The sequence below is a fragment of the Schistocerca piceifrons genome, chromosome 1 (genome assembly GCF_021461385.2).
Source record: "Schistocerca piceifrons isolate TAMUIC-IGC-003096 chromosome 1, iqSchPice1.1, whole genome shotgun sequence".
NCBI lineage: Eukaryota > Metazoa > Arthropoda > Insecta > Orthoptera > Acrididae > Schistocerca > Schistocerca piceifrons.
The window spans coordinates 687,353,478-687,563,060 of NC_060138.1; the positions used below are offsets into that span (position 1 = coordinate 687,353,478).

At 40.8% G+C, this 209,583-nt stretch overlaps 1 protein-coding gene across 5 annotated transcripts; it reads left to right on the plus strand.

Annotated features, from left to right (window-relative positions):
* The first annotated feature begins 35,382 nt into the window (after positions 1–35,382).
* LOC124709616 (tumor susceptibility gene 101 protein) lies at positions 35,383–198,106 on the plus strand. Of its 5 annotated transcripts, none has more exons than XM_047240854.1 (11): positions 35,383–35,470; positions 35,764–35,845; positions 55,022–55,106; positions 87,476–87,541; positions 96,927–96,992; positions 112,738–112,901; positions 112,987–113,104; positions 129,437–129,669; positions 151,028–151,261; positions 159,581–159,714; positions 197,723–198,106. In XM_047240854.1, the coding sequence occupies exons 2-11, from the start codon at positions 35,801–35,803 to the stop codon at positions 197,907–197,909; spliced, it is 1,332 nt and encodes a 443-aa protein (XP_047096810.1). In that variant the 5' UTR covers positions 35,383–35,470; positions 35,764–35,800; the 3' UTR covers positions 197,910–198,106. The 5 variants fall into 5 exon arrangements, with proteins under 5 accessions (XP_047096810.1, XP_047096809.1, XP_047096811.1 ...); XM_047240853.1 differs by having other exon boundaries at positions 35,398–35,543; XM_047240855.1 differs by lacking the exon at positions 96,927–96,992 and having other exon boundaries at positions 35,398–35,543.
* The last annotated feature ends 11,477 nt before the right edge of the window (positions 198,107–209,583 follow it).

Below are 209,583 nucleotides of genomic sequence, written 5' to 3' on the forward strand. Positions count from 1 at the left end.
CTGCATCAGTCCATTCATCCATATTAATATCGTCATCAAGTGCATCTAGGAAGAAACAAAACAAAATCTCATAATTAATGCCGACAGGTACGTGTAAATAAGTAGCATTGAAGGATAGAGAGAAAATAAACTACTACTACTACTGCTACTACATATTTGCTTCTCAGTAATCAGAGTCCCCCATGAACAAATTCTAGAGTATAGTGTCAGGCTATTTAGAAAGTTATCAGCAGCTAATGCTGCATCAAACCATGCCTCCATACCTACATTACTATCGACCGCACTTAGAAAGAAACTACGCAACCTCTCATAAGTAATAATTACCAGTATGTGTGTAGCAAACATATTGTTGTTGTGTAGGAAGTATGTGTTTACCCTTTGATGACTGGTGTCATCTCCCATGAGCTCACACTGGAAAAAGGGGTCAGCTCAATTATGTGAATGTCCGATACAGATGTACTTGGAGTTGGCTCAATTACTTGAGCACCTAATGTAGGCGAACTTGGTGCTGAATCAACGTCATTAATAGACTGCAGCAAAGAGTGTGTAGTTACTGGGCTGGGCAGCACCTCATCCATACCCAAAGCAACTATGTCATTCAAAAATTCTACAACAAACAGAGAAAAAGCATTATGTTAGGTTACTACATTGTTCACACACACACGCGCGCACATACATACACACAAAGAGAGAGAGAGAGAGAGAGAGAGAGAGAGAGAGAATGAGTACTTAAGTTCAAAAAAATTCGCCTGTTAAAGGGTTTGTAAGTCATTTGCCATCCTCTGGAGCACAGACGAGCTGTATCAGATCCTCCAGTGTGCTGTTATGCTCCAAGGATGACAGCACACTCCCTTCTGCAGCAAAAGAGGATTTCAGCTAAAATACCCTCACAGCAACATGGAAGGAAATCATCTTAAAACATACATACCTGCAGAATCACTAAAGTCTAATTGGGGGGGGGGGGGGGTTATTAGCTCATGATGCAGCATCATCATTTCCACTACAGCACTCCACCTTTACAGGCTCAGAACTCGCAGAACCAGTCTTGAAGATGTTAAGAATGCACTGGCTGTGTAGTGTAGGAGAATCTTCACATAATGAGAATGAGAGCATATCTGTTACTGATCGAGCACCAGGGAGCGCACTGGCCAAACTAACCATTAGCCACTGCGTGTAGGGGGAAGACAGTTTCTAATAAATCTAGCAGCAGAGAGTGCCCTTTCCAGTATAATCAATAGCTACTGGGTATACAGATGATTGTTGCTATTAATCTAGCACCAGGGAGTTGCCCAGGCAGTCTAATGAACAGCAGCTGAGGATCTGAATCCTGTAAGCGTCCAGATTGGAATGAAGTTCAGGGCCGAAATGGCTCTTTTTTTATAGGCCAAAATCGGTTACAACAAGTGTCTTTTGTTTATTTCAGTCAGTATGGGTTGAGTATAGTTATCTCCTGTCACGTGATTGTAGGCAAGTTGGTACTTGCATGCGTGGGTGCAGGCTAATTGGTACCTGCTCACAGCGTTGCATAGGCGATGCTTCCTTATCCTGCTTCCACTTGTGTTCTAGGGAAACAGTATTATATTTCTTAAGGGTCTGGTGCAGGTAGCCCGTATTCCATTTTCAAGGTCACCTGTAGGCGGTGGAATGCAGCTCTTCCAGCGATCAAAGAAAAGTAAATGTTTCTGATGATCTGTTGCTCACACTGCGCTTTGGGAGCTATCGGAGTAGTGCTGCCCACACGCCTGCGGGGTGACTGATACGGCCGTCACTGCCTGGCACCATCACACACAGAGCATCTACGATGCCATGGGGGCAGACACAGCCACTGCTGCACCGTGTGTGCTATGCCTGATGCTTGCCGTACTATGACTCTCCATATGCATACAGAGTGAATCACTGGAAACTCCCACCGCAAATATCGCGGCAATGGAAAGTGCTATTGATCTGCATTTTCACAGAATGGACTGGAGTTGTCCAATTAACAGATTGTAATACACTACTGGTCATTAAAATTGCTACACCACGAAGATGACGTGCTACAGACGCGAAATTTAACGGACAGGAAGAAGATGCTGTGATATGCAAATGATTAGCTTTTACGAGCATTCACACAAGGTTGGCGCCGGTGGCGACACCTAAAACGATTTCTCGTACACACACAGCAGTTGACCGGCGTTGCCTGGTGAAACGTTGTTGTGATGCCTCGTGTAAGGAGGAGAAATGCGTACCATCACGTTCCCGAGTTTGATAAAGGTCGGATTGTAGCCTGTCGCGATTGCGCTTTATCGTATCGCGACATTGCTGCTCGCGTTGGTCGAGATCCAATGACTGTTAGCAGAATATGGAATCGGTGGGTTCAGGAGGGTAATACGGAACGCCGTCCTGGATCCCAACGAACTCGTATCACTAGCCGTCGAGATCACAGGCATCTTATCCACATGGCTGTAACGAATCGTACACCCACGTCTCGATCCCTGAGTCAACAGATGGGGACGTTTGCAAGACAGCAACCATCTGCACGAACAGCTCGACGACGTTTGCAGCAGCATGGACTATCAGTTCGGAGACCATGGCTGCTGTTGCCTACACGCTGCATCACAGACAGGAACGCCTGCAATGGTGTACTCAACGATGAACCTGGGTGCACGGATGGCAAAATGTCATTTTTTCGGATGAATCCAGGTTCTGTTTACAGCATCATGATGGTCGCATCCATGTTTGGCGACATCGCGGTGAACGCACATTGGAAGCGTGTATTCGTCATCGCCATACTGGCGTGTCACCCGGCGTGATGGTATAGGGTGCCATTGGTCACATGTCTCGGTCACCTGTTGTTCGCATTGACGGCACTTTGAACAGTGGACGTTACATTTCAGATGTGTTACGACCCGTGGCTCTACCCTTCATTCGATCCCTGCGAAACCCTACATTTAAGCAGAATAATGCACGACCGCATGTTGCAGGTCATGTACGAGCCTTTCTGGATACAGAAAATGTTCGACTGCTACCCTGGCCAGCACATTCTCCAGATCTCTCACTAATTGAAAACGTCTAGTCAATGGTGGCCGAGCAAGTGGCTCGCCACAATACGCCAGTCACTACTCTTGATGAACTGTGGTATCGTGTTGAAGCTGCATGGGCAGCTGTACCTGTACACACCATCGAAGCTCTGTTTGACTGAATGCCCAGGCGTATCAAGGCCGTTATTACGGCCAGAGGTGGTTGTTCTGGGTACTGATTTCTCAGGATCTATGCACCCAAATTGCGTGAAAATGTGATCACATGTCAGTTCTCGTATAATATATTTGTCCAATGAATACCCGTTTATCATCTGCATTTCTTCTTGGTGTAGCAATTTTAATGGCCAGTAGTGTAGAAAGTACATATTTTGTGCAAACATATACTTTTTAAATGGGGACGTCTATTGACATTAACAGACTAAAAGTAGAGCAAGTTAGAATGTCATTAGTGTTTGTTGCAGGATTCTAGTGCAAATCGTTGTTGAGATATCGTATTTTGAGAAGTTCCCACAGTGACATTTGTATAAAACCCATGGTAGCACATACTAAAGAATAACACAAGAGCGTACAGCAGCTAGGTGGATTCTGAACAGAAACAAAACAATTGACCATCACTGGTTGTGTTCAAAATGACAATAATCGTTTCCAGTTTGTTATAGAACGACTGCTGCACACATACTGGCGTTTCAGTGGAGATGTCCAAACAGGCTGCAGTAAAACGTCGTTGCATATCATTGAAAGTAGTAGATATGTCATTGTAGACGGTGTCTCTCGGCCTTCTCGACAGACAAAAGTGTACTGGCGTCAAATCTCGAAAAAGGGTTAGCCAAGGTACAGGTCTTCTACATCCAGTCCAGCGATTCGAAAACAATTCGTGAACACATGCTGCAGTATTTTGTGCACTGCAGGCTGGACAGTCATCATGTTGGTACCACAGATTCCTCCTAGTCTGCAGAGGAATGTCTTCTAGCATTTACGGAAGATGTCTGTTAGAAGGCAGCGATACTTGTATGCGTTCAGTGTTCCTTCTATGAAAAATTGGCCTATGAGCTGATGGGTCACTATCCTACACCACAGGTTTACCGTCCATGGACACAGACAGTCCACCTGACAAAGCCAAGAGAACAGAACAATAGCGCATGTTACAGTGGTTTAATGGCCATGACTGGTGAATGTGGCCTCATCACTAAACAAAATACATGATACATCTGGAGTATCCCATCTTAATGCCCACGTACAGAAGTTAACAAGATTCCATTAATCGTTTACATATAGCTCTTGATGGAGAGAAATGTAATAGGAGTGAAACCTATGTCGATGGAGAATGCACGGAACACCTCCCTGACTCATGCCACTTCCTCATCCAATTGCACAGAGGTAATCGGCGGAGCAACTGCAACAGCAGCAAGAACATTAATTTCCCAGTTTTCTGTTGTCACTTGTTTCCTTCTTTTACATTGTCCAGGTGTTACACAATCTGTTGTGACTTAGCACGACAGCCAAGTCACAACGAGAGGAAGCCGAAAGGCACGCGTTAGACTCACGCAGATTGGCGTGAGGACTGGAACATTACAAGGAAATGAGAACTTAGAAAATGGACGCAGTTGCTGTAATACTTAACTTTAATCCACATTTGTAGAACATCTCTCTTGATGATACATGCTTCACATAATAAATATCAATTGAATACGGCGCCTTGCTAGGTCGTACCAAATGTAGCTGAAGGCTATGCTAACTATCGTCTCGGCTAATGAGAGCGTAGTTGTCAGTGAACCATTGCTATGAACGTCGGCTGTACAACTGGGGCGAGTGCCAGTACGTCTCTCTAGACCTGCCGTGTGGTGGCGCTCGGTCTGCTATCACTGACAGTGGCGACACGCGGGTCCGACGTATACTAATGGACCGCGGCCGATTTAAAGGCTACCACCTAGCAAGTGTGGTGTCTGGCGGTGACACCACACAATCGCTTTCACATAACATGTTGAAGAGGTTGGTAAATAATTCCCGAGATGGTTGATGTCTATATGGATATCTTACCAAGCACATAGTACAAGAACTAACTGTATTATCCCTGCACTCCATATACACCATGAGCATGTCGGCGTTATCTGCACTGGTAAATTGTTCTCACACACTAAATGACTAGAATGTCGCAATACACTGAGGAACACACAAGCACACTGTAAGAAAACATAAAAACATCGTACCTAGCATCTATGCCGGTTGCATGGCACAAACAAGTGTCAGTGCGGAAACTTGTCAAAATACGATATCTCATAACCGACTCGCACTTCAGTCCTGAAACAGATACCCCTGACCGTCTATTTACCCTACTTTTAGTTTGTTAATATCATTAGACATTGTTCCATTTAAAAAGTGTACATTTGTTCAAGAAATATGCTTTATGCGTATTACCACAATATCTTTGTTGGCTAGCAATATTATCCCTGACTACGAAACCGTTACGTGAAAACCGCACTTTCCATTTCCGCAACACCTGCAGTGCAAGTTTTAAGTGATTCACCCAGTATAAAGGCTGAAAGATGCGCGTGACCCATGAGGGCAATGACGGAGGAGAATGGTGTGACATCTTTATCCTCCACACCATGCAGTCTGTGCCGTGCTGGGTCCTATTGCTTATGTTTCACCAGATCACTACTGGCGACTGACACATGCGCCCCATGTCCAATAATATCCTGCAGTCTTTTTTTCCTACTATTCCTCTTATGCTACAATCCACCTCTGCATACGATTTCGTAGCATCCAATCTTACAGGGAATGACAGTAGGTGGACCTGGGGTTTCCTTGGCGTTTAACACCTTGTTCTTACCCAGTCCTCTACTTCTAAAACTACACATATCAAAAAAGTTTTGCATCACCCTGGTTCCCAGAAATCCTGAAGACAGACGTTGAATGTGGATACTGTATCACAACACAGTCGCGTTGACTGTTCAGAGATGTCACTACACCCGCCCAAAGATGTAAACAACCATGGATGAGCTGCGCCTGCAAGACGGAGTGGGTCCGACAGCCGATCAGTTCCAGGTACACGGCTCGTGTTGTCTGTATTTCAACCATGTCTAGACGGTCAATACCGTGGTTCGATCGCGTCCGCATTGTTACTTTCTGCCAGGAAGGGCTCTCAACAATTGAAGTGGCCAGACGTCTCGGAGTGAACCAAATCGGTGTTATTCGGACATGGAGGAGATACAGAGAGACAGGCACTGTCGATGACATGCCTCGCTCAGGCCGCCCAAGGATTGCTACTGCAGTGGATGACCGCTGTCTATGGATTATGGGTCGGAGGAACACTGACAACAACACCAACATGTTGAATAATGCTTTTCGTGCAGCCACAGGACGTCGTGTTACGACTCAAACTGTGCGCAATAGGCTACATGATGCGCAACTTCACTCCAGATATCCATGGCGAGGTCCACCTTTGCAATGACGACACCATGCAGCCCGGTACAGATGGGCCCAACAACATGCCGAATGGACCGCTCAGGATTGGCATCACGTTCTCTCCACCAGTGAGTGTCGCATATACCTTCAACCAGACAATCGTCGGAGACGTGTTTGGAGGAAACCCGGTCAGGCGAGTGCAGCAAGGTGGAGGTTCCCTGATGGTTTTGCGTGGCATTATGTGGGGCCGACGTACGCCGCTGGTGATCATGGAAGGAGCCGTAATGGCTGTACGATACGTGAATGCCATCCTTCGACGGACAGTGCAACGATATCAGCAGCATATTGGCGAGGTATTCGTCTTCAAGGACGACAATTCGCGGCACAATCGTGCACATCTTGTGAATGACTTCCTTCAGGATAACGACATCGCTTGACTAGAGTGTTCAGCATGTTCTCCAAACATGAACCCTGTCGAACATTCCTGGAATGGATTGAAAAGTACTGTTTATGGACGATGTGACCCGCCAATCACTCTGATGGATCTAAGCCTAATCGCCGTTGAGGAGTGGGACAATCTGGACCAACAGTGCCTTGATGAACTTGTGGATAGTATGCCACCACGAATACAGACATGCATCAATGCAAGAGGACGTGCTACTGGGTATTAGAGGTACCAGTGTGTACAGCAATCTGGACCACCACCTCTGAAGGTCTCGCTGTATGGTGGTACGACATGCAATGTGTGTTTTTCATGAGCAATAAAAACGGCGGAAGTGATGTGTTGATCTTTATTCCAATTTTCTGTACAGGTTACGGAACTCTTGGAACCGAGATGGTGCAAAACATTTTTTGATGTGTGTATTACTTTCTCTTAGTTAGTTCACATCGCTCTAATGCTGGTGACACTGCGTCCTTACATGCCCCATTTGTCCACATCTGTAACCTTCTATTCTACCTACAACAATGTCTATTTACCCTGCACTCCAGTCGAGTAATCAATATTCACACGCTCTGTAGCTAACCACACTGTTGTGCAGAAATCCGTCGGACTTCCTGCCCATACATATCTTGGTATTTCCACATGCAGACCTCTTAAAAAAAGCATTGAGCGCCATTTGCTCAACTTCTTGCAAAATAATTTCATTGACTCCAGCATCCTGTCCTAATTCATAAGTACATTCATTGATTTTCCTTATCCTATTCACAACCTGTTCCACAGTTTCCGTATTTTTCTTGGTTATTATTCCTAACTGTTACCTGTAGTTATGGCACTATTTCGTTTCGTTTATCTCTGAATTGATCCTTCTGTAAGTTCTTCGAATGTAGTGGCCCCCTCAGGAGATTCTGTGTACCTTACAAGTAGAGGGACAACCTGCCCATCAACCCACTCTCCATTGTTCCCAGATGTATCCAAGATGGGGGCGATGATGTCATCCAAGATGACGGCCTGTTGACTTGGTAACAGCGCATGACATCATCCAAGATGGCATCCATCACGTCATCCAAGATGGCGGCATTTGGCGGGAAGATTAAATTTTGGCGGGAAGAGAGGTCAATTGGGCTACCTTCACTAACCTAACCGCCCTCCCTTCCCCAAGAAAATGGCAGGAAGTTCAAATTACATTGGGACAATGCAACACCCCTCTACTAACCTAAGAAAATGGTGGGAAAAAAGTCTACTTGGCCTACCTCCACTAACCTGTCATCCGACCGCCACTTCTTCCTAGGGATTGATGGAAAAACGACTCACCCTGCGCTGGGCAGCTGGAGAGAGGAAGGAGTGTACTTTATTTATTTTGGGACAAATTATTTAGGGTGGATTTCAAGAGATAGTATATTTATTACACTGATAAAAAACACATGCTCTGACGTGCTTGGGTTCATGCCACACAGAATACAGACCTGTAAACTACTCCTAAATTACCGAAATAACCCATGTATAACGGTCTGCAGACACACTTGCTAATTGTAAACTGCCAAGATAATGCACTGCACAGCCTACAGACATGCAAACCACTCGCAAATAATGCAATACATTTATGTCCTGAGAGCCAAACAACTCATAAATTGTCGAAGTAATAATCCATCTAAAAGACTCTGCAAACATGCTTGCTAATAGTCAACTATCAAAAAATCATGCACCAGTCTTATTTAAACAATTTGAGGCACTACCACCATCCAGTGTGTTTGCCATGAGGTGCAGAGTCGAACTGGCCTAGTACACACTACCACCACCAGAGGGCACTGTCATCCATTCCATGACGTAATCCAAGATGACAGTCATGACGTCAGCTGATGACACAACTACCATGATCCAAGATGGCGAATTTTGGCGCAAAACAGTGTTCACCATGAGTTCTGGACCTAGTACACAATACTGCCACCAGAGGGCACAGTAGTCCATTCTGTGATGTAACCCAAGATGTGGGGGAAAATGATGGGAAAAGGACTCAGCCTGTGCTGGACATAAGTCTTTATTTTGCAGGCAATGTCTCCACCACGAGGTCTAGAGTCCAACTGACCTAGTACACAGTACTGCCACCAGAGGGGCCCATCGTCTGTTCCATGACGTAACCCAAGATGGCTATCTGGAGGGGGAAAAATGACTCAGCCTGCACTGGCCTGCTGGAGAGAGGAAGGAATGTACTTTACTTATTTTGGACCAATTTATTTGGGTAGGGATTTGAGATAGTTTATTTATCACGCTGATACAAACCGCATACTCTGATGTGCTTGGGTTCACGCCACACAGCCTACAGACCTGTAAACTACTCCTAAATAATGCATTACAGACACACAAACAACTCCTAAATTATCGAAATAATTTCAGTACACAGCACACAGACATGAAAACTCCTCCTAAATAATGCATGTATAAAGCTCTGCAGACACGAAATCGACTCTTAAACTGTCCAAATAAAGCATAGCACAGCCTACAGACCTGCTCGTAAAATAATGCAACAGACATGCAAACAACACATGCATGCACCGCCCCCTGTCCACTGGACTGCACAGGACGCTACCGCACACGCTCCTACAAGACGGGATGATGGGATGCACTGCCAGCCCCCATGAAATGACGCACAGGCGCCTGTTTGGTCCCTGCAAACAAGACGTGGCGACATCCTTTTCAATCTTGGTACCTGAGAAAATCCACTCGAAATACGTGTTCACCTAGGCACTGTTGTTGACGTGACTGGACATGTGCAAAGTCCTATTTGCAGAGCCCATCGACGACGCCGCAAACCTTCCCCCGATGCAAGCCAGCGCGAGCTATCACCCTCACTCCACTGCCGATGGCATGTGGAAGTTCTTAGAGTGTTATACTCATGTCACATGTCTATCTAAATAAGCGCCAAGTCATCCTCTGGACCGCGCGGGCGTGTGTTTACCGTTGCTGGCGCGATGACCCATAGCTGCGGTGCAGGTCCAGTGGGAGCACCATTCGCCACTGTTTTCTGCAGACAAGACATTCAGCGGTAAAATTATTTTGCTCAGATCACTAAATTGTACTGGTAGTTAAACCCACAAAAGTTGTCTACATATCATCAAATACATACAAGACTTACAAGAACATTGGAAGCCTGGAACATATTTACCAATGTAACTACAATTAAATGTTGCACTACACAAAGGAAGCGGCTACTCGGGTAGCAGAGTACTTGTGGCGTGCACATGGGGGTTTTTTAGGCTAGGCAGTAGTGCGAGGTGTCCTGATGAAGACTCACCAGTCAGCGTGCAGGCAGGGAAATCAGGACGCGCTCCGTGTAAAGACACTTCAACTATCAAGATATTAGCAGTAAATTTTCAGAGTGTTCGGAATAAAGTTCGTGAATGTACTACCCTCCAGGAAGCGTGTGGAGCGCAAATTATTCTCGGTACTGAGACCTGGCTGAACCCTGAGATAGGAAGTCCTGAAATATTTAGTGAGGGTTGGAACATGTATCGGAAAGACAGATTAGACACCGTAGGAGGTGGTGTATTCATTGCAGTGGACAAAAATATTGAGTCTACTGAGGTCGAAGTAGAGTGTGATTGTGAAGTTATCTGGACACGTTTAACAGGGCTAGGGGAAATAAAGTTAATTGTGGGGTGTTACTACCGGCCACCAGGTTCCACTGTGACAGTTCTAGAATCATTCCAAGGGAATCTACATTCTGTATCGCAGAAGTACCCGGATCATGCTACATTAGTCAGAGGTGACTTCAACCTACCTAGTATAGACTGGGATGTCTATGGATTCATTGCAGGTGGTACAGACAAGCTGTCGTGTGAATTACTTTCGAACACATTAACCGAAAACTGTCTTGAGCAGCTAAATCGACAGCCAACGCGTATTGGAAATATTTTAGATCTGGTAGCCACGAACAGACCAGACCTCATCGACAGTGTCAGTGTTGCGACAGGGATTAGTGATCATGATGTCGTCATTACAACTATGGTTACGAAAGTTAAAAAGTCGGTCAAGAAAACTAGGAGAGTATTCTTACTAGAAAGAGCAGATAAGAAGTTTTTAGCATCCCACTTAGTAAATGAATCGACTTCATTTACTTCCAGTATGATGGACGTGGAAGAATTATGGGCAATTTAAACACATTGTAAATCATGCATTGGACAAGTATGTGCCGAAGAATTGGGTTATGGACGGAAAAGACCGACCGTGGTTTAACAGCGGAATTCAGAGAATGCTCAGGAAGCAAAGGAAGTTGCACTCGCAGTACAAGAAAGATCGGGAGAATGAGGACAGGAAAAAGTTAGTAGAGATTCGTGCTGCTGTAAAAAGAGCGATGCACGAAGCATTCAACCACTACCACCGTCATATGTTAGCAAAAGCTCTTGCTGAAAACTCAAGGAATTCTGGTCTTACGTAAAATCGATAAGCAGGTCGAAGGTTTCCATCCAGTCACTCACGGATCAGTCTGGCCTGGCAACGGAAGACAGCAAAACGAAAGCTGAAATTTTAAATTTAGCATTTGAGAAATATTTCACGCAGGAGGATCGTACAAACATACCGCCGTTTGAGTCTCGTACAGATACCCGTATGGAGGACATAGTGGTTGTGAAGCAGCTGAATGGGTTGAAAATAAATAAATCGCCAGGTCTTGATGGGATTCCAATTCGGTTTTACAGAGAGTACTCTACTGCATTGACTCCTTACTTAGCTTGCATTTATCGCGAATCTCTTGCCCAACGTAAAGTCCCGAGCGACTGGAAAAAAAGCGCAGGTGACACCTGTATATAAGAAGGGCAGAAGGACGGATCCTCAAAGTTACAGACGTGGTTCATCTGTAAAGGAGACTGCTTATAAAACAGTAATACGACCTATTCTTGAGTACTGCTCGAGCGTTTGAGATCCCTATCAGGTCGGATTGAGGGAGGACATAGAAGCAATTCAGAGGCGGGCTGCTAGATTTGTTACTGGTTGGTTTGATCATCACGCGAGTGTTACAGAAATGCTTCAGGAACTCGGATGGGAGTCTTTAGAGAAAAGGAGGCTGACTGCAGTACAATTTTACTGCCGCCAACTTACATTTCGCGGAAAGACCACAAAGATAAGATAAGAGAGATTAGGGCTCGTACAGAGGCATATAGATAGTCATTTTTCCCTCGTTCTGTTTGGGAGTGAAACAGGGAGAGAAGATGCTAGTTGTTGTATGAGGTATCCTCCGCCACGCACCGTATGGTGGATTGCGGAGTACGTGTGTAGATGCAGATGTAGATGTAGATGAAATATTATGGTTGTTGCTACAGTCTGACACCAATCGATGCACAGGTAATGTCTCCTCTTGACGACTGTGGTTCTGGAACGAATCTCAGTATCTATAGCGCACATAATTTTTCACATAAAAAAATCTCTCTCATAACCTTGTGGTTATTTATGTGCTGAATCTATACGTCCCTCACGATAGGACACACACTCATTTTCTCTGGCCATGCCACAACATAAGTCACACTAACTTTACACTGCAAATTATGGTATATCTACACTCACACCAGCTATATGTCTCGACTCTCCTCAGTCCTAGGAAATTATCTGACAAAGTCTTACAATCAGCGCTTCTGGAAAGTGCTGCAATCTCCCAAGATTCTCTCAAACAAGTGATATGAAGCACAGGCATCTGGCACTATGTGTGATAATGAATACTGCATCTGCGGATGTAATGCTTGGAAGGACAACATTGACATGGGTTGGTGTACTGTAATCGTCATCACTATCAATAGAACAACAAGAAAAATGCAAATTCGTTCTTCCTCGCAGTCCTAACATGGCACCCCGTCCATCATATATTACCCTTCCTGCTTTCAACATACACAAACATTCTCACCACTATGTACAGACTCCTATATGCTGGCACAAAAGATGTCTTGTGAATGAATGGGGGACTATGAATGGCTCTTATAGAATTTACTCGCCAAATTACTGATGTCATCGATGTGGAAGCACCAAGCGGCAAAAAACTATTTTACACTGATCACAATATTCCACCAACAACTAAACCTTGCAAAGTGCCCTACATAGCATAAAATACGGAAAGAGTTTTACTCAATTACACTGCTCTCCCACTGAGGACAGGATCTTGAATATTAGAGCTTGAAACCAATCTCCAAAGCAGCAATATATCACAGCATACCGTGTCAATGTAGTAAACATACAATTCATATCCTGCACCATACAACATCAACCCTCTTGCATCATTCGCACATACACCACGAAGACAGACCACACCATATATACCCTTCACAGCACTAAATATTTCTCTGTGAGGATGGTGGTCATCTACCTGAGTGCCCTCAGTGGACCAAAGTCACTCTCAGAACTGATCTACAAATTCGGGCTCAAACGTGTTACTGTTTCTGGTCTGGACTTGCTTGTTTGCTCTCTTTTCTACACCCATCTCCAGACTCTGGGATTACAAGAACACATGTATTTTCGCATGGTTTGTCATAATATTATGCCATAATGCACTGGACCATTGTTCCACAGCAGTATCCCACAAATCGCTCACGCAACATAATTCCAAAGATATTGAAATTATTTCTCTCCAAACCCCAAACTTCAGTGCGTTGGAGTGTGCTCTAGACCACTGAATAACTAGAAACTTATCCCGTCTGTGAAGACCTTTCCGTGAGAACTCGAAACAAATAGAGAAAAAGGTTAATTTCCACTCGTGAATACCGCTGTCAGTCATGTAACAGATTCCAAATCATCCCTATAATTTACAAAGTCAACTAAGGTGCTTCTCATATCTAGAGAACAGGCAAACGTGTCGTCCACCTGCTAGGCGCACACACCACGATTGACCTTCTCTCAACTAAATAAAGAATTTACATGGGAGGGAACAATGGTCCACTGCAAACACATGTCCACATTGGATCTTGTCAAATTTCCATTTGCTCACGAAAGCTGCCCAACACATACTAAGTATTAGTTCACCATTCAACTCTCTAGAGGACAATACAGTTAAATCAGCTACATTCCTACACTCCAACAGGCCTCTCCATTCGGACAGTTTATGCCATTAACGGGAAACGTGAATCATTCCCGTCACTGGCGCTGCATGCCATGCACGCACAATTAGAATCGTCCTAGGAAACCGGTCACATATATGTTTTATCATTGTACTTACAACTAAATATTACGATTGCGGTCTCAGTTGAACGACATTCCACAATGAGCGAAGTATCGGATATATACCCTGCTGACGGCTGTGGCTCTGGAAATAGAAATATCTGTACCCTTCTTATGACTTGACATACTCTTCCCTTTACTGTCCCAGTACTGCACGTCAAATCCATACCTCCCTTACGACTGGACATATTCATTGCACATGTTGGAACACAAACATATAATTTATAAGCCTGATGCTCAAGGCAAACCTATCACGCACCGCCTACTACTAAGTAGAATACTTCACCGATAAATGAATGCAGACAATACAAAATAATACTGACCGAAAATCAACGATGGGTGGACATGTGTCATAAGTTTTCTTATGAGTGCTACCACCGTGTCTTAGAAAGAGAGGCGTAATCGTATTACAAGCCTCTACATTAAAAAAAAAAACCATATTACCATCACAAGCGGTCTTGGTTCTACAGGTGCACACAAGTATCCATGTTAAAAGCTATACCGGCTTTATAAATCCACATATGGCATCACCTATGAATGACATGGTTTTTCCAAATACCATGACACTGAACAAAGACGGTGATCGCCGGAGTGTCGATTGTCACACCAGCAATGCGGTTACACCTCGCCGACGGTGCACCCTCGTAATACAATTTTCGAATTTTGAACGTGATTCGTCTAAGGAGCGTGGTATGAAACAGATATTTGCAACCCCCCCCCCTCTCACGCCGCCGCCATTAGATATTTCTCCAGTATTTTTTAACACATTCTATGTCCGCCCCCGGTAGCTGAGTGGTCAGCGCGACAGACTGTCAATCCAAAGGGCCCGGGTTCGATTCCCTGCTGGGTCGGAGATTTTCTCCGCTCAGGGACTGGGTGTTGTGTTGTCCTAATCATCTTCATTTCATCCCCATCGACGCGCAAGTCACCGAAGTGGCGTCAAATCGAAAGACTTGCACCAGCCGAACGGTCTACTCGACGGGAGGCCCTCGTCACACGACATTTTATTTCATTTTTCAACACATTCTGTATCGATGCCATATCATATTTCTGGCACTCTCATATCTCGAAACGAGCCACCTTTCTCGAACGTATCTGCTACAGTAAAATTCCAACATGGTTTTAGGTAGTCCCTATGTATCTTGCAACTACCCCTCACATTCTGCGCTACCGTCCCTACAGCTTTGCACATGTGATTGTTCCAGTGTAAGTTAGAACTGAGTAGAAGTTGGAGAAAGCTATATCTACCACCTTTGGCAACCCGTGTAGAAACAAGTAAAGCTGAGTTACTGTGACAGAATTGTGTTTGGACCATTCGACGGAAACGAAGCATGCTCCTGCAACATGAGGTAGTATAAAAGACAGTACAGGAAATGGGGGAAGTACGTGGATTTTGCTACTACATTCTGGTGCTTCTCCAAATTACAAGCAGGTACTACAGATCAATGTCCTTCAAGGTCCATTCATTTCTATCACCCCCACATCCTATCACCGTCCTTCTGTTCAATTCACCAGAGAAAAATTACGAAATACAAAAGCTCCAACTAACTTCATCCGATAGAGAACTCGATAAGATTTTTACCACACCTCTCTCCTTCCATATATCGAAAACAAATAACGCATGTGTGCTGGCATCGAGCACATGTGACTATCCTATTAAATATACAGGTATTGACCCAGTGCACAGACCAATTTAAAGTTTCATCAGCTATACTGTAGGAGGATGACCATATCCCACTGACTATACTCTAAGTTGCAAGAGGCTCTCCCTGTGACCCTGTGTCGTTGTTTGAAATATTGTTTTTTTCTGCTCTAATACGCTCTGTACACTGCCGTACGTTTTGTTTTTCTGCCATGGCTTCGAGGTCCGTGTCAGTTTCTAAACCGACATTAACACGTTCTGATCCATTGCCTCTCGCAGAAAACTTGACGTCGCACGGTGTAAACTCTCGCAAAAAACTTGACGTCGCACGGTGTAAATCATCTTGTTACTGCAGTTACCATAACATGCCACTCACACTTGGTGATTTTAAATAAAAGACAGTTACAACATAAGGAAACCGGAAGAGTTTGGCGGGGTTGTGGAAGTTTCCAAACTGCTGTCCAAAAGTGATTGACGTCCTCTACATTTAAGGTCATCTGTCACAGTGAGGGAATAGCTTATGGCTCTGCATTCCATTTCGACTGATTCCTCACATTGCAGTCATGTATGCGATCGCTGTTTCGGTGCTATCCATCTCCAGCAGGTGTTGTCCTCCACCAAAACTCTTTCTCCAACTCAAACAATGGATGTCAGTCAATCATTATGTGGTAACCAACAGTGTACCAGTGGACAGATGGGGTGGAAAAGACACCATCAACGTACTCTAATAATAAGCATCACAGTTGATAGTGTGAACAGTTTTAGCAATTTTACAATAATTTCAACACCGAGCAATGCTGCAACAGCATGTTTCCCAATTTCAGTATCATAGCTAAACCGCCCCCCCCCCCCCCCCCACCGTCTACTTTGAGAGTGTCATTGCGAATGTAGATAGATGACTGTGCAGTACGTCCATTCATTGTTAGTTCTCGAACACATATATCATCAAAGTATATCAGACAGTGCTCTACATATTTTTTTAACACCTCGAGCATAGTGTTTAATTTACGATCTATTTCTATGGTGATGGGGGGTCACACAGCATTCTCACAGTCTTAGGGTAAAATTAGACACTGAAAGACCGTTCACAGTGTCATTGACCACCCACCCTGCAGCACCATTACCGATTTAATCTGCAACCGACCAGAAGCAGACCGCTACCTTCCACATCTCGTGAATGAATGGAGCTAGCCGAGTCCTCGCCCATCCAAGTACACAAGATTTCTCCAGATGCACACATGTCGAGGAGGTTAGCACCCCCAGATTTGAAAGTGTTGTGATGTAATAGCAGACAGTTAAGATGAACAAGAAACGGGTGTTTCTTATGCATGATAGAGCTCCAGACGGATGGATTTCGAAGTATTTTACGTAAATCAACTACGCTGTCTAGAAAATGGAGCGAACGCTCTGCAAATGTGGAATATGTGGGGTGGAGGCAACTGGATACAATCGAGTATAGTGCTATACTATACCTTCGATCAGTGCATTTGCGCTAGGTGTTGGCAGCTGTACTACATTTACAAGCAACTTTAGAAGACAGAACGAGAGGTTATATAATGATCGCATGGGTAGAACTGACATACAAAACTCGATAGAGTTGCGGAAAATACGTGTATATTGATGGAATATGGGGACAAGTATGCGACAGTGAGAGGTATCCGAGAAAACATCGACATGGACGCGAAGGGAACCATGGAAACAGTCACTTTTTTCCGGCGGGGCAGCATTCTACTGCCTGTGTATTGAGGTAACAGTAATACACGCGAGTTGAGTACCGTATTTGACGCTTTTCAGGAAGACAGAGAACCATCTGCCTCTAAACTCACTTGCATCTGCGTTGAAGGACGACATAGAGTGGATGGATTGGTCGGTTAAGATGGAGTTGTATCGAGGAGCGATTTAATAGTAGACCGATGATACATTCTAGAGAGAGAGAGAGAGAGGGAGAAGGGAAAGTTGCTGCAGGTCATTTGACCATTTCTTTCCTGATGTTCCATCAGGAAGCATCAGATGCGTGACATAGCCTGCGCTCGACTAGTATACTACCGCTTGTTCTTTGCGGGTCTTAGAGCAATGTCTACTTGCGATCGTTAACAGTAAACCTATTGGTCATTAGAGGACTTCCATCTCAAGTGTGATGAAACGTGACACAGTCCTCTAAACGAACGAAGATTTATGCAATGTACTCCATTCATCTGTCGCATCTTAAGTGTAAAATCGATACTTTAGTTTCATAACTAACTTAGCGATAGGTGTTTTTTGAGATACTGCAATTCCCTGTGTATACATCTGCTTGACAGACGTGCTGTTTACCAAGTTAGTGGGGGTATTACTTGTAATTTCAGATGTCGGACGCCGCTGCTATGTGTTTATCTGTTTTCTTGTAAGAGGTATTCTCTGTTACTAAGGATCATTTCGTATAAGACTGATGTGGGCATAGTATAATTTCTGAACCGTGACCGGATGTGGACAGTGGATGCCATACATCTCTGGAAAGCTATATTGTCCATGTATCACACAGGGGCCACTGTTTTAAGGAAGTAGTTTTCTCGTTTTACGGTTCTATACCATAGTTTATCGTAGAAGCCTGCAAGAAGGATGTATGTTATGAGCTGGCAATATATTTCTTACACTGGAATATTAACAGCGCTGCATTCCACACAACTGATAGGTCAGAAACTCAAGCGATTTCACATTATAGCCTGTTTTAAGTGCGCGGGACGTTGTAGCCTTAGGGGTGCATGTCTTTATGTTCTCTCTTACCAATACCTTCCAGGTACTGATCCTAGACTCTAGAACAATACTTTAGAGTTGATGGTTCAAATGGCTCTGACCACTATGGAACTTAGCATCTGAGGTCATCAGTCCCCTAGAGCTTAGAACTGCTTAAACCTAACTAACCTAAGGACACCACACACATCCATGCCTGAGGCAGGACTCGAACCTGCGACCGTGACGGTCGCGCAATTCCAGACTGAAGCGCCTAGAACCGCTCGGTCACAGCGCGTAGTTGATTTACGTAAAATGCTTTGAACTCCATCTGCCTGGAGTTCCATCATACATAAAAATCACTCGTTTCTTGTTCTTCTTAACCGTCTGCTATTACATCACATCACTTTCAAATCTGTTACTATACACTGGTAAGGGGTGCTAACCTCCTAGACATGGGTGCATCTCGAGAAATCTTGTGTACTTGGAAGGGTGAGGACTCGGCTAGCTCAATTCATTCACGAGACGTGGAAGGTAGCGGTCTACTTCTGGTCGGTTGCAGATTAAATTGGTAACAGTGCTGGAGGGCGGGTTGGTCAATGACACTGTGAGGGGGTCTTTCAGTCTCTAATTTTACCCTAAGATTGCGAGAATGCTCTGCGACCCCCATCACCGTAGGGACAGATCGTAAACTAAGCACTATGCTCGAGGTGTTAGAAATATGTAGAGCGCTGTCTGGTATCCTTTGATGCTGTATGTGTTCAAAAATTAAGAATGAATGTACATACTGCACCGTCATCTATCTACATCCGCAACGAGACTCCCAAAGTAGACAGGGGGGGGGGGGGGGGGGCGGTTTAGCTATGATACTGAAATTGGGAAACATTTGTTGCAGCATTGCTCAGTGTTGACATTACTGTCGCAGGAGAGACAAATGATAACGACGCTCCACAACAGAATAACCTTGACGACATAATGTTTACAACTGACGAAACAATGTCACGCATCTCCCAGAGCGACATGCTGCTTATGAATGAAACATCAGACAGCAATCTAAATATGAATGTTGACAACACGTTACAAACACCACTTGGTCGCAACACAAACATTAACTTGGAAAGTTCAGCGGACAGCAACCACGGTAGTACAACTGGAGCACTGCTATGGCAGCTACTATCTAACATAAACGCGAAATTTGATGATATGAAACAGAGTATAAAGACCAATTTGAGTAATTTGACACATGGTATGAACACGGTTAAGCAGCAACAAAACACTGTTACACAAGATCTAAATACACTGAAGCAGGAGCAAAAACAAGTATTCAACGATTTGCAAGACACAGTCTCACAATAACATTACGCAGGTAAAACAGAAGGTAGATTCTTTTAATGACCATCTAGTAGAACAACAGATAAAGAAAATCACGGATGCAAACACAAACATTTAAGCCAGACAAAACCAGTTGGTTTCGACAGTAAAAAAGGTAACCATTGTCGTTAACAAACTAAATAAAGACTAGAAGGCTTACCTCTAGCTGTAAAAGAGCTTACTTTAAGGGTAGCAACATTAGAAGTTGACTCAGCATGTGCTAAGAAGGAGAGAGAGAAGATTAATGAAAATCTGAGTGATATCATTAGTCAAGCTGAAGCAGGTACGCTAGATAAGGGTAGCACCATTGCAGAGAAGTAGGTAATCGATTGTAAGTTATACTAAGTTATACACAGATGTAGTAGAAAAGGTTACTCAGAAAAAAGAAAATGAAATCGCGAACAAAGTAAACATTAACCTACAAGCTGCGGAAAATAGGATCCGAAACCTTTTAGAAGAAAATATTACCAGATCTCGAAATATGCATGTAAATAATACACAGGCTACAGTGAACAAACCACAACCTGCTGGTACCTATTCACAAATTGTTGCGAGTCCCAAAGCAGGTACCAGTGACAGTTGTAGACTGCAAAACGTAAACATACACAACTCCAATACCTGAACAATTACCTGCCGGAATTACTGGTAACTACAATAACAACATAAATACGATCGAAAATGCCACGAGTCTATCAACTATTTTTGCAGACGAAGGTTTGCTGAGACATCGACAATTTCCAGCATTTACTACCGAAAGTAAAGGAATGAATCCCGTAGTTTTTATTAGTGCTTTTCGTCATGTATTTCCACGTAACTGGACGGAAGCACAAAAAATTAGATTTTTCGTGGCGTATACGCAAGGCGATGTGCTCTTATGGGCAACTGAAGTGGCTGAACTTTGCAACACTTATATCCAATTTGAACGAGCTTTCCTCGACAAATACTGGTCTGAGGCACTGCAAGAAAGACTCAGACGCGAGGCTTTCAACACTGCACCATTCGATGGCAAATACGGTAATCTACGTGGATTATTTGAAAAATACATGTACAAGACACGCTACAGGACGAACCCAATATCAAAGGCATATGTGTTAAAAATTTTGAAAAGTCGATTACCACCGCACAGTAGAGAAAACTTAGTCACAACGCCCGAGCACGACACTGAATATTTTCTGTCAGTGCTCGATTCTATCGACTTAATCTATGAGGAAAGACCGGTACCCCATAGAGAAACAGAAAATCAGGCAGAACAACAACAAAATTATGTAAATCTGTCAGTAAAACGTGATTTAAACACACATCAAGGTTGGTACACACAACAGCAAAGTTACATACCGAGAGGTAATGAGTACAGTAACGGAAACGGAAAAAACAAACGATTTAAAAGAAATTTCCAAAACAACAGGGTAATTTCAGCGCACGAGCGAATTACAGTTCACCATCACAAGGCCCTATGCCGAATATGAATAGAAACAGTCAGCCGCAGCAGTGGGCGACGCGCGGCAACAATGCCGCAGCCGATCTTTGGGCAGCAAAATAACTGCACAGCAGCTAACGACACAAACTGGCGAAGTACACACTCAGTGCAACTCACTGAAATTTCTCCAGGTAATGATCTAAGTCACACTAAGGCGTCGGAAAGCAGCAACCGGTCGTAGTTAAACACCAGGCTATTGACCTCTCAGGGAGTGGGGGCAAGGTAGGACTACAAACATGTTCCATAAGATTTGACAGATGAGGTAGCATCAAGGATGATTTGTGTCAGCATGAGTTAGATATTGCTGCGAATATAGATCGATATCTAACTGATCTTCTGCATGCCTTTCCAGGACCTTGGTAATACATTTTACAAAGCCACATATGAACACAAACGGAGTGTCTCCTTACCTGCCGAAAAGGCTTGAAATTGCCCTGTTTGAAAAGTTTTTCTTCCATCAATATGGTTGCATGAACAGTTTATGGTGGAAGAGCGCCATGATGGGAATTTGCATGATTTGTCATAGACTGGGACCCAGGATCATTATCACAATGCGATCTGGTGCTCGAGGATTGTTCTCGTTCTGTCTCTCGAAGCTCGATCTGACATTCTCGAATAGCCCCTCGGACCTCTTTTATCTCTCGCATAATTCGTTATACAACCTTACTATCTTTGTCCTCCACTGCGAGAAATCTGAGCCAGTCTCCTTCTTCAGTACCTGAAAATCTTTCTTTATTTCATTCTCATCGTGCAAATTCTCGTAGAGTAAATTCGCAACTGCTGCCAGAATACTTTGCTGAACAATTTCCACCTCCTGTTCTAGTTCACTGAAATGCGTATCTTATTTTCCGCGAAAGTTTCTTCTCAGTGTTCCTGTTCCATAGATATATAGTCAGTGTAACGCCGCTTCCTTTGCACACAAAGATGAAAATAAACAAGCCCCAGACCCAAGATCCAAATTTCATAAAGAAAGAAAACAAAGTCCCACTGTGATAGCATCACTTGAATAGTAGCATGTATACTGAAGAGAGACAATGTAAAAAGAAATAGAAAAGAAAATCAGTACAAAGTAACCTAGCATTTTTGCAAAAGAAAGTAAAACAGAAAACCCTTTTGTATCAAATTAAAGTGAAACTAGATCGCAAAGTAGTGTATTTATGGATCACGGAGTAGAATAAGTGACCTCAAAGAATACTTCTTTGAGGACACCGCGGAATACAGAAGATAAAGTTACACATTGTTAATGTGCTTCTAGCGCTTGCTTGATCGTGTCGTTACTTAACGTGTGCTCTTGTACGTAGGCGATACGAGATAGTTTTTTTACATTTTGAAGATTTGCGATCTGCTATAAATCATTAAGCTTGAAATAGGTAGATCAGAAACTTTGAGTATATTATTACGTAAAGTCAAGATAGGAAAAGAACCGAAATTTGTCTTAAATTGATTATTATCAATGGAAGACTGAACTCTGTCCCAGAGTGATAGACTCAGTAATTTAACGAAATCGGAAGTGAATATTAGAATCGAATTATAGGAAAATACTTAGATTTCGTAAAGCACCTGGTGAAACCTGGATATTACTGCAAACTCTTTGATTGAAAGTTACGTAACTTATTCCACCCAGCTTAGGGAAAGGTTACTTCATTAAGGCAATGACAGGATGTGCTTTGACTATAATAAACCAGCATAATGTGAATTTACCGCGTTTGACATTTATTTCAAACCAAATAATATTACATGCTTATGAAACATTTTATCAGTGTAACGATACAGATTAATAAATACATACAATATATATATATATATACATGTCGGGGCGCATGTGATTAATTGAGATGGTCAGTACAATTAATATGGACTCGGCGTGAATATAGTGCAGCAGAACAGACTTCTTTTGTAACGTTCCTCATCAGACAGTATACAGACATTCTACTGCCGGCTGGTCGGAGCACGAACTTCATCAACGAACATTTTCAATAGAAGGAGCAGTTACATCAGGAAGGTGTAAGAATATCCCTTGACAGCTTGCAATTGTGTTGCCAGCTGTCAACTGTGAAGCTGTAACAGCCGAAGAAGAAAACAGCAGCCGCGTACAGAGCAGTGATAACACAGGCGCTGTCATAGAGACATTTACAAAAATTCCGTTACGTCATTGGTTAAGGTAAGTGTGTGAAGATGCCGCACCCAGCCCACTTCAACTACCAGGGAATAACTTACGTGACTCAAGTGCAGTTACCTTGTCAGATAATTGTTCTACGTTCATATCTATTATTCCTTGTTGGGTTTTAATTTCACCAGCTTCGTTAGAAAGCGTTCGCATTTCACTCGAAAATTGTTCCTGAGTTTGAGCCATCTCATTTGTAATCGCTGTAACCTGAGCAATCACCTCCCTAACCTTGTTTGTAGGCATATCTGCAACCTTCAGTGCTATCTCAGTCTGTCGAGTTGCTAACAACCTTAATTGTTTGCAAAATTTCAGCTAATAGGTTTATAACTGATTGGCTCGTTACAGCCAGTTCCTGAGTTTCACCAACCTCTTCTACCGATAGTGCATAAGCTAACCACTGGTACTGAATCTTAAATTGTGAATGAGTCTCAACCATAACATACTAAATTCAATGACTAAGCAAGTCTCTTCTGGCCTAACAGGGGTACAAAAACTGACACTTACAACTTATTAAACAAGATACGACATGCAGATAAATACCTGAAAGAGAGGATGTTACAAGGTATCATTCAAAATATTTCCTGAAGTAACTATACGGGAGACAGTGAATGAGGAAAAATTTTTATCATTAATAAAAAATTCCTCACAGGCTTTATAATTTACTTAACTATCAAGAATACTGATAGAAGGCATGTGGCACAAGTGGGAAGTGATAAGGTTAAAATTACTGCTTGCTGCTATTGCATGTTACAGGAATTTGAAATTATTGTGCGATGGTCTTGGGTTCATTGGCCAGGTACTTCTGTTTCTGCCTGTACAAAGCATGAAACAAACACACAATAAAGAGATCAACACATTTACAATAAAATACAGTACATGTGCTGACACATTTGGGCTGTGTAAATATCTCTCTAATTGTATTTAAGACATTCTGATATTTTAATTTGAAGAATTTGCACAAGAGGAATTCCCTGGATTATACCTCTAAGTAACAGAGTAGCATTTCATATCTCTTATTGGCATAGATCTTACATAGCTCCAGCTTGGTTTTAGGAAGTATCTGAAATGATTAAAGTCACAACTGTGCTATGCTGAGCTCCAAAATTTTATTTGAGGAGTAGTTCTCACGTTTATGGGCAGCAGGGAGTCAAACTGATTCCATATTTTTAGATTTTCAGAAGGCTTTCGACACGGTTCCTCACAAGCGTCTTCTAACCAAACTTGCATGCCTACAGAAAATCGCCTCAGTTGTGCGACTGGATTCGTGATTTCCTGTCATAAAGGTCACAGTTCGTAGTAATAGAAAGAAAGTCATCGAGTAAAACAGAAATAATATCTGGCGTTCCCCAAGGACATGTTATAGGCCCTCTATTGTTCCCGATCTATATTAACGACATAGGAGACAATCTCAGTAGCCGTCTTAGATTGTTTGCAGATGATGCTGTCATTTACCGTCTTGTAAAGTCATCAGATGACCAAAACGAATTGCAAAATGATTTAGATAAGATATCTGTATGGTGCGAAAAGTGGCAGTTGACCCTGAATAAAGAAAAGTGTGAAGTTATTCACATGAGTACTAAAAGAAATCCGCTAAATTTCGATTACGCGATAAGTCACACAAATCTGAAGGCAGCAAATTCAACTAAATATTTAGGGATTACAATTACATATACCCTAAATTGGAACGATCACATAGATAATGTTGTGGGTAGAGACAACCAAAGACTGCAATTCATTGGCAGGACACATATAAGGTGCAACAGGTCTACTAAAAAGACTACTTACACCATGCTTGTCCACCCTATTCTGGAGTACTGACGTGCGGTGTGGGATCTGCAACAGATGGGACTGACAAATGACATCGAAAAAGTACAAAGAAAGGCAGCTCATTTTGTACTATCGCGAAGTATGGAGATAGTGCCACAGACATGATATGTGATTTGGAGTGGCAATCATTAAAACAAAGGCGTTTTTCGTTGCGACGTGATCTTCTCATTAAATTTCAATCAGCAGCTTTCTCCTCCGATTGCGAAAACATTCCATTAGATCCCACCTACATTAGGGACAAATGATCATCACGATAAAATAAGAAGAATCAGGGCTCGCACAGAAAAATTTAAGTGCTCGTTTTTCCCGCACGCCGTTCGAGAGTGGAACAGAAGAGAGACAGATTGAAGATTCACTGAACCCTCTGCCAGGCACTTCATTGTGACTAGCAGGGTAGTCACGTAGATGTAGATGTAGACAATGGGGAATAAAGAGCAGAAAACTTAAGTAAACTGCAAACAGATGTGCATCTTATAAACCACTTAAACAACTAGCCTTATTAATAGTGGGTGGCTGCTGTATTTTTCTTTGAAAGAATCAACCTACCTTACATGTTTTCTACACGGTACTCTCCAAAAGTTAAGCATAAACACAAAAATACGAAAATGAAAAGAGAAAAGGTGAGCACTCGCCCAAGTTCACCATAGATAGTTACCTATAAACCCTACTTGTTCACTCTGTGTAGGAAAGCAGTACTCCCTGGTGTGAATAGCGGCACAACCAAAAGGTAAACACATGCATTGTATGAGACCCCTCATTCTCAGTCTTGTTTGTCCATTCACAGTGGGCAAAGTGTAGTCCCTTTGTGACGTTGACAACATAATGCCACAAAGACGCCATTTGGACCCTGCTTTGCAAAATAGAATGTACGGCCGCCTGGAAGCAGCCCAGATACAGGCTGATGTGTCAATATCTTTGGATGTGCTGAAAAGTGTCATTTCGAGGCCTTGGCGGTGGTTTTGAGACACAGGAGATGTTCGTCATAGGTCAGTGCAAGAGCAACGAAGTATAACCACCTCACAGCAGGACCAATGTCTGGCCTTAACTGCCGAACGAAATCAGGGTACATGTGCGAGACAATTGGCTGCAGAGCTTCCAGCTGCCTAAGGATTTCCTGTGTACCGACAAAATGTGTATCGGAGGCTCAGGATAGCAGGGCTGTTTCCCAGACGCCCAGCCTTTGCACCCCGCTCACTACAGCACAGAGATAAGCCCATATAATGTGGAGCCGGTTGAATTCCACTTCAGTTTGAAAAATGATTCTTGTCGCACATTACTCTGGAGAGAATCTGGTAGCTGATACAACCGCAGGAATATCATGCAAAGAGACCAGTTTGATGGGATGATGGTGTTATGGTGTGGGCAGGCATCATGTTGAATGGCTGTACAGATCTGCATATCTTTGTTGGTGGTTGGAAGAATACTACAAACACTCAGAGGAACAGAGTTGAGCTACCATTGCCACATGGTCGTCTTTTCACTTGGTCTAGACTTCCTGTCTGCATCGAGCTGCTCTGGTGGATGAATTTCTTGAAGGTGAAGATATTCATTGCATGCACTGGCCAGCAAGGAACCCAGATCTGAGTCTTATAGAAGGTGCCTGAGAATCATTAGGGAGACGAACTACATCACGACAGCCTCCACCAAGGACATTTCCAGACCACTGCAACACTCTTCCTGCAAAATGGGATCAACTGCCAAGAGAGATCTTGAACCATCTCACAGAGACCGTGCCATGTCGCTATGCAGCATGTGTAGCTGTTAGGGATAACCATATCCCTCATTAATAGCATTTTTTGATGTGGAACAGATTTCCCAGCTGTGTTATTTTCTTACAAATGTGAATCTTAGCTATCAGAGCATTTCTAACAGTAAATTTTGGGCACTGTTGTATGCCAGATGTCTTGTAACTAAGCTGTAGCTTGTTCAGTAATCATTTCAACATTCAGATAACACAATATGTTCACTTTTCATATATATTAAATAGATATACACATATCTACATCCAAATGTTTGTTAGGAGATTGTGTAAAAATCCGAAATAAATCATTCTAGAACTTTTCGAGATGTTGCTAACAAAATAGATCTTTATATCTGAGTGTGTTAAAAATATGGTATATAGTTTGTATCCATCCAAATCTTTATTAGAGTATTATGTATAATTTTAAGTAGACCAGTCAAGAACTTTTTCCTGTGCCTGTCCCAATGTTTATCAGAGTATTGATTAAAAATTGGAAGTGAATTGAAGAAAAACTATCAGAGATTTTGGCTAATACGTTTTTCCCTTAATATACAGTATTATGTACGTATTTATAAGTTATTTGTATTAAAAATATGTAGCCTATGTCCACACTAACATTTCTTAGAGTGTTGTATAGAAATTTGAAGTAAACTGGTCCAGAGCTTTTGGAGATTTTTGCTAACAACTTTTCCCCTGTATGTATTTTTAAGAAATATATTAAAAATATATAGTGTATATCCCTCTGAATGTTTACGAGAGTATCCTGTAAAATTTTGCAGTAAGTTGGCCAATAACTTTTTGGAAAACAACTTTTCCTGTTTGTATATCATGTATATATTTATATAATATATGTACATATTAAAATATTTGTAATCTATATCTGTCTGAAAGTTTATTAGAGTATTGTGTAAAAATTTGAAGTAAACTGGTCAAAAACGTTTTGAGAATTTTGCTATCAATGTTAAATAAGTCTTGTCTTTATACAGTAATGTAGGTATAGATTTAAGTTTCATTGCTACACTGAGGATATCTGCTTCTAAGTTTCTCATGCTGGCAGCTGTTCTTCAGTAAAATTCTGGAGGATTTACTTCGTCTTCTTTGACGAAAACCATGTTTAGTAAATTCACTTTAGTGGCACTCTCATTGGTAACGTTATTGTGCAGTGAAGGTATTATGTCTTGCCACTGATGTGCATTACAAATGACCAGAATCTCTTTAGATTTTCTGCCATATTGTGAGACAGAGTTTCGCTTTGGAATCTATTAAAAATCGTCTTGCATTGAAGTATGTGGTAAATTTCTAGCTTCTGTAACAAATCGCCAAACTTTGAGCTTTTGCATTATTTTAAATTTGGCACATTCATTTCATTGCTCCTGTGACAGTGTTCTGATCTATTCTGTTTGCTATGGGGGATGTGTTCTGTCTCTTATTAATATATTTAATATAAAGCTCCCAAGTACTGTCAATACTATTTCTTTTAATTAAAGCCACATCTGGTCGACAAGCACATGCTTAGTTTGAAAGGAGTGGGACCTGTTTCTTAAGACAATATTTAAGAATATCTTTTAGGTAACATTATCTAGACAGGCTTTCTGCCTGGTAGATTTATTGTAAGGTGCAGCTTACACTAGTTGCCTGTGATTAAGGGAACAGAAATGGAATAACATTAGAGTATCCAACAGAAAGCTAGTTTTAGAATTAATCACAATTATGTCAGATTAATGACTCAAACACTGAAATTTTATCCTTGTTATATCTGATTAAGTAAATTAACAGATTATTTATATGTTTCATATATGGTTTGGTATCATAAGACATTCAGTATTATATACTTCAGTCTCAGGTCACACAAATTATATGACATCCATTCTCCAACTTTTAGCAGGTCACCATCAGATGATTGGAATACATCACATAGTTAGTTGCTGCACTTTGAAGGATTAGTAAGTAACATATTCATATCATCTGCTAATGCTTTGTTAAGAAGTTGAACCCTCTACTTATGTGTGGCCTTAGGCAGAAATGTATAATAGAAACATTTAGTTTACAACACCATCACAGTGCTCCTCCAAGGCAGTAAGCCTAGTCTGTGTAACTTTGATAACAGTTCTGATAACTTGGTATACAGATACAATACCAGCCTTCCTTTTAAGGTAGTGTTCAGCCAGAGTTTTAGTTTCCCCCTCCTGTACTAAATATTTAATAACTATTATATTGCTCTTAAGACGATGGTGTAACCTATCTTGGATGGACCCCGTACCAAAATTTGTTGTTGGGCCATTTTATCTGACTGTTGCAAAGCTCAAATAGAGGATAAAGATTTTTCACAAAAGAAACAAAAATTCTTATTTTGAATAAAATAAATATTTATTGATTAAGTATAGATTACATAGCTAAGTAATTAGTAACGACTAATGCTCCTAGGAGCCAAGTTAGCCAAACAATTCAAATATATATTTTCTCGCCTTTTTTTCAGCAAACTTACTCATTAAATCATCCATAGCTGAAGACGGTTTTAGTTTTTAGAGATGTTCTGCCTCTTTAGACAGCACTGAGAAGTCTGAAAGCCGTTCTTGGTTCATAGAAGTCCTAAGATAGCTTTTAATCATTTTAAATTCGAAAACATCTTTGAGCTGTTTCAGTTGTTATAGCAAGAGTAAAAAATTGGAAACATGCTGTTATTATCTACGGAAAACTGAATGCATAGCTATTGAATGTAATCAGTAATCTTTCCATGAGTTCCTTAATGGAATGGATTTTCTGAATTTCAGTTTTTAAGCATATTTTCAAAGAAATTAAATGTTATACAGATCCAATTACGTGTCTTTATTGTATTTAACAGTTGGTTTTCCCACTTCCTTTTTTATTATTTCACTTGAAAATGAGGAAATTTCTCCAACTGTAATACTTTGAATGTATTATTAAGGTTAAGGTCACAGAGATTTTGAAATCTTTGTTTAGTTTGAGAAATTAATGTACCTAAACAGCAATAGTACACATTGACTTTGAAGTTCGATTCTGGGTCTGAAATTCTCTCATCTCCAGATAACTCTTCAAAATATTGCTTTGTTATATTCCATCTTTTATTTCTGAAAACAGTTGTCACCCACCACTCTTTTGCTAGTTCTCTGGACTCGCTTGAAAACCATGGAATGAATTCTGATTTCTTATTTCGCTCAGTCTATTCAGAACATAACTTAGTAAAATACTAGCTTTCTGCATGTTATTATTTTCAAGCTGTAGAGCCTTAGAAACTGGATTAAAGATTTCAAATAATGAATTTAAAAAGGTGAAAATCACTATAAAATCATAGCTCTCTACAATATTAATTATACTTTTACACTCATATTTTTTTAGTGGAAATTAAATCTATCTGGAACAAAGTTTTCATTTTTAATGAATAATTTTTCTTTATAAAGCGTCATGTCTTGAAGACCATCCAGTAGCACATTCCATCTTAAGGGTAATTTTATATTTTATGTATTTATCATTACTCCACACTAATCAGCGTTTTATACTATTGTTAAAAAAGGAATATATATATTTTCCAAATTATCCAGAAAATTGACACATTAGGAAAATGTTCCACACCATCATTTAAAATCAAATTTAATGCACGTGCAACACAACGAATATAATCAGAATTCTACACATTTTCTTTTATAAGTGCTTGCAAAGATCCCGAGTTTGAGCCTTGGTTCGGCTAATTGTTTTAATCTGCCAGAAAGTTTCAGATCAGCACACACTCAGCTGCAAAGTGAAAATCTCATTCTCCATACACTCCTGACATAATATTTGCTCCACCGTAACTCTACCCTCTACATTTGGACAAATTAATTCCATATTATTTTACAGTATTAAATATTTCAGTTTTTAGCCCTTCTGCACTACTATCAGCTACTGATATAAACCCAAAATGGAAATACAGACATTAATTTCCTTAGGCACATGATCATCATTTTTGCTATCGAGATGTATCAAAAATCTACAGACATTTGGTCTGTTTTTGACAGACTAAATAGTTGCCAGAAATTGCGGTTTTTTAATTTCTAAAATAATATTTTCTGTAACTCCAGTAGCAAGTTAATTAACAATTTCATTTTTAAGAGTGCGGCTTAAGTAATTTATTGCATATTTTGGCTTTAAAAGAAGTTTTCTTTTAAACAGGTTCAAAATTCGATAGTAAACATAAAACTGATATTAAATTTCCAGATACAGAATTATAGCGTTTTAAAGGTAAAATGCATGAAGCTAAAGTAATTATGACATTAATAACACCATGCAATACATCTTGCCACAAATTAATTTTACTATAGATTTCATGTTGGAGTAAAGTATCAATGACGTTAACCCGTAACCAATTATTAACAGATAGAGCACATTAATATGCTGCTGTGAGTTTTCATGATCAGATCTATATTGTAAAAAATTGCTTATAGCTGAAACACTGTTAACCCATGTGGAGGAATATGATTTGCTTTGACCATCTGCAGACAACTAACAAAAGTAACAATAGAGTTTATTTAAAATATTAGAATAACATATCCATTGTCTTGAACTTTTTATACCGTCCTTCCTGGAATATGAGTAATGATAAACTGAAAAACATTGTTTGGTTTCTGAAGCCTTTGGGAACAGTCCTTGTGGTTTAAATGAGCCCTATTTAATAATTATTTTACATCCTCATTCAGTAAGGCTGTCACCAAAATTTCCTCTATCTGAAGAAGATATATTATGATATATCTCAGATTTATTAAGGTATTTGGGATGGGTTTATTCTATTTCCCCAACCTCCAGAAGTGATTGTGTTTCAGATTAATCTAAAAATAAAATGAAGTAAATTAATGTTGAGAATTTTTAGAAATTATTCAAACTGTATGGTTAAGATATTAATTAAACAAATCTTTAATTTTTGAAATTAATTCATAAACCAGGCACTGCAAACCCAGATTCTTTCACGGGCTTCCTTGATGAGGTGGAAAGTTAAAGCAGGCCATATTTTATGGGTTGTTCAGTCTTAACATCACTGCAGCGTGGGGAGTGTAAGGTCCAGAAGGCGGATGAACAACAGTGTGGTGCAAGGAGTGAAACAAATAGGCCTAATTTGTGCCAGTTTATTCAATGCAAGCAAAACTCAAACACACATCACACTCAACACAAATGCACACACATTCACACTCACCCCTCCCCCCCCCCCACACACACACACACAGTCACTCACACTCACACACATACACTATTTTCCTATCATGTTGCATGATTACTGCAGTGGAGATTCAACAAATACAAGTGATATTTTGTGGAAGCCATTTCTTTGTAGGGTCATTGATATTCGTATGTCGTACATTTTTCTGTCAAAGAATATGACATTAAAGTAAGCCAGTTCCGATACTGATATTTAAAAAACATTACTTATTAAACTTATACAGTCCTGATACATGCCTTGAGGCATTGAAAAACTAATACATAATGTGCCGGGCCAACTTGCTCACCCAGCTAGTAATATTAGAAATTCAGCTTAGCAATGAACAAAGCATAAGTGGTACTGCAGCACAGCACAAATGATCACTGCATAGATTGGCTGATGTTTGAAATCAGCATGAAAGCTTCTAAGCATCACGCTCGAGATTCCTTTAGATCGTATGGGGGTTGTCAAAATGTGAATAAAATAGTGGAGTACAGGGCTTAATTTGGGCAGAAACACACTGGAATGGCGTTTCGTCATCTCTGAGGAAAGATTTTTTTGGTCCCGAGGATACCAAGTCTCCACAGAGATTGGAAGTAGTACACTTATTTTAAAACGTAATGTAAAATATAATTCGCTGCTGCACAGACACTGGTGAACATTACAGTGACTGGCTCTGTGTTAGCAATTTGTTTGCAAAAAGCAATGCTCACGAATATAAATTTGCAATAGCTGCAAAAACTGCAGTGTGCATTGACTGGCCTCTCTGTATTTGTGATCTTCCTATTTGCATTCCTCTGTGAGTTTGGTGGATATCGAGAGATATTTCTGTTCAGTCATGTTACACTTCTGTAAAGTGTTACTTATGCACTTATACTGTAGTGTTCCTGTCCTTTTTCGACATAAAATGTGCATTTCTTTTCTTTGGTGAGCTGTTTTTTCATTCTCTACATTTGTGGCAAATGAAAGTTGTAATAAATGCTACGTAAGCATATTGACCTATGATGTTTTCCAAGGCGCATCAGGTTAGAAACAAATGTTTGTAGTTGCTCTAAGACGAAATGAATGGTCTTGGGGAATGTGTAACCAGCATAGTCAACACATCGAACGTATCATCTCGGAATTTATATCGCTGAATCAGACGTTTTCGTCTAACCTATAATCCATAAATTCATCGATCTTACTCTAAAAATTCAATTATCGTCTTTACTTACAACGAATGTTCCATCAAGAGTTCTCCCAAGGAACTTTTGTTTTGTTATTGGAGGTACCAGCTCTCATTTTGTTTTCATTATGTGTGACAAAGCGCAAATATCTCTAAAACATACATGCTGATGATAATCGCGGCTCCCGACCTACAATACGTTAGAAACGAGTCAACAATGGGTAGTTAGCTGTGTAGTTACATGTCTCGCGTTCATTTCGAAAAAAAATACTGTAACGTTGGAATTTTGTGTTAAAATGTAATTTAACTACGCTTGGGACTGATAAACAGTTCGTAATTCGCCAGAACCGAAATTCGCGTTAACCGAAAAAAATATACTATTAGAACTAATGTTTTCCTATAAGGGCCAAATTTTTTTCGCGTTAACCATGAGTTCGTCTTGAGTGATTTCGCGCTAACAAGGTCAAACAGTGATGGCGTACTATATCGGTTAAAATTTTATATTTTATAAAATCCACATTGACTGATTTAGTTTTCATTGCCCTTTCCACACAAGATGTGTTAGCTGGAAGAGATCTCTTCCTGATATAACCTCACTGTTGTAAACAAATTTAATGTATCACCATCCTGTTAATTGTGTATGACAAAAATTTATTTAATTAATACACTCTGAACAAAGTGTGTAGAATTAAACATCCATATACCTAATGTGGGAAAACTTGTGTACATAAAATTATGGAATGTATTTTATGGTTCGTACTGCATCTGTACAAATCTAGTGAACGCGCTGATCGCATGTATTTACCTAGTGCATTTCCGTGACGATGTGTAATGATACTCATAAGTCCTATGTCACACAGCGAGGAACGCTACATTACGTAACCTAAATTATAAATCAGAAGTATTTTTTTCCGTGGAAATAGATACGTTTCTAGTACTTACCATTGAAAACGAAATCACTCATAGAATCTGACTTCTGAAAAAATGAAGAAATGTCGGGCAATTTGTTTATAACTTCCTTCTTCTCCTGTTTATCTCTTCATTTCATAGCTCCACCAGGGTAATTTCTCTTTTTTTCACTCATTTCTTTTACAATTAAACCTATTAACGAACAAATAATCACTAAATTTACAACGTTTGAACATCATAAACTGCGTGCACAGATTGAAATAAACGCGTATAGATTGTTCTCATTCAACTGAATACCGAAATCATTGTTGTCTGCTAAAGTGCGCCGCGGGAAATCTGAGACGTTCATTGTTGCCAACATTTGGCCGCCCGATTAATTAAGTGTTTAGGGCAAGGCCTATGACTTCAGCGTTCACCTTAAGCGAGATTGCGGAAAACATTTTACGAATGGGCGCCGTATCATTGACATGGCTGATGCGGCAGTATTTTAAGGTTAAGAACAATTTAACTTGTATTGATACACTTCTTTTTCTATACTTTATCAATCATAATCAATTAAAAGATCAAAACCAACTGGACCACACTTCTTGTACCTGTTTTCCTTAAGCCAACGCTCATTCACACACTTTATACGACACTGCAGTATTTCTAATATTGGATTTTATTTCTTATTTATTATACATGACTGTGGGAAAAAGCTATAATTTAATGAAACTGAAGCAATCATTTTGACCTACAAGAAAGGCGACTTAGTATATAAAAAAAAAAAAAAAAAAAAAAATGCAATAGCTGCGGAGGACCTAGATCTCTGGTGGGCCACACTTTCTCCTGAAAAAAACTTCTGATTTAGTCAAGTAAACACTTCTCATTCCGGTAATAGTTATATGTGATATAATACAAAGCGGGAGTCTAATGCCGGTAGGTCTGCAATACGAGTCATCCGTGTACAAATGCCAGCAATCCGCGCCACATGCGTAGTCGTGACCCTTCCAAGAATTATATATTTGGCGATAATAAATGAATTGGTTTAAATAAAATAAAATTTTTAAGAAGAATATAGTAATAAACATTTGCAATAAGCGGTTTTCTGACGGGCTCTAGTTGTAATCACACTATGGTATTTCATTATACGGAGAATCTCTGGAATAGTTTCTGTCTCAGAATCATATGGTTGCCTGAGTGTTTAATTAATGACAAGAAAATCTGTGTGTTTTTGTTCGTAAGTGAAACGGCAAAAATAAATAATTATATTTAACCATTAGTGGAAAAAGTCGTGAACGGTAGTGTTACTGGTTAGTATGCTGTGTATATTCATGCTAAATAAAATCTAGTTTGTGTGTTGACATTTCGCTAGAGGAATATCGTGTAATCAACCTGTTTTGTCAACCACAATAAAAGAAATAAAATAAAATAAAGACGGTAGTTCAGTCGCTAGTTTCCTTTTGCGTCAGTATAATCAAGGATTTGTAAAGTATCATTGCGAAGTTCCTTATACGAAACGTATGTTCACAGGATTATAACTTAGTGTGAAGTCACAAAGGAAGCGGAGATGCTTCATTCCGAAGAGGGAAAAATAAAGCAGTATTTGTCGAAGGTAATAAATTTTTTGTTACTTTGCGACTGAAAGTCGTACCTTAAGAAACATAAAACCATCAGCTGTGTATAATGGATGTGACTCAACTGTTTCAATATTTTGTAAATATTTCCCGTGTTGTTAACAATTTGATTTTGTTGTAAATGTTAAGAGTTGTGTAGTGTCTCCACCAGTTCCCATATCTGGGTACATGTTTCATAGTTAACGTACTAGCTTTATTCATATCCACCGTAACTGCTCAGTTAAAATACTAACATAGTTTACTTTCAGAGAAATACTACTTAAACATAAATGAGTGGAAGTTGATAGGATGAAGTTCATAATCCAAATGTTGACTGTGTGACTGCCGTTGGAGAACAGGTGTGAATACTTTCAACAGGACCACAGTATGATAACAAGATTTCTTCATTTCACATATTTGTTTATTTATTTGTTTGTCTGTCAGTTTCTGTGTGCCCTTGCAAGCCAAAGCTGAGTCAGTATATAATTTACAGGCTGCTGATTAGAAAATTTATAAACAAAACTATTAATCACATGAGAAAGAAACAAGCTTATAGAAATAAACAACTCGTTACAGAGAAAAGTTTTTATTTATTTAATATCCATTTTTGAGTATAGAAATGCAATTGATTGTATCATTTAGCTTACATACGTGCATACATCTGTAAAACTATATAGATATTAAGAGAAATATATATTGATATGTGGTAGGCCATTACTGTAACAATATAATTAATTCAAAAACAAACATTGTTTTACATACAACATTAATGAATCAACATTAGTCTTAAAGATCATCTTTCGGACACATTTAAAATTTTAGTGGTGTCTACAATGTATTTTGCTCAAGACAGTTTCATCCAGTGTTACTCTGTGCACTAAGTGTCACATGATGCACATAATGCAAAGAACTTCTCTACAGAATAGAATCAGTGTACCACAAGGAAACCTTTCAACAGAGATTTGAGAACCTTATGTTTATCTGTCTTTTTTCTGTTGTACTTGAAGCCTACTGAAAATGAAACATGCATAGTGAACTCTTTCCTGTACAATGCTTAAGGAAATATTATCCAAGTGCGGCCATTTTTCTATCTTATGTTCACCGAATAAATATTGAAGTTTCTTCTAAATGAATGTTGTAAACAGCAAAATCAAGGGAAGACAGTGTTCGAATTCAAAGACATTCAAACACCAGCCTCACAAAGTTGGCAAACTGACATCATGGATCATTCTGCCCACCATTTTCTGGGGTAAGAAAATTCTTGGTAAGTGCACTGAGTTGCCCCAGAATATATTACCACATGAGATAATAGAGTGAAAGTAAATCGTTTTTATCTGTTTTCCATCTTTCCTCTAGTTGCCAAGAATTCGTGGGGGTATGTACTGTCTGTACAACTAAATGAAGGCAGTTTGTTTATTGCCATATGCGTTTCGCTTCTTTTATTTGGGAAGCATCATCAATGGCCTGAAATACATGTTTCCTTTTATACATACAATAAATGTATTACGTGGTATGAAATGAAATGTCGTGTGGCTAAGGCCCCCCGTCGGGTAGACCGTTCGCCTGGTGCAGGTCTTTCGATTTGACGCCACTTCGGCGACCTGCGCGTCGATGGAGATGAAATGATGATGATTAGGACAACACAACACCCAGTCCCTGAGCGGAGAAAATCTCCGACCCAGCCGGGAATCGAACCCGGAACCTTAGGATTGACATTCCGTCACGCTGACCACTCAGCTACCGGGGCCGGACTATTACGTGGTGGTAGATATAATATGTTGCTATGGTACATTTTGTCATGTTTTTGTCATGCTTTTTAGCTTAGAAGCAACTTTTGTAGCAGAAGTTCCGTATTCCGAACATTACATTCACAATATGGAACTTGTGCTACAGAAGTTGCATCTAACCGAGAAACAAGATAAAAACATGACAAAGTGTAATAGATCAGCATATTATATCTACCACGTAATACATTTATTGTATGTGTAAAAGGAAACATTTATTTCAGGCCACTGATTATGCTTCCCAAATAAAAGAACCGAAACACGTATGGCAATAAACAAACTGCCTTCATTTAGTTGCATAGATGGTACATACCTCCACGAAAGAAAACTATCCTTTGTGGTTGTGTCAGAGTGGAGACTGTCATAATGAAGATAGCAAATATTCTTGTACATAGTACTTCCAAGATAGCTTTCCATCTACCCTCAGATTAAAAATTTAAAATGGTCTTCTTTACCGACTGACACATTGGGATGATTAAATTTCATGTTTACAAGAGTACTGTGTCATAAACTACATGCTTTGCATTTTGTTGTAGTTGAGTGTTAAGCTGTTCTTTGAAAGCTGTCTGCTGATTTTACCACCTAACCTATTATCTACAATATATCATATACATTTTGTTCCACATCTTTCACACTGACACTTGTCAGTTTCTTCTTCTTCTTTCTAGACTAAGCCTGGTCTCTGCAGCCACAGCTTCCTCTCTTCATTTGTCCCCACCACCTCCATCTGTGAAGAACATCCCATCTCAGTAAACATATTTTTAAAAAAGGATGTCCTTGATCTTACCCTCATTTTCTTCTGTATGATCTTGCCCTCAGAAATGTTTTATAAAAGAATATCATATTCGATTAAGTGTCCAGTGGATTTTTCTGTATTTCATGTAGAACCACCTAATTCATTTCCTTATCCCTCCAGCTAGTTCTTGTAATTTTCCTTCACAACTTCATTTTATCATCTTCGATGTGCACAAGATTTCTTGGGCTTTGCCAACTGCCAGGTTTCACATACGTATGTTGGGACAGCTTTCCCAAGCACCAGGTTTCACGTTCGTATGGCGGGACACTCCATACAAAAGTCTTTATGAAGCTTTTCTTAGTGTCGAAGCTGATCTGCTTCTTTAGCAGAAGGTTCTTCTTATTTTGGAAGGCACTCTTTGCCTGTCGTTTTCTTGTCTTGATTTCCTTTTACATCTAGTGTTTCCCTCTGCATTCCTACCGAGATAGGCCTAGTGAAATTTTTTTACTACCTCAAGTTGCTCACAACTTACTCTTGTGTCAGTCTTATTTCAGTCTCCTTTCTTGCCTATGACCATGACTTCTGTCTTCTTTGTATTTGTAGTTTTTGTTATCTCTTTGAGACCTTAAGCATTTTATTTACTTCTTTCTCTGCATCTGCCACTGTTGCAGAGTCACTGGGAAATCTGACACAGTGAATATGTATACCATTAATTTTGATTCCAATCATCTTTTCTTTCGTTGTTTTTAGTGTCTCCTTGATGAACATATCAAACAAATAAGGTGATAGAGGGCACCTTCTGATTTTTGCTCCTTTTTTACTGTCATTAATATCCAGTTCACCAGTTTCCCTTTCATATATACTCGTAATTAGTCATCTGTCTTTCCAGTCATGCCCTACTTTGCTCAGTGCTTTAAGCAATAACTTCAATCAGCCATATCAAATTCTTATTCTAGTTCAGTTAACTGCAGTATATGTTGTTCTGTTTACTTCTAAATTTTTTTTTTTTCAAAATTTGACTTTGTTTCAGATTGCTTCCCTTGATCCTTTCCATGCTGTGAAACAAAATTGATCATTGGCTAAGTTGCAATCTATTTTCTTTGTAAATCTCTCTCTTTATTCACAGTAGTACTTCTGATGCATATGACAGAAGAGCTGGTGTTCAATAATTTATACATTCCTTTGTAATTGTCCTCTTGGATAATGCAGTAATTCTACTGTTTGCAAAATCATTTTGTATGGTACCCTCTTCATCACATTTGTATATATTAACGTGTCATTAGGATGAGAGATTTTTTTTTTGAGTCATATATAGTGGCTGATTGTTGATGTAGGCTGCATCAAGAAAAGTAACAGATCTGTGACATAACCTTGTGGCCGCACCCTACTTAACACTATGCTCATTCAAATTTCTTCCCTATTTGTTGACTTAAAAGACAACCTTCAATTTCCTACTCTCAGTTATGATATGGATTGTGGTTGAGCTTTTTCCCTAATCCCACAATTTGTCAGTTTATGCAAAAGTATTGCATGGTCAACACTGTCTTTACATATCTCTCTCTCTCTCTCTCTCTCTCTCTCTCTCTCTCTCTCTCTCTCTCTTCCCCCCCCCCCTTCTCCCCCTTCCCCCCCCCCCCACTTCATTTGCTGGCAATTGTTCTTTTTATGAGAGTGATGCTGACATCAAGGCATCAGAGTTCCTACAGCCTGGTCTGACTATTCAACTACTACATGATTCCCCCTCCCCCAGATGGGACCAAATCAATGGAGCAAAGATATCTTTTTTTTTTTTTTTTTTAACATCATTTCTATTACCCTCATGGGCGGGGGGGGGGGCTGTATTTTTCCTCTGTTGGCTGATATCTTCAAGTTCTTAACAGGTTTCATGTTCTTAATAAAGGATATCATCATCTACCTGTGGCGATTCAGTTAGTTTTATTTTTCCTCTGTTGGCTGATATCTTCAAGTTTTTGATAGGTTTCATGTTCTTAAGAAAGGATATCCTCATCCACATCTCCTACCCCTGTGGTCATCCAGTTAGTTTGTTGGTTTTTGTTTTGTTGAAGTTTTGTGTTGTTAATGATGTCATCCATTCATCACTCCTTATGGCTCACATATCTGCCATGTAAATGATGTCATTGGTCTGTCAGCTTGGAAACGCATTGTTTATTAATCCTGGAATGTGTGGCCTACTATTATCTCTTTTTGATTCCAATATAAGGTTAAACAGCCAATGTGTTGCACGTTAACATTAGGTGTACATTGACCTGGATTTAGACATTTATTACAGGTGGCTTCATCAGAATGAACAGTTGGTAAATCGTAAAATTACATTGCTAAGAAACAGTAGTCAGAATTTCGAGCAGCTATGCCCAAGTCAAAGGTAAAACAAAACACTGTAGCTTTTGCCACATTTACCCAGCTGGGAACATCATCAGACTGATCTTTTTGATTCATTCTTTGTTTCCATTTTTTCTCCTTAACTCTTCGCAATATGTTTTTCATTCCTTACTTGATCATTGCATCTGATCTGCAACAGTCTCCTATAATAGCACATTTCAGTGGCTTCTGATCATTTCATTTATGTCTTTCCCATTGTTCACATTTTATGGTTATACCACCCTATGCCCAAACATTGCTTTTAATTAAGTTTGTTTGGTCTCAGTTTTTATATTTGTGGGTGTTAACTGTTGTTTCTTTTTATAGAAATCCCCTGTTACTTTGCCTTCTTGCATCTTCATTCTTCATCTGTTCTATTTCCGATGCAGTATAATTCGTCTTCTTCCAGAGTCATGCCCAAGTTGGACACTTAGTCATCCAGCATGCCCATCTGTTGTGCACACTATTGTCTCAGGTTGCTTCTAGCTTAGGTTCATACTGTAATGATCAGCTGGCATATGTTCCATTTCATTAAGCATCTAATTCACTTCCTGTTTACTTTTGGGGACCACTCATATGTTACTAGTGGATCATGAAATTTTTTTCTTCAAGAGTCGTTTATATCTCTCAGTGTCTCATCAATACACAAATTAAATATCAGCTCTGACAATAAGCAACCCAGCCTCACATCTTTTGTGATTTTGGCATTTTTTTTTTTTTTGTAACATTCAGTCAGTGCTGACCACTCCAGTGAGATTTGCATAGAGAAAATGGACTAATGGACTAGCTTGCAGCCGTGAGCTATGTTCTCATTTTCAGTTGAACTAATTTCTTATGTGCAACTATAAATCTCTTGCAAGCATTGTTTCCAATTTCTCGACCCATTTTGAGCCTCCATTACCCAATCACATTATTATTATTATTATTATTATTATTATTTTTAGCAGTTGTTAAAAATACCACTTCAGCTGTAAATTTCTGTTGGAAGCCCATCTTCAGGTGTTGTAGCTGCGCTGTGGACTCCGAATGCCGTGTGTACCAGGTGCGGTGTGCTGCCTATGAGTGCAGAACAGTGACTACCCCACCTAACTTTGTCTGTAAAAAAGATTTCCTGTGCCATATCCTCAAACACCCCCAAACTTCCACTAAACCCAAGAATTAGCCATGAAGGAGCACCTCCTTGTCACACAGAATCATCCATGAAGTGAGGTACAGCCTACACAAGATACTTTCCATCTCTCCTAAAGCGATGTTCCATCACTCACCCAACCTGCACTACATTCTAATCCATCCCTATGCCACTCCCATCCCAACCCCCTGCCACAGGAATCAAATCCCTCCCCTGCACCACCAGCCTCTCTGAACCATGCGAAAGGGTCATATCCTTGCAACATATTGTTTGCTCCCTTACTCGTTCTGGGCTCCATCTCTGGTAGCTCACATTCCCCATATCCTGCACCAGCAGATCCCCCTTTCTCCATGATGTTACCCCCTCCCAGTTCATTCTGCTTTTCAGTGAGTGGCCTCCTGTAATGTCTGAAAAAGTAACAATATGTGTATTATAAACTTAGATTAAATTTATTGCCCTGTATGTAGCCTTAGAATTGATTAGTCACCCATATCGTAATCTATAATTGGATGAAGCATGGTATGTGATAATAAATATTTTGTTTGAATATAATAGAAAGAAACATTCCACGTGGGAAAAAAAAATATGTATAAAACAAAGATGCTGTGACTTACCAAATGAGAAAGCACTGGTAGATAGACACAAAAAAAAACTTGTGTGCGTGTGTTTGTGTGTTTTTTTTATTGTGTCTATTTACCAGCGCTTTCTCATTTGGTAAGTCACAGCATCTTTGTTTTAAATATTTTGTTTGATTTACATATATTATTATTGCAACTTATTTATTTCATGGCCTTCATTGGACCACTTTAGTCGATTATACAAGGGTTTATACATGGAGTAGTTATTATTTAGTAACCCTATTCAGTTCAATAATATTTCAGTAATACGATTCAATAATTGGCCTACAGTGGTTATATAAAGGATTGTTATAATTTATTGCTATATAAAGTTTATGCTCTTCTGTCTGCCCAGAATTTCTTCATTCTTTCAATTTTTTTTTTTTTTTATCACACCACCTATAGTTCTTCTACTGATCTTCATTTGTATTATGTTTATGTTCATTGCCGTACAGTAGGTCATCTACTGTAGTTGGTGTCCTCTTATGTCTTCATTAATTTCTGTAATCCATTTAATGTTGCTCTTAATATTCCACCATTTTTATATTATTATCTTGCAAATTATGTTTTTTACTGTTCACACACACACACACACACACACACACACACACACACACACACACACACACACACACACACACACACACACATTCATTTTCTTTTAAATGCTATTCTGAGCCTGATTGTCTGTGATATTTCTTGTAGCAGTTTAACTTGTTGTCTGGTTTCTTGAACATTGTTGGCCAAGGAGATCAAGATCATCAGCAGATCCCAAGCAGTTTGAACTTGTATAATTTTGTGCTCTTCCAATCCTTTGGATTGTCCTTGTGCCATTCTCTCATTATCTGATCGTCATTAGATGCATTTTCTGTGGTGTTTCTGAAGATATCTGTAATATTGTTTTTGCAGTGTGTACCAGAGACCAGCCCAAACAAATGTAGCTTGTCATGTATTTCATATGACACCCAGTGTTAATGGAATGTGTCAGTTTGTTTCCTGTTACAAACAGAATAGTTTTCAAAGTGGAATTTTATGTGCCTATTCGGTTAAGCGACTCCAAATGAGACAAGTGTGGTATTCATTTTATCGCTAAATTTGACTTTTGGTTTGGTATTGGTTAGAGTAAGTTGTATTAGTTTAATTAGTTTTAGAGAAGTGGTTGTTGTTGTTGTGGTCTTCAGTCCTGAGACTGGTTTGATGCAGCTCTCCATGCTACTCTATCCTGTGCAAGCTTCTTCGTCTCCCAGTACCTACTGCAACCTACATCCTTCTGAATCTGCTTAGTGTATTGATCTCTTGGTCTCCCTCTACGATTTTTACCCTCCACGCTGCCCTCCAATGCTAAATTCGTGATCCCTTGATGCCTCAAAACATGTCCTGCCAACCGATTCCTTTTTCTAGTCAAGTTGTGCCACAAACTTCTCTTCTCCCCAATCCTATTCAATACCTCCTCATTAGTTACGTGATCTACCCACCTTATCTTCAGCATTCTTCTGTAGCACCACATTTCGAAAGCTTCTATTCTCTTCTTGTCCAAACTGGTTATCGTCCATGTTTCACTTCCATACATGGCTACACTCCATACAAATACTTTCCGAAACGACTTCCTGACACTTAAATCTATACTCGATGTTAACAAATTTCTCTTCTTCAGAAACTATTTCCTTGCCATTGCCAGTCTACCTTTTATATCCTCTCTACTTCGACCATCATCAGTTATTTTACTCCCTAAATAGCAAAACTCCTTTACTACTTTAAGTGTCTCATTTCCTAATCTAATCCCCTCAGCATCACCCGACTTAATTTGACTACATTCCATTATCCTCATTTTGCTTTTGTTGATGTTCATCTTATATCCTCCTTTCAAGACACTGTCCATTCCGTTTAACTGCTCTTCCAAGTCCTTTGCTGTCTCTGACAGAATTACAATGTCATCGGCGAACCTCAAAGTTTTTACTTCTTCTCCATGAATTTTAATACCTACTCCGAATTTTTCTTTTGTTTCCTTTACTGCTTGCTCAATATACAGATTGAATAACATCGGGGACAGGCTACAACCCTGTCTCACTCCTTTCCCAACCACTGCTTCCCTTTCATGCCCCTCGACTCTTATAACTGCCATCTGGTTTCTGTACAAATTGCAAATAGCCTTTCGCTCCCCGTATTTTACCCCTGCCACCTTCAGAATTTGAAAGAGAGTATTCCAGTTAATGTTGTCAAAAGCTTTCTCTAAGTCTACAAATGCTAGAAACGTAGGTTTGCCTTTTCTTAATCTTTCTTCTAAGATAAGTCGTAAGGTTAGTATTGCCTCACGTGTTCCAACATTTCTACGGAATCCAAACTGATCTTCCCCGAGGTCCGCTTCTACCAGTTTATCCATTCGTCTGTAAAGAATTCGCGTTAGTATTTTGCAGCTGTGACTTATTAAACTGATAGTTTGGTAATTTTCACATCTGTCAACACCTGCTTTCTTTGGGATTGGAATTATTATATTGTTCTTGAAGTCTGTGGGTATTTCGCCTGTCTCATACATCTTGAGAGAAGTGGTAGCTTTCTTAAAATTTTTAATGCTGAAGGTCTGTTAAGGCAGTCATATGCCATCTTAAAAGTCTGCAAATGTTACTAACAGAGATTTGTTCCATTTTCTGTAGTATGCCATAATTACGTTTAAACTAATGATCTGATCTGCACAGCTTCTCCATGGTCTGACACGTCCCAGATATTCTTCTAAGTCCTACACTAGTTGTTCCATGATTCTTCCATATAAGATTTTGGATAAAATCTTGTATGTGCAGTCTAGCAGAATGGTCCAGCTGTAGTTGTCCAGATTGCTCTTATCTCCTTCCTTGTTTATTAGGTGAATGGTGGCTGTTATCCAATGTTCTGGGAATTGTTCTGTTATCCAAACTTTTGTTAGAGCCATTTGCATGGAGTACTTAATTGCATCACTTGAATGTTTCCACATGGAAAAAAACTTATCTTCTCCAAATGCCTTACAATTATTTTCTAGTTTTTGAAAGTTGGAGGGTCAAATTTGGTGGGTTTAGTTTTTATCAGGATATTTACATTGATTTGTAAGAGTTCTTTACATTTCATAAGTTTATTAAATGCTTTTGCCATGATTTCAGTATTTTCTGTGTTACAGTGTGCCATTCTTCCATCTTCATCCTTTAGTATTAGTGTAGGAGGCTCATGCTGTTGTTTCCCAAAAATTTTGTAGTAGTTTCTGAAATTGGTTTTGTTGTTATTACCTTCTATAAAATTTATTATGTCTTTATGAAGTCCTCTTTTGAGTCTCCTAATGTTTTGAGTGAATCTTTTCCTTTCATTTTGAGGTTGATGGCATTTTTTGTCTTTGAAGCTTTAATCATGACTGGTGTCTTTCTTCATGGAATTTTTTACTTTCTGGTGTTCAAGGGAGATAGATTCTTGGCTTGGTTTTGAGGCTTGGTACCAGTTCTCCTAGATCATCTGTCAAGTGAATGGTGTGTGTTACTTGTTGATATTTGTCATTTTTCATTAGCTGATGTGGGTTGTAGCTCCCATTCGTTTTTATTGATTTTTCCATTCTTTCCCTCTGACATAGCAAATTTGATTTTTATTTTAACTAAGTAGTGGCCTGAGTCTATATCTACATTTCCCAATACTTTTAATGTTGTAAGTTTCCTTATGAAAATTTTTTATGTATATAGACATGGTCTAGATGCCATTCTCCCTTCCTCCAATCTGTGTATTTCCACATTTTAAGCTTAGACTTCTTCTTGAAGTACCAAGTGAGAAGGCACTGTGGTTAGCACACTGGACTTGCATTCAGGAGGACAATAGCTCAAACCTCCAGCCATCCTGATTTAGGTTTTCTGTGATTTCCCTAAATTGCTTCAGGCAAATGCCAGGATGGTTCCTTTGAAAGGGCACAGCTGACTTCATTTCCCATCCTTCCCTAATCCAATGGGACCAAAGACCTCACTGTTTGGTCCCCTGCCCCAAAGCAACCAACCTCTTGAAGTATGTTGATTTAGATAGATGCTGTGCTCTTTGCAGAGTTCTAAGAGCCTTTGGTCATTCTTGTTTGTTATGTTATGTGAGCTTCATTTTCCAATTGTCTTGATATTTTGTTTATTTTCCCAACTAGGCATTGAATTCTCCCAATAAGATTTTCACATTTCTCTTATTTATCTATTCATGGTTTGTTTGATAAGGTCCCAAAATTTTCCTTTGTTTTTGTTAGATACTTTATTCATTTGTAGGAGAATGAAGATTTATTATTGTGTAAGTTTTATTCATTGTTTAAAAGTTACAGGTCTTTGTGGTATTGCTTGACAAGCAGTTACTGAATCTGTTATTTTTATATTTACTTCAAATCCTGTTCCAAATTGGGGCATTCCTTCAATGCCCTTTGCCCTGGTTTCCTTTTATAAACTTGTATCCTTGTGGTTCAAATGGCTCTTCTATTTTGTCTCTCATTTCTTGGAGCTCTCCTATTAAAAAATTTTGTAGATTAGGTTCAAGTTGGACTGTGGTAATTTGCTTGTGAGTTGGTGAGCCAACGAATCCCAGCACAAAAATAAGATTGCCCAAATAGATTTTGATGTGTAGCATAGCCCAAAATACACATTAATCATCACAGTATCCTATTTGTATGTCTTATTTCCAATTTTATTGAAAATTCTGGTGATCTGGTGAAATTCTAGCCTTATGTAACAAAGTACATGCAAATTTCATTTACTAACCATATGAAATTATGAACTAGCATCTCATTCTCTACCTACATCTCTCTCACAATTCACCATGTTGACCTCTCATGATTCATCATGTTGAGCCACTGCCAGTAACAGCACACAATGGAAAAGCCTCTGTGAGCATAAACACACTTTTGCCACTTAGATATTTAAGATGATCTGTAACATGTGACTGTCAGTTCAGGTTTCTATCAATATAGACATCTAAAAATTTAGAATGTTCTGTTACATTTATTGATTTACCCTCATGCATTATTTCCATAGGTTTAGTCAGGTCTTGTACACTAGGCCACCTGAATAGCAGGTGTTGCTGTTCACATAAATTCAGTGAAAGTCCAGATGTAGAGAACCAGTATTTATATTTTTGAGTGTTGGAGCTACTCTTTTTCAAGCCTGATTGTAACACTTGCATCATCAGCAAAGTGAACAGTTTCTGTTTCGTGGATATACGATGGAAAATCCTTTGGATATAAGAAGAGCATAGTATCAATCTCTATGGTACAGCTGTATTGGTTACCCCCCTGAAGGTTCTGTTTCATTGTATAAATCCCCCCTCCCCAGAGGTTCTTAAAGCAACATTATGCATCCACAAAGTTAGACAGGATGTAAAAAAATGACAAGATCAGTTAGATCGCTGATGTTGTAATATTTGAAATTTTCTGGAAGAATTCTGTGAACTGCACAATCAAAATGCTTTTGACAAGTAACAGAAAATAGCTGTTGTGGCAGTATATTGTCATTCTGATTTTGTGTGATTTGACTCTTGAATTGAAAACTGGCCTGTTCTTAGAGAGCCCATTAAAAACCCAATTTTAAACTGACTCAGTATATTATTTTGAAACAGGTGTTTTATGATTCTTATGTGCATGATATTTTCAGTACCATCAAGGAGGAGGTATGCAGTGAGACTTGTTGGTAACTATTAACATCTGCTGTGCCATGTTTGTTGTAAACATTCGGATATTTCAGTCTAGATGGAAATATCCCTTGTGATAGTGATGTATTGCATCTGTAACTGAATGCATTGCTTGTATGTGAGAAACAAGGTTTTAGTACTAAAAGATATTACTTACTCATTGAGAGTTTTTGATTATGAGGCAGAACATGGATTAACTTTGATTTGTCTGTATGTATGTGGCATTTCTTCTTGCGTATATTCTATTGCTTTATCACTTGTAGTACCCTTGTCAAACATCTCAGATGCTTCAGGGAAGTGATTCTTGAATATAGTGGCTACTTGACTGCTATAATTTATTTAGCTTTTTCTTTAATGACAATGTTCTCACATTCTTTCAGCGATTTCCTGTTTCTTCTTATATAAGTATTGGTTGTATCGATTGACATTGTTGTCATAGGATACTAATGGTTAGTTATAATTAAACTTTCCCTATTAAACTCATTATATCATGGGAACTAATTACCGCAAGAGTACTAAACTTGGTAGCATTAATGTCCAGAGTATGGAGTGCATGATTTACATGTGTCACAGCGCCACTGTCCAGTTCCAACTATGGCTACCGGGTACTGTGGTCAGTCATTGAATATCGGCGGCTGAAAGGATTACAGAAGGGTCCTCTTTCTCCACCTGCTGTGAGGAACATGATGAAGAAACAGTTTTTGACGTCACTGAGCAACAGTCATACAATAACTTTTAAATGAACATACCACCATTTGACTGTATTGTTGTCTGTGTAATTACAACCCAGGTTTCAGCCTTTTATGGCATGTTCAAGCAGTTGAGTTTGTCATTAACATATACTGCAGGACATCAAGCTCAAAATTAAGCTAATGATGAGAAAGTTCGAATCAACTCAAGAACTGGACATCACTACACAGAGAGGCCGATGACCGATTGCACCACAGGTGGTTGATGAAATCACTGTTGCTATAGCAGACAACACTGTGCACAATTCCCAATCGTCAGGCAGTGCGCATACTGTGTCATAACAGTTGAACATTCTATGATCCACTGAACGGAAGGTGCTTCGAACCATTCTCAACATACAGCAGCTTGCACCGCAGGACACATGACAACATGTTGACTTCACTCTCCACTTTCTCACGAGGATTGAAGTTGACAAGGCCTAGCCCTGGATAATCCTATGGACAGTCAAAGCTCATTTTTCTCTGAGGGTGCAGTGAACACAGAGAATTGGTGAATGCGGGGCTCTTCACCTCGAATCACTGTGCATGAAATTCCTCTGTATGCTGAACGCGTCACTGTATGGTGCGGTTTCACGGCTGCATTCATTATTGGCCCATTGTTTAGAACAGGATGGCATTCAAGGACCAAGGATGTGCAGCGTGTCTGGTCAGCGTTACTGTGATATGCTTCGCCAGCAGGAGAGACACACATTGAACTGAGATGTTTTCATGCAAGACGGGGCCCCACTGCACATTTCTCATGAAGTTTACCTGCTTCTCTGAAACTCACTTGGAAATGATCAAATTATTCCTATTGCTTGGCTGGCATAGTCACCTGACATCACTCCCTGTGATTTATGGTTGGGGGGCTACGTGGAGGACTGGGTTTACCAGGGGAACATTCAAACATGTACTGATCTGAAGCACAGCATATCAAGAGAGGTAGCCAGCATACCTATGGACGTGCTTCATTCTGCTGTGCAGAATGCAATCCTGTGCTTTCAGAATCTTCTGGACACTGATGGGTGTCATATTGAGCCCCTTTTGTATCAGTAATGGTATCGGTATGTAATGGTATGATGTACCGTAGCAGCACATTAAAAGTGTTTCAGCTGAATTCATTCTGCATCATTATTTCCCTTTCTCAGGTCCTTGACATTAATGCTACCAAGTTTGTTACTCTTACAGTCATTAGTTTCCATATTATAATGTGTTAAATAGGGAAAGTTTAATTATAACCACCTGGTACTTTACTGGATTTAGTGAAGTGTACAATCCAACACGTCTGCCCATTTAAAGGAAGTTTCCAATCTCTGTGCCACCTGAAAATCATATTAAGATCTGACCCAATATTTGTGCAATGTTTTTCAAATAGTACTTAATTTTAAGTAACTAGACAATTTGTAAAAAGTCCAAGGTTGCTATTAATATTGTCTGCCAGATCATTGCTACATAACATGAACAGCATTGGTTATGATTCCCTCCCTTGGGGCACACTTTGCTTTTGTCAGTGACTCCCCATTGAAGACAACATGCTATTTCCTCCCTACCAACATATCCTGTATCGAGTCACAAATTGTGTTTGATATCTCATATGATAGTAGTTTTGTTAAAAAATGTTGGTGTGGTACCAAGTCAAATGCTTTTCAGAAGTCAAGAAATAGAACATTCAGCATTCACTCGATTGCCTTGATCCATGGCTTTCAGGATGCCATGTGACAAAAGTTCGAGGTGGAACCCATGCTAATTTGTATGAAGGTCATTTTGATAGAGCTCAAAATATGCGCTAAAAAAACGCAACAGATGGATTTCAGTGACGTTGGACAGTAGTTTTGTGGATCACTTCTGCTAACCTCCATATAGGTGGCCGTGACCTGTGCTTACTCCAAACTGCTGAATGAAACAGTTTGTTCAAGGGATCTACAGTGTGTTGTAGTTAAATAAGGGGCTAATTCAGCTGCTAATTATGTATACAGTCTGATAGAGATATAATTGGACCCTAGAATATTGTTTAATTTTAACGAATTTAACTGTTTCTCAGACACTAAACTTTCACTTTGCTACCCTCTGTTTCTGTTCCTGTGCATCTGTGAGCATCTTGACACTACCCTGGTGCCACTGACATCCTTCATGACTAGAATTTCTTAGGTTTTGTGAGAGATCTTTCAATAAGATCCTGCTATCGTAGTCAGTAGGCTTCACATCTTATCTTGTCGTTTCGCCTGCTAAGCACGTTTCATTTAACATGTTTGTATCTATTTCACAATGCTTTATTTTAAACTATTATGCAGTCATTACTATTTCTTCAGAAATTCCTTTACAGCGATTTTGTATCATGGAAAGTGTTTCCCACCATGAACTGTTCTGCTAAGCTCATATCCATCCAGTGCTTGGTCAGCTATTCTATTAACCGTCGAGCAGGCATGCCTACATATAAAGTCTGCCAATCACAAATAACATTGTCGTGTGACATTCTGTTGTTGTTTTCCAATTGCGAGCCTCTACCTATTCCTTCATCATTGCCTCAGCTAATACAGTGATAAGTGGTATGTTGTCATAAAAACTGCGAGCTAGGTGAGAAAAAATTTACGATCTATCACTCAGATTCTGAGCTAGCAGTGTAACCCCACAATGAGGCAGTTGTCTACAAGATAATTAGTAATTGAATAAGCAGTTGGGAGGGGTCTGATGCAACTGCACTGTTTAATGCTCTGAGGGGTCCATTGCTGAGGAGTAGCACTTGTACAAGGCAACAGAATGATCCAGCGAAAGCTACATTGTGTTATTGTTTAATTAAACAGTGATTTAACTTATATGAGTTTATTTTATGATTGTTTGATTAAACCAAGGTTAAACTGTGCTTTTGCTCATTCACGTTTACCTTGGGGGGGAAAAAACAGCTATTCTTTACATGTGTACAAAATACACCACGCACCTGCTCGTGTTAAGAAAATCAGCACGCCTACTCAAGGGTTAAACCTGAGCCACAGTTGTACTACAGAAGCCTGCTCAGAGGTGAATGTGTTAAGTTCCTCTTTGAGGTATGACACAGCTGCCTCGTTATCTAGCTCACTAAACATGTAGAGGTTTGTACGCGTTTTAGTTGCACTTTTGTAGTATTATGATCATTGTTGCTTTGACTGCCTCACAGTCATTGGTACCAGTTTCAGTGTTGAAACCTCCAAGGAGGCCAGGTCTGTTTGTTGTTGCAAGTTCCAATATATTTCCATAATGAGTAGGCTTCTGAACTATATATATATATTTTTCCAAATAGTTTACTAAGAGGGCATTTAGTTTTTTTCATAATATGCACCAAAATACTCATTTGAGAGTAGGGTATTGTGTAATACAGATCTTTTAAATTGTATTCATTATTATTAACACCAAAAAGCACATTAAATATGGAGTGCAGTCCTTGATTGAAGATATAGCAGGCAGAGGGATCATTGTGTTTTATGTTATTTGGCTGATGTAAGGAGTCCTTTTACATGTCTCTTAATTTAATTTATAGATTTCATTTAATTCTTCAAATGACTTCAGATAGAAACAGGTAACTGTACAGTTTATTCTACAAAAACAGACACAAAAATCTGCACATTCTTAAGAGTATGGCACTGATGATCACTCCTTACATGCATGAGCATTGTTCACATACTAATGTGGTTGATGTGACCGCTCAAGTTATTGAGAGAGCACTGTCATATGAAACAATTGATAATCACAATAATTGGTTTTAGACTGAGTGTTAAAGTAAACAGTGGTCATTGAAAGACACGTTTATGAGTCTTACAAATATTTCAGCAAACACTAGCACAAATTTGCCATTGAAAATCCTTTATCACGTGGCACATCTGTGAGATCGACTTAGCCCCACAGATACTTGTAGTTCTCATTATTTACTTGCATTGTATAATATGCCATTAAGGAACATTGGGATTCTGTATTTTCACCATTCCAGATGTTAAAATTATAAATTTTCTATCAGTCTGTTGAAGTAGATTTCTGTTTCAAATCGTTACACGCACCAGTATGACCTGTTCAGTTTTTGTTTACAACCTCTTCATTGTTCTGAATGACTGTAAATTATCACAGCTTATATGTCTCTAGTTAACTACAAACACAGCTGGTTGGTTGTTTTTCAGGATAAAACAATCTTAATAACTTTACTTTAAGCTATGGTTTAAAGTGTGTGCATGGTGAAGTTTGTCAGCTGTTTTAAGTTTTTTGGGGTGCTTACAAAATATTTTCAGAATCACGTCATGCTTAGAGAGGTCAGTTTGTTTTTCAGACTTTCGTGTTGTACAATTTAATGGTTGGTTTAACCTGCAGATGTCTGCTTTCAGAGATATGTATAGACTTTGACATGAGCAACAATTAACTCATAGATGCCAGATTTGTTAAATTTTGTTTTGCTTGTGTTGTTTGTACTGAATTTTTTTTACAGTTTACCATTTTGATTCCCCTCCTCCCTTTGTCCCTTCATTGTCTCTCCCCACCACTACCTACATTATTGCAGTAGGTTAATATGTGATATCTGCTTTTGTTAAAATGTTCTCCCCCTATTATGCCCCTTTTGTGGTCTGCTGACAGTGTGATGGTTTTGCAAGATATTCTGCAACATTAATTAACTTTCATCTGTAAACTGAGGTGACAAAAGTCATGGGATACCTCCTAATATCGTGTTGGACTTCCTTTTGCCCAGCATAGTGCTACAACTCGTGTGACATGGCTCCACAAATCATTGGAAGTTCACTGCAGAAATATTGAGCCATTCTGCCTCTGCAGGTGGCTCGTGCAGGATGTGGTGCACGAACTGAGCTCTTGATTATATTCCGTAAATTTTCGATGGAATTCATGTCAGGCGATCTGGGTGGCCAAATCATTTGCTTGAGTTGTCCAAAATGTTCTTAAAACTAATTGCAAACAATCATGGTCCAGTGACATGGTGCATTGTCAGCCATAAAAATTCTGTCATAGTTTGGGAGCATGATGTCCATGAATGGCTGCAAATGCTCTCCAAGCAGCCAGCCAATGATCGGTTCAGTTGAACTAAAGGAACCAGTCCATTCCATGTAAACACAGCCCACATCATTATGGAGCCACCAACAGCTTGCACAGTGCCTTGTTTACAAATTGTATCCATGGCTTTGTGGGATCTGTGCCACACTCAAAACCTGCCATCAGCTCCTACCAACTGAAACTGGGATTCATCTGACCAGGCCACAGTTTTCCAGTCATCTAGGGGCCCAACCGAAATGGTCCCGAGACCAGGAGAGGCACTGCAGGTGATGTCATGCTGTTAGCAAAGGCACTCGTGTCAGTTGTCTGCTGCCATAGCCCATTAATGCCAGATTTTGCCACACTGTCCTAACAGATACATTTGTCATACATCCCTCACAGTGTTGCTGGTTTGTTAGCACTGACAACTTTATGTGAATGCTACTGTTCTTGGTCATTAAATGAAGGCTGTTGGTCACCGCATTGTTTGTGGTGATAGGTAATACCTGAAGTCTGGTATTTTCGGCATTCTCTGGACAAAGTGTAACTTGGAATATTGAAGTCCCTAATGATTTCTGATGCGTCTAGCTTCAACTATCATTCTGCATTCAAAGTCTGTTAATTCGTGTCATGCAGCCATAATCACATCAGAAACCTTTTCAAATGAATCACGTGAGTGTAAATGACAGCTCCACCAAAGCTCTATATGTGTACAAGCATATCACTATCCCGTGATTTTTGCCCCTTCAGTGTATTTAATAACGCCCAAGAAATTTATTTTTATGTCTTCTTCTGCCGTAATGGTGAAATGACTTGTACATCCACCACTGTGTAAGTGGATAGTCTGGGTGTAAAAAAAAAAGGGGGGGGGGGGGGGCGCTGATGTATAGCAGCACCAGTAAATTATTGTATAGGTGTGACATGTTTCAGAGTTTTAGAATGTCTACTATTGTTTGGATTTTTCCTGTTTTCTGTATACTGTTTCAGTGTCCATTTTTGGTGCAAAGGGGTCAGTAAACCTCCAGAAATAATGGTGTCATAATGTTTCCTTTGTTAGAAAATATTTAGCAGTAATAGTTTCTTAGGAAATGATGATGCATTGTTGTATGGCAGCTGGATACGGTTTTTATTTTGTTGTTTTTATTGCAGTACCAGAATCCTGATGCAACAAGAAATGATGTTATGAATGCTCTAGACCAGTACCGTGGCCTAGGGGCTCACTATGAACCATTTGGTGAGTTTAAGTGTAAGAACTAAAATATTGACAATTTGATGATAGGTAGTTAATACGGTCTTATATGTTGTTTAAGTTGTGCACCCAGTTATTTTACATTTCTGTATTCCCTCCATTTCAACATTCACTCTTCACTTACTGTAATATTACAATTTTAATGTGTCTAAGTAAGGGAAAGCTCACACATCTGAGTTGCAATACTTGAAATGTGATTTTCATTATATTTGGTTTTTGTTTTGTAAATGTGACCATAAGTTACCGGAAAAAAAGTTATGGAGGAAGAATTTTATCGACAGAGTAAGGCTGGGTGCATGTGCTTACCTGTTGTGACTTACTTGTTCCTGTATGGTGCAACTGTGATTATTGTGCTTATTTTGCATTGGGAAAGCTGAGTAGTATACACAGCTGAGCAGCTAGTGACAGACTAAAGATAACTAAAGATAATCACTCACCAAACAGTTGAAGTGTTGAGTCATTGCGAGGTGCATAAACAAGACGGAAAACTTCACTAGCTCTTGGGAGAATCCTTTTTCAGTCTAGAGTTCTCTCTCTCTCTCTCTCTCTCTCTCTCTCTCTCTCTCTCTCTCTCTCTCTCACACACACACACACACACACACACACACACACACACACACACACACAGAGAGAGAGAGAGAGCTACATTGAGCTGGTGCAGTGTAGCTGTTTAGGTGAGGGTGGGAGATTCAGTGAGTTGTTACCATCACTCTGAAGCATGTTAATTTTCTTTTTGATATTAGCACTGTTAATTACTACAATACATTGAACAACTTTAAAATTTTTGACACAGTTCCTCATAATAAACTAAAGATCAAATTTTACATCATAGTTCGTGCATACTTCTATATAAATTATCTATAGATACACATGCTTCGAAATTAGTGATACAAAGTGCAAAAATATCAGTAGACTTGGCCGCATGAATTTTAGTTTGTCTTCTTTCTCCTTTACTTGCCCTGCAAATAGGACTTCATTGTTCTTTCCTGCAAACTACAGCATTTATTTCTAGTCCCTAGATCATCATCATTTTTAAGTCCATATTTTCACAATCAGACACATTGTGTAAAAGATTTCACCATCTTGACTATGAGAAAATTAATCTAATATCACTTTTCTTGAAGCCTTGTATTTATTTTTTGTTATTTTTTCAGATGTAATGTGCTTTAAAATTAGTTTTCAGTTTCTTCAATCTGTCAAAGGTTTGAAATTCAATTCAGCACTTTTTTAAATTCTCAGTACTGTTGATTTCTCTTTTTTTCTACCCCTAGTTTTACTTTGTGTTGCTGCCTTAGGAAAGCACCAGATTTCATCACCTTCACCATTTCACTTTCTGCATTTCACTTATGCTTACTTATAGGTCTTTGATTTTCTATGGTAAGTCTAGGTCTGCAGCCCAAAACAGCTGGATTTTCTTTGTTTGTACTAGGTTCTTGTTCCGTTGTGCACTTCACTTCAACATGTAAAGCACCACCTACAACTTCTAGGTTGTATATTGCTTGTCATATAAAACTACCTAAACAAATAACTTGCCCATAACAGTTAAAAGATATTGTAAACTTTGCTTTACTGCAAGCTGTTGCCCTCAAATGCCAGTGTTTTCAGTTTTTGCTAAGGTGAACTGTTGATAACAGCTTATGAAGCCTTGACTCAACCAGTTACATTAACATTATTTACACTCCAATTATTTTCTGTGCTTGGGTCTGGCTGTTTTTGCATATTCTAAGCTGTCATGTATCTTTGGAAGTCAGATCATAGTTCACAATTTTAACATTTAGTAAAGATATTGTAACTCTTTCATATATGGCAGAGGACTAAACTAGCAGTTGAATTAAATGGTTCATACCTTGAAAATAGTTAATATGAAAAATATTAACAAAAGTAAAACAAGGATAATGGAATGTAGTCAGAGTAAATCAGCTTATGCAGAAGAAGTTAAATTAAGAAATGGCACATTGAAAGTGGTTATTGAGTTTTAGTATTTGGGCTGTAAAATAACAGAAGTTGGCAGAAGTATAGAGGATATAAAATGCAGACGATCAATCGGAAGAAAAGCAGTTCGTAAAAAATTAAAATTGTTCAGCTTTGAATATAAATTTAAGTGTTAAGAACTCCTGAAAGGTATTTGTGTGGAATGTGGTTTCGTGTGGACGATACACAGTTAAAACAAGAACAGAACAGAAGCTTTCAAAATGTTGTGTTACAGAAGAATGATGCAGATTAGGTGGGTAGATGAAATAACTAGTGAACAATCCGTTTTACACCCCTGATGAATTTTTTGAAGAAGAAAATACTGCATTCTATTGTGTACCTATTTTATGTAAACCAGTTTACATCAATATTGTAGTTTATGTAGAAATATATGCTCTTGACTTTGTCTTTTGCTGTAATCAGCCAAATGACAATAAAATTTTGTTATTATTATTATTATTATTATTATTATTAGTGAAGCAGGTTGGAGAAAAAAGAAATCTGTGGCACAATTTGACACAAGATGGAGTCAGTTGATACAACACATCATGAGGCATGAAGGAATTATCAGTTTGGGAGTAAAAGGAAGTGTGGGGGAAAGAGTGTTGGGAAACAAAAGGCCAGTTACAGTAGCTGTTTTAAATGGATTTAGGTTGCGAAAATTACTTGGAAGAGGCTTGCACAGGATAGAGTATCATGCAGAGCTGCATTAGACTAATCTTCAGACTAAGACAATGGTGACAACAACTTGTTGACTTGTGATTGAGGCTTTTACTTTGCACTTGACAAAATCATTTTTATTGATTAGCAATCTTCTTATGGTTAACAGTGGAGGGAGACCAATTGTCAGCTGTTGTGGAATTTGATGTTTACATATCGTCCATTTAAGCAGAGATTCAGTTGGTGAGAAATTCAAATTGTTGTATGTACCTTTAGTTGAAATGTATCACAAATCTTACCTGTTGTTGTAACATCTAAGTAAAGGTATATTTTTAGTGAAATGTGGGAATTACCCAGTTCTAAGAACATTACAAAACTCTTATTGAATATTCTATGCCAGAATTGATTTTTGCTAATAGATTCAACACACTTTTTCTTGTGTGAAAATTGGATGATGTTATGAAACTCAGATTCCTTGGGTGTTAATGGAATTTTATGTTGAGAAATTCTTGCATATTGCTGTGATAAATGTCTCCACTAATCACAGAGAAAGTATTGAGTGATGTACTGTCAGACGGGGTGATTTCGGACAGTTTTGTCATTATTTTGATTGTAACTTTCGTCTATATTGTTAGATTAAATTGATTGTTGTGGAAGTGGTAGGGTATATGTGTAACGAATAAAATATCCCAGAACCAGAAATTGTATGTGTAGGTATATTTATCTGAGGAAGTTAAATAAACTGTCCGAAGTCACCCCATGGATTGGGGATGTGCTTTTAAAATCTCTGTCCGAAGTTACAGTACATAGAGGGCGAATTTGGACAGTTACTGCCTTTTTTAAAATTCTACATGCTTTTTATTTGATTTTGGTAACATTTTACACATTTTAAGGTAGCCTTTTGTTATGAATAAGTAATATGGAATGATATAATGAATTTTATATATTACAGCTAAGTTTTTATTTTGCATAATTTAAATAACATTTTTTTACAGTTCTTAACTGAAATATTAGAAACAGACAGAAACAAACAAAGTAATTTAACTAAAACGTCAAAATAATTTTTCTCACTCATCATTCTAAATTAAGTTGCAAACACTTTAAATAAACAATTGTCTTCGAGTCTAAAGCACATCTCCTTGAAAAATGAACATTCCTCTCTTCTCAACTGGTGTGGGAAGTATTCCTGAAATTTGCATTTTTTGTATTGTGTCGTCATTGGGCACATTAGGAAACAAATATGTTTTTACTGTTCTTGTGTGGGCACAAGAATTTCACACTTACTTCTGTAGCACCAACATTTGTGACCACTCCAACATACTGCCTTGTTTGCTCCTTGTTTCCATGTTTATATTTGTACTCTGCAACAAGAAAAGCCTCTTCTTTCAGCAGTAAAACTTCATTGGATGATGTGTTGTTTTCACTTTCACTACTGCTAGAAGCATTGTCACTTGTTTCAGCACTGTTTTCGTTTCCTTGAAAATCTCAGCCAGTGATTGATTTTCCAGGTTGAATGTCTAGTTTGCGGCAGTGGCAGGAGCTACCAAGCTTATTCGGAGGATGATGAATTTCTTTGAGCATTTCTTCAAAAGTGGAAGACCATGCGTCTGCATTGCTTTGCTGGCTCTCCTCATTACCAGGCAATTTTCGTAAGACATGATCTGGATCAAAAGGGATTAGGCCTGTGGCGCGAAATCCACACTTTGTTTTCCTTGGCATTTGCTGAAATCTTAGTCAGTGTCTGCTTCAGAAGAGATGGGAAGGCATCATTGGAAATGGTCCCACGAGTGTGTTTCTTCCAATCAGTTAATACAGCTCGCCACGCTGCTTTCATTGGCCTGAAGAAGCTTACATCGAGCGGTTGGAGGAGGTGAGTGCTATTGGGGGGAAGGAGAATGAATGAAATATTGTTCCGCTCGCACTCTTCAATAACATGTAAAGACACGTGACTGGATAAGTTGTCTCCAATCATGACTGTTGGCCCATTTTGCCTCTTCAAGTATGGCAAAGTGATTGTGAAGAACCAGTCTTCAAATACTGGCAGGTCAAACCATCCACTTTTGTTCCTATTGAAATGGGTTCCTTGTGGTCTACCTTCTTGCCACGTGTCCCACAAATGCTCTGATTTGTAAAGGACGTATGGAGGAAGCAGTTTACCATCAGCACTAGCTGCCATCATTATTGAGACACTAGATTTTGATGAGTCCATCACTTTTTCAGCATGCTTACTCCCTCATTTCGTAATTATCTGCTGCTTGCCTGGGTCATCTGACATGTTGCTAGGTGCGAGATTTTCGAGCTTTGCCTTGATATTGGAGAAAAACATCTTAACAGTGTCTTTGTTCACTTCTGCATGAGCTCGTTTAATATTTTCGCTTAAGCGAATGGAAAGATCTTCTGACTGTTGTTTGAGGAATAAATGCACCCATTCCTCTCCTGGCAAATTATTACGAAATTTTTTCTCTTTTCGGCCAGATTTATCAAGGTAGCTTTTAACTAAATATCTAATATCCAATTTAGTGAAGGGAAATCCCCAATGTGCAGCCTTCAAGATACATTGCTTCAACATTTCTTCTTCTTTATTTAGCACTGGCTGTCCTCCCTTTTTTTTTATGTGATTCCTGCACTTTATTTTGTAGGGTTGATTTAGGTGTACCATACAAATCGCACGCTTTTCTGTACGATAATTTACCACTCTGAATATCATGAACAGCTTTATCTAAAAGTTCCGGGTCATAATTACACTGTACTGTAGCACCTCTCCTGCTCTTATACGTTCTTGCCATTGTCCGAAATCACCCCACACAGTACACAGTTTTACAAAAACTGTCATTATTTTATAACCTTGCACGAGAAACTGGACAAACTTGTACAGAAATTGTCTCAATGCTGTTAGCTTCTGAGCGCATCAAAAATTACGGTTACAATAACTCCCTGCTCGATGCAACAATAGAAAGTTTCCACTTTATAATAATGCATGGATTTTTAACACTGTGACTGTTCATCAATTGTTCACCTAGGGAAACAATTTACGCAAAATAAAAGTTGTGGAAAGTGATAAATGCAATGTTGCGCTTAAAATAATTGGCACACGGACATTAAAATAAGTAACTCTTTGTTTCTATGCAGTGGCAAAGAGCAAATAAGCAATACTGTCCGAATTCACCCCGGTGTCCGAAATCACCCCGTTTGATACATAAATTTAAAAGATAGTCGTAGTTGCTTGCTTCTCAGCTTTTTTTAAATTCCTCAACAGAGTGCAATCACTGAATGTACATAAGCACTATATTTTCTTCTTGTCTTGTCAAGTCACTTCATAGCAAGTGAGGAGAAGGTGGGAGAATCATCACAGATTTTTTTTATGATTGTTTCCTCTGCTTGGTGGGTGATCATCTCTGTTCATATCATTAATTATTATCTAGGAACCTGTGATGTTGTTTAAGCAGTGATGAAATTTTTCTTACATATGATAGACAGTTGAAATTCCTTAGAAACCTTTCAAATACTGCTTTCTGTGAAAGTCTCATTAAAGTGAAAATTTAACAAAGGTAGAAAAATTCTGTCCACAGCGTTGAGGAAACTTAAATAAAAAATAATTTCTTTACCATCATCCCTAATCTATTTCATTGACAATAGGTCTTTAATTCCCAAAAGCTTAGAGCTTCAGATGGAGTCCTTCATCTGTGGTGATGCTTCTACTCGTGTAGAGGTTATCTGTGAGCACTACACCATGAACATTCTCATAAACAGTAGCCATGTCTTTCCCTGCCTACAAGTGTGTGAGCATTTTATTTAGTGCAGTTTCACCTTTTCTTTCTGAAAGGGAACGAAGATCTGTAACTGGTATACTGTTACTTCATTTAAACAAGTCCACACATGAGACTGGAATACATTTGGATTGATGGTTTATAGTTATAGCACTGACTGGGTAGAAAGATTAATGTAAAATGTATTGGATCCAGGCATTTGAGATCTTTGGAATGCAAGCAAGCCCTCGTATCTTCAGTTGGTGCTCACTGAATATTGTACTAGAAGTTTTTGCTACAATCTCATTGGTCATACAGGATTTTTCGACATCTTGAGCACTGATCATCCTATCACAAGTCCTCCCTTCATAATGTTCAGAAGTGAGGGAGAAGAATCCTTTAATGTTGAATCCAGCTCTTCTCCATTGTGGTTAAATCCTGTAAAATGAAGTTCTGTATCATATATCTTAAATCAGTTTTATTTATCATTGATTATCACTAAAACATGAATCTAAATGTACTTTTCTGGAGCTTAATTCTCTCTCTTAAAGAGTTCTACTTTCATAAGATCATAGTGAAATGAAATGAAATGTCATGTAGCTAGGGTGGGTAGACCATTCGCCTGGAGGAAGTCTTTTGAGTTGACGCCACTTGGGCTCCCCCTGCGGGTCCGGGGTAAGAATAGGCCCGAGGTATTCCTGCCTGTCGTAAGAGGCGACTAAAAGGAGTTTCAACCGTTTCGGCCTTCCATGTGATGGTCCCCCTTGGGGTTTGACCTCCATTTTTGAAAATTCTACAGAAGTACGAGCCTTTTGGGGAAGGACGCCTTACGTGGTGTCTCACTGGTCCTCAGTGCACTAAGACCTTGGCACTCAGCATTGTAACGGCGTTGTAACCACACCCGCTATTCCTCAAATTGGGCCTAAACGCCTGATGGGTTGCACAAGTTACGCCCATAGTGCGTCCCCATCTGCACCTACGATCATGATGGACTTTCCATGGCACCCGAAATCCAGCACGGTAGCCAGCCCGTTGTGGTGGGGTCGCCATGTACCCTCTAGGTTGTAGCCCCCTGACAACACAGGGATCGTACTGCCGATACCTGAGCTGCACCCTCCCCACGTCGGCCAAGGAGTAGATGCCCGTCTCCTTGGGGCATCAGGACTCCCGGCAACAGTCATCCTGCCAGGTGGCCCTTGCTGAGGCTGGGTGGCACCCGTGGGGAGAGCCCCTAGTCGGAGTGGGTGGTATCGGGGCGGACGTTTTGCAGATGAAACGTCAACATGTATCGGGTCGCTCTGCGGCCGAGTCTTTTAAAAAGAAAGGTACTGTCTCTGGTTCTGGTTCTCCTGCCCCTTCCCCCTTGGCCACTCCCTGGGAGGAAGGACAGGCCCGCCGGCTTGGGGCGAAGTACTTCCCCCGTTATTTAGTCTGTTCTCGGACCGATGAGGGGACGTTCGCCACCTCCAAGCCCATGTTCTTCGTCCAGCACATCGAGGACATCTTCGGGGAAATCGAGGCTCTCAGTAAAATGCGTTCGGCGTCCGTTCTTATAAAGACCACCTCCGCCACTCAGTCGGCGGCGCTCCAGGTGTGCGACCGACTAGGGGACACCCAGTGTCCCTTGTCCCGCATCTGGCACTGAATAGGACGCAGGGGGTTATTTTTCATTGGGACCTCCTGCTGCAATCTGATGAGGAGCTCAGGGCCAACCTGGAGCGCTGAGGCGTGCATTTCGTCCGGCGAGTCCAGCGCGGCCCCAAAGACCGTCGCATCGACACCGGGCCCTTTATCCTCGCCTTCGAGGGGGACGTTCTTTCGGAGAAGGTAAAGGTGATGTGCTACCGGTGCGACGTGCGACCTTACGTCCTGCTTCCTATGCGCTGCTTTCGGTGTTTGCGCTTTGGGCACATGTCGTCACGGTGTGAGGCTGAGCCCCTTTGTGGCGATTGTGGGCATCCTCTTCGTGAGGAACATACATGCACCCCACCACCTCGGTGCGTCAATTGTCCTGGCATCCACTCGCCTAGATCTTTAGACTGCCCCGCGTATCAGATGGAGGAGAAGATCCAAGAATTAAAAACTTTGGATCGCCTCTCTTATTCTGAGGCCAGGAAAAAGTATGACCGCCTCCATCCCGTGACGTTGACAACTTCATTTGCCTCAGTCGTGTCCGCTCCTTCCACAGTATCCTCACCGCTATCCTGTCCCCCCCTCCACCTCCTCACCCCATCCGGGGTCTATGCCTCCGCCTCCCAAATCCCTCCCTTCCAAATCCTCCTCCCTCGCGGCCCCTGCCCCTCTGCCCCAGGGGCCACCCTTCCTCCTCCTCCCCCTCCGCCGCCTGAGAAGCGATCCTCTTCTCAGGCGTCCATCGGGGAAACGTTCCGGACCCCGGCTTCCGAGGTCCGGTGTTCCAAAACAGACCCCGCGTGTGAGGACCTTCTTTGGGTCCAGCCCACCATCCCCGTGCCTCATCGGACTTCCCAGAAGGCCTCCAAGACGAAGTCTTTATCCCCCTCTCCACCCCAGCGCGTTTCTTCTGACGCTCCATCCGTGAGTCGCTGCTCCCGGCCGTCCTCATTTTCGCCCGGACGCTCTGCTGCCAGGCGTTCAGCTGGCCTCTCGTCGGCGATTGATGCTGCCCCTCCTACGCAACCCGGGAAAGCGGCCGCAGCTGGCGACGACTCGATGGAACAGGATCCGCCTCCCACCGGTTGTAGCGTTGTTCCCTCGAAACCTGGCCCTCTGCAGCCATCGAGGTGACCAGCTCTTCACCCGTTTCGTTACCCCTTTTTTCTGACTAGCGATGGCTTTGTTACATTGGAACATAAGAGGTATTCGATCTAATCGGTAGGAATTACAACTGCTCCTCCGCCTGCACTGTCCACTCGTCCTTGGTCTCCAGGAAACCAAGTTGTGCCCAACTGACCATCTTGCTTTTACCCACTATACCTCGGAGCGGTCTGACCTCACCCCTGTGGACGGTATTCCAGCTCATGGTGGGGTCATGTTGCTCGTTCGGGACGATGTCTATTACCATCCCATCCCATTGACCACCCCACTCCAAGCAATAGCTGTCCGTATTACTCTTTCTGCCTTTACTTTTTCCGTTTGTACCGTCTACGCTCCATCATCATCCGCAGTTAGTCGGGCTGACATGATGCACCTGCTTGTTCAGCTTCCTCCGCCATTTTTATTGTTTGGCGACTTCAATGCCCACCATCTCCTTTGGGGCTCTCCTGCATCCTGTCAGAGAGGCTCCCTCTTGGCGGATGTCTTCAACCATCTCAATCTTGTCTGCCTCAATACTGGCGCCCCGACTTTCCCCTCGGACTCTACTCATACCTACTCCCACTTGGACCTCTCGATCTGTTCTACCACTCTTGCCCGTCGGTTCGAGTGGTATGTCCTTTCTGACACCTATTCGAGCAACCACTTCCCCTGTGTCGTTCGTCTCCTGCACCACACCCCATCCCCACGTCCTTAGAGCTGGAACATACCGAAAGCTGACTGGGGACTTTACTCCTCCCTGGCGACATTTCCGGACCACGATTTTCTCAGTTGTGACAGTCAGTTTGAATACCTCACGGCTGTTATCATCAATGCTGCCGAACGTTCCATTCCTCATACTACCTCTTCTTCACGTCGCGTTTCCGTCCCCTGGTGGAATGAGGCTTGTAGAGACGCTATCCGTGCTCGACGACGTGCTTTACGCACCTTTCGCCGCCATCCTACGTTGGCAAATTGTATTGGATACAAACGACTACGAGCGCAATGCCGTAGAGTCATTAAAGACAGCAAAAAAAGCTTGTTAGGCCTCTTTCACCAGCTCCTTTAACAGTTTTACTCCCTCTTCTGTCGTCTGGGGTGGCCTGCGCCGGCTGTCGGGCTTTAAGGCCCACTCCTCGGTACCTAGCCTGACTTCAGGTACTGAGGTCCTTGTTGATCCTGTGGATGTCTCCAACGCCTTCGGCCGCTTTTTCGCAGAGGTTTCAAGCTCCGCCCATTACCACCCTGCCTTCCTTCCCAGGAAAGAGGCAGAAGGGGCTCGGCGACCTTCCTTCCACTCGCTGAATCTGGAAAATTATAATGCCCCCTTCACTATGCGGGAACTTGAACGTGCACTTGCACTGTCCCGGTCCTCTGCTCCAGGGCCAGATGCCATTCACATTCAGATGCTGGCCCACCTTTCTCCGGCAGGCAAAAGCTTCCTTCTTCGTACCTACAATCACGTCTGGACCGAAGGTCAAGTCCCCATGCGTTGGCGTGACGCCGTCGTTGTTCCTATACCCAAACCCGGGAAGGATAGACACCTTCCTTCTAGTTACCACCCCATTTCTCTTACAAGCTGTGTCTGTAAGGTGATGGAGCGCATGGTTAACGCTCGGTTAGTTTGGATTCTTGAATCTCGACGGCTACTTACCAATGTTCAATGTGGCTTTCGTCGCCGCCGCTCCGCTGTTGACCACCTTGTGACCTTGTCTACATTCATCATGAACAACTTTTTGCGAAAGCGCCAAATGGTAGTCGTGTTCTTCAATTTGGAGAAGGCTTATGATACCTGTTGGAGAGGAGGTATCCTCCGCACTATGCACAGGTGGGGTCTACACGGTCGCCTGCCGCTTTTTATTGATTCCTTTTTAACAGATCGCAAGTTTAGGGTACATGTGGGTTCCGTATTGTCCGACGTCTTCCTCCAGGAGAACGGAGTGCCTCAGGGCTCCGTCTTGAGTGTAGCCCTTTTTGCCATAGCGATCAATCCAATTATGGATTGCATTCCACCTAATGTCTCAGGCTCTCTTTTTGTCGATGACTTCGCGATCTACTGCAGTGCCCAGAGAACATGCCTCCTGGAGCGCTGCCTTCAGCGTTGTCTAGACAGTCTATACTCCTGGAGTGTGGCAAATGGCTTCCGGTTCTCCGAAGAGAAGACGGTTTGTATCAACTTTTGGCGATATAAAGCGTTCCTTCTGCCATCCTTACATCTCGGTCCCGTTGTTCTCCCATTCGTGGAAACAACTAAGTTTCTAGGGCTCACACTGGACAGGAAACTTTGTTGGTCTCCGCACGTCTCTTATTTGGCTGCCCGTTGTACAGAGTTCTTAGTGGTTCATCTTGGGGAGCGGATCGCACTGTCCTGCTTCGCTTGTATCGGTCCATAGTCCGATCAAAGCTGGATTATGGGAGCCTCGTCTACTCGTCTGCTCGGCCATCCCTCTTACGCCGTCTCAACTCCATCCACCATTGGGGGTTACGTCTTGCGACGAGAGCATTCTACACTAGTCCCGTCGAGAGTCTTTATGCTGAAGCTGCCGAATTACCATTGACCTACCGGCGTGACGTACTGCTTTGTCGGTATGCCTGCCGGCTGTTGTCAATGCCCGACCACTCCTCTTATCAGTCCTTCTTCACCGATTCTCTCGACCGTCAGTAAGGGTTGTATGTGTCTGCCCTGCTGCCTCCTGGAGTCCGCTTTCGTCGCCTGCTTCGACAATTGGATTTTGCCCTCCCTACCACCTTCAGAGAGGGTTAGAGCCCGACACCACCGTGGCTCTAGGCTCCGGTTCATATTTATCTCGACCTCAGCTCGCTCCCGAAGGAGGGTACTCCGGCTGCAGTGTATTGCTCACAGTTTGTCGAACTTCGTGCGCGACTTGCCAGTCACACCTTTATTTACACTGATGGCTCCAGAACTGACGATGGTGTCGGCTGTGCCTTTGTCGTCGGGGCCGGCACCTTTAAATACCGGCTCCTCGACCAGTGTTCCAGCTTTACGGCCGAGCTTTTTGCTCTCCATCAGGCCGTTCAGTATGCCCGCCGCCACCGCCACTCATCGTATGTACTCTGCTCTGATTCACTCAGTGCTCTTCAGAGCCTTGGAGCTCCATATGCAGTCCATCCCTTGGTGCAACGGATCCAGCAGTCCCTCCATTCTTCTGCTGCTGATGGCTCTCCTGTCAACTTTCTGTGGATTCCCGTCCATGTAGGAGTGCCTGGGAATGAGGCTACTGGTGCTGCAGCCAAGGCTGCAGTCCTCCTGCCTCGGCCAGCCTCCCATTGTGTCCCGTCATCTGACATTAGTGGGGTTGTTTGTAGAAGGCTTGTGTCTTTGTGTTGGGATACTTGGTCATCACTTCAAGGAAACAAGCTCCGGGCAGTAAAACCATTCCCAACTGCTTGGACAACCTCCTCCCAACCATCTCAGCGAGAAGAGGTCCTTCTGACCAGATTGCGGATTGGGCATTGCCGGTTTAGCCACCGCTACCTGCTCTCCGGTGACCTAGCACCGCAGTGCCCTTGTGGTCATGCATTAACAGTGCGCCATGTTTTATTGTCGTGTCCCCGTTTTAGTCAGTCTCGTGTTGTCCTGTCTCTGCCATCTACTTTACAGGATATTTTAGCTGATGACGCTCGAGCAGCTGCTCGTGTTCTTCGTTTTATTACTTTGACTGGCTTGTCCAAAGACATCTAACTCCTTCACGTATTTTATCTGCATCTTTGTAGGAACTTTCTGGTGTCCCCCCCTCCCCCCTCCCCTTCAGTTTTACTAGATTCTATGTGCTCTAACAATTGTGACTGGGCGCTAATGACCTCAGTAGTTGAGCGCCCTTAAACCACAAAAAAAAAAAAAAAAAAAAAAAAAAAAAGAAAAAAAAAGCCACTTGGGCGACTTTTGTGTCGATGGGGATGAGATGATGATGATGATGATGATGATGATGATGATGATAACACAACACCCGACCAAGCTGGAAATCGAACCCAGGCCCCTTGGCATGACATTCCATCGCGCTGACCACTCAGCTACCAGGGCAGGCATAATATGGTTTTTGCCACATTCAGACTATCTTGGTGTTAAGCTGTAATCTTTCTTTATGTCCTTCACATTATTATTTTTTTATGAGCACTGCCTTCTTTCAGTTTTTTATTCATCCATACTGTACACTTAAATGGACATCATGCCATATCATTATACAATGCTGGACTAAGAAAGAAACATGAGCTGTAGTATTAGGTAGACTTCACAAGGAGGTGGCACATAGATACTCCTCCCTCCCCTCTCCTCCCCCTCCCCTCCCCTCCCCTCCCACATAACCCATTCTCTTCCTACCATTGTATGAATGGACTTCAGTGGATTTTGGGAACTGTACACATATTTTAAGAATATTTCTTTGACATATGGCTTCACTGCTATGGATTGTATGTCATGAGGTCAAGTTGTCATTGCAGGTGGGTATGTTTAATTTTGGAAATTTTATGCATATGCCATACTTGACATTCACACGATCTCACTTCCAGGAGCTATGGCAAACTATCTCATGGAAGTTACTTCATACAATTTTGTCACGCACAACTTTGACCAAAAGCTGTCAAACACAATGTTGTTGTCCTTATGACTCAGTACCATTGTTGTTTTGTCTATTTATTTTTAATTCGATTGGAACATAGTGTCAATTACAAAAGAACATTCTTCACAAAAGAAAATAAATCTTCTTAACAAAGTATTGGGCTATTATGAAGTGGCAAAAGTTAAAATATTAATGGAATAACATAAAAATTACAATAAGTCTGCTGATGAAAACAAAAAAAGAATATCAATAAAGGTACACCATGAGAATTAATATCATTTTATACATGTTAATAATGAAGAAGGGAAGAGGAATGTTTGAGCGAAGGGCTATTGCAGCGTTCATCTTCAATGCTTTGGGAAAACTGTGTAAATCGCAAATAATGAAGGCTTCATTACATAAAGAAGTTAATCCTGAATCTACAGTACATGAGCAGTTTTCCTACTTCTCATATTGTTTTAGTGAATTATTGTTAAAATAACACAGTGGAGTGGATGTGAAGTAATTTACGAATTGTATTCTACTTTTCCATTCATTATTTTCTATAACACAATTAGGATGACTCAAAAGAATGCCTGCAGTCAGCAGAAATTTGCCAGAAGGCAGTTCTTCAGCTTGTGGTTGGAAATAAGTTCTTTGTTACTAACAGCTTTCAACTCTTATGGAAGTATATCGAAAATGAATATTAGGTAGTACTTCATACTTTAACACTGCTTAAGAATGTACTACCAACATTGGGATTGTTTCTCTTCCTTAGAATTCAGTAAATGGATGCTAATAAAAATAATTTCATGTGGCTCAGAGGTCTGTTGGATGTCTTTCAATTGGACACCACTTTGACGACTTAACTTTTTCCCTAACTTGTCCCAGTAATCTGTCTCTTCTAAGCAAGCTCATGTTGTCAACAGAAAATTTTATAAGGAAGTAGATGTACTGCCATGCCGCTTTATGAAAGTCTATGGGGATGAGATGATGATGATGATGATGATGATAACACAACACCCAGTCCCTGAGTGGAGAAAATCTCCGACCAAGCTGGAAATCGAACCCAGCATAGTATTTGAATCTGGTGTGCTGGCAGCCATACCCGCGACACATATCCAAGTACGATATACAGGGTTATAGCACTTTGCAATTAAAAATTGTCCCTAATTAGCACCAGTTATGTTCTGAAGCTTACTTACTTTCAGTATTTTCATTTCTTGACGACTTATGAAATATTGTTTTAGAGCACCTTAGCACAGACACACAGAACAATTTTACACCAAAAGAGGAAAGTAGATTAGTGTCATGTTGACAATTGGGCGGTCTGAGATGGAACACAAGCTCATATGGGTCAAGAATGGAGCACAAAACCAACCACATATTTTTTTCCTCATATGTATTCTACTACTTCTTTGCTTGTGCATACTTGAATGTGTCTTTGGTGGCTGTACTGTTACTTGCATCTTACATTATGACACAAGTGGCAACGAGTTCACTTCTGTGTGGTCAGTTTCTTTGGCTGTTTCCTCTGTTCTCATGTCTATGGGGGCAGTACTCAAGTCTCTCCTCAAGCAGCAAGAAGCTCTTACACTTACTGTTAGAAATTTGTTTGCCATGGTGACTGTGCAGGCTTCTACATCGCTTGCGTATCCACCGCCTCTTCCCCCTTACGATGATGTGGCCAAAGACTGGGAAACTTACAAGAAGTGGGTTTGGGACCACTTCCTCATGTTTGGTGTCACTGATGCTAACATGTGTAAGGCTTTGTTTTTTTTGTTGGATTTGCCCTCTTATTTATCATTTGTTGTGTCACTTAGCCCTGTCCAAGAACCAGCATCACTTTCATTTGACAAAATGTGTATGTGTTTGTCTAATTATCATTGTAAATGCATGCATGTCATTACACCAAATGGCAAGTTCTGTTGTCATAAACAGCCCCATCAGTCCTACGAGGCTTGGGTGACCAAACTCGCCAGCCACAGCCACAAATGTCAGTTTGTTACTGATGCCCATCACGATTTCTGTGCTCATTCTATGGACCATGACACCATCATTTGGTTGGCTCCCAATGTCGATATGCACTACAGTGCAAAAATTTGTCATTGACTGAAGTGTTAAATATTGCCCAGTGTTTCAAGATGTCTCGTGCTGCTGGCGATCAGATCAAAGCTAGGTGAGGTGTTGCTGCCGTGGCTCCTGCTCCTAGGCATCGGGCATCAGTTAGTTCTTGGGGATGTGCCAGACGACAATAACCACAGCAGTGGCAGTGCTCAGTCCTCCCATCTTGACCATCTTTTGTGCACCATGACAGGGCCAGGTGCTCTAAGTGCTGGGCAACTTGCAGTAACTGTAGAAAAAAAAAAAGTGTGACATTCCCAGCATTCTCTTGCAGATATAGACATGGATGTTAATTGTGTGTCTCCATTGCGTACAAATACTAGAAAACTGTTTATTGAAGCGCAAGTGACGGACAAAGTGCTCTGGTTTCATCCACAGGTGCAGCTGTGACATTGCTGAACTCAAACACGTGAGGACTTTGGATCTCCGTAGTTGTCTTCTGTTACTCGAAATTTGATGAGTTACAACATGTAGCATGTTCCAGTTTTGGGGCACTTTATGGCTCCTGCTGTCTGTAAATTGGTGGTTTATTCCTTGACTTTTTTAGTGGTGGATGATGCATGCCCCAACAACTTGTTTGTGTGAATGCTTTCAGTGCTTCTGGTTTTTCTAATGTGGATGCAGTACACCACATTTCCAACAAGGTCCCTTATCAGCAGTTAGATTCTCTGTGTACTAAATTCTTGCCTTCTTTTCTTTTGGATTGGGTTGAGCCACTAATTTTATGGCCCACATTACTCAGAAATGTGTAGCACAACCACATTTCTTCCAGGTACACGCTATTGCAGTGGCCTTGCATGATCAAGTGAAATCTGGGTTGGACAGACTGATGTCATTGGGGATCACCCAGCCTACTATGTCAAGTGATTGGTCAACCCATCTTGTGATCGTTAAGAAACTGAATGGTCAGCTTCACCCCTGTGGTAACTTTTAAGTGTTTGGTAACACTCACTCTATCATTGACACCTACCATTTGCCCTGTCAGGGCAAGTTACTGGCTAAACTTGCCAGGAGCCAATGTTTTCCTAAAACTGATACCGTATTTACTCGAATCTAAGCCACACTTTTTTTCCGGTTTTTGTAATCCATAAAACCGCCTGTGGCTTAGAATCTAGTTCAAAGCAAGTGGAAGTTCTGAAAAATGTTGGTAGGTGCCGCCACAACTAACTTCTGCCGTCGAATATATGTAGCGCTACACAGGCATGCCTTGTTGGCACAAAGATAAATACTGGCGCCAAAACCTCTGCGTCAGTAAATAAATTTAAAAAAAAAAGGTGGAAGACGATCTTTTTTCCTCCGCCCCGATTTTTGACCACTGCATTTTCATTCATTATCTAACAAAGTAAATACAAATTCTGTATTGTTTGTTCATCTTCGAATGTAGCAGCATTTCAATGTACTACGGAAATCCGACTGGCAAGACTGTTTGGGATGTTTGTCAATATGGCCAACTCTACATTCTGAATTTTTTCCTACCTGTGAGAAGAGATGGTTGCTAATAGGAGCTTGATGAATTGTGAATCACATGCAGTATCCTCTTCACCATAAGAATAATACGAATATAAACATTTTGCCACGTATTCTTTCATGTTTGCTGCTATCTCATTTAAATCCTGTCTGCCTAATAAACTAAGAAACTAGAGTGAGACAACAGCAAACGCGGAAGAATATACGTATCGTGCCATGTTTATATTCGTATTATTCTTATGCCTAATAGTGATAGAGTCAGAAATGAAGTACGGCAACTGACTAGATTTTTAAATGTAAGATGACTCTAATTTCTGTGCAGAATGTAATGTACTAAAGAGGCACCTGCAAAGATTTTCAAACGGAGAAAAATTTTCGCTACACTCTCGTTCAGAACATGTTCTATCGTACGCAGTCTATTATTTGGTTCTTGTTGATCATTATCAAAGAAAGCAGCAGTGTAAGTAACAACAAATAGCAGTCTCTTGCCATTGTTTCGCTAATGAGGCGATTCCTCTCTCTCTCTCTCTCTCTCTCTCTCTCTCTCTCTCCTTTTTTTTAAAATTGTAAGCGGCAGTAGCGCGCACAAAAGCAAGCCATTCCGCGAGCAGCGACAGGCCATAAACACGCACTATCAGAATGAGACAAACAATGCATGACATAGTACAGTAATGCATTTTCAGCTTAGAGTGACGAAAACACCTATAACAAAGAAAACGGCACTTATCAGATCAAAGCAAAATAAGCAATCGATTCAAACGAGACGAAGCACGTGAAAAAGGAAGGCTACCTGTATAAATACGGCCGGAGCGCCTGACGCATAGCAATGGCTACCTGGTAAAGCTTAACTGCTAAGCTTACAACTCGAACCAAGCTACTGTAGCTGTATAGTCATTCATTCGACCTAAATTGTGTCTCATATTACAATGGACCAACTTTGTTTCGCTTTGGACGTGCGGCCTAAAACTTTTTTGAGTCTCAAATTTCAGGTGCGGCTTAGATTCAGGAAATTTTTTTTCCTTGATTTCGAGTCTCATTTTTCAGGTGCAGCTTAGATTCGAGTAAATACGGTATATCTGAAGTTTATTTACAAGTTCCATTGGATGAGGATTCAAAACAGCTCCTGGTGATTAACACACCCTTTGGGTTGTACCAATATCAGTACCTCTTGTTTGATGCAGCTAGTGCCTGCGGTTTTTCAGCATTTTTTGGAACTATTGATGATGTCCATTCTGGGGCACATCAGCTATCTTGATGACATCATCATGACAGTTGCATCCATATGTGAACACTTAGGCATCTTACCCTCATTGTTCCTGACCTCACAGTCTACAGGTTTGAAGTGGAACTTGGCCAAGTTCCACTTTTTTCAGCAAGCAATTGTGTATTTGGCATTTGAGCTTTCTCAGAATGGTGGGTAAAGCCTTTGAGTTATTATTTTACAGCTGTCACAGCTATTCTGTGCCCTACAAATGTCAAAGAACACCAAGCATTTTTAGAGAAAATTGTGTACTATGTATCATAAATTCATTTGAGTACAGGCACATTAGCCCATCCTCTCCACCCCAATTACTCCACAAGGACATTCCTTCTCAGTGGGCGGCAACCTCTGAGCACGCTTTCACTCTTTTGAAATCTAAATTACATTCTGCTTCTTGTTTCGTTACCTTTTGTCCTTGCCATCATGTGGTGTTGGCTGCAGACACCTCCCAGTATGGGGCTCAAGGCTATTCTTGCACATCGCTATGAGGATGCTTCTGAGTATCTGATAGCTTATGCACCAAAAACACTTAACTGTGCTCAGCAGCACTACTCCAAAGTTGAAAAGGAAGTGCTTGCTATCGTCTATGCCCTCAAAAAATTTAATGTATTTTTGTATGGGTCTTTGTTTCCCCTCATCACAAGCAACAAGCCTTTGGTTTCATTGGTTAATCCTTCTGCTTCATTGCCCAACAGGGCTGTATATTGCCTCCAGCATTGGGCGTTTCTGTCTCGCTGCAAATATGAAATACATTTACAGCCTACAACGCAGCCCGCCAACGTTGATGTACTGTCCCGGTTCCTGATGGGGCTGGATCCTACTTTTGATCAGGACGAGCTCCTTTGTTTTCTCTTAGATGTTGAGGCACAACATGCAGTGGAAGGTCTCCCTATTAGTCCTTCGGATCATAGCTGCTGTTACTGCTGATCCAGTTTTGCCCAGGTTATTAACCTTGTGCAGCATGGCTGACCACACAGGCCTCCAGATAGGTCTTCTGATCCTGTATGTAACTATTTGCCCTCCGTCACTGCCTGTCAGTGTTTGAAGTTGTTGTTCTCTTAGCTATGGATGGGCTGTCACCCATGAGTGTGATCCCAGCAGCTCTCCAGCAGTATGTAAGTCAGCTCCTACATCAGGAACATTGGTAATTGGTTGTCAATGTCTTCCCAAAATTTTCATATGTTGTCCATTGTTTTTGCCACGTGAGTCCACGGCTGTGCCATTTCCATCCCTACTCGCCAGTTCCAGCCCAAAATCTCCTTTAGCTGCTGCCATCATCATCCACAGGTCTCACTGCAGACACTGTGGATGTGTCATTGGTCATCTCAATGCCTGCAATGGAGGAGCACCTTTTTCCCAAGGGAGAGAGTTGTTATAACCTTGTATATCATACCTGGATATGTACTGCACACATGGCTGCCGGCACACTAGATTCAAACACTCCACCATCAGCGTCTGTGCGGGCCGGCCTCCAGAGGCTGCCTGTAATTTGTGCACATAGCACGGCACATGCTTCATTGTCTGCTGGAACTCTTCCCTATATAAGGACAGTGTGGCAGACACTTGTCCTCAGCTGTACTCTACTGCTTTGTATTGTTATTATGCTTGTGTTTACGTAAATGTATATTAATAAACTCTTGTCTTTGGTGGCCACACTATTTATCATTCATTATGGCATAAAGTGGTTACAATGTTGGGAAGTTGGGAATATTTGTCTTCCATTAGAACTTCCTGGCTACCAAATTCAGTATCTTTTGAACATGCTTCACTATATTATTCAGTACTTGATAAGAGTCTGTGACAATTATGCTCATATCATATTCAAAGAATGTAGCTTTTAGGGGTATATGCTATAGTTAAAGCAAGTTATTAATAAACGTCAGGAAGAGAATTGATCTTAGCATGAAACCATGAAGAACTCCACATGTCACAGTTGAGTATTAAATTATTCCCATTTTGTGAAAACAGCCCATGTTCCAGAGGAAAAGGTCCTTGTGAAACATCAAACTGAGTCAGATGCTGATGATGTTTTAGTGTAATAACTGTGAGGACTATTATTTGAGGCCGGCCGGTGTGGCCGAGCGGTCCTAGCCACTTCAGTCTGGAACCGTGCGACCGCTACGGTCGCAGGTTCAAATCCTGCCTCGGGCATGGATGTGTGTGATGTCCTTGGGTTAGTTAGGTTTAAGTAGTTCTAAGCTCTAGGGGACTGATGACCTCAGATGTTAAGTCCCATAGTGCTCAGAGCCATTTGAACCATTTGAACTATTATTTGAACCATGAGCCTCATGCTGTGATTTCCCTGTCTTCCATAAACAGTTAGATCCAATTCGTGGAGGTTTGTAAATTGCAGGGCTGTATGCTTCCACTCTTGGTTATATAAGCCCATCCTTTTGCCTCTGTATATTTCTGTAGTGTCCAGTGTTAGGTGTTCACCAGGATGTAAAAGTACCGCCATATGATTATAAATTACATGATAACTTAGTTTGCTATATATCAGGAGGAGCTTTCTGACAGTAATGGTGAGAATAGTAACTGCTGTGTATTTGGCCGACAGCATGTACATAAAATATGATTTGATGAAATGTAAAGCATGCTGTGTGTCAGTTAATTGTTGAATTAAATTGTTTGAAACTGTTTGTATTAGGAAGGATTTAATTTAGCCAACCTACTAGTTGCTTCAACCAAAGTGTCTATAATTCTAAAAAAACCAAGAACATTTGCATATTTCATTGCAGTGTGTGTATACTCTGTGCTTAAGTACACTCTTAAGTACTTTAATAGGATGCACCTGGCTTGTAGCTATCCAGTGCCCCCTTTCTCTCATGATGCTGGTGACACACTGCAACATGGACTCAATACAACACCAAAAGTGTTGGGAACTCTCCAAATTCATGGCTGCCTACAAAAAGCAGTACTGGTCAGTGCTGGGTCCAAGGTGTGCGCATCTTGTTCGCTCAGATTCCAGAGGTGCTCAATGGAATTGTTGTCAGATGTAATGTAGGGCCTCCCAAGTACAATCATGTTCTTGGTGAGTTCCTTGAACCATTCTGATGGACTTCAGCAGTGATGCATTGCCATGCTGATGGACAGATCACCTTTCTGATGGACTTCAGCAGTGATGCATTGCAATGCTGAAGGACAGATCTCCTGTAATGTATTGTAGGTGAAAACTGATGCACATGTTTGGACAATGGGTTCTGTATAGTTTACCTGCGAAAAACAATGGCAGATATATTTGGAGCTGCATATTCTCCTCACTGAACATCTTCCACATGAGAAGTCCACCATCTGTCTAAAGAATGTGCTGTTGGTAAGCAGGATGCACTGTCTCCTTACATTTTCAGGGTACTCTCATGCCAACATCAGCATGTAACGCTGTGTACTTTGATTCATGAATCCAGGTAACATCTTTTCATAGTTTGAGGATCCAGTAGCAGTGTTTCTATGCTCATGTTAAATCAGCGTTCCCAGTTAATGTTCAGCGTTCCCAGTTAATGTACACAGGTACATATGTAGGATGTGAAATTCTGTATCGCTGTCCGTGGGGTTTTGTTAGACATTAATTTAGCAAGTGATTTGTTTGACAGTGACCTATCTGCTCTGCTGTTACACTATATGATAGCTTATGACAATCCCTGTCACCAACGCATTGTTGTTCATGGCAGTTGAATCTTGTAGTTGCTGCTTTGTTCGAGTTAAGATACTCAAGCTACATCCTTCACAAAGTGTCATGTAAAAAGCGGGTTGCCTGCATCATGTCATCCAGCATGCAACTGTCTTCTCTCTTCCAACATTACCACTTGCGTACTTGTAAAACAAATGAAAAATTCAAAATAGGCTGTAATGTGCAACGGCAGCAAATTAATTATGAAGTCCTAAAATGAAGTATGCAGTGTAATGCTAGTGTTATATGATGTAAGAGTACATCTTTGCCCATTTACAGGCTGTTGTTAAGTCAATTTGTAGGAGGGTCATTCAATAACTAAAGAGACAAAGTGGTCTGGAGAATGGAGCATTTATTTTTACAAAACAGTACGTTTTTTGCTTTTCAACATAAACCCCTTGAACATTTATGGACTTGTTCCAATGGGCTACAAGCTTTATTCCGGCTGCAAAGAACTCTATATCTTGATGTTTGAACCAATTTCCTACGATCTTTTTCATGCCCTAATTGTCCTGTAACCTCTTCACATGTAATGCCTCCGTCAGTGCACCAAACAAATGGAAACCACTAGGTGCTAAATCAGGACTGTAAGGGGGATGATGCAGTATTTCCCAGCCCAGCCCTGTTTGTTGATAGTTTCACAGGTTAGTTGAGCAATATGAGGGCATGTGTTGTCTTGCTGGAGAATCTCACCTCTCCTCTGAGATCCACGTCTTCTCTCTCTCATGGCTGGCTTCACTTTGTTTAAAAGCAAATCCGAGTAGTATTGGCTGTTCATTGTATGCTGCTCTTTGAGATAATCACAAAAAACTGGACCTTCAGCATCCCAAAACGCTGTTAACAAAACTTTTCGTGCTGATGCTTGGGTTTTGAATTTTTTTCTTGATGGGTGAGTTGGTGTGCTTCCACTACATGCTTTGTCTTTTTGATTGTGGCTCATAATAATGCACCCAAGTTTCACACAAGCTAAAATTTTGTTGAGGAGGTGCTCATGTTCTCTTTCATAGTGTTCCTTTAGCTCTGTGCACACTTTCAACCTTATTTCCTTGTGTAGCCACGTGAACTCCTTTGGGACTCATCTTGCACTTGTTTTGCAGTACTTCAGCTTGTTACAGATAATGCTATGAACTGTACCAGTATTAACTTGAACCTTATCAACTATCATTTCCACCGTCACATGGCAGTCAGCACGAATAATGTCATCAATTCGACTCTTCAAGTGAGGGAGTTGAAACTGCAACTGATCAGCCAGAACGTTGTTCGTCAGTCACTGAGTCACGACTATTTTTGAAATTCTCTACCCACTTGTAAAAATTTGCATGATTCATACAATCTTCACCATAAACTTTAGACATTCTACAGTATATATTCACGGGTTTCTTGCCTTCAACAAGTAAAAAACGAATAACAGAACATTGTTCAACTAATGTGGATGTTTCAAGCAGACTCACCATCTTGAAATGTATTTTTGAGGTTATAAACAAAACAATGCTGATACATCAGCTGATCAGGGCTCATCTCATTGATACCATTTTAAAGCCATAAAAGCACCAATCGTGCCCTACTAACAGTTTTTTCCCCCAGACCAATTTGTCTCTTTAATTATTGAATGACCCTCTTAACATAAATTTGTTCAGCCTGTTTTGTTCACTTTGTAATGTACATATTATTTTTTTCAATCAAAGAGTGTCATACTGTGTGCACAAATGTGCACTATCACTCGTCATCTTGGTCCCAGCCAAGTTCATGATGACTACATTGCGTACTCTCTCTCTGACTCTGCCCAGAAAAGTTTATATACTCAGAAAATTAACACTGTCACTTGCTCGCAAACACTTTATGTGTTTGTTTTATGCCACCCATGATTAATATACTCATAATATCTGAAGTAACATGAAATCAGCACTAAATGTTCTGTGTTTCCTCTGAAGTGCATACTACAGAGCATGACAGAATGATGCTATTGGCTGGAGTGTTAGATTGTACACTGCCCCTTGTCACTGCACATTGTCCCAATATGTGTAATAAAAGATTTCATAGAAATGTGTTCATCAAGGTCTGATAATTGCAATATTATTAAAAGGTAGAAATATCAGAGCAACATTAAACCATGCTATAATCCACGTTTGCTTAAAAAATTAACTTATGAGAAATTCCAAATAAGTGCTTAGTTCCAGAGACCTGTATAGTGTCAACTTGTGCAGTGTTTGCTGCACCTAGTGCAGTGTTTCCATTTCAATGCTCAGGCTGTGCGCAGCTCTGACCAGTGAAGGAGCACCCTCATTCTAGACAGACAATGTTAAATTGGCCATATGTCACAGCTGAGCAATTCTTGCTGGGAGGGTGGGATACACATGTGGCCAACAGATAGATGAATGATCACAGTCTCTTTAAATGAATGTACTTTGAGTGGTTTTAGTGGAAGAAAATCTGGTGACATACGCATTTTACAGTGACATGGCAGAAATAGCTTGGCTTCCTCAGAATGAAAAGTTGCTTTGAACTTAATACATTGGGAATAATTGAATTGAAAAACTAAGTCAAGCATTTGAACACTTTCAGTTTAATTATGTAGTTTAGTTGAATCTAACACCTGTGGCATGTCTTATCAGATAATTGTCTATTAATAGAGGATACTGAGATTGGGCTGCTTATTTGCTTTATGTCTGTTGATCTCTTCTTGAATGAAAAAGATTAAATCTTGCACCACATCTCTGTAAATGCATAGGCCCTTGTTCTCTAATGATTCCTCTGTTACATTCCACTGATTATAACAAATTTCACTGTAATTATGTTAGCGTCTGGTGTAAAGGGAATCTCTATTCTCATAGGATTGTTTTGGAGGGAACCTACCTCAGACCACTTCATTTTGTATCAATAATCAATGCTTTGCATTGCACAGTTAAAATGCACTCCTGGAAATTGAAATAAGAACACCGTGAATTCATTGTCCCAGGAAGGGGAAACTTTATTGACACATTCGTGGGGTCAGATACATCACATGATCACACTGACAGAACCACAGACATATAAACACAGGCAACAGAGCATGCACAATGTCGGCACTAGTACAGTGTATATCCACCTTTCGCAGCAATGCAGGCTGCTATTCTCCCATGGAGACGATCGTAGAGATGCTGGATGTAGTCCTGTGGAACGGCTTTCCATGCCATTTCCACCTGGCGCCTCAGTTGGACCAGCGTTCGTGCTGGACGTGCAGACCGCGTGAGACGACGCTTCATCCAGTCCCAAACATGCTCAATGGGGGACAGATCCGGAGATCTTGCTGGCCAGGGTAGTTGACTTACACCTTCTAGAGCACGTAGGGTGGCATGGGATACATGCGGACGTGCATTGTCCTGTTGGAACAGCAAGTTCCCTTGCCGGTCTAGGAATGGTAGAACGATGGGTTCGATGACGGTTTGGATGTACCGTGCACTATTCAGTGTCCCCTCGACGATCACCAGTGGTGTACGGCCAGTGTAGGAGATCGCTCCCCACACAATGATGCCGGGTGTTGGCCCTGTGTGCCTCGGTCGTATGCAGTCCTGATTGTCGCGCTCACCTGCATGGCGCCAAACACGCATACGACCATCATTGGCACCAAGGCAGAAGCGACTCTCATCGCTGAAGACGACACGTCTCCATTCGTCCCTCCATTCACGCCTGTCGCGACACCACTGGAGGCGGGCTGCACGATGTTGGGGCGTGAGCGGAAGACGGCCTAACGGTGTGCGGGACCGTAGCCCAGCTTCATGGAGACGGTTGCGAATGGTCCTCGCCGATTCCCCAGGAGCAACAGTGTCCCTAATTTGCTGGGAAGTGGCGGTGCGGTCCCCTACGGCACTGCGTAGGATCCTACGGTCTTGGCGTGCATCCGTGCGTCGCTGCGGTCCGGTCCCAGGTCGACGGGCACGTGCACCTTCCGCCGACCACTGGCGACAACATCGATGTACTGTGGAGACCTCACGCCCCACGTGTTGAGCAATTCGGCGGTACGTCCACACGGCCTCCCGCATGCCCACTATACGCCCTCGCTCAAAGTCCGTCAACTGCACATACGGTTCACGTCCACGCTGTCGCGGCATGCTACCAGTGTTAAAGACTGCGATGGAGCTCCGTATGCCACGACAAACTGGCTGACACTGACGGCGGCGGTGCACAAATGCTGCGCAGCTAGCGCCATTCGACGGCCAACACCGCGGTTCCTGGTGTGTCCGCTGTGCCGTGCGTGTGATCATTGCTTGTACAGCCCTCTCGCAGTGTCCGGAGCAAGTATGGTGGGTCTGACACACCGGCGTCAATGTGTTCTTTTTTCCATTTCCAGGAGTGTATGTAATGAACCACAGTGGAGGATAAATGTGTAAGACATGATGACATGTTGAAATCTCTCATCTGTGACAACATACAACCGTTTTACTAAATCGGGTTTGATGTTGATGCATGCAGCTCGGCTAATTGTGGCATTATAAATACCTTTGCCAGTATGTGGCGGCCTTCATATCCTTGGAATTTTTTAGTGGAAAATATCATACATTGCAGTTTCCACCTTTACATTTAAAGAAAAATGAGGGTAATATAATGGTGGCCCATGTACTTACTTGTTCAACCTTCTATTGTGAATTCAATACTACCTCCCCATAGTGCTGACAATTCTTCAGTCAAATCTTATGTGCCTCTTGCAATAGTTATTTCAGTGCCTAACACTTGTTGCGGGGGTAGGGGTAGCAATTTATTTGCATTGACACATCCAAAAGAAGCACCAACATTTTCGGCAGCCTTTACCACATTTATTAGTCATCTCCCTTCAGTGGTGTAAATAACTACCAGTCTGGTGCGTGGAATTCGACAGGTGTCCCTGTAATTCTCTTTTTCTCTTGTGATGATGATATAGAATATCTGTGGGTCAGACAAAAAGGCAGTAACTGCAAAGATTGCAAAAATTTTACCTTTATAGATATATTTACTAAAGATGCTCTAAAGTATCTTAGTTTGTACTCAGGCTGCTGCACTGCTATTGCTCCCCAGACTTTCACATCTGTGCTTTAACAAATGTTTTATACCATTTACTACACCTCACTAATCAGACAAATACACCAAAGTATTTATCTCATACAAGATCCATAGATTTGAATATGTTGTGCGTCATTGATGTAATTATATTTGTCTTCAGTTACTGCCAGTTTCTATCTTTTCACTGATGGAATCACTACTTTTTTTAACTGGCACCTAGAGATATATACAGAGATGTAAGTATTAATTACAGAATTCCACAGAGGCGATCATTAGCAGACTCAGATATGTGTAAGAACATTTTGTTTTTGCAGTGTCTGCATAGGTACTATTCCCAAATGTGTAGCAGGCTGCAGTACTGTGCACAGGGCACTTCTTGACTCCCTGTGTTTGCTGCGTGAATCTCTCATCACAAAACCCTTATGTACTATTGTAAAACATTTGTATTACAGCTCAGGTACAGAGCTCAATGAAAAACAACACACTGAAATGTGGTAGGACTCTGTTTTCATGGTTTGGCAGCTACCCAGCCTCCAGTGATGATAAGAAAGGGTTCTCGGTGGGACAGTGAAAAACTGTATGAAATACTGCCGCTGAGAAGAAGTTTATTTCTCTTGTCCTATAAAATAGCTGCAGTTATCCCTTCTGCTTTGTTAGAATTTAAGTTCCATAAAATAGATTTTTTCAGACATAAAAATAACCAAAGGGATTTTAGCCAATAAAAGTGGTATGTACTGTGGTAAACCACATTTTTCTTTGAAATAACCTTTGCAAAGTGTTCTGACATTATAAAACTTTTTTTATGCACCATTTTTTTTATTTAGTTTTTAGTGTGATAGTCAGCTGCTTCTGTTGTTGTTGTTGTTGTTGTTGTTGTTTACTGTGATGACAGTTTGCTTTGATGTTCTATAGTTGAGACGGCGTAAGTTGACCCATGACAGTTGCAGTGGGCTGTGTGCAGCAGCTTTGTAGACCTACCTCAATGAATAATGTAACGTGGTTTTGTAAACATCTCTTATGGCAATGCCCCAGTGTTGTGAAGGTGCTGTAGATGGCTACTGTTTTTGCCTGCAGCCATTACCACTTCGCAGTTCAAAGTTGGCAACAGCCCTGCAAGCTGTTAGGGATCTCCTAATCTCCTTACACCGCCTCGACCATAGGCTCCATTCTGGTTTTACCTTACTAACCATACATCCTTCACTGTTGGCTGCATTTGATTTGTCTGTGTTTTAAAAGTACCCTCATTACTCAGATGTTGTGCATGTTTCAAATGTGACTCTTAAACAAAAAATTGCAAAATATCATTTAAGTTTTCCCCATAAAAAGTGCTCCTGATGTGATTTTGTGTGTAAATTGAAGATGAAGAGGTGATGAAAGGAAAGGGAGGGGATCACTACTTTCAGCTGCATCGGGATATTATGCAGACTCAGCAACGACGAGTGGAAATGTGTAGCAAACTGGGATTTGAGCCCAGGATCTGTGTAGTGGTTAATGCACCTACTTGGTAAGCAGAAGATCCTGGGATCAAATACCAGTCCGGTACACATTTTCACTCATCGCCGCTGATTCCGCGTAATGTCTCGATGCAGCTGACAGCAGTAATTACCTTCCTTTCCTTTCCTTTCCTTTCCTTTCCTTTCCTTTCCTTTCCTTTCCTTTCCTTTCCTCCCCTCTCTACCTTCAATTTACATTTAATGTTTAATAGCTGCGGATTCTGCATGATGTCTCTTTGGGACACGTCTGAGACAACGGACACCACCCATTCGTATAACATACATGATATGGTTTTGACAGTTGATAACAAGCGGTATATATTTTTTCTCTAATGTATGTGAAAAACGTTTCTTAATTTAACTTAAGGAGACTCACGTAGGAGATATGTTTTGTTAATCCCAGGAAAAGTTTTACTGATTCTCAGTAAAAACACACAGTTCTGATAACAACCATCTCTCATGATACGTTGAGCCCCATTCTTCTTTCCTTTTCTCTTTCACACTGTTGCTCCAACAGTCTAATACAGTAATAATTATTATACTGCCAAACATAAATTAAGGGTAAAGGTGATAAAATGTATGGTAAAAAAAGGTAGGAAATCCTGGGCAAGTGGTTTATTTGTAACAGAATGATCATTGCTTCTGTAAGAGAAAACTGGTCGAATAAACATTTCAGTTAGTGTGTATAAACAATACATATTCAAAAGGCAGATGCAAAGATAACCACAAATTGCATTCACCTCTGACAGACAATTATTCCAAAAAGCCTTATGGATATCACTGCCTCATTATATGGTGTTTACAAATGCTAAACAGATCATTTCTTGTGTGTGTTCATTACATGTGGAAAGATCTTTGTTGCTCATTTAATGACTATGGAGAGAAGGGAAAGAGCCTTTACAAAGAACGTATTACCTTTTCATTGAAGGGTTAGGAGTGATGGCCCTGCTTGCCACTCCGTTAATATGATAATGTGCTCCTTCAACTATAGTTTGATTGAAAGAGCTCTTTGTGCTACTATCTTGTTGTATTATTTTTACTATTCATTCTTAGGTGATACTGATGACATGGCAGTGCATTCATGTCATATTTTTCTTCTAATTATACCAGGTGGGTGATAAGATTGCCCAGGTTCTCATTTGAGATGCCTAAATCTAGAATCGTGCTCTCATGAAAATTAAGGCTCATCTGGTAGATTGACTGCCAAAGCTCTTGGGTCCAACACACAAATGCTCAGTTCCATTGTAAATAATCTCTTCTGTGTGCTGGGTAAGGAACACACAATTACATAAATGCATACGTGAACATATTTGGGATCAAGAGGAATATTTGATTTGAGTCATCAGCTTTGAGCACTAACATAATGTTAAAGGCTGTTTTAACATCACCTTTTAGTGTATGTATTAACAGTTTTGTTGTTAAGTGGCAAAGCCAAAGAATGTGAAAGCAAAATAATGGTGCTGTGCTGATAGACCAATCTGTAATTTGGCCTGAGGTCTAGGTTAGTTTGGAAAGTGACAATTTGGTTGTGAGTTGCTAAAGCCAATGAATTTTTTTTTAAAAAAAAAAAAAAGAGAGAGACCTGGTTATGGTGACAGACTGATCTTTCGATTAGATTGTTTGAAAAAATCGCCATTGATATCATATTATAGTCACCGTGTTGTTTACGGCATTTGTCGCGTGTTTCCTTTGTCACTGGCCAAAGTCGGCAACTTGCATCAAATATTGCTCTTTATCCTGTATTTGTTATACAGACTGCCTGACAGTAAGCATAATGCCGAGACATCATTGGTTTGATATGACATACCAATTTCCTAGAGCACTTGTACAACTGTGTCATTCAATGTATGCCCAAAATTTTGTACAATTAATATACCCTGCACCCAGTTACATTAGACAAATGTCTTAAAAAAGACAAAACAGGCACATACTACTGTTATGATTGACACCGACATTGTTGTATTGCCAGTCTGTAAATCGTTCTGGACATCTGCGTCTCAATGAAATGGGATATATTGAATCTGAAATCCATCTTCACATTTAAATTAGATATCCTTTATCTAAATGGTTGTGTTAAACCACATTTGATACAGTTTCCTTCCCCATGACTCTTCTGCCTAGAATTTTGTGATAGCATAAACTGACAGCAGTGATGTAGGGGAAAATGAGAACATTATGGAGAACAGAACACACTAGAATGAGATAGGAAGTCAGAATAAATGGAGACTGGAGGTAGGAAAGAAGATAAAAATAATTGATTTCTTGTCCAGTGTGAGGGGGAACATCTCAGCAACAGTTTCACAGCTGTTGTAATGGTTTTAAAGAAAATGTCAGCATCAGTTGCACTTTTTTTTATTTAAAACCATGACAGTATCTGTCATGTGTCCTGTGTCCTCCCACGAAGTCTGACATATAAAATGAGCTCTTTGCTTGGCTGTGAAGGCACGAGAGATGTCTGCTGACTGCCGAGTCATCCTCTGCCTTGTGGCGTCATGCGGATGCGGTATTGAGGGACATGTGGCTAGCACACCCAGCCTTTATGTAGACTTTCCAGATCATGTAACCCCAACTGCTCTGTCAAGCGGTTCCTCAATTGGCATCACAAGGCTGAATTCACCCCGTACCAGTCCTCCCACCAAGGAAAAAATCCTTCCTATACTGACCACTCAGCTACTGAGGCAGACCAAGGATGAGATATACCACTAGATAAATCACTTCGGGGACCAAACCGGTCGTGGTTATAAATAAAAAGAAAAATGCAACTGGTGCAGACATTTTCTTCAAAATTAAAAAAAAATTAATATGCCATATTCCTAAGCCCTTGATTTCTAATGCAGTGGGGTTAGTGCAAAAGCTTTTAAAGAATTACTGACTAGAAAGTAATTGACATGCTTTTTGTATTCTTGATACCAACATAAGACACTTACAGATAGGCTTACCATGTAGAAAAGGTGTGTTTTCATCAGGTGTAGTAAGTGAAAAATAGCAACTACTGACTCAATATTCAAATAATTTCATTTCTCAAGTGTGCTTGATATGACCAGTTCCTTTGGTTCAGGGTAAACATTACTGGGTGCCCAGTCAATAGCGACAACTTGGGTTTAACAATTTGACAAGTTTACAGCATTTGAAGAGCTTTAGTTTTTATTGAGATAAGACCTAGCTGTAAAATATATTTCCACATTAATCGTTTCCTTTGAATTGCATAAAACTGTAAATGTATTCTGATAATTGTGTTACTGACATTGAATTTCAGTCCATTAAACCAAGCATGTAGATAGAAAGACACTTTCAAACTAGAGAGATTGTGACACCCTAGTTGAAGCAAGCTGTTGACTGGCCACACTTTCTCAAATACAACTAATTTTTTTTTAGTATGCACTACATGTCTCATAAGCATTCTATATAGTTTTCATGTGAATGTTGTCTGGCTTGTCAAGGAAGAGCTGTGAATGTTTGACTGCATTTTGATTGTAGTCTGTATCTTAGATGGGATTTGCACTAACTCATCTGTAGTTGCTGAATGTCCATTTTTCCCCTAAGATCTGGTTTGGCTGTAGAATTTTTAGCTTAATTTTTTGATAACCTTTTTCAGTACTGTGCATAATATATATTTTTCTGTAGTCTTCAATGATGGATCACAAATGGAGCTGTTTAACCTGCAAGGAACAATCCCTGTAAATTACAAGGGTGAGTTTATAACAACAGTAAGTTGCATGGAACACAATTATTGCCTGTTTCATTCTGTAATGTGATTTTAACATTTTTCATTTCATTACTAATTAATAGAAAAAAAGAAAAGGTCCTCTTCTCTTGGGAAGGAGAAAACTTACTCATCTGTGCAGGTATGTCTAATTATAAGATATTTAATATTGCTTACACCGCATTTCTCATAGAATGTCTACTGTGCAGAGTAGCTTTTGTCCTTCTGACTTATAGTGCGTGTGTAGGGGGACAACTATTGTACAAAGCTGATGACTGTCTCTTTAACCCAAATATCAGCATTTTTTCCTCAGTTTAATGAGTGTCTTTCAAAAGAAACTTCCAGTAAATATGATTTTGTTGTTAGACAGAAACCAGCCATTGTATGTGATGTGCATTGCTTGGATTTCAACCATGTGCTCTTCTGTCTGTTGTGTGGCATCTACACCTCCAAGGAAACATGAAAATCAGTGTGTGGGATTATAGACTTTCCCAGCATATACTATTGTTGAGAAGCTCTTGGATCTCCAGCCATATTGTAGTGTTGAGATGCCGCGACATTTTGATACTTGTCATACTCATCATCTTTGCCAGAAGTTGAAGAGTATGACACTCATTGAAGTGTACACAGTATCTTCTCAACACTGCTGCCTGGCTGGAGACTCTAAAGCTTCTCAGTAGCATGATAATTAGTTCCTGCCTATTATCCCAAAAAACATTTTTAGTATTTCCCTAACATAGTTTCTGTTTTTCTCTGAGTCTTCATGTTCATTATATAAAACAGAAAATCATCCCAAATGTAACAAAAGAAAATTGGAGGAGGGAGGTGGGTAAATTAAGTGGTTCATAGTGACTAAAATGCAACTGTCTAACTTTTTCAAATACTTGCATATTTATTAGGGATTTGGGCATGAGCTAGCACATTTAACACGTAAACCTACCCATTCTGTTCACACCGCCCATTTTTCGAAATGGAGAGTTGTGAATCACACTGTTCTACAAATTTTCAAAAGTTGAATGTTATGGTGAAGAAAATTATCAGGAACTTCTTTACAACGCCGTCTTGCACCCAATACCTGGAATTCTCAGGGAAATTTGTTTTTCAAGTTTGGGTAGCCACCCTGTCCTCATTTTTGTATATGTTCCTTTTGCATTAGTGGCATATAGCAGAGGAGTGCAAAGAAATTCGTTTCAATTTTGTAAAAGTACTGCTTTATCACTTTGCTCTCTGTAATGCAGACATAGGACATCACAGTGTGCCCTTATTTAAATTACCACTGCTTGGGCGGGGAATGTACCACAGAAAATTGTACGCGTCTCCTAGTGGAACGAGTGAGGCAACTGATAAATGATTGGAGTATGCTTTAAAATAGAAAGAGCACTTTCATTCAAATTTATTTATTCATAAGCATTAAAGTACAAAACTTTTCATTGTGTGTTATATTTTTTTAAACATTCTTTGGGGTGCTCTGCTTTTTTCGTCATTTCATTTGAATTGTTTAAAAATGAATCACTGCCATCATCAAAATCATTGTCATTCTTATTTTCACATAGAGATTCTTCTAGAAGTGCTACAGTCTCCCCCTCAGAAAGTTCTGTATGTAAAGGGCTAGCTACTTTGTACTGGCTACCCTAGAATGTAACAGTTACAACCTTTCTCTCAACACAACTGCTACAGTTAGACACTGAGTTCGCAGAGGTATCCCAATATGGCAGTACTATGCAGCATTGATGCCTAGTACAGTCAGATTCAAGAATGGAGCATATGTAAGCAATGAAAAATTGTGCCGAAGGAGGCTTGGCATTGGCGTGGAAAACAAAATTCATAATCTTGAGTGCCACTTGCCATTGGCGTGGAAAGGGTTAAGACCTGTCTTCAAATCATCGATGAACAGTCACTGTTGATCAGGACTATGCTTTATATTCGTTGCCTCATCAGACCAATTAGGTCTTACAGAATGTTAAGCACCTCAAGTTTTAAAAAATTGCTCAAATTCTTTATTTCTAGTGCAAAATGCCGCTTTCACAGAGTTGTGCAGGTACTTCCACTGTTGTAAGTGTGATGCCAACAGTTCTGCCTTATTTTTAGGAAGTTCTAATCACTGATGAGGTCGTTGAGCTCCCCTAAAGTCTTGTGATCCGAGGATGGTTTGCTTGCAAAGAAGTTCACATGTCTTGAAGATGAAGGCAGTTCATCTTCATATTCAGTTATGAAAGCGTGGTTCACAGAAGCATTTTCTGCGGGTTCAGAACAGGAAGTTCTTTGTCATGAGGTACTAAGGTGAATTACAGAGGATATATTAAGGTACACAATCATCGATTTTATTTGTTTATAAGGTGAACCATACAGAAATAAGTCAGTAGTATGCTTGTTGGGCTCCCTCCAAATCATTGGGACTCCAAATGCCATATGATGCCCTTTACTACTCATCCATGCCCATATTGGACAAACATGTAATGTAACATACATGTGGTGCCCATTTTTAATCCTGGTTCACTATCTTACAGCCAAAATACAAGAACAAAGCCATTTTTATATAAAACATAACTGAGCGCTTTCTACAAGCAAATGTTACTTTAGGGCAAATGTATCAGAAGTTATCTATATTATTTATGAGACTTCTTTTACTTTCCTGTGTGCAGTAGATTGTCAGCTAGAAGTATACCGCAATACAATTATCTTGGAAGCAATTAGAGACACGCCAAAACAAGACTACCTTAAATAATAATTGCCACAATGCTCTTGTCCGGCCACAGACTGCTGAACGTGTGATGGCCAAGTGCACAGATGTAACCAGTTACATGGTGATACCTTTCCTATGAGAATGATAATATGCTTAGGTAGTGAAGCAGATTGATTATATATGGGATTCAGTGTTTTGTGATGAAAGAGCATAATTACAGGCAATGGCTGTTACTCAAAAACTAGAGCTAACATGCAAATTGGAATGTCTGTTTTAAATTCAGGGACACCGAATTAACAAAGTTTAGCTCATTTCATTTCCATAACGTGTTGTGTGTAGAACAGTGTCATTGTTGAGAGTAATATTATTCAGCACCCCAGTATGTATTCTGTTTTGGTCTTCAAGGATATATGGCATTTTGCATGATGGGTGTGTATTGCACTCATGGTTTGTAGTGTGCCAGTTGCCAAAATATCTAGGGTTGCTCTTCCATGTCGAGTTCTGCCTTTATGCACTGTTTGCATTTAAAACAGCTTTGTATTGTTTTTTTCTGCATTTATTCAATTGAGAGTAACATAATACTATTAAGACGGCCTCCAGTTAAAGTTGGTAGCAGCACTAGTAATGTTTTTGAAAATACAATAATAATAATTTACAATATTAGGCAAAGGATAGATTGCTACTCACCATAAAGGTGACTCGTTGAATTGGCGACAGGCACAACGAAAAGACTGTTACACATTATAGCTTTTGGTCAAAGCCTTCTTCAGCAAAGAATACACACACATATTCACACAAACAAGCCCACCTCACTCACACATAACTACTAGGACTGGCTGCTCTGACCGGAGTTTCCATTGCGTAATAATAATTTAGCCACACTGAAAACTGTGGAGAAAAGCTGTGAAATGAAATCTTTCTTGTAGAGGCTATTTCAATATCTCGAGTAATGTTGGTTGTGAATGAATTTCCCAAAGTTATAGTTTCTCTGTAATGATGTGGTAAACATAAGCAAGCAGCAGGCAAAAAGGAAAGGGCCATAATATGTATTGAAAAGCTAATGTGGTGTGTGGTGGTGATATTCAAAAGAGTGCAACACTGATATTACTTGTAAATTAACTTGTTCTGCCCAGTTAGATTTATTTATCCATAAAGGTTGCTGTACTGCCTATAAATTAAAACTGTTGGTGGTTATGTTGAACTGGAACACAGTAAATACTGTGTAATTGCTAAAAGCAGGTAGAGTGTTTTTATTTGTCTGGTTTTGTCATGCCGTGTTAGGGTTTTTCCCTGTATTATGAGTTACGTTTACTGGGGCATGAACTGTGATGTATTGTAATATTTTACTATTAACACTTTGAAAAATTTGTTTTCTTTCATACCTAAAATAGAAGTTTCATAAAAATTGTTTCAAAGTTTGTGTACAATGTGGAAGAAATGTGAAAAATAATGAATCTCAACACCAACTGTAGCGGATGATGAATAGTATTCATATTAGTATGAACCTTCATCAGAAAATGACTAAGGACAGTTCTCTATAGCTGTACGGAAAATAGTTAAAATCCAGTGTTTTATTACAATCATCCCATTAATATACAATAACAACAGAAATCAGCAGCTACAGATGTTGTACCAGCTGGCTTGGAATCTGTAAAGGTAGAAGTACCTGTTCATGACTGCAAAAGTCAGGCACTACTGTACAACATTCCATTAAAAAATCCACTGAAAATAAAATGTCCCAAGATCATCTCATTCCATGCTAGTAAACTTTCAATCCATTACTCTATAATATTGTCATTATATTATTTAAAGTGAGCTTTAAATGACTGACAAGTGGAAGCAAAATCTACTGGTGTTTATCTTTAAAGGTTAAAGCTGACGTGTGGAACCTTATTCACTCTGCATTCGACTTATGTTCTAGCTTAAGAATTCATTCTGCATTCAGTTTCTGTTCTGTCTTATGGATTCGTGAAAGAACATAATGCATATCAGTAATGTATCAACTAAAATATACCTTGGGAACATTGTGACATGTAGCACAGCGATATGGCTACACAGTATGCAGAAAAATGTTTATGGGCTGTGGGTTACACTTAGCCACAAGGTCAAGGCTGTAATGGGGTATAACACCCTTACATAGCAGTATAGGACACCTAGTGGCTCCATGTACTGCAGATTAGGTTTTCCAGCTTGGCTTATAGTAATTCCTCTCACTTCTGGGCAACAAACAACTAATCAGCAGCAGTCTGCTGTAGGGTGTTTAAAGAGTCACATTTTTCAATCTAGTCTCTTTTTCAATCTAGTCTCTACTTTGCATGTTAATTGAATTTAAGGTCAAGAAGTTTTTTGGCCATTCTAGACATTTGATGTCATTTTCCATGTACACTCCTGGAAATTGAAATAAGAACACCGTGAATTCATTGTCCCAGGAAGGGGAAACTTTATTGACGCATTCCTGGGGTCAGATACATCACATGATCACACTGACAGAACCACAGGCACATAGACACAGGCACCAGAGCATGCACAATGTCGGCACTAGTACAGTGTATATCCACCTTTCGCAGCAAATGCAGGCTGCTATTCTCCCATGGAGACGATCGTAGAGATGCTGGATGTAGTCCTGTGGAACGGCTTGCCATGCCATTTCCACCTGGCGCCTCAGTTGGACCAGCGTTCGTGCTGGACGTGCAGACCGTGTGAGACGACGCTTCATCCAGTTCCAAACATGCTCAATGGGGGACAGATCCGGAGATCTTGCTGGCCAGGGTAGTTGACTTACACCTTCTAGAGCACGTTGGGTGGCACGGGATACATGCGGACGTGCATTGTCCTGTTGGAACAGCAAGTTCTCTTGCCGGTCTAGGAATGGTAGAACGATGGGTTCGATGACGGTTTGGATGTACCGTGCACTATTCAGTGTCCCCTCGACGATCACCAGTGGTGTACGGCCAGTGTAGGAGATCGCTCCCCACACCATGATGCCGGGTGTTGGCCCTGTGTGCCTCGGTCGTATGCAGTCCTGATTGTGGCGCTCACCTGCACGGCGCCAAACACACATACGACCATCATTGGCACCAAGGCAGAAGCGACTCTCATCGCTGAAGACGACACGTCTCCATTCGTCCCTCCATTCACGCCTGTCGCGACACCACTGGAGGCGGGCTGCACGATGTTGGGGCGTGAGCGGAAGACGGCCTAACGGTGTGCGGGACCGTAGCCCAACTTCATGGAGACGGTTGCGAATAGTCCTCGCCGATACCCCAGGAGCAACAGTGTCCCTAATTTGCTGGGAAGTGGCGGTGCGGTCCCCTACGGCACTGCGTAGGATCCTACGGTCTTGGCGTGCATCCGTGCGTCGCTGCGGTCCGGTCCCAGGTCGACGGGCACATGCACCTTCCGCCGACCACTGGCGACAACATCGATGTACTGTGGAGACCTCACGCCCCATGTGTTGAGCAATTCGGCGGTACGTCCACCCGGCCTCCCGCATGCCCACTATACGCCCTCGCTCAAAGTCCGTCAACTGCACATACGGTTCACGTCTACGCTGTCGCGGCATGCTACCAGTGTTAAAGACTGCGATGGAGCTCCGTATGCCACGGCAAACTGGCTGACACTGATGGCGGCGGTGCACAAATGCTGCGCAGCTAGCGCCATTCGACGGCCAACACCGCGGTTCCTGGTGTGTCCGCTGTGCCGTGCGTGTGATCATTGCTTGTACAGCCCTCTCGCAGTGTCCGGAGCAAGTATGGTGGGTCTGACACACCGGTGTCAATGTGTTCTTTTTTCCATTTCCAGGAGTGTATTAGTCCCATCAGGTGAGGCATGTGTGATTGTGTATTATGTTTCATCTGATGGACCCCAGGTCTATGTCCACTCCAAAAACACACACACACACACACACACACACACACACACACACACACACACACACACACACACACACACACACACACACCATTGTGGAAAGTTTTCCCTATAGACCACAACTGTCACGTAACCCCTAGGAAACATATATATGATCTTAACATGCAGCATCCCCAGACTTGAACACCGGTGTTGCCATATTGATCTTTTTCCACAATATTGAAGGTGTTGAAACTTTTTAATTAGTGTGCCAGAACAGCAGTCGAGACTCAGTCGTGATGCTGGACAACTACTTATCCATAAACACAACACTGACCCACTGTTTCTGTCTCTCCCCACAGTGGGCAAGAAATCAGATTATCTGAACCATGTACAGCATTCCTATTAGAAGAATGCAGTTGGTAGGCTGCAGTGCATACAGATGACTTTTTAAAATCAATAATACATGTGATGTGTAGCTTGGAAGCTGCTGTGAGGTCACTTCCCAGTGTAGGTGCTCTATTGGTCGGCTTTCTTGGGCTCTTAGGGCAAGCTATACATTCTGGCACTGGGTTGTAGCAAGGCTTAATGAGCCACGTATCATTGTTGATTATTTTCTTCCTCTGGCTTCTTTTCCACAGGCATAAACTGGTGCTGCCTGTAAAATTGAATGTCCAGTACACCATATGCTGATTGTGGCTGTTTTTTTATCTGGCTGTGATCCAGCCACACGTAGTTCATCCAGGTAGTTCACTAACCACCCTACTTCCCTCTGACTCAATACTGTGTGCCAAATGTGCACAACACACCTTAGAACTACTATAGCAAAGATTTTTGCCCAAATATGCTATTGCGGGCGTACTAAGTAATATCATAATGGCATATTTATCACCTGTTTCCATGTCATCCTGCCACAGTTGAATCTGCACAGTGTCACCATGGAGCAGTTACTTGAAGATATTATAACTTGTCTACTTGACTGTAGTTTGATGCATTGTGAGTGAGTAAAATATACACCTTGGCACCCATTATGAGGGTTAGTATTACACAGCAGTTTCTCTGTATGCTTGCTGCAGTCATAGATTGTTTTGGTGAAATTTGTTTGCATGTTTGCTCTGCTAGTAAAGTAGTGTGTTCATATTCACCTTATTCTTCTTTCCCTGTTATGTTTCACTAGAGCTAGATGTTTCTATGTTTCTGTGTGTGTGTGTGTGTGTGTGTGTGTGTGTGTGTGTGTGTGTGTGTGTGTGTGAGAGAGAGAGAGAGAGAGAATGTAGTTATCTTTTTCCTCTCTTTCACAGTGTTCACCTTCCCTTCCTGTCACCAGTTTCATCTTCTACCTCATACTTACAAATATATTAGGTATTTGAAGTGTGATTTAGAAAAGAGAGGAAGGTGATAAAGTGCTTAAGCACTGGATTTACATTAGGGAAGAACTAGGCTTTTGAACATTATTTCACATCCTGCTGAATGGGTCAGAGAAAAGGCAATTTTGGTGCACTGATTACGTAACTGCATACCAGTTTGGATACTCTAGATCTGTGAACCTTGCATTATTTGTGAGCTTTCATACATGCATCATATATTATTTTAAAGGGCTATGAGGTATTGCATCTCAGTCGGATAATCTCATTTGAACAGCGTTCTATTTTTTAAAGTCAGAGAAACACCTGATTTTATGTTAAGACTAATGAAGCTATGCTGCAAGGGGCGTATTTAACTTCCTAAGATAATACTTTACTTGCAAAGTCAATAAATTTTATTTCATCTGAAAGTGGCAGGGACATCAGGTTCATTCTTTGTGTGAAAAGAGAGAATGATTGTGGTGCTCAATGTGGGGCTCAATATAACCACAGGTTCCAGGATCCTGCAAACACCAAGGATTGTATGAAATGAGAATGACTATAGATAATGACTGAAAACTAAATATGGATAGATCGTAGGATTTGTTCACAGGTGAATTGGTGTGGCTGGGAGGAATAGGTGAACACTCAATTCCAGAACACACTGGCAGAAGGTCAACCTACAGACTTAAGAATCTGTGGATTGAGATCCATCTTTACTTTGTTATTTAAATTCCTTGTTTGTTCTAGAACATTCCAGATGATCCACAAGAACTTAAATTTATGTTTGTGTGTAAATGCTGTATATGATTTAATGTGGAGTGAATCAACTCGGAGCAAGAATATGAGCTCCTGTGCTTGTTTCATTCTTCTTGCTTCACTGATAATAAATTAGGACTTTGTAATTCGGATTAGAATATAGTGAATATCGCATCCCTGAGGGACTTGTGATGCCTTGTTACTTTATGTCAGTAGTCTTCATTTGCGTTATTATGTAAAGTGCAATGTACATTCTTTGAGAACAAAAGTGTTACAGAAACAACTGGTACAAGTTAATAAGAAAAAGGAGAGAAATGAATAGTAAGCAATATGTATATATTTCTTACTATTGTGATACCTCATGCAGTAGGCATATGTCAAGAAAGCAGACTATTACATTATAGATAGGGAATTATTAGAACAGTCATTATTATGATGTTGATAATCACTGTCTTTGTTGATGGCTGATTAGTAACTTAATGTAAAAGTTGCTTTTATGTTTGTGTGGTGTGCCCATGGCAGACATTGTAACAGAATCTGTGTTATATTTGGGATTCATTCTGTGGATTAATTTCAGTTTTCTCAAATTCATTCTTGCTGTGTAAATGTTAGTGGATAACTTGTGAATATGTGTGTTTTCTGTATGACACATACTGTTCACATGCACTTAAGCTTTTCTTGTGTAGCTTTTACTGATAATTTTCTCATAGTGATTTTCCTTTGTCATTTTCATAAAAGTTTTCTCCAATGGTCTTACGAAGAATCTAGTGCATCTAAGTGGAACAATACCTGTCCGCTTTAAAGGTAAGTTTCTTTTTATCTTATGTTGTGTGCACAATTCTTCCTGCTTTCACTTACACAAAAATCATTCCAATAAATAACAGCTTTTCTACATTTCAAGAAAGTTGTTCTCACAGTAATGTACATTAATACAGAATATTAAATTACTCTGCAAAAATTAAATGTTTTGGTTATACAAGGTTGAATTGAAAAGTGGTGACCACCTATTTCTTTCAAAGTAAGAAACATAAAAGGAAATATGTTGAATACTGCTGAGCACAATATTGTCCTGATGGAATGCCGAAGCATAATACTTTTATATTGAATGCATTGTCCGGTTACTCTGTAACACTAATATTCTGGATTGAAATATGGTGTGAAAACTTTTCAAATCACCCTTGAAAATCTTCTTGACCTCTGTATCTTGTTTTTAATTAGTTTGCAATATTTTGTTACACTGTTACTAAGCAGAGGTATGAGTAACTGAGTTCAATTAATTATCTGCTAAAGAAAATTAAAGGGTGAGGGGAAGGGAGGGGATGTTAATCATAGTAAGTGATCTGGTGAAAAGTCAGACAAGGATTTTTTTTTTCTTCAAGGGCAGCAATTCACACAGAGACAGAGGTTAGCAATATATGCAAAAGTGGTTGTTGAGATATATGTATGTAAGATGTTGCAACAGTGAGAAGTTAGGAGGAGGAGAAATAATCTCTTGTGTGAATTTTATAACACTTGCCTTCCTGTATCTGTTTAAGTGTCCAGCAATGAAACTGAAAATTAATAAGCTAAACAAGGAAGAAGAGGTCATTCCATGTCAAAACATGCAATAATTCAAGGATTTGTTACCCCGTTTCTGAGATTTTCACAAAACTTTGCACATTTGCTTGTATCATAGGAACTAGTGCAAAATCTTTTTGGTCTCAGACGACAACTTTATTTTATATCAAATTTTAAATGTAGTTGTATTCTGACAACTGGGCTCTGCAAGAATGTCAATGCAAAATGGTACTTATCTACATAAATGCCCACAACTCAGGTGTTTATGAAGCTTTTGACTTGGAATTTTTTTTTCAGAAGTTAAGGAAGGCATATCAAGTTTTGAAGCCATAAAGTTACAAATTTTTTTTTAAAAATATTAATGTATGTCAATTTTCGATTTCAGAAAAATTGCGAGGACATGGAAAAATGCTTATATCACATTTCTCCAATCTGCTTGGAACCTGATTTTGGTCTTAAATAATCCCCTAGATTGTAAGCTTTTTAATAAAATAAAAATTTGAACGGGTCTTCTGCTAATTGACAGACACATCTGAAATCAAACTACTTTTTGCTGTGATGGATAAGGGTCATTTTAAGTAATTTCATCCACTCATTGTCTCACTGCCTCTGATGCATTGGTACCAAATTAGCATATTGAAGTATAACTCATTCTTGGCAGGCAAGTTAACTTTAAGTGTGAAAATTTATTTCCTTTCATTTGACTAATTCAGTAATTTTGAAAGACTGTAATATATATGTTTTATGTGTTCAGCCAGTCACCTGCTCACAGTGATAAAAAAGTGTTCTTAGACAGCAGTAGCTTGTTTGAAACCTTATATGCATGAAAACAATGCAACAATTGCTGATATTCATGGTTGAGAATAACTAGTATGCAACAATTAGTCTATTTGGCCTCAGTTGCTCTTTGTCTTTCTATGCGACAGGTCATATGTGTTTCTGGTGTGGCCCCATCATTCCAATTGTATAACGTATGTTTTAAGTGAATTAGTGCTCAGTTAATTACAATGGAAAATGTGAATTTATGCACTAAAAACATCATGTCATTTGACTACCTGTACCTTAGTAAAAAGTTAACAAAAAACAGAAGAGCTGAGTGAAGACCAATGAGATTTGATATTGCCGCGATCCCATGTAAGCTTTCCACAAGATCAAGAAAGTGCTACCATATGTGGACATCATCAAAGAACTTGTGATCCTTCCAAAAAACACAGAAAAACAGTTAAAAAATCTTTGACTCAGTTTGCTTGTCTTTGTCGAAAACATTAAGTGCTGAAAGGATCTATGTAAAACCAGACCAAAAACTGTGCACAACATGTAAGATTAGTTAACAGAAAACTGACATCAGTGATAAAAACGAAAGTGATGTAGATGACCCAGAGGTGACATTTCACAAATCAGTACTAAAAAGTCGAAGTATTGAGGATGCAAACAAAACTTTACATGATTTGGAGTGCTCTCCGTCAAAACTTTACTGCATTCCAAATTACAGCAAGGCTTCATATGGCAAAAAGAAGCTAGAAAAAGCAAAGCATTTTTTGGAAAGAAAAGTGTGCCGAGCATTAGATTCTGACAATAGAGAAGAAAAATTTGATGATGAAATTGTTAAGAAAGCCAAAGGTTTTGATGCCATGATATTGTTAATGAAAGAAAAATTGGTTAGTGTAAGAGTACCTAAAAAAAATTTGTATTTTAACTTTAGCTCCACTGCCTTGGTCAAAAGAAGTATAATGTCAGAATTCAATGTTAGTGAGTACCTGGTTCGAGAAGCAAGTGGTTATTTTATCAATTCCTAAAACCAAAAAGGGGGAAAGTTATTGCTGATGAAGGGGTAAATATTGTCACTGATTTTTACCAAAATGATGAATATACTCAATGTTACCAGGAGCAAAGGACAAAGATAGCATTCAGAAGACTGTGTATATGCAAAAAAGACTCATCCTTTGCAGTTTAAGAGAACTGTACTCTTCTTTTTTTCACTAAGACTGAAGTGGTGTATTTTAGCTGATGCTGCCAGCACTCATTCAGAGTGAGTGAGTGTGTGTGTGTGTGTGTGTGTGTGTGTGTGTGTGTGTGTGTGTGTTATCCACCACAATGTAAAACTTCTTTTGGACCTGAAACACATTGAAGAAACACACAAAGAACTTATAAAATTTCTTGTATGTGATTCTGAAAACTACGATTGCGTGCTTAATCACTGTGATAATTGTTCCAGTGATGACAAACTGTCCAAATTATTAAACCAGAAATTAGCTTACATAGATGCTGATGATCAAATTGAGTTCAGCCAGTGGATAAACACAGATCATCAGGCAGAATTGATAAAGCGGTCTGCAACTGCCGGTGAATACATAGACTGGTTAGTAACAAAATTACAGGCACTTAAACCACACTCATTTATATGCAAGTGTCAGTCAAAATCCTTGAAAAAATTGAAAGAAAATGTAACCCTGGAAAGAGCAATTCCGTTAATGGACTTTGCTGAAAACTACAGTTTTGTAATTCAGAGTTACCACTGGACAAGAAGCAACTCTACAATCCATTCCATGTGTATTTATGTGGCAAATGAAGAAAGTAAATTGGTAATAGTGAACCACTGCTTTATAAGTGATGATATGGAACATGATGAAGGATTTGTAAATGATGTCTGGAAAGAAATGGTGAAGTGGCTGGCAGAGCATTACCCACAAGTGAAGAAAGTGCATTATTTCACGGATGGATGTACTGCTCAGTACAAGAATAGAAAAAGCTTTAAAAATTTGTGTGAGCAAAAAAAAAAAAAATAAATAAATAAATAAATTCTATTAATGCAGAGCATACTTTGTTTGCTACTAGTCACGGTAAATCTGTTTGCGATGGTTTGTGAGGAACTATAAAACGTGTATTGAGAAGAGCTAGTCTTCAACTAGAGGATGATGCTCAAACAACATCTGCATCTGGTGTTTATGATTTCTGCAAAGTTAATATTGGTAATTTTTCTCCTTCTTCTTCTTCTTCTTCTTCTTCTTCTTCGTCTTCTTAGACAAAAGTCGATGTAGATTTGCTATACAACAATCTTGAGAAGAGGTTTTCGACAACCCGCACAATACCTGGTACCAGGAAATTTCACCATTGCAAACCACTTTCTTACGATTCTTTAGAGATTAGAAGAGTAACTTTTTCTGAAAAGCCTTCCTTGATTTTTTCATTCATTGAAAATACCCCACAGTGGACATTCACTCTTCCTCAACAAAATTCTTATGTAGCAGCTGTACGTGATGACAGGTGGTGCTTTGGCTTCAGCAGAAATGTCTGTGATGAAGATGGAGATGTTGAACTACTATTTCTGGACCCACCTGGACCAGTAGTGTCATTCATTTGGCCTGAGAAGGAAGACTCTTGTTTTGCGCCTTCAGAAAAAAATTTGTGTGCTCTTGGTGTACATAAATCAGCATCATTAAACAGAATGTATTACTTTAATGAAAAAGATATGAAGTTAACAGAATATAATTTATCACAGTGGATTAAAAACAGAGATGCTCTTAAGAATTTTCATTGATAGTTTCAGGGCTCTTCACTACTGAACATGTACATTTTAAATTAACATTAATGTGGCTAGAATAATTGTTGTTTAAAGATGCTAGTTTGACACCCTAAATAAAGTTAACCCATGTAATGAAAATGTTTCAGTTAAATTTATAACTTTTGGCTCTGTACTTTAATGGGGCAGCCTTACTATAGGTTGTCAGTTCACATAACCTTATTTGAATGACCTGAACGATGATGTGATATATATAAAGAGTACATCCAATATCTATCAAAACTCAGGGTGCTTCTTCTTTTGTCTTTTTTAAAATATTATCAGAGTTTCAATAAAAATACAAGGGTGAGTCAAATGAAAACCTTATATTTGTAATAACAAATTGAAATTTCATGTCGTTATTGTGTAAGTTGGTAAGCGTGCTACTAACAGCATGCAGAGTGGCCTGTAGGTGGCAGCATAGTGCAGATGCACACATACCATCGCAGTATCTGTGTAAAAATGGCCACCGCACTTGTGACTTGCACCAGGGAAGTACAGTGTTCTGTTGTTTGGTTTTTGCATAGTGAAGGTGTGAAACCTATTGAAATTCATTGATGAATGAAGGTTCAGTACAGTGATGCGTGTTTGTCACAGCAGCAAGTCTACAATTGGAGTAGGAAGTTCGCAAGTGGTGTGACTTCAGTGGAAGATGCTCCTCGACCAGGTCAGGCATAACGAGTTGTGACTCCACAGAACATTGCAGCAGTTGAAGCCATAGTGAAGGAAAACCACTGAGTGACACTGAATGACATTGCAGCATGTTTACAGATTAGGTCAGCACACCACATTGTGCATGATGTGCTCCAGTTTCACAAAGTGTCTGCAAGATGGATGCCACAGCAGCTGACTCCTGAAATAAGAGAACGACATGTTGATGCTTGTGAAGAAATTCTTCGGCACTTTGAATGAGAAGGTGATGGCTTCCTTCCAACAATCGTTACTAGGGACGAAACCTGGATTCACTTCCACCAACTGGAAACGAAGAGAGCGAGCAAGGAATGGTGCCATTCCTCATCACCAAAACCAAAGAAGTTTCGAACTGAACCATCTGCAGGAAAGGTTATGCTGACTCTCTTTTGGGACGAAAAAGGCATCATTTTGGAGCGTTACATGCCTAGAGGGACCACTGTCACCAGTGCATCATACACAGATCCCCTAAAAAATCATCTGTGGCCTGCAATCAAATCAAAGTGATGTGGATTGCTGTCAGCAGGTGTCCTTTTGCAACATGATAATGCAAGGCCCCACACTGCCTCTACAACAATTGCAACAATCACAGACCTGCATTTTGAGTGTCTTCCTTATCCACCATACTCACCAGACCTTGCCCCAAGTGATTTCCATATGTTGGGACCACTCAAAGACGCAATGGGAGGAAAGAAGTTCTGTTCTGATGAAGAGGTACGCCTCACCATGCATGAGTGGTTGCGCGGACTACCAAAAGAATTTTTTTCTTAAGCAATTTATGCACTTAGTAAGTGCTGGAGGACTTGCATTGAGTGTGGGGGAGATTATTTTGAAAAGTGATAAAGCTCTGTACCACTTCTGCACAATATTTAAAAAAATATTTAAGGTTTTCATTTGACTCACCCTTGTACATCTGTATCACCTGTCAGAAAGTGTTTTACATTTTAAAAAATCGTTATTTGCACCACAACAGCTTAAGTTGATTTTCTATATTCCTGTAAGCCAAGAATAGTAATTATTTTTTTTTCCAAAAGATACATCCCTTCCGAACAACAAACTTCAGTTGCAACATTTATGTTAGTTAAAAATTTCCATTTTCCCCTCAAAGAATAATACATGAAGTGCATGGAGAAATTCTGCATTGACTATTGCAATGCAAAAAATAACAAGCAGAAAAAGACTCATGAAAATCTGAAGCAGTGGATGTCAGGTATGAATGATCTTACTTAGAATTTTTTGTTTCCTTCCTCACAACACAATGTATTGTAATATCAGATTTATTTGTGTGTTCATTTGTGGAAACCCATTAATAATTTTATTTTATTACAATGTGTAGTGTCCTGGGAATTATTTAAGACTAATTGTGAGTTCCCACCAGGTTGGAGTAATGTGATGTAAGCATTTTTCAATGTGTCTGTACTTTTCCATAAATTGGAAAGTGACACACACAAATTTTTTTGTATTGTTCTTTGTAACTTTACTTCTTACATAATTACGTGTCTATTAAGTATATACTTCTCTTAATCTATGAAAAAAAATCCAAATGAAAAGCTTCATAAACACCTGAGTTATGGGCATTTATGTCGATAAGTACCATTTTGCATTGACATTCTTGCAGAGCCCAGTCATCAGAAAATCACTACATTTAAAATTCAATATAAAAAAAAGTTGTAGCCTTGAGAGCAAAAAGATTTTGCACAAATTTGTATGTTATAAGTATAAGCAACTGTGCAAAGTGAAAATCTGATACGATGGGTGACATGACCTGTGTTATTTGATGTTGAATGACCCAAAGTCCAAAGTAACAAGTGAATTAATATTAATAGACAGAAAATTTAAAGGTACAAAACTTAGAAGAATGGAAACAAGCAAAAACAAAAAACAGAAATATTGATAATTAGAAATGTAATGTTGATGATAAATATTTCTATTTCTTTATAAAATGAAAGGGAACTGTGATTACAAGTTATGCACAACAAGGAGTTTCTTAGACATGCCTTGCAATTTGGTATAGTCTTATAGAATCGGGTGCACCACCAGTGGCCTGCATCCTCCCAACATGATATTTCAACATCGTAACTCAGTGTCTTCATCAGGTGTTTCTTGAGACTGATCACTTTGCTGACCGAGTCCCATATTTATACCTGGGTAGTGCCTGGTGTTCACAGTGCTGTCCACATATACTGTGACTGTTTCTTGCAGAGGTATCCATGTCCAGATGTCCAGGCATATACCCTCTTCCATTCACATTCATTCCAGCTGTCTGCAGCCTTATGCTGTTGGAGTTGTGTATTATGTATGCACATGCTGCAGCAATCTCTTGTGGTGGTAGCCGCCATCTGGTGTTCCGTATTATGCTTGCTGTCAGGTTGTGCAGTGCTTGAGGTTTCAAGTGGTTGATGTTGTTCCCTATCTTGTCTGTGACCACTGTGGCTGTCTCCTGAGGTGCTAGTTGCTGCTTGGTGCTCCATATGAGGCCATATCCTGTTAATTATGCCCCCAGTCATCCGAGATTCATTACCAGAGAAGGGAACTTTTTTCTGGTGTTGCTCTGTAGTTCCAAAGCTAGTTCCATGCTGTACTGAGCTGGTATCCTGCTTCTTATTTCATCACATTCTCTGTCAACATGATTTTAATAGATTCATTGATGACACTACCCTAGAATCTGGAATTTGAGCCAGGATCCCGGTTTTGTCATAATTCTTGGTGTGTTCAAGTCCCAGGCAATGTTCTGCTATTGCTGATTTTGTTTTTTCAAAGATGAGGCCCTTACAACTGCTGCCCACCAGCCTACATTTTTCTTCAGCTATGTTGATGACACGTTCATCATGTAGCCACATGGCTGCAAAAGATTGGATGAATTCCTAAACCATGTGAACTAAAGACATCCGAACATTAAGTTTGCTATGGAACTAGAGAATGGTGGTGAACTCCCATTCCTACATTTTCTGGTGGAGAGGAAAGCAGGTGGCACATTCGGCTATAGTGTGTATAGGAAATTGACACATACTGACTTGAATCTACAGGCTGACAGTTGCCAACACCCAACACAGAAGAATGGGATGCTCAGAACACTTGCACACAGAGCCAAGACAAACTCCAACCAAGACAGCTTGATAACAGAGTTACAAGTGTTCAGGCACAGTGGATATTCAACTAGGGACATTTGCAAAGTGTTACATACCACCAGACGACCTGATACTACTGAAGAGGGACAAGAAGAAGAGACCAGGAAGGTAGCCTATCTGTCATATGTAGGGGCCTGTCTCTGCTAAGGTCAGCAGAATCCTGAAGAAACACAAAATCAAAGGTGTGTTCTAAGTGCCCAGCAAGATCTGGGTGCTTCTTAGAATGGTCAAGGGTGATCTGGGGTTTAAGGAAACCTGCATTTACTATACACCTTGTGAATGCGGAATGTCTTACATTGGTCAGACTACCAGAACAGTTAATGTAAGGTGTAAGGAACACCAAATACTTACCAGGCTATGGCAGGCCACTAAATCAGCAATAACAGAACATTGCCTGGAACTTGAACACACCATGAATTATGATAAAGCCAGGATCCTGGCTTGAACCCCCAGATTCTGGGATAGTGTCATCAGTGAATCTGTTGAAGTCAAGTTGGCAGAGAACACGATCAACCGAATAGTGGAGCACCAGCTCAGTTCAGTGTGGAATCCGGCTTTGCTTCTGTTACACAGACACCAGAAGGAAGTTCACTTCTCTGGTAATGAATCTTAGACAACCAGAACCAGACCCCCATACAGAGCACAAGGTGGCAACTACCTCCTTGGGTGAAACTTGCTGAAACTTCCAGCAGCTCACAACCTAGGGACAAACTTAAAGGAGAACACCAGACAGCAGCTACTGCTACAAGAGATTGCTGCGGTATGCCCAGATATGATACACAACTCCAACAGCAGCGTGATGATACAGTAAACGCATCTCACAGGTGCATACCAATTTCAGAATGCCAGGAGGATGACATGCCCATGAGAGAGAGAGACACAGTGCTCATGAACAGCACAGGGGACGTCTTCTGCCTCACAATACTGCTAGAAATGTGCTTCGCAGTTGCAGAAGTAATATGAAATGCCGTGGAATGGCTGCCACTGTGGAAGACAGCTGCAACTGGTGCAGATGAAAGAGGGGAAGGTTGGAGACAGATACCACCACAAGAAACAGCCACAGTGGATGCAGACAGCAGATTGAACACTAGGCACTGCCCAAGCATTAGTATGGGACCTGGTCAGCAAAGCGACCAGTCCCAGGAAATACCTGATGAAAACGCTGAGTTACAGTGTCGAAATATTGCGTTGGGAAGATGCGAACAATAGGCAGTATACCCGATTCTACAAAATGACCACTTGTGCATTGTTGAGTCCCCTATAAATAGAACACAACACTTGGTTTAAGAATCATGAAATAAGGTTTTATACATGGAAGAATCCTGGAGATACTAAAAGGTATCAGATAGATTATATAATGGTAAGACAGAGATTTAGGAACCAGGTTTTAAATTGTAAGACATTTCCAGGGGCAGATGTGGACTCTGACCACAATCTATTGGTTATGAACTGTAGATTAAAACTGAAGAAACTGCAAAAAGGTGGGAATTTAAGGAGATGGGACCTGGATAAACTGACAAAACCAGAGGTTGTACAGAGTTTCACGGAGAGCATAAGGGAACAATTGACAGGAATGGGGGAAAGAAATACAGTAGAAGAAGAATGGGTAGATTTGAGGGATGAAGTAGTGAAGGCGGCAGAGGATCAAGTAGGTAAAAAGACAAGGACTAGTAGAAATCCTTGGGTAACAGAAGAAATATTGAATTTAATTGATGAAAGGAGAAAATATAAAAATGCAGTAAATGAAGCAGGCAAAAAGGAATACAAACGTCTCAAAAATGAGATTGACAGGAAGTGCAAAATGGCTAAGCAGGGATGGCTAGAAGACAAATGTAAGGATGTAGAGGCTTATCTCACTAGGGGTAAGATAGATACTGCCTACAGGAAAATTAAAGAGACCTTTGGAGAAAGGAGAACCACTTACATGAGTATCAAGAGCTTTGATGGAAACCCAGTTCTAAGCAAAGAAGGAAAAGCAGAAAGGTGGAAGGAGTATATAGAGGGTCTATACAAGGGCGATGTACTTGAGGACAATATTATGGAAATAGAAGAGGGTGTAGGTGAAGATGAAATGGGAGATATGATACTGCGTGAAGAGTTTGATAGAGCACTGAAAGACCTGAGCCGGAACAAGGCCCTCGGAGTAGACAACATTCCATTAGAACTACTGACAGCCTTGGGAGAGCCAGTCCTGACAAAACTCTACCATTTGGTGAGCAAGATGTATGAGACAGGCGAAATACCCACAGACTTCAAGAAGAATATAATAATTCCAATCCCAAAGAAAGCAGGTGTTGACAGATGTGAAAATTACCAAACTATCAGTTTAATAAGTCACAGCTGCAAAATACTAACGCGGATTCTTTACAGACGAATGGAAAAACTGATTGAAGCCAACCTCGGGGAAGATCAGTTCGGATTCCGTAGAAATGTTGGAACACGTGAGGCAGTACTGACCTTACAACTTATCTTAGAAGAAAGATTAAGGAAAGGCAAGCCTACGTTTCTAGCTTTTGTAGACTTAGAGAAAGCTTTTGACAATGTTGATTGGAATACTCTCTTTCAAATTCTGAAGGTGGCAGGGGTAAAATACAAGGAGTGAAAGGCTATTTATAATTTGTACAGAAAGCAGATGGCAGTTATAAGAGTTGAGGGGTATGAAAGGGAAGCAGTGGTTGGGAAGGGAGTGAGACAGGGTTGTAGCCTATCCCTGATGTTATTCAATCTGTATATTGAGCAAGCAATAAAGGAAACAAAAGAAAAGTTTGGAGTAGGTATTAAAATCCATGGAGAAGAAATAAAAACGTTGAGGTTCGCCGATGACATTGTAATTCTGTCAGAGACAGCAAAGGACTTGGAAGAGCAGTTGAACGGAATGCACAGTGTCTTGAAAGTTGGGTATAAGATGAACATCAACAAAAGCAAAACGAGGATAATGGAATGTAATCGAATTAAGTCAGGTGATGCTGAGGGAATTAGATTAGGAAATAAGACACTTAAAGTAGTAAAGGAGTTTTGCTATTTGGGGAGCAAAATAACTGATGATAGATTTAAATGTCAGGAAGTCGTTTCTGAAAGTATTTGTATGGAGTGTAGCCATGTATGGAAGTGAAATGTGGACGATAAATAGTTTAGACAAGAAGAGAATAGAAGCTTTAGAAATGTGGTGCTACAGAAGAATGCTGGATATTAGATGGGTAGATCACGTAACTAATGAGGAGGTATTGAATAGAATTGGGGAGAAGAGGGGTTTGTGGCACAACTTGACAAGAAGAAGGGATCAGTTGGTAGGACATGTTCTGAGACTTCAAGGGATCGCCAATTTAGTATTGGAGGGCAGCGTAGAGGGTAAAAATCGTAGAGGGAGACCAAGAGATGAATACACGAAGCAGATTCAGAAGGATGTAGGCTGCAGTAGGTACTGGGAGATGAAGAAGCTTGCACAGGATAGAATAGCATGGAGGGCTTCATCAAACCAGTCTCTGGACTGAAGACCACAACAACAACAAAATTATTACTGGCACTTGAAAAAGGAAATAGTATTTTTGGAGGTTTTTTAATCTGATGATATGTGGTTTGTAGGTGACCACCCTGTGGTGAAAAAATCTTGAATAATTGTGTTAGAGTAGGTGTAAACTTGCTGGAGACACCAGGTTGTAGTAATAGTGCATTGTTAATTGAGACTCTACAAACAGTGTCACTGTTAATAATAATGGTAAGCTCAAATAGTTTCAGACCAGAGCTTTCTCTTGTTACATTACATTGGAAGAAAAGAGACTGGTTCACAAATCACTGGGGCAAGAGCAAATATTTTTCAGTAATGTGAGAAGATCGTGGAAAATAAAAGCCATAACAACTTCAGAAATTAATTGTGGGTTTTGATTTTTAGACCTTCAGTAGGCAACATTTGACTAATGGTCACCTGGAGGGTACTATCTAAATGAAACATACCTTAAATGCTAAAGGTATTACAGAATGTTTGTTCATTACAGAGGAGGACAAGTAACTTAATATCAAGGGCTATTTGTTGTAATGTTTACTGACTAGTGTCAAATGTTGAACGATATTAGAACTTAATTTTTGTGGATAGTTTGTGGCTGGTGAGTATTTTGCTGTGAAATGATACAAATATTCAGACAACAGAGAAATTGGACCAGGGTGGGTAAGGAGGAGGGAATGTGGGAGAGATAAGTGGTAAACACACAGAGATTGTATTACAGTATAATATTCTTCAGTCAGCAGAATTTGGTTTCGATGTATGGGGATATGATATGACTGCTCAATTGATTGGCTTTGGGACAAGGATTGAAAATTCTCCGTACAGATTACAAGGTGTTTGACATCTATATCCAGCAATGCTTGCTGCATTCAAAGTGTTAGCAGGATCAGTAATTAAGAGTCCACATGTTTTGTTACATTCACCTGATAGCATAAATTGTCATAATGTAATAAAACATCAACTCCATTTAATGTTCAAAAAGAATCTTGGATTATCAACTGTTCTGTTTTTATGCTAGGATATATGTTATACTTATTGTATTGTAAATGAATATGCCCTATACAGTCATAAATGCTTTGCTATACAAGTAAGAGTTGCTCCATCTGTGCATGAGCTCACAGAGGTTCGGACATTAGTGTTTCGTATTAAATATAGCACTATATGTAACAAGTAAAATCTTATGTTTTTGATTGAGTTAATGTTAATCCTTAGAACTGCAAGTTTGTTAGTGGTCTGTGGCCAGTTTCTAGCACAGCCGAGTGTGTGAAGTATATCTCCATCTTCTTATCCTTTTCCAAATTTATTTGTACACTGCTGCTTTTCATTCTTGTATATCTGTCTTTCAGTGAATCATTGTTTTTCGTCCAACATTTCTTTGTGTTGCGATTGCAAACGTTTCAAATTTCTTATTTACAATATGACTGGCTCCATAGGAAACGTGAGCTCAGATCATAGTCTTGCAGTCTCTGATTGTACACACATCAAAAAAAGTTTTGCATCACCTCGGTTCCGAGAGTTCCAAAACCTGTACAGAAAATTGGAATAGAGTTCATCATAAACATCATTTCTGCCCTTTTTATTGCTCAGGAAAACCACATCGCATTTTGTACCACCATACTGCAAGACCTTCAGTGGTGGTGGTCCAGATTGCTGTACACACCAGTGCCACTAATACCCAGTAGCACGTCCTCTTGCATTGATGCGTGCCTGTATTCATCATGGCATACTATCCACAAGTTCATCAAGGCACTTTTAGTCCAGATTGTCCCACTCCTCAATGGTGATTTGGCATAGATCCCTCAGAGTGGTTGGTGGGTCACATTGTCCATAAACAGCCCTTTTCAATCCATCCCTGGCATATTCGATAGGATTCATGTCTGGAGAACATGCTAGCCACTCTAGTCAAGCAGTGTCATTATCCTGAAGGAAGTCATTCACAAGATGTGCACGATGGGGGCGCGAATTGTCATCCATGAATATAATGCCTTGCCAATATGCTGTCGATATGGTAGCACTATGGGTCGGAGGATGGCATTCATGTATCGTACAGCCATTACGGCACCTCCCATGATCACCAGCGGTGTACGTCGGCCCCACATAATGCCACCCCAAAACAGCAGGGAACCTCCACCTTGCTGCACTTACTGGCAGTGTGTCTAAGGTGTTCAACTGACGGGATTGTCTCCAAACACATCATCGACGATTATCTGGCTGAAGTCATATGTGGCACTCATCAGTGAAGAGAACGTGATGCCAATCCTGAGCGGTCCATTTGGCATGTTGTTGGGTCCACCTGTACTGCACTGCATGGTGTCGTGGTTGCAAAGATGGACCTCGCTATGGACATAGGGAGTGGAATTGTGCATCATGCACCCTATTGTGCACAGTTTGAGTCGTAACATGATGTCCTGGGGCTGCGCGAAAAGCATCATTCAACACGGTGGCATTGCTGTTAGGGTTCCTCTGAGCCATAATCCGTAAGTAGTGATCATTCACTGCAGTAATAGCCCTTGGGTGGCCTGAGCGAGGCATGTCATTGACAGTTCCTGTCTCTCTGTATCTCCTCCATGTCTGAACAACATCACTTCGGTTCTCTCTGAGGTGCTTGGAAACTTCCCTTGTTGAGGGCTCTTCCTGGCACAAAGTAACAATGTGGACACAACCGAACCGCAGTGTTGACCATCTAGGCATGGTTGAACTACAGACAACACGAACCTTGCACCTTCTTCCTGGTGAAATGACTGGAACTGATCGGCTGTCGGACTCCCTCCATCTAATAGGGGCTGCTCATGCATGGTTGTTTACATCTTTGGGCGGGTTTAGTGACATTTCTGAACAGTGAATGGGACTGTGTCTGTGTTGCAATATCCACAGTCACCTCCTATCTTCAGGAGGTCTGGGAACCAGGTTGATGCAAAACTTTTTTTGTGTGTATATATACAGAATTTTTTTGTGTTATATGACACTAACGACTTCCATGTTCCTGCTTTCTGTGTTTCTGTTGGATAATTTGTAACCTTCCAATGCCAAAGTCGTGCATCCTCCTTTCAAAAAAAGTGTTTTTCAAATAATGCAGGATGTGTATGTTAAGTGTTTTCACCTCTGTATTTCTATGTTTTCAATTATTTTAGAACATTTTCCATCCCATTTGTAAGGAAATCATCTGTTTCCTTGCTTTTCCGTACATTATACCTGCTCTGTACCTCGTTATGCCAGCAACATTGTTCCATCTTATCTCTTCCTTTTACAGTCTTTGCTTACATCAGTATTAGAAGCAATTAATTGAATGTGGTGTGTCTCCATTCATAACTTTGGTGTTCATCAAATGATAATTACCTGCTTCCTGCATTCTTGTTGCCAATTTTTGTGCTATATTTTCTTTAATGCTTTTCTAGTGTACTAAATGTTGCTGTTTCGTCAAACACCAACTTTCATCACTTGAAAATAATGAGCATGTGAAATATTGCAGAGTTTCAATGATGTTATCCAATGTAATACTGGAAAGCATCAGCAACAGTTTCTTTGCTGCCAGTTAATCCTTTGATCAGTTTATGTGTAGACTTCTATGATGTAATAGTTTCACCAGACACTCCATGTACGAAGTTTTCGCTCCTTGTTTCCTCAAAACTTACCGGTTACTTATTGTTTGATATAGCTACTTTTCATACTTTCCGTAAACTAATGCTGTGCACTTGCTGACACACTTGTTAAATCTACTATCATAGAGCTCCTCAAGTGCTGGAGCATCACAATAAGGCATGAATATAATCTTTGTGGTGGGCGAATAGTGCTGCCGTTGTGAATCATTTTTGTAAGCAGTTACTGCAGCAGTGTGATGGTATGCTTCTGTTTAATTCAAGATTATCAAATTTCTCAATGCATCATACAAAAATATTATTAGATGACCAACAAACAAAATTAAGTAAAAAAACAAATATAAGTTGGAAAGTTGTAGTCAGTAGCAACAGGTATGTAGGGTACTTTTTCTAATTTCATTTTTCATGTATAAATATAAGACTGTAAGCAAGTTCAAAGCTTGTAATCAAATATGTATTTACGTATTTTCTGATATTTATGCATTATTTTGACTAGTTGATTTTTCTTTTTTGGGAACAGGAAATGTATATAACATACCGGTGTGCATTTGGTTAATGGACACTCATCCAAATAATGCTCCAATGTGTTACGTAAAGCCAACTCCAGATATGCAAATCAAAGCATCAAGATACGTTGACTTCAGTGGAAAGGTTTACCTTCCGTATCTTCATGACTGGGTTCCAGTGAGTCCTGTGCTGTACACACAAATAATTTGAGACCATTATCTACATTTTTGTGTGTTACGTACTCTTTTCTTCTTCTTTTTAGACTCAGTCTGATTTGGTTGGCCTGATACAGGTTATGATAGTGACATTTGGAGAGCAGCCACCAGTGTTTGCTAAAACAAGGTCTGATGTCCCAACCAGCACACCTTACCCCACACATGGTAAGTGGTAAGATTACGACCAGCTTTTTATTGGCTGTTTTGTAGTATTATTGAAAGACCACTCCTCCATTGCTGGTATGTACTTTATTTAACTTCTCAGCTGGTTTCAGCCTGTGAATCCAGACCATTTTAAAATGAAAGAGAAACTGCCATTGTTAATGCACACATGTATAGTAAAAGTATGGGCAGAATATATATCTTACATTGTACTGTTGTGCAGCAACATCAAATGATAAAAAAGTAAAAGCCTGGTGGGTTTAAAAGTTATATGCCCAATAATTTCGTGAGAAACTTGGCTTGTCATAATTTTAAAAACTGTACAATTTGACACATGAAAAGTATTGCCATGCTTCATCTTTAAAATGAGTTGTATTGTGACACGTTCAAAATGTTAAATTGCGTGTTTTCTCAATAAAAAATTAAAAGTAATTTTTAGATTTAATGAGAATCTCAAATAGTTGCTGTGGACAGTGCATCCAGGTCAAGTGTAGCAAGAGTGATGAAAAATTAAAACACAGGGATCTGTAAAGACCACTAGTATGTCTTGGACACAACAGGGACTGCTTAAAAGAACATTTTTACTAACACCTAGATGCAGCCATGAACTTGCAGAGTATTTTTAAAAGAAGTTGTCAGTAGTGGGGCAGCATATGTTCATGTCTCTTAGTATGCACTGTCTATTAAGTATTAAGTGTCTATTCCTTGGTTGGTATAATTTTCTGTTTCTTCACATATGTCCATAAAGTATTCCTTCATTGTGTGAAGAATTAAAGGATTGTTTTTGATACTGTGCATTACGTGACTATCTCACATAAGGTGACCTGCAAAGCTGGATTTACTTCCTCCTCCTCCTTCTTCTCCCCCCCCCCCCCCCCATCCCCCCTCTATATATTCCTTTTATCACATTTTAAAATTCCTTCCACTAGTCCAAAGTAGATAGCCTTGCAGTCAGAGCAGTAAATTTTGTATGTGCTATAAGTCTTTCATTGTGCAAATGTCTTATATTAAATTTATTGTGTAAAATATTTATGTATCTGTCATATAATGCATTAAAATAGGATTTTCATGTCCATTGTAAAGCACCTGAATGTGCGGTTGTGGACTTTAATAAAGTACATATCAGCAAGTGGAGCAGCCTTTCATTAATTGAACATACAGTTGCAGGATAATGACACTCTCAGGACATAGAAAAACTAATTTTGTGATATTATTAACATGCTGCAATTTAGTTTCTTCTTTTCCCTACTTGTTAATAGTTACAAAAGACTGCCTAATAGTGCTTCTTTTATATTTGGAGAAATCCAATCTTAAATCAATCTCAACAAAAAGTCTGATTTGAACTACAGACCTAAATGTTACTGCATTATTATAGTGTGTTCCACTTTCAAAACACTGTGGAGGGAGAACCACTTCTCAGAATGACATCAAATTTGAGCAGAATATTATCAGTATATGGGGGGGGGGGGGGGGGGGGAGGAATGGTGAAATAAAAGAAAGTAGATGACATTGTAAATGGGGTCAGCTAGAAATGATAGGTGAACTGCAGCATGACAGCTATGTTTTGAGTTGAATTTTACACCATCCATGCTGTTCAATCTGTAGGATTGCACAAGTTTGCCAATCAGCAGTTGTGGCACTGTTAGTTAGGTAAGCCCACCCACCACAGCAAGATAATGCCACATCAGATGGGAAAAATTAGTTTTTAATTGTCCTGAGGCCAAAAACCACATAACGCTCAGGGGGCTCAGCATTTAGTTGCTGGGTACGGGCTTGGCGACCCTGGGGTCCCTGAGCTGGGGACTGGGAAGTGCCACCAGTCCTCAATACCGTAAGCTCTGAGCGTGCTTCAACGACCACCATAAGGCGCAATGGTGGAACATTGTACGGTACAGAGCCTGGGGATCTTTGCTTAACTGCCTGGGTCACGAGGATGGTATAAACCTCTATAAAAAACCCTCAATCTCAATATGTGCTGTGCGCCGAGGAGACGCATGGCTGTTGAGGTAGAACAGTTGCTAACGGGCGACCTCTGGGGAACCTGCCACCCCCGGTTGTATTAGGCTTACCCAGGTAAGCGGGGCTCTGTCTGGGTGGACATTCCTTACCCTAGCTGCTCATGGGACCATCATGAAAAGAAATACGAATAGTGCGCAAGCACGAGTCTCTAAGAAAGGAAAGTTCAATGCTTTACAGTATGACCCCCAATCGTTCCCTTCCCTGCCCACACCAGGGGAGGAACGGCGGTCTAAATTACCTGGTGAGACGTATTTTCCTCGTTTGCAGATGAACTCATTTCTGACCACAAAGCCTCAGTTTTTTGTGGAAATTTTAGAGGACAAGTTTGGAGAAGTTGAGGGCACATCTAAAATGAGGTCTGGAGCAGTCCTCATATAGACAGCATCCCCAGCACAGTCACGGGCATTGCTTGCTTGTGACAAGCTCGGTGATGTTGCAGTCTCCATTACGCCTCATAAGAGCCTCAATATGGTTCAGGGACTTATTTTTCATCATGACCTGTTGTTGCAGTCTGATGATGAGCTCCGTGCAAATCTGGAACACCGCGGTGTCCACTTTGTACAACATGTCTTCAGGGGACCTAAAGATAGTAGGGTCCACACCGGCGCCTTCATCTTGGCTTTCGAGGGAGACACCCTGCCCGAGAAGGTCACTGTGATCATATATCGATGTGATGTTAAGCCTTACGTCCCTCCTCCCATGCGCTGCTTTAAGTGCTGGAGGTTTGGGCATATGTTATCGAGACGTGACGCCAACCCTACCTGTCGGGATTGTGGACGTGCCTCCCACCCCAATGTCCCGTGTTCGCTGCCCCCTGTTTGTGTCAACTGCAGACAGAAACATTCACCTTGCTCGTCAGACTGCGCGGTTTATCACAAAGAATGGAAGATTATGGAGTATAAGACCTTGGGCAGGCTCACTTGCACAGAGGCTAAATGCAAGTATGACCAAGTATGACCGACTTCACCCTGTGAGCATTTCATCGACATTTGCTGCAGCAGCTTCGATGTCGCCATCCCTGGCGATGAGCCCCCAAGCTCAGGCGCTTTTTGTGGACCCTCCAGCCCAGCCGTCTATTCCTGCCCCCCAGGTAGTTGGGGGAACACCCTCTTCCGTTGCTCCCGTTATCATCATCGGGAGTAACAACCCCTCCTTCTTTGGGGACTTCAGTCCCCATCTCTGAGCCAGAGAACTGCCCGCCTCCTCCAGCTCCCCTCGCGCGGAGGGGATTGCTTGGTGCCCTCCCTTCCACGGTTCCTGCCCCATCAGATGTCAGCCAGTGGCTGAAAAAGCCACCACCTGAGGGCCGTAGGGCTTCCAGGTCTTCCTCAGTCCATGAGACTCGGTCGGAAAAGCCCACCCAGCCTGATAAACTGAAGGACAAACGGGACCCTACCAAAAAGAAGAAAAATCAAAAGGAGAAGGACATAGGGACAGAAAAGGAGTTCACCACTGCACCTGAAGATGATGTGGAGCATCTAGCATTCACTCAGGAGCACCTCCAATGGAAGTTGATCAGGCTACTTCGCAATCGGTGGCGGCGAGCGCCGCCCCCCCCCCCCCCTCCCCCCCATGTTCTTTCATGTCTTCCATTCACAATCGGATACCATTATCCTTCAATGGAATTGCCATGGTTTTTTCCACCACCTTGCTGAGTTGAATCAGCTTTTGTGCTGCTTCCCTGCCACTTGTCTGGCTCTACAGGAAACCTGGTTTTCTGTTCGGCGGACCCCCTCCCTCTGTGGCTACCGGGGTTACTATAAGAACCGCATGGAATACGACAGGGTGTCTGGCGGTCTCTATGTTTATGTTCTTGCCACTGTTCCTAGTGCCCCAGTGCCACTTCACACGGCTCACAAGGCTGTGGCTGTTAGAATCCGGGCAGGAATGGGGCTTACCATCTGTTCCCTCTACCCTCCCCCGGATGAGGTTGCCCCTCTTGCCGACCTAGCTGCCTTGATTGCCCAGCTCCCCCTGCCATTCCTCCTCCTGGGGGACTTAAATGCCCACCACCCTTTATGGGGTGGGGCCCAGATCTCAGGCCAGGGTAGGAACGTTGAGGCTCTCTTGGCACAGCAGGACATTTGCCTCCTTAACACTGGTGCTCCCACATATTTAAGCTTGACTCATGGCACATACTCGGCCATTGACATATCTCTTAGTAGCCCAGGTCTTCTTCCATACCTCAGTTGGAGGGTCCATGATGACCTCTGTGGTAGCGACCACTTTCCTATCCTGGTTTCTCTTCTTCAATCCCAACGCCCTGACCAGCTGCCATGATGGTCTCTTCATGGAGCTGATTGGGCAGCCTACACCTCAGCTACTATAGCCATTGCCCCGCTTCCTGGTGATATTGATTTGCCAGTGGACGAGGTCACTATGGCCATTGTTTCTGCTGCCGAGGCAACTGACCCCTGCTCTTCAAGTACCCTAAGGCATAAGTGAGTCCCTTGGTGGACACCACAGATTGCAGAAGCTATCCCGGGCTCGGCGGTTAATCTGTCGGAGCAAACAGGACTGCTGGGAACGATATGTTGCCACCATAGGTTCTCGCACCTCCCCATCTCAGGTGTGGTCGCGGGTTCGGCGCATTTTTGGCTTTCGCCCTCATGCATCTGTCCCTTGCCTTTCTCTTCAGGGTACACTTTGTACTGACCCAATCGCCATCGCCGAACATCTGGCAGAGTACTTTGCCTGTATTTCCGCAACAGCAGGCTACAGTGCAGAATTCCGCACCATTAAAGAGCAGGCGGAGCGTACACAGTTGTCGTTTCGCACACACCATTGGGAATGATACAACGCCCCGTTTAGTGAATGGGAGTTCCAAAGTGCCCTTACAGCTTGCCCTGATACCTCTCCAGGTCCAGACCAAATTCACAACCAGTTTCTTCACCATCTCTCGGCGCACTGTCAGGTTGAATTACTCGCCCTGTTTAACCGCATCTGGACGGAGGGGGTTTTCCCAACTCGTTGTCAGGATAGCGTTACCATCCCGGTGCTGAAACCTGGTGCAGATCCTCTGGTGGTTGATAGCTATTGCCCTATCAGCCTTACCAACATTATGTGCAAACTCCTGGAACGGATGGTGAGTTGGCGGCTAATGTGGATCCTCGAAGCTCAGAGCCTCCTAGCCCAGCAACAGGGGGGCTTCCGTCAGGGCCGCTCAGCGATCGACAATTTAGTCTTGCTAGAGTCGGCTATTCGTACAGCTTTTACCCACTGAGAACATCTAGTTCTTTGATCTTCGGAAGGCGTACGATACCACCTGGCGCCATCATATCCTTGCTACACTGCACGAATGGGGCTTACGGGGTCCACTTCAGATTTTTCTACAGAATTTTCTCTCCAATCGCTCCTTTCGGGTTAGAGTTGGCACTTATTTTAGCTTTGCCCATATTCAGGAGAACAGTGTCCCGCAGGGCTCGGTTCTCAGCGTTCCCCTCTTTCTGGTGGAGATTAATGGTCTTGCAGCTGCGGTGGGCTCATCGGTCTGTTCCTCTCTATATGCCAATGACTTTTGTCTTTATTACAGTTCCCCAAGCATCAGTGTCGCTGAACGGCAGCTGCAGGGAGCTATCTGTAAGGCACATTTTTGGGCATCCAACCATCGTTTTCTGTTCTCAGCGTCTAAGACCCGGGTGATGCATTTCTGTCGTCATCGAACGGTCCACCTCCATCCAGAGCTCTACCTTGCCAATGAACTCCTTCATATTGAGGAGACGCATCGCTTCCTTGGCATGCTGTTTGATGCTCAGCTCACTTGGACACCTCATCTTCGCGAGCTTAAACAACAGTGCTGGCGGCACCTCAACATCCTTCGCTGCTTCAGCCACACCGTTTGGGGGGGGGGGGGGGGGGCGGGGGCTGCACGAACAACCCTCCTACAGTTCGATAAGGCCTTAGTCCAGTCCTGTCTTGACTATGGGAGCATGGTGTACAACTCAACAGCACCTTCAACGTTGCAGATCCTCGACCCGATTCTCCATTGTGGCATCAGACTGGCGACAGGTGCCTTCCGCACTAGTCCGGTGACTAGCCTTCTTGTAGAAGCTGGAATCCTTCCCCTATGATTCAGCCAACAACAGTTGCTTGCGTCGTACATCGCCCACGTCCATGCCTTGCCCGACCACCCAAACCACAGGTTCCTTTTTCCATCTTCTGCACTCCCCTCCCCACGGCGGCGCCCTAGGTCGGGTCTCCCGATCGCAGTCCGTGTTCATTCCCTTCTCTCATCACTCGAGTCCGTTCCCCTTCCTCCATCCTTCCGGCCCTCTTCTTCCACCCCTCCTTGGTTCCTCCCTCGCTTGCAGCTTTGCTTAGATTTGTCCTGCGACTCCAAGTCCTCCGTTCCACCTGCCAGTCTTCGTCAACAATTCCTGGCTCTTCTTGCCTCATTTCGCGATGCAGATGTACTCTCCACCGATGGTTCTGTGGTCGATGGGTGCACTGGGTTTGCTTTCATCCACAGCGACTACGTTGAGCAGCTTTCCCTGCCTTGTGGGAGCAGTGTTTTCACTGCGGAGCTGGTTGCTCTTTATCGTACACTCACTCACCTTTTCTCCTGTCCTGGGTAGTCGTTTGTCATATGCAGTGACTCCCTGAGTGGATTGCAAGCACTCGACCAGTGTTTTTCTCGGGACCCTTTGGTGCGCGGTATCCATCAACCACTGTATTCTGTTGTACTCTAGTCAACTATTTGCTCTGCTCCTTTTAAGTGTCCTCTATTTTGTGTTACTGCGGTGTTCATTTTAGCTCTGTACTCCTTGGTGTTCTCTCCCTCTGGGTGCAGAGGTTACACTTTTACTGTATAGGCCTTTTACAAGTATGTCTGTTTGGAACTGGGGACTGATGACCTTGATGTTTAGCCGCCGTCAAACCCCAAAACCAACCAACCAACCAACCAACCAACCAAAAACCACATAAAAAGCAAAATGTCGTTAGTTTCTGATTGTCATGTGGCCGGTGCAAAACATGTTCAGTAAGGAGTCTACCGTTTTCTGCCTCAAACTGAAGTCGAGAAACAGCATGTTCCACAACAGATTGGAGCATCTCAGTGGTCACGTTCAGAATGCATTGCACAATGCGTGCCTTAAATTCAAGTACATCTGGAATTGGAACACTGTTCACATCATGTTTCAGATAACACCACAGCCAGAAGGCCGGCCGGTGTGGCCGAGCGATTATAGGCGCTACAGTCTGGAACCGCGCAACCGCTACAGTCGCAGGTTCGAATCCTGCCTCGGGCATGGATGTGTGTGATGTCCCTAGGGTAGTTAGGTTTAAGTAGTTCTAGGTTCTAGGGGACTGATGACCTCAGAAGTTAAGTCCCATAGTGCTCAGAGCCATTTGAACAGCCAGAAGTCACACTGATTAAGATCAGCTGATCTGGACAGCCAGGCTGTAGGGAAATGGCAGATGATGATTCTAACATTTCCAAAATGCCTTTGCAGCAGCTGCTTCACTGGCAGTGCAACATGTGGAGGAGCACCATCTTACGTAAAAGTGATCCTACCCACAGAGCCACCGTGTTAAAAGGCTGGAATTACGTTGGTGTGCAAAAGACTTTCATACTATTTGCCAATCACGGTACAGGTAGCGGGACCTGCAGGAGTCATCTCACCCTCAGGGGCTCAGCATTCATTTGCTGGTATGGTTTTGATGACCCTGGGGTTCCAGAGCAGTGGACTGGTAAGTGCTGCCAGCCCCCTATTAGTGTAAGTTCTGGACATTATCAGCAACCACCATACAGTGCAGTGGTGGAACGTTGAGCATATCAGGGAACAGGAATCTTGGCTTGACTGCCCAGAGCATGAGGATGGAATAAACCTGTATAAAAAAAACCTCAGTCTCAAGGTGTGCTGCATGCTGATGGGATGCGTGGCTGCTGAGGTGGAACATTCGTTAGCGGGCAACCTATGGGGAAAACTGTTGCACCTCAGTTGTATAAGGCTCATTCATGCACATGGGGCTCTGTCTAAATGGGTCCTTATTTCCCTAGCTGCTCCCAGCATAAGGGATGGGCTGCCAGAAGGTACCAACACCCAGTCTAAGAAGGGTGCTCATGTATCCAGTTCTGCTGATTGAGGCAGTATTGCAGAATATATTTCTTATATTTAAAAGAAGGCTTAGAAGGCATTGCTGTTACCTTAAAGCCTGTTAAGCACTTGCGCATTGGTACCCTGTTTGCTGAAACATCTAGTTCCAACAAGTCCAGGACCTTCAGAAAGCTTAATGCCTTGGGGATTATGCGATAGAAACTGAATTTCACAGCAGCTGGAACTACAGCAAAGGAGTTGTAACTTGCAGGGTTCTAGTTGACATTCCCCGAGAATAATTGAAAGCCAAATGGTCCCAGGAAGGCATTGTTGATGTGCAAAATGTTATGAAATGGGTGGATAGTGGTCTTGTAAAATCAGATTCTTCTATCCTTACTTTTAACAGCCCCGAACTACCAGAGCACGTGAATACAGGTTTCCTCTGCGTAAATGTAAAATCTCATTACCCAAATCCAATGTGGTGTTTTAAATGCCAGCACTTTGGGCACACTACTGTTGGCTGTAAAGGAGAAGACATGTGGGAAATGCCCATGACAAAATTGGTTGCTCCTCTCCTCCAAAGTGTGTCAAATGCTCTGGGGATCACCCTGTGTGAAGCAGGGACTGCTGAGTTTTCCTTTAGGAACAGAAGATCCCGGAGATCAGAATGACAAAGCACATCCCTTATGGTGAAGCCAAGAAGTTATACAAGTCTATGCAGCCACCCACATTTGCTGCCTGCTTTTCTTCCATTCTGAAACAGCCCGTCCCGGAAACTGATGCCACTACACAAATGGAGGTTGCCACTGCCAGCACTAGCACCTGCATTTGTCAATGCACTTAAACTGCTGCAGTTCCTTTGAATACTGCCCCTCCCCCCAGAACTTCAGAAAAGGCCCTGGTTGCTGACATCTTGGATCTTCCTGCCCCTCCAGGGGTCAAGTCTTATGCACTGCCCAGCGCTGCTACAACCACTACCAGAGCCATCTCGGAAAAAAAAAAATCAAAGTCAAAGGCAAAGAATCTCCCACTGAAGGAGACAGGAGGTACCTAATCTGATGATGTTGATGTCTTCCTATATGATGTCTCTCTCGAATCTTTCTCGGAGGCAGTGGAGGTTGATGTCGAACTGGGGCAATCATCTCATCCCAAGACTGAGCCTCTAACCATTGTGGGCTCCCCTCCTAGGCAGGAAGTCAGTATGAAAGTACTACCCCCCATGACAGATGGCACCAATTATACAGTGGAACATGAATGGATTCAGGACACATGTGGAGGAACCGAAGCTCCGAGCACTGCAACACCCCCTGTGCTTGTGTTTACAGGAAACACAAGTAAAAGTATCTGCTTCCCCTGTACTATGGGGCTATACACTATATTGCAAGGGTGACCTGACTGGGGAAAGGGCCAAAGGAGAGAACACCACTCCTCTGCCCTCCCCCTGGATACTGACCTGCAAGCATCTGCAGTTGAAATTATGTTACAGTTTGCTCTCTTTATTTACTTCTGCTGGATGCAGTAAACTCCGGGGCTGCTGCAGAACTTGTGGAACAACCCCCCAACCGTTTCTCCTCCTGGAAGACTTCAATCCCCATCGTGTCCTGTGGGTCTTGACCCCTACCTGTCCTTGGGGTTGAGTTTTGGTGCACCTCCTGACATCTCAAGAGCTGTGCATTCTAAACAATGGTACTCCAACTCATTTCTGTGCTGCTACTGGGTCATTCTCGGCCACAGACGTATCTCTTTGCTCTCCCGCTGACTCTCTTCACTGGAAGGTCATTGACGACCTTCATTCGAGTGACCGCTGCCCAACCTATGTTCATCTACTGGGCTGTGGACTACTGGAACAGAAGCCACCAACTTGGATGATTGGCAGGGCTAACTGTGCGCTGTTCAGCCAGTTGGTGGCGTTTGAACACTGTGACAGCGTCCAGGAATGGGTGGACCACAGCGTGCATGTGATCCATCATGCTGCCGACCTAGCCATACCAAAGTGTTTCACTCCTCTTAGGAAGCGACCTGTACCTTGGCAGACAGAAGAGTGCCATTCAGCCATCCGGGTCAGGCATATGGCTCTTTGAGGGTTTAAATGCCACCCGACAGTGGACACCCTCACAGCCTTTTGAATCGCAAGAGTCAAGGTTCACCACGTCGTGTAGGAGAGCAAAATATGGTCATGGCAAGCGTTCCTGGACTCCATCAACTGTTCCACTTGTTCTACAAAAGTATGGGAAGCCATCCAGTGTATATCCAGTAAACACAGTCGTTTACCAGTGCTAAACAGGAGTGTCCCCAAACGACACCTGGAGACATCACTCAGTCGCTGGCCAAACATTTTGCAAATGCTACAGCCGATGCAAGCCCGGATCTGGCAGTTAGTTGCTACCGTGCAACTGTCGAGAGAGGCAAGTTGGACTTCAGATCCAACTGTTCTGATGCCTACAACTCTCCTTTCTCCAAGTGAGAGCTCACTGTCAGATCAATTTGAACAGGACAGTTGTGTCCCACAGGGCAGTGTTGTAAGTGTTACTCTTCTTGCCATAGCCATACACAGTATCACATTTACAGCACGGAGTCCTGTACAATACTCCATATTTGTGAATGATATTGCTGTTTGCTATTCCTCCTGCAGTTTTGCAACAGCGAGCGACTAGTTACAACTTACAGTGCGGCAGTTAGAGGAATGGACTGCAAAGTCAGGTTTTCAGTTTTCTGTGGATAAGTGTGTGTGTGTGTGTGTGTGTGTGTGTGTGTGTGTGTGTGTGTGTGTGTGTGTGTGTTCATTTTAATCGTTCTCGTCATATTTTTAATTTGCATATGGGGGACACCATCCTATGTTTTAGAGACTGTGTGAAGTTTCTGGGCCTCATTTTTGACTCCAGATAGTCGTGGTTGTCACATCTGAGAGACGTTAAAGCCAGAAGCCTGAAAGCACTGAATATCTTAAAGTGCCTTAGCCACAGATCTTGGGGAGCAGACAGGGCACATCTCCTCCAGTTTTATACGACTTTCATGCATTTGTGACTGGATTATGAGTGCACAGTGTATGAGTCATCAAGGCCCTCTTATTTGCGGATCTTTGACACTGTCCACCATGAGGGGGTTCAGCTGGCCACGGGTGCTTATCGGACCAGTCCCGTACCCAGCCTCTGTGATGAGGTGGGGGAATCGCCACTTACCATCTGGCGCCAGCACCTCATGGTGCATCAGACGTGTAAGTTCCTCGCAGCTCTGACTTCAATCGCACACCATACTGTTGCTTGTCTGCCTCTGGAGCACCTTTTCTCCAACTGTCTACAATGCCATTTGGGATCTGTGTGCAGTGTGTGCTGGAGTCACTCACTGTGGAGTCTGTATGGCCCCAAACCCAGGGTTTTAACTGTCTGCCGCCCTGGTTACTGGAGAGGCGCAGAGTGGTTTTAGATCTGGTGCAGTACAGGAGAGAAAGAGCTGCAGCTTGTTTTTAATGTGGTATTTTCTGACATTTTACCTAAGCACCATGCCTGTCACACTGTTTTTACAGATGGGTCGAAACAGGGATTTTGTTGGTTGCTATGTTGTTTTCACAGATCATGTCCTCAAGGTTTGACTGCCACAAGCCTTTGACTGTCTTTGATGCAGAATTGTATGCGGTCTTGCAGGCACTGGAGCAGATGAGACTTTATTCAAGTGCTAAATTTATTGTCCGTTCCTATTCTCTGAGTGCCCTTCACTCTCTGAAACATTTGTACCCAGGAGATAAAGTAGTCCAGACTATCCAGGATAGCGTCCTCCACCTATAATGGCTGAGGAAGAAGGTGTCTTTCTGCTGGGTACCAGGGCACCAGGGAATTGTGGGAAACGAAAGGGCAGATCTAGCAGTCAGGAAGGCATGCCTTGATCCTCAGGTCTTAAATAAGTATGTCATACCCCTGTGTGCTATGACATCACTGTTGAGATCCAGAGTCTTGCGTCAGCGGGAGGATAACTAACTGGAAGTTACTGACAATAAGCTCCGTGTCGTAAAGCCCACAAATAGGCTGTGGCATACCTCCTTCCAGTCATGTTGACAGGACGAGGTCCTCCTCACTTGAATTCGCATAGGCCACAGCCGTATGACATTCGTATTTTTGCTCCAGCGAGCGGACCCTCCAGCATGTTTTACTTGTGGCATACAGATCACTGTATGCCACAAGTGGAGTGCATTTTATTATCTGACCAGCTGACCATGGCTGATTTGCCGATGGATCTACAGCCTATTTTAGGTAACGATCAAACGAATGTGGTTCGAGTTTTATAGTTTTGTTAATTGTCCAACGTTTTTAACAAGATTTTAGGAAGATGATTTCAATGTGTTCGTGGGAGACTGGCTTGCCCATATCTTACACAAGTGGCCAGCCAGTGACAATTCCCTGTGCCTTCCTTTTAGCTCCTTTGTCATTTTACTTGTGGTTTAGTCTCCTGTATATCATCTTTTGATACCATTTGATGTGAGTGCTGATCTTGTGTTGCCCATATTCTACAATGCTGCATATTAACGTGTCATAGGAGATGGAAATGGGCTTTGTCTGTCCACAGGATGTTTCATAGTCATTCATTGTCCACTTCCATGTGAGCAAGAAATTCCAGAACGAACGTTTGTCTTGCTGGCAGGTCAGCAGGAAGCAGCTGCTGAACATGGATGTTTTGTATGATCGTATGCACTGTACATGCAGGCACGTTCAGCGTTCGGACAAATCCTTGTGTGCTGAATGTTTGAACACCACTGCTCGACCCTTCCTGCAACACTGTGGCCACATTTTTGACAGACATCACATCAAGTGCTTTCGTCCCTCTACCACATTGCACTTCAAATGAAGCTGTCTTTTTGAATTATGTAATCCTTTGGTCCAAACCCTTAGCAGACAATGGATCAATGCCTTTTTTCCATATTCTCAAGTGTCTATTACTTCTGTAGGGCTACTGGCGCACAGTCATTGATCTTACAAAAGAGCTTTACTAGCAGCATGTGATCCTTCATGGAGACAGTCATGTTGGGCGTCACAGTCGGAGACTCGAACAGCCATGTGCTCCGCGTCTGATGGTGTGCATATTCTGATGCTTACAATGCCACCTATTAGTCCAATTTTTGTTAGTTGATTTCCCCGTGATGTTCAAATTTGACATCATTCTGAGCAGTGGTTCTCTTTCTACATTGTTTTGTAATTTGTACTGTAATCATGGACACTCTGTATGTGTAATGTAAAATTGATACAGCAGTAAAGCAGAAAAGTAATGGAATAATAGGAGGTAACGGGTGTTATGAATATTTTGCCAGTAAGGGAAAACAGATAACTGTAGAAGTGCCTAGAAAATGTTCTCTGGAGTAGTGCATCATTGCACCCGAATCAGAATGTTATAGACTGCTGAAAAGAGGATATCCATTTATTTATTTATAGGAACAGCTTAAATAATAATCAGTTGGATTAACTATATTGTGATAAATGTATGTGTTCAGTCGACTGCAAAAAATAGAAATCAAAGAAAGCAAGATATATAGACTATGATGAAGAATGAGACTTGCCAGTATGGTTCACCAGTTAGATACTTGGTGCATATACTGGATAACCTTCCTTGTGCAATTAACTGTACCTCTGTAGCAAGCATGTACAACACTAAGGGTACACTGACACTACTGTTTCTGAAAACTTTTGTTACAGTGTATGACAGTATCCACTGCATTACTCTTCCAGTTGATGCACTGGTTTGGGTTTCAAATCACTCAACTTGTTCATCACAGTCTAAATTGTGACTGGCTCAACTAAAATCCCAAAAGAGCCAAATAAAATAGCCAGAGAAAAATGTTTCACTCATAAATATAGATTATATTCATTACTGATTCCAAGTGCCTGCTTTTAATAGTCATAAGAAATTTAGTGAGTGAGGGAATAGCCACTCCTTATCACCTTAAGCTAGTCCTATAAAAAGGTTGTAACTGGTATACCAGGTCCATTTTTTTTAATCACTGTTTGATCAGTGTAGAAAAACATATATTTTCGAGTAGATCCTTGCAATAAAAGTGAACACGTAAATTTTCTGAATTTGTGCCTGTATTTTAAACATTTTGGGATTCTTACCTCATAACAGCCATTTTTAGTATCTCTTGACAACAATTTTTGCAATAGCTGGCAATTAACAGTGAAAATATGCAGACAGTAGCTGGTCTCCTAAAATTTACAAGGAGGGTGAGATGATGTCAGCGGTTACCTTGAATGGTTCACAGTAGTTTGCTAAAAAGTTTGAAGGGGATGTTTTAAAGGACTTGCAACTGTTTTAATTTGGGATAGTAAAAATAATGAATCTTGGAGGTCCGTATATTATAACAATTTGCTGTTTTTGTTCTCCGAAAGCCAACAGACGATCAGTTGTTTACTGCCATTCCAACATTTCCCTGTTGGTAAACATGAACTGAAGGTGGCAATTCTCTTGTGACTATAGTGATGTTGCACTTTTGTCTTGTGGAGCTACTATCTAGCAAATGCACATGTCGTGAGACTGGGATCACTGACAACCATGATCATGCTAGCATGTAATTGTCAATCCTGTCAAAGAGCATCAAGTGATACGGGATTTTGATGGTTTGTCTCAGTTTGCATTTTGTATCCATGGCTTTTGGCAAACACATAGACCTCTGAGAACTCCACAGGTAATTCGAAACAAATGAATTGGCCTCTTATGTACAGAGAATCCCCCGTTCCTCAGAATCATAAATTCTGATGCCCTGTTTTTTATTTAACATTTTGACTTTAAGTGACTGAACAACTTAACTAAATATTGAGTTATTATCTCTACTAATTCCAGTGTATATATTCCACGAAAGACTTTTAGAGAACAGATGTAAGATCACAAAAGTTCTCAGACAGCATGTAAGCCCATCAGTTTTAACACATGACATTGTATTAAAGTAAAAACTTTAAAACAAACAAAAATAATAAAGCTAAGATTATACGAGGGTCGAATGAAAAGTAATGCCTCCACCTTCGTTAATTGGGTTTGGGTGGGAATATTTTAATAAATCAAATGCAGAAATAATTCGTAAATATTCACTTTTCCACATAATGACCAGCCAATTGGATAAATTTCTGCCAATGATGAACAAGTTTTCTGAAGCACTCATGGAAGTAGTCGACACTCTGTTTCTGAAACCTCAGTCTCTCAGTTCTCTCAATGTCTTCATCAGAGGCATAATGATGTCACATGATTGAATGGAGAAAGGTGTAGCTTTCATTCTCGTAACGCGAGAGGAGTTCCTGGCAAATTTCAAGTCTGTGCGCTTTCATTTTGGTAGTCAGCATCTGGGATACCCATCATGCACAATCTTTCGATAGCCAAGCAAAGCAATAATGTGACCCACACGTTCTTGTGAAATGCTGATTGTGCTTTCAGTTTCTCTCTGAGTGATATGATGATCGTCCTGAGTCAATCTATCAACATTTTGCTTGTGAAACTCAGTGGTTGCTGTCACAGGACGTCCAACTCTTTGTTGGTCACGCAGGTCAGATGTTCTTGCATCAACATCGTTAAACTTCTCGCCCAACAACACAAAGTACTCACATCAACACAATTACCATGAACTGCTTTCAATCTCTGATGAATCTCCTTTGAGGTGACACGTTCTGCTGTCAAGAATTCAATGACAGCACATTGCTTCAATAGCATTGACCGATGTTCTTTGCAGGGTTCCATTCTTTACACTGTAACAACACAACTGTTCAATGCTAAGGCTTCCTGCCAAGTGTGAAGAAGAGGCTACGGAACAAGCCAGTACCTGCCGCATACCAATGCTGCCAACTGTTGAAGGGTTATGAAGGTGGAGGCATTACTTTTCAGTCAACCCTCATCTAATAAGGTGTGTCATAAGACTGATGAGTACGTGTGAGAACACCAGTGCAGAGGCTATGAATGTAATCCATGGTCAGTACCAAAAATGTGTACTTGCGCTTTTAATGACCTGACTTTCAGCAAAGATTCAGTGAAAAGTGTCAGTGGTATATGTATTTCAATAAATTGTTGAGAAAGTCATTACACGTCTCAGATGAAAACCAATACAGGACGTAGTGGGACACTATCTAGTAAAGAAACTGCTGTCATAATACTTATTCACTATTAATACCTAAATATTTTACTTGGGTATTAGTAGAATTTATTTTACTGTAATTATTTGAAAATGTGTAGTATATAGTGAAGTTTCATACCTATTTATATTTAGCAATAAAATACGTATATTAAATTACATTTAATAATTATACCAATACTTTTGCAGCATATATGCCAGTTCCTAATACTGGTTCCAGTGGGCCACCTCCACGGGCAACGCCTTATCCTCCTTATCCTACTGGCACACCATATCAACCTCCTACCTCAACACCGTATCCTCCGTACCCTACATCTTATCCTTCCAACCAACCAGGTTTTCCACCATATCCTCCACTATATCAGAGCAACAACCAGGCTGGGTATCGTGGATACCCTCCATACCCAACACAGAACCAAACGGTGAGCATAAAAATAAAATCAAATTTGAGATGTCCTCACACGATGTCTTTTTCTGCTAAACTTGTACATGTGCTTGAAGTCTTTAGCAGCACAGGGTAGGCATGTGTTTAACAGATGCATCTTTTGTCAAAAATAGAAGGCATATGTCAAAGTGCATAGCTTCTTGTCCTCAGTGGGCATCTTGTAAGCTCATTATTTATTAAAGGCTTGTCTGTTTCACAGTGTTTTGTTGTCTCTTTCTATTTGAAATTTCTGGCAACAATAATGCACATTGTTGTCCTTAGAAGATCATGAGATTGTTTTGGAAGTGCAGTTCAAAAGATTATCTTAGTAAAAGTATGAGAGCAGCCTACGAACTAAGAAATTTAAACTCGTGACAGACTGAGATACCTTTTGTAAAATGAAATACAATCTCTGACATCAAAATAGGTGGCATTGGCAACAAATTTCCACATTTGTTTGTGCGAATCAGTTGTCTCCGAAATGTCATAACATTTACAATTTTAGAGCAATCCCCAAAAGTATGTAAGTAATTTTGTTCACCTAATTTTATATATATAAATTACTGTTGCAAAACAATTTCAGTGTGCAGTAAAAGTAACAAAATACAATTGAAATTTTTTGTCATTTAGAACATCTCTTGTGGATATTGCAATTTTGTGAAGGAGTCAAAGATATGTTTTGTTTTCAGTCACAAAATTTATTAGCTAATAGTTGCATACAAATCATGTTTTCAGGTAACAAGTCCTTATTGCCTGCTTTATCTCTGCTGAAACTGCATTAAACATAACCTTACCTTGCATAAAGATAACTTTGTTAGTTTTACAAGTACAATGTGAAAATCTTGTGGTAACAGTTGATTTCAATTCCAAGAGCTCTGAGGCAACATCTGGGCACTATTGTGCATATGCATTCAAGCACTAGTGATAGTTGCACTTGTATTCCCTTGCATCTGTACATGCACATGAGGAAACGGACATTGTGTAGACGTACTTGTAGGTTAAAGTCATATTGTTATGCATTCTGTGTCGTTTCAATAAGACACTGTGGAAAATAGTGCATCTTGTTGGAACCTTATATCAATGCCAAGATCAACCCAGCTATTGTAGACTTCATGTGTCGCAGTCTGAAATTATGAGGAGACAGAATGGCTGGCTATATTTACATACCTTCAGGAGGCAGAATTACAGTATGCCAACAGGTAGACTTAAAAGTAGATAATGAACTTACAACTTTTGGAAGCATAGGTTCTTCTCTTGGGGAGGAAAGAGGAGTAGGTTGGGAAGGATGGGCAGGTCAATGCATTTCCCCAGGATAAAAGAGACCTCCAGGTATAAGGCTGTTCCAGCCAAACCTGGGTAACTAGACAGTTAATAATTCCTTAATCCACCCATGTTGGTTTGAGAACACCATGACTGTTTTCAGAAATACTGTCTCAGTGCTAGTCTTGTGCATTAGTCATGGTGAATTTAACTTTTCTTTCTTGTGGTTTTTTAATGAACTCTTAACCACTGCCTTCTTGTTACATATTGTGAGACCTTAAAACATACAATAAATTTTCTGTAAACATAGCTTATTAGTCCACAAATTGTGTACACAACGGTGTTTAACATGTCATTTTAACACAAAGAGGTAAACAATTATAAAGTTAATCAGTTCATGGATGCAGACATATTGTTATAGATAGGTTTAACTGATGGGGGATGTACTTGTTGTTAACAGGCCTTTTATAATCTCAGAAAATACTCTTCCCCATTGTATTCATTACAAGCATGTGCTAGACACACCCACTTTCAGCCAAAATTGAGGCCATGTTATGTTTTTCATGTTTTCCCATTTGTCTATCTGAAAAACTAAATCAGCATCCCTCCACATATGAACAAGATGTTGAGTGCAGAAAAGTTGGGGGATGTTACTTACTACATAATCCATCACATATCTTGGACATAAGATATTATAGTAAATAAAGGAAGGGAAAAGCAACCATTCTTCTATAGTGGACTGATGTGTGGAGCATAGAAATATATAACACAAAAACACTATTCATACTAGCTATTGAGCTCTTGCTCCTTGTGTTCTCTTGTAAGAGTACACGCAACCACACAGACACCTAAACGCACTCTCCTGTGACCACTGCCACAATAAGATGCACTATGTTTTCACTTTATGCTACAGAATGACTGAAGTGTTTATTAAGTTAAATTCTGTTAATTTTTTGCCATTCTTTCTGTTCTCTAAATATTCCTTGTATGTGTAACATTTGTATTTTAGAGGTACAAGTTTAGTGTAGTTTTCTAAGTTTAGTGTAGTTTTCTCCCATGATTATAAATGCTACTGGTGTCCTTAATATGTGTAACATATTGGTAGATGTCTTCACCTGATGCAGTTAGAATCGCCATCCGAAGCGTCAGGTCTTCAGAGTGAGTCCAGTGACTGTTTTTGGTTATTATTATTATGACAGTTTTTATAGTGTGAAAATTGTGTCAACTTCCCGTGTATTAGATACCAAAAAAATGATTCCAAAACTAAGTGTGTCAAACTTATATGCAGTTTCTGCTAAAAACTAATGACGAGGCTCTACAAGTGGATGACTTTTTCTGTACTATCTTTTTGTGGTGCATTCCACTTCATGTGACTGTCAATATTCATCCCTAAAATGTTGCACTTGCTATACAGTGTATGGATCTATCATTTAAAGTTAGTGTTACATAATCATTTTCCATTTTTAAGAAGAAATTCATGTTGCTTATTTTCTTTATGTTGAATGTTATTTTATTATACAAACTGACCAACTGTAAATTTTCTCAAGGGCTTAATTTATTTTCTCTGCCAGCAGCTCCAGTATTTAGCCTGTTGCTGTTATAGGCTAACAGGATGGTATGGAAATTCATTAATATACAGGGTATCCCAAAACGATTGACTCGATTTTAAATAGAATTATTTGTGAGGAAGAAGGGCTTAACACCAACAAATTGCATACTAAATTACTTAGAAAAGACAGAAGTTTATAAAAATCCATGATAAATGTCCAATATGTCCTCCACTGGCTGCAAGGACGACATCTAGCCGATAGCCAAATTCATCCCAGACTGAGCGTAAGGTGTCTTTTGTCACTGAAGCTACAGCAGCTGATATTTTGGTTTTTAGTTCATCAGTGTCATGAGGTAAGGGAGGAACGTACACACATTGTTTAAAATATCACCACAGGAAGAAATCACATGGTGTTAAGTCCGGGGACCTTGGAGGCCAATAGTGTAAAGCCTGGTCTTCCAGTCTTGTACACACTATCCAACGTTGAGGCATGATCGCATTGAGGAAACTGTTGTGACAGTGCGGTGGTGCTTCATCTTGCTGATAGATGAAATTGTCCGAGTCAAGTTGTGGGAATAAACAGTAACATTCCTCAAAAAAGTAGGGTCCATAAACCTCGCTTTGCGAAACAGCACAAAAAAATTCTCTTTTGGTGAATCACATTCGTGTTAAATTGTTTCATGAGGAAAGTTGCCTCATCGCTGAATATCAACCGTGACATAAAAGTGTCATCTTCCATGTCCTCTAGAATAGCATTGCTAAAGTCCACTTGCTTCACTTTGTCAGTATCTCGTAGAGCTTGTACCAGTTATAATTGGTATGGTTTGAGGGCTAAACGACACCGTAACACAAGTAACACTGTCGTGCGCAGTAACGCAAGTTCTCGGCTAGCACAATGCATAGTCTTGTGGGGGCTCCGCTCAAATGCTCATTGGATTTGTTCCACTGTTTGTTCAGGAACGCGTGGCCGGCCAGGACTTTTGCTTTTACATAGGCACCCTGTTTCTTCAAACTGTTTATACCACCATTGAATGTTCTTTGGTGATGGTGGTTTAGCTCGAAATCGAATATGAAACACCCGCAGAACTGCGATCCCTGATTGAGTACGACTAAATTCAATAACACTATACGCCTTCTGTTGCGTAGACGCAATATTATGCGAGACTGGCTGCACTCTACAAGTCAGCACTCGTAGCGACATCCAGTGGATTTTTTCTGAAGCTCTAGACCATGCCGAGTACATCTAGTGCTGTTTCAGTTATGTAGTAACATTTGTCTCAATATTATTTCAAGTTAGAATCGGGTCATTCTTTTTGGGACACCCTGTATATAAAGAACAATGTTGGTCCCAAGATACTACCCTGAAGGACTCTTCTGTTGATATATTTTGAATCCAATACTTTAAAGTTTCCCTAAAAAATTCACATCATTTGAAGCCTGTGTTATCTCTACGATCTGTGTTGTATCCTCTGCTGAGAAGTGATGAAACATGCTTTTACAACACAACTGTTTGTTACAGTAACTAAACAAAGTACACTTCTGAGAGAGGTTGTCTTTACAACTTGATAAATGAAAACAATCTATTCTGGACAGTATCTCAAGGAGCAGACAAGAGTGTTCAGCCTTGTCCTAGGAGTGAGGAGCTCACAGGCAGCCATTGGTAAAAACAGCAAAGTGGTGCATCATGAGCGGCTGCTAGAAGTACAGCAGCAGTCGTTCTTCACAACAAACATGGCACAAGAAGTCGGCAGGCAGCAGTCTTGGCAGGCAGGGTCCGTTGTGCAAACTTGAAGCAGCTCTTGATCTGTCAGAGTACGGGACACATCTGGTTTTCTTTCGCATGGAGTGCAGATCTGTGTGGTAACCTGCGGAAGCATACAATGTGGTACCACATGAGCATATGACTGGATGGATAAGATAGTGCCCACGGATTGCTGTGCTGCCTGCTGTGACTTGCACGTCACATTGTCGTGAAGATGTACACAATACCTTGCTTTGCCTGTTTAGTAAGAACCTCATACGTGAGGCAGGGGCCGTATGTGGCCCTCTAAACTAAGATGGAAGTGTGGTGGTTGAATTATGCAGGGGGCAGCCCTGCATACATGAGTTATCTCCCCCCTCCCTCCCCCTCCTCCCTTAAAAAGAGTTGGTGCAACCAACTCAGAGAGGCACTGCACATGTGGGAAAAGGCACACCACATCCACCAGTGTTGACGTCAGTGGGAATCACTGGGCTGCCTACAGGGACAGCTGTGGTGGTGGTGGTGGTGGCAAGAGGACAAGCCATGGCAGGGTCAGGAATGAACACATTAACTAGACAGCTGGTGTCAGCACCGACATTGCTGGCAACATCAGGAGGGCTGGCTGGAACAGGGCAGGGCCGGCAGCAGGAAGACTGACAGATGGATGGATGATGTCGCAAATGGATGTTGCGATGACTTGAAGCCTAGCCAGTGCTAGCACGAGGGTCAACTGACAGAGCCAGCAACGGATGGACTGATGAGTGGATCGAAGTTGTAACAGACAGATGTGATGATGATTGGGGGGGGGGGGGGGCAGGACTGGCGACAGTAGGATGGATGGGATGGCTGGCAGCAGTATCAGCAGGGACAGTTGACAACATGAGGGTCAGCCAGGACAGGGCTAGTGACATGAAATGATAACAAGACTGACACTGTCACAGACAGTCTTGGTGGTGACTGGAGGTCCAGCCGGTATGGGATTGGCAATGTCTAGACTGCCATAGAGCTGACATAGTTGCAGACAGGTGTGGTGATGACACTAGGGCCGGCACTGACAGGAGGTACACCGAGAGGAGGGCTGGTGCCGAGTGGACCAGTGCTGATGAGAGAGTCGGCATCCAGTCTTCCGTAGTCCTGCTACTATGGGCTTTACCAAATTAGCTTTTAGTTTTATTATTTGACATAAGCAATATGATAGTCCAAAGTCTTTTGCAGATACATCACAGCTTTCTCTGTCTATGTTTTAATAACATGACCAACTGCTGATAGCTGAAGTTCTTGCTATCTTCATTTCACTGTTTAGCTACTGTGGTATGCTAAAACTGTCATGAACTTTTATACTGGTTTCAGCTAAGATATATGTATTTATATTTATGCCTCCACATAAGATTGTCTAATTTTGCTTTGAAACTTTGTCCATAAACTCTGTTAATTCATCAAAATCTGGATTACTGCTAAGTGATAAACACAGAATAATTTTTTAAAACCAATCTCTGTTATTTAAATATCTGTTATTTTAAAATGTTTATCCTCACTAACTGTTCTGGGGTCGTGTCTGAATTTCAACTGTGTGTTCCTATAGCCCTCACTCTTCTGGGAAGTGCTGCAGTAGCAGATTACCCTCTCACATGTGAATAATACTAAATATTTGGTTTCTGTATCTCCATACCAGTGTTCTGTGGTTCATACTACTATACAGTTTAAAGGCTAAAGTTCATCTTCAAGCTGATATCCTTAATTTGTTATTGCCTTCATATTTTGGTGAAGGGTTGTTGAATCTGTATAAAAACTAATGTTAATTGTCTTTTTGACATCTTTTTTCCTTCTGGTGCCTAATAAGCATGCTTCTTGGTGTAATGTAGTCTCTGTCTTTTAATCTGTGTCTGAATTTATCTAAAAAAAAAAAAAAAAAAAAAAAAAAAAAAAAAAAAAATTGTCTCCCAAAAGCTGATAAGCTGATGCATATAATTTCACTAATGAGCTCAACCAGCTTTTTCCCTGATAAGAAAATTAAGGTGTTAAACCTTAAGCAGCAACTGGCATGTATTACTTCTTTATTCAGTTGTGTAGAGGTCTTGCTATATACATCCTGTGAGGTCTTTAATAAATGTAATTGTCTGGACAATAATGAGCAAGTTATGTCTTAATTACAGGCAATCTATGTGGCCTTATATACTGCAATTCCTCTATTCTGCAGTTTACTCCCAGGCTGTAGCAAATACTTAATGAAAACTTAAAATCAACTACATTAACTTAGCTTCTACCATGTTTTAACTGATACATTCTACCACCCACAGCTTAATATGCTACACAGGACACTGCGTATAAGAACATCAAAACAACTTTTTTTGACACAGCTGGTTGCCACACTTCACTGGTATTCACTCAGCAACTGAGAAAAACTATAACAACAACATAAACCCCATGAAGTACCATGCCAGATTTTGGCTTATTATTATTATTATTATTATTATTATTACAACATAACAGTAGACAAGACAAATAAGTTCACTGTGCTGGATTTCATATTTTATCACTAGTCTGACACTTCTCAAGCATCTAGGACTGCATGATGTATCGGTGGATGATTCACGCAGATTCCAGTAAAGTGACTTTGTAGTTGTTAGTGGATATATAATCATCATCAGCAGTTTCTTTGTACTAAATATTTGCACCAAATTAAAGTGTTGTCTAAATACAGCAAGGAAGTTTATGAAAGAATGTAAATAATTTAGGAGTAAAGGAGACAACTCAATAAAGAAAAGAGGTGTTGAGTGTCAACAAGCACACAAAAAGTGCTCCTGGCCCCAATCTCTGCGAACCCACTGCACCTGTATCCCTCAACAGTCTCCATTACTCTGGTTTGCCATCCGCTCCCCCGCTCCCAATTCACTGTCATAGTATGTTATACGAACTCATTGGGTCTGGTGCCCATATATCACTCAGGACACATTTCTATCCCCTACACCTGCTGCCTCTCCCCTTGTGCATTCCTATCCAGCTGCAATCATGGCATTTACAGATATATGTCAGGGTTTTGGAGACAAAGAGTCTATAGCACTAGTACTCTGTGACCTTAGTAAGGCATTGTGTGTTCAGCTTTGTAGAGTAGCAGAGGTGTGTGTGTGTGTGTGTGTGTGTGTGTGTGTGTGTGTGTGTGTGTGTGTGTGTGTGTGTGTGTGTTCTCCCTCTCTGACCTGTTAAAGGACTTGTAAAAAAAAAAAAAAAAAAAAAGGGGGGGGGGGTTTGATTCTTTTTTGTCTGCCTGTAGACAGTTCAATGCCTGTACTGTTCGATGAGTAGTCTCTTGTACTCCTACATTAATAAAGTACTCCTTTTATTGTCTCTGCAGTAGAACTGCTATGTTTTGGAGAATAGAGTAGCTACAGTCCAACAATGGGAAGACCAGTGTGGACTGTCAATAGTATTATGAAAAGCATAGATTTTTTTTTGATCGCCATAAAGATGACACTGAGTTTCAGACAGACACAATGAAAAGACTGTAACATATTGAGCTTTTGGCAGAACCCCCCACTGTTCTTTCACTCCCTTTTCCATTCTTTGTTTCCCTTCTCCTCTCATTCCTCCATTTCAACATTTGAGGTTCCTCTTTTTCTTCTTCCTCTCTGTGCCCTCCTGAATGCCGGGCCACACATCTGACACGTAATAGGTGACTGGATAACGCATAATTCCCAGCCCCGGGATCGCAGATCGGGTTCACATGTACCCCCGGTAGAGGCCAGGTCCAGCCCAGGGAGGGGTGATTACCTGAGCTGCAAGCTTCCCAAATTGCCGATTGGTCCCTCTGTCAGATGTTTGGGAGGTGCGACCTGAGATGATGTGAACAATCACCTAAGGCGGGTGCATCCCCTTGTGAAGGGGGACCTCAGTTGGAAGGAGCGCGCCATTGGAGATGGTGGCCATCAAGGGGGATTTTCTTGCATTGAGCCAATCATCTTAACAATCAAATTCTATGAAACATAAACGTAATGAGATTAATGGTTCAAAGACCCTTGCCGCTGTACCACGGTCCCTCGTGGCCTCACATTCTGAAAATGGCCAGTCCTTCACCGTGGTAAATCCGTTTATTAATCAGAAAGGTGTTGTAATTGCCGGCCCTGTGAAATCCTGTTCTCTTTTACGGGATGGCACTTTGCTTTTGGAGACTACTTCTGATTCTCAAGCCCAACAACTGCTTGCCGCCTCGCTTCTCCATGGCTACACTGTTCGTGTCGAGGCCCATAGAACTTTTAATTCTTCCCGTGAGGTTATTTACAGTAGACTGCTCGACTGTCTAACGGAGGCTGAAATCCAATCTTACCTCTCTGATCAGGGTGTCATTGCCATCCATCAGGTGATGAAAAAGGTAGATTCATTCTTAGTGCCCACCCTCTTTTTCTCACCTGTGATAGAGTGGTGCTTCCATCCAAGGTCAAAGCAGGCTATGAAATTATCACAGTTCGGCCATACATTCCAAACCCAATGCACTGCTACCAAGTGTCATCATTTGAACCACACTAGAATGTCTTGTCAACACCCAGCCAAATGTGTAACATGTGGTAGGGGTGCGCTCAAGGGTGATTGTCCACCTCCTCCTCCCCGCTGTATCAACTGCAATGGTGACCGTGCTGCCTCGTCTCAGGATTGTACCATGCATCTTGATGAGCGAGCTGTCCAAGAGATTTGGGTAAGGGAAAAAGTGCCTTACCCCGTACCTCTCAAGTTATTGACTAGTTGCTAACCCTGCGTTCTCCCGTCTGGCACTGATAGTATTGTTCTTGTTACCCCTCGCTCCATGAAGGACATGGCCATGCAGACATGTGACCTCAAACTCAGCTCTGAGCTTGTGAAATCACCCAGTGTCAAGGTAGCATCGCTGTCCAGCTGTGCAACAAGCCATCAAACTCTCGCCTCAAGGGGCGAAGCCACCAACTACACAACTGATAGGCCAGAAAGCACAGAAGGAGTACTCCTAAGTAGACATCTTACGTCCCTCCAGCCAAAGAACACCCAACTCTTCCTTTAACCAGAAAGGCTCAAAGTAGTTCACCAAAGACAAACGATCTTCTCCTTCGCCGACTTGAAGATCCTCTTCGACATTGTTGCCATGTGATACCTTAGCCCAGCCAGCCTCCGTGTCGCCAGTGCACACCACCAACTGTTTTTCAGTGTTGGACTCCACAGACCATCAGCACAAGCAAGCCAATGCTTCTGTGGACCCCATGGAGCAGGGTCCTCCTGTGTCTGTGCCCTGTAGCAGCGACTCTTCAAGGGCTGTCACTCAGCAGCCACCCAGGTGACACCCCTACATCTCTTCCTCATCATGACTCTCCTCCATTGGAACTTTCTTGGCCTTCAGTCCTACAAAGAGGATTTACTGTTGCTTTTAGCATTGCAGCATCCCCTTGTACTCTGCCTTCAGGAAACGAAATTGCTCCCTTACTACCGCTTTGAGCTTTCACATTTCTTCCCAGTTAGTTTTGACATTCCCCCTGAGGTCGGCATTCCATCTCATGGGGGTGTCATGCTGCTCGCACGGGATGACATTCATAGTCAACCCATCTCCCTGACTACCTTATCTTCTAGCTGTTGCAGTTCGTCTTTTTCTTCCCCACCTGACCTTTTCCCTCTGTACCATTTATGTCCATCCATCATTTGATGTCACCAGGGCAGATTTCCTTCAGCTTATTGGGCTGCTACCTCCCCCATTTCTGCTACTCTGTGACTTTAATGCTCATCATCCCCTTTGGGGTTCTCCCAGAACCTGTAAGAGAGGTGCCCTCTTGGCTGATTTTCTTAATCAACTCAACCTCTTCTACATTAAGATTGGAGCACCCACTTTCCTTTGTGACTCCTCACACACCTTGTCTCATTTGGACCTATCATTCTGCACTGCCCAGCTTGCCCATCATCCTGAGTGGCCTGTTCTTTCTGACGCCTACTCGAGCGACCATTTCCCATGTGCTATCCATTTACTGATTCTTACCCCACCTGTGTGCACATCCAAATGGGAGCTTACTAAGGCTGACTGACAGCGCTTTACTATTCCCTGGTGACCTTAGAAAAACAAGATATCCCCAGTTGTGATGACCAGGCGGAGTATTTCACAAACATTATCCTTATTGCTACGGAATATTCCATTCCTCACACTTTCTCTTTACCACGCCGTGTCCCAGTCCCTTGGTGGATTGAGATGTGTCGCGACCTAATTTGTGCTCTCCATGTTTTTAACCATAATCCTATGATGATGAACTACATTCATTATAAATAGATGCATGCAAAGTGTCATTGCATTCTTCAGGATAGCAAAAAAGCTACTAGCTGGATTTCATGCACTAGTTCTTTTAACAGTCCCACTCCTTCCTCTGTTGTGTGGGCCAACCACCGACAGCTCTCTGGGACTAAGATCCATTCACCAATTTCTGGCCTGACAGTAGCAGACGATCTCATCGTGGACCCTATTGCTATCTCCAACACCTTGGGCCGCCATTTTGCGGAAGTTTTGAGCTCTTCCCACTATCACCCTGCCTTACTCCATTGGAAACAAACAGAGGAGACTTGGGCGATACCCTTCTCTTCTCAGAATCGGGAGTGCTACAATGCCACTTTTACTATGAGGGAACTAGATCATGCTCTCAGTTCATCCCGATCCTCCGCCCCAGGCCAGATGCTGTCCAGGTTCAGATGTTGCAACACCTTTCTCTTGCGGGCAAGCACTTTCTGCTTAACACGTACAACCGCATATGGGCAGAGGGCACATTTCCTGGACTTTGGCGTGAAGCCACTGTCATACCCATACCTAAGCCTGGTAAGGACAAAAACCTCCCTTCTAGCTACTGCTCCATCTCTCTCATGAGCTGCATTTGCAAGGTGATGGAACGTATGATTCATGCCCAGCTGGTATGGTGGCTCGAGTCTCGCAGTTTACTAACAAATGCACAGTGTGGATTTCGAGCACGTCATTCTGCAGTTTACCATCTTGTTACTTTGTCCACCAATGTTATGAATGGTTTTCTGCAGAAATCCCAGACTGTGGCAATGTTTTTCGATTTGGAGAAGGCCTACGACACCTGCTGGAGAACTGGTATCCTCCTTACTCTTTAAATGTGGGATTTCTGTGGCCGCCTGCCCTGTTTCCTTCAGGAATTTTTAAAAGACCAAGTTTTCAAGGTGTGTGTGGGTTGAGCCTTGTCAGACACCTTTATCAAGGAAAACAGTGTGCCTCAGGGTTCCGTCCTGAGCGGTGTTCTCTTTGCTATCACCACTAACCCTATATGGCGTGTCTCCCACCAAGCATCTCTGGCTCCCTTTTTGTTATTGATTTTGCCGTCTATTGAAGTTTCCCACCGACCTGTCTCACTGAGCGGCATCTTCAGCGATGTCTAGATCATCTTTACTCCTGGAACATGAACAATAGCTTTTGTTTTTCCACTGCAAAACCATCTGAATGAATTTCTGGTGGCGCAATTTACTTCTCCCACCATCTTTACATCTTGGGCTTGTTGCCCTTCCATTTGTCGAAACTACGAAATACGAAATTTCTGCGGCTCATGCTCGATAGGAAACTCTTCTTGGTTCTCCCATGTGTCTTGCCTGGCAGCCCGCTGTACGTGGTTACTCAATGTCCTACATGTCCTTAATGGTACTTCCTGGGGTGCCGATCGAACCACCCTCCTCCATTTGAACCAGTCCCTTGTCCATTCGAAACTTGACTATGGGTGCTTTGTTTGTGCGTTTGCCCGTCCATCCCTCTTATGCCGTCTCAACACTATCCACTATCGTGCCATCCGTTTGGCCACTGGCGCCTTTTACAATAGCCCAGTTGAGAGCCTGTATGTTGAAGCTGCTGAACTACCACTGTCCTACCGCCGTGAGTTTCTCCTCAGCAGGTATGCATACCGTTTGTCTGCCATGCGTGGCCACCCATCCTATGCCTCCTTCTTCAATGATTCCTTTGATCGCCAGTATGGGGCGTGTCCCTCTTCTCTGTTACCTCCTGGAGTCCGCTTTCGGCACTTGCTACGGCGACTTAACTTCACACTACCTGTAACTTTCCTGGTGGGTGTAAACCCTCCACCACCTTGGCTTTCATTCACTTCCTAAGGACACTACTCCAGCCTCACTCTATCACCTTCTGTGTCATGACCTTCGCAAGGAACTTTGCATTAGAACCTTTGTGCACACTGATGGCTCTTGGACTGACCCTGGGGTTGCGTGTGGCTTCATCTTTGGCACTCATGTCTTTTGATATCGGCCTCCAGCACACTGCTCAGTATTTACAGCTGAGCTCTTCACCCTGTATCAGGCCTTGGAGTACATCCAGTGACACAGACTTCTCAATTGCATCCTCTGCTCAGACTCACTCAGTGCCCTTCAAAGCCTATTTGCATTGTACACTGCCCATCCCTTAGTGCAGCGGGTCCGGGAAAACTGTCACTTGCTTCACTCTTGGTGGAGCCACTGTGATGTTTATGTGGGTTCCTTGTCATGTCGGTCTGCCAGGAAACGAGGCTGCTGATGCTGGTGCCAAGGCTGCAGTCCTTGTACCTCAGCCCGTTTGTTCCTGTATTCCCTCCAATGATCCCTGTGTTGCTGTTTGTCAGGAGGGGGTATCCCCTTGGCATTGCTAATGGTCCTCCCTGCACAGGAATAAGCTCCAGCTTATTAACCGTCTCCCAGCGGCTTGGAAGACCTCCTCTCAACGCTCCCATCAGGAGGAGGTCATTTTAACTAGGCTGCGTATTGGGCACTGCCTTTTTAGCCATCGTCATTTGATAAGTGGCACTATTCCACCACTTTTTACACCTTGTGCCCAAGTTTTAACTGTCTGCCACTTCCTGACAAAATGCTCATTTTTTAACTGTTTACGTTCCCGCTTGGGTTTGCCGTCTTGAGTTATTGACCATTTTAGCAAATGACATGCGGGCTGTCAACCATGTTTTACTTTTTATCTGCCAAAGCAATATGGCGAAGGCCATTTAATTTCTAGTTTTGGACCTCCATTTCTGTATAGTCTCTTTTAGCCCCTTCTCCATGTCCCTGTATTTAGCTGTCTTCTCTTATGCCAATTGGGACTGATGTATAGCCATTTTTTAACTCCTCTCTGTCTTCGTGTTCTATAGTTTTGACTTGGGCACATTTGACCGCAGTTGTTTTTGGAACCTAAAGCAAAACAAAACCAACTAATTGTTAGTGGATATTGTGGTCCAGATTACAGTTATGTCTTCAAACCATCTGTTGATTCTGCCATTACTTCTCCATTATGGAGGAATAGTGTTTGCATTTGCCATGATATACCAGTCCCATAAATCCTGAAATCCTCTCACAAGGAAAGCTTATTCTCTTCTACTTTTTCCTCCAGTTGTTCGTATAGTAAAGGGTCCTGAAGATCTTTTACGTACACTATTCCCTATATCAGTTGCTCACTATGTGATACATGTTATGTTAAATACCACTGCTATTAAGTCGGTGCTTATTTTAGAGTTGTCAGTAACAGTTTTTCTGGTAATTGTATTTTTCTTTCCAGAAATGAACAATTTTCATTATGTTCAATATGTTCTTCACTTTTGTATCCATCCATCCACCCATCAGTTCATTCATTGCAGTGTCGTACAGCCTGCCAGATCCAAGTTCTCCAATTTTCATGGAGAATCATACCTGTACATAGGCTAATATTAGGATGGAGTCGACGCTCCCAAAGGCATTTTAAAACCACTGTCAGCTCTCCCCAGGGAGGAATCCATCTACCTCTTCTGTCTGCACACTGGACTCGCATTCGGGAGGATGATGGTTCAATCCCCCATCTGGCCATCCTGATTTAGGTTTTCCATGATTTCCCTAAATTGCTCCAGGTAAATGCTGGGATGGTTCCTTTCAAAGGGCACGGCCAACTTCCTTCTCTAATCCAGTGCGACCGATGACCTCGATGTCTTTTATCCTCCCCCAAAGCTACCCATCTCTTCGTCTGCATCTGGTGTATATTGCATTGTCAAGTGTGACACTGTTTGTGAAAGTTTTAGCACATCATGTAAATGAGGCAGAACCTGAGAACTAGTTTGGCATTTATCTAAGTGTATGTGGGAAACCTTACAACCCCATCCAGGTTGGCTGACACACTGGTTCCTGTCATTAATCCACTGAGCAGATTTGAGATAGGCCCAAAGCAGCTCCTTGTGTACTGGAAGCAGGGAATCTAATGTGCGTGGCTATCTGGACTGGTTCACTTTTGTATATTTGTGTTAATTCTCTCTGTAAATCTTGTAGTAACTAAAATTTAGTGCCAGTACAATACTGAACTGATCCACTGACCTATTGAAGAAGTCTTATAGCAAATAGTTCTCTGAATTTGGAACAAGGCTTGCATTACTCCCCATGAATGATTAACAGCAGTTCATGTATATTTTGTTTTAGTCTGCCATTTTTTGTGTACTTGTCCATGATAGCTCTTGATAATTCTTTTAAATTTTAACATTCCTCCCACTTCAGAACATCAGTGTGCAAATGATTCATGTTTAATTTCATTTTATTTTTCTGGTACTACACCATATCTGCACCCAATCCATTCTACTAAAAAATAACAGAATGGACTTAATGCATAGAAACAATGCATAGAAATTTAAAATTCAGATGTATGTCCTATTAGGTCCTTGCTGCAAAGTTCAATTGATCACACACTTCCTTTACTGGCAAACCACAACCATTGTAAAGATTGCTAAATACTTTCCTGCAGGCAGATCTAACTGTATGTTACCTTAACAATCTGTTTTTCATATTCTTTTAATGTTCAGAATTGTCAGATTGTTTGGCTGTATAATTTTTATTGACTTTTCTTTTTGCCATTTCCTTTTGTCATTTTGCTTTTAAGCCCTGTGCTTTTTAATTTCATTGAAATGTAAGTGAGCATTGTATGGAGGAGACACTGAGTTGCAAACAGACATAACGAAAAAGACTGCTGAAATATTAAAGCTTTCGGACAAATACACACACACACACACACACACACACACACACACACACACACACACACGAGGCTAATGCTGCCAGATGGAGCATGCATTAATTTGCTAGGGACAGGATAAGGGAGTTAAGTGCAGTGTCAGGAAGTTGTGCTGGAGGTGTGAGAGAGAGTGGGGGAGGGGGGGGGGGGGAATAGAGAAAGGGTAAGGACTTACAGACCCTTTGCCAGGATAGACATGTTTGGTACTGAAATGTGAACAGGGAAGGGGATAGGTAGGTGGGACACAGGGTCTTCTGGAGGTTTAAGCTGGGTTTTTATGGGAACAGATGATACGTTGTACAAAGTGTTCCCACTTGTGCAATTCTGAAGTGCCAGGGTTGCCACCCCATATCCCTGCTAAGCTGTTTTTAATTAAAATTTATTTAATGAATTTTTTCCGTAGTTACACTTTCTGAAAAATTTAGCACCAATCAAGAGTAAAAGATATAAATAAAATGCAGAAGTATGGTTGCCTATCCTTTACCGGACAATAATGAGAGGTTTTCAGGTGGTAACAAACAACTGTGTATGAGTAAACTGCCCTCTTCAGATTTCCTTATATCATCATGTAAAAAAGGAGATAATTTTATTGTGAATATGACGGAATAGCGTTGCCTTAGCAAAAGTAGGCAAAACTTAGTGTTGTCATGATTTTGTTTCTATGTCAGCAGTTGTCGAGACACATAGCCATTTGGTCCCAAAACTGCAGCTCCCTCACAGCGTTATTAAAGCAGTTAAAAATACCCTCAATCCATTTAATGATAGTATTGATAAAAATGTTTTATTTAACATTCCTACTGGTAAAGTAGCATCTTCAGATGTTACTTATCTCCTGCTTTCTATTAAGTTGGGAAAGCAACACACACAGTACACTGATGGAAAAAAAAAAAAAATCGCAACACCAATGAGGAGATGTGCAATATAAACTAATGTTGGTAGACCGTTTCTATATCTGAAAGATGTCTATACAGATTTCATCGCAGTTGCATTTGAGTAGTGCTAGTAACGCCACTGTAAGGATGCAAATCAGGTTTCCTTCAAATAAATGCTGTAACAGTTGTGAGCACACTGCCAGTGTGATTTCAGCTCTCTGAGACTGCGGACGTGTGTGCTAGTTGTGTTTGCGTGAGTGTGTGTGTGTGCACGTGTGTGTATGTGTGTCTACTGCTGACAAAGGTTTTAATGACCGAAGGCTATAATTGTGTGAATCTTTTTGTTGTGCCTATTGCGACTCAGCATCTCTGCTGTATGGTGAGTAGCAACTTTCCTTATCTGGTGTTGTTACATTCCATCCTGGATTTTCCATTGTTTGAACAGTCTTTCTGTCAGTCTATTGGATGTGGCTGTAGAAAGATGGTCTTCTTTTCCTAATATGCCTGTAATTTCTTCAATATATAAAATTCACTATTATGATGTCTTCTGTATTATGTTTAATCTTTAACAAGTCGCAAAATTTACCTTGTTATTTTTCTTTCTGTGATTTCCAGTGCTTCCCTCATCACCTCTCTGTTCAGGGTTAAACATTCTGCTGCATAAAGTGCTTCGGAATGAATTACTGTAGATTAGGGTTTAAGTTTAGCATTGATGGGTACTGATTTCTTATTATATATTTCCTTAGGTAGGTAATATGCTGTTTTTGTATTATTAACTCTCGCCTTAATGGCTTCCTTCTCCAAAATATCGTGTTTAATTACCTCTCCTAGATACTTGAATGTGTTAGTTCTCTCAATTTCTCCTTATTCCGTTTTAATTGTTGAGATACGTAAATTGATGTAGACAGATTTTATTGTTTACTCCATTGTGTTGTAATTACTTGGTGGTGATTATGCATTTTGAGGTGTGTAGTTGTTGTTATTCACGTACTGATTAATAAATAATATGTTATTTCCTAAAAATTTCATGCTTATGTTAAAAAATGCTGAACAAAAGATTGAGCCCAGACACAGGTGTGAAAGTGAGGTTTTATAAATATTACAATTGAAGTCTTGCATGGAAGTCCAGAGCTGGTTTGGAAGTTATGTGTATGCTGATCATTAATTTTTTGCTGATTGATCATTCATGTGTGCAGACTGCCAACTTTTTTTCCTCACTCAAGGCTAAAAATGAGTGGTACCGCCCTAACTGAACTTCCAGTGGTTGAAAAGCTGATGGGGCATGAAAATGATTCAATATGAAAATTTGCCATGAAGGCGTATTTTGACCATGACGAATTATAGGATGGTGTAGAAAACCCTCCTTTGCATCTGACGAGAGGAGACAATTTTTGGAAGAAGAGAGACAAAAAAGGCACATTCACATATTATACTTTTCATCAACAAGATGAAGTATCCCCATATAAGGGACACAAATATGGCAGCAGAAGCTTGGACAGCCTTGTAAAAGGCATTTGAAGACTCAGGACTCTTACGTGGAGTGGGCTTGCTTAGATATTAATCACAACCAAATTAGATAAATGCAAGTCACAGATGACTACGCCAATTGAATAATAATGACCATGTTTAAGTTAAATGAAATGAAGTTTCTGGTGAGTGAAGACTGGATAGGAACTTTGCTCCTGGCTGGATTACCTGATCATTATCGGCCTATTATAGTGGCACTTGAAAACATTTGTACATGTATCAGGAGATTGTATTAAAGTTAAACTGTTACAAGACATCAAACCTAAAGACCCAAATGGAAATGAAGAATCTGCTGTATATGCAAATAAACAAAGGCCTACAAAATGTGTTATTAAATGGTACAAGTGCAACAAACCAAATCATTCTGCTAACAATTGTTCTAGCAAAGATGTAAAAGGAGAAAGCTCATCAAAAATGATGATGACAGATATGTATTTAGGAAACAGTCAAATCAAAAGAAAGTTTTTCTGCAGCTGATGTTAAACAGTCTCACGAAAAGGATATGTGGTTCTTAGACTCCTGTGCCTTGACTCATATTTCAAATGATGGAAGGAAGCTTCATAATGCCAAGTCATGTAATAGTTCAGTGACCATTGTGGGAGGTGATGGCTTAGTAGCAGAGACCACTGGAAGTGTTCATCTGACCTTCTATACTGGTGATAAAGCTATAGAAGAAGATACATCTAATGTGATTTACACCTCAGACTCACCTGTAAATTTGCTCTGTTAGTAAAATTGTAAACAAAGGGTATAAAGTCATTTTTAACAAAAAAGGTGGATTCATCTATAACACAGAAGGTGAACTAATTGCCAAAGCAAAGCCTAAGTTGGAATCTATTGTTTGAATACAAATGAAGTGAAACGGTGCTACTATACAAAAGATAGTTAAATCTTATGGCATCATTGGCAAGGACATGTGAATTGCAAAAGTATACAGAAATTATCAAAGGTTTCAATGGGACTAAATGAAGTTATTGTGATTAAAGATCGCCGTGAGTTATGCATTGTGGGAAAACACATCTTCCACTCAAACCCAGCTAAAGATATTTTAAACACATCTCAGACTTAGTACATTCTGATTTGTGTGGGCAAATGGAGACAGACAGAATCTATAGTATGTGTGAAGATGGCAGCCAGTGCAAAAGTATGTCGTGCTTCTCCTAGGAAAAATGTAAATATTGCCAGTAAAAAGAAACCGTGTGCAAATTGTAAGGATGAAATATTGAAACTACACGAACGAGTATCCAGTCTATTATCAGTACACTAAAAATGGAAATTACTAAACCTCAAACACCAAAATGTGAACCGCTGATAAAGAAAAGTGCGCCAAAAATTCCGCCAGAAACCATGCCCTTTTCTGAAGAATGGTCTCAAGTGATCAAGAACAAAGTTAAAAAAGTGTTGCAAGAAGCAAGAAGAAAACAGTGCTATGAAGTTTAAAATCAAGGATTCAAGAGCATAATGAGCAAAATGCAGTGAAACACCGTAACCATCATTTGTGTGAAAACTCGCGATCTGTTAGGCCTCAAACAACTGCTGCAAAAGGAAATAAAGTTCTTGTTTTAAGTGACAGTCATGGCAGAAACTGTGGGAGTATACTACAAGACGAAATAGGCAAAAAATTCAGTGTGCAAAGTATTATAAAACCAGGGGCACCAATTAAGGAAGTTGTGAAAAACGCAGGCAAATTAACTGATAACTTCTCCATCAACGATACTTTAATCATTATTGGTGGCACAAATGACACTGATAAACCTCTGGAAGAATTGCAGAGGAACATGAAAGATTCTTTGGAATACATACTTAAACTCACGCAAAAAAACAAATGTAATAATTCATCTAATACCTCTTAGATATGATGCACAAGTTCTAAATGGAAAAATCAATACTGCCACAGGCATGTGTAGGAGGAGATTATCTGTGAATTTCGAAATCGAACACCTGAAAAGAAATGAACCTAAAACTCATCGTTTACATCTAAACAAACAAGGAAAGATTCACATTTGTAATAGGCTTGCTTCTTTCATACACATGGCAAAAACTGAAAAACCAAGTACCAAACGCAAGCGGACAATCATATAAGAAAGTGCCAGTCTCAAAGTGATACAACCAATGTCATAAAGTCATACTGTAATAATAAAGGAATGATTCAGTTAGCCAAGAATCTAGTGACAAACTGTAGATCCAAACATATAAAGTATCCTTTTATAAGAAAGCCCTTGGAGTCAGGTGTAATTGATGTTGAACGTCTGCTTCTGAAGAAATGTTAGCCGATGGTTTCACAAAATCACTTATCAATGCCAGACATGGAACATGTATAAGAAACTGTAGCTTTGTGAAGAAAGTGAAGGAGTAACTGTACATTTAGACTTCATACTGTGTGTTGTCAGTTTAAGGGTACATGTGGAGATATGTAAATTGATATCGACAGTTTTTTGTTTACTCCTTTGTATTTTAATCAGTGGTCATTATGAGTTCTGGGGTAATATGTACTGAGTAATTAAAAAAACATTATTTCAGGAAGCTTTCATGTTTATATTAAAAAATGCTCAACAATTACGTTTGAGACTGCCTTCATGTTTGTCATAAATTTGATTTTCTCAAACAAGACTTGCTTTTCCAGATTGTTCTTTAAGCAATTCTAATCGACTAGTGGTTGTTTCCACTGAATCTAAAAAAAGGTAGCTAGGTCATCCATCTATTTTTAGACTGTTCCTTTTGTAATCTAATATTGATTTTCTCCTAATGACGTTCTCTCTTCCCTTATGACTTTTTCTAGAATACAATTACAGAGAAGAAAGGAGAGACCATCTCCCTGCCGCACTCCAATTTTGATCTCAAAACTTCTAGAAATTTCACTTTACAATTGGTTTTTGTATTCACTTAATTAGAGCTATAATTTTGCTTTCTAAGCCCAGTACATTGAATATTTCGAATAGTGATTTTCTTTCACGTGAGTCATAAGCTTCCCTGAACTTAACGTAAATGATTAACAATACATTATTATTGACTTTTGGTTGACAATCTATTTTAAACATGATTTATTCTTTCTAAAATCACATTGATATTCACCAGTTTGAAAGTTGAGTAGTTGCTGGTCTGCCCAAGCTAATAATTCTTTTTGATAAAATTTCATAGGTGACCAATAGGAGAGAAATGCCTCTGTAATTGTTCACATCGGTTTTGTCTCCTGCTTTCTGCAGTGGACGGATTAAGGCCATCTACCCGTCTTTAGCAGTCTCTTCTGTGAAGATTATTATTATTATTATTATTATTATTATTATTATTATTATTATTATTATTATTTAGTAGTAGTAGTAGTAGTAGTAGTAGTAGTAGTAGTAGTATTGTTATGCTGTCAAGGCTTTACAATTCACCATTATTTATGATATATTTTTGCTTAATTTACAGTCCTCTCCACCCACAAACTCTTCGGGGAATTCTGGTGGAACAACTGGAACCATCACAGAAGAACACATCAGAGCTTCTTTGCTATCCGCTGTTGAAGATAAAGTGCGCCGTAGACTTCGAGAACAGTTCTCTCAAATGCAGGCCGAGATAGAAACTCTGACTCGTACCCAGCAGGAACTAACTCAGGGCAAAAATAAACTTGATGACATTATAACAAGATTGGAGAAGGAACAGGTAAAGTGGGTCATTTAAGAGACAAGTTAACTGATTTACACTGTACTTTTTCCTCTTGGACTGTTCTTTAGCAAAAGTTTTAATTTCTTTCTCACACATTTGCCATGAGGATTTGCACTTACATGTCTAAGCCTCAGTACGGAGTTTTATATTCTGATGCAAAAGTCTTTAAAGTCTTTAACAGGCTGTTGGTAGAAAAATGTAGGAAATTGGGGATCCACAGATATTCAAAAACAAAATAATTTAACAGAATATTTGGACTTATGGATCTGCATTCAAGTTAATACAGTCTTACACAGGTTTTTTACTATTCCAGTATGTAGACAGATGATAGTGCTCTCAGAAATCAGAAAAGTTACGTAAATTCTTAGTATTAACTTGTAGAGAGAAACAACAGCTGGGTAGTGTACGAAAAAGAGCAGTGATTCTTTTTCTCCCAAAGTAGTTACTTTTCATCTAATATACGTAAAATCCAAATCTAATTTTCATAATTAGCAGTGAGAGTAGATTAGCACTAGTCGTAATTTGTTGTTAGTATGCTTTACAGAAACAAGCTGCAGGGCTGCTTCTGCCTGTTTATGTATAACTTGTCTAGTCCATGTTCCTGAAAGTTTTCCTTCATGATGGAATTTAAGAATTTGAATATGTGAATTAATTTAAAAAAGTATAGTGATTTTTCTCAAGGAAACATATGGTATTAAAATACCCGGAACAAAATCATGACTGTATTAATTTGGGTTGTCAGAGTTGTTGTGGTCTTCAGTCCTGAGACTGGTCTGATGCAGCTCTCCACGCTACTCTATCCTGTGCAAGCTTCTTCATCTCCCAGTACCTACTGCAGCCTACATCCTTCTGAATCTGTTTAGTGTATTCATCTCTTGGCCTCCCTCTATGATTTTTACCCTTCACACTGCCCTCCAATACTAAACTGGTGATCCCTCGATGTCTCAGAACATGTCCTACCAACCAATCCCTTCTTCTAGTCAAGTTGTGCCACAAGCTCCTCTTCTCCCCAATTCTATTCAATACTTCCTCATTAGTTATGTGATCTACCCATCTAATCTTCAGCATTCTTCTGTAGCACCACATTTCTAAAGCTTCTATTCTCTTCTTGTCTAAACTATTTATCGTCCACATTTCACTTCCATACATGGCTACACTCCATACAAATACTTTCAGAAACGACTTCCTGACATTTAAATCTATACTCGATGTTAACAAATTTTTCTTCTTCAGAAACACTTTCCTTGCCATTGCCAGTCTACACTTTATATCCTGTCTACTTCGACCTTCATCAGTTATTTTGCTCCCCAAATAGCAAAACTCCTTTACTACTTTCAGTGTCTCATTTCGAAATCTAATTCCCTCAGCATCACCTGACTTAATTCGACTACATTCCATTATCCTCGTTTTGCTTTTGTTGATGTTCATCTTATACCCTCCTTTCAAGACCCTGTCCATTCCATTCAACTGCTCTTCTAAGTCCTTTGCTGTCTCTGACAGAATTACAATGTCATCGGCGAACTTCGAAGTTTTTATTTTTTCTCCATGGATTTTAATACCTACTCCAAACTTTTCTTTTGTTTCCTTTACTGCTTGCTCAATATACAGATTGAATAACATCGGGGGTAGGCTACAACCCTGTCTCACTCCCTTCCCAACCACTGCTTCCCTTTCATGTCCCTCGACTCTTATAACTGCCATCTGGTTTCTGTACAAATTGTAAATAGCCTTTCGCTCCCTGTATTTTACCCCTGCCACCTTCAGAATTTGAAAGAGAGTATTCCAGTCAACATTGTCAAAAGCTTTCTCTAAGTCTACAAATGCTAGAAATCTTTCTTCTAAGATAAGTCGTAAGGTCGGTATTGCCTCACGTGTTCCAACATTTCTACGGAATCCAAACTGATCTTCCCCAAGGCCGGCTTCTATCAGTTTTTCCATTCGTCTGTAAAGAATTTGCGTTAGTATTTTGCAGCTGTGACTTATTAAACTGATAGTTTGGTAATTTTCACATCTGTCAACACCTGCTTTCTTTGGGATTGGAATTATTATATTCTTCTTGAAGTCTGAGGGTATTTCGCCTGTCTCATACATCTTTCTCACCAGATGGTAGAGTTTTGTCAGGATTGGCTCTCCCAAGGCTGTCAGTGGTTCTAATGGAATTTTGTCTACTCTGGGGTCCTTGTTTTCACAGGTCTTTCAGTGCTCTGTCAAACTCTTCATGCAGTATCATATCTCCCATTTCACCTTCATCTACATCCTATTCCATTTCCATAATATTGTCCTCAAGTACATCGCCCTTGTATAGACCCTCTATATACTCCTTCCACCTTTCTGCTTTCCCTTCTTTGCTTAGAACTGGGTTTCCATCTGAGCTCTTAATATTCATGCAAGAGGTTCTCCTTTCTCCAAAGGTCTCTTTAATTTTCCTGTAGGCAGTATCTATCTTACCCCTAGTGAGATAGGCCTCTACATCCTTACATTTGTCCTCTACCCATCCCTGCTTAGCCATTTTGCACTTCCTGTCGATCTCATTTTTGAGACGTTTGTATTCCTTTTTGCCTGCTTCATTTACTGCATTTTTATATTTTCTCCTTTCATCAATTAAATTCAATATTTCTTCTGTTACCCAAGGATTTCTACTAGTCCTTGTCTTTTTACCTACTTCATCCTCTGCCGCCTTCACTACTTCATACCTCAGAGCTACCCATTCTTCTTCTACCGTATTTCTTTCCCCCATTCCTGTCAATTGTTCCCTTATGCTCTCCCTGAAACCATGTACAACCTCTGGTTCTTTCAGTTTATCCAGGTCCCATCTCCTTAAATTCCCACATTTTTGCAGTTTCTTCAGTTTTAATCTACAGTTCATAACCAATAGATTGTGGTCAGAGTCCACATCTGCCCGTGGAAATGTCTTACAATTTAAAACCTGGTTCCTAAATCTCTGTCTTACCATTATATAATCTATCTGATATCTTCTAGTATCTCCAGGGTTCTTCCATGTATACAACCTTCTTTCATGATTCTTGAACCAAGTGTTAGTTATAATTAAGTTATGCTCTGTGCAAAATTCTACCAGGTGGCTTCCTCCTTCATTTCTTAGCTTCAATCCATATTCACCTACGTTTCCCTCTCTCCCTTTTCCTACTCTCGAATTCCAGTCACCCATGACTATTAAATTTTCGTCTCCCTTCACTACCTGAATAATTTCTTTTATCTCATCGTACATTTCATCAATTTCTCCGTCATCTGCAGAGCTAGTTGGCATAGAAATTTGTATAACTGTAGTTGACTTGGGCTTCATGTCTATCTTGGCCACAATAATGCGTTCACTATGCTGTTTGTAGTAGCTTACCCATACTCCTGTTTTTTTATTCATTATTAAACCTACTCCTGCATTACCCCTATTTGATTTTGTGTTTATAACCCTGTATTCACCTGACCAAAAGTCTTGTTCCTCCTGCCACTGAACTTCACTAATTCCCAGTATATCTAACTTTAACCTACCCATTTCCGTTTATAAATTTTCTAACCTACCTGCCCGATTAAGGGATCTGACATTCCACGCTCTGATCCGTAGAACGCCAGTTTTCTTTCTTCTGATAACAATGTCCTCTTGAGTAGTCCCCGCCCGGAGATCCGAATGGGGGACTATTTTACCCCTCGGAATATTTTACCCAACAGGACGCCATCATCATTTAATCATAGAGTAAAGCTGCATGCTCTCGGGAAAAATTACGGCTGTAGTTTCCCCTTGCTTTGAGCCGTTCGCAGTACCAGAACAGCAAGGCCATTTTGGATAGTGTTACAAGGCCAGATCAGTCAATCATACCCCTGCAACTACTGAAAAGGTTGCTGCCCCTCTTCAGGAACCACACGTTTGTCTGGCCCCTCAACAGATACCCCTCCGTTGTGGTTGCACCTACGGTATGGCTATCTGTATCGTTGAGGCATGCAAGCCTCCCCACCAACGGCAAGGTCCATGGTCAGAGTACCCCAGTTAATAAAGTCATGATTTTGTACCAGTGTGATTCTTTTCAACCAGGTACTTTTTAACCCCATATGTTTCCTTTAGGAAAATCAGTGCGCTTTTTTGTTTCACTGATAATGATCTGCACAAATATCTGTACTGTAAGTTATGTATTTCCATTAAATTTTACAAGACAAAAATAAAGGTGACACCTATATAAAGATATTTTTTTCTCTTATTTGAAAAGTTTTTTGTTGTCTACTTGAGCAGCATGAAGGTGAATATTCAGCTTCATTTGAAAAGAATAAATCTATATTCCTCCCTCCTTATACTACTTATACTTTTTCTATACAGTTAAAGTTCAAGTGTAAGGGTCATTAATGAGAACTGGAAAATTTTTACATTATTCTCGGGGAAAGGGTCCTAACTGAGCAGTTTGAGATTTCCTTCTTCTGACTTGCTGATAAAGGAATCAAACGTAGGAAAGAAAATTAAACGTAGATATAGAAAACTGCCGTGTTGCTCTAAAACAGTTGTGTGGGATGATGAATTGAGATACAATGGATTAGATTGTGAAAGGGATTGGAACATGAGGAAGTGATTCAAAAAAAAAAAAAAAAAACAGCATGATACCCCCAGTAGAGGACATTGTAAGAAAGATTAGCAACAACAACAAGAACAGTCTTGTTTATGTGCCTATCATTCACTAAATGCCTCAGCTGTATGCTGAGTGGTTACCTTTACTTCTTCCATTATTTATACACCTCTCTGGAAGTTTCAGTAATACGACCTAACAGTTTGGAAAACTATCATTGATATCAAAATAACCCCATGTGAACACTTACATGTAAATAACAGACTGTTAGTTGCAGATATTGCAATGTGAAGACATCAGAAAGACTGTAACAGAAGATAACAAAAAATTGAAACTTCATTACACTCTCAAATGACTGTAACAGAAGAGTTCAGAGACCAGATTTACAGCTTGTCGAAAGATGAGCTAAGGTCCTTAAATGAAGTGTGGGATACTCTTTCAGAGTTAGTAGTAGGAACAGGTTTGTCATTATGTAAATGCCAAAACAATATAAGATAAAAAAAAGAAAAAATGCAGTGGAATGATGAAGTAAAATAATGCTTCAAGGGTGCAAAAGCAGACAGATTTCATTTTGTTTCTCTTGTTTGCTTTTCATCCAAAATATCAAATTGTTCTACCAGAAATAACCTTAAGTGCCATTATATATTAAAAGAACAGGTTAGACATTTGACAGACATAGGAAACAAAGAATACATGGAGTGTGAGTGGTGAATAAAAGCTGGCAAGATACTGAAGTACTCAGTGATTGGAACTGGTAATGATCAATCTATTGTTTAAGAACAGTGACTAAAAGAAATGTGTAAACTACAAAAGCGCAAACCTTCTGTCTCCATCCCGGAGAATAGATTGAGGAAATCCATGGAACCTTAATTGCAGTAGGAACAGGATGGTTATAGAACTAACAGATCAACAATAGATCTCCTTTTTTGTGAGAGAACGCTATTTGAAAAACACTGTGTGAAAATCCAGTGAATCATACTCATATTCTTAAACATGAAGAGGCATGAGACTGTGTACCATGCAAACTTATGTGGAAATGTTGGTGGCAAAAAAAGTACATGTTGATCTTTTGTTCTGAAGAACTGTATAGAAATGATAAGTGTGCATACAGATCCACGCGAGATGATGAAAATGGTTTAAAACTTAAAGTGGAGTTCAATTAGGATGTTGCTTGTCACCACATCTCTTCGTTGTTATAATGAATGAAGTAATAAAAGCAGTAAAATAAAAGAACCGTAATACAAATGCCTCAGTTTTCGTTGATCGTGTCGTGTAATGGGGTGAAACGGAAGTTCTTTACAAATTAATCTTCAACAAACTGAATTCCAGAAAATAGGAGTGATCATCAGTAGAACAAAGAGTTTGTGTGGAAATGACCAGAAATCCAAAAACAACCCTTTTGAATGTTGGAAATGAAAAGATCTTTATAGATGACAATTTCAAGTATGTAGACAATATTGTCTCTTCAAGTGATACCCTCTCTCAGGAAATTGCCAACAGAAAGCAAATAGCTTCCAAATTCTGTCACATTATTCATCAGTTACTGTGTTACAAAACTTTCCTATTATTTTAAAGATTTGCAAAAAGCAACTTGTCTTGGATACAGCATCGTTACTGCAATACCAGTAATCATCACCAGGCAAATGAAGTGCAGTTTCTCCAGTCTTGCTTTCAAGAAAAATTGAAGGATAAATTAATATGTGGAAACATGGCAGTAGCTTCATCTGGAATGGAGCATAAATGGCATAATAGAGCTTGAAAGACTATACTGGCATGGTAATAGGGAACTAATGTCTTTACATAGAATACTGATACAGTATTTTGAAATAGCTATACCAGGGAAAATATCTGACAGGAAATTTCATGATATTTGTGAGAAGGGCATTGGCAATAAATGTATAATTGTTATTGCAACAAGCCAATATGTTTGAGCTCCTTCTAGGATGTTCTATCCACCCATATCCAACTACACCCAACTTGCTGGAGTCAGGAGCAGTTGATGATGATGATGATGATATGATGATGATGATGATGATGATGTAGAACAGATCAGTCACTCCTGGGTTCATATCCTGTTATTTGTAGAAACTTAGATCTGGTGTGACAGTCATTGTGGATTTAATTTTTAGGCACTATCCTACTTCTATGTTCCCAAACGCGTGGATTCCTTTGTTTGCATCTTAGGTAAGTAATGCACAGTACAGATATAACAGGTCAGATAGACTGTATATTTCATAGTCAAATACTGATTTTGCCTGTGTTCTTTTTATTTACAAAGTAAATGTCCAACTGTTGTAAGCCTATGATGTAAATGCTTGGTACTTTTGTTGAGTTGTACTTCTGGCTGCTGTATCCAACTTCAATTAGTGATGCTATTAATTAGAGTTTTCCATTCAGTAGGTGCTGTTAAAGGAAAGGTTGGATTTCATGATGTTATTATTCATTTATGTATGTTTGTTTTGCATTCATAATATTACCCTTCAGCTTTTGTTAATCACTGTGGTTACATGTGTACAAATTTTTCAAAAACATTCTGTATTAGGAGCAGCAAAAAGGTAGAACCAAACTTTCAGCGAACATTTCTCACATATAGAGAAAGAAAATGTTATATGGACATGGCTCCAGAAACATTTTATTTCCATTTTAGGACTCATTTTGTACTTCTCTTCATAATCACATTAATCATTGAAAACACACAGAAACAGAACATACCAGCATGAAACAGTTTCTTACTTGAAATGTTCAAAATGCCCTCCTTTAGTAAGGATGCATGCATCAACTCGCCTTCACATTGAATTTCTGATGCACTGATGTATTCCTGGAGGAATGTGTATTGTTTCATAGCGTTCCACAATATGGGTATGAAGACTCTGCATGTCTTGCACTGGAGTTCTGTACACAAGAGTTTCAAGTGCCCGCACAAATAAAACTCTAGTAGTTTTGGTCTGGAGAACTTGGAAGCCAAGGAATGGTACACGTCTACCTATCCATCCATCACAGAATTTGTTATTTAGAAGACCACAAACATTAACACAGAAATGAGGAGGAGCTCCATCATGTATAAAGTACATTTTGTCATGCTCATAAAGGCACATGTTCTACCAGAACCAGAGCATGTACAGTATTCTCTGAGAAAGCAGAGTCACCAACAGTGCTGGCCCAAACACTGACTGATTGTGAACAGAAGTAAAAAATGAGCTCTAACATGGAAATATAGTGTTTACAGTCCCATATCCATTTAATATATTTGTTTCTTCTATGTGTGAATAATGTTTCCTGATTGTATGGCCATGCCGTTTTGTTACAGCCTGTATAACAACAAGCATAAAATCAATAAGCTAAGTAACTTAAATTCAAAAATTCGCCACAAAATAGTACAAATTTGCTGGCTGTGGTGGCCGAGCAGTTCTAGGCGCTACAGTCTGGAACCACGCGACCACTATGGTCGCAGGTTCGAATCCTGCCTCGGGCATGGGTGTGTGTGATGTCCTTAGGTTAGTTAAGTTTAAGTAGTTCTAAGTTCTAGGGGACTGATGACCTCAGAAGTTAAGTCAAACAGTGCTCAGAGCCATTTGAACCAGTAAAAATTTGCAAATGAGCAACATCTTGTGGTACTATAAAAGGAATAGAATTTAAAATTTATTGTGTTAATTTATTACTAATAATATGATTTAAAAGAAAAATTAAATTATCTAAATATCCATTTTATTTTCTGCAAAATAATCGTAAATAAAAGATCTGTTTACTTCATCAGGTTGAACTTGATAAGAACATAACTGTCCTGGAGGACAAAGAACAAGAACTGGAGAAGGCTATTGCTCGATTATCTGAACAAGAAGCTATTGATGTTGATGAAGCCGTAACAACAACAGCCCCGCTTTACAAGCAGTAAGTACTTGCATATTAATAATGTAAATGTTAGTGTTATGTGTATAGTGCATGGTGCAGTGGTGCCAACAGAGAAAAGCTCTTTTGTCTTCTCACTTATACATTTTTTTTGGAGGAAGTGTGACCTATAATGCTATCAATGCTTGATCATTTATATTTTATTCCCTGTTCAATTAACACTCAAAGCAGATGTTTTAGAGAAAATAATGGGTACACTCTTCTAATGACACATTAATTCTGAAGTTAAATATCTGCAACAAAGGTAGCCACTTCAGTGTATAAAAGAAACAAACTGTTTCTAAGTCCACATCTTAAGTAAAAAGGTAGCATACTTGATGCTCACTTTGATTTGCCAATGTTATAACTTGCATTTTTATCACAAATTGCATCATTGTCTAGCATGCATTATTTTAGGTAAGTCCATATATAGATTGGTTGTCCCCAGAAGCATACATAATTTTTAGTGCTGGCAATGACTAACAAAAGAACTATCCAGTCTATTCCATAGGTTTGTTGAAATACTGCATTCATATTCAATAGACAGTGGTTTTACAATATAAATTAAAAATGTTTTGTTTCCTGGTAAATCAAAAATATTATTTATAGTTTGAATATTAATAGTGGACCACTAAACGATAAAACCGGCAATTGGAAAAGTTCTGTTTAACATGTTTGCCGTTGATACCTACAAGGCAGAGGCTTGTAAACAAGCATAAGCTGTAAGCTGGAATCATACTCATGCAAAACACATGAAGTCTGTGTTCTGCACCTATGTGATGTTGACAGAAAATTTATTTCTGCTAGAAGCAAAAATTATGTAAAAAGCCTTGTTTATACCAGGGGTTTGCCGAGGACTTTGTAATTCTGTCAGAGACAGCAAAGGACCTGGAAGAGCAGTTGAACGGAATGGACAGTGTATTGAAAGGAGGATATAAGATGAACATCGACAAAAGCAAAACGAAAATAATGGAATGTAGTCTAATTAAATCAGGTGATGCTGAGGGAATTAGATTAGGAAATGAGACACTTAAAGTAGTAGATGACTTTTGCTATTTGAGGAGCAAAATAACTGATGATGGTCCAAGTAGAGAGGATATGAAATGTAGACTGGCAGTGGCAAGGAAAGCGTTTCTGAAGAAGAGAAATTTGTTAACATCGAGTATAGATTTGTGTCAGGAAGTCTTTTCTGAAACTATTTGTATGGAGTGTAGCTATCCATGGAAGTGAAACATGGACGATAACTAGTTTAGACAAGAACAGAATAGAAGCTTTCAAAATGTGGTGCTACAGAAGAATGCTGGAGATTAGGTGGGTAGATCACGTAACTATTGAGGAGGTTACTGAATAGAATTGGGGAGAAGAGGAATTTGTGGCACAACTTGACTAGAAGGAGGGATTGGTTGGTAGGACATGTTCTGAGGCATCAAGGGATCACCAGTTTAGTGTTGGAGGGCAGCGAGGAGAGTAAAAATCGTAGAGGGAGACCAAGAGATGAATACACTAAGCAGATTCAGGAGGATCTAGGTTCCAATAGTTACTGAGAGATGAAGAAGCTTGCACAGGATAGAATAGCATGGAGGGCTGCATCAAACCAGTCTCTGGACTGAAGACCACAACAACATATAACAGAATGAATCGAAGTGAACATAGGTGAACGAGCATTCACAAAGCTGTTTGCTAGTGTTCACTATCATTAGCTTCTTCCAGTGAACAAGAATTTATACTGGAGGCAAAAGAAGAGAATGAGCATCAAAGCATGTGAATATTACAAAAACTCCCCCCCCCCCCCCCCCCCCTCCTCTCATTTCCAATGAAGTCTTATTCGAAACTGTGGTATTCAGGTAGGATTATTTTGTGTGGTGAGAGCACTGTGAATCAAAACAGCTCAGTTTGTGTGTGTGATTGGGGGGAGGGGGGGGGGGGCATTTTGAGGAAGAAGTCTAGGTAAAGATTTGAATAAACTTTTGAAGTGCAACTGGTTGGCTGTATGATCCCCATTGTATTGATAGGAAAAACCTTTCCAGTTAGGTGGCTGAACCTGCCTTTCATAGTCTCCCAGCCCTTCACGCCATATGACTTTACTTTTTTTATGCCTATCCCTGTAATTCGTTCCTTCCTCATTATTTTCACTTAAAATTTTCTAGACTTTCTCCCCTGTTAATTTGGGACCTCACCTCTCTAGACCTCTTCTTTCCATACTTCGTCTCTCAAGATTTTCAACAGTCTCCTGTAAAATCCCATTCCAAGCACTTCCAATTATTTGATTTGTCCCTGTTGTACACATTTCACACCCATAAAGAGTTATGCTTCAAACAAAGCTTTTCATTAATCCGTATCTGGTCTCAAGGTTCATATTTCTGGATATTAGCAGCTGCTTCTTTTTATGGATATCCCACCTTGTGAAATCCTTGCTACTGTGTCTTTATTGCATTTTCCCCCTTTTTGTCCTCTCTATTCTACTTTGTAGGTAAGAAAATTCTTTCTCATCTTCATTAATCTCCTGTTCAAGTTTATTACTTAGCCACCCATCATGTACATCTGTTGCACATCATTACCTTAGTTTCCTTTTTGTTTATGCGTATATTATAACAATGACCCTGCACTTATTCCATTCATTAAGTGCCCAACTCAGTTCTTGTTCACTTTTGGCCATTACTACTAAGTCTTAGCAAGCTTTATCTTGTTAATTTTCTGCCCATGATAAACCACTCCCATATTGAAATTGTCCTTTACTTCCCTCATTCTCTTGCCAATATACATATTAACTTAGAGGTGACAGTGAGCAAACCTGTCTTAGACCTTTCCTGGTTTATGCCTTCTGTGTGATTCTGTCAATGGACTTTTGTGAGAAGACAGAGGAGCAGATAGAGATTCAGGCTATCTTCTTTTCTTTGAGGTGGGAAACTGTCGCTGAAGGTGGAAGAAACAACAATGACACATGGCATAAAGATGCAGAAGGTAATGAAAACCTCTACATTAAAGGCACACAAAGTTTATTCACAGGATATTCAGTCTTCAAAAAATAATATCATGATGACCACTTCACCCACAAATAATTCTAGTCATCATTTCAGATCACTGGTCTGGTCCATAAACTGCTAAGATTGATTAGACTACATTATAGAAGCTTTGCTGGGAAGAGGTACAATCATGGTTCTGCGTAGGCAGCCATAAACATTTTTCCATAGACGCATTGGATGTCTTGTCTCAAGTGGAATAAATGTATTAACAGTTATGGTGAAAATAGTTTATTTACTTTTTCCCACCTCTCTCATTTTCATTTGACTGCCACTTATTTTATGTGAATGTCATTGCTTTTTAGGTGCAATTCAAACTCTGGCACTGTGTTGTGAATGGTTTGGCAGTTAACTACTAGAATTTGAATACTCTTACCTGTGGAGAGCTTTTCTTTGGATCTTACACTGATACTTCTCGGTTTCCTACAGCTTTGATTATCTGAATTGAATGGTGAGTCACCTAAAAAAAATTTTAAAAAACCTGTTTGGGCCCCACACACTATCAGCTACCTGGGTAGCTGACTCTGATGTGTAGTGCAACTGGCACATTTAGGGGAGACCCTACGGTTCTGAACCCTTTGGTGTAGGTCTAAGAAGTCACAGACTAGCTTCTCTCAGAATCTTCACAGTCTTTGATTCAGGCCTTCCACTTGACTCAGAACCAGGAGCCCATGATCAGTTCTGAGCGCTTTGCTGCAGATTAGGAGCTTTGATGGGTATTCTCAATCTTCTCTGGTAGTCACTGGAATGATCCAAGTATGATCTCAGAGCCCAGACAACAAGCATTGTTTGCTTCAACATGCATCACAGACTGCAGTTGGTTGCATTCTGTTCCCTCAGTGGCTGCCAGAATAACCTTTTCAACATATTGAATGAGGCCTTGAGGCTTAATCTCTGAGTGCACCTGATGTCCATTCCCATCTCATACTGCCATTTCTCTGACGGGTACCATAATTCTCTATACATTTGAATATAATGATTAATAGACCCTACCACTTTGCTTTTGCTGTCCCCTCACACAGGACACAGGAGGTTCCACAAAAGGTTAACTGAATGTCACTTTTTCAGTTTTAGTGGATAACACCACCTCAAACCTGTATTTTAAGTGAATGGGCTTAACATATTGAATTCCCTCTGGTCCCTGTCTCCCCTATACAGGATGCCTGGACCTACCACAAACATGCCCTGCAGTCAAGTACACAAGAATGAGGGGTCCTGTATTTGCTGCAGAAGAGACAATACCCTCAGCATAAGATAGTAGTTGAGGTACCTTTGGTACATTACTCTTGTAGCCCTCCCGACACACCCAGTCTCAGCAGATTTTAATTGCTTGCCAGTATTGAAGGCAATTTACAGCTTCTCACTAACAGCAAGCAACTCATCCACCTGCCCGGAACAGAAAATATAATGGTACTGCATTGTGCTTGGCGTAATACCTTACAGAACTGTAAACATGCGACTTTAAACTAAGCTTGATGATTCTCTTTAAATTTATGACTCTGATACACTGCAAGTATTTACCAGTAGCCTTTTAGAATTAAAGAGATTTACAGCCAAAATGAGGTATCCTTTACAAAAAAGGAAAACTTGGTACAAATTTCTCTGATTCTCGGAACCATTTTTCAGGTTATGGTCACTAATAAATTCATCATCAGCATTAATTTACGATAAATATGGACAGTATACACTTCTGTTAAAAGAGCAAAATACTGTTACACATTATGTTACTTGTTTATAGTAACTGTAAATCACAAATGCTGATTTATTTTGTGTAACACTTGTACATAAGGAAATCTCTGCAAGCATCTCAAATTCTCAAAAATATGCCTTTTTCATGTAAATACATAAATTAGGGAACAGTTGATGTAAAATGAGTTTACTGTGGTAAAAAGTTTCTGAAAACACAGATTAAGTTTATAATTGATGATATAATACTATGCACTGTATCATGATCCTGGAAAGCATGGGTTATGTTTACAATTTACAAGATAGCACTACTCAATAGATCACAACAACCAAACAATTTTTGATAAAATCAACATGAAAAGTACATTTTAATTTTATGCCAGTACTTTGGCCCTAAGTTTCTGAAACAGTTTTACCTGGCTCACATGATTTTATTTGTAGACAAAAGAAATACCAGGAGTCAGGTTATATATGTAAATATAACTAAGTAAACATGCAAATCACACGGATTTTGCAAAGCGGCTGATTTGGTGTCGCATTTTGCACTAGCATATCAAAGTGAGCATTGCAGCTTCAGTGTGTCTCACAAAAATGGTGTGAAATGAGGAGCACAACAAATGCGCATTGGCTCAGGCAGCTAACATGTCACATTGAAGTTGAAAACAACACATAATTGGAAGAAGTGAAAGAATTCTCCTACCAAGGAAACAAGAGTACACAGAACAGTCAAAGCAGGGAATATACAAGAAATAGATTTCTTCGGTAAAAGTGGATATTGATACGGAAATGAGGCAGAAGTTCCAGAATGACACTGCATGATTTTGTACGTTTAACGGCCAATCGTTTAATGGCCAGTAGTGTATTTACAAAAAGAAATGAAACATTATACGTGTGTAAGATCTCTATAAATATTAAGAATTTACAGCATAATGTGTATAGTTCTGTTTGGTAATGATGGGTAACTGTACCAGAGTTTCAAATAGAAACTAGGATTATTTGGGCAGTCACTACACTCAAGTGGTGATGTGTCAGTATGCTTGTCATGTTTGGCACACTTTTTACATCTTGTCGTCATGATTTGCTTTTTCCTGTGAGATGCTTCTCGGTATTGCACAAGTGTGATTTGTGAGGTCTGTCTTTCTTACCTTTTGGAATTTCTATCAACGAAAGTAGTCCCTTTACAATTTTTATTGTATATCAATATAACATTTTATTCCCTGAATATTTCTTAAAAAATTGCAAATTGAAATATAGCATATCAGTTAAATGGACGAATAGTTCTTAGGTCACTGGATAGTCTTCTGTTATTGCAAATGATATGGTAACATCTGGTCATGCTTATGGGTCTCAAGCACACTTGCATTATATGTTGACAATTTTCAGTGGTTTGGATATTATTTGCTGGTGTGCTTTGCGACCTGTGCTGTTATATTCATAAATTGTATGGAATATAACAGACCTATCTTCCATTTTCCAGTCATCAGGCCGAGTGAATATTGTGCAATTGTATTGTTTTTTCCAGATTTAAAGATACTGCTTTTTTAGGCGTGTTGTTCAAATATTTCTTGTTAACGCAAAGTTATTCTAATAATTGTCTGTGTGGAGTGTGCTGTCAGAGAAACTTATTGCTTCGTCAACATCTGGTAGCGGTCTTCCAAGACTTACAAAACTTCGCAACACCACATCTTAGGTACATTGCATGGACAGGGCTTCCAAGGCAACCTATTAACTTTTATTAAAAATTTCTCCTTCCATCAGCATTTCAGAATTAAGAGTTGTACGGTCCTTCGTAATCAACATGTACAAGAGAACAGGTTAAATCTTCAATGGTACTCTTTTCACAATTGCCATTGTGAGATCATGAATGCATTTTTAGCTGCCCAAGTGGAGGACATAAATCGCTATGTTCCACATTTTACATTGTTTTTATGAAATATACTGACGCTGCAGTGTTCATCTTTGGCACGTTAGTGAAAAAGGTGATACAAAAGAACCTAAGTCCAAAATCCATGTAGTTCATGTGTGTATTACTTATACAAGCTGACTCCCAGTATTTCCTTTCTCGCTCAGCAAAATCACTTAAGTTAGAAAAATCACCTTGAAAACTTAGGCCCGAAAACTAGACACAAAATTTAAATGTTGTATCAAAACTCATGTGTGTATTGTGATGAAAACATATCCTGTGCTGTAGTATATGTTTGAATCAAAACTCATGCTTCATACAGTTTTAGCAGTAGTATCCTCATTGAAATAATCATTCATCCCACATTTTAGTGTATATCAATGTGAATAAGTTCCCATTTCTGAGAATTTTCAGAAGCTACGAGTGTTATTTTCTGATGCTTACACTCACATATTCTGAAGAATCTTCATAAGTTGCAAATGTTATGCAAACCTGTTTCATAATAAATTGGCATTTGTGATTGACAGTTACTGTAAATACCCAACATATTGTGTCACATTAGTTTCCCATATGGAGTATTGCTTCAGTTGTGCAATTGGATCCATTATTTCTTCTCAGAAACATTACTGTACATAGTAATAGACAGAAAATTATAGTAACAGACAGAAAATTACAGATTAATCGTAAGTGATATTTGGCATTCCCCAAGAAAGTGTTATAGGCCCTCGGCTATTCCTAATCTATTTAAATGATTTAAAATATCAGAATAGCCCACTTAGATTGTTGGCAAATGATGCTGTCATTTAACATCAGCGGAAGTCATTGGAAGATCAAAACCAATTGCAAAATTATATCTAAATGGTGCAAAAAGTGGCAATTGTCTCTCAGTGAGGAAAAGTGTTAGATCATCTACATGAGTACAAAAATAAATCCGTTAAATTTTGATTACACAATAAATTAAACAAATCTAGAGGCTGTCAGTTCAACTAAATACCTATGTTGACGAAAATAATAATTAAAAAAAAATATAATGAAATTGGAAAGATAAAAATCTGCTCACCAGGCAGTGGCAGGAGAACACACATGTAAAAAAATGGTATTATGTATGCAAAATTTTGTAGTGAGTGGCCGCTTCTTCTGACAGAAGGGTTGAAGGGGAAGGATGAGTGGTGAAGGAAAAGGACTGGGGAGGTTTAGGAAAAAAGAGTGGAGTTTGGTAAAGTCACCCAGAACTATGGGTCAGGGGAGACTTACCAGATGGGATGAGAAGGAAAGACTAATTGTTGGGGACTGCACCAGATGGGATTTGAAAACCGGAGAGCTTAAAAGTGGAAGATAACATGCAAGACAGTGGTTACTGCTAAAAGATTGTGCGTGAGTCAATAAGAGTAAAAAGCTAAGTGCATTGTATGTGATGGAGTTAGGAGTGGAATGACAAAAAAAGATGTAGAAAACTAAAATGCAGTGAAGAAAGGAATATTTACTGTGAAAAAATGCTGAGACTGAAGAAATTAGCGTAAATTAAGGCCCGGGGGATGGTGAGAACTAAGACATGTTGTAGCGCCAGTTCCCACCCGTGGAGTTCTGAGAAACTGGTGTCTGGGGGAAGAATCCAGATGGCATGTGTTGTGAAACAGGCACTGAAGTCATGAGTGTCATGTGGTAATGCATGCTCTGCAAGAGGATGTTGTGTGTTGCCAGTGTGTGCCCTATGCCTATGCTCATTCATCCTCTAGACCAAAATCCCCCCACATACATGGTCTGTCTGCTGCTGAACATTTCCTCTGTCAGCACCCACCTGATTCAAAACCTATGGCATCCTTCCTGCTAACCTTAATCAGATTTATACTTACCAACGACGACTTCATTTTCGAGGGGCAGACATACTAACAGATCAAGATTACAGCCTTCAGGTGCCAACCTTCTCACGGGTCACTTGGAGGGGGCTTTCCTGGGATCCATAAGCCTTCAGCCCTGGTTAGGTTTAGATATATTGATGACATCTTTGCCATATGGACTCACGGTAAGGCTGACCTGTTAAAATTCCTGGAATCTCGAAATACATTCTCCTAATTAAATTTCACATGGTCCTGTTCCAAATCCCATGTCACTTTACTTGGTGTCTATCTCATTCTCACCAAAGGCCAGCTACACACTGCTGTCCACATTAAATCTACTGACAAACAACAGTACTTACATTTTGACAGTTACCATCCTTTTCCTGTCAAATGTTCCCTCCCATGCAGCCTTGGCATTTGAGGCAGATGTATTTCTTCAGATGCAGACACTTTACAGCAAGGCACCACCATTCTCACCTCAGCCTTCACTGGATGCAATTACCCCACCATCCTAGTTCAAAAACAGATTTCCTGGGCCATCACATCCAATACTGGTGGTACTGCTGATCCCTCCAAAATGCAACGTAGGAGCACACCACTTATCTCTCAGTATTATCCTGGTCTAAATGATTAATGGAAAATCTCATATAAGATGTGAAACAAATACTAACAAAGAGATAGAGGGGCTGGCCAGTACTTACCTCAGCTCAGTACAGCCGATAGATACACATAAAACAGAACTGAAAATTTACATTCCTAGCTTTCGGAACTTTGTTCCTTCATCAGGGAGGAGAGAGGGGAAAAAAGGGAAGAAGGGAAAGTGGATTCAGTTACTCACAACCCAGGTTATGAAGCAACAGGGAAAGGTAAACAGGGAGGGTAGCAAGGATGGAGGCATGGTTGTCAGAGGGAAGCCAAAGATATTCTACTGTAAGTACTGTGCCAGCTTCAAACCAAAGAGGATGCATACAGAAGTAAAGTATAAAGATAAACACAACTATGTAGGATGAAAAGATGCGTGAATGGCTAAAGAGGAAAGGGAAAGAGGAGAAGACTGAAGAGTGAATGGGAGTGAGGTTGTTTAACGTAGGTTCAGTCCAGGGGGATGGCGGGATGAAAGGATGTGTTGGAGTGCAAGTTCCCATCTCCGCAGTTCAGAGGGACTGGTGTTGGGTGGGAGAAGCCAAATGGCACATACGGTGTAGCAGGTTCCTAGGTCCCTAGAATTATGCTGGAGGGCATGCTCCGCTACTGGGTATTGGGCATCTCCTAGGCGGACAGTTCGTCTGTGTCCGTTCATTCGCTCAGGCAGTTTGGTTGTTGTCATGCCGATGTAAAAGGCTGTGCAGTGCAGGCACGTCAGTTGATAAATGACATGTGTAGTTTCACATGTAGCCCTGCCTTGAATTGTGTATGTTTTACCAGTAGCGGGGCTGGAGTAGGTGGTTGTGGGCGGATGCATGGGGCAGGTTTTGCAGCGGGGTCGGTTACAGGGGTAGGAACCGCTGGGTAGAGAAGGTAGTCTGGGAATATTGTAGGGTTTAACAAGGATGTTACGGAGGTTAGGGGGGCGACGAAAGGCAACTCTGGGTGGTGTGGGGAGAATTTTGTCAAGGGATGATCTCATTTCAGGGGTTGACTTGAGAAAGTCATATCCCTGGCGGAGTAATTTGTTGATGTTTTCGAGGCCAGGATAATATTGGGTGACAAGGGGGATGCTTCTGTGTGGTCTGGGGGTAGGAACATTGTTGTTGGACGGGGAGGAATGTATTGCTCGGGAAATCTGTTTGTGGACAAGGTCTGCAGGATAGTTGCGGGAGAGGAAAGCACTGGTCAGGTTATTGGTGTAGTTGTTGAGGGATTCGTCACTGGAGCAGATACGTTTGCCACGAATACCTAGGCTGTAGGGAAGGGAGCGTTTGATGTGGAAAGGATGGCAGCTATCAAAGTGAAGGTACTGTTGTTTGTTTGTGGGTTTGATATGGACAGAGGTGTGGATGTGAGCTTCAACAAGATGAAGGTCAACATCCAGGAAGGTGGCTTGGGTTTTGGAGAAGGACCAGGTGAAATTCAGATTCGAAAAGGAGTTGAGGTTATGGAGGAAATTAAGGAGTGTTTCTTCACCTTGAGTCCAGACCACAAAGATGTCATCTATAAACCTATACCAGGCCAGGGGAAGCAGCTGTTGGGTCTTCAGGAAAGCCTCCTCCATGCGGCCCATGAAGAGGTTGGCATAGGAGGGAGCCATCCTGGTTCCCATGGCCGTTCCCCTGATTTGTTTGTAGGTCTGGCCTTCAAAAGTGAAGTAATTATGGGTGAGGATGAAGTTGGTAAGTGTGATAAGGAACGAGGTTTTTGGAAGATCTTCGGGTGGGCGTTGGGAGAGGTAGTGCTCAAGGGCAGAGAGACCATGGGTATGTGGGATGTTTGTGTAAAGGGATGTAGCATCTATGGTGACAAGAAAGGTTTCAGGTGGGGGAGGAGTGGGAATGGATTTGAGGCGTTCTAGGAAGTGGTTTGTGTCTTTGATGTAGGATGGGAGTCTGCGGGTGATAGGTTGTAGGTGCTGGTCTACCAGAGCTGAGATACGTTCGGTTGGGGATTTGAAGCCTGCTACAATGGGACGGCCAGGATGGTTCTCTTTGTGGATTTTGGGTAATAGGTAGAAGGTAGGGGTACGTGGCTCAGGTGGAGTGAGTAAGTCTATGGAAGCCGTTGTGAGGCCTTGTGAGGGACCTTGGATTTTTAGGATTTTTTGCAGCTCAGTCTGGATGGAGGGAATGGGATCCTGGGTAACAGCTTTGTAGGTTGAGGTGTCAGAGAGTTGACGCAGTCCTTCTGCCACGTACTCCACACGGTCAAGTACGACAGTTGTGGAGCCTTTATCCGCCGGGAGGATGACAATAGAGTGGTCTATTTTCAGCTCTTTAATGGCACGGGATTCAGCTGGGGTGATGTTGGGGGTTGTCGGGATGTTCTTCAAGAAGGACTGGGAGGCAACACTGGATGTGAGGAATTCCTGAAATGTCTGCAAGGGATGGTTTTGGGGGAGGGGAGGAGGATCCCTTTGAGAAGGCAGTCGAAACTGTTCTAGACAGGGTTCAACACTGGGTCTAGTACTTGGGGGCTGTGTTTGGGTAGTGAAGTGATATTTCCAGTTGAGGTTCCGGGTGAATGAGAGAAGATCTTTAACCAGGGCAGTGTGGTTGAATTTAGGTGTGGGGCTAAAGGTTAAGCCTTTTGATAGAACAGATGTCTCTGGAGGAGAGAGGGATCTGGATGAGAGGTTTAGGACTGAATTGGGATTGGTGATATGTGGCATTTGACTGTGGTTATAGTTGAGATTTGGTCTGTGTGGGGTATGTGCTGGGATGGGGAGATTGAGTAGGGTGGCTAGGCTAGGTTTGTTGGCTATGAGGGGGGTTTGTTGAAGGTTCTGTTGTGGTTGATGTTTGTGAGGGATAGGGAGAGGGACCCCACTTCTTAGGTGTTGCACTAGCACTGTGGATAGTTTTTTCAGGTGTTGTGTGGCATGGAACTCAAGTTTGCAGCTGGCTTCTAGGATGATGTTCCTCAGTGTGTTCTCCAAGCAAGGGTTTGAGAGGTGGAGGACTTTGAAGAGAGATAGGAGCTGTTGGGAGTGGTGGTTACACGAAGTAGTGTAGAGATTCAGGACAAGTTGGGTAAGGGCTAAGGATTGAAGGTTCTGGAAGTCCAGGAGAGACTGGTGGAAGGAGGAATTGCACCCAGAGATGGGAACTTTTAAGGTAAGCCCTTTAGGGGTAATTCCAAAGGTTAAGCAGGACTGGAGGAAAAGTATGTGGGATTGCAGTTTGGCTACAGTGAATGCATGTTTCCGGAATGAATGTAAATAATGTGGTATAGGATTAGGGTACATAGTGGGTAACTGGTGGATAGGGAAATTAAATAACTAAAGTTGAGATAGTAATCATAAGAAGGAGTAAAACACGGAGGGATGGACGAGAAGGAAAGAAATTGTGTTGGTAATGTTCAATACCAAAGGAAGACCAGTAAATAAGAAAAATGCGGAAAAAGTTGACCAGATCAGGGGAAAAAGAACACACGTAGCTCAAAAACAGAGATAGCGAGTGGCGCAAAAGCGATCGCGCGTGCCGCAAAAGCGATCGCGCGTGCCGCAAAAGCGATCGCGCGTGCCGCAAAAGCGATCGCGCGTGCCGCAAAAAAGATCGCGGGTGGGGCAGAAATGTCCCAAAAAAATTTTCTTGTGGCAGAGAAAGATAGCCAATGGCACAAAAATATCGCCAGCAACAAGAAATCGACGGAAATGGATGATACTGGTAGGTGTGGAAGAGATTGTTGGCAGTGATTGTTGGCTGGGAAACAGCGAATAACAAACGTTAAAACTATGGAATGTTGAATAAATAAATCAATAAATAAAAAAGAGAAGAGGACTATAAACGGACCAGATAATAGGCGGAAGATGAAACTAGCACAGTTGGTGACGAAAATATTTATTTATGTATATATAAAACACTGAAGAAGAGAAAGTGTTAAGATGACAGACGTAAGTGATAGCTAACAAAAGGGACAAAACAATGAAGGATGTGGACCATATAGGTGATCTAAATGATTAATGGAAAATCTCATATAAGATGTGAAACAAATACTAACAAAGAGATAGAGGGGCTGGCCAGTACTTACCTCAGCTCAGTACAGCCGATAGATACACATAAAACAGAACTGAAAATTTACATTCCTAGCTTTCGGAACTTTGTTCCTTCATCAGGGAGGAGAGAGGGGAAAAAAGGGAAGAAGGGAAAGTGGATTCAGTTACTCACAACCCAGGTTATGAAGCAACAGGGAAAGGTAAACAGGGAGGGTAGCAAGGATGGAGGCATGGTTGTCAGAGGGAAGCCAAAGATATTCTACTGTAAGTACTGTGCCAGCTTCAAACCAAAGAGGATGCATACAGAAGTAAAGTATAAAGATAAACACAACTATGTAGGATGAAAAGATGCGTGAATGGCTAAAGAGGCTCTTTAGCCATTCACGCATCTTTTCATCCTACATAGTTGTGTTTATGAAAAGATGCGTGAATGGCTAAAGAGGCTCTTTAGCCATTCACGCATCTTTTCATCCTACATAGTTGTGTTTATCTTTATACTTTACTTCTGTATGCATCCTCTTTGGTTTGAAGCTGGCACAGTACTTACAGTAGAATATCTTTGGCTTCCCTCTGACAACCATGCCTCCATCCTTGCTACCCTCCCTGTTTACCTTTCCCTGTTGCTTCATAACCTGGGTTGTGAGTAACTGAATCCACTTTCCCTTCTTCCCTTTTTTCCCCTCTCTCCTCCCTGATGAAGGAACAAAGTTCCGAAAGCTAGGAATGTAAATTTTCAGTTCTGTTTTATGTGTATCTATCGGCTGTACTGAGCTGAGGTAAGTACTGGCCAGCCCCTCTATCTCTTTGTTAGTATTTATTATCCTGGTCTTGAATTTATTAACCAGCTATTCGACTTCGTAAAACTGTGCCTTGAAATGAGGTCCATTCTGTCTGAGATTTTGCCCACTACAACTAGAATAGCTTTTCATTGCTCTCCCAATCTCCACAATATCCTTGCAGACCGTATGCTCCTTCTGTACCCATCTGCATGCCCTGTGGCTCCTACCCCTGTGACCATCCTTGCTGTGAGACCTGCCGTATGTACCCTCCTACAACCACCTACACCAGCCCTGTAACTGGCAAAACATATGCTGTCAAAGAGAGAGCCACCTGTGAAGCAACATGTCATATACCAGCTGTTATGTAAACTCTATTTGGCCTTTTACATTGGCATGACTACCACCCAGTCAGGATGAATGGGTATAGGTAGAGGGTGTATACTGGCAAAACACAAAACACTGTTGCAAAGCATGCTGTACAACATGTCCTCAGTGCCTGTTTCACCACACATGCCATCTGGTCTCTTCCCCAGACACCAATTTTTCAGAACTCCGCAGGTAGGAACTGGCGCTACATGTCCTTGGTTCTCACCACCCTTCTGGCCTTACTTTACATCAATTTCTTCGGTCTCAGAATTTTGTCACAGTAACTATTCCTTTCTTCCCTCTATTTTAGTTTTCCACGTCTCATTATTTGACCTGCCATCCGCCTCCCATACATATAATTCACTTAGCTTTTCACTCTTATTAACTCATACACAGTGTCTTAACTGTAACCTCTGTCTTGCATGTTACCTTATCTTTCACCTTAAAGCTCTCAGGTTTTCAAATCTCATCCAGTGCAGTCCCCAACAATCAGTCTTTCTTATCATCCCATCTGATAAGTCTCCCCTGACCCTGTGGTTCTGGGTGACTTTCCTGAACTCTACCCTTTTTCCTAAACCTCCCCAATCCTTCTCCTTCACCCCTTTTCTTTCCTCTTCAACCATTCTGCAAGGAGGAGGAGCGACTGGCTCACTTGAGTTCTAAAAGGCTACTGTTAATACTTGTAGCATATTGGGCCCATAAACTAAAAGTGTGTCAGCAAGCTTAGCTTACAGTTATTGGTGTAATATCTTGCAAGGTATGACACCAGGCATAATGCAGCCCCACTGTGTATGCTTTTTGGGTGCAGGACGAATTAGTTGCTGTTCATAAGCAGCCAGAAATTACCTTCTGTCAAGCGATTGGAAACTGCTGTGAATGGATGTGTTGTGAGGGCTACTGACAGTCATGCACCAGATATACCAAAAGTACAGTCAGCTGCACAAGAAAATGTATGCCGTAATTTTGAATGTAACATCCACAGTGACATCTCTACACCTGTAGTAGTGGCCTCAAATCTGTGCTTGGTGTGCTTTTACATAGTGTATAGACAAACAGTGTGAGAGTTGAATGTTTTGTTTTGTCAGTTGCAGTTTAAAATGAGTGTAAAATATCAGAAGCATCATGAGGCAGTGCAAAAACATGCACTATCTATCAAAAATTACTTCTGAGATCCATTAAGAAGCTATTTCGTTTGAACGTGGCAAACTGAGTGCTTCAAGAGGATAACGATGTGGAACATCGCAGCCATCTCTGTAGAGCGTGTAAACAAGATAATGGAGTGTTCATGATGGATTGACCTGCAGTGTCTCTGGATGCAGATCTGATCAAAAATATTTGGTCATGTATTACGAGGAAGCTTAAGGGAAAGCTAATATATACTTTGAAGCAGCTGTTATATAAAATTGGGATGATATGGAAATCATTGCCTAGAGAACATGCAGAAAATCTCATGGAAAGCACATTCTAAAAAGATGCCAAGCTACAATTGGTAGTGACAGTGATTGGATTAACTATTAGGTAATTGCACAGTTAGTAATAACATGTATTTTCATGTAACATATATTTATAATAGCATCTTTTATTTCATACACATAAAGGAATACACTTTCTTGTGGAACTGACTGTACATCAAACACTATCACTTCTCATCCACTTGACTGTGAATGGTGTGTCGGTGGCAGATCTAGCCATCCAGGGGAGACAGTGACCAGGGAGAACCCAGGATGTTACACTCATCCCTCTAACCAAAACGTTTGAGGCACTCACTCCATGGTATACAGTCACTATAAAGAAACTTCAGAATAAACAGACTCTACCACATAATAGGTGTAAAACAAAGCATAGGACTATGGATGGGGGGATGCTAAATGAAATGTGTTTAGCTGTCAAGAGAGCAATGCATGAAGTCTTCAAGCTGTAGCAGAATACTGTCAAAAGATCTTTCACAGAATCCAAAGAAATTCTGTAATTGTGTAAAGGCTGTTAGTGGCATGAAAGGTAGAGTCCAGACCTCAGGAACAAGATGGGAACTGAAATTGTGGATAGCGAAGCATAAGCAGAAATGCTTTACTCCATTTTCAAATATTCCTTTACAAAGGAAAAACCAGGAGTATTGCCCAGTTTAATTCCCATACCACTGAAAAGGTGAATGAAATAGATATTAGTGTCAATGTCATCAAAAAACAGCTAGAATTGTTAAAGTTGTAAAAAAGGTCAGAACCCAGTGGATTTCCTATTAGATTCTACATTGAATTTGTGACTTGGCTCTGAGATCTTTCTGACAAAAAACTGTGCCCAGTAATTGGACGTAAAAACAGGTCACAATCATCCATCATAAAGGTAGCAGAAGTGATACACAAAACTACCATCAGATATTCTTGACATATATTTGTTGTAGAGTCTTAGATCATATTCTGAGCTCAAACGTAATAAGGTGTCTTGAATAGAATAATCTTCTTCTTGTCAATCAGCAGAAAATTAATCGTGTGAAACCCAAAACACACTTTTCTCACACGATGTCTTGGAAGCCATGGATCAAGGCAGTCAGGTAGATGCAGTATTTCTCTATTCCTGAAAAGCATTTGACTTTGTACCACACCTACATTTATTAATGAAAGTACAGTTGTAAGGGGTATCAAGTAGAATTTATTACTGGATTGAGGTTTTTTTGATAGGGAGGATGCAGAAAGTTATCTGGGATGGAGTGTCGTTGACAAATGTAGAAGTAACTTTTTCTATGCTCAAGGCAAGTGTGTTGGGACCCTTGCTGCTCATTTTAGAAACTAATGACACTGTTGACAATATTGATAGTACACTCAGACTTTTTGCAGTGATGCAGCTATCAATAATGAAATACTGTCTGAAAGGTGCTGCAAAAATATTCAGTTCAGATCTTTACCCATCCTAGAGTATTGCTCAAGTGTGTGGAACCTGTACCAAATAGGACCAACAGGGGATACTGAATGTATACACAAAAGGGCAGCATGAATGGCCACAGGTTAGTTTGTCCATGTCACAGAGATGCTGAGGAAACTGAACTGACAGACTCTTGAAAATGGATGTAAACCATCCCAAGAAAACATGCTTACAAAGTTCCAAAACCAAGCGAGATGGTGCAGTGGTTAGCACACTGGACTCACATTGAGGAGAATGATGGTTCAAACCCATGTCCAGCCATCCTGGTATAGATTTTCTGTGATTTCCCTAAATTGTTTCAGGCAAATGCTGGGATGGTTCCTTCGAAAAGGCACGGCTGACTTCCTTCCCCATCCCTCCCTAATCTGATGGGACTGATGACCTCACTGTATGGTCCCTTCCCATAACTCAGCCAACCAAAGTTTCAAGAAAAAACTTTAAATGACAATAAGGAACATACATTTTTCATATTAGGTGCATTGTGCTGCCACCTACTGCCACGTATTCGATATCAGTGACCTCAGTAGTCATTAGACATTGTGTGAGAGCAGAATGGGGCACTCAACAGAACTCGCAGACTTCGAACATGGCCAGGTGATTGGGTTTCACTTGTGTTGTCATATGTCTGTACAAGAGATTTCCACACTCCAGGTCCACTGTTTCCGATGTGATAGTGTAGTGGAAATGTGAAGGGACACACCTCACAAAAGCATACAGGTCGACATCATCTGTTGACTGACAGAGACCGCTGACAGTTGAAGTGGGTCGTAATGTGTAATAGGCAGACATCTATCCAGACCATCACACAGGAATTCCAAACTGCATCAGGATCCACTGCAAGTACTATGACAGTTAGGTGGGAGGTGAGAAAACTTGGATTTCATGGTCAAGTGGCTACTCATGAGCCACACATCACGCCGGTAAATGCCAAATGGCACCTCGCTTGGTGTAAGGAGTGTAAACATTGGATGACTGAACAGTGGAAAAATGTTGTGTGGAGTGACAAATCACAGTACACAATGTGGCAATGCGATGGTGACAATGCGATGGCGGGGTGTGAGTATGGCCAGTGCCCAGTGAATATCATCTGCCAGCATGTGTAGTGACAACAGTAAAATTCAGAGGCAGTGCTGTTATGGTGTGGTCGTGTTTTTCATGAAGGGGGCTTGCACCCCTTGTTGTTTCGCATGGCATTATCACAGTACAGGCCTACATTTATGTTTTGAGCACCTTGCTTCCCACTGTTGAAGAGCAATTTGGGGGTGGCGATTGCATCTTTCAACATGATAAAGCACCTGTTCATAATGCACTGCCTGTGGATGAGTGGTCACACAACAACAACATCCCTATAAAGGACTGGCCTGCACAGAGTCGTGACCTGAATCCTGTACAACACCTGTGGGATGTTTTGGTATGCCAACTTCACGTCAGGCTTCACTGACAGGCATCAATACCTCTCCTCAGTGCGCAGCACTCCGTGATGAATTGGCTGCCATTCCCCAAGAAACCTTCCAGCACCTGATTGAACATATGCCTGCAAGAGTGGAAGTTGTCATCAAGCCTAAGGGTGGGCCAACACCATATTGAATTCCAGCGTTACCAGTGGAGGGCGTCACGAACTTTCAAACAGATGTCTGGATCACGGTGGTGTATATCTCACTTCCATAGGGATCTTTAGGACAAGATTAGATTAATTGCAATACATGCAGAGGCACTCTGACAATCATTCTGCCCTTGCTCCGTAGATGAATGGAAGGGGAGAAAACTCTAAGAGCTGGTATAATGGGACTTGCCTTCTGCATGCATGTCACAGTGGTTTGCAGAGTATAGATGTGATTCATCATAGGTATAATCTGCCTTCTGTGTCAATGATTTCTCTCAGCACTGTAGTTCTATGTCATTACATTCAGCAGAACATCATTTTTGAGAGGTCATTCAGAAGGAATAAGTATATCACTGAAAACATCCTGGCAGGTACACTTTCATAGAATTTGATCCCCCTACCTGCATCCTGAATTATATTTGGATATCTAATCCCTGGAAGTGGTAGACAACAGTTGCTTTGTAGGACTGCTGTTTGAGCACGAACTGATATGTTTATCACACATAAAGCACCTCAAGGCATCTTGCATACAGAAATTATGTTGTATGCCTTCCTGGAAACATTTCTTGGTAATCAGCTCGGCAGGTAAAATATCACATCATTTATTTTTAACTCAATTCGAACTATGGATGAATCACTTAGGAGTTAACAGCACCTTCTGTTTTAAAACCACTAGACCCTGTGCACCACATCTGTATTGGTCATATTTACCTCACACATGGCTATATACCGCCCTCAGAGCATCTGCATAGCGACCCTACCCGTTACAGTCCCGCCACATCTTTGAGGCATATCCAAACATATTTGAACAATGGAAAATCCAGGATGGAATGTAACAGTACCAGAGAAGGAAAGTTGCTACCCACCATATAGAGGAGATGCTGAGTTGGGATAGGCACAACAAAAAGATTCACACAATTAAAGCTTTCGGCCATTAAGGCCTTTGTCAGCAGTAGACACACATACACATACACATACACACACGCACACGCGTGCACGCACATGCGCGCACACACACGCGCACACACACACATAAATGCAACTTGCACACACATCTGCAGTCTCAGAGAGCTGAGACCACACTGCACTGCGAACAGCAGCACCAGTGCATGATGGGAGTGGCGACTAGGTGGGGGTAAGGAGGAGGCTGGGGCAGGGAGCGGGAGGGATAGTATGGTGGGAGTGATGGACAGTCAAGTGTTGCAGTTTAGACTGAGGGCAGGAGAGAAGGTGCGGAGGGGGGGGGGGGGGGGGGGAGGGGGTAAGTAGCGGAAAGTAAAGAAATTAAAAGACTGGGTGTGACGGTGAAATGACGGCTGTGTAGTGCTGGAATGGGAACAGGGAGGGGGCTGGATGGGTGAGGACAGTGACTAACAAAGGTTGAGGCCAGGAGGCTTACGAGAACGGGAACGTCTTCTACCCTTCCTCTTTTTCTGCAAATCCTATAGCTTGTCTTATCAATACTTCCAGTTCACTGTCCTCCACAAGCCATACCATGTGTGACAGCTCTTGATCCGACTGCCTTATTGTTCACAAAACTCTTCTGTTAGCTCACTGATGATGACGATAAAGGAACTAGTAATCATGCTGTTGAGTGCCTACAAAACTTCATTCACCACCACGTTAGCACTTCTCTGACTGCTTTACAAGTATAACCAGATTCATAAACAGTAGGGAAATCTTAAGAATACTTTACCATTATAAGTTTTCATAAACTCAGTTCAGTGCTCCATGACTGGAAGCTCCAGAACTCTTGATAATACGTGCAGTTTTCTGCATCTGCTGTAATAATGTTGCTTCTTTATGCGTAAGGCAGGACTGCAAGTAGCATAAAATGTTTACCCCCTACGGGTCCAGGGGTTAAAATAGGCCCACGGTATTCCTGCCTGTCGTAAGAGGCGACTAAAAGGAGTCTCTCACGTTTCGGCCTTTATGTGATGGTCCCCTGTACGGTTTGACCTTCATACTTCCAAATTTTTCTGAAGAGTGAGCCAATTGGGGAAGGGCGCCTTACATGGGGCATCGTGTCCATCATGCACTAAGATCTTTAGCCTGCTTTCTCCTCGTTGCATTGCAGTCTCACTCGCTCTTCATCTCTTGGGCAAGGATACAATCCTGGATGCAGTTTCCGCCATCCATTATGCTGTGTCGCTTTCTGCGCTGCCGACGACCATGGACTTCTTTGCACCTGATATCCAGCACGGGAGCCAGTCCATAATGGTGGGGTCGCCATGTACCCTGTTGGTTGTAGCCCCCTGACCACACAGGGATCACTCTGCTGATGCCTGCACCATTAACTCCCCACGTATGCCAAGGAGTAGATGCCCTTCTCCCTGGGGCTCAATTTAATGCAAACACTTATGACCCCAAATCGTTTCCCTCTCCGGCCACACCATGGGAGGAACGAAAAGCTAAGAATGGCAGCGACATTTATTTGCCCTGCTACCTAGTATGTACGAGAGCTGATGGGGAATCCTTTGTGTCCATGAAGCCTCAGTTATTTGCAGACCATTTAGAGGACAAGTTTGGGGAAGTGGAGGGCTTGTTCAAATTGCGCTCTGGGACAGTTTTGATAAAAATAGCACCCTCTGCCCAGTCACGGGCATTACTCACTTGTGGAAAGTTGAGGGATGTTTCAGTAACCATCATCCCCCATAAGAGTTTAAATATGGTCCAGGGTATTATATTCCACAGAGACCTTCTTCTGTAGTCTGATGACGAGCTGTGTGCCTATTTAGAGTGGCAAGGTGTTCATTTCGTCTGACGCGTTCATCAGGGTCTGAGAGATAATCAGATTGCCACCGGTGCCTTCATCTTGGCCTTTGAGGGTGATACATTGCCTGAGAAGGTCAAGGTGATAGTCTACTGCTGTGACGTCAAGCCCTATATCCCTCCCCTGATGCGGTGTTAAGTGCTGGAAGTTCGGCCATATGTCTTCCCGCTGTACTTTCAGCCTCACATGTCGTGATTGCGGACGCCCATCACATCCCAATACTCCATGTGCCCCGCCTCCCATCTGTGCCAACTTTCTCACCAGACTGCAGGATTTTACAGAAAGAGCGGAAAATCCTGGAATATAAGACCCTGGACTGACTGTCCTACACTGAGGCTAAGAGGAAATATGTACAAATCCATCATGTGCGAATGACTTCCTCTTATGCTGCCAGTACAACAGTGACAGCCCTATCGGTTCAGCGAATTCCAGTCGGCTCCCTGAGCCCTCTTGACTGTGGGGGGCACTACCCTCCCTGTTGCTCCTGTGCCACCTACTTCGGGAACAACACCCTCCTCACCCATCGGGGACATCCGTCCCCACTTTGAAGCTAGAAAAGCGTCGAACTTCTTCGGTTCCTCTCAGCTGGAAGGGGTCCCTTGGGTCCCTCCCTTCCCAGGTTTCCACCAGTGGGAAGGATGATGCCTGCCAGTGGCGTAAGTGCCCACAAGCAGCTGGTCATAAGGCTTCATGATCCTCCTTGGTCCCGAAGACTGAATCAGTGAAGCCCTCCCAACCAGTGAAACCCAAGGAGCAGCGAGAAAAGTCCAAGAATAAGACCTCTAAGACCAAGGAACTTGTGGTGGCGCCCACCCCACTGCAACCTACAAGCTCTGCGTCTGAGGATGGGGTGGATATTCTGACGTCTGCTGAGAACCTACATGTCGCCGGACCCTCAGACACCATGGAAGTCAATTGCACAGGTACTCAATCGGTGTCAGCAGGTGATACAGCGGCATAATCTGCCTCCTTGGTCCCTTCTCGCCTTTTTTGGCTGCGGACAATGTCATCCTCCAGTGGAATTGCAGCGGTTTTTTCCACCACCTTGCTGAGCTGTGACAACTTCTCAGCCTTCACCCTTTCTTCTGCACTGCTCTCCAGGAAACTTGGTTTCTGACAATGCGAACCCCCGCCCTCCGTGGCTATTGACGTTATTATAAGAATCGGGCAGCTTATGAGAGTGTATCTGGTGGAGTCTGTGTCTACATCCATAACTCTCTTTACAGCGAGTGTGTCCCTCTTCAAACACCTTTAGAGGCTGTCGCTGTTCGGCTGTGGATGCCTCAGGATGTTACTGTCCACAGTCTCTATCTTCCACAGGATGGTGATGTCCCGCAGCATGTATTGGCTGCACTGATAGCCCAGTTTCTGCCACCTTTTCTGTTATTGGGCGACTTTAATGCCCATAACCTTTTGTGGGGTGGATTGGTGGTGGCAACAGGCCGAGAAACTGTCGTTGAGCAAGTGTTGGCACAGCTCAACCTTTCTCTTTTAAATGATGGTGCCATACTCAGCCATCGACCTTTCAGTCTGCAGTCCTGACCTCCTACCATTTGTCCAATGGAGTGTGCATGACGACTTGTGCGGTAGTGACCACTTTCCAATCTTTTTGTCACTGCCCCAGCATCACTCACCTGGGCGCCTTGCCAGATGGGCTTTGAATAAGGCTGACTGGGACTCGTTCACCCCCATTGCCACTCTTGAGCCTCTTTCTCATGCTGCCATTGATGTGGTGGTTCACACGATCGCCACTGGCATCATTTGTGCTGCGGAATCTGCAATTTCCTGTTCTTACATGTCACCTCGGCGGAGGATTGTGCCTTGGTGGTCACCAGAGATTGCTGAGGCGGTTAGAGATTGCAGGTGGGCCCTCCAGCATCATAAGCGGCACCCATCATTGGAGCACCTCATTACCTTTAAACAGCTCCATGCCTGAGCCCAACACCTTATATGCCGACGGAAGCAGGAGTGCTGGGAACGGTATGTCTCCACCATTGGCACCCATACCTCTCCATTGCAGGTTTGGTGCAAGATTAGGCGCCTCTATGGGTATCAGACACCCGTCAGTGCACCTGGGCTCTCCCCGAATGGAGCAGTCTGTACTGAATCAGACACGATTGCAGAATTCTTAGCAGAGCATTATGCTCAGAGTTCTGCTTCTACCAATTACCCACTGGCCTTCCACTCCCTGAAAGAGCGGTAGAAAGTCGGAGCCTTTTATTCCATACGCACCACCCGAATCGTACAATGCTCCATTCAGTGAGTGGGAATTCCACAGTGCCCTAGCCGCTTGCCCTGATATAGTTCCTGGGCTGGATCGCATCCACTATCAGATGCTCAAACATCTCTCGGTGGTCTGCAAGCGACACTTCCTCAACCTTCTCAACCGTATCTGGGTTGAGCGTGAGTTCTCCTCTCAGTGGCGGGAAAGCATTATCATCCCAGTGTTGAAGCCTGGCAAGAGCCCCTTGGGGGTGGATAGCTACTGCCCCATTAACCTCACCAACGTTATGTGCAAGTTGCTTGAACGCATGGTGAGCCGGAGGTCGAGTTTGCTACTCGAGTCTTCGGGCCTTCTGGCTCTGTCCCAGGGTCAGTTCTGTAAAGGCCGCTCTGCCACCGATAATCTGGTCTGCCTGGAGTCTGCCATCCACACGACATTTGCCCGCCGTCAGCATCTGGTTGCCATCTTTTTTTACATGCGGAAGGTGTAAGATATGACATGGCAACATACATCCTCACAACATTTCATGGGTGGGGTCTTAGTGGCCCGCTCCTGCTTTTTATAAAATTTTCTGTCGCTTTGTTCCTTCCGCATGTAAGTTGGTTCCTCCCGAATCCAGGAGAATGGGGTCCCACAAGGCTCTGTCTTGAGTGTCTGCGTCTTTTTAGTTGCTATCAATGGGCTAGCTGCAGCTGTGGGAACGTCCGTATCGGCTTCTTTGTATGCTGATGACTTTTACCTGTACTATGGCTCCACTGGCATTGTGGTTGCTGAACGGCGACTACAGGGCACTATCCGCAGGGTGCAGTCTTGGGCCATCACACATAGCTTCCAGTTCTCGGCTACCAAGACCTGCGTCATGCATTTCTGCCAGCATCACAGTGTTCACCCTGAGCCATGGCTTTATCTTGACGTTGAACCTCTTGCCGTAGTGGAGACGCATCAGTTTTTGGACTTGCTTTTTGATGCCTAATTGACTTGGCTCCCTCATATTCGGCAGCTTAAGCAAATGTGCTGGCGGCATCTTAACGCTCTTCATTGCTTTAGTCACACCAGCCGGAAGGCCAATCTGTCTACCCTTCTACAACTGTATCAGGCATTGATTCAGTCCCGTCTCGATTATGGGAGCATGGCTTATGATTCGGCATTGCCTTCCGCATTGCTGTTAATTGACCCCATACATCACTGCAGGATCTGACTCGCAACTGGAGCTTTCCGCACAAGCCCTGTAAATAGCCTACTTGTGGAGGCTGGTGTCCCTCCATTGCGGATCCAGTGCCAACGACTACTGGCCACTTATGCTGCACATGTTTTTTGCTTGCCTGGGCATCCAAATTACCGTCTCCTGTTCCCCAACTTGGTCGTCCATCTTCCAGAACGGCATTCCCGGTCAGGGTGTACGATTGCGGTTCGCGTTCGGGCTCTTCTCTCTGGGCTTGAGTTTTACCCTCTCCCACCTCTTTTCATGGCTGATATACGTATACCCCCATGGTGTGTGTCTGCCCATGCCTTTGGCTGGATTTGGCACAGGGCTTGAAGGACTCAGTCACTCCTGAGGCCCTACGCCGCCGCTTTCTGTCTGTCCTCCTTGCGTTTCACCGCTGTGACATGGCCTATACTGGCAGTTAGATGGTTGCTGGTCAAGTTGGTTATGCTCTTACTGTTGGGACTCATTCTGAACAATGCTCATTGCCGGCTGGCTGCAGTGTTTTCACTGCCAAGCTGGTTGCCATCTCTCGCGCCCTAGAGTATATCCACTCCTGCTCAGGTGAGACCTTCGTTATCCGTAGTGTCTCCCTGAGTGGTTTACGAGCTATCGACCAGTGTCTCCTCGCTACCCAGGAGTCCATCCATACTCTTGCCCGTTGCAGCCACTCCATGGTTTTTATGTGGACCCCGGGTCATGTTGGCATCCCGGGTAATGAATGTGTTGACACGCTGGCCAAAGAGGCTGTCAGTGCACCGGCTGTGGAGATTGGCCTTTCAGAGTGTGATTCCGTTCAGTTTTGCGGCAGAAGGTCCTTGGTACCTGGGGCGATGAGTGGCACGCCCTGCCTTCACCCAACAAACTTCAGATCGTCAAGGAGACTACTGGTGTGTGGCACTCCTGCTTGTGGGCCTCTCGCAAGGACTCTGTTGTACTCTGGCGGCTGTGCATTGGCCACACCTGGATGACACAGTTATTTATTGCGCCACGAGGACACGCCTCTGTCACTGTGGTTCAACATTGACAGTGGTCCACATTTTGTTGGACTGTCCGGTTTTAACTGCGCTCAGGCAGACATTTGCACTGCCTGATACGCTCCTTGCACTTTTATCGGATGATGCTGCCATGGCAGGCTTAATTTTGAGTTTTATTTGTGCAGGGGGCTTTTATCCCTCGATCTGAGGGTTTGTCTCTTTCTTTTGTGTCGAGTCTGGCCTTTGGCCTACCGTTTTATATTGGGCTTTTTAGTGTGTCTCTTGGTGGTTGGCTTTTCCTTTTTTTGTTTCCGTAACACACTGTGTATTTTTAATTCCTCTTTTCTGGTCTTTGTCTTTTTTGTTTTCTGTCATCTTTGTTGCTTGTGGGCATTTCATGATCGTGGAAAAAAGGACCGATGGCCTTTGTACTCAGATCCCTTCAACCCCCACAGATCAACCAACCAACCTACCTAGACTGTTGAGGTCGGAAGTGCATAGTATCTTATTAATTCATGAAGTTTTACACAGGCTTGTGTTACAGATACTTTTATTTTATTAAAAGAGACCTTTGTCGCAGGGTTGTCACGATAAATGTAATTAATTTGTATTACTACAGCACATATTTTATAACATTTTTTGTTAGTTTGTTTAAATAAGATAATCATGAAAGAGCAATTAATCATTAACAGTATAATCTCACCTTTTCCGTAACAGTCTGACAATGTTCAGATAGTTCTCCGTTTCCACACTTGTAGAAATCTATTGGTTTGGAGGTAAAGATGTCAAGCCAAGTTTGAAGCACACTTTCGTCTATAAATAAATTTTCTTCGTGGTTGTTCAACAAGGAGTAAATAAGGTAAACATTTGAGAGTGCAAGATCAGGAGAATAAGTACAGCAAGGGATGATCTCCTCGATAGCTGCTTTGGTCATATCAGCACCTACAGGTAGGCATTATCGTGCTGTAGTAGCACTTGGTAGTTTTTTTCCTTAGATCGTGACTGTATAATGTTGCAGTTGTTGGCAAAAAAAGTTAGCTGCAATACACACACACCTGGGAAGCAGTTCGTAGTAAACAACACCCAACACTATATAATTTTGAAGGTAACGTAAGGACAGTCAGTGTCATCAACAATAATATTGGACAGGAATAATCAGTAAATAAAGTGATAACTTTCAAGCAAATGTTTAGGTAAGGCCTTTCATTGATATTTTGAATTAGAATATGCAGTACTCCTACACCCAAATTTGGAACTAGCACAGTGATCGCAAATGTTACACATGATTGTACTTATTACGCATATACAGTATTGTTAAGTCCAAAATTAAGTAGATAGAACTGTCAGCACTGGCAGTAGCAATGGCTGTATACTGGTTGGGCATCGAGTTGATGCAGTTCAAAGTCTGCCAATTATCTACATCTACACCTATACTCTGCAAACCAGTGTGAGGTGTATGGCGGAGCGTACATCCCATTGTATCAGTTATTAGGGTTTCTTCCTGTTCCATTCATGTATGGAGCACAGGAAGAATGCTTGTTTTAATGCCTCTGTGTGTGCAGTAATTATTCTAAATCTTATCCTCATGATCCTTGTGTGACTGATACGGAAGGGGTTGTAGTATATCCCTAATCATTTAAAGCTGCTCCTTGAAACTGTGTTAATAGACTTTCTCGGGATACTTTACGTCTGCTTCAAGATCTGCCATTTCAGTTCCTTCAGTATCTCTGTGACATTCTCATTAAACAAACCTGTGATTGTTTGTGCTGCCCTTCTCTGTATATGTTCAGTGTTCCCTGTTAAGTCCTGTCTGCAGGGTGTATACGGGGACAAGGAAAAAAAAAATTCCTGGATTATTCCCGGATTTCTCCCGGATATCCCGTTTAAAAAATATGCTATTTCCCGGGCGAAAATACACTTTTTCTGTGCTAAGTGACAGTAGGTTTTCCGTAGACTTTCCCTCGGAACTGTAAAACTTATCAATCTTTTGAATGGTTAACGTTTTATACAATCGCATAGAACTTCCCGGAAAAAAAATAAAAGACAGGACAGAGAAGCTTTGGAGAGACTTTTAATAAAAAAAAAGGAGAGAAGTTTTGGAAAGACCTTTGATTTGCAGCAACATATACGCTGCAGATTTTCGTATTACAAAAGTATAAATTCGAATTGCACCAAACAAAGCGCGTTAGTTTCCGGAGCGTAGAAACCGAGGTTGCGATGTCCTTTTGTAAGCGAGTCATATCTCAAGCTACGAGATCTCGCCAGCCGATGACGGCAGCTATTCAGTTCATAAGACACGTGTTATAGTCAGCCAATAGCGTGATCCCTGGTTACATAGCGCGAACACGCAAGAGGAAAAGTTAACTGTTTACATTAATGTACACAGTACCGTATATCTACAAGAAAAGCTAAGCTTTCACATATAATTTTGGTCTCTAAGATTAACACGCTACAACAGAAGCTAAGCTTTCACATGTGTGTGTTATACTTTAAGATACATCATACAAATGTGTCAGTAAATTTAAAATTTTGACATAAATGTCTCGGCTCGAAATTCTTGTAAGTGGCTGGTCCTCAAACTGTTCAGTTTCGAACGCTCTGTGGTTTAGATATCCATCCCACTTTCTCACACGTAACATAATTCATCTTGCGTAAAAAGAAATTTACTTTGAAAGTAATGCTTTTCTAACCACCATTCGCAATACTATCCTGAGACTGTTAGAAATAGGTTCGATTTACCAGTTGCCACAGAGCGCCATAAAACAGGCATTATTGTGTGTGTGCAACTGTAAGGTGTAGGAAGCCCGCATGTTCGTATGTATAAAGCACTAGGAGAGCTTAGATTACACCATAAAAGACACAGGGCATCAGAGAATACTCCAAAGAGCATCGGAATTTCGTAAACCTTGCTAAAATGCATAACTCGGCTTGAAGTGCAAATTGGTTTTTTCCAGATTCACAATGAAGTAGGTCCCAGGATCGCAGAGTGCGATCTCATTTTTGGTTCTTTATTATGGCATAATGCCGTATATGGCAGAAGATGATAACGTGCACTTGAAATTGCACTTGAAATTCAGCGAACAGTTGGAGCTAGGCAATACTGTAGAATGAAACACTGTTTCAAATAAAATGATTGCCTCAGTGGAAGGATTAATAAAACCAAGTTTCTTTAGCAAACTTGCAAAAATAACTTCACTGTTCTGCAAGGCGATTAATGCTTGAGTGCTACTAACTTGGAAATAAAATAAAATCAGAAAACTGAAATTAATAATATATTTTTGCCCTCTGTAATTATGTGAATGTATTTTAATTCACTTGATAGCTCCCGGCCACAGAAATCTGTTTTGTTTTCATTTGACGTGGGAGCTGTACACGAAGAGAAGCAGCGAAATCACTTAACGTAAACACGGGTCACGTGGAGGTTAACCCCCTACCCACTACAACTCAGACAACTCTGTGCAAGCGTGAATCTGGCAGCTATGGCGCGGGAGAAAAATTCTTCTCGTTTGCATCTGACTGCTTGCTCCTACTGCCGATACAGCTAACAGCCAAACTTCAAGTAGCGGAAGTAGGTACTGCTTGTACGAGAGTCAAATGCGCACGCGCAACAGACCGCTGGCGATTGGTCAAACTAACCTAACGTGAACAGTTGCGACGTCATGCTCATAGCAAGCAGTTTATTGTTACGAAGAATTAGTTTGCGCCCTACGGTCTTTGACATATTTTTGATATTTGCAGACACTTGTGCGTGCACGGTGTCTTGTTGTTGTAAATTGCACATTTCCTTTGCCACTAAAGTTTTATTTTTTTCCCTCTCTTTTATATTTTATCGCTGCAGTATCATTCTCCAGTAGCAGGATACAATAACATTCTTTGCTAGAGAATCAATTCTGCAGTCAAAATTACAAAAATTTAACTGAAAGCTAAAACAATGAAAAATTCCCAGAATTCTGAGAAATTCCCGGATTTCCCGGGTCGTATACACCCTGTGTCTGGTACAGGTCCCACACATTTGAACAATATTCTAGGATGGGTTGCACGAGTGATTTGTAAGTAATCTCTCTTGTAGACTGATTGCATTTCCCCCCCACTGCTTTACCCATGACTTAACCTATGTGATCATTCCATTTCATATCCTTACTAATTATTTGTACGAGTTGGCCAATTTCAACAGTGACTCATTGATATTAACAGTCATACGATACTATCTGTTTTTTCTTTTTTTAATTTTGTGACATGAACAGTTTTGCATTTCTGAACATTTAGTTGCCAATTTCTGCACCATGCTGAAATCTTATCAAGATGTGACTGAATATTTATGCAGCTTCTCTCAGATAGTGCTTCATTATAGATGACTGCATCGTCTGCAGACAGCTCATTTTACTGTTAATTGTCTGCAAGATAATTAATATACAACATGAACAGCAAGGGTCCAACACACTTCCCTGGGGCACACCCGAAGTTACTTCTACATCTGTCGATGACTCTCCATCCGAGATAACATACTGTGCCCTTCCTACCAAAAAGTCCTCATCCAGTCACAAATTTCACTCGATACCCCAGTTATCAGGTAAAGTGACATGCACCGCTATGGATTAAAACGTGTAAATGGTATTTATAAGAGTGTAAGGTGTGTAGCTTTGATGTTACCTGGGTAGGTGCAGATCAGTAGTAGGGGTTGCCAGTGACAAATATCTACTGCACATTGAGGGAAAACTTGTGAGCATAAAGTGTTTCGAACTGGACAGGTGACTGCAAGTTCTTAGAGGATGCACAAGAGTAGTCTAAAAAATCAAGGAAGTAGCTCCAACTCCCAACTTTGCATTTACATTGTGCTCTACAAATAGACATAAAATAACTTCACCGGATGAAACTTCCTCATTCTACAGTATTGACAGTTTTTGTGTTGATAGCCATGTTTTGTAGGTGCGTAATACTCTCAGCTCATTCTGTTGTTGAAATAGTTTAGGTTGGGGGTTTGTGTTGTTCTGGCTGTGGATATCACTACAAAGAGATAATCATACATTTGTCTGCTCGTACTCATAGGTGTTCCTCTGTTTTCAGACAGTGTGTCTTTATTTGTGATTGGATGAACCATACATTACTCATGAAATGAAATAAGACCCCTTTGTCTATATTTGAAGTTACGGTTAGAAGCCCTAAACTCTCCATTCATTTCCACGTGGATCAGTAATAGGCACCATATAGTTGAAACATCTAAAATGGTTCTAGAAAGGATGGACAATAGCTGAAGGCCAAAGGAATGGGGGCAGTGGACCTCATTGCAAAGAGGAAAGTGTGGACAACCTTAGGAGGTCTGGGAAGTGATGGATGGCTGGACTACAAGTACAGTAGCACAATTGAAGGAAGTGGAATATGGTCAGTGAGAAGTGGTGCCAGCAGTAAAATACTCGCGTGATGGCCATAATGATGAATGTAGTACATATTGTTATTCCTTGAGTCAAGGACAAACTGAAGTGGCCATCTGTAAGTAGTAGCCTGAAAAAATACATTGATGATACTGCATTCCAATATGGTTTCTTATCAGGTTCCAGCCATTCTCCTTTCATACATTAAGTGATTCCCAGTCAATACATGTCACAGATGACTACAAGCACAAGAAAATATCCCCAGAGGCTCTGTTGCCTCACACAGAGCTGCATAATGAATAATATAAATTTTGTTCCTCTCTGGAAAGACTTGCACTGTGATTCTACAATCGGGCAAGTGAACTAATTCAAAGGAAGGAACAGCAAACTCCAGGTGTGTGTTATAAGCTAACCACTTTCATTCCAAGAAAAGTTTCAGGATCTAGAAATAATATCCATCTCTAAGTCTCAGGAGTGGTAGCTTCAGATGTAGTACATGTTGACTGCCACAAGGCTGTTGGCAGCCACAGCAGAAACTTACACATAATGCCTTGGCCTGGTACTGAAACATCCATCACTATACATGCAGCATTCAATGTGTTAAGACAGAATTTGTGCTATTGAGACTTTCGTAAGCCCCAACTCACCACTTGATTTCACAAGTTCCATTCTTCTTTCCTCACTGTGGCTGCAATCTCACAGCTACATCAACAGTTCTTCCAATATGCGTGGCACTATCACTTTAAAAGTTGTGTTATGTAAGAAAACCCCCCCATGAACCATGGACCTTGCCGTTGGTGGGGAGGCTTGCGTGCCTCAGCGATACAGATAGCCGTACCGTAGGTGCAACCACAACGGAGGGGTATCTGTTGAGAGGCCAGACAAACGTGTGGTTCCTGAACAGGGGCAGCAGCCTTTTCAGTAGTTGCAAGGGCAACAGTCTGGATGATTGACTGATCTGGCCTTGTAACAATAACCAAAACGGCCTTGCTGTGCTGGTACTGCGAACGGCTGAAAGCAAGGGGAAACTACAGCTGTAATTTTTCCCGAGGGCATGCAGCTTTACTATATGATTACATGATGATGGCGTCCTCTTGGGTAAAATATTCCGGAGGTAAAATAGTCCCCCATTCGGATCTCCGGGCGGGGACTACTCAGGAGGATGTTGTTATCAGGAGAAAGAAAACTGGCATTCTACAGATCGGAGCGTGGAATGTCAGATCCCTTAATCGGGCAGGTAGGTTAGAAAATTTAAAAAGGGAAATGGATAGGTTGAAGTTAGATATAGTGGGAATTAGTGAAGTTCAGTGGCAGGAGGAACAAGACTTCTGGTCAGGTGACTACAGGGTTATAAACACAAAATCAAATAGGGGTAATGCAGGAGTAGGTTTAATAATGAATAGGAAAATAGGAATGCGGGTAAGCTACTACAAACAGCATAGTGAACACATTATTGTGGCCAAGATAGATACGAAGCCCACACCTACTACAGTAGTACAAGTTTATATGCCAACTAGCTCTGCAGATGACGAAGAAATTGAAGAAATGTATGATGAAATAAAAGAAATTATTCAGATTGTGAAGGGAGACGAAAATTTAATAGTCATGAGTGACTGGAATTCGAGTGTAGGAAAAGGGAGAGAAGGAAACATAGTAGGTGAATATGGATTGGGGGACAGAAATGAAAGAGGAAGCCGCCTGGTAGAATTTTGCACAGAGCACAACATAATCATAACTAACACTTGGTTTAAGAATCATGAAAGAAGGTTGTATACATGGAAGAACCCTGGAGATACTAAAAGGTATCAGATAGATTATATAATGGTAAGACAGAGATTTAGGAACCAGGTTTTAAATTGTAAGACATTTCCAGGGGCAGATATGGACTCTGACCACAATCTATTGGCTATGACCTGTAGATTAAAACTGAAGAAACTGCAAAAAGGTGGGAATTTAAGGAGATGGGACCTGGATAAACTAAAAGAACCAGAGGTTGTACAGAGATTCAGGGAGAGCATAAGGGAGCAATTGACAGGAATGGGGGAAATAAATACAGTAGAAGAAGAATGGGTAGCTTTGAGGGATGAAGTAGTGAAGGCAGCAGAGGATCAAGTAGGTATAAAGACGAGGGCTAGTAGAAATCCTTGGGTAACAGAAGAAATATTGAATTTAATTGATGAAAGGAGAAAATATAAAAATGCAGTAAGTGAAACAGGCAAAAAGGAATACAAACGTCTCAAAATTGAGATCGACAGGAAGTGCAAAATGGCTAAGCAGGAATGGCTAGAGGACAAATGTAAGGATGTAGAGGCCTATCTCACTAGGGGTAAGATAGATACCGCCTACAGGAAAATTAAAGAGACCTTTGGAGATAAGAGAACGACTTGTATGAATATCAAGAGTTCAGATGGAAACCCAGTTCTAAGCAAAGAAGGGAAAGGTGGAAGGAGTATATAGAGGGTCTATACAAGGGCGATGTACTTGAGGACAATATTATGGAAATGGAAAAGGATGTAGATGAAGATGAAATTGGAGATACGATACTGCGTGAAGAGTTTGACAGAGCACTGAAAGACCTGAGTCGAAACAAGGCCTCCGGAGTAGACAATATTCCATTGGAACTACTGACGGCCGTGGGAGAGCCAGTCCTGACAAAACTCTACCATCTGGTGAGCAAGATGTATGAAACAGGCGAAATACCCTCAGACTTCAAGAAGAATATAATAATTCCAATCCCAAAGAAAGCAGGTGTTGACAGATGTGAAAATTACCGAACTATCAGCTTAATAAGTCACAGCTGCAAAATACTAACACGAATTCTTTACAGACGAATGGAAAAACTAGTAGAAGCCAACCTCGGGGAGGATCAGTTTGGATTCCGTAGAAACACTGGAACACGTGAGGCAATACTGACCTTACGACTTATCTTAGAAGAAAGATTAAGGAAAGGCAAACCTACGTTTCTAGCATTTGTAGACTTAGAGAAAGCTTTTGACAATGTTGACTGGAATACTCTCTTTCAAATTCTAAAGGTGGCAGGGGTAAAATACAGGGAGCGAAAGGCTATTTACAATTTGTACAGAAACCAGATGGCAGTTATAAGAGTTGAGGGACATGACTGGGAAGCAGTGGTTGGGAAGGGAGTAAGACAGGGTTGTAGCCTGTCCCCGATGTTGTTCAATCTGTATATTGAGCAAGCAGTAAAGGAAACAAAAGAAAAATTCGGAGTAGGTATTAAAATTCATGGAGAAGAAATAAAAACTTTGAGGTTCGCCGATGACATTGTAATTCTGTCAGAGACAGCAAAGGACTTGGAAGAGCAGTTGAATGGAATGGACAGTGTCTTGAAAGGAGGATATAAGATGAACATCAACAAAAGCAAAACAAGGATAATGGAATGTAGTCTAATTAAGTCGGGTGATGCTGAGGGAATTAGATTAGGAAATGAGGCACTTAAAGTAGTAAAGGAGTTTTGCTATTTGGGGAGCAAAATAACTGATGATGGTCGAAGTAGAGAGGATATAAAATGTAGGCTGGCAATGGCAAGGAAAGCGTTTCTGAAGAAGAGAAATTTGTTAACATCCAGTATTGATTTAAGTGTCAGGAAGTCATTTCTGAAAGTATTCGTATGGAGTGTAGCCATGTATGGAAGTGAAACATGGACGATAAATAGTTTGGACAAGAAGAGAATAGAAGCTTTCGAAATGTGGTGCTACAGAAGAATGCTGAAGATTAGATGGGTAGCTCACATAACTAATGAGGAAGTATTGAATAGGATTGGGGAGAAGAAGTTTGTGGCACAACTTGACCAGAAGAAGGGATCGGTTGGTAGGACATGTTCTGAGGCATCAAGGGATCACCAATTTAGTATTGGAGGGCAGCGTGGAGGGTAAAAATCGTAGGGGGAGACCAAGAGATGAATACACTAAGCAGATTCAGAAGGATGTGGGTTGCAGTAGGTATTGGGAGATGAAAAAGCTTGCACAGGATAGAGTAGCATGGAGAGCTGCATCAAACCAGTCTCAGGACTGAAGACCACAACAACAACATGTAAGAAAAATGTTGATCTAGTGCAAATTCTAAGAGTAGAACAGTTTTGCCTTTGGCTTCCACTAATCAGCAGTATTTGCTTATTGTGAACCTTCTGAGTAATCTACATTTCAATAGAGTTAGAGCACAGTTAGGAGCTAAATGTCCTCCCATAAAGTACATTTTGCAAAATTATGAAGAGATGAATCTATTATAAATGCGAAACTAAATCATAAAACAATGAACACTTATGTTTGTTGACAATTCCTGGTTACAGGCATTCGTAAAAACTCAAGATGATGATGTTGAAACATACCAGTAATTACTAACACATTCACTACCATGAGGCCACAGCACAGCAAAGCAAAGTATCACACTCAAGACAGTAGTGTCCTGGGTGAAACATCCGTCTGTGTGTTAAACCACAAGAGAAAAACTACTGTATGAATAAATTTGCATTCTCAAGAGAAATTGAGTGTAGTGTGCAAAATCTGAAGAATTAAAGAAATCAAAGACATGCAAAATGAAACTACAGGATGGCTTTTAATGGTTGGATTATAAAGTTTGCAGAAGATGTCACAAGCAAGTCCAAACTACATCTAACACAAATCCAGTCCAATATTTCATAAACTCATATTTTAACTGTGTCACAGTAATAAACAATATCAAATTCTTGTAAACCCAGGAATACTGTGTCAACCTTGGCACCTTCATTTACTATCCTTTTGATATTTTAGTTGAATGGGGTGTGACAAGTTTCACATCTTTGTTGTTCAAAGAATGCAGGTTGAAACCCAAAGACGATATTGGTTTTTCAAGCAGGTTATAATATGTTTTGTAGTTCTGAAATTGTGTGCACCTGCTAGTGACTCTTCTTGAAAATGGGAATGACCTGCTGCTATCTCCAATCTCATGGAACACTATATTGTTCCAGACTTAAGATAAACTGCTGGTAGCAGGAAGCAAAACTCAATGCAATTATAGATACTGGATATGAGAAACAATTTTGAAAGTAACAGTAACTTACAAGGGAACCTCCCCATCGCACCCCCCTCAGATTTAGTTATAAGTTGGCACAGTGGATAGGCCTTGAAAAACTGAACACAGATGAATCGAGAAAACAGGAAGAAGTTGTGCATATGTCCAAGCAAATCTGAACATGTCCTGGAATTTTGGAGAGCGAAGCTGATTATGTGTGAATGCCTGAACTTTGATAATTGTCTGAAAATAAAAAATTTAACTTTTCACTCAAGGGAAGACTTGAACCATGCACCTTTCACTCCGCAGCTGCTCACGCTAACCACGGGACCACGGCGCTCCTGAGCTCACACTTGTCCTTGATGTTGCCTTTGTCGCGCATCGACTACTCAGTTTGTATATTTTGCTTATTTTTTTCATAGTCCCACACAACTTCTTCCTGTTTTCTTGATTGATCTGTGTTCAGTTTTTCAAGGCCTATCCAATGTGCCAACTTATAACTAAATCTGAGGGAGGTGTGATGGGGAGGTTCCCTTGTTAGAATAGAGACAAAGAAATGGGAGTTATAATGCAATATTCTTCAAAGTAAAAATCAGAACACAAAAACAATTACTGGTAAAAGACAAAAATGAGAACATAGCAACTATATAATAATAATAATAATAATAATAATAATAATAGTTGAACACCCTGGAGAGACACTACTGCCAAAGATGAATCTGGATAAGCTCTGTAGGATATCAAGTATAGACATCAACAACTTTGTGGGTATTATCACTGTTGTTATAGAATGCTGTGAGAAATGGAAAATTTTTATATTTCTGTTGAGAAACAGTTGCTTTGCTAAAAAAATGCAGTTATTAAAGGTTAGTGTTTCATTTCTCATGCATTTTAGGTGTTTAAGGTAATGAAAAATATTGGAGGAACTAAAATTTGATTATAAATCTGCCAGAGGTGTTAGAGAAACCATTTTAGTGAGAAAGTGAATACACAGACCCAAGTAACTTATGGTGTGCTTTTTGTGGTCAGTTTTGAAACAGAGCATTAATTATTAATGGGAGTGAAAGAATATGGCTGTTGAAAAAAAAAAGGGGGGGGCGGCAGACATTTATTAAGGGGAGTAGTCTTTCAAGGACCACATAACACTCTTGATGAGCAAATCTGATGTAGTTTTCAATGAAGGTGACAGTAGGTATGGGGAGATATTCACGAGCTTCTAAATGAAGGAATGCAACACTTGAATGAAATACCTTAATATATTTCTGATGGATGTAACAAGTTATGTAGAAGTACACAGAGTAAAATTTGCTTGCGCAATAGCTCTATGGTTCTGGTGACAAAAGTGTAGTATGTAGAATATGATGAAACTCACTCACTCTCGAAATGTAGTACCATTACATGTTTTAAGGTGATAGTAGCATGTTAAAGGGTCAGAAAAATCTACACAGATTAGTATTAAGGAGGTGACAAACTTAGCATTTAATAATTGTAGTATGCTCTGAATATCAACATTTCAGAAATTATTAAAGAGAACGTTTCCCTTGCAACATCAAAGATTGAAATCTTCTCTACGTCTCAGTACTGATTTCTTGTAACATGGGATTTAACTTCCTCTGTTTTTATGAGAAGTTAATTAGAAGCACAAAATCCCTAATTAATCATTAGGTGTATATTAAGTCAAACTTTCATTTGTTTCAGATTACTTAATGCATTTGCTGAAGAGGCGGCCAACGAAGATGCTATTTATTATATGGGCGAAGCACTGCGGCGTGGTGTGATAGATTTGGATGTCTTCCTGAAACAAGTACGCAGCCTCTCACGTAAACAGTTTATGTTAAGAGCATTAATGCACAAGTGTCGTCAAAGGGCAGGACTTGCCGGGTAACTCAGTTGGTGCCATTAAGGAGTGTAAAGAATTTTTCTTTATGATGGTAAAGTAACTGCTCAGATGTCAAGTGTTTCAGACAGCCACTGTATCATCATGCAGTAATGTGTATATTGTCATATACTTGTTACAGGTGATATATTTATACATGTTGTAATGCCTTTGTAACTGGAAAAATACATGATATTATACTGGAATGGTACTTTATTTATAAATATCCATAACATAAGCCATTTTCGTACTTTTAACTCCAATTACTTTCCAGCCCGATGGATCCAGTTTTCCCCACGCAATGGAATGTTGTTGAAATGGAATCTGTAAAAAAAAATTTAAAAAATTGTTTTAAGTAATTAAATTTCTATATACAAATGAAAGGAACTGAATTTTGTAAACAATTTGTACAGTAGTTTGTAAAATAAGTTATCTTTATACAGTACACACAACTTTGGGAATTAAATTTTAACTGCTACACCACTTCGATTCACGCTTCAAACAGAACTACCCCATTTACTAATAAAATAAGACCAAAATTTTATATTTCTTAAACATTATCTGTGAATGTCAAACATGCTAAAGCTTCAATTTTAACACATCTGATGAACTGAAGCACTAGTTGATAAAGTCAAACTAGTATTCCCATGCTCCTTTATATAAATGTTTCGGTTGCACACTCTAAAACAGTGTATAGTAAAAATTTGTCTGACAAAACTCATGTACAACAAAAACTGGAATTGAGCATGTTGGTGCCATTGACAAGACACCAAACTCCACTTTATAAGGAACTGGGGTGCCCAAATGCCCATCTAGACTCCGAGATAAATACCCCTAAGCATTGTGCATAAGTCTAGCTTCATTGGGGCTTGGGAATTAACAGTAATCTCTTTTACTGTTTTTGTTCCAAATACATAGTTGCCAGTGTAAGAAAAACATTGTTTGTTGCAAACGTGCACTTCATTTTGGAACAGACTTTACATAAGAGCTGTTAAAGTCTCCTTTGAAATACACACAGACAAAAAAATCAGGAACTGGTGGGAGGTACCTGCCCATAACGCTCCAAATGTTCTCAATTCGGGAGAGACCTGGGGACCTTGCTGGTTGAGGTAAGGTTTGGCACGCATGAAGGCAAGCAGTAAGAACTCCCACCATGTGTAAGTGATCAGTATCTTGCTGAAATGTAAGCCCAGGATGGCTTGTCATGGAGGGCAACAAAATGGGGCATACAATATCACTGATGTATCGCTGTGCTGTAAGGGTGACACAGATGAAAACCAAAGTGGTCTTGCTGTGGAAAGACATGGCAATCTGGATCATCGCTCATGGTTGTTGGGGCATATGGCAGGTAATAGTCAGGTTGGCATACTAACGCTGTCTGAAGCTACTCCAGACGTATATTCGGCCAGCAATCCCACTGACTGGAGTAAATTGCCTTCAGCACTGAGCTTCGAATTGAGCCCCGAAGACCAATGAACAGTGTCTGGTCATGCCCCAGACAGCAGTGGGATACCAACCCGATAGTTGCCCACCATACACCTAAACAACTGGGAGTGATTGTCTGGAGTGCCATTTCTTTTCAAAGTAGGACCCCTTTGGTTCCCATCCTCAGCACCCTTACAGCACAGCAGTAAGTCAACAATATTCTATGCTCCATTTTATTACCTACGTGGCAAACCATCTTCAGCAAGGTAATGTCCACCCGCACATGGCAAGAGATTCTATTGCTTGTCTTCATGCTTGCCAAACTACCTCAGGCAGCAAGGTCTCCACATATCTCCCCAACTGAAGACATTTGGAGCATTATGGGTATTATAGATAGGAAAGTGGACACAGGTGAAGACGAGATGGGAGACATGATACTGCGTGAAGAATTTGACAACGCCCAGGGGTTGACAATATTCCGTCAGAACTATTGATGGCCTTGGGCGAGCCAGCCATGACAAAATTCTTCCATCTAGTGTGGAGGATGTGCGAGGCAGGCAAAATACCCTCAGACATCAGGAAGAATGTAGTAATTCCATTCCATACAAAGCAGTTGCCAACAGGTGTGAATATTACCAAACTATCAGTTTAACAAATCATGGTTGCAAAATATTAATACAAATTCTTTATAGAAGAATGGAAAAACTGGCAGGAGTCATCTCTGTAAAGATCAATTTGGATTCCACAGAAATTTAGGATACATTTATAGCATTTGTAGACTTAGAGAAAGCTTTTGACAATGTTAATGGGAATACTCTCTTTGAAATTCTGAAGTAGCAGGGAAACTATTTACAACTTGTACAGAAACCAGACAGCAGTTACAAGAGTTGACATGCATGAAAGGGAAGAAGGGGTTGAAAAGGGAGTGAGACAGGGTAGTAGCCTATTGACAATGTTATTCAATACGTACACTGAACAAGCAGTAAAGGAAACCAAATAAAAATTTGGAGTAAGAATTAAAGTTCAGGAATAAGAAATAAAAACTCTGAGGTCTGCCTATCATATTATAGTTCTGTTAGAGGCAGCACAGGACTTGGAAGAGCAGTTGAACTGAATGGACAGTATCTTGAAAGGAATATAGATGACTAACATCAACAAAAGCAAAACAGTGGTAATGGAACGTAGTCAAATCGGGTGATACTAAGGGAATCATATTAGGAAACGAGACACTTAAAATAGTGTATGATTTTTGCAATTTAGGCAGGAATGTAACGGCTGATCACTGAAGTAGAGAGAATACAAAATGTAGACTGACAATGGGAAGAAAAGCATTTCTGAGGAAGAGAAATTTGTTAAGACAGAATATAGATTTAAGTGTTAGGAAGTATTTTCTGAAGGTATTTGTCTGGAGTGTAGCCATGTATGGAAATGAAACATAGATGATACACAGTTTAGATAAAAAGAGAATAGAAGCTTTCAAAATGTGGTGCTACAGAAAAATGCTGAAGTTTAGTAGGGTAGATCACATAACTAATAAGGAGGTACTGAACAGAATTGGGGAGACAAGAAATTTGTGGTACAACTTGATCAAAAGAAGGGATCTGTTCACAGGACACATTCTGAGATTTCAAGGGATCACCAATTTAGTACCAGACGAAAGTGTGGGAGGTAAAAATTTTAGAGGGAGACAAAGAGATGAATACAGTAAGCAGATTCAGAAAGAGAGATGTTGCAGTAGTTATTTGAAGATGAAGGAGCTTGCAAGACGATGACGATGATGACAACAAGCAGGGCCTCCCCACTAGTCCAGGATTTTGGCGGCCTAACATATCAACTGGACAGAATTTTGCATGATGTGTCTGAGGAGGACATCCAACAACTCTATCCATGCCAAGCTGGAAACAGCTTGCATAAGGGCCAGAGGTGAACCCCAACATGAAGATCTTTCTGTTTAATAAATCATCCAATTTTTCTAAAATTGTATTCATTTGTTTGTACATGTACATCACATGTACAGATTCCTGTCCTATTCGGATAATTTCTTCATTGTGTTTCTTTTCTTCTTAATGTGTGTTTATTACAATAGATGGCCTCCAGGGGAAGGAAGATTAAACATGAAATCTACTATGAAGAGCAAGTGGTGATAAGCACATCAAGAGTTGGGACACCACCCAGCTCACAGAATCTTATCTATTTACACGTCATATGCATAGTTTGCAGGACTTAGACTTTTGTGTACATGCTTGTAGGATGTATTAAAGTGCATAAGCTGCACTACTACATTCCAGTGCTTGCTCAGTGCCTTCACTATGTAATGTGGGACTGTAGGCTATGCTTTTTATTTTGAAATAAATGCAGAAACATTACCACCTGTTATGTTTAGTGATGTGGAAATTTTTTTTACAAACTGTTACTGTCTTCAAACAATGATATACAGTTTGGAATAAATCAAAATGAGGAATGATGTGATCAAAAGTTTACCACTGTTCAACAGTTCCTGCAGTTTTAAACAGCTTTTGCTCTCCTTCCCCCCAAGGCCATTCTGGTTTTCTTATGTCCTGCATTTGAATACCATGTCTAAAATCCTTCATGGCCTCTTAAGTGACTCAAAAATAAGCTGTTGTAATCACCTTAACCTGTGCATGCAGACTTGGTACCTTCTTATTGCAGTTCTATACAGGAATACTGCAGCTGTAGGTGCTCTGACAAAAGTATTGTTCAGATTTCATATAAGAGTTCACCTGCAGTCAGTGATAATATATTGAGCAAATTTTAGAATCAGACAATTGGAAAAGTAATCAAAGTACTGAATCTAATGTGAAATGTTTCCAGTTTTCATGCTTATGCTATAACAACTCACAGAAAAATGGTATCACTATAATCTGGTTTAAATTAGTTGGCATCTGATGGCTGAAAGTCCAAAGTTGCGCTATTTTCACAAGTCTGGAGACAGCCACCACTGCATCAATAAAAAGTAACTTTAAAGTCTCATCTCCCACAAAAACCACATAAATATCAAATTGACATGTGCTATAGACCTATATAGTGTGTGTGAATGTTAAAATGTTCTTAATTGTAAGTAGAAGCAAAGTTCTGTTAATTTTTTTGGAGCAGTATAACTTCTTACATTATCTTGGTTGGCAATCGATTTTATCGAAGTTCTGATTTGTATTCCATCTATGCAAATATAAACTTCACAAAATTACTTTTTTGCCATTTTGTCAATATCTAACTCACGTATGAAGTCTACCTGTGACAAAATGTCTTAATTCTTTTATGTTATAGATGTCCATAACACTGTAAAGAATTTAGCAAGAGCAGGCATTGGCTGCAGAGCGAAGAATGTCAAAACCATATTCCTAATTTTAATTAGGACCAGAAATTAGAGAATTCCTTGCATCAAGAAAAGTTTCCTATATGAGAATTGGCAGACAATGGTATATGCTGCAGAACTGTCTTCTCTAAGTCAACACTGCCAGCCTCCAATTGTTTTATTTCTGGAGGTAGCAGTCAAGTATTTCACTGTCAAATGCCAACTAACTTATAAAAAGTGATGAAAAGAATGTAGTTAAGACTTAAAAATAATTTACTTCTAACTATGCAGATAATTTTTTGACCTAGACTGCTTCCACAAAAAACCAAGCCTGACTGGACCTGAAGATAACTGCAAACCCTTACAATGTTTCCAGGAGAATGAGAACACACTTTTTTCCAACTAGACTATTTTTAATTTATACTGCTGTTAGTACCATTTTATCTTTTTCTATGAGGCACCAACATTTAAATTGGACAGTTCACAAAACACCCAGTGATTTATTGCATGAACTACACTCAAAGCATGACTTACACACAAGAAGCTATTTAGTCGAATTGATCTCTTTAATGTTGTTAATTACAAAGTTGTAAAACTGGCATGTAACAAATATTGGTATTACCTATATATCTTTAATGTCATGTAAAAAATTACTTATGGAACAGTTAAGAAAATATACTAGCCATTCCAAAACAGCCTATAAGTTTAGTACTCTTGACTGCAGTGCAAATGCAATAGTTGGGTTTCATCTTAAACTGCTTTTTACTTTTTTGCAGTTGTTATACCAAGCTGTGCTACTGCTAAAACTGATTTCCACTAAATTTGTCCCTGGCTGATAAGCCATACAGAAACAAGCAGTAATACTAACAGCCCGTAAAAATGTTTAGATGCAATCTGAGATATTAATTTCAATATAAAAATCAACTACCTCATTCAAGAGACAGAGCAAACATATATAGGATGAACATTAATAAAACAGACAATCTACAAGGATAGATTCCCGACTGGAAAGGAAAGAAAAAAGGTCCTATTAACATGTGTCCAAACCATGGTAGATGGTGCTGACCAATGAAAGTTCCTCTGCCAAGTACCACGTATTCCTTGCATGTTGCAGGCTGTGTGTGTGACACAGTACACTGTAAACAGCAGAATGGCTCGGTATTTATGTTGGAAACCTACCAAGATGGTGTTTGTGTACGGCCAAGCTGATGGAAACTGTTGATAGGCAACATGGCTATATCAAAACAAGTACCCTCGCAGACACCACCACATCACACTACATTTCAAGCACTTTTTGGTAATTTACGTGACCATGGGTCCTTTCAGACAGACAAACATGCAGGGAGGCGTACACCAGATTTGGAGGACCAGGTTCTATATGATATGAGATGAACCCTAGTACAAACTCCAAACAAGTGTCCCGCCAACATGATGTAAGCCAGAGTGCAGCAATCCATGATGCAGCCTGTGAACACGTGCACTGTATCCCACGGAGGCCACTTTGAACATCTGTTGTGACATGGATGCGATGCAGCTCTGTACTGTGTTCTGGAATGATTTTTTGTTGTTGCACACACACCATCCATTTCCAAGCAGCTGTTCATAGGACGTGTCCAGTCAGGAATCCATCCCTGTAGTCTGTCAGCTTTTTGTGTTCACCCTTCATAATATCAGAAGTCGTATTCCATTAAATGGCATCCCTTACTAGTTTTTGAACTTTGTTCATTTCCAACTTTACAATCCCCATTAGAAAAATTCTTGCCCTTATCTCCCAAAAGCTTACAGATGATCAATATAAAACAAAGAAGAACGTGTATAAAATAAGTGTTCTACATACGTATTGAGTAAATTATCAATGAGAAGTGATATGGCTGCAGTGATAAAATGCTTCCAAACTTACAATTTTATTTTCAATTCATTTGTTTTTCAGAATCTGTACCTCAACTATAAAGGAATTGCCACAAGTGTTAAGAATGTTGTGTGCCTTCTCATAAACAAACAGCATAGTACTTCTCTATTGGACATTCTCTTTAATAGAGATGGCTGCACCTAAAAATGCATGATGTGTTGCTGCAATTAATACTAATTATACTGCTAGTAGCTTTTTGCAATGTATGTTCATTTTGGAATGTGAAATAATCCTACAAGCTGACTGTATGTCAGGAGGAAAAAGGTACTTATAATCACTAATAATGGTGTGTGTGTGTGTGTGTGTGTGTGTGTGTGTGTGTGTGTGTGTGTGTGTGTGTGTGTGCGCGCGCGAGCGAGCGAGCGCGCATGCGTGGCACACCCCAACCAATGTCACACTATGCAGCTATGTTTCCTACAATTAAGAGAAAACAAGATTTTTTCATGAGGCTCTTGAATAAGATATACTGCTTGGAACTATAAAAGATAGCAGCAGGCATAATCCATATCATTTCAGGCAGGGGGTTACCTTTATAGTCTCAGATGTTATTGAATTTAGCATGTGTTAAAATTCAGGAGTAAATTAAAAAAAAATCCTGTCCCGACGTACAGGCCTCCAAAGATGACACTGAACACCATTCTGAAGATGAGAATTTCGGAAATTTTTTTTAAATGCCGTATCTCTAACCGTTCTAGATATTTGATTAGAGGTTTTTTTTTTTTTAATTTGAAACAATTGATTTATGGTTACAATGGTATCCTTCGTTTTGACATCTGTCAAAGTTCTTTCGAATTTTTTTTTTAAAATTCGAAGATTTTTTTTTTCAAAATTCCAATCCAGAAAAAGTTACGAGTTTCTTCTGTTGATTAGTACCATGTAGTACTATATTATCTGTAAAGAGGAGCTTCCACTTTTAAATTGGACAGGTTTTATTTTAAAAAATCACTTTTTAACTTTCAAGGGTAATGTATGTTTTCACTGAAGTTGTTCTTACTAATTTCTTTGTTACAATATTAATTTATATTGTCTTTGTTGAAGTTATTTCTTATTACTTTCTTCTGTTGCAGATATTTCTTACACTTTGTTGTAGTTTCTCGTCAGTTTCTTTGTCGTGGTTATTCATTGCAGGTTTCTGTATTGTAGCTGCTCAGTGCTAATTTGTTTACTGAAGAGGCTTCTAACAAATCTGAGAACATTCAGTGAGTTCTGTGTCTTTGTGAGGAATTTGCCCGCTGACACAGTTGCAGGGTGTTTTGTGGAAAGGACTGTTTGAAATGTCTTCTGACTGTGGCCACAGTAGAGTGAAGTGTGTAGACTATTTGCATGTCTATAAAAGAGTGATATAGAAGACAAACAAAAAAACAGCCTTTGTTTAGGTTGGGAAGAAGAGTTCTCATTTGAAGACCGTTTCAAAGTGAACACGTTTCCAGTGGCGACTTGTGTGTTCTAAATGTTTTGACAGAATAACAACAATGATAGTGTCTGAACAAGGTGAAGCCTCCCATGGTGCAGATTTTGCATCAACAGAGGAAGAATTAAATACCCTGAATCAGTCAACTACAGAGGTAGGTGTCAGTCTTGTTAAGAAACAGTGGTCAGTGAAGTTGAGTCATAAGCTCTAACGCATCAAGAAAGTGCAGATAAATTACTAAAGCTATTGATGAATTCACCACAGCAAAAATGACCACACTCTTCAAAGTAGAAATTCCATCTTCAGAAGAAAATGAACCAAAGCACTCTTTCACCTCCCGCTAGGAATTGTGCACAAATGTCAATTCAGCTGTTGGATATTGTGCATCCTACAGTGAAAAGGTGCAAGTTTTAACTATTATTCCAAAGAAATTTTCAAAGAAAACGACTTTGAACCGCGTTCCATCAGTATCAAAGTAAATGGTAGACAAATCAAGAAATGTGAGTTCCATAAAAGGAGTCTATTGTGGTCATCCCGTAGATGCAGCTCAAGTTCAAGAAGTGCAGTCATTTTATCTGGAAGATAAATGGGACTGTTCTCGCCATAGTGCCAACAAGAAAGACACTGTAACTGTAACAATTGAAGGTCAAAAAGTTGTGAAAGTGAAGAGGTACATGACTAAGTATTAAAGAAACTATTGCAATTTATAAGGGCAACTATAGTACTTCACGTATTGAAAGATCAAAATTTTATTCATTATGATGTAAGTGGGCAGTGCATGAATTTTGAACCTACTGGAGCACTTGACATATGACACCTTGGTTGAGCATGTGAAGTCATTAATAATCTGTGATGTTAAGTGAGAGACTTGTTTGTTTCAAGACTGGTGACTGTCCTGGAAAGGGAGGACTGTCTTTACAGACACTTGGCCTGGAAGGCATAACAGATAACTCTCCAGAAATTACATATGCGTCATCGGAGGAAAATAAACTAATTAAGGAAACTATTGCCTTTGACACTTTCATTGATGAACTTGGTAAATGGTCAGTGAAAGCAGCGTCTGAAGAAATTGCAACAACAACATTGCAGAAGTGAAAAGGTGTGTACAGGCCGAAGAACTACGTTTCGTGTTTCACTGTGATTTTGCTGAAAACTGGTCTGAAATTCTCCCACAAGAAGTTGGAGTAACGACCAGGTTTCAATTTTTACAGGAGTGACACATTTAAAAAACAAGACCACAAATGTTGCAGTCATGACACCGGACATGACTCATCACCTGCTTTGCTAGCAATGCGCTAAATTCTTCAACTGCAAACAGGGGCAGAGAATATCATTATTTCTGATGGTCCTCCTAGTCATTTTAAAAATCGTTACTAGCTGTTTGAATTGAGAAAGTCTCTTGTGCCAACTGACTGGGTATACAGTGCTACTAGTCACGGGAAGGGGGCTTGTGATGGTGTAGGAGGCTTGCTGAAGCACCATGCTACAAAACAAACTACAGCTATGATTCAGAATGTTGAGCATTTTACGAAAGTTGTGAAATCTTAACATCCACAGCCCTCGTTCTTTTGTCCAAAGAGAAAATCTAAGAATCCCGTGAGCAGAAAAAAGAAGAATAGTCCAAACAAACTACTCTTGAGAAAGGAATTCAGAAGAGACACTTTAAGACACAAAGTGATGGGCAAACTCATATTGCATGCACTTTAGAGAGCAGGCGCAAGAAGAAATTTCATTCATTCTGCCAACACCTCAGATTAACAACCTAAGAAGGAGGTGTTTGTGGCTTGTGTGTATGACTGTGACTGGTGGATTGCAGAATTATAGACACCTCTTATTATGAGTTAAACGTAATTGTAGTGAACTTTATGCAACCACATGGGCCAGCTGCTGGATATCAACAATGCCATCAGTGCTCATTTCCTGTTCACAATGTTTTTAAAATTGTAAGTGCTCCAGTTCCTATTGGTTCACCAGGAATGCATATCTATATCAAAGGAAGATAATGAAGCAGTGGAACACATTTTTAGTTCATTGACTAGCTAATTTCAGTAAAAAAACAGAGTGCACAGAAGTCGTATAAATTGAAATGTTTAACTTTTTGGATGTTTCACATAAATTTTGAAACCATTTAATGCTTGGAGGGAAAAAAAAAAAAAAAAAATTGAGTCTCTTACTCATCTTTCAAAACTAAAATTAAGTTAAATAAGGACAAGTTTTGATTTTTATGAGCCTATTATGTGATAATAAAACAGGTTTTATGTACGGCAAAAATTTCAGTTGTTTATAAAACCTGTTCAAACTGGAAGTGGCTCCCCTTTACAGGGAATGTAGAACTAACTTATATGGTACTACCAACAGAAACAAATTATGTATTGGCATTTTTGAAAAAAAAAATTTTCATAAATTATAAAAAAAGTTCATAATGCTAAAGTAAAAGAATTGTGACAGATAAGTCCAAATGGAGGATTTCTTTGTAATCATAAAGCAATTATCTTTCAAATAAAAACACCCCCAACATAATATCTAGAATTGTTCTGGGAATACAGCATTTTAAAAAAAATTTCCAAAATTCGCATCTTCAAAACGGTAAGCAGTGTCATCTTTGAAGGGTTTTAACTCTAAGCAGAAATTTTTTTGGAGAAAACAAATTTATGTTCCTTACTTAGTTCTTCATTTTAACATATGCTAAATTCAATAACATCCGAGACTATGAATGTTAGATTTTTTCCTAGCCTGCCTGAATTGATAGGGACTATGCCAGGAACTATTTCTTGGTGTTCCATTGACAGTCACAGTTTGCAACTAAGAAGTTAGTCCACTCACTTCCACTGCAATGTGGTGTCAAGCCACTAGCACTTCCAAAGAAAGTTAAGGATAACATTATGCAATGATGATTTGGGCTGAACACTATTGGGGAAAAAAACATAACAATGCAACACAATTTTGCTGTTCATAATACTTTTTAATTTGCCACAACTGGCAATTTTATAATACGGAAATAGCTAGAACTGTATCTTGTAAGATATTCAATTACAGCACAGCTGCTTTAGTCCAGTAAGTTAGTACCACAAGGTTGGATTCCATATTTACATAAATTTCATTTTGTTTCCGCTCAACACTCGCGATTTAGAAATAACAAAGGCTATGCCACTGCAAGCAGCAACTAAACATCGAAAGCAATTTCCTCCCTTCACTTCCTCGACATGTTTAACCAAGTAATTCACAAATAAGTAACGCTACACAGTTGAACATCATGGTATTTGATTTTGGTATTTTTACCTTCATACGTATATCCCGACCCAGAGAAGTAGAAACAACACTCCTGAACCGGAAAATATTGCTGCCACTAACGCGACAAGCAATTCTTTAAATATGTCGCGTGTAAATTTGGTACTCGTCACTTCATACACGAATAGCCACGCTGTAAAAAATATACCAATCCCCAACAGCACCACAGTAAGGTGTGGGAAAACTGCTGGGTTGACAGGTGATACATATCTGGACATTGACTCAACGTCGAGCTGCAAACAGAAAAGAATAACACTTCTTAACACTAAGTACATAATTTTTCTAGTTTTGAACACATACCGATTTGACAGGATACCCAGCTTTTAACGTTATTAAT

Coding starts and splice junctions, on each gene's coding strand:
- LOC124709616 (XM_047240854.1), top strand. CDS start 35,801: ATGCTTCATTCCGAAGAGGGAAAAATAAAGCAGTATTTGTCGAAG. Junction 113,105..129,436: donor CACACCTTACCCCACACATG/GTAAGTGGTAAG, acceptor ATACTTTTGCAG/CATATATGCCAGTTCCTAAT. Junction 159,715..197,722: donor ACAGCCCCGCTTTACAAGCA/GTAAGTACTTGC, acceptor CATTTGTTTCAG/ATTACTTAATGCATTTGCTG.